The following is a 244,846-nucleotide window of genomic DNA, read 5'->3' on the forward strand; positions in this document are numbered from 1 at the left end:
CTCGTGACTAAACGAAGTTCTGCCTGCCATAAAGTGCTCCCGGCATACATAGATGAACAAAGATTAATTACTTGAAGTGAATACATCATTTACAGACCAAATAAGTGAAATTGGGTTCATTCCTCATCTGTGACATGTTCGAGTGGTCGCGTCTCACCAATCGACTGCGGCAAACTCAGAAAGCGCTGACATGAGTTTTGGAACAGAGGACCGGGTTTGTTTAATGCCGTGCGAGGTTGCACGAGCATTGTCCAGCCCGGCCTCTCGGTCTCCAGAGTCTCCCACAGCAATGTGCGCATAAAGGTCAAATGTGTGTCATCATAACATGCCCCCGTTGATTTGGTTGCTCACGAGCTAGCGTTAAAAGATCTGGGACTTGCTCGGAGGCGCCGAAAAGTTGCGCCATGATTGTCGTCTGCCACTTGAATGCAAAAGCGAGGAGGCCGAGTGTTGGTTTGAGACATGTATTTGCAAGATATTCACACGTGCATTACAGAGGCATCTATTTACATATATCGCTCATATTTACAGTTGAAAACAAGTGCTATTCATACAACGGGTGTGGACAGCACCGTGCATAAGTCTTTGTTGCTTTTTTTTGTCCTGTACACGTGTTGAGAGGTATCGCAGCGCCAAGCACATTTACAGTCTTGCAGGCCACATTAATTCGAGGGGAAATGACGTACATCCGAAGCTCCGCTTTCCCTCCAACCGGCAAGTCATCAGCGCAGAAGAGAATAAAGTTGACGTGGTGAGCGAGGAATGTGTAGGGCCTGTAACGGAGGAGGCCACGGGAGGCTTGCGAGGGGGTCAGGAGGTGCGCCGGCTCCTCCGAAATGACGGCCCTCCCGCCGCGACATCGAATCGTCTTCGCCAACCGTTTGCCGTTTTCAAAGGGATTCCGGTGGACGCTTGATAGCAGGATGAGAACAGTCGTTGCGGGAGCGTCCGCCAAAAGCGGATATCAGTCAAAGGATTTCTTCATAAGATCCACTTTAAAAGAGGACGGCTGATCATTAAGAAGGATGACGTGGCGTCTTCGCCGCAAAGTCCAAACGTTCCTTTCAACACCTCGGGGTCGCCGCGGAGGTTCTGCCTTTGTAAACACTTTGACAGGAAAAAGGGGGTTGGGTTGCCCTGCACTGCATTGAGATCTAATCAGCACCGTAAGAAATGCTTGAAATGGAGCTATCGATAGGAAGCCAGAACATGCTGCTCTCTCCCGAGTTGCGTGCGCATGCTGAGATGCCGTCACGGAGCGAAATCACCAAATAAAGCAATTCAGGGGCGCCAAAGTACTTCAAGTGATGTCGTGACATCATTGCCACTGCCTTGACACAATCTCGCCTTTTAATCATATTTTCCAGAAACCAATCGAATGTTTTAGAACTGATAGCAAACGGCCGTGCCGAACCAATAACGAGAGTGACTCACTGTGGCGACCGCAGAGGGCTAAGTCCAAAATCGCAATCAGCTCCCGGGGCCCATTTGAACAATTTCTGATTTATGACATTTTTCTTTGAAACATGTGAGATATTTGTTTACAAGCACACAACACTTCTAAAATGCTGGACTTTCCCTGAACATGGCAAGAATGAATAATAAATGGATTCAAACCAAAGATAGATTTTCGTGTCTGATTGAAGCTTAGATAAACTGACCCGTGTCATTTCAAGCAGATAAATTGCAACATTTGGGTAAATAACGAATTAAACATTTAGACAAGGTTTCCACATCAACTTCAGCGAAACCTGATGGCCAAGTTCAGCATTCGCTTCAATAATATCTGGCGCCATCTAGCGTCGTGAATGGGTATTATGTCTAGACCCCGAATATAAGACGTCCCCCACTTTTTCAGTCTTATTTCAATACAAAAAAAAAAAACACTGTCTTGTATTCGGGCCAATACGGTAATAGTCCGTTGGTCCGAAACAAGCCGCACAATTCCTTCCTTGGGAGTCCAAAAGCCAACAGACGAAAAACAAACAGCTGATTATCTACCTATCTAACTGCATATCCTAGAATGTGATTTCTTTGGTCTTGTTGTAGGGAAAAAAAAAAGTCGAATCATTCCAACTGCAGGAGACTGAAGTGGTTCAGAATTGTCTATGTTGATGTTTTAAAAAAATGCCTTTGTTGTGTGTTTACAAACACCCCATAGAATGTATTTTGTGATTTCCTCATTGGATTTTCTGCATTATTTTCGATTTTCTTGGTGCCATTGAAGGAATCATTAATCTACGTTTTTTGTGAGGCGGTCATTGAACGCCTCTCGAGCCGAATTCAGAAGAGAAGGCACGCTGTCGAAGAGAAGAGAGCGTGTCTGTATTTGTTTGGGAGTTTTAAAGGATTAATCAAATGTACAGTACGTTTAAAAAACAACAACAACAACACTGCGGCTATTTTTGTCTCGCAGCTTCAACATATCAATCCACTCGTATCCTTCAACATTCATTCTTGTGTGTAAATTCCATAAGGTGAGTTGAATGTCATCATCCTTTTTGTGTAAAGTGCTCGTGTGCATATTTGTTTGCCCGTGTGTGATGACGTGCCATTTTGTCCTCAGTTATTCAGGCTAGTATGTGAACTCATATTAGTGGGCCTCATATGAAGATGTTGATGCTTTATCATTTATCATCATCTCGGCTTGAAGTACTGTGCCCGGTATCTTGTGTCATCTATACTAACCCCTTTTGGGTGGGGTTGGGGCGTGGGGGCGGGTTCCATTATATGCAATTTTCACTATTTGTGGCAAAGCTCTGTCCCTGGGGGTCGACATCTGGCTTTCACACGCTAATGAGAAAAATACTTGTTTCCGTTGACGCACAGCAGCGTAATTGAGAATGCCGATATTTCGCGACGTTCGCACAATGCCGAGAGGATGCCGCTGCTTTCTGACAATCACCCTTGAACTTTAGTGAGACACCTAGATTCAACGAAACAATGTCAAATGCGTCACCATGGTACATTAGTTACTTGTCTTCCGATTGTGCTGCCCCCCCCCCCCCCACACACACACAAATGGCCTCCAGTATCACTGTGAGCCTTTGAGACAAACGTAAGCACACACAATCCAGCCGGAAAATCATTTTTAGAGAGTTCTTAGTTCCACTCCGGCAGGTCGGACGTGCTAACAATGTTTGTGTACCTTCCATTTTCCATTCCACAGGCCAGCAAACAGTTGCCAGGGCAGCGCATTCATTCGGCCTGAGGGGAGGATTTGGGGTAGTTGTCCAGCTCCCTACAGTTGCCGGAGCTGCCGGTGGGGCTGCGATTGGTGGTTTTGGTGAGCAACGTGATCCTGCGCAGGCTGCTGTCCGAGTCCTCTTTGCGGAAGTCGGCGTTCATTCGCTGGCAGCAGGGCAGGAAGTGCACAAAGTCCTGCAGGAGGTGGCCGCTGAAGATCATGTAGATCCAGGGGTTGCAGCAGCTGTTCAGGCTGGCCAGCAGCGCCGTCAGCGTCACCGCCATGTTCTCGGAATCTGGAAGAGAGAGAGAGAGAGAGAGAATGAGTTGATTCACTTGACTCGTAGGCTCGGCTGTCTGAGTTTCATTCCAATGGCGGTGAAGTGAGAGAGCGATAACACCTGCGCACATTTTATTTATTTTACAGGATGAGGCTGACGCACAGATAAGAGTCTACGTAACATTTCACATTCCTATTATGCTGGTGTAAGTTGAGCCACTGTTAGCCTAATTCGGTCCTTCCCAAATAGTGGGGGCGAGCAAAGCCAGCTGGCGCGCGAGGGAATATGCTTGCACCAAGAATGCACTCACACAGCACACAGCAGCGGATATCAAGTGCAGTGAACGAACCCTTAGGAGACACTATGAAAAAATATTTCAAAGCGATGAAAAGAAAGGTGGAGAGAGACAAGAAAATATTGTTACTTGTTCTTTGTGTAAGTTCATGTATATTATTATTATTATTATTATTTGCTTCCTGTATCGGTAAAAAGGATACAATGTTATCCAGAGGTATGGGGTGGGGGGGGTGACATATTTTCTCCTTCCTTAGAGGAGCATAACAGAAAATGATTGAGGAGCACCGGCTGAATTTGTACAGTTGTGTGGAGCTGCTTGAAATGCAAATACTATTATTTTTAGGGCAATTACAGGACATTCACGACATTGCTTGTCATAGAAAATGTAAGATTCTTTTTTACATTAAAAACCAAATATGTCTGTAATTTCAACTACTGTTTGATTTTATAGTGAACATCCTTTCCAAATGAGACTTGAACTTCAAAATGACTGTTTTGCTCTCAAATCACATCTTATTTGAATACATCTCGCTTGTTTTCAATTCACGTCAAACTACACCAAGTAATGGCCTCTGATGAGAGGGCTGTTTTTTTTTCTTTTTAAGAAATCCTCAGATCGGGTTTTAATTACTTGTGGTTATGTGCTCTCACTCTCTATTTTATTCCTTTCAATCGAAATGAACACGACGTGGATCGAGATTGTCGACTAACTCGCGTTTGCTCTCTCTTGGGTGCGCTTATTCAGCGAAAAAAAAAAACCCAACCCACGCGTAAAAGGTGTGCGTAACCGAAAGCGCGCACGACTCGAACGCACGCCGAGCATTTTCAACATTTTCACGCTCACCGGTGAAGTGGAGCTTGTCATCCCACACAGACCACATCTGCACGATGAAGAAGGGCGCCCAGCACACGACGTAGGCCAGCACGATGACGAACGTCATCTTGACGGTCCTCAGCTTGGCCCTGGAAATGGTGGTGATGCTGCTCACCGAGTTCTTGCCGATGAGCCCGTCCTTGTGGCCCGCGCTCTTCCTCTTCTTGTACTTGATGTTCCTCCAGATGCTGTGGCAGATGAAGCCGTAGCACACCACCAGGATGACCACGGGCACCAGGAAGATGCCCACGGTGATCCAGGTGATGTAGGCGCGCGCGCCCCACGGCTCGATGAAGTGCGCCCAGCAGTCCTCGACGCCGGTGCCGTTCTGGATCTCGCTCAGGGAGAAGATGAACACCTGCGGCACGCTCAGCACCAGGCTGAACGTCCACGTCGACACGATCATCGCGCACGAGCGCCGCGTGGGCTGCTGCAGCGTCTTGAGCGGGTGGCAGATGGCGATGTAGCGGTCCACGGTCATCATCACCATCATGTAGGTGGACGCGAACATGCCGGTCACCTGCAGGTGCTTGACGATCCGGCACAGGAAGTCCGGCCCGTAGAAGCGGAACGTGATGTCCCAGCACAGCTGAGGCAGCACCTGGAAGAAGGCCACCACCAGGTCGGCCAAGCTCAGGTGGCGCATGAAAAGGTGCATGCGCGACATCTTCCTCTTGGTGTTGTGCATGGCCAGCAGGACGCTCACGTTGCCCGCGACGGCCACCACGAAGGTGACGCTCAGCACCAGGATCTCCATCTGGGCCACCTCCTCGTTACGCGCGAACGGGTCCGAGGCGTTCGGGGGGACGCTGTCGTTGCCGCCGGAGCTGCCCATCGCGAAGTGGGACCGAGGGGCCGAGGGTGCGCGTCGGATCAGCGACGGGGCATCGCGGGAGCGCGGGAGGAGGGCTGCGTGTCCCGCCGAGCCGTATAAGGTGCCGTGGAGCGCGACGAAGTGAGAGAGACAGAGACAGAAAGAGCGAGAGAGCGAGGGAGAGAGAGAGAGCCCGTTTAGCTGCTGCTCTGCATCTGCTGCTGCTGCTGCGGTGCCTCTCAACCCGAATCATATGTCACACCGGGAGAGCATCAAGGTTGATACGCTGTAAAAAATTCACGCCCACGCCCCCCAGTACTGAGTATTGACACTCACGGCACGAGCTTGCTCATAAGGGATGCCAGTTATGTTGATCGTTGAAGAATACTGATTAAGTTTTCGTATTTCTCAGACTACGGTAATTTCAATGTTAGTTTTACTTTTCTGAGAATAACATAAATTTAATTTGTTATTTTATTTTCATAAATATGTCAACAAAATTATTCTGTGTATTCTTTACGTCATATTATTTCCACTTAGTCGCGTGGCTTTCGATGTTATTTTAAATAACATTGAAATCCACTCGATAAATGACTTATTTATTATGGTAGAGTTTTTAACCAATCATATTTCAGATAGCTTGTGTTGCCAGGTAAACTAAATTTGCTCGGGGCCTTCAGATTAAACAGAGCAGGCCCCTGTGCGCTGTAAATGAACGGGCACAGTCGGCTTGCAATAGCCAATCAGATCACGAGTCTGCGTACCAGGGCCAGCTAGAAGGGCTTACGTCACTGGACGTGCGCGTTCGGTGATTGGATTAGCACCTGCTAGAGGGAGCTGTTGCTGCATTTTGACCCAAAATGGCCGAAGGAGAAGACGTCGATCTGGTTGCAGGACTACTTTCAACACAATTTTCAAGACGGACCTTCCACTGTCTTTACCAATTTAAGTTGTTTTACCAAGGCAGCAAGGAAACATCAGAGCACGGCTGGGCACTTACAAGCTACTGTGCGTTTAAAAACGTTTGGGGACACTTGCGTAGATCTGCAGCTCAGTGACCAGGCACTACATCGGTGAGTAAATGAATTTTATTTTACATTTCTTCTTGTTATTTTATTTCGTTAGTATTAATGGTCACGAAATAAAATGACAAAGATACAAAAATGTATCAAATAAATCAGCTCACCTGCAATTTATAATGGCGCATTGTAGTCAGCTTCGTGCACTAAAATTCGTTCAATCTCAGCTGCTCAACATTTTCAGTTATTTGCGGTGCAAATGTCCTTTCGATAAAACTGCGTACAAACGGAATCCTCCCCCACCTTTTGCCTTTTCGTAAAGTAGAGCCATCCATTCAAAAACAACGAACCCCTCAATTTACCTTTTTGTGATACAAAAAAAACAAACAACAACTCAAATGTTTTTCACTATTGATGTCATAACCTGTAGAGTTTGAAATTGCATTTTTCTTGAAGAATCTTTTCGAGAGGCGATGTAAAAATGAACAACCGAACGCGGTCGCACTCGTGTGAAAGAATTAGTCACATGTGCTGTACATTCATCGTCGACGGGAGTCAGCACACAGCTGCCAGTATTTCAAGTGCCTCCGACTAACTACAAATCATTTTCAATTATTCTAGCATATACAGTCGTTCGACCTCGGTTTCATCGGACCGCAACAAAATCTCCAAAACACATGGAAGTTTTGAAATGGTTGATTTTGTTCTCTTTTTTATTTTTATTTTTATTTTGAAAAATACAACAGATGTGTGGGTCGAGTGTGACTTTCAAATAACACTTTTTACAGCGTGCATTCCTTAATCCCTCCCCGTTTGGCGAGGACACACGCGCCTTCCCCTCGCTTTCCCCCTTCCACGCTGGTGTTGAAAGGACTTGCGAGCATTCAACACGTCGCACGTCTCCCGCAAGGAGACGAGAGGAAAATAATCTCAACGAGCGAGCGGTTACTAAGAACCATGTGCTACCTCGCATGCCGTGCGAGTCTTGTGGCAGACTGACAACATGGAATGCTGTTTGTGCAGCGAGGGAAGATTTCCACAACTGTATGCTGGGGCTTATCTCTCCCAGATGAAAGATTTATGTCACGTATGTGTTTTTTATTTAGAGTCGATTTAACGAACGGATTGAGCGCAGTTGTCTTTGGAATGCTCGCGGAGAAATCCCAGATGAGCTCCCCGTTAGTTTTTCGACTTCTGGTGCGGAAGACACTCCGAAAACATGAAGGGGTTATTTCAGATCATTTCAAGCAGATCGAAGATCAATTTTGAAGTTAGTCCCGTGAACGGTTTGCAAATCACAAATTCACCTTCTCAGTATGAACACTGAAGCACTATTATGTCAAAGCCAAATGATAAGCAGAGCGGCAGTGTTTGTACAAATGAGCGTTAGCTACAAAATTGTCCATGTTTGGGGCGGGGACTCGAATGTGTGTCCGTTGTATGTACCACATGGACATAGTGATAAAGTGCTGCCTCCACAACGGGAAAAGAAACCAGATGCGTTTACTTGGTCTTACATCGGTGATCTCACGCATGGACACTGCAAAATATCAAAACTCAGTCCAACTCAGTTTGGCGTAGAATTTTGAGGGGAAAGTGAATGTCGTCATAAAATGTGGAGAGAAAAAAATAGGAAGCAACACTGTACGTACTTCGTGGATGCATGAACACAGAAGAAGCACCTATGAGAACTTGGAATAAAATGTTAACATTTGCCAAGTGAGACAAAAGTGGGCAAACGATTGTGCCCCCCCCCCCCCCCCACCTAAAAATGCTTTAAAGGGTTTCCGAAACATGAAATCAAATTTGCAGCTCCCATCAAAGCACCATATAGAATGCACGGCTCACTGAAAATGGGCCCATTGCATTTGAATCATGACTACATGACAGTGAGCAAGCAAACGCCACGAGAAACACAAACACGTTTCATGCTCTGCTTGCTTTATATTATGTTTTATGAAACACTTCACTCAGCAGTACAACACACTGAACATAACAATACAATACAATACCTTCTGATTCATATAGAGCTTTCACAACAGCTGCAGCTGTAACAGGGCGCTTTACAAAACAGTTAGCATAAAGTAAATAATAAACACAACACATAACATGAAAACACGGACAGTTGCGCAATCTTAACCACTTTTCCCTCATAGACTTTTGTTATTTGAAGCAGTTCTCGACGAAAGAGAGAATCAAAGCGTCCTTTCACCAGTGGATCAGAGACGTCATGCTCAAAATGCGATACACGCTGAGAAGCTGTAGCGTCCATTGATGAAAAAAAAGAACTTGGTTCACTTCTCCTGTCCCATGTAAATCCGTTTCAATTTCAAGCAGCAACTCTCAGTTCCAAATACGCATCGGCGCCGCGCGCCGACGCTCCTCTCTCCTCGTCCTCAACTTCAGCAGCCATCCATCCAGCCGCACCAACGCAGACTGCCCAAAATGACCTGATAGAAAAAAGAAATTGGGGGGGGGGGGATTTGGAACGGATTAACACAATTTCTATTTATTTCAATAGGGAAAGATTATTTAAGATACATATAAGAAGCGTCACGGAACAGAATAAAGTTGTATCTAAAAGTTGTTGTTTTTTTTAGTCTATATATGATATGAAATGAAACTCTACAGTCAGCAGTCTACCTTTTCTTGTTCTTTCATTCTCTTGGGACTTTATAAATTCATATTACAGTTTAAGTCTGGCAAATGAAATTTAACTGACTTGTCTTCATAACGTCATCATTTTATTCTTGTAAAATTACTTTTTGTTTTCTTCATAACATATACATTCATTAAAGACATGACAAATTATCGGACTTTCACCACTGTTGCGCAAAATTTTAGCGGCAATCATTGGGGCAGCAGCCATAAAATGTGAAATCTTTGCCCTGCAAAATTGGAGTTAGCCCACTTGAGTTTTCAGCGGGTCAATTTATCTGATCCACGCGTTGATAGCAGATCTTTATTGCATTCACTCCGCAGAAACTCTCCTTCATTATCCTTCAGTAAACAGTACAAACCGGAGGCCCTGGGGAGGCCCCCTTGCCCCTGTTTTTGGCCCGCACTGGGTTAAGATTTCCTGTTGGAGAGTTGAAATGGCTCAGGGGCGTTTTCCAGAATGACCTCCAGTGTGTCAGTCGCACATCACGAGCACAGCGAGGGACTATTTTTGAAGCTTTTGGAGCGTGTTTGTGTAAGCCTCTTCTGATTTGTCCCGGCGGGGGGGGGGGGGGGGGATTAAGGACTATAGTGGGGAGGTCCCCTCCGTTCACCATCTCCTGTTTATGGAGGCCGCGGGGAGATTCTTCGCGATCAAATTTAAGATGTGGACTTGATTGCTCCAATTGGCCACACGACATGAAGACCTGCCGCGACATCGTCAACGTGGCCGGAAATCCCGCTTGTTGCTTGTTGTGTCGACTGTCGCCAGGGCTTTTCACAGTCTAACAGCAGCTAATGCATTGAATACTCACCCCCGTGTTGCAGATCAAAGGCCAGAAAATGTAATTAAACATTTGGTTTTTGGTTTTCTTTTTTTTATTTTGTACCCTCTCCCCTTTTAAATTAATTTGAACGTTTTAGTAATTGTTGTTTATGCAGTGAATCTGATTTAAAGGGCAATTGCTTGAGACCAAAAGATAAGTCTCGCAATGGAGAAATTCCAGATTCACAGCAGCAAAGTTATGAAAGGAAGAAGTAGAACAACAAAATATAGGAGCTGCCGGAAAGGCAGCCACTCACGCGGCGCCATTTTGAAGTCAAAATAACAAAGCAGGCCTGAGAGTAACCGACTCTATCAATACAATCTCAACAAACAGTATTTGCGCTAATTTAGCTCATCATTTCAGCACGAGGCAAAACCACAATAAATGCAAGCAAAACCGGCAGCCAAAAGTTTTGCCGGCACAAAATGATAGCTCAACAAGTGCAGCATTTGCATTAGAAACACAGCAAAGGGCACAGCTTGTGCGACGTTAGTTTAAAAAAAAAAAACCCAACTTCTGCGTTATTGCCACCCCACCCCCCCCCAACATATCAAATTGCTTAATAAAGCAACATCAATTCATAATAGCAGCTTTAAAAGCACTTATGTCTTTGTTTTTTTCTGTGTCATTTTAAATTCAGGTCAATCGTCTCTGTTAGGACCTTGGGCTGTCTACCCAAGTGCCTGACTAAATTAACAAAACAGGAAACGTTGACAAATACCGATGGTAGTTTGGTGGTGTGCCAAGTAGCCATTGCAAAAATACTCCGTTTTTTTTTTCAATCTACAGCATAGGTCTATCTTTAAGCAAAAATTGTTGTTTTGTTCTATAAACTACTGACAACGTAATAGATTCCACGTTAAAAAAAAAAGCTCTAAATGTAAACATTGTCAAAATAACAACGAGAGCCATTCCTAAGGGTTTATTTGATCCGCTGTACATTCAGACGAAAATTCTGCAATTACTCCTTATGCACTTCCTGTTCGATGCACTTGTGTACCGGCATTGGCGTTGACTCTAATCGAATCCAAACCTGGAGATGGCGGTGTTATGCAACTAAAACGTATCCGTCTTTCTAAGAATTCAAGGTACGCTTCATGTCACATGCATATATAATGTGTCACGCACCAGAAGAATGCGGCCCTTTTTAATAACGCGCGCCAGATGGAGGCGACGATGTACTTTCGACACCATGTGCATTTTAATGGATGTCCAATGGCTTGCGCGCATTGCATACGCCGGTCTCTAGTGTGTGATAAAAGAGACGCATATTTTACGTCTCAGATGAAAACCACTTCCATATTTTTTTCAAGAGTAAGAAGCATTTTGTATGTTCCAGGTGTACCGTGACTTATGACAATGTCTTTTTAATGGGAAGTGTTGGGATCTAGATCAAAAGTATACAGTGTTCTTTTTCTTTTTCTTTTTCCAAATTGGAAGTTTGGCAAAACGCCCACCGAAATGACTCCTTTTCTTTTGTTTGACAAGCAAATATACATTCCTGTGTAAAATAAGCCAGCCAGAAAACTAAATCTGATCCAGGGTGAATTGTCACATTTTCTACGAGCATGAATTTCAATTTGTCTGCTGCTCGTGTGCGGTCCAGCTAGAGAAAACCAGACATTGAATTATACGCTTGCTTCATGGAAAGAGAACGACAGCAGCTGCTGCTTACTTACGCTTGTTATATAAATTGTGGTTTGGGGGCTGATGCTACATAGATACGAAGCATGTCATCCACTTTTACAATCATATGAACTACACTGCGAGACGCAGCAAGTTTACACAACGGACTATTGCCATGACAGGATGAGCACTGAAAGGCATCTGCTCAGTTTAGATTACTCAAGCAATGTTTGACCCGAACCATGTTGAGCATGCACAACTTTTTCTTGTACATTTTAGCTGCGTACAATTTACTCAGAGTGATATTTTGTTGCATCCTTATGATCATGACTTTGCTTTTTCGCTGTATTAATGCTTCATGGTGAGGCGTTCAGGGTCCAATTTGGAACAGCCATGCGAGTGACGCAATGGCCATAAAGGGATATCGGGGCGCCAATATTCGCATTGCTGCAAAGTGTCCACAAACTCACCTACTGTGTTTTTTTTATGAGACCGATCATTTGTTGATCAGACGCAGAAAATTGGAGAATAGATTTGTATTTTATCACCTGCAAAAACAGTAATTGTTAAATAAATTGGATGAGATTCTAAACTACCACTGGAGAATGTTCTGGTTGCTTTGGAACTATCTCACGCGTAGAGCCATTCTACTCTGACAAAAATGTGATGATCTTTTTTTTTTTCCCCCATTTTTTTCCTCCTTAAATCCTGAGGCATTCAAGTACAACAGTACAATTCAGTGCCGAATTCAGCCTCACTGCATCCGTTTACCAATTACATTGTCATCGGTGGTCAATAGGTTTTCATTAATTGACTTTTAATTGACAGGCCTTGCGTTTCACTCTTGTGCTATAGAGGGACAAAGCCTTGAAATTCCGGCTGGTGCGTCTTTTCCTTGTTTATTCAGTTCTTTATACCCTGCTCTGATCCGCAGTCTTTGCTGACTATGCGTCCCAGAAATGTGATGTGGTCAGTTTCTTTGCAATTCTCTCCCAGTAGCCTGATCAATGCTTCCTGCTTGTTGTCAGGTTGCAACTTTGCGATCCTGATGGGATTACAGAGTGAGAGGAAGAGATTACAACGTGGCCCGATGTTCATCTTTATTTTGTGGAGAAGCCAACTGTTTGCACCGGAGACAAAACTGCGAGCCCTGCTTGGACCATCGTCAGCAGAAAGGAGGACTACATCCGCATAGATCTTGCATTTCAGGGTGAGTAACATAGCTAGCTAGCTAGTCTGCTATTTCTTTTTTGGCTTATGGTTATATTATATAAAAGGGAAGTGAGAATCGTGTCAAACTGTTGTGACGGCATTCTCGGTGGCATCGTAGGGCTACTTTTAAGTTGTTGAGTTGTTCTGGAATGCCCACGGAAGAATGGCGAAGGTAAAGATCACAAACAATAGTGCTAACGAATTAAAAGCTTAAGTGACATATAGCGACTGTGCACTGAAAGTTAAAAGCTGAATGAGTTAGCTAATAGTTACTAGCTAGCTAGCTAGTACCTTGCTTTTATGTCACTTAAGCTTTTAATTCACCTGTAAAACCAGGCTGAAATATGACCTGGAAGCTTCTGATCTCAAACTGCTTTGTGAGTAGTGTCTGAATATCTGACCCAGCTCTTGCGAAAGAAACCCCATTAGTCAAAGCTGAACAAAGAGCCACACACTTGGCGCCTAAAGAGCTGGAACGTCTTTGCGATCATTGCAGCTCAATGCAAACACACGAGAATGTGGGTCGGTGAATTAAAACAACTCATCACAAAGTCACAAGTGAATCGGGGAGAGGCCGCAGCTGGCTTCTCTCGGGTTATGTACGAGTCAAATGATCAAATGCATCAGAATCTGACTCATTCTTCTTCAAGCGTCGGCTCGTTTGAGGAAGCAGTCGCACCGTTAATGATGAATGTGACTCACCGTGGACAAAAATAAGGGCGCTGTATGAAAGCCGCAGGGGCTTCACAGGGTTTTTGACTCACCCATGCTATCGACCAGTTAAAGTCTTAAAAAGTAGCTAGCTAAACCTTCACCCCAGTAATACATCTTCCCTTTGGATGCTGGAGTTTGCCGGCATGACCGCTTTAGAGTGCCTTTTGGTTTGCCATCATTGCGTTGGGGGAGCGGGGGGGGGGGGCATGGCTCAGTGGTCGAGTGGTCGTTTCCCATCCCAGAGGTTGTTGTTTCGATCCCTGGCCATTGCGACCATGATGAAGTGTACTTGAGCAAGATACTGAACCCCCGGTTGCTCCTAGTAGGTGAATGATTAAACCGTGTCAAGTGGTTTGAGTACCCGAGGTAGAAAAGCGCCATTGCATGACATCTTACATGGATTTGGCCTGGCTTAGAGCGCCTCGTTGTCAGCCATAAGTGCATGCACATCGCAGAGAGGAGGTTGAACAATATCTTTAAAAAAAAAAAATCTAGCATAACAAACAACGTGTGTGACTGCTTTAGAGTGCCTCATTGTCATTAAATTCTTCATTTATTCCAGCCATTTTGTGGGAACAATGTGGGGAATTTCCCTTAGCTTCTCCCAGTGCACAAAGCAAGGGCAAACGAATCCTTGGGTGAGTTTGGTGGGGAACAACTTGACCCCGGTGAACACCTTTGGGATGCACTAGAGCAGAGCCGATGAGCAACGAGGCCCTCTCACATTATCCTCTGGATGAATGGGGCAACACGATTCCCACAGACGCATCAAAATCCTCCCAGAAGAAAGTCTTCCCAGAACCCGCTTTACCCTTCCACGGTAACGTCAAAACTCTACTCCCTGCAGAGCCTAAAGAGCATCTCTGCCAGCTCTCATTCTGTGTGACTGATGGTTGCTGACGCAGGTGTAATCGAATCAATCCAGTTATTGATGCAGATCTATTCTGTCGTCTATGCAGATGAACATGTGAGATCAAAGCAATAGGAACAGGGCTTCATTTTCTCGCCGAGGCGGAAGGAGGTTCTTGGCTCACACTGTGCGGATGTGAAAGAAATCATATGAAGAACGTCCTGATGGATGAGTGATGTCACTTCCTGCCGTTTGCCATTACAGTGGCATTGAGAGAAGCTCAGAGGCAGAACATCACCACTCTGGTTTTCAAGGAGTGAATATTCCAGTCTAATAATCCGGGCTATAGTGTGTATGCACTTGCGCACATGAAAGCAGAATTCATTGATGAAAAGATGCTCTGATGTGATTCATTGCTTTTTAGAATAATTGAACCGTGCATGTTGTTTGTTTGTTTTTTTTCGTGCTTGGTTTGGATCACTTTCAAATGGCCGCAGCATTTTGATTGATTCAGTCGTTGGCTTCAAAGCGTTTCTTCCTAAAAGGACATGGAGACTTTAATTCGTCATTTACCATCGAGAAGCAATGTTTTCTTCAGGAACCAAAAAAAAAAAAATCAATACTGTAATTTACACAAACAGAATTGGAAATGATTACAAAAGTTTTTCTGATAGGAAAGTATGAAAAGTATGACCTGAAAAGAGTCTTCTGCTGTGTTTCCATCCCGAGACCCGCATGCAGTTTTACCAAGTCACTCAGTCGTTAGAGTTTTCTGCCTTTTTTTTTTTTTTTTTTTTTTTTGATCATGCAGAATTGATTCTTCCAGAAGAACAAGATTGCAAGTTTCTGGGGTTGGAAGATGAGAGGTGATTTTCCAGACGCGATTTTAGGCCTGGGTCTTGATAGTGATTGCCGCTCATCAGCGCATGGGTGGTCGCGGCCGGCTTGCGGCCAGTCATTTTGAAAATAATAAAAAATGCTTCTTGCTTAAAGTTTGACTCAGGGCACTACAAACTGCCCAACCACATATTTTTCTGTCATTAAAGTCACATTCTGTGCATGTGCCTGGAACATACAGCATACACGGATGTGACCGCCTTGGTCATCTCGTACGGAATAACATTTTTAAAAAGTAACCAGCTCACTGGCCAAATCCTCCATAGCCCTGTCAGCAATGGAAGGACAATAGGTCATGTTAATCATAATTATCACTGTTGTTCATCATGATCACTCCCCCAGTGCTGTCATCAACTGGAAATTAAACCACTGCCAGTCCATTCAAGTCAACTGAGTGATGTAAAAAAAAAAAAAAACCTGCATGTGAGCATGCCAAAGTCAGTTCGCAATCAATTCCACGCGGGCGCTAATCTGTCCCCTTGCATATCACGCCGCCGCAGGCAGCGCCGCACAACAAAGGCCCAATCAAGTCGCCCCTATTCTAGGCTGAGCCGGGTTTCCTCTCGCGACCACTTATCATGTTTGTTCTGACATCGCCGACGTGGAGCACATGGCAAAGCGCACACAGCATGGAGGATAAGGCTCGCCTTAGCGCGTTGACCTCACAGTGCAGAGGTCGCGGGTTTGATCCCGGCTCCGGCCTTCCTGTGTGGAGTTTGCATGTTCTCCCCGTGCCTGTGTGGGTTTTCTCCGGGTACTCTGGTTTCATCCCACATTCCAAAAACATGCGTGGCAGGCTAATTGAACACTCCGAATTGTCTCTGGGTGCGATTGTGAATGCGGATGGTTGTTCGTCTCGGTGTGCCCTGCGATTGGCTGGCAACCGGTTCAGGGCATCCCCCGCCTACTGCCCGAAGACCGCTGGGATATGCTCCAGCATCCCCTACAACCTTTATGAGGATAAAGCGGGTCAGAAAATCTGTTGCCACATTAATTTAATTTGCCTAGGTCCGACAGAATCACTTATGCTGGTTCATGCACCTGTTAGCTCATCGATGATGTCTGACATTATTTGTCAGCACTAAATAAACTGGCTAAAAAGAAGTGCTTAAAAAAACGCATTCAAAACCTGAAGACAATGTACTACTGAATGATAAGATTTGGCGTTAAACTCTTTTTCACTATCTCAGTTGTTTGGATTTTGTTTGGGTGTGGCTAAAACAAAGCCCAGCTTTGCAGTGCGTTTTTTTTTTTTTTGGGCAACATCACAGTAAGATGGCCCAACATCAGTTAAAAGTTAAAAGTCTTTCCGACGGCCCCGGAGAAGCCCAATGCGGGTGTTAAGTGCCTTGCTCAAGGGCTGCCAACGCTCATGGCAATTGACCGTGGGACTTTCTGTCACAGGCCGCCTAAGTTTCATCCATATTTCTATCTCAGTCCGTTTGCTGTATTCCCTACTTGACACCTGATAATTATTCCTAGAATGTGAATGTGCATTGAGTGGCTTTTCCACGCCGAGGAAATGCGGTGTTTGTGGTCCTAAAGGCAATCGCAACCGTGACCTTGTGTGCCTCTCGGTATTGGTCCAGACAAACATAACACAAGCGTTCACATTCATGTGTATGTCTCTGCGGACTAACTGTGAAATGATACCCTGTTCACACTGCAGAAGTAATTGTCATTGTCAGCCCACAAAAAGGCTTTGTCTGCACTAAATGATTATGTGTCTGTTCTGAATTCCATCCGTCCATCCATTTTGTAATTCATTCCTCCTCACAAGGGTGCTGGAGTCTATACCAGCTGTCTCCGGGCAGTCTGTTCTCAATTTTTCCATTCAAAAATGCTACTTTCATACACTTTCAGATTTGGAAAATGGGGCCTCCTGCTGACCGTGATCATTTTGACTTGTACTCTTCTACTCAAGTACATTTCATGCAATTACACCATTCCTGGCCCACCAAAGGTACACTCCTACATGTCATGCAACACTTTGTCTTTTAATATCCATTTTAGAATATCCATTTAGTAACGCAGTGAGAATGATCATACTGTATTACTGAGCCCGTCGATGGCTTTGCGCATTCTGTGTTAGCATTGAGCTAGCAGACTGTTTTAAGGCAGTTTTGTCAAGTCAAGTCAAGTCAAGTCAACAGTATTTATAGAGCACTTTCAAACAGCCATCGCTGCATACAAAGTGCTGTACATGGAGCAATTTAACATGCACAATAAACAGCAAGACAAATCGGTAACAAAGGCGGTAGAAAGCACCAAACAGTAAAACCAAGAACAAATCTAAGTCATGCTGAGTCGAATGCCAAAGAATACAAGTGAGTTTTGAGGAGGGTTTTGAAGATGGGCAGCGAGGAGGCCTGCCGAATGTTTAGTGGGAGGTCATTCCAGAGAGAGGGACCAGCAACAGAAAAGGCTCGATCCCCTCTGAGCCTCAGTTTAGTTCTTGGTACTTCTAATAAAGTCTGGTCCACAGACCTGAGGCGCCGGGCAGGTGTGTAGGGGCGGATGAGCTCAGAGAGGTAAGGTGGCGCGAGATTATTCAGAGATTTGAAAACAAATAAGAGGATCTTGAAAATAACTCTAAAATGAATGGGGAGCCAGTGAAGGGATGCCAGAGTAGGAGTTATGTGCTCCCTCTTACGAGTACCAGTCAAGAGGCGAGCGGCGGCATTCTGGACCAGCTGAAGGCGCTTAATGGAGGACTGGCTGACTCCAAAGTAAAGGGCATTGCAGTAATCGAGCCGGGATGTGACAAAGGCATGAATTACCATCTCAAAGTGTTCATGTGAGAGGAGAGGTTTTATTTTGGCCAGCTGTCTAAGGTGAAAGAAGCTGGATTTAACAACGGCACCAATTTGCCGATCGAGTTTTGTGTTCCATATGAGGTGGTTGTTTTAAATACACATTATATCTGCTTTTTAAATTAGCTTTTTATTTGAATGGGATTGTCAATAAAAAGCTACAAGTCTGTTTTATTTGAAGAATTGTAGTTAGCTACGTATCAGCAAAAGTGCTGCTAGCTGTGACCGCGGGTTGAGTTGAATTCGCTCCCACCATCCCTCGATCGTATCCTGAAAGCTGTCCAGAAGCCGCTGACCACATCTCCACCGCTTCAAAAGTACAAGGACAACACTAAACAGGTTGTTGGGTTAATGCCTCAACCTTTTGATTTATATTAGCAAAAAAAAACAGGTCAGTAAACGATGACATAAACACTTCTGTTGACACAGACACACGATGACACAAGATACGAATGAGTGTTCTCGTTATGAGTGCCACCATTATTTGCCGCTTGTGTCATGCGTCATGGCCTCTTAATCTGATTTTAATTGAACACATATTCATATTCATTGCTCATCAAACACGACACGGCTGTCGCTCACACACCGTGACCACTGACCCGCCGGTCAAACCTGCTGTGAAGGGCGCATGATCCAATGTTCTCATTAGTGTGTGTTCCCACTGTTTGTTCGCACGCTTCCTCATATCCTGAATCCCTTCTCCAAATGCCGTAAAGGGTGGCAAATGTTGATCCTGTCATTTGCAGTATGGCGCGCTGGTTTCACATCTTGACCAAATTTTCAGCTGTCTTCCTATTTATTGCTCATCTTCTGTCTGGCTAAAATATTGCATAAAGAGCTTGCCACCTCGAAATTGGTTGCATACGGGGAAAGCAAAGAGATACAGGACGGTGGACAATAATAATAATTTCAGATGCACTTTTACGGTATGAATTTACAAGGTATGAATCAAAACTGGCAATAATTTGTTGACGGTATGAATTGTCGTACAGCAATAATGCCAGTTTATAGATACGGTATATTGAAGAATTAGGGTTAATAGTTGCCTGACAACTCTTTCTCATTTTTAAAAAAGTGTCTCTTGAAAGTCTTACAAAACTGGTTAGGGCAGTGAAACAGACAACTTGCATGCTCTTGACCCACTTCCTGGCAAACACGTTAAAGATCTGTTGATGAGTTTAGGCCCGTCCATCTCAAATATTATTAATTTATCACCGTCCTCTGGCACTGTACCAGCAGCGTTTAAGACTGCCGTTATTCGATCCTTTCTTAAGCGACCAAATCTTATGTTTAAATCTTCTTACTTCTCATAGAGGACGCACCATGTAAGTTATGGTAATACGACATCTGAGTTTTTTTTAATGTTACATGTGGAGTCCCACAGGGATTGATACTTGGCCCTCTCGTTCAGCATTTACATGCCTCCGCTTGGTGATATCATGCGTAAATATGACATTAGTTTGAAAAACGAGATTATGATTACAAACCCAAGAGAATATGCTGTCAAATGATGCATCATTTTAATCAGAAAGCAACAAAATTAAAAAAAAGTTAAAAGAAACAAAGGAAAGACACGTTTTGAACGACTCAAGAACATGGATAAGTCTCAGGTGCCAAGATACACGGCCCGCTAGTGGTGTACACAAGGTCTCGGTGTGCGCAGTACACTCACTTCCACTCCCCTCGGCTCAGTTGCTGGGAAACGTACTGGCAAAAACACACTCCTCCCTCCAAGTGACCCGGGCCGGGGCACGGCTGAGGAAAGGGGAAGTGCCTTTTTGCAAGGCAGCAGGCATACCCTGAGGAGAACCAGACGAGAGCTATTTTAAAGAGTTCCTCAGCGCTGGCTGGATCCTCAAACGTCACCGTAAACTCCCTTTTGCAATCGTCCAAAGAAACATACGCCAGATAAATGATTGAATTGGACCGACAACCCATCAGGAGCTTCTCCTCCATGAGGATTGCGTTGGCCTGACCCGCAGCTTTTTGCATCTCTCTCACGACGTGCTTCTCGTCATCGTTCTTCCAAAGAGAAAGGTGAATGAGCAAGCCGATCGGAACGGAGAAGAAACATATGGCAATTACGGCCCGTCCACCCATGGGAAAGTATGAGGGGGTTAAAGGCAAAATATTAGCCAATGAGTAAGCTGTTGCGTATAAAAATGTTGCCACGAATGACAGAAAGACTATCACGCCAGCAACATAGGCCACAGCCCTGATCCAGAGTGGCCGCAGCCACACTTTATGAGGAGACACACTGTTGATGATGGCGATGGCCTTCCTGTACTTCTCTGGGTCTTCAATGATCAGGCGCAGTTGGTCCGGTACGTCCATGTCACTGAACTGCCCCGCATCCCACTTGTAAAGACTTTCCACGTTCGCAGCAGTTACAGGCTGCAGGGCCTTGCCGTTGTAGATGGACGGAGGCTGGTAGGGAACCACCGTGGAGCCTTGGAGCTGCCGGTTGGGGGTGAAGAGCACCTTCTGCAGCTTGGCCAGAAAGTCGGCGTCCCGAGCCTCCAGGTAGGTGAGGTGGCAGAGGTGAAGCGGGACGCAGACGGCCGGCTCCAGAAGCACGGGGACGATGGGCTTCCTCTCCAGGCAGTCCCTGAACAGAGACATGTTGGCCTCCAGGAGACACCAACGGCTCCTGACGAACTCCGAGCTGAGGACCAGCAGGACTTTCTGGCTGTCCTGGATGCACTCGGACATGTTCTCCAGTATGGTACGCCCGGCCGTGAAGTCGCGCTCGTGGTAACAGACGTGCAGGCCCTGGGCTTCCAGCTGCTGGATAAGGGAGTGCGTCCACTGGTAGTCGGTGCTGCTGTAGCTGATGAAGACGTGGAACGTCTCGCCTTGCTTCAGAGGGGGAGGAACGTCGGCGGAAGGAGCCGCCGCGTTGCCCGCATCAGTTCTTATCTCATCCATCTTCTGGAGACAGATCACAGACTACTAAGTACAATGTAACAGGTTCCTTTTTGATGACAGTTCGTTCGGTGTTTGGGCAATAGGCGGAGGAAACCCTGAATCGGTTGTCAGCCAATTGCAGGGCATATAGAGACGAACAAACATCCACCCTCACACCCACACCTTTGGACAATTTAGTGTTCCATCAAAACACACAATGTTTAATTCTCCTGGTCTTACGTTAAGTTTGACAGCGAACTTCAACTGCGAGTGGCATTCAACCGCTTTGAAGCTTCTTTTTTGAAGCATCGTTCACTTTTTGCTCAAGCGCTACTTCTTGTGCAATGAGTTGGGTTGACTGCCACTTAAGACACTCGTATCACTGCGTCGGCAAATTTGAGCTAAACAATATGTACAGTGTGGTGGGCAGCATGACGAAATAGTTCTTGTTTTTCGGTTTGCCTTTCTGTTAAGGAAGGGAAGATGAGCACGACAGAAATTAAAAACCACCAAAATGCCAGTGTGGCTGTTAGAAGTTACTGTACTTAATAGAAGACCAATTTCTTTCTTTTTTAAATTTTTTTTTTTACTTTTCCTCAGAATGAAAACGAGTCTTAAAATACATCTGTGTACAGCACAACAATGTACATTCCTACCTGCTCATGGTAGACGGAGCCACACACAGTGACCACACAATGCCGAGGATCAAGAAGTGAAAGTAAACACAGGAAGTGGAAAACAGAGCCACTTCTCTGCTTTTCGACTTTTTTTTTTTTTGCGTTAAAGAGACAGCACACACTTCTGCTTTCTGAAGCTTCCCTCTGATACAAACTTTCCTGAATTATTTTCTGATCTCACAGTAAGAATGATGCCGATTGGACGATTTCTGACATGGCAACACTGTGATCTACAGTGTGGCATATCTGCCTCACATTAAGAGGTTCCGGGTTTGAATCTGGGTTCTGACCTCGCTACCTGGAGTTTGCATGTACTGCATTCTTCTGCGCTTGTATGGTAGTGGTTTGAGATACAGACTAGTTTGGCTTTTGTTTCGTGGGCGGACATATCAGAGCTGGCAGCTTGTTTGCGCGGCGTAGTCACATGACTGACAGCACAACCCATGAGGGGAGGGGAGGCGGTGTTGGGAAGGCAAGGCTGAAAAGTGGGTCGGCTCTGGGCTGAGACGAAAGCAGCAAGTACGGCAACCTGGCTGTTTCCTTTTTGACAAAACCGTAGCAGTCGGTCCAGGAACTAAACCGAAACGACGGTATCAAGCTCATCGCGCTAATATCGAGCCGATATCGAATACTGACTTGGTATCGATATTTTAGCGATATGTGAATCGATTCTCTCACCACGATCACGTAGGCTTTCTCGTAGTACCATGACTCCCGACCACATGCCGAAAACATGCACGAAATGTTTCTTGAAAACGAGACAATCTTAGTGCCAAATCATCTGCGACCCGCAATGAAGACAAGAACCATACGAAATGGATGTCGGGATGAAATTCAGAATTACAGTGGCTATAAAAAGTCAACACAGCCCGGTTTTTGTGACGAGGCCGACATCAATCCTTTCAACCCCCCCCCCCCCCCATTAATGTGACTTCATCAACATGGTGTACTTAATGATGTGGCCAACTCGCAGGCCCTCTCACATCCACTCCCCCCGAGTCAGCTGCACGGAGACGTACTGACAGAAGCACACGCCTCCCTCCAAGTGACCGTGGGATGCAGGCATGGGGAAGGGGAAGCTTCTTTTGGCTAGGCAGCAGGCGTAGCCTGACGAGAAATAAAGCAAAGCTCTTTGAAACAGGCTCTCCGCACTGACCCGCTCGGAGAAGAGCTCCACAAACTCCCGCTGACACGCACTCAGAGAAATGTAGACCATGTAGACTTTTGAATTGGACTGGCAGCCCATTAATATCTTTTCCTCACAGAGGATGACGTTTGCCTGACCGGCTGCCTTTTGCATCTGCTTGACCGTGTGAGCCACACCATCCCTCTTGATGAGCGCCCCCTGAACCAGCGCGCCAATTAAAACGCAGCATAGACAAAAGAGCACCAGGTACCAGAAATACGAGCTGTGATTCACCCCGAGGAGACCGCTCATAAATGCGACAAGGCCTACTAAAGTTAAATAAAATATACTCGCGACAGCAATCAAAATTGCTTGTAACCATTTTGGGTAAACTTTCTGTTGAGACACACTGTTGATGGTGGCGATGGCCTTCCTGTACTTCTCTGGGTCTTCAATGATCAGGCGCAGTTGGTCCGGTACGTCCATGTCACTGAACTGCCCCGCATCCCACTTGTAAAGACTTTCCACGTTCGCAGCAGTTACAGGCTGCAGGGCCTTGCCGTTGTAGATGGACGGAGGCTGGTAGGGAACCACCGTGGAGCCTTGGAGCTGCCGGTTGGGGGTGAAGAGCACCTTCAGCAGCTTGGCCAGAAAGTCGGCGTCCCGAGCCTCCAGGTAGGTGAGGTGGCAGAGGTGAAGCGGGACGCAGACGGCCGGCTCCAGAAGCACGGGGACGATGGGCTTCCTCTCCAGGCAGTCCCTGAACAGAGACATGTTGGCCTCCAGGAGACACCAACGGCTCCTGACGAACTCCGAGCTGAGGACCAGCAGGACTTTCTGGCTGTCCTGGATGCACTCGGACATGTTCTCCAGTATGGTACGCCCGGCCGTGAAGTCGCGCTCGTGGTAACAGACGTGCAGGCCCTGGGCTTCCAGCTGCTGGATAAGCGAGTGGGTCCACTGGGAGTCGGTGCTGCTGTAGCTGATGAAGACGTGGAATGTCTCGCCTTGCTTCAGAGGGGGAGGAACGTCGGCGGAAGGAGCCGCGGCGTTGCCCGCATCAAACCTCATCTCATCCATCTTCTGGGGAGAGACCAAAGACTACGAAGCACAACGTAACCCGTTTCATTTTCATGACAGTTTGCTACCACGGTACCATGACTTTCGAGTGTCCTAACTCACAGTTTTTCCAAGTTGCGAGCCGTTCCAGACCACCGAGGAGTCAATTGGTCATCATGCAGACACACTCTGGTCACAGATCAGGACAGTCAAGAAAGTAAAAATGAAAACACTCACAATGAGCCGTTGTCGGGGCAACCACACTCCAGCTCCAGACATGACTGACGAGGCCAACCCCTTCAAGCAACAATCATTGCACAGTGCGTTTATTCCATTTTCTTTTGTCAAGTGGTTGCATGAAATAAAATCATCCGGATCCATCTCTATTTTTTTTGCTATTTAAAAAAATGCATCTGAATCCAAAAGATTCTATTGTGTGCAGCCACTTGACAAAATAAAATGGAATCAATTCAACATGCCGTTGTTTTCAGCAGTTTATGATGTTTTCAAACAACACGGTGCTAATTGTCTTCATTTTAAACCCCCAAGTGCCTGACTATTGACTGTACCAAAAAAAACAATAATATGCTGTCGTCAGATGAAAACCTCCCAATTCCGTCTCAGTTCAAATTAAACAACGGTAAATGAGATGCCCTATGTTCTCCTGAATGTTATTTTTTATTTTTATTTTTATCTAAGTCAGAGTCGCACGATTACTTACTTTAATACAATGACAATGTCATTTAAAATGTCCATGTTATGTGTTTTGAATACGAGTCGTTTTAGTTTGCTAAACATCGTCACACGCTGGGAGAAATACACAGTAAATGACTGCCGCGTTTATCTCGGGAGCTTTTGTTCGCTGGCTTGTGTTATTTATTTATTTATTTAAATGCACCGAACGTAACGCGGCCTCGACCGATCCTGAGTTGTTTGTTCTTTACCGTGAAGTTAGAGCTAGTTGTGGGTTTACTTACTTGATTTCGAGGTGAAGCAGCACAACTGTTTGGGGAAGTAGGAAAGGAAAAAAAAAAGAAACCTTTGACGCGGTTCGGAGCTTTCCTTTGAAGGCGTGTTACTGCTCTGATCCACCTTTGCCCAACAGCGAGGCGGTGCTTGGGCATGTTGAGAGAAGTAACAGCACCTCTCATTGACATGAAGCAGTAGGAGCATTTTTTTGTTGCTCTTGTTTTGTGTTACAACTGGCATGCAGGGGTTTTTGTGATATCAGGTTTGCCAGGTTTGTTTGTTGTAAGATAAGATTTTAGTCTTGCTAACCCAGACAGAAGAGATTGCCATCACATCCACTAGAAAACAGCTGGTCCTTGCAAGAAATGCAGCTCCTTCAAAGTTTTTGTCTCCCAGTGTGATGACAAAAATGTCAGTAGAAACATACTAGAACAGCTGAACTTTATTGGGGTTCAATTCCCACAGTACTTGCAAGAAATGCAGCTCCTTAAACGCGTTTGTCCACCAATTTGTGACTCCCTTACTGGTGTAACGAGAAAAATGTCAGTCGAAGCATACCAGAACAGCTGAACTTTATTTGGTGTTCAGTTCCCACGGTACTTGCAAGACATGAAGCTCCTTAAAGGTTTTTGTCTGTCAATTCGTGCTTCCTTAACCAGTCTGAGGACAAAAACATCAGTAGAAGCATACTAGAACAGCTGAACTTTATTTGGGGTTCAGCACTTTAAATGGTGGTAGGTTTGTTGTTTCACATGGATTTGAATGTGATTGTTGTTGGGGGGGTTTTCTGAACACAGCCACATGCCAATTTTTCAAATGCTTTGTATAAAGTCAGGTAAGCACAGCCTGGCAACGTTGCGGACCTCAGGCCGTTTTAATATCTGAGAAATATTGAAAGTCAAAGGAAAATTGATTTGATTCAAATCCCTTCCACATTCCAAAAGACGTTCAGTGACAACTCTGAGCAGACGAGAAAATATACTGGACGGGATCCCTTGCAGCCTGAATAAACAAGTGAAGCGAAGTGGGTGTTTTAGTAGTCTTGATGTACAAACGCATACAATAAAAATGAAAAGTGCGTCCAGGCGCCTAAAAAAAAGGACTTAAATGGCAACGGGAGAATGAGAAGTCAATTCTAATCAACCTTTTGAGGTTAAAGTGCCGGCCTTTTTCCATTCACTTTCCCTGGGTGCTTTCCCACACTTTTTCTCAACAAATCCTCTGGTGTGTGATGTATCGTGAACTGTCTTAATTGAAAAAAAAAAAGAAAGAAAGAGAGGGTTTATTCCATATTTAATATCTGTGGGAGCTTCAGTGTCGTGGAAAAGTGACCCTCTTCATCACACCAGCTCTGATCTTCTCCCACTTTGGGACAAAATTAAATACATCGTTAAATACATCGATTCTGGCGGGTTGTTGCCACGCGCGCTCAACAATGTAAGCAGTTGTAAGATAAGATCAGATAAGACAGGATAAGAATATTTTGTGGTGTTTTTCTTTTTTATATTATTATTTTAAATGTTGTGTGAAGCACTTTGTCACAACTGCAGCTCATATAAATAAAGATGGATTGTATAATAATAATAACAATAATAATAATAATACTATACCTATTGTGGAATGGTTTTATTGTTTTGTTTTGTTTTTAGGCTTAGGGCTTTTAAATAAAAAGAATAATTATAAATTTCATTGATCATTTAATCCAATCAAATTCACATTCATATTCTGGAGATAAGAATGTTTGCCCCTCTTATTGTATTGTACATATATATTTATTTTATTCATATTTAAAGCAAAATTAAAGATTAAATTCTTCCACATTTCTACTTTCTGTTGTCATGTTATTTAATAAAATACTGCGAAAAATGCTGAAATAATGATCTCATCCATTTCTGTCCGCATTTCTGTCTTTATTAAAAATTCTACTGTGGGTCATCAAAGCGGCAGGGAGATGAAGACGTGGATTGTTCCCCATGTCCCTGCTGCACATCCAATCACTTTTCATCAGGGTTCAAGTACAAGGGGTTGAGAGGGCTGCTTTCGTCTTTGTGTTTGTGCACTGCTGAAGACGACTGCAAAATAGCACAACCTGAGATTTATTTTCAGGATACGCTCGGGAATGCTAATCGAGACAGACATGGGAATTATGGCAGTCATTTCTGGGCGTATGATCCACCACACGCGACATAATTCAGCTGGTGTTTTTGTTTGTGACTTTGCGAGCTAAGCAAGTGGGTGGTGACATCACGTTATTCAGAGCAAAGCAGGTGTGAGCGAGGCATAAAGTCCAAGAAAGAAAATTAAGAGTCAACAAATAGTTCCATATTATGACGGGGGGGGGGGGGGGGGGGGGGAAGAGCCTTACAGGTGTTAAAATCAGATTCTTTAACACCCCCCCCCCCCCCGACACAATCAAATATTTTATTTTTATGAAATCATTGTGTGGTCATGACCAGGATGGCCGAGCGGTTAAGGCGTGGGACTTAAGATCCTATGGACACCAGTCCACGTGGGTTCGAACCCCACTCCTGGTAGTGAGCAGTTGTTCAAATGCAACTTAAATTTTTTTCTGTGGGTGTTCTGGAAAAAGGCAGAGGATGTATGAGTCTCCCATTCCAAGTATCGGTCACTTGGGCAGTGGGTGAGCTGGAGCCCATCTGTAAGGTCAATGAGATTTCTGCCATTTTTCACATCAGTCAGTCGCTGTGAAATCTTTGCTTTTGTTTGATGTTGCGGAGTCTGTGCGCTCATGTGACTGCCTGGGTCTGTCAATAAAATAAAGTTGAAGAATGCCAAAATGGCCATTACGTCATTTGATTTTTCTGTATGAAAGAAAAGGTTTGGACAGCCCTGAGTCAAACAATGCTTTTGCAGTCACCTGGTTAGCATGTGCTGATTTTGGTGCTGTCATCCTCCTGTTCACTCCCAAATGGCAAATGACCGAGGCTGAGTTTTTTTTTCAAGATAAATCGCACAAACATAAGCTGGAGCCATACGGGCCGACAAAGAAAGAAACAAAGCCGACAAAGGCATTTGGCGTTCATCAATGGATTGCCTTGTTGATGTGTTACCTGACAACCCCCGCCAAGAAAGGAACCGACCATCAATCACACACGGAGTCCAAAAGTTAAAACATTTGTCATCGTCTCTGGACCATTACATGTTAAACGACTGCAGCTGGACTTGGAGATGAGGGCTCCTATCTGAAGTAGACTCAGGCCCGGGAGGATTTCATATGAAGCAGATAACAAGAATTTTTTTTAATTGAATTTTAATTGAATCATTATTCAACTACAGTTATTTTTTTTTGTTTTCCTATTTTGAAGCACAGTGTAAATATTCCTGCATTGGATAATGTTACAGCAGTGCAGAATTAAAGAATAAAACCTCTGTCTGTTTTTTTTTTTTAAATCGTGCCCATGCGCGACTTGTATCCCTTTCATATGTGGTCATAGATCGGATTCTTATATCCGCTTTTTTTGCAACGAGACCTCCGTCTGAACGACATTCCAAAGCCTTAAATGAGTAACTGTATTGACTTTCCATTTGACTTCAATTTAATCCCACTTGAACCATGAAGCATCAAATGGACATTTATGGTGATCGGAGTATTTCAGCCACACAGACGGTTCATTTATTATGGTGTGGTGTCATCTTTAGTAGACGTATCTGGATATCGAAAGACTTGTCACTATTTCTCCAAAATATTTCTACCTCCTCCCGCATTGCTCCTCTGTAGCAGCTCTAAGAACTCCCTCCTCATGTTGCGGGAGGCTAATTTAAGTTGGAACCCCCTTGCCATGTTTTCTATCTGCTGCATATTCTCAGCCAGGAACAGCATTTGACCACAAAATGTTCCTCATCTGACCGTGGCAACTCCGTGACCTAGTTTTCACCCCGCCCCTGTAGCGCGTAGTTTTCACCCCGCTCCTCTAGCGGATTGGTGTGAGTCTTTTCATCGCTATCTCTGACATTAATGTGACAGAGGCGGCATGAGGGGAGGAATGCAGGTCAATGGGGGTAATTTAGCAGTTGTAAAGAGAACACCAAATGTGATCGACATGAACTCTGGCTCAGATGTGAAAGGACTGCTTCGCTTTGAGAAAAAGTTGGGTCAAAAAGCGACCCGTCCCACATTTTGGGTTATTCTTTTCACCCCATAAAGGTGGTTAAAATGAATAACCCCATTAGGTTGCTTCTGTGAATGACAATCCATAAGATTGGGCTGGTTTGTCTTGTTATTCATTTGACCCAACTCTGAGAGTTAATAACCCCAAAAGTTGCCGTACCCTTTTTGACCCATGTCGGGTTACTTTTGTTGTTTACTGTAATTTGTGTTTCAACCAAAGTGATGCTTCTTGAGGCTCGTGCATTCACGGGAAAAAAATGTAGGTCAGTCAATGATGCATGGGAGATATCTTTTTTTTCCACAATATTTTCAGACTTGGTGAGCGCCTTTTTTTCTCTTTCTTTTTTTATTTTATTTTTTTTATTCCCCAAGTCAACAATGCGTGAGCCAAGAAAACTTTTCCCTCCCCTCAAAACATGAGTGTCTGTTCCCAGTAGTGCACAGTGGGGAGTCCCTTTACAAATGAATCAAAGAAATTGAAACCTCGCTAAGAAGCAAATGGCAAATCTTTTCTCTCTGTGGCGATTTATTTCTCCGCCAATGCGCGACGGGCCTCGTTGCCTAGGCTTCAGTCACAACAAAAAACAGAAGTATGCAGAGAACGGGTTTAAATGCCCTAAATGTTTCTATGTAACGAACACTTTTAGCAAAAAGAAAACATTCATGGCATTTCTGCAATCATATTAAGTCATCCCGAGCTTGCCTTTTTTTGCGCATTTGAATGCCAGTAAAAACCAGCCTATTAATGACATTTTAAAAAGTAGCCAGTCATTTACAAAAGCGTGAAGTGAACTTTCGGCTCGGGATGGTTTCTGGCATTTAACTCGCCAAACAAGGGAAATTAGCTGTTCTTATTCAAAATGTCAACAAAGTAGTTAAAAAAAAAAACAGGACCCAGCCACAATTACCGCTGTTAACAAAATTTAACAGGAAAAAAAGTGAGTAGGTATTATCTCCCTCCTGCATACCAACAGATCCTTCACCTGCCTTGTGGCAAAATAAATTGCCATTTTTTCCGATGGGATGAAACGCGGGCTGTCAGGACATTCTTGCGAGCAATAGTTGATAACGGAAGCCACCTCGGCTTGGAAAGGGCCTCTCTCGTTTGACATTCACTCGATGGCTTCTGGGCTTCCCTCCTTGCAACCAGTATTCTGCCCCCAGTGATTGTGTGACAGGGCAGTGCAGTGCCCCTAGTGGTGAAAGTAGTTAAAACCACCCAAAACCGCATGACAGTGCAGTGCCCCTAGTGGCGGAAGTAGTTAAAAGCACCCAAAAAGTCAGTAGGGTAGCCATTTTGAATCCTAACAGTGGAGAGGGTATGATCACATCCACTTCCATCCTCTTTCTTTTGACAAGTTCAGGCACAATCTGTAAGTACGTTTACACAGTTATCCATGTTACTGTTTGTTTGCAAGTTATTTAAAGGCGTATTTCAATATTTCACCAGTTAATCTCCTCAAATACTTATTATGGAATTGTTGAATGAGCTAATAGAATAGTCCTCTTACGTGAGTGTCATTTCATATGTACAATTGGATGCTGTACACACATTCGTGTTGTGTTTGTGTTTGTATGCAGTTTTACAAGAAAGACTTTCATAAAAATACCAAACGGTGGATTCTCATCTGTGTGTTTTGATTGGATTATTGTTTAGCTCAGTGTCAAAACACATGGTTACAGCAGAAGAACCGGAAACCTCTCGTGTCAGCGCCTGCTCGGAATGACAGCTTTCTACGAACTGCAATGAATCACTTTTATAATCGTACAAAAGTCTCGGGCGAAAAGTCTCACACCGCAACGCAAACGAAGGCGGACGTCCCGAGCCAAAAGCCAAGCTCCATTAAGAAAATATTTGCTCTATTTCACATGGAAGGAGAACGTGTCGTGCCCGCTGCACAGCCATCTTCTTCGGGCCATCCAAACACATTTTGGATGAACTGCGAAGCTGAGAGTGGGCCAAGAACTTTCACTCTGCGGTCGGAATGACTTTTGCTCTGCTCAGCTACCCGGTTGCAAAATATAATAATACGCAGACACATGCTCGTTCGCACGGAGCAGGCAGGTTTCTGCATATTTCCAGCCCATTTGGATATTTAACATTATGGTGAGCGAGTGGAACATTCGAACAGTTTGAATATTCGCTCTGTGCTTCAATATGAGAACCAAAAACTACTTGATTGATTTCATTGAAATGCGTTGCGCATGAAAGTTTAAAAATAAATAAAGGGCGGCCCGGTGGTCGACTGGTTAGCACGTCGGGCCTCACGGCGCAAAGGTGCAGGGTTCGATTCCAGCTACGGCCTTCCTCTGTGGAGTTTGCATCTTCGCCCCATGCATGTGTGGGTTTTCTTCGGGTACTCCGGTTTGCTCCCACATTCCAAAAACATGCATGGTAGTTTAACGGAACACTCTACAATGTCTCTAGGTGTGAGTGTGTGCGCGGATGGTTGTATGTCAATGTGTGCTCTCGATTGGCTGGCAACCAGTTCAGGGTGTCCCCCGCCTACTGCCCGAAGACGGCTGGGATAGGCTCCGGCAACCCCCGTGACCCCTGTGAGGATAAGCGGATCAGAACATGGATGGATAAATACTTGTACCTAAATAAAACTTTAACAGTTTTTAAAGATTAAATGCAAATGTACAGCGCTGGCTTGCTATCCAAGTTTCATTTGTTCCACATTCCTATCACAAAAAACTCCGCCCTATTCGTTGTGGCTTTTCCCCTTATGTTTGAACATTAAACTAGCAGACTGTTGTTGTTTTATGTTTAGTTTGACAGTAACGCCTCAACTTGGGGTTGCAATAAACATATATCTGTATATTGGGCAGCTAAAAAATGCAGGTATTAAGTGTGTACATCTCTCCAGTAAAAGACGGTTTCAATACACACGAACACACACACACAGTCAAAGTGGCCTCGGTTCGAATTGTGAACATCGCGGCTCGCCTGTTATTTGGGTTTGGTCATGTGACTTGACGTGCACGTTCACAGCTTGTAAGCAACACACACAATTGACACAACTGACACACTTGTGCCTGTGGTGCGCCTGGCCACCCATACCAGTAGAAAATGAAAGCAACCAAATAAATCTTTGTTAAATCTGCCCAGATCTGAAAATGTGTCTGCGAGCGTGCCGTTCTGCACTTGTTACGTAACAGCAGGGCTGGTCGACATCATACTTGGCAGCCGGATTGGGCCGAGAGCCAGAGCCACTTTCAAACGACAGAGTCCATCCACTGAAAAACATTTTTCCCAAATCCAAAGTGACCTTTTGTTGGATGCGCAGAATAGGTTAGAAATCAAGCACCTACAGTGGTTGATTGCTCAGTCCCTGGTCGTCACGGTAATGAAGACCGGACTCTTAACAAGACCGTCTTCAGAAAAAGATCAAAGTTCAACCGTCGGAGGGCGTTTTATAATGCGAGGTTGGTCTGATGACTTTTCCACTGGGCTCTGACATACGCATCACATGATTGACGTGGAAACACGAACCTGAGTGAGACTGCAGCGCGTTAATCGAATTGTGGTTGCACAGCTGACGACTGAACGGAAAAGCGGCCATCAATTAGGAGGCCGTCTTCCAAACCACGACAGCGATTGGCTTCCTGCGCTCATTTATCAGTGCTCTCAAGTACTCTTAATGATGACTTATTTCGATCTTTTTTTTTTGACATATCGGGAACATTGTGTGAGCAATGAACATTTGTCAGAATGTGTTTTTATAAATGCTCAAAATCACACTAGGATATGTACGGCAGATCAAGAAAATAAAAAGTCCACCCACCCTTTTCAAATGTCAAATTCTGCCATCCTAAAAATGAGCTCAAGAGAAATCATTTGAAAACGTTTTGTGTGACCTGTACCTTACACCACTCCCCTGAAAAGAGGAAGTCAAACTTACAGCAACCGTGGCTGCATAAGTGTGCACACCTTCTGCTATCTGGGGATGTGGCTGTGTTCTCAATCAACCCAATGCATTCAAACTCACATTTGAGAGGAGTCGGCACACATTAGCCGCCATTTGACGTGTCGCCGACTAACCCCAAACGAAGTTTAGCTGTTCTAGTAGGCTGTTCCCGATGTTTTTGCCGTCACATAGTTACACCACAAGCTTTGGTCTGTAGAGATGGAATGTTGTTTTGAATGCCTTAAGAACGGGGTTCACCAAGGCGATGCAGTCTTTTCCATAACGTTCACGGAATACCTCTACTGCATGTGTTTATCTTGAAGTCTAAATTCCAAAACTTCCAAAATCGTACTGATTCATGGTATCACAAAAAAAAAAAAAAAAAAAAAAGCAACGATCCCCTCCTGTCTCATAAATCACATCTGTCGACGGCACGTTGTGTAATATCACCACCGTGCCAGGAGACGCTGCAGTTTCGCCAACTGGTCTGCGTTATGAACCGGCATCAGTGATTTACACGTCTTTTTTGTATTAGTATTATTATTTTCGAGCGATTGCGTGAGAAAGTCGAAATATTCCACATTCCGGGAGATGATGTGCGTGATGGTGAAACGAAAAGACCCAACATTCGCCTTGGGCACAGTGTGTTGTGGACTCAACCAAAAGAATTAAACACACTGTTTTCCACCAGCGCAGACGCGTTCTACAGTGGTACCTCTGCTTACGATCGTCTCTTCATACGAAATGTTCACGTTACGAAACGCCTCAACAGGAAAATATTGCCTCTTGTTACGGAAGAAATTCCAAGATACGAAAGGTAAAAACTTCGTATGGGCTGCGCAGCTGCGAGTTTCCTGAACGCAACATACTAATAGCTGCTCTGCCATTGGCTATTACCGAGCATCATCCTGGCATCCCATTGGCTAAGAGGGACCTCTACCATATGAGTCTTTGTGTCGATGCAGGGTCCTCGTCATTCGCCCTTCGGGCCATGTTAAGTCAAGTCAAGTCAACTGTATTTATAGAGCACTTTCAAACAGCCATTGCTGCATACAAAGTGCTGTACATTTAACATATACAATAAACAGTAAAACAAATCAGTAATAAAGACGGTGGAAAGCACCAAACAGTAAAACCAAGAACATGCCATGGGGCATTCCGATAGTTTTAGAATCACCCAGAAAAAGTGTTCACCAGTCCGGCGATCGCTCACTATGCTGATTTTTGCGTTGGACATTTTCGACGGATTGTTAACTCATTCAGTACCAACCAATTCTGGACCAAGTCTGAAAAGACGTTTAAAAACGTCTTTGGGAGTGAATGAGTTAAAAGCCGACAAAAGCAAACGTCCTTGGATCGGGTCTTTACAAAACGCCAGTCAAAAACCACTTCTGAGAGAGAGCATGAATTACAGAGGGCAAAAAACGATGAGGATGCAGTTAAAAGTTAAGACCATTTTTATTCTTTCTTCTTTGTTTTTTACATGATGCACAACTCTCATTTCTTGTTCACTAATCTAATTGCAACATGTATTTGTTACATATTTTGAGGCTTTTAAATGCTTCACAAAACATTTATGTCTGAATGTTGGAGGGAGCTTGGAACGGATTAGGGCATTGACATGGAAAACGCGTCTCGATTTACAAAATTTTCCAGTTTAGAAATGTCTTCCAGAACCAATTAATTTAAGTAAGTAGAGGTACCACTGTACGTCCAAAATCTATCATTCGGAGATACGTGCTTTTCATAAGACGGCAAAGAATTTCAGAGCAGACGAAACACATGCTGGGTCAAGATCGTAAAATGTAATGCATGTTTTTCTCGTGGTTGGCTATCCCATGAACCTTTCCATTGCGTAACCATGCGTGGATGTCCTCACATTGCCTCGCAACCTCTTTTGGTTCTCCGCTAGTGTGACTTGGAATTTGCCCGCGCGTTCCTGGCCACGAAATTCGATGAGAAAACAACAAAATCTTTTCCAGATGTTCCCACCGACTGCCCCCATTTGTCAAAGCGCGCAAGCGGTCCGAAACGAAGAGGGGTGGTTGCGCGAGGAGGGGCGGGGGGGGGGGGGGGGGCGATGTTACGGTTGATGTGTCTTCCACAGGCAAGAGGAGTGGGTCCTCTCAAGTCTCGCTTGGCGAAAATAGATCGCCATGTTTTGTGACCTCACTCGTCGACCCCACGGAGACCTCATTTTGGAATTCATGCCCGCAGCAGACAGACGTTGTTTTAGGTTTGAAGAGAGGAAATAAAAGATCGTCACATTGAAATGACTTTTCCTGCTTAAAAGATCGTCACATTGAAATGACTTTTCCTGCTTAAAATAAAATAAATACATGTCACCGTTGCGTTCTCAGACTTCAGCCTTCACTCACATTTGAATTTCCTGCCATGGCCGACCTCGCGTGCGCAGGCTGTCACACGAGGCGACCTCATTTTTCTTATTGCTGCTTTCGTCGCCAAGTCACAACGGGGCACTCTATTTGACATAAATAGGACCTTGTGACCGTAGAGATAGTAAAGTGGTGGTTCGCACGGCTGCCTCACAGTAATGCGGTTTGAAATCGTGGTGTCCTTTCCTGTGTAGTGTTTGCACGGTTCCCCCTCCGAGTGCTTTCGTGGGATTTCTTCTGTCACGCCAGCTTCCTCACACATTCCACAACAGGCCCGACTTTGCTTGCTGCAGTTATACAATTTGGACAAAAATCAGAAAATACGGCTGACCTTTTTTTTCTTGTTTGGGTTTTATGAGAACAGAATTTTTTTTCGACCAATATTTCTTTAATGGATGCTTTTATTTTCATGCAGTCTCATCATTCAATTTATTTATTTATTTTTTGTAATTTTTGCTTCAATTCAGTATTAACTGCCGGCATCAATTTTTAATTGACCAACTCGCATTGTCCATTGGTTTGAATGTGAGTGTGAAATTTACGCGCAGTGACGGAGGTACCATGAGGCAAACACCGGCAATCATCTTGGGGACATTTTCAGGGGCCTCTCATTAAAAAAAAGGATGAATAAAGTTTTCACATAGTCTTAATTCACGTGTGTCATGATCCGTGTTTTGTTTGTTCATTATGATTCCGTTCTAGTTCTGTCGTGTTGCCTGTTTTTTTTTTGTCCATGTCTGTCTCGTGAGGGCCCACCTGTGCTCGTTTCTCGCAATTGGCTCCCCCAGCGACTTGTGTCTTGTCCACGTGTCTCGTTGGCTTCTGTTTAACTTTCCTGCTTTCTTTCCGCCGTCGTCAGTCCAGTTGTTTGTGTTTGCTGAGGTGTCGAGTCTTCATCCGGTGTGTGGTCGTCGCTTTGAATCTTGCCTTTGGGTTATGTTGTCTTCATATTTTGGGGATTCAATGCGGCTCGTTGACTTTCCCCTTTGTTCTGTTAGGATTAAATTCCTGCTTTTGGGTCACCAGAAAAGCATAAAAACGGTGACAGGGTGCTTCGAAGTCACTTCAAAATGCGTCATCTATCATTACCATTTCAAGTGCGCCGCCTTCCCTTCTCATTTTCTTACTGAACTTGTGCAAATCTGATTCAGGAAGATGCTAGCATAACAAACTTGTTGACATACTGTGAGGAAAATGAAGCAGCTATCCTAGAAACGTGGAGAAACCAAGAGGATCACTTTTTATTTTTACTAAAAAAGATTTTATTTATTTATTTATTTATTTATTTATTTTTACGGTGTCACTGAATGTGCGCTAAAGAGCTAAATGCTCTTGCGTCAGCGTCAGTCGAAGAGGATGCAATAGAGATGAAGTGGAAATTGACACGAGTCCCATCTTTCATCATGAGGATCGAAGTACGAAAGTGGTCAATATGGTCAACTATAATAAATGTTGATTATTGTCATTCTCAGCAGCGCAGCATACTAGCGGTTAGCGCGCTCGCCACACATTTTTGAGGTTAGCGATGAGAATCTCAGCTCTGGCCTCCCCTCTATGGCGTCCGCATTCTCTCTCTGGCTTCCACTCGAATTCCCAAAACATGAATGTGATGCTAATCGAAGAATTATGCATTGGCGGAGTCCAGCGTCAGTAAAAGTACGATACAAAATTAGTGAAGCGAGGCCATCAATTGCTGCTATGCATAGAAGTGCAGCTCAAAGTCACAGCTCAAGAACTAAATTGACTTTTGCTTTTTATTCCGTTTTTGCACCGACAACACAAAGAGTTCTTAATGGGTAATCGTTTTATTGGAATCGTTAGTCAAGAGCTTTTGTTTTTTTCCGTTCATATTGAAGTGTAGAGGCGGCCCGGTGGTCCAGTGGTTAGCGCGTCGACCTCACAGTGCCGAGGTCGTGGGTTTGACCCCGGCTCTGGCCTTCCTGTGTGGAGTTTGCATGTTCTCCCCGTGCCTGCGTGGGTTATTTCCGGGTGCTCCGGTTTCCTCCCACATTCCAAAAACAAGCATGGCGGGCTGATTGGACACTCAAAATTGTTCCTAGATGTGAGTGTGAGCGCGGATGATTGTTCGTCTCCGTGTGCCCTGCGATTGGCTGGCAACAGGTTCAGGGTGTCCCCCGCTTACTGCCCAAAGACAGCTGGGATAGGCTCCAGCACCCCCTGTGACCCTTGTGAGGACAAAGCGGATCAGAAAATGAATGAATATTGAAGTGCAGCGTTCATGTTCAAAGGGCATAATGTTACAATGGCTTCCAACAGGTTTTCCGTGTGTGTGTGCGTGTGTAACACCAGTCCAAAGAAGACACGTTAAACTGTAGGATGGGAAGTAAATGGGGGCACAGCATTCCCACGGAAGGTCCTCTGGTTTGACGAAAAGGGGTTGTACGCAGGAAGTCGGCAATGTCCCTTATCTTGATCGTCTGGTGCTGCTCTTGCAGCGGCTGAGGGCATTCGGGTTTGTGGCAGCTTTAATTGCAAGAACTAGATTGGTCCTCGAGTTCGGGCGCGTTCATTTTTAGCTCAGGATGAAGTGCTTGTAGAAATAACCCCTTCCTCAAATTGTCTCTGCTTTCCCTCTCCTTGACCTAGAAAAAAAAAAGGATATGCCATGAATGCTTGTGTATACAAGGCGTGCTGAAAATCCGGGTAAACTGGCTGACTGATTGTCAAAGTGGCAAGCGACTTTGTGGTTCGCGAAGGATGCTGCGACGTAAGACGAGAGGAACGCAACATTTTATTATTCCAGGATGGGAGGGGCGTGGACGCGAGTTACATTGTGGACGAACAAACAAGATTACGTGTCGTCCCAATTTCTGATTGGAAGCGACAGTACATGTTCGGGGGAAAAAAAAAAGCAGAACAATGCTTTCAAGAGGAATTAACCCCAACATGTCCAAACTATCGGCCACGCGGCGGTCGACTGGTTAGCACGTCCGCCTCATAGCGCAGTTCGTTGGGTTCGATTCCAGGCTCCGGTCTTCCTATGTGGAGTTTCCATGCCCTCCCCGTGCCTGCGTGGGTTTTCTCCGGGTACTCCAACTTCCAACCATATCCCAAAAACATGCACTGTAGGTTGATTGACCACGTGTAAATTGTCCCTAGTTGTGATTGTATCCTTGTTTGAAAGGAGCCCTGTGACAATCATAAACTTGTCAGTGACAAAGGTGTCCTGAAAAAAAAAAAAAAACGTCAAAGCCCAAGCTGGATGCCGATGGCCTCATGTTTGTTCCAATGATGAAACGAAAAAATATATATGTTGAGTGACATTTGGCAAACCTGTATCATTGTTGTGTATCAAATGCTTGTCTTCGTTGGGTGAAAGAACTTTAATTAACTTCAAAATTTGTCGAAACACCGTTGGACTTGAAGAAACGGCAACATTTCAGTGGTTAGGAAAATAATAAATAAAACATTTCCAGATGGCTGGAAACATCTGACCAAATGAATCCAACCTAAAAAAAAAAAAAATAGTTGATTCATGACAAATTCTTCAGGGTGGACGCCACACGGTGAACATGGTAGGGCCAACTGACAGGGGATTCAGATCCAACAAAACAACGCTGATTGACTGCAGACGACGAGTGTTTGCGCGGAAACCGGCTCTCCCGTTGATTTAGTGCGCTTACAACCTCTAATGCCGCAATCGCGTGCTCGGGAGTTTTCCTGTCAACACAGAAGGCGCACTTGCGAGCCTGAGAGCTACCCGGCGTGTCTCGGCGCGCTCTCTCAAGAAGCCAATTGGCACCTCATTAAAAATGATTGACTGCAAACAGAATGGCCCCTCGAAGGGAAGCGTGAAAGATGGCGGCGTTAAGAAAATCCCATGTACATATGAAGTCAGCATCTGTTCCGCAGAGGTGCAGGCATGTTGCTTGTTGGAAGCTGTGAAGTCTTTGCGATGAAAAACAAAGATCATTTACACGCTAAAGTTTCCTTCGAATCGTCTAACTTCCGAGTGGACACCGGGGACGACCAATTAAAAAAAAAAAAAAACACACACACAACAACAAAACTGTGTTGTCTGTGTTGGGGTTTGTTTTTAGGGGGGGGGGGGGGGGGCTCGAGCATTCACTATAAGGCAGTGTTGTTCACTTTCCATGTCTGGATCGCTCCGGTGGAACATTCCAATGCAGCCCGCCGAGTGTCGTGCGTTGTTTGCAGCTCACTGTTCCACACAACATCGCTATTTGCCATGGATGCTAATTAAGAGAGGATGAACCGGCTGCGCCGGGTCACCGTGGAGAGCGGCAGAACGGGACGAGAGAGGCGCCTCGCGCCGCACTTGACCAATGAATCAACATGTGAGGATAAAAGTACGTTTCTTTTATTATTCATCAGGAATTAGACTATCCATGTCTCCGGTCGTTCTCCTCCCCTCACCACCTGACCTGCCCCATCTTCTTCTCAGAGTCCACCTGGACCGGACCGGGCTCGGCGGTGACTGCGCAATCTGCCGAAGGTTGTCGTCGATGGAGGTGAGCAGCGGGAGAGCGCAAATCTGGAGGCTCTGGAGGCGGGTGTTCAGAGTGCTGAGCTCCCGCTCCAGCATCTGAAACCCACATCGCTGCAGATCCAGGAACAGGTCGCTCTCCCGCTGCCAGTCCCTCCGCTGGCGACCGGCCGGCTGCTGGTCGGGTGCCCTGCCGCCATCTGCTATCCCCTCACAGCTTCCATCACTCCATATGTAATCGTCATCATCATCGACCTCGACATCCACTGCCAACGGACGTGGGGGCTCTGCGGACAAGCACACGTTGCAGAATGAAATACTGTACATCAACGAAGACATCGGCCAACTTTGTCACTCTTAAGATGTGCCAATAAAGTCTACACACGGGTCATCACGGGTCTCTTGTCCACGTACTGGTTGAGTGTTTGTGTAATCCATCCATCCATCCATCCATCCATCCATTTTCCGAACCGCTTGATCCTCACTAGGGTCGCGGGGGGTGCTGGAGCCTATCCCAGCCATCTCCGGGCAGTAGGCGGGGGACACCCTGAATCAGTTGCCAGCCAATCGCAGGGCACACAGAGACGAACAACCATCCACGCCCACACTCACACCTAGGGACAATTTAGAGCAGGGGTCCCCAAACTTTTTCCTGTGAGGGCCACATAACTTTTCCCTTCTCTGATGGGGGGGCCGGTGTCAGTTTGTAACAGAAAAAGTGTGACGATCGTAGGGGAGCTTAAAAAAATTATTGTTTTACAGAAAGCCACACATAACCAAATAACCCTTTCCAGGTTCTTCACAGAAAAAAAGTCAGGAAACAAATAATAACACTATTAATGAAATAAATAATAACTAAATAACTCTCGCTGGGTTCTTCATAGAAAAAAAAGCCTCTTCAATGTCATAATGCACACTCATGGCGTCAGCACAGAGAGAATTCGGAGTCCTGTCATCTGTAGCACCTTTATAGCCCCTTGAAATCCACAACAAAAGCGTTCTGCCATCTACGAGAACGCCACCTATCTTGTCTTGTTTATGTCTGCTACTGTCTTGTTCGTGTTCTACTAATTGATCTGAGACACAACTAAAACACTGAAACATTCTATGGTGTGTAAATAACTTTGTGACCTTGATTTTAACCCTATTTGCGTCATGGATCATTTTGACCCGAAGACCACCTTTGTACTTTTTTTTTGTACAGCTTCCATGGAAATGTGAATAAAAACAACATTTCAATTTTTCTGCAGTTGGGGCCAAAGTCATAACATTTCAAGTTATAAAAATTATAATTTAGGAGGTTTTTGGGGCGTTTTTAACAGTGACGGGTCAGATGACAACATGACCCGAGGACAACAGGAGGGTTAGAGGGCCGGGTCAAATGTGCTGACGGGCCGTATCCGGCCCGCGGGCCGTAGTTTGGGGACCCCCGATTTAGAGTGTTCAATCGGACTGCCGCGCATGTTTTTGGAGTGTGGGAGCAAACCGGAGTACCCGGAGAAAACCCACGCAGGCACGGGGAGAACATGCAAACTCCACACAGGGAGGCCCGGAGCCGGAATCGAACCCCGCACCTCTGCACTGTGAGGCCGACACGCTAACAAGTCGACCGCCCGGCCGCCCCGTTTGTAAGTAATCCGACGATTTTAAATATGATTACCTTTAAAAATGAGTGAACGGAGCTCAGCCAGTTTACCCTCGGTGTGATATCATTGAACCGCAGCGGTTCTCAGCGTGTCGTGGGAGGAATCATTCGCAGAAACTTTGACTTCCTCCCAAGCAAACTTAACATTTCCAATTTTGATTGGACACAACTGGAGTCAGCTGCGTTGACGCCCAAATGGCGCAGAGCGCCTCTGTCGATTTGCAACAAGTTGCGTCGGTCGACAAAAATTGCCCAAACTTGGTTCACGTTCAAATTGATGGACGTTATTTATTTGCAAATATTCCCTCATTGGTCCATCACGTCATCGAAACATCGAGAGAAATCTGCCATCGCTGATGTCTCAAAGGCAAGGCCATCAAATATGCCCGTGAACTTTTGATCCTCCATTTCAGTTTCCGTTTGCAATACGAATGCGCTCCATGGCACATTGAGCATCTCCTCCGTTTTGTTCTTCCAACTCTGCCTTTAACTGTTTCACTAGGCTCACTTTTGTTGGCTTACAATTTCCTCCAGTTTAACCATAAATGGATGTTTTGGCGAAAAACCGACTACAGGAGGAAGTCGAAAAGCAGGCTCAGGTAATTGACACATTGTTTGGCAGTGCAACCAACATTACCTGAATGTGATGAGTTCAGGTTTGAAGGAGTCGAGGAAGTTTCGCGATGTGTGGGGCGGGGCACATCTTCAGCTGATATCTCTTGACAGATCTCCGTGTTGTCGAAGTGCTGCATGTGCGAGCAAAACAAAACACGGTGGCCAAATTCAAACTGTTGAATTTCACTTTCAAAGCACATGGCGGATTTTCCAAACATTCATTTCACTTATTGGTTACCTTTTTAGTCAGCATTTGTTTGGTTTGCCATCTGTTGCCAACAAATTCATTAAAGAAATGAATATTGGACTATTCAATTGTCTCGTTCACCGGAGATGAGATTTTTCAAACGTAATCGGTTGATCATTTCCACTCCAAAGACAGCATCGGGGTATTGGCGGCAGCAACCGCACAGCAAGTCAACAAGTTGAAAGTTGGATCAAAACGGTACTTAGAAACAGTTCTCAAAATTCAAACCAAAACTTCGATAACGCATGTTGTCATGAGACCTCCGTTTTGCCAACGGAAGCTCGTGAAAATTGTCCGTTTTGTTGTGTGCCATTTCAAGGGTGCCAATTATGGCAAAAAAATAAGAATAAAAGTGTGATGATAGCCTTGACACAGGAACGGCTCGAACCACACGTGCGGCACTCACCCTTGCGTCTTCTTGAGCCTCCATCTGAAGTGCATCAAATGTGTTAGCATGTTGCTTTGCGCAAGCCTCCATCCTGAAGTTGTCAAGCTCCAGTCTCATGTGGCACACAGTGACATGATGCGACATATTGGGTAAAAAAAACAAAACAAAACATACACACATGTTCATTTTTTTTTTTTTTGATCGATAACTTGCTAGATAAGTGAAAACAGGGTCCTGTATTGTTGTGTTTACCCCGTTGCAGCCTCCTGGGCCACTGCGGCCTGAGATTCATTCTGTTTCTGCGACGCAATGATCAGCTCTTTTTTTCTTTCCTCCAAAAGACTTGCTTGCGCCTTCATTTCTTTCATAGCTTGGATGTATTCGGCTTCTCTTTCCAGCAGCTAAATGACAAAGGAGAGACATTTTTAGCAAAGGCCTTTTTTTTTCCCCAATCCTTCAAAATTCTTTTTGACCAAAGCGGGTCAAAATGAAATGTGCTTTAAAACAAAACTCAGTGCATTGCGCTGTAAAATAATAGATAGTTCATTCTTTGCACGCAAGAGATTGTTGAAAGACGTGGTCTGCTCCATCGTGTCGTATTGGAGCGCTTGGAACCGAGCACTCAAGTAAAAAAAAAAAATCATTTTAAATTACTGTATTTTACACTTGAAAAGCGTCACTACCCCCATCCAAAATATTTAGTTGAAAAACTGGTAGAAATCACCAATTGTATTGTGCCTGCAACTGAACTGCGCGCCTTTCAAATCCTGCTGACTCACGCGCAAGAATATACTGACGAAAGAGTGCGTGCGACTCGCGCGAAATAATGTTTCGGTCTACTTTATTTTAAGGTGCGTTCCCAATAAAATCGGACCCCGCGCTGGACACGCAGCTCGCTAAGTCGTCATAGAATTAAAAACAAAAAGATTTTTTTTTTTTTCCCAAAAATGTTCACGTCATAATTTCCATTGGACTTTCCGTTCAACTTACTAAAGTCGTACCGGTGGAAGTATACAGTACATTAAACTAGTACCTCGTGGGCACGGAAGGAAACGAACCTACATTGTTTTTTATTCTGGCGGCGTATTATCACATTATGAACGGCGTGGAACTCGATGAAGAGTTCATCGGTCACAACTGTTTTTTTGAAACGGAATCGTAAGGGTATAAAGGGGCTCTGGGTGTGTCGGCATATCACAAAGAGGAAGTGGTCGCAATGGCTATTTTTCACCATTCGAAACATATTCACACACAAACGACAGCACAAATCTCAGTCAGGTTCTTTATCTGCTCAACCCGTATTGTTTTGTGTTTTTTGTTATTGTAAAGTGTCCTTGGGTGTCTTGAAAGGCGCTTATAAATAAAATCTATTATTATATTATATTATTTTATCTCCGCAGTACGTCCGCAATATTGTAAGCGGTGAAATCTGAAGACAATATCGACTCGCAAAGTGGGTCAGCGATCGACCATATGAGCGGACCACACAGTCTTCGAACCACCCACAGAGCAATTTGAACTTTTCATGTGCGCCCGTCTGCATGAAGAATTATGATTGCTCTCTGGGCGTGCTCATGCAGCACTGCTATCATCAGACTCGGCACTGCACTCGAGGTACCTCGTTCTCCATCGAGTTGCCATATGCCTTCGCCTTGGAGAGCTTACGGGTCAGATTGGTCAACGCCTCTTGTTGATTGGCCTTCTCAACTGGAGAGATCATTGAATTAGGACTCGTCAAGTCAGTCAACACTTTTACAACTGAATTATCGGTGAGCTTTCATCATGGCAAAGACACCTGTACGAAAGGCATCAAAGGAATTAGTAATGACCTTAAAAATCAAAATAACATCTTACAGAGCCACAAGTCGGGCTACACACCTGCACCGGTGGCCAGTTAAGGGCAGGGCACATCAAAACAACCACTCACACTCCCGTGCACGCCAGTGAATAATTTAGTCTTCGGTGAACCTAACAAGCATGTTTTGGGAATGTGGGAGTGAGCCGGAGTGCCCGGAGAAAACCCACACAAGCATGTAGAAAATACGCAAGCGCCACGCGGGGTGGCCCGAGTTGAAATTCGAACGCAGAGCCTCTCACTGTGAGGCGAAGGTGCGAACAGCTAGTTTGCCGTGGTGCTGTATATGGTAAAATCATATGACAAAAGAAAACGTCCAACAACCCCGCCGCTACTAACTTGCAAGCTTCTTTCTAAGTCGCTGCTGTTCCTCCTTCTCTTGGAGCAGAGCCTTCTCCATTTCCAACCGAAGCTGCTCAGCCTCTGCCAGTCGGACATTCGCTAGCGTCACCTCACACGTCAATCCCGCAATCATATCGTTCCATTCCAAGGAACTTTGGGCCCGGTGGTCACTGGTCGGTCGGAGATCTTGGCGAATATCTCCAAGCTGCTCATTGAGGCCTTCATTCTCTTCAATGAGGTCCTTTTGTTTGGTGCTGCTGTGCGCCTGGGCCACCTCAAGATCAGTTCTCAGATGCTCCTGGAAGATGAAGGGTGGCGAGTTCGGGTTGAAATATTGTTGGGGTATGGGAAATAAAAAGAAAAAACAAAAAGGAGATTTTTGTGTATCTGATCAGCAATATTCAAACAGCTCCAGAGCAGCAACAAATTGCCAACGTTCTAAAATGATTGAGACTTGCATCATTCTGCTTGGTTCTCTTGTAGTCCTCTTCCATGGTCTGTTCCTTGCACTCGTGACTCTTTCGTTTTTGCTGCAGCTGCGCATTTGTGCAGCGTTCCTGAGACAACTGCACGTGGGCCTGTTGGAGGTCCACATCAAGCTGGGGTACATGAAACACAAGCCGCAAGGGCAACAGTCGATTCATTTCCAAATCCACGACAGCGTTCGAACAATTATTCTTGAACATTTTTGTCCTTTTTTTTTCACATCCCACCGATAGAAATGAGCCGGAACCCGTTCAATGAATGGGAGGAAATGTTATTGAGGTTGATATGGCAACACAAGAGGCCTGGAGTCATCTAAATAATTTGCAACTGCCTCCGGAAGGATTGGGATGGGGTCTTCCATCTCTCAGGTACTTTTTTTTTTTTTTTTCCATCTCAAATGAGAGCGACCACCGGGCCGTCCTATTCAAAACTATGCCCACCAAATTTGACCTTGGAATTAAATAAATACTCGATTTTGATATATCTGGACTTCAATATTGAAATTGCTCCAGAGCAGCATCATAATGCCAACGCTCTTAAAGGCTTGAGAAATACCGCATTATGTTTGCTTCTCTTGTAGTCCTCTTCCATGGTCTGTTGCTTGCAGTCCTGACTCTTGAGTTTTTGCTGCAGCTCTGCATTTGTGAAACGCTCCTGAGACAACTGCATGTGGGCCTGCCGGAGTCCCTCTTCAAGCTGGGATCACAGGAAATGCAAGCCCCAAGGGCAAAAGGTCAGATCGTTTCCACATCCACAACAGCGTTTGAACAATTCGCCGTACGGATCCAAAATCACTGCCACCGTTCTTCCTCACCTCACGAATGTTGAGTTGGGCCATCCTGATGGTATTCAGGCAATCTTCCTGCTGTTGTTTCAATGATAATCTGTTGATGTTGACCGGGGGGAAAAAAAAAAAAAAAAAAACCACAGGCTCGACACAGCCCAAAGACCTTGTCAGAGACGAGTGCTTCAAGAAAAAAGGTCTCACCTGAGGTTTGCGAGTTCGCTTTCCTTTTGCACGCGTTTGCGCTCCACACATTGACCGTCTTTCATCTCCTCCGACTGCAGCTTCACCTCTTTCAGTTTGGTCACCTTTTCGGCACAGCCATGATGGTCTTTCGGCCTCAGAATATCATCCAGCTTCGCCCTAAATTGGTGATCTGGTGGAAATAAACCAACGATAGCATGAGGAAGTCGACGGACTCGAAACCAGGTTGATGCATAGATATTCTAATATTTTCGTATTGTCTGGTGTTGCAACCAGCATGGAGGTGTCAAGTTCAAATTCAGAGGGCTTAAAGCTCACCTTCATGCAGGATCGCATCTGTCGAAGACGTGATCTCATTAAGTTCTTCAGAGATCCCCATTTCGTCAAGGTACTGGAGCTGTGAACAAAACATGCTATCTGAATTGACACTTTCCAGACTGCAAAGTGTCTTGAAATTCCATTTTAAGATCGATGACAGATGCCGTGAAAACCCATTTCACTCTATCGGTTACCTGTTTATTCAGCTTTTGTTTGGGTTGCGACCTGTCACCAACAAACAGAGTTATTGTCAGAAAGGTATATCGGTTTACCTAAGTAGGCTACCAAGGAGATGCTGCATATCTACCTCCCTTCATCGTCACTTAAAGTGATGTCATCGTTCACGGTGAGATTACGGCCGCTCGGAACGACTCTGGCGGAGTGCGCCTTGCTGAGTACTTCCAGGAGTGAAATCTTCTCCGCGGCCTGCTCTTCAGGTTTGTCCGCAATGGAGAGCCGCTGTGACACTGGCGATATCCTCAGCGGTCTGCTCAGGAAACACGAGGCAAACGCCATGATGAAAGTCAAGCGGTAAGATCCGTTCCACGCGCCATTTCATTTGGGTCGTGGATGAGTTTGAAAACTGTCCAAACTGAGATTGGGTGAGATGTGGGACTCATCGTAGATTGAATACATATCAACAAAGCACCATTGAAACCTATGAACGAATGAGTCTTCAATGCACCGAATGTATGTTTCTGGTATGTGTGCGGAATCCGCTGTCAAAACCCCACATTAGGAAGCTCACAGCAGAAATGTGAGCCCGTAACCTCAGAACTGTGACACAGACGTGCCAATCATTTGGTCAGCTACCAATACCAACATTTGCTCAGAATGTTGCGTTAGATCGACTTCAAAACACAACAAAACTGTGTCCAAAACACCAATCAGCTTTGGCTTCTCAGACCACTCGGATCCAATCTTCAAGCCAATCTGCTCTGTCAAAACAATTAAACCAACTTTGAGTTAAAGTAAACCGTTTGCTTAAAATCCACACCCAGCCAGCGGAAAACAACCCAATTTCATAGTCCATCGCCAACGTCGCCGACAGACATCGCTCAATAGGCCACGCATGTGTGAGTGTGTGTTGAATATTGTACTGACTACAATCATTTATATAGCATTGATTCATGATGTGTACATGCAAGATGTGTGGTGTTGATGCTTTATGATCATCTCAGCTTGAAGTGCTGTGCCCCATATCTTCTGGCGCATGATTTTCCAATTCATTTCAATGGGGAAATGCGATTTATTATAAGGGCGATATAAAATTTGAATGACTTTTGGGCTTGGTCACGGAACAAATTAAATTCATAAGTCAAGGTAGCAAGTTTTTGATAAGTTGCCTAATGTAAAATCATTATGTGAAATTGCCAACTACCTATAAAGTGGGTACAGATGGGAAAATCCAAGCAGCGTGCCCCCAAAAAGTGCTTGTTCAAATTGGCGGTTGTGCATACCTTGCTGCCTGTTTCTCTGAATACAAAGAGGTGTCGGCTTGACTTGACATTTCCTTGCTTTTCACCGAATTGCTTTTGCAGCTCCCTTTCTCTTTTGCATGTCCCTCTGATCCTCTTCCACCACCGTCACTAGTACTACCAATGTACAAAGGTATGTCAGGGTCAGTTATTGGGTTCATTTAATCTTGTTCCATGCATGTCACCAATTTACGCTCGCTGCACTTCGGCGTGATGAAAAGATATCTACTACCCCCCATTGAGGGTGTTTGAAAAAAATTGTCATTGCTATCAATGTGTCAAGCTACTCAACTATTGTGTTCACATACACAAGCCTGAAAACAAAGTTGGCCATTACCAGAATGAGAACATGGTCTTCTTCTGGTCCTCTCGAAAGATAATGTGAAAGATTTGTTGTGGTTAAAATAGAAGAGTGAAGCACTACTGCTTGCTTTTAGAGATTTATATTACATTGATTATCACAGAGAGCTCAAAATATTTGCTTGAGCAATTGTAATAGACAAAAATGCACTGTGCATAAATAGAGCAGTCTTTTCAATACATTACGAATTGATCATCACACAACCGAAATAAGGATGGGGGGGTTCCACATCTAATAAATCCCATTTGTATCATTCATGACAGTCAGCCTAACAATTACATGTTTTTTCCCCTCCCTAATTGCAAATTGCATGACCTTTCACCCTCCTACTTAGAGGATCTGATGTGCTTTAAACGATAGGGGTCACAAAAACTTTAGAGATCTGATATAAAGCAGTGACATCATCCTAATGATGTCACAGCCCCCCCACGGGGTCAACGCCGCCAAGTAAGGGGAACACCTGCTGTTCTTTCTGAAGAGGACACTTAAACTGAAAATATAGCAATTGGATTCATCTCGGTATTTCTCCCCTTTTGTTTTCTGCTTGCTGCTTCGCTAAATTTCAAATGATCTCTGATGTCTCTTGACATTATTGAGGCACAAGGGGAAAACAAATAGAATAGGACTTGAGTGTGCAAGTCAATCTGCTGTTTACAAATAAACCGTTGAGTCTTTTTACCTGGCTCAAGGATTTATTTACGATGCCGATCTTCCACTTTGGGCTCAAAGCATGACGCAAATATAAAGTCACAATCAGAATCACCTTTATTGGCCAAGTATGTAAAACACGCAAGGAATTTGTCTCAGGTAGGATAGGTTACCCTAGTATTGCAATAACAAGCAACTAACGGTAAACAAAGACATGACATATAAATATTGAAAGATTTTAGCAAGGGTCATGCAAGTTGACACACATGGTTGCCTTTCGCGGGCCACGTAAAATGACGTGGTCGGCCGGATCTGGTCCGGGTCTTGAGTTTGACACGTGTGCTCTATATGTTCCTTGGTGTGACTGAGATTGCGAATGGTTGTTTGTCTATATGTGCCCTGTGATTGGCTGGCAACCAGCTCAGGGTGGAGCCTGCCGATTGCCCGAAGACAGCTGGGATAGGCTTCGGCATGCCCTCGACCCTTGTGAGGATAAAGCGAATCGGAAAATGGATGCGTGGATGTATTTTTTCCCTAAAGGAAACAATTAATGTTTGCTTTAATTTGTCTTATATTATTTCGGAATTGTCCATGTCTTTGTCGGTGTGCCCCTGCCGTAACTTTATTTAGGACAATAAAGGGATCTTGATTCTGGATGGAAAAACAATGACGTAATGACATTGCCTCAAAATACAGTACTTTTAATGCTTTGTCTCTGGGGTTTGCGATAACAGCCTTCAATGTCCAAATCAGTATCATATGATGCAATATAATATCTCCAAAACTTCTTCGTAGTCCAAGTTTCCATGTCAATTCTTCTGAACGCATCTCGGCATTCACGTGCATTCTCAGCCATCTCAGACATTTTCTTGACAAACAGTGACATCTAGTGGTCAACGATAGAAACTCACATCAATTCACCGGAACGCGCAAGACTACTGGAGCGCACACCGTTAACTGTTTAATGTACACTTTTTGCACAGCTTGCTGTTATCGAACCGGGAGCACAGCAGTTGTTTGATCCATATGTTCAAAGAGTCCTCATGCTCATTACATTTTAACAACTGGGACGACGCTTAATTCAACAGACCTTCGCCACTCACATAGTTGAATGGTAAACGAAGCATGAAAATGGATTGTGAGCTTGATTCTAATTTTCCCGGTGAATTAAAAAAATGTGGTGAAACATCTCTACCAATAGGGGAAACGCTCTAGAATTGTAATTGTCGTGAAAACGCGGAAGTACCGTACCTTATTTTGTTTTTAATGATTTCAAAGAGGAGTGACATCAATTTGTAAGAATATGTGAGAAGTGAGTGCATTTATTTGCCTCTTTAGACTCTCAGCCTCCTGCTTCTTTAAATGTGGCGTTAAAAAAACGTCATTAGTTGGAGACCTCAGAGAATTTCTCGGCTTTGAGGCGTGCAGCAAAGCAGCCGAAAAGCATTCAGTTTATACCATGGCGCGTTCGGCAGTTTCGTCCTTCCCGATGCGCCGAGAAAAATACATTATAATTAATTTATAATGTGTTGATCAAATAATACGTTTGAAACGTGTAAAACGCCGGAAGTTGTGCTTGAACAAAAAAGATGAAACACGTGGGGGCAAATCGTTTTAGCCAGCCTCCCTTTCCGGAAACGTGGGTATGTAAAACACCCTCCTTTTGTGATTACATTTATTTTATATGTTAGTAAATATACATTTCCAAAACTGTCGGATAAAGTGTGTCACGATGTAAGCTAGGTGGCTTCGCCTGTTTAGTAAATTAGACCTTGGTTAAGTTTTTAGCAACAGGCTCTTGAAGTTTTGCAATCCAGATAGGTTGCTGGAATATCCAGATGTTGTATGTTCGACGTAAAAGACATTCTGTTGGTTGGTTAATTAATTCAAATGCCGCATAATGAGTAGGCTACTTATTTTCAATTAATAGGAATTTCAGTTGTCTTGTTTTGTCACGATGTTTTAGCTTTGCATTTTTGTTCCTTTTCACAGAAGTGTCATGATGCTCCGATCGTCGAATTGTCCAGCACTTCCGTGCGGCTGTTATTTTGTGACGTCAGTGTGAAGTAGATCGGCGATCTAGTTGAATAAATGTATTAAGTCGAAAAAAAAAATAGAATGGCAGCCATTGACTGGTTTTACTCTGACGTCAATTACTTCCGGGTGGCAAAAGCCTGCACTTTCTCAGTGGCACTAAAAAGTAAACACTTTCATGTCTTGACGAAGTGATTGACAAACCAGAGTTGGTGGCTTTTATGATCATTTTAGCCTTCTTCTCCACCACTGTTGTTTGAATGTGTTCGGTGTCAGTCGGAAGATGTTGCACGAGGTACATTGCTTCAAAACCAGTCAGAACGCAGACCACAATCTACATTTAAACAGGTCAGTTTTTATTAAAGATTTATGGAAGCGTATTGCCGCCACAACCCAAAACATCACGTTTTTAAGATGCGTCATTAATCACACAAATCGTTTCAACACTTCGCCTTATTTGTTTTTCAAATATGTTAGGTATTTAGCGTAGCATTTTCCCCATTCCACGGGGTATGGAGTTGCGCATGCGCGGGTCAAACGCAGCATTTTCCAATGCCGCGGGGTATTGATGTGCGCATGTGCGGGTAAAAAAATATTTACTAGGATCTTTATTTTTCTTGATGATACAAGTTTAATAAGAATGGTATATTTGTATAGTTTGTGTACTGTGGTGGTGGGTGGGGAGGCATGTGCGGGTAAAAAAATATTTACAAGGATCTTTATTTTTCTTGATGATACAAGTTTAATAAGAATGGTATATTTGTATAGTGTGTGTACTGTGGTGGTGGGTGGGGAGGCAAGCATACCCTATTGACCGTATATGCTCATTCCTTCCGCATCCACAGACCCTGAGGCATTATGGGAACCAATCCTCTACGGAAATCATGTAATGGAGACAGAATAACACCATAACATTACGAGTCAGTTTGATGTTACAGGTTTATGTAAAAATGAAACGAGAATTTAAACCTAAATACATACTGCAGGTGAAAACGCAAACATTTCAAAATGATTAAACGTAAATGCAGTTAAAAGTTGAATACAAGTGAACTGCACTTAAAAATGCACTGTAGTGGATTTAGAAAAGTTGAAGCCACTGTGACATTGCTGTATTGGTAATTTGACCTTAATTCATTTATTCTGATGCATACCGCTAGAGGGAGACAATGTAACATTATTAGTACTCGAGTCGTGAAAGACTTATGAGTACAGTATCACTTAGCTAGATAGACCCATCAGTTTCACATTTCTGCGTATTTAATTTACCAATGTCAAAAATATATGCAGTTACCAAGACTTAATAGCATTGCATGACTTATTTTCAGGAATAAGGAGTTTTGCCATCGCTGATCATTTTTCATCAATTAAGTCGCTGTGCTACTGCTGAGGTGAAGATGAAGAAATTATTTGCCAACTTCTCCAACAAGGTGCGAGCACCAAGTAGTGCACCAGACAGCGGTGGTCCAACCACTGCTGGCTACAAGGTGAAAAAAAGGAAGATGGAAAATTTGCACAAGGCTGCCTGGATGGGTGATGTGGGCAAGCTGCGATGGCATGCCATGTGCAATAATGACGTTAATAAGGTTGACAAGCACAATAGGTAAGTGAGTGCCAAAAAACGACGTCACAGATACAGATAAATGCGGTCAGAAAAACTCCTGCTCGGCAGAAACATTCTCACGCATTAACAGAACTGCACTTCACCTGGCTTGCGCCAACGGACATGCTGGGGTGGTGGATTTCCTCCTCAGTAAACAAGCCAAGATCAATCTATTCGACAGCCAAAAGAGGACCGCCTTGATGAAGGTGAGCCGAGACCCCAAGACAATTTCATTCCCGATGCATTTTGATTGTCACCAGTGGCTGTCGATTTATCTTCATGCTTTCAGGCGGTGCAATGCCAGAATGATCTGTGTGTGAACATTCTGCTGGAGAACAAAGCTGATCCCGACCTGATGGACGCAGATGGAAACACAGCCCTCCATTTGGCCGCCAAAATCCCGTCACTCTCCTGCGTCATCATGCTCGTGAAGAAGAACGCTGACCTGAATGTGATAAATCTGGTGATTCTCTCCTCGTCCATTCCAAACACGCATGACATTAAAATGCAGCATACTTTGCGCGAGTAAGCTCCGATGACTGTGATTTCATTTTGAAGAAAGGCCTTTCACCCTTGACTATGGCAGTCCGTGGAGACCACATCGCAGTGACCGAGTTTCTCTTGAGGAAAGGCGCTGATGTTAATATTTTAGACAAACACCAAAGGTTGGTGCAAAACGATGACACACAAATCCAGCCTGTAATTTAAGAAAATCTCAACATGTTAAAAGTGGTTACTTTGTTTGTGCACCGGTCCCTAAAATAAACCACCAGGTCACCATTAATGATCGCTGCAGCCAATGGACAAATGGACATGGTGCGAATGCTCTTATTGTTTAAAGCCGATTTTACACTGATGGATAACAAAGGACTATCGGCTGAGGATCACGCTGTGGCGAATGGCCATCGACCGTAAGTTCACGTTCTTGTCCTTACTCACATTTTTCAAGATGTATTTTCTTCCAATCTTTTTCTTCAAATCTTACAGTGGAACAATTTCATTTTAAGGTTATTTAGAGTAGAACTGAGACCAATTTTTGAAAAAATTGTGCAGTTTGATTTTACTATGGTGCCTTGAGATACAAGTTTAATTTGTTCCGTGATCACACTTGTAACTCAAAACACTCGTATCTCAAATCATCTTGCCCAATTGAAATGAATGGAAGTGCCGTTAATTGGTCCCACTTGCCCAACATCATGGTATTCTACAATACATACAAAAATACAGTAATGACATTATTCAATGGAATGTAAAAAAGAAAATCGTGTTTGCCGCATTATTTACTTGAGTGCAATGGCCATTATTGTGCCCTGCGATTGGCTGGCAACCGATTCAAGGTGTCCACCGCCTACTGCCCGAAGACTGCTGGCATAGGCTCCAGCACCCCCCGCGAACCGAGTGTGGATGAAGCGGTTCGAAAGATGAATGAATGAATGAATGGCCATTGTGCTGCTCTTTCTCATGTGCTTGCCTTGACCTTTTCGGGCCAGTAAAATGTAGACATACGTATTTTCAGAGAATATCTCAGCTCATCATCAAGTCACACCGATTATTAGTTGTTCACCGCATAGGATGAAGAATAGAAGAATATATGCCTCTCATTTTTATTATTATGTCATCTGTTACCATGTGTTGCTCCTCTGTTTGGGTTGAAAGATTTGTTGCTTAAAGGGTTATAACACCAAGACACCGATGCTATTCATTGCCGTCCATGGTGTTTCCCGTTATGTGTTAGTCTCACACTTTAAAAGGAAAGTTACGTGGTTGTTATAAAAAGACATGTAATTCTCTGTTTTATGTTTAATTTGACAGTAAACTTGAACTGGGAGCAGCAATAAACCGCCTGAAGCCTGTTAATTGAAGAATTGTTCACTATCTGCCAAACTGCTGCTTGTTTAAGTGAGTTGAATTGAGTTCACTGAAACCATACAGCATTTGTGTCTCAAGCTTTTGCATGCAAGTCAAGGCAAAAATAAAATAAAAAATCGACCGAGCAACTGCTCGTATCTCCAAACACTCGTAAGTTGGGTCACTGCTATCTCAAGGCACAACTGCACAACATTTTAGTTTTATTATGCAGCGGTTAACTTACTTTTACACTTGTTTGACGGTCAAAGAATGCTAAAATGTTGCTAAAACATGACTTGTCGCTTTTCTTTGACCCACATTGTTTGGGGAAATTTTTACCCTGAATTGGAACAAATCGGAACTCGACAAGCTTGTGTTGGGTTCACCCTCAGCAGTTCCACTGTGTTAGTCTGTGTGTTGTTGAACCTCTTCTCCTGCGAGGCATTTAGACCCATAACATGGCGACAATGTCAGTTCCGTGACTCTGTTATAGCTGTGCCCTCCTTATTACTGAGCACGGAACCAAAAGGAACCAGGCGCTCTCCCGGGCACCTGCAGCTGTATGTGACGAGACCATCAAATTCGAGCCGCATCACCCATCCGAAGCCCTCGAAGCTTGGGAAGGACCATCCACTAGCAAAGATGGTGATGCTTTTACATGACCTTACATTACTAAATTCCTTGTGTGTCATCACTTAGTTTGAACTGGAGTGGAGTGTTTGTCACAGCGATGTGTAGTGTTTACAAAAGCAGTAAAAGTATTTAAGAATTACAAGGCAAACTACCAATCGATCGCGTTCCGTGTACGTCATCAAAAGCTGCGCGCACACAATTGGTGTCAAAGAACGACAGAGTTACGCGTTTCGATTTTGTTTGTTGCAGTTTGAAGTTTTAGTATTTCAGTAATTTCAGAAATAATCAACACGCCAAGCTGTCGTGTGTACGGGTGTGCACATCGAAGTGGAAATGGGATAACATTTTTCTGAATTCCAAAAGAAAATCGGCCGTTTCAAAAACACTGGGAGAGCCTGTGGCTGCAGCCTATTAAACGTACAGACTGGAACGCGGACATCAGGAATGGCCGCGTTTGCGGTGGTCATTTCATTTCTGGTTAATTGTCGTGGCCATTTTGTTTCACCAAACCTCTATTTATTGAAATGTTGAGTAAGTGGGCCGCAACTGTGGAATAATGGCAAGGTGTGTTTGTTACTACTACTGCTAGCTAGCTAGTTCGTAACTGGTAACTAACTCATGTTGCTAAGAGCTTCTGTTCATGTCGCCCAAGGTCTGTTTTGCCCTCCTTGCAGAAAAAAAAAAAATGCGCCGCGGGTTGTTATTAATTTTATGTGTCCATTTTAAAAATATGACGTCTAGTGGAATCTCCTCCGTTGACTCATTTTCAATTAATTGTCATGCAGTATTTTATTTTATTTATGTTAATCGCCGGCAGGCGGGATTACTCAAACCGTCAAATCGTATCGAAAGCTAGCTTTCTTTTTTTCCATATCGGCCTACAGACTTAAATTTGAGGCATATAGTGATACGCCGACGACGTTTCATCACATTTATTTGACGCAGAAGAAAATGATACGGTGGCAAAATGAGTGTCGCCTAACGGTGGTGAGGAAGTTGGTGACACGGGAGCTGTCCACCGCGTTGAGCCAGCCGTTCGTTGCGGCGTTACCTTGGGTATCCGGTAACCAAATTTAAAAAACAGCCAGACGAGACTCGCACTGCAAAGTTGGATTTCATAACGGTTAAATTGATGTGTGCATGGTCACATATCACATATTTGAAAGCATCCAAAGACTCGCAGTCTCTCGTGAAAAAACTGCGTGTCTCCACTCGCGGGATATTGAGCCAACGGACACCGGGCCACTTTCAAACGTCTTCCTCTCACTCTGTAATCCCAAAAGGATCATAAAGTTCCTTTCCATGTGATTATGGCAGTTTTTAAAAGTAGTTTTCACGATGCTCTCCACGGTTAGTCCGCCTGCATTTGCGTTTTCAAACCCCCACCATTCTGCACCAACAAATCACGATGACGTCAGATTTGCTAAGAAAACTGGAAAGGAGTTTATTGGACAAACAATTTTCTATTCCTTGATGTATTTGGTCAAGACCGTTGAATTATGCTTTCATTTTAGTCTTTTCACGAGCGTTAAATGACATAATCTTCAGGCAATGTAGACCTTACTGCTTTTGATTTGTTTAACAGGTATCTTTTCACCGATTGCTGAACTTGTTGGGGCAAGAGCTGAGCATTGTATAAATGAGGAACTTCAACCAAAAGAGGTAAGCCTAACATAAGAATACAGGCTAACTATAGCCAAATGAATGAAAAGAGAAAAAAAAATCCACTCCCTCCCCTTCACTAGACTGACCTGAACAAATGGGGGCTGCTTTTAAGCAAATGTGAAGAAGAAAGCCTCGAAAAGCTTGGTAAGTCTGTTTGATTTTTATTTCCTAGCATGCATCATTGACTTTAACATCCTACTTGGTTTGGTTGACAGAACTTATGGAAGAGCTAGGTCTTGGACGATTTGACTGTAATGAAGGTAACTCTTAGAAATGTAAAATTGCAGCCTTAGTTGAAACACAAACAATTGTTTCAGTGGTTGCCCCACCAACAGCCAAATCCATCGCACGTTTCATCACTAAATGAAGGCACCTTGTGCCTGTGTTTCTTTGCACTTGAAAATCAGAGATGGACAAATCTAGCAATGCCAGTCATGGAAATCTGCCTGCATGCAAAGAGGAATTTCAGCCCAGTCCATCGCTTAAAGAAGAGGTGGTTTATGTGTCTCCAAAAGTGCCCTTTGCTCTGCCAGTAACAATCAGCCCGGATGACACAAAGGTTGTCGCATCTCCTACTTCACCTGCACATCTCCATTCCCCAAATGTGATTCTTCAAGAGAGCGACGGTAAAACTCAACAGGCCTTTCGTTTCCTGATTTGCACTTCACTATTAAATGTGCACACCGTTAAAACAGGCCACCAGTACGGGCTTGTCTTTTTTAATTGACTGTTGTCATTCAATTGCACTTCTTCAGAATCAGATTGGGACGAAGACAGTTTGATTTCATTTTGTAATGAGACCAAAACAGACAAACGGCAGCTTCGGGAAGCACTTAGAGGAGGTAAAAACACTCGCCGTTTCTTGGCCGTCTGAGTAGTGAGTGCATGGTCTCAATGTAAAGGTCTCACCTCTCCTTAAGGCGGCAATGAAGTCTCAACACTGGAAAGTGACGGCAAAAATATTTTTTCTTCTGACAAGCTGCACCAACAGGTGATCACGTCACCAACACACAAGTCTATTTTGAATGCTGCGTGAGGCACATGACATGCTATACATCATTGTCAAAAAGTTCTTGTTTTTAAGGATACGATCTTGTCACCCAGTGCACTTCTCAAGCCCACATGTGACATGTATTCTGAACCAATCTTAAGATCGTATCAAGTTGTATCCATGTATGAAATGGATTTTGCAGACATATTTTATGCATTAAGGTAAAAGCTTGTTTTCCTGGTCCGTCTTGTTTTGCCACCCCCACCTTATAAGGAGGCAGCTCTACGTGGGATCTGCAATGAGAAACCTAGTGAAGAAGAAGAAGAGGAGGAGGAGGAGAAATCCATCTTAAGTAATGTTGTTCAAAGTTTTAGGGGGATGTTTAATGTACTGTCCAAATCAGTAAGCATTAATGAAGAAAAGCAGGGTGACGCCACCTCGCCATACGAAGAGTCAAGCGATGAAGAGGATGTGCAGTCTCTTCGGTCAGTTCATCTACCCCACCATTGGCTATCTGCATCAGAAGACTTTGTGGTGGAATCCTCTGGTAGGGCCCTGGAAGATGAGAAGATACCAGAATGTCAGTTGCTCGGTCGTGAGAACATCATGCTTCGGGAAGCAGAAGCACCACCCCGGAGTGAGACTCCAGAGTCGCTCACCAAGAAGAAGGAGAGCAGTGTCGACTTTGTCATCACAGGTTTCCCTGCTGGTCACGATACAGCCGACGACACCAAAGTTGGACCTTTTCACAGCATTCAGTTAGAAGAACCTGAGGTAAGGTCGATATTCCCTTTACAGTGGTGCGTTATGATATGAGTTGGCTTCCGTAGGTCAAAACATTTGTATCTCAGATCATCTTTCCCCATTGAAATGAGTGGAAATGCCTTTAATCTGCCCCCCCCCCTCCCTCCAAAAACCCAAAAGATTCTCTGTTTTCCCATTTGTCTCTGAATATCCGTTGCTCAAAGGGTTCGAAAATTGCAACTATCAATACAAATCGTTAGCATGAAAATGATTTGTTAGCATTAAGATAGCGGCTCATTCTTCGGGCGCTCTCTGGTTGTTTTAAATACACAACGTGTAATTGTCTCTTGTGATTGCCTGGCAACCAGTTCAGGGTGTACCCCCGCCTACTGCCCTACTGCCTACTGCAACTGGGATAGGCTCCAGCACGTATATTTAGTTTGACTAAGTGGGAGTGGCGTGAAACGGCATGAAGCATCTCTTTGTGTCTCACGTGACCACCGTAGTAGTAGACGCTGTTGCCTTCCATCCCCACACTGGAGCTGTGTCGTCCATGTGATAAATTTACTTCAGAGGTTGCAAGTCATCAATGTCAAAGTATTCAATAGATACAAAACAGACCCTTCTCTTTATTGCTACGTCTTATTTTCAGGTGGCCCACGAGACTCCTTGGATAATGGCGAATCTCGGTGCTCCCTCTGACGCAGGTGGAAGGGCATCAGAGGGGCCTACAAATGAGCAACCTGAGACCAGGTTAGCCGATCGAACTGAACCCTCTCAACAAGTAGAGAAAGCTGTCACCTCTCAGAGGTATGCATCATTTTCCATGTGCCCCTTTCACATTACACTTGATTTCCATTCATGTTTACAATGATTTATACATCTGCCAAGTGCAAAAAAGTGTGAGGTTTTGTACGTGCGATATGTTAAAAAACGATTGTTGACTTATCTATTCGGGCGGCAGTGTGGAATCACAACTCGCACATGAGCTGTCCTTGGACATCAGACTCGATGGCCAGGCAGAAGAATCTCAACTCGCACATGAGCTGTCCTTGATCATCAGACCCGATGGCCTGGCGGAGGAATCACAACTCACACATGAGCTGTCCTTGGACATCAGACTTGATGGCCAGGCAGAAGAATCTCAACTCGCACATCAGCTGTCCTTGAACATCAGACCCGATGGCCTGGCGGAGGAATCACAACTTGCACATCAGCTGTCCTTGAACATCAGACCCGATGGCCATCCAGAAGAATCACAACTCCCACATCAGCTGTCCTTGAACATCAGATCCGACGGCCTGGCAGAAGAATCACAACTCACACACAAGCTATCCTTGAACATCCGACCCGATGGCCTGGTGGAAGAATCACAACTTGCACATCAGCTGTCCTTGAACATCAGACCCGATGGCCATCCAGAAGAATCACAACTCCCACATCAGCTGTCCTTGAACATCAGATCCGACGGCCTGGCGGAGGAATCACAACTCACACATGAGCTGTCCTTGAACATCAGACCCGATGGCCATCCAGAAGAATCACAACTCCCACATCAGCTGTCCTTGAACATCAGATCCGACGGCCTGGCAGAAGAATCACAACTCACACACAAGCTATCCTTGAACATCAGACCCGATGGCCATCCAGAAGAATCACAACTCGCACATCAGCTCACCTTTGACATCAGACCCGATGGCCAGGCAGAGGGCAGCTCCCAGCTGACTGTGGTTAGCGAGGCACGTGGCCTCCGAGTCTTTCAGAGCAACGGTGGAATCTGCAGGGATCTCTTTGGGTTTGACGGCACCTTAAGCGATCTGTCGGAAGATGACAGAAGGTATTTGTGCCCGCATGCGTTGTCTATGAATGTATAGGTTACACTGGATGTATATGTTCAGACAAACACGACTATGTCATAAAAAAAAAATTGTACATTTTTTTGAAACCGACATGGAAAGCATGTTTTTAGATGTTTTTACGGGACAGTGAGACATTATGCCAGTTCACGATGCCGTTTGAACAGAAAGTAATTTGCGAGGCAAAGTGCAATTTCCGCAGTAGCCGCTCTTTTTCTGTTTGTCGACGCCAGGTGGCAATCGGCGGAATGTCTGAAAAGATCACCGAGCACCCTCACGGTAAGTTCTCAAGTGTTCAAAAGTTCTCATTATTTTTCGCTGTCCCATAAGTCTGTTTTAGGCCAAAGTTCCAAGTGTGTGAATGGCATGCCCTTTTTCTTTCATCAGACCACTGAAGATGATGAGATATCCAAAGATACCGATGATGCCGGCATTTCAGAAGACTCCGACATTGCCCTCCACGTTCGGAAACTGGATGCAGTCACCACAGGTACTGTGAATTGGAAAGCCAAATGACGTTTTACTCCTCTATTTCTGGTATGTACCATGTTGATATTCCTCAGACTCCAGAAGTAAGAAGAATCTGTGGGACTTCGATGAGCGCTACTTGCTGAAAGCAAGTGGTCATCATAGCGCTCTAAGACAGAGGCTGAGACAACTGGAAATTGCAAATCGTGTCTTGGAGCAAAGCAACATGGAGTTGAAAATTGATGTCGCAAACCTCACGTAACAACTGCTTCGTTTTCTCTTCACTAAGTGTATTCTGCCCGAAAATGAAATGTTATCTTTTGCCTAAATGCAGTACCTTTGATTTCAATAATAGCCTTTTGTGAAATTAATTAGCGGCATTGACTTCTGGACATATTTGCTCATCAGAGTTCAGCTGACAATGGCCATGAATACCATTGTGTCGAATGAAAGTGTCATTAAGAAGGTGAGAAATAGCAGCATCGGCTGAGTAGTTTTTTTGTTTTTTGTTTTGTTTTGACTTTTTTTTTTTTTTTTTGGAATGTTTTTCACGTGCCCAGCTTGAGGAGGATCGGAATCAGGCCGAAATGCTTTTGGCGCAGAATCATAACACGCTGAATGCACTACATCAGAAGGTCAACAGTCAACAGGTCAAGCAGAAAGAGACGGAAGAGGAGTGCAAAAGGAGCAAAAGTAACGAGGTAATTGTCACTTCATTTAAATGTGTCTGAATAAACTGTTCTGAAATTGCCTCACAGTTCCAAGTTTATTAGGATCCCCGTTGGGTCTTCACCAAGGTGAAGACACTTCTTTTTAGATTGAAATAAACGAACAACAACAACCACAACGATCAATCAATTCATGAACTACATCAAGAGTTTTTATTTTCATAGTCAACTGGCGGACATGAACATCACATTTCGACTAATTGTGGCTTGTTTTGATTCCTTTTGGAATCTCTGTTTATTATCTGTCCTGCCAATAGGTTCCTGCTCTCTACAGTCCATTACCGTCCTCTTCGTGCATTTGTTCAAATAAAGTGCACCTCGATGGCTTGTCGTGTGCCAGAGTTTTGTCTAGCATTTGTTGGTTTGAGCTTTGACAGAAAATTATCTGCAATAATAAACAGAAATGTCACAAGACTACCTGCCAGTCTTTGATGACATCATCCATCACGGCCACTTGCATCCACCCAACAGTTCTTTCTATCGTGCAGAACTACTGTGGTTCTGCGCCTTTTGAAGTTTGTCCACAGTTTGTTTTTGGGCAGTAGTTGAGACAAGACAAAAGTAAAGGCTGCAATACAAGTTTGACCATGTAATATAATCATGCCTATCATGTCAAAGCTTTAAGGCATACAAAGCTGCATTGAGATTTGTTTGAGCGACAGATTGGTATTAGCCACAGAAAGTTAGCTTTTGACATGTGGTACAGACTTGATTTTCTTTTATTTTTGGGAGTGTGTGGCGCCTTTTAATGAGACAGGACAGTCTCCTCAAAGCAGGTAGACGTTTGCCTTGCGTCATACTTGCTGTAATTCTTCATCCTTGAGCTGTTTTGACGACACACAGACATATTATTAAGACACCAGGAAAGAACTTCCAAACTTTGTGAAAACATGCACGATACGTCTCCTGTAAGTGCAACTCTCTTAACTTTCAGGAGCAACTGAGAACCGAACTTGAGGTCTTACAGACCGACAGCAGCACCAAACAGAGAGACCTCGCCGAGGAGAATGAGGACCTCAAGGACCAGGTCGAAGATCTTCGGCACGAACTCAGACTTGTACAGCACAATGAGAACCAAAATGCCATGGACTGGAACAATACGATTACCTCATTAAAGTATGAGCTCAAACTAGCGACTGACCGCCTGGAGACGGAGCAACAGGCCCACAACAACTTAGCGGCTGAGGCTCAGTTGACCCACGCCCGCCTGACTGAGGCTGAGCGAGCTCGGTCGGAAATGGAGAAAGCTCTGCTTCAAGAGAAGGATGAACACCAGCGGCATGCGAGTCAGTTTTTGCGCCTCTGCTCTTGCGGCGGGTCGACTTGTCTTATTAACTCATTCAGTACCAGCCAATTCTGGACCAAGTCTGAAAAGACGTTTAAAGACGTCTTTGGGAGTGAATGAGTTAGGTTTGTTTCTTTCCAGGCGAAGTATCCTGTCACCGCGAAGCCGTCAACAAACTGTCCCTGAAGCTGTCCAAGATGAAGGCGCACGCAAACACCATGGAGAGCGACGCGCGTCGATACGAGGTCCAGATGGTCGAGAAGACCATGCAGCTGAACAGCGTGCAGCGCGAGAGTGAGCAGACAGCTTTGCACGTCAAGGAGCTGGAAGCCGCTCTGCAGGCCGAGAAGGAGCTGGCTGCTCGAGTCGCATCGCGCCAAGGGAGCGCTCAGGAGCAGCTAAACCAATTTCAGAACGAAGCCACGTTGCTGCGGCAGCGGCTGGAGGAGGCGCAAAGCAAAACCGTTGCAAATGAGACTGCTTTGACAGACGCCCAAAAGGGTTTCAATGACACGTTGTTTAAGGTTCGCGCCGATTGCGAGGAAAGGGTGCAACAAGCGCAGGTGGGGCTCAAGGAGCTCAACTGTAAGGTGACTGAACTCGAAACTCTCGTTCGTAAATTAGAGCGGGAGAAAACGGAGAGACAGGTAAGATCAGTAGTGGATAAAAGGAGCCAGCAACTTTTTTTGTGTGTGTAAATGACCTGATGCAGTAATTCTGACTTGGTCTGGAATTTGTTTCTGGGGTCACAGACATGTCAGAGGCAGCTGCAGCAGGAGTTGGATGACTCATTAAAGAAGCTCTCAAAGTGTGAAGCTTCTTTGGAATTCAGCACACGGTATCGCACCGATTTGGAGGAAGAGAAAACTCGGCTCCTCCATGACATTGAAAAGCTTAAAGGAAAGGTAAAGCAAATTTGCCGGATTTGTCGGTGTAGCTGCATCACTTGCCAAACGTTGAAGTGCTGGTATTGTGGGGGGGGGGGGGGGGATACACTTTCTCTGAATAGAAGCTGGCATTGTGGGGTGGTGGGGGTGGGGGGTTGCTTGAGACAGTGGAATCGCAGCTCATTGGGCATGAGCAGGCGCAGAAAGCAAACAGAATTCTTGGAAACAGACAGCTGCAAATGGAAGTTCAAACAGTTTGCTGAAAATGCCCCTGGGTTAAAATTTAGCTGCAGGAAAGGGAAGCCCAATGCATTCAAGCGGAGAAGCAAATGATGGAGCGAGCAAGTCTTTTGGACGAAAGAGAAAAAGAACTGAGCATTGCAGCGCGGAAACAGAAGGAAGCTCAGGCTGCTGCGGTCGCGTCTAACGATATCACCAAACGGCTTGAGGAGGATGTGCAAAGGTAAAGCGGGCACACCAACAACACACAACCCGCCCGGTGACGGATCGGTCAATGAAACGACCGTCCTTGTGTGTTTTGTTGACCCAAAATGTCACGTCACTGTCTGCCACGTTAGATTGGAGCTCAACAACATCAGGCTGGAGGCTTCTGCAAAGCAACACGCCAACAAATTTGATGCACTTCAGAAGGCGGCCCAGGAGGACGCAAGGGTGAGTGCCGCACGCGTGCGTTGTCTTTTCTCGGCGTCAGCGCCCAACAGGATGCGTCTTCATCCTCAATTCCTGGTTATGGGGAGCAAGGATATGCTTTTTGAATCCCACAGAAAAACTAAAATATAACCTTTATATTGTTAAAAAAAACAAAACCCCCAAAAATCTGTAGATGAGGGCTCAATTGGAGGACTTGGTGACAGATCTTCAAAGCCGGAAGCTTATGCTGGAGGACCAACTCAGCAAAGAGGTGAGCGGCACTTTTGTCACCCTTATTGAACATAGAAATGTTTCAAATAGAATATAACTAATATTGTAGAAATGTTTTTTGTGGTTCTTCTGCTCAGGTGCAAAAGCACAGCGTGTTGTCCAACAGCGCCCAGGACACCCAACTCATGTGGGAAGAGGAACTGAAGAGCCGCTCCAAGTTAGGACTGCGTCTAGCGGAGCTCGAAAAGCAAAAAAATGATATCCACACCCAGGTGGGCGCGAAATTGCATTTGGATCCACTTGAGGATCGTTAGACATGCTCATTGAACACGTCTTTCAGGTGGAAATGGAGAAAAAGAAAGCAGAGGAATTAGCAGAGCAAAAAAGGGCGACAGACTGTCGTCTGGAACAGGAAATGAAGAGAAATTCAGAGATTCAAAAGGAATCGTACAGGTGATCGCAAAGCTCGGCTTCACACTTGTCAAAGATAAATGAACCTTTTGAACATTCATGCTGGATTGCCAGCATCGCTTTGGTTTGTGAATTACTTCAATTGTCATTTGGGTTTGGTGGCTCTTTTATTTCGCTATAAAAATACTTCTTGACGAGGAGTGTCTGTATTCACTTGATTCAATGATCTGTATTTCACTCCTGCATTTAGGCTACAATCTATTGCTAAAATCGCTAAGAGGAAACTGCAGGATCAGCATATGACTGGAGCGGACAAAGAAAAGGTTTGTCCCGCTACTGCAGCGTTTTCACTAATAAACCTGCTCATATATCTGATAGCGCTACATGAATAAAATTGTATTGTAATGTCTTGTATATATTATTATATTACATATTAATTATCAAAGGCAGCACGGTGGGCGACTGGTTAGCATGTCGACCTCACAGTGCAGAGGTTGCAGGGTTCAATTCTGACCGCGGCCTTGCACGTTCTACGCGCGCCCGTGTGGGTTTTCTCCGGGTACTTCGGTTTCCACCCACATTACAAAAACATGCACGGCAGGCTGATTGGACACTTCGAATTGTCCCTAGGTGTGATTGTGAGCGCAAATGGATGTTCGTCTTACGTGTGCCCTGCGATTGGCTGGCAACCAGTTCAGGGTGCCTGAATGGGCTGTCCAAAACACGAACAGCTCACGAATGTATAAATATAAATGAATCGGACAAAAATGGACAAACGCGTTCTTCGCAGGACAGCGACGATATCTCGAAACGGCAAAGCTTGGAGTGTGTTTCAGTGTTGACGGTCTTTTTTTCATTTGTTCAGTTAAGTCGCCAGGTGAACGAACTTCAGGCGCAGCTGGAGAAGGAAGTGTCCTCCCGCAGCCAGTTGGAGAGGACCAAGAGGCAGCTGGAGGAGGAGTTGCTGAGTCTCAGACGTAGCCAAGGACCCCCCTTGGACGGAGGCTGCGTCGCTTCGGCAGCCAACGCAATGGGCCTCCAATACAGATGCCACTGCTCCAAAGCCCTCAGTCCTGTGAATGAAGGACCGAGCTACAGTGTGGAGGACTACCTGGCCAAGGTTGGTGAAGACAGTGTGTCCAAACTTTGCACCGGTTATTTGGTTTCACTTCCTCTTTAGCTCAACATTAGTGACTTTTTCATTGATGGTGCGTCTTTGCAGCGGGGGACTTAGCAGTAATACTGCAGTGTTGGTCGCTCAACTTCTTTCGATTTTATAGATGGTCATTTTTCTTTCGTGTTATGTGATGAAATTGCTCAGTTTAAAATGGCAGGCAGGCTCTTTTGCCACTCGTTAGAATGACGAGTCGCTGCAAAAACAGAAGTGGTTTATTTTCATGGGTACACTGTTGACGATTGACTACGTGGCCATGATTATTGATTCCATTCTGTTGTATCTCTGCAGATGCGGCAAGACCTGGACGAAGCCATGTCAAGAGAATTAGCCAATCGTGAGTACACCTATAAAGCATTAGAACCGCCGATGACAATGTGATTCGTCGGCGCCTTTCTGAACATTCAAGAAGCAACCGCCTTATGAAGAAGAATATAGAAAATGTAACAAAGGTGCGTCGTCCTCCCGCAGCTTCTGTGAAACTGGACATGTCTTCGGCCTGTGTGTCACCCGTGAGTAGAGCAAGGCAACAGTATGCGAATGTACTGAAGAAGAACCATGAGGTGTAACCAGTTTGGAGCAAGACACAATGGACGATCCGAGGAGGAGGTGGTTTGGTTAAAATGCCACCTCAACCCAATTTAGTCCAGCTGCTTCTGGATGGTGTTAGGTCACCGTAGTAATAGTACAGACTGTATTAGAAGACTACATCTACTCCTTTGTAATGAGCATTTTGCAAGTGACATCAAGTTTGAAACTAAACATAAAAAGAACAGCCAAACCAAAAAAATGTCTCAAGTCTCAACATTTATTGGATTTACATTTTCTTTCTGATCTAGATTGTCAGTGGGTGTAACGCAACTCCGATGGAGAGTAAAACCTTCAGTTTGGCCTCATCATGTTGGTGCTCGTTGTACTGAATGTTTTGATGTCTCAATTTCAGTCTGTACTTTTAGATTTAGAAAACCTCATCCAATTGAACAAATGGTATTAACTGAATAGATAAACCTGTGCAATGCAAGAACTGACCAAAGAGAGAGTGGATTGTTCCCCACCCTCCTGCTGAGGTTGACAAGTCTGCATGTACAATTGTGTACCCATGGCAACACATTGTCTTGGAAAGTAGTCGTTTCAAATGGTTTATTCAACATAATTGATTTTATCAACTAGGAATCTGAAATAAACAAATGTAATAGACCGAAACCTTTTGATAATCACTGAGTACAAATCTGATCAGTAATTAGGATACCATACGCTATAGTCTTCAGCTTTTGACTAAAATTTCAGAACAGACCTAAAATGCACTAAACTTTGCGGAGCGCCAACCTGTATAAACTACCAAAAAAAAAAATCCTTATTAAGAGCAAAAAATCCTTAGAACATACCAAAGCATTTTATGTCAAAATAACGGCACAGAAAAAACCCACGAAATTTTCAATGATATTTATTGTAGATCTCCATAATACAATGTCTGGTTAATGTCTAATCATCATTCTACTTAGTGGCATTACTGTGTTCAGAGTTGTATTCCGGAAATGAAAGCATTCGAGTAGACGAGCACCGTTCTGGGCAAAAGCAAACGGAACTACCTGTCAGGGGGGGAACAAAAAACGGAAATTTTCTGAATCCGTATGATTTGTGCGATACGGCCATATACGTAAGATTCACCACAAAATCCGTATGAACTATGGCTAAACCGTATGAGTTGACAGGTATGCTTTTACATGTAACCTCCAAACTTCGGAATGCACGTGTGCCGCTCTTCAATATTGAAGTACTTTTTGCACCACCACTCTGCTTTGCTGCGATTCTTCCGGTCTCTACGTACCTCTTGTTGCACGATGACATCATCATCGAGCTCAGTGGCCACTATTGTGACCATTCTGTTTGGCGCCTTGCAATGGCGACTTACTCTTGCTTGACCAGTAGATGTCGTCTTACTCTTTGTCTAACTGAAAAACTGGAGTTCTTTGAGCCGTTTTACAATATACAGTATACTGTTTTTAGTGTCACAACCATTTTTTTTCTTTTACCAATGATTGGGGTTACCCAATTCAATAATAACGTAAACCAATTATGTTCCCAATTCTTCTGTAAATTCTGCAAAGACGATGGACACTTAAAATTTGAAACTCGGAAGATGTTCGTCCTCCAATTCCAGAAGTGGACGTGAAGGCAAGCCCGCCATAGGTAGCAATGACTCAACGAACCGTCTCGTGGTGGCAACTGACCAAGCCGACGAAGTTGACTCGTCACGTCGACCCGTGCGACACGGCGGGTGAGCAAAATGAATGAGCACATTCTACTACGCCGTCGTTAAAAGACCCCAACACCGCGTGTTTGCTCTCCATCATATTACTTTGACAATAAATGACCTAAATATCTGTCTAAGAAGTGAATTGAAAGCAGTCTACTTCCTTTCCCCCCTTGAAAAAACTTTGACGTTTTAAATGACATCATTCGGTAGAGGCAACTAATAATTTATATGCATAGACGCGTGTGACAATAAAGCCATCGAAATCAATGATATCATGACGCGTCTGAGATTTTCGTCCTTGACTGTTTACTTAGATTTCTTGCAAAACCTGCAAAAAAAAGCCTCACAGAAAGTCACAAAAAGTTTTTGTGGTTGATCATGAAAATGGTCACAACAGCTCGCTCGAGTTTAGAGTTACATTATCGCGACGATCCTGCTCACTTAAGGAAAGTGTGGGTATGTATTCACTCTTAACTCTGTTATTCATATATTTTGGCTTGTGGAAATTATTAGATATATTCGCAAATTATCTAGCTATCGTCCCACTATGCCTTACAAACCGGTTTGCGAATAAAGTATTTGACAGCTTTACTGCTGGGACGCGTCACATGATGTATGAGCGGAGTGGTTCTCAAACTTTTTAGAATACAAAGGGCTCCAGACTTAAGATCTCCAAGTACCACCATAGAGACCAACAATAAAATGCAGCAGCGTAGGCCCAAGTGGTTATCGAAAACAAGACAGCGCGCGCGCCCCCCCCCCCCCCCCCCTAAAGTGAATCTAAAGATATATAAAGATAACATTTTCAAGTAGGCTAGCTGGAATGTTAACACTGTAGCATCAAAACTTGAAACGTCACGTGTCCACATTTAAAACAAGTTTATAATCTCAGAGGGACAGGAATTAATTTATTTAGGTGCATAGTGCATACATGGAAAACTCCCCCGCTATCAATGCTGTAGCCTACAGTTCTATTTTATGTATTCCGACATTTGTCGTACTGTTGTTGTGCATTTTTCTTCCCGAATTCACTTATTGCATATGGTTAACTTCTCTCTATCTAGCTTCTTAAGTTTTCAAACAGTTTAGTGAAAATTGAGGTCAAACGATATGAAAACTTACATAAACTAATTTATTCTTGTCGCTCAAAAGTGGTTCTCAGGCAGGAATTCTTTCACGTACCACTGGAGAAAGCCCACATACAAATATCATCATATGGGCTTTTCTTCTTTGAAAAGTAACACTGGGTCTGAACTAAATCTGTCTGTTTTGTTAAGGGATGAGAGCCGCCACCGGTGATCCTTTAACAGCAGTTAAGTAGCAGAGCGTGGCGGTGCCAAAGCATCGCTTTGCTGCTGTGTAAGGATGAAGAAAATATTCAAGTTCCCGAGGAGGAAGACATCATCAATTGATGCATCTGACAGCGCCTCCATAGTCACCACTGCCAGTGATATAAGAGAAAATGAGATGGGCAAGTTTCACAAGGCTGCCTGGCAGGGTGACATGGTCAAGCTGGAGCAGCTTGTCAAAATCGTTGATATCAATCAAGTTGACAAGCAAAACCGGTCAGTGTTGGTACAAGTGTGCTGTTTGTCATAGCTCCCAATGTGTATTTGTTGAATTAACTATACAACTTGGCCATCTTATCTTCAATGTTGTCAAATGAGGCCAAAACTGTCAAATCTCTTGAAACGTGGTGGTTTTAACAGATATCTAAAAATCCAGATCTGGTCGAACACAATCAGCTTCGGAACGCTATTCAACATTTAATTGGTTCAGATGAAGTCCATTTTCCCCATTTTAATTTATGGAAATTGAAATGATCTGTTCAAGATTCAGACTCCCTTACGTAAATGTGGCAATCATAATTGGGGTCATGGAGAGCTAAAACTACTATTCGAGCTGACCTTGGGCGAATTCGCGAGACAAAACACCTACTCACATTCACATCTATGGGAGATTTAGAGTCTTCTATTGAGTTAACTTAATGAGATGGTGTCGCGGGACACTTTCCTGACTTCTGAGCGGGCAGCGTGGGATCACTCCCATGAAGTGAGTGTGGTTGTCATTTTGTGCCCTGTCACTCACTGGTGACCAATTCGGGACGTAGTGTGCCTTATGCCCAAGGTAACACTGATAAATTGCCATAGACCTATTTTAATATTTAAATGCCAGTAAGCAATTTCAATAGATCTCTCAAGTGTACATTTTGAATTCAAATATGCTCACTTTCATATTTGAGATATTATAGTTTTACAAAAAAAGAAATATTGAAAAGTAATATGTCATGTTATAGAACAGCACTTCACCTTGCTTGTGCCCGCGGAAATGTCGAGGTGGTGAGATTCCTCATGGAGAAAAAAGCCCAGGTCAATTTATGTGACAATCAAAATAAGTCTGCTTTAATTAAGGTAAGCTTGGACATCTACACACTTGGAACCCATTTCGTTCATTGATGTTTTATTTTTTTTCTCCTAATCTGTCATCTGTTCTATTTAATCAGGCAGTGCAAGAACAGCATGATCTCTGCGCCAACATTCTACTGGAAAACAAAGCCGACCCCAACCTGGTGGACACAGACGGTAACACGGCTTTACATCTGGCCTCAAGCATCCCGTTGATGTCCACCGTCATCTTGCTCGTGAAGCATGGCGCTGACATCAACATCAAAAATCTGGTGATTATCTACCACTTGTCTGACATCAACACGCCTTAACTCACTGAACTGTTGCGCAGTATGCAGGCTTTGTACAACTAGTTTTCATGAGTGGCCCACCATGTAAAATTTAAATTGACGTTGCAGATGTAACAGCCAATAAAAAAATACATGTGCTGGCACGATTCATTTTTCTCCATGTTTTAACGGTGAGCCCTATCCACGGCATCGTCAAATACCGATACTGTTGTTTTACAGTAGTGCTCAATTATATTCATAATTTCATACTGTCACTCAGAAAAAAAACTATATTCATATAGTCAGTTTGTATTTTTCTACAAACCGATTGGTCAGTTGTCGTAAAGGTCAATGTTTTTACCAAATTATCGACCAAGCTAGCTTGCTCTAATTGCGCAACAAACATGCGCCATTTTTATATTCTAATAGCCTCTTTTACCGTTGCCCATTTTCTGTGCTAGTTTTTTTGACAACTATGTTTTTGCAGTTAAAAATGCAGTAACAGCACACATTGTATGTGGACCCTTATACTCCTATGAAGGGTTGCAGTTTTTCCATTGCAGTGCATCAGATGATATTTGGTGTGCGGTGAAAAGTTGGCAACATGTTTGTTTTTTTTTGTTTTTTTTTTGCCTTGTTCCGCTTTACTTGCATTCCCCCCATTGGTTGTTACATGTAACTTGAATTCTGATGCTTATTTTCAGGAAGGCGTTTCACCCCTGACTGTGGCAGTCCAAGAGGACCAAGTAGAAGTGGCAGAGTTTCTGTTGAAGAAAGGTGCCAATGTTAATATTTTGGACAGACATCGGAGGTCGGATAACAAAAACAGTGACACCCTTCTTGTACATTTAAATTCACCTCTTGTTAAGCGGCTTTGTTTGTGCACTGTCCACAAAACCTCCAGGTCACCGTTAATGATAGCTGCGGGCAACGGATACTTCGACATGGTGCGACTGCTCTTAAAGTTTAGGGCCAATGTTGAATTGAAGGACAGCAAAGGGCAATCAGCGGAGGACTACGCCGAGTTGGAATACCACGATACGTAAGTTGAGCTTCTTTGTTCTCACCTGTCGTCATCACAGAGGCATGCTGACGTTTCCATTCTCTTGACTGTCCTCTAGTTGTAGCGTCCTTATCATGGAGCATAGGAGGAAACATGCCGCCTTGCAGGTCCCGCCAAGTCCAAGTAAAAAAAGGTCAAAATCCCTGGAACGTGCCTCGAGCAAAGATGGTAAACACTTTTGATTTATGCATCCATTGTATTTTAAGTTATTGAGTAAAGGTTCGCTAATTAAAGCGTCCTTCTTGTGTTGATGTATTCTAGTCTGAATGAGAATTGGAAATGGCTGACCGTACGGTGCAGCTTTGCTCCACCCTTCACTATTGTTGTCCCTCAAGGTGCAATGGGACCTGACAAGGCGACAAGGTTAAATGCAACCCTGTGCATATCATTTTGAACAAAAACATTTTTTCTGTCCACTCCCGCAGCTGTAAATGTTGACCGCGTGTATTCCGCCGGTGCACACAAAGAGGATCCAAAGCGTAAAGAGGTAGGCCTAATTAGAAGAATGCCGTATGAATTTAGTGATTCTCGTTTTCATTAAAAAAAAAATAAATGTTTGTAACCAGAGTGACATGAGCCAACTAATCAAGTTTTTGACCCAATTGGAAAAAGAAAAAAACACAAAATTTGGTAAGTGGAGTAACCCTACTCAACAGTATTCAAGTTAGCGATCAATAGCTAAGGCATGGCAAGATTGTCCTTAACATCCCTTTGCTTTTCTGACAGACACGGAAGAACCTGGTTCAGGTGAGGTTCACTCGTCTTGTATAAAGTACCCGTAAGTGTTTGCACTTTATTGCAGTGAAAGACAGTGTCGCGGTATTCAAAGTAAAAATAAAGCTATGAATTTTGAATAGTGAGTTGAACAAAAAAAAGCGAGGAGTCATGGCTGTCGTTATCTTGAGGTCTTCGTTATATGACGCCTTGCTGTCGTTGCCATTGCATCAGACTGGGATAAAACCAGCAACGTCAGTAAGAGAACTCTGCCAGAAGGTTCAGTGGCCTCTCAGATATCGGAGGAATTCCCAGAATGTTCCACGTCCTCCGCGGAGGTGAGGGAGGTGGAGGTGCAGCCAAAAGCATCTGGCAGGAGTATGTCAGAGGCCGTACACTTGAGCCCACGACCCAGACCTCATTCAAAGAAGACACTTCCGGAGAGTGAAAGTAAGTTCCAGACAGGCCTTTGTCTTTCTATCACGTTTTAGACTTGTTTTACATGATATGGGACGTTTTTCCTATAAGGGTTTGTCATGAGAGTATCCAGCATCCTTTGTACAGTATATATTTCTCAATACAGTGGTGCCTTGAGATATGCGTGACCCCGGAATACGACCTTTTCTAGATAGGGGCCGATTTTTGCGGATCGTTTCTTGAAAAAGTGCCATTCAAACTGTTTCATCTTCCTCCCAGTTGACGTTGACTGTCCAACTAAACTGAAAGTAAGGAGAATCACAATTTGTGTATTTCAAACAAGCACACTTTGCCCTCCTAGCTTAATGCGCGCACGTAATGAGAGCGGCCAGATGGGCTAACAACTAGCATCAGTAGTTGCGGTGCATTAACTCTTCAAGCAACAGATATTTGAACAAAAAATGGTGGAGCAACACATTGAACCCCTCATTCTCCATACCGCTTATCCTTACCCCAATCGCAAAGCACATGTAGACAAACAAATTTTCTCACTCACCTTCAACACCTACAGACAAGTTAAGTCAATTAACCTACCGTGCATGTTTTTCAATCTCTGACCTGTTAGGTGGATAACCAGTTGCCCACATTTAGAGAAAAAAATTACAATACTTACAGGCGTATATTCTTGATCCTCTGACAAAAACGGCTAATGTGCTTTCAACGTAATAGAGTTATTGAGAGTAATAGTGACGCTTCGTTTGTGTCTATATGACCGTATTGTCCTGCCCCCTGCTGGCCAAGGCATGCACACCAGAAGAGCCCGCCGAATTAATCGAATGGATGCCTTAAAACCTGAACTTTCAGTCCTTGAATTATTTTTCATTATTTTATAATTTTGTTCTCAAAAGTGCTGCTTTCCTTATTTAAAAAAACAAACAAACACGTTACTAGTTTTATTTCAGGAGGAAATAGGGATAGAACGGTTTATTCCCATTCATTTCAATGAGGAAAGATGATTAAAGATAGGAGCATCTCGAGGCACCACCGCATGAGTATAAACATTTTCTTCACATGATTTTACTAATTTGGTCATTTCTACTCTTAAGGAGCTGATTACGACCAAGATGTTATATTTGTATCGTGCTTTAAGCCCAAACCCGAAGATCGGCATTGTAAAGAATTCCCCGGGCCAGGTAAGAAGACTCACGGAGTATTTGTCAACAGGTTGACTCGCACACTCGAGTCCCGTTCTCTTTGTAAGCACGTTCTCTTCTCAGGCTCTCCTGGTACCTCAAGAATGTCAAGAGACATCAGAAGTCATTTGCAATCTGACAAGGAAGCAGGCAGTAAACCAAAGGGGAGAAATACGGAGGTAATTTCTGATATGCAGTATATTTCCTGTATAAGTCTCCTCTTAAGAAGCAACATGGTGTGTCCCCCGGGCTTGGGGGCGTTGGTGTCGTGGGGGGCGGGGGGGGGGGCAGTGACATCATTAAGATGATGTCAACGCTTTATATCAGATCTCTAAAGTTGTTAGTGTCCCCTATCACTTAAAGCACATCAAATCCTCTAAGTAGAAGTGTGAAAGGTTATGGCATTCGCAATTGGGGAAAAACAGCAAACATGTAAATATTAGGCTGACTGTCATAAATCATACAAATGGGATTTATTATGTGTGGAACCCACCCGTCCGTCCGTGTCAGCCAGTACATCTGTGTTCAACCTGTGTGATGATCAAGTTGTAATGTATTGAAAAGTCTGCTCTATTTATGCGCAGGGGATAGAATGTCTATTAAAATCGCTCGAGGAAATTTTTTTGAGCTCTCTTCGATACTCAATGTAATATAATTCCGCCAAAGCAAGCAGGCGTGCTTCAATCTTCTATTTAAACAAAAAGATATTTAGCATTATCTTTTTGAGGGAGCACCACAAGAAGACCATGTTCTCATTTGGGTAAATGGCCAACTTTGTTTCCAACCTCGCCTATGTAAACACAAATGTTGAGTAGCTTGACACATTGGTAGCAATGGTAACTTGTAAGGTTAAGCAAAGCAAATGTAAACGGGTGACGTTGAAAAAGACTCAAGTAACCCGATGGCTGACCTTGACGAACTCCTCTTGCAGTGGTCTTTTCAGGTTACCAAAGAGCCTGCTCCGATTGTTTCAATGAAAAATCAGAATATTAGCGACCTTGGTGGAAGACGATCCGGAGGACATGCAAGTGAGAAAACGGAGAGTTCGATGAGCCGCAAAGGCAGTTCATTGAGAAGCAAAGAAATGTCAAGTCAAGCTGACGCCTCTTTGCATTCAAGGAAGCAGGCAGCAAGGTATGCACAACTCCCATTTAGCCACAGTGGTTTTAATCGCGCATATGTGCAACAGTTCGTCCACTTGCAACCCTCTGATATATAGTTGGCAGTTTCACATTAAAAAAAAAAAAATGGCCGACACACCAACTTGCTGCCATAATGTAGTACACTGCTACCTTGACTTATAACTTCATGATTTTTCGTGACCAAGCCCGTAACTCATTTCAATCTTCCATTAAATCAGTTTTCTCCATTGAAATGAATCTAGAGACCTTTAATCCGTCACCACCCCCCCCCCCAAAACACGCAATGAATTTATTTTTAAAAACAGAAGGGAATGTAAGAAAGTTGTTTTATATATTGTAAGCAAGGTGAAATTAACGCATTTGTTGATCTGTGCTTTGGGGGCTACCCGATGCCCACGGCCAGCACGTAGGTGACTCCTGACGTATATGGTGAGTAGATTGACCTCGTTATAGCTGTTGGATTTTCAACCAAGATAGCAATTAGAAGCTAACCCAACCACGAGTCACCAGATTGACGAGCAATGTTCTCACCTCATTTTCTCTACTCAAAGCAACCTCGGTGTAGTTACCTCACGAACAAAAGAACGTATGACGCGATATTTCGTGTTTGGTCGGAACCTGGAATTAGAACATGTTGGTAATAACATTTGTATTGTTTTTAACAAGTAAATAGCTTAAAGTACAGCTCATCAATTGCACAGAAGCTTTTACTTATAGACAAAAATCCAATTCTGGGTTTAAGCCAGCGGGACGCAGCCGGCCAACCACCGTTGATACCCAAATACAGTGCACATATATTGTGTTTTACAATAATATGTAACCATATTTGATAATTTCTTTATTCGTATGTACCATGGATGAAATAGTGCAATTGGGATTTTTCTAGTGGCACACAAAGCTCGCGACTGATGCACATTCGTACTAAATTGAAAGTTCAATCATTCATTTGACCGCCTCTCCAAGTCAACGGCTTGCCGACCTCATTCTCTGGTGTCTAAAACCCAAAGGCGGGGGCCGGCTGAGCGGCAAGGCTCCTAGCTGTGGCTAGAGACCTCATTTAAGTGGAAGGGGCTCGGCAAGCATTTTGCACGCTCTTGAAATTTTTTAGCCCAAGCTTCTCTATTTCACCCATTAGAACATATGAAATTGTAAACATGGTTGCGCATTGTTGTAAAATACAATTATATGTACTGTATATACTGTATTGTTATGACGTGCCGGCCAACTCTGTCTCAATGGTTTAAAACCAGGAAATGGCAGCGGAGTTCATTGGCTCATCACTTACTGTAAGAAATGCCAAGATATGTGGTGCCACGGCCGCAGGTTCCGAGAACCGATTCCAGTATAACCGCATGTCACTGAAAACGAGATGGAAAACCTAACACTCAGGACTAAGCAAGGCTGTTCCGGTGGGGAGCATGGATGATGGAAAACGGGCCCACGTGACAGCATTACAGTCCCTTAACTCATTCAGAACCAACCAATTCTAGACCAAGTCTGAAAAGACGTTTAAAAACGTCTTTGGGAGTGAATGAGTTAATTTTTTTTTTTTTTTTTGCTGAGTCGTGTCTGAATCGTGCTCATAATGCAAAGCTAAAAAAGGACCGCGTAACGTTTTAAAACTGAAAACTTGTAAGTATTAAGTCAAGGTAGCACTGTACATACTACCACTAACTGCTCCTAATAATCAGTCCTTTAGTTCTTATCATCATTAGGGTCACAGGTGAGCTGGAGCCTAATCCATCTGACCGCAGGTGAGAGGTCAGGGTGCACCCTGGATGGGTCACCAGTCAAGTCACAAGTCACAGTTAGGCAAAACATCCATTCAGTCGCACATTCACACTTGTGGACAATTTGGAGCAGCTATTTGCAGACCAAGCCCTACCACAAGTCTTTTGATTTGACGGGGGCGTGGCCGCTTTAACGCTCATTGTTGTCGCCGGCTGAAAAAACGCCTTGTGATATCCCAGTGGCAAATATTCCAGCCTCCGGAGGCTTTCGGTGAAACGATTTTGACTTAATCATTGGAATTTTCTCTCGGGTGTTTCTACTGTAGAAGACATTTATTCTCACTTGACAGGGACTTAAATTACAATGGTTTGCTCCAGCACACACGTAACCTGAATGTGGCTGAGCGCTCTCGAAGATGAATGGAAGATGAAAGAATAATAAATACGAGTAAAATGAATCTGGCATTGGAGCAAAAATGAAATGCCATTGAGAAATTAAAAGGACAGGGCAGCACGGTGACCTAGCGGTTGGCATGTCTGTCTCACAGTTCTGAGGTTCGGGGTCTCGAATTTCTGGCCTTCCTTGCGTGGGGTCTCTGGATTCTGCGGATTCCTTCCCACATAGCAAAAACATACATTAGGTTCATTGGAGACTAATTTGTTTATAGGTTTGCCCAATCGAGATCTCACCTGATGTCAGCTTGGATAGTCTCCAACTCACCCGCAACTCAAATGAGGATGTATTTTAATCAGATTATAAAATACATATATATTTTTTTCCAGATCCGGACAAAAAAATGCACTCACAGAATTAATGAGCAGTTTTCTGCTCGGGAGTTGGGCTCAAGGGTGCGTCGAACGGATCTTACAGTTTGCTTTGTGTTTCCGTAGCAGACCACTGGGGTTATCGCCCCTGCCACAGCGGTTCTCCATTGCGGACAGACCTGAAGAGCAGACGGCAGAGAGGATCTCACAACTGGAAGTAGTTAGCAAGGCTCACTCCACCAGAGTCGTTCCGAGCAGCCGAGATCTCGTTGTGAACGATGACACTTTAAGCGATGGGTCGGATGATGAAGGAAGGTAGATACCGGTTGCGGCATCTCCGTGTTTATCGTCGTACCCTTTTGGCGCGGATGCACAATAGTGTTCTTCTTGAGTCTTATCCAAGTTGTCGAGAGTGCCCGTTAAAAGTATATGCATAGAGTTTTATATTTTTTTAAATAAGACAATGGTAAGAATAGTGAGGAACCTTCAAAGTTGAACACAATGTCGTGCGACGCTTGTTTACTGTTCATCTTTTCATTGCATCGGAAATAATGCAGAGGCGCTTCTTTCCGAGCTATAACTGCTGGCATCGTAAACCTTTGCAAAGCTGTACATCGCCGAATAGAATTTTATAAGTATGTATGGTAATATCACGAATCATCAAAGTTTTGTTTGACTTTTAAGGACAGTTTTGATCGAACTGCCAAATTGTTGACTTTTGCGGCGTTTAATTTTGGAGCTTCCGCCGTAGGGTTCGTGTTTGTGGTAGATGCCGACTGAAGTCAACTTGACTGGGATAAACCGATACACCTTTCTAACAAGAACTTTCTGTTTGTTGGCAACAGGTCGCACCCCAAGCAGAAGCTGAAAAAACAGGTAAACAAAACGAATGGGATGTCTTTTCACTTGTCGTCAGTTTTAAAAGTGAAATTCAGTGCGGGAAAATGTGAGTTGAGCTAACAGTTCGTATCTTCAGCGCATCGACGAAATGGAGATCTCCGAGGAGCTTGATGAGATTACGTCCTCATCAGATGGGACTCTTGAGGAAGGTGATCCGCCCCACCGTCCCACACATGTCCTTTATCCCTCAACACCTTCAATTAGCCCTTGTTACAATACCAAACAATATGAAAAGAATGTTTTAAAACTTTTAAAGAATACCTATGTATCAACCTGCTTTATAGGCTGTAGACTTCCTCATGTAAACTTTTTTTTTTTTTTCCACCAGATAACCAATTTAGGGTGAAGCTGGAGGACATTGTAGGCCAACAAAACAAGCACCCCATTCTGAAGCCGAAAGACCATCATGGCTGTGCGGTCAAGGTGACCAAACTAAAAGAGGAGAAGGCACAATTAAAGACCAAAATGGAGGAGGTTAAAGATGATCAATGTGTCATGGAGCACAAACGCATGCAAATGGAAACGGAGCTCGCAAACCTCAGGTAAAACCTTTTTTTTTTTCTTCTTGAAGCACTCGTCGCTGACAAAGTCTTTGGGCTGTGCTGAGCTTTTTTTTTTTTTTTTTTTTTTCCGGTCAACATGAACAGATCGTCATCGAAACAGCAGCAGGAAGATTGGCTTAATACCATCAGGATGTCCCAACTCAACAATACCAAGGTGAGAAAGAACGGCGGCAGTGATTTTGGAATTGTCCGTACGCTGTTGTGGATTTGGAAATGATTTGACCTTTTGCCCTTGTGCCTTGCGTTTCCTGTTCCCCAGCTTGAAGAGGACCTCCGACAGGCCAACGTGCAGTTGTCTCAGGAACGCTGCACAAATGCGCAGTTGCAGCAAAAGCTCAAGAGTCAGGACTGCAAGCAACAGACCATGGAAGAGGACTACAAGAGAACCAAACATAACGCGGTATTTCTCAAGCCTTTTTGAATGTTTTCTGCTTGGGAGTAGTTTGAATATTGCAGATCAAGTGCACAAAAATATTTTGTTTTGTTTGGGGTTTTTTTCGTGCGCAAAGTATCTCGACCTAAATTTTGAAGCCTAATTTGCCACCCTTAATCTTTCAGGAGCATCTGCGGTCAGAACTTGAGGTGTCCCAGGCGCACAGCAGCACCAAACAAAGGGACCTCATTGAAGAGAACGAAGCCCTCAAGGAGCAGCTTGAAGAACTTCGCCAAGATCTCCGACTCACAAGCGACAACCAGGCCCAAAGTGTCTTGGAGTGGAACAACATGATTACGGGATTGAAGTGTGAAGTGACCCTCGCGAATGCCCGACTGGAGGCTCAGTATCAAGCTCATAGCGTATTGGAAGGCGAGGCTCAGGCCGTCCGCAGCCGCCTGGCAGAGGCCGAGCAACTTCGGGTGGAAATGGACAAAGCTCTACTCCAAGAGAGGGAAGAACAGCAGCGGCTCAAAGACAAACTTGCAAGTTAGTAGCGGCGGGGGGGCTGTTGGACTTTTCTTTTTCCTATTTTTGATTCGATGGTGGCAGCACAGCAACGTAGTCATTAATTCGTCCGCCTATGACTGAGAGGTTCTCGGTCAGTGTTTCAGCTCGGGCCCCGCCCCCGTGTAGCGTTTGTATTTTCTCCCAAGTGCTCGTGTGGATTTTCTCCAGGCACACCCCCCCCCCCCCCCCCCACTCCCCCACAATCGAAAACATGCTTGTTAGGCTTATCGAAGAGTAAAATGTTGTTGGTGTGAGTATGAACGGTAGTCTTACTGAATTCTTATCGTCATCTACGCGTCTTGACGGCCAGCGAGCTCGTTCACGTGTTTTGTCGCATCAGGCTAAACAGCAAAAGGGCAAGTCCCAATCATTTGACTTGACCAACCGAATGCTCTCTACAGGTGAGATGGCCAATCAACGAGAAGCGTTCACCAAACTATCCCAGAAGCTGTCCAAGTCCAAGTCACATGGCAACTCGATGGAGAACGAAATCCATCGAGTGGAGGTGCAGCTGACGGAGAAAAATGCGCAGATCGCCACCCTGCAGCGTGAAATCGACCAGATAAACGCACGCGTCAAAGAGCTGGAAGCGCTTCTGCAGACCGAGAAGGATCTCGTCAGCTGGGCCGGAGCGCGCCAAGAGGCCACTCAGGAGCTCCTCGGCCAGTCCCAGAGCGAAGGCATCATGCTGCGGCAAAAGCTGGAGGAGGCCCAAAAACAGTGCGTTGCAAAGGAGATCGCCGTGTCAGACGCCCAAAAGTGTTTCACCGAAATTTTGACCAAGCTTCGCTCAGACTGTGAAGACAGAGTACAACTCGTGCAGGACAGGAATCAGGATCTCGCGACCAAGGCCGCTGAACTTCGAGAACATATCCACCAATTACAGGAGGAGAAAAATGACAAAGAGGTACAGTCAAATGATTTTAGACTTTGGCGATCCCCCCCCCCCCCCCCCCCCCCGTCTAAACGTCTCTGCGTTTTGTGCTGCTCCAGGCTAGTCTGAAGCAGTTGCAGGCCGACTTTGCGGACTCATTGATGAAGCTCTCAAAGTGTGAAGCCTCTCTCGAACTCCACGAGCGATATCGCAATGAATCGGAGGAAGAGAAAGCTCGACTCTACAAAGAAGTGGACCGGCTGAAAAGAAAGGTACCCAAAAGTGAACTCTCCCATCGTGTTTTTCTCTTGTTTTTTTTTTTTTTTCCTGGCACTGCTTGTGTTCCTGAAAATGACATACACAAGATTCAACAAGAGTACAGTCATAAAAACGCCGTATGTTATTTTGCTGACGAGCCTTGCGCTGCTATGCCGTGCAGTTGGAGGAAAGGGAATCCCACTATAATCACGCTGAGAAACTGGCGACCAATCTCAGGAGTCGTCTGGATGAAAAAGAGCAACAACTCGGCGTTACTACTCAGAAATACAAGGAGACAGCATCTGAACTGGCCTCCACCAAAATCTCGGTCAAACAGCGGGACGAGGTTATCCACAGGTACTTTGCCGAGCATCTTTTGTTCTCTTTTTATAATGTCATATCAAAGTACACCCCACACACACACACACACACACACACACATTTGGGAAAAAGCAAATCCAATTTATATTGCTACGTTACATAGAAGACTCACATTAGCGTGAGCGGTTTGTCATATGGGCGGCCCGGCGGGGTCAATTCCAGCTCCGGCTTCCCTGTGTGGAGTTTGCGTATTCTCCCCGTATCTGCGTGGGTTTTCTCCGGGTACTCCGGTTTCCTCCCACATTCCAAAAACAAGCATGGCGGGCTGATTGGACACTCAAAATTGTCCCTAGGTGTGACTGTGAGCGCGGATGGTTCTTCATCTCTGTGTGCCCTGCGATTGGCTGGCGACCAATTCGGGGTGCTGCCCAAAGACAGCTGAGATTGGCTTCAGCACCGCCCGCGACCCTCGTGAGGATAAAGCGATTCGGAAGATGGATGGATGTTCAGTCCGGCATAAACACGACATTCTGATCGAATTGATTTGTGTCAAACGAATGGAGGAGCAAAATCCACCTCGGGGCGGACATTTTGTCATCTGCTGTCAACCAAAAATGACTTCGCAGTGCCTGAAGGGCCCGGATAATGTCCAAACACGGCCGTATTGCATTAAAAAAAAAAAATTACGTGATTTTTTTCCTTTACGGTTTCATGAATGTATTTATTTATTTCCTCCTGACAATAAGTGGGGTGATTTTACGTGATGCGCAGAGCAAAGCTTTCTATTTGTTTCCCTTCTACAATTTGGACCCCTGGGCCCATGTTTTGGAAACCTCTAAAAAATTTTAGTTAGGCGTTGACGAGATGATTTCTTTTTCTTCTTTTTGAACCATGTACTGCTTGTCAACAGCATGTTCTTATTTGTTTTGACTGCGTTAAGGCAACGAGGGGTACTTAAGGGTGCAAAGAGGAAATTGCGTGATCACCAAGCAAGCGAAATAGAGAGAGAAAAGGTTTGTCGACCAATTGATTGCGCCGCTTTAAACATCGACAGTGCACCAGTGCCTCATAATTTCTATTTTGTTTCACGCCGAACGCGACCAGGTGAATGAGCTGCAAGCCGAGCTGAAGAGGCAAACGTCCTTCCGCAACCTTCTGGAGAAGAATAAGAAGCAGTTGGAGGACGAGGTGCAGAGCCTGAGACGCAGAGTGGAGACAAACACGGTGGAGCACAGGCACGTGGAACAGTACCGCCGTGAAATCGAGGAGAAGGCCCGACAGGAAATACAGAAGAAAATCCACGAGGTCAACCTATTCTTGCAGGTACAATAACACCGAAATGATGACAAAAAGCAAAACAAGACGACGGTGTCGTCAGCGTTTGTTGGCTTTGCTCTCCCAGTCCCAGGCAGCGACGCAGGAGGCACAAGACCAGATAAAAACCACCACCGAAGTCAGCCTGCGCGCCAAAATCCAAGAACTGGAGGGCGAACTGAAACGAGCGCGAAGCATCCAACACGACACCGTCGCCCAGAGAGACGCCATACACAAAGAGCTGAAGCGCTACAGGCAGATGCACAGAGAAGAGCAGTGGCTGCGCAAGTCCCTCAGTAACGACCTCAAAAGGTTTGAAGGCGGCGCTCGAATTTGAGCAAAACGAATGCGCTCGGCTCGGTTTAAAAGCAACTTGAGATGCGTGCGCTTTGTGACGGCCGTGAGCGCAACGCAACTCATTTCATGAGAAGGCAACGAGTGAACAATCCATCCAAAAAAGCTGCATATGTTGGGCTACTACTGGGACATAGGACAGTAACCTCTAAAATGCAAACAACATCCATCCATCCATTACCTGATCCGCTTTATCTTCACAAAGGTCGCGAGCCCCCCCCCAAAAAAAAAAAAAAAAAAAAAAAATATATATATATATATACACACACACACACACACACACACACACACACACATATACACACACACTGTATCTCTCTCTCTCTCTCTCTCTCTCTCTCTCTCTCTCTCTCATTCATTACATTGTAAACGGACCAAATATCAGCACCGTGTTTCTATCCGGACAGTACTCCCAATTGTGAACACATTGTCAGTCTTCTCAGTGGAGGCAAAAATGCTTGTTTCGTGTCTGCAGGAGTAACAACCGGCTCACAGAAGCCAATTCCAAATTGCTCAGCGAGCGCTGCAAGTCTCTCGTGTCGTCAGCAATCCCGGGGATCGCCGGCCCCGCGGCTTCTACCTCCACCACGATGGCGGCGCCATACAGGATGCGCAACTCCAGAATCCTCAGCCCTGTGGCTGAAGGATCGAGCAGCAATGTGGAGGATTACCTGTCCAAGGTTCGTAAAGACGCTCATCGCCATTTGTGTGAAACACTTTCTTTTGTGGGGGTTTTTTTTTTTTAATTAGATGTTGTTATTTCATGACTCATGGTGTTTCTTTTGAAAATATCAGCTGTACCAAGTTATGGAAAAGGTTAAGTCTTCTTCACATGTGTATGTATTCTTCCTGTTCTTTTGCCTATGACACCAACACAGACATTGGCCTTTTGTCCACATGTACAGACATGTGCCCTCATGCTTTTTTTAATGGAGACACATTGTATTTTTTTTCCCACAATTTACGCAAACTCCTGTGAGTACGCAAATGACGACGAATTACCCTGCGTTTTATATCATGTTGAATGAAATCACTGGGTTGAGGTAGGGCGGGGCTTACAGTAGGTGATGGGAGCTGCCTTGGCTCACTTGAGCATATCGTGAACATTTTTTTTCGAAAAGAGAGCTCATTCAAGCTCACAGTTAAAGTTTACTAAAAACAGACTTCCATAGCTTTGTCTTAAGAAGGTCTGCTCAGCTTGAAATTCATTATCCTTTGCAAAAATAAATAAATAAATAATAATAATAATAATAATAATAATAAACAGCAGCAGCCAGATTTTCAAGCTTTGGTTTGACATATCTATGTATGCTGTATCTCTGTATTATACTGCCCCCAAGTGGCGGGCGCGTGCACACCACGAGGACTAGCACGGTCACATTAAATTATGATGCACAAACCATTCTTTACATTCTATTTAATCACGTATCACAAAAAAATGATAGAGATGAAACATCTTATTACAACATGCTATGGTTTTTCTTGCTTCAAAAACGAATGCTTGTGCGTGTACTTGCCTTTCAAAATCAAACACGTTTCCAAATAAATGCCCAACATGCACATATAATCATATTTATAAACTACTCGGGCAATTTCTTTTTCAATTGTCAAGTATGGATATCAAAACACATGTTTTGTAGGAGTGAGGTGTTCTGGTGCACAGCAAATGATTCAGAATGTGTGTGTGTGTGTGTGTGTGTGTGTGTTTTTTGTATGTTACTTAAGAAATCAAAGCAGAGTAAAAACTCCAGTCCCCTTCACAACGATCACCTGTATGTACCTTAGCTTCCAATTAACAGACAGAATGTCACGTGGAAACACAACATTTGGAAAATGAGTCGATTTGTTTTCCTTCCAGCGCTGAACACAGAGAACGCTCGCAGCAGACTGAGGGAAATCGATGAAGACGAGCAAGGGTGAGGACTCTGAATTCACTCCGGCATTGTTGCCCGCGCCGTTTCAGCGGTTGGCTGACAATAATTTGTGGCCGCGCCGTGTCATGTGACCGTCCCATCCCCCTCCTCAGCCAAAGCGACTCTTGATGTGCACATGGCCCGCATGCCTCAAGGATGGAGCCGGACCCTGTTACCAGAACCAAGCAGCAGTGCTTCAGTGGTCCTGAAGAACAACCGCGAGGAATGTCCCTGCAGTAACAACAAGCCGAGAAAGATGTGACTGACAACTTCAGAAGCATCAGACTGAGTCCACTTGAGCTCATAGTGCTTGCTGGCTGTTGGCTCTTTTTGCATGAATAAATGCATATAAGGAGCGTGGCCCTAGCCCACCATTGCTCTTGTGATTTTGGCGCTACATTTCAAATACGGACTGCACCGACCTCATCTGTCATGTTCCACCAAGATTACAATTTCCCCTTAATGGAGAAAAGTATGCGCACACAATGCACATTGCACTTAAGCACTCACGCCTTTAGCTACACCCCCTGATGTGACACGGTACTTGAACTGTTGACAATTGGCCGGCTGCACAATTTGATTCGGCTCCATGTGATCGAGTGCAATCTTAATGACGCCGCCAAGTACAACCACAATTCGCACTTTTATTACCTCCCTTGGCGGTGTCGGTCTGAACCAGTATGAAAAGGCAACGTTTATGATCTGGTGAGATTGCAAATGTAACTAAGGTGGCTAATTGGGGTGTTTCTACCGCATACTGTATCTTGCATCGTAAAAGAGATATTTTTATAAGCAACATACAGTAGAGATTTTTATATATAATCCTCGTTTGGGATTTGTATCTGTTGCTGTTTTTGATTTGATGTATGTATCATTAATTATTTGATATGTGCCATCATAAGGGGAGATGTTTGTCTTGGCTTTAGTGTTATAATTTATTTTTTTAGGGAACAAGGGATTGTGACTTATTCGTATGTTGCTGCATTTATTTTGCCATTTACCGTTACATGTTCTGTCCTTTGTATTTGTGGTCATATTAGTTTTCTGTACATATCTTGTATCTTTTTTTTTGTCATGATGTAAATAGAGAAATTTTGTAAATCCTGTAAATTAGCCGATCGTTGTAAATAAATGTGTGCAACACCCCAAACTGAAAGATATTTGGTAGACATAGCTGCTAAATCACCATTATGTATACATATGCAATTTATGCACACCGTTGAACTTTAATTTATTATTAAATAAGATATTCAGTTCCTCTCAGGTTTTTATGTTTTGTTTTTATTTGCTGCAAGGCTAGCCAGCTTAAACGACCGACAGGGCTCTCTCGTGTCTCATTCTTTTGACAGCAGGTGTGGGCAACCCTGTCCTGAAGGAATGTTTGGTTATTTTCATTAGCATTTTTTGGTCAAGGTGATGATAAAATAGTATATCATAATTTCACAAGAATTCAACTTATTTCTGGATAATTAGCCATTTAATAAACATAAATTCAACTGGGGATAGGAGGTTTGCTAAAGAAGTAGCAAACTGACTTTGCCGTTATGTAATGTCATCACGTTATTATTTACAACAGTAATTATCCAAGTGGTGGTGGGGGGGGGGGTGCTCCCTGTAATGGCAAAAGTGTAACTGAAAATGATCAAATTGCATAGTGTAACTGGCTTCAACTTTTTCATTTAATAATACAATTAAATCCAGCACAGTACAAAAAATTATCGGATTCAGGGGTCTCAAGACTCCAGTCCTCGAGGGCCGCTGTGGTGAGAGATGGAAAACATGCAGAAAAGAGGCCTCTGAGGACCAGAGTTTGAGACCCCCTCATTTCGTTGTTAGCCTTTAAGTCCCTTTTTTAAAATATTCCACTGAAAATGTTGCTCGTTGCTTTTGGGGGAAAAAGTTGTAGTCTATAAAGTTGCTAAATCTAGCAACAAAAGTCCTAAATTGACGGTAATGAACACCACAATGCTGCAAGTTGGTGAAATTTACAGTGCTGTACTGGTGTTTGTTGATATGGACTTCAAAATAAAATCCAATTGATGACTTACGGTTTCCGAGACGTTTATTTTGAAATGAAGAATCGGGGCCGTTTCCTTTCTGTGAATCGAAATGAAAGACTCCCTGCCCTATGTGACGTTTTCTGGACTCCGCTTATTGAAACTGGACTTGTTCGTCGTAACGCGTACTCCGCTTTTTCTTGCAAAACCGACGTCATTTGATGGCTTTTGCATTTGAAACGCTTGTATCGATGGAGTCCAAGTGGCGCACTAACCGCCCGGAATCACCGACACTGTGCATTTAGTCGGTAAGTTACTTCTTTTTTCACTTAATATTCCGGTAACATGACTAATATAACGTGAATGCTGTCGTGTGGGAAGCAGTTTGTTGACAAATGTTTAGTGGGCATTCCAGGCCACTGATAAGTTAAAATCCTGGCAGACAAGGTCAAACACAGCATGCTACCATTAGCCAATGAGGCTAGCCAAATGCACGAGACGAGGATTCACAGTTCTTTAAAAAAAATGCTGTCGCTGTGATTTATTTCAACTCTTAGTCAGACACCGAGAAGAAAATTAACTCGTGGCATTAACACGGTCGACAGCCCGGCCTTGTTGCTATTTTAAAAATGACATTTCGAATTGTCTTGACAAGTCTGGGCTCCGTCCACAAAGGTTGAATCAGGCAACAGGAGTTTTCCAATGCTTGGGAGACGTTTCACCTTTAAGGTTGCTCCAGAAAACAAATTGTAGGTGTGGAGTCTCGATTTATGCATCTGGTGGGTGTGACCCCTGGGAGTTTCATTCAAGGCGTTGTGGCTGGTGAACGACCGTCCTGCAAACTAACCTGGTGGCAAAAAGAGCTCGTCTTCCCGTGGAAGAAGCTCTGAAGGGAAGAAGTGTCGGGAGGGTGTTGTTATCAGTGGGCAATAGGTCATGGGGTCTCGAACTTGTTTTCTTCACATTTCTCTTCGGGTTTCCCACAGCGGTGAAGTAATGATAAAACCACGTCGATGAAAGTGCAACATCAAGTGTTTTGTCTTGTTATGAAGTGAAATAGTGAATAGCCTGAATTGTTTTGCCATTCAACCGCACATAATTACGTTTGTTACTTCTTTGGTTCCATGTGAAGAGCTAGCCTAAAAAATGTCCCATCATATTCCATAATTGCCCCTGCATTTGTTTATCATTTTCATGACTCGTTATTAAAAGTTGTAGCAAACTGCTTTGAGTCTCACCAAATGACACCAAGGGCTAATTTGACAAAGATGGTTTCATTCTTGCCTCTTTCAAGACACACATTTAAACATTGAAACCCGAAGACTTTGGACTGAAGATGAAACATTTTCAAAAAAACAAGAAAAGCCAAGTTGCCTTGAGCCAACCTTTGCTGAGTACCATGTCCTGGTTGATTGACTATCTACACAGACATGTCGACAACATGTTTTTTATCAAGTGGGGCGTTTCCAGACCACCTGGGGCTCCTGGACGATGAATAAAGAAATAGATCTCGGATGAAATAATCGACGCAACCAAAGCCTGCTTAGAATAAACAAGGCTCCTTCTAGGGGCCCCAATTGGGAGTTTCCTGAATCCCGACGTATCATTGCAGTGTCTCAACGGGGTTTGTGTCATTGATATGGACCAATATCAGCCGTCTCCTAAGACCCCCTACTACAGTAGTCGCCAACCGGCAACAGGTAGTAAGAGCCCCCATGTGGCAAATGCCTACACGGTGTCCTCGCCGTGTCCCGATGCAATTGCCCGGTTTGCCTGGCCTGTTGCGGAGTCTCCGGTAGTAGTGGGAGGCGGTTCCTGATCTGCTCCTTCGTCTCTTGGCTGAGTAACACTCTTTTCTTTCCCATCAGGGTGCATCACAGTCGCTTGGGTGCGGCTGACACGAGTGACGCCTGACTAGAGAATTTAAAAGCAGTCGAGCCCGCCCGGTTGATCCTTTTGAGAGGCAACGGCAGAAGCCATGAAGCTCGAGGCGAGGAGGAGCTGCGCGGCCACGGCGAACGCAGCCGGAAGGTGCGCCCCGGAGCCGGTCAACAATGGCGCGGGTGAGCCCGGCTGCCCCGATCCGAGCTCGACGCTTAAAGCCAAAGTCACCAAGCAGGGCTCCAGGGAGAGCTTGCAGCGGAAAAACACGGAGTGCGAAGTGTACGACGACGGGACAAACACGTTTTTCTGGTGAGTGCTTTCGGCACATGTCAACTGTTTACAGAAGTGTTTCCCAACCTTGATTGAGGCACGGTCCCGGTACTTATTTTTCTCAAATTCACCCAACAAATACATCCCCCAAAATACTGATCTCAATTTGCTCAATAATGTACTTACTTGGTGTGAAATATCGACCAAAGCTATTATAGTGGCACCTTGACGTAGAGCTTTTCGATGTGACGATATACTGTACATCGTAGATACTGTATAAAATGTGATATAACGATCTATTGTTGATGGAGAATTGACAAACACAATGTTATCATGTTTATATGTTTCATTTTGTCACATGCTTGATTGACCTCCAACGCGTGCGTTCATACAGCTTGCGCACGATGGAGCACAGGGGTCAATTTGAGGTCAATGGACCCACAAGCGCCTGTCAACGGACAACTTGGAAAGGAACATTTAACTTTGGGCAAAAGGGAGTGAAAATGGTTTATACCTTTTTTTTTTTAATGGACTGTATACATAGGGCTTCTCGATTATGCAAAAAAAAATTAATTAATCACAATTATTTAGGTATTGACGTCACAATTATTCAGATGCTCTTTTATTTTTAGGTACAAAAATGTAGAAAATATTTGACCAATCAAATTATTTGAAACACTACAATTATGTGCGTTCCTTTTGGAATGAACAAAATGTCTCAAATTATTTACTATAAAATAAATGCAAAGAAAAAGGTGCCTTTGTATAAATTCAAGAACTGTTTCTTTGACGACATAAACAGTGCACGGCAGCCGACTTGCTATATACACTGCCATAAATTGCCATAGAACTAGAATTTTGAACTCGAGTATGATCACGATAATATTCTCAATTGGTTATTATTGTAACAATCTTATAGATATATAGATCGCTAAGTAATACTGTACTGTATGCTCGCGCCGGTTGGCTTTTTTTTTTTTTCATTCACTTCAAACACCTTGCCGCCATGCAACCTTTCTTTCTGCTCGTAAACAAAATTTACCCTCCGTTCTTCTTCAACTCTTATCTAAATCGCTCATCTACTTTCTTTTATTTTCAATTCACTCAAGCGGCAGCGTAACCGAAGCGCGCTCGATCTCAAATGTTGCCGATTTCCCGCCTTTGTAGGGAGTATCAGGGAAGGACAAGCGTGACTGACGCGTGAGGTCGTTTGTTTGTCACGTCAGATGTTGACGGAAGCGCGATCATTGTGCGTTTACAATCTTGGGATGTTTGCCAACATTTGTGATTCGGCATCAAGACACTGGGTACGACTTTTCTGTTAAACTGGCAAAGTCGGTTGAGCTTGCGCCTGCTGACGCACACTTGAATGCGCAAGAGGTGTGGCCAGTCCGGAAAAACTGACATTCTCTTTGGCTTGCGTTTTCAAAGAGCAGTGTGTCGTGTTTTTGTTTTTTTCTTGGCATCGCTTTTTCAGGGAGGGGAAAACAAACTGGCTTAATGCTCACCGGTTTATGTAAACTTCACTCCTCCCGTATGAGCCAATAGCAGTACCTGTGGTGGAAACATAAATTAGTTTCACAGAGCACACCAAGCGAGGCTGCCTTGATTTCTCCTTCTGTCGTAGTCTGCTATATATATTTAGTTTTAAGTTTTTAGCCCATTGTTTTCAATCGTAACGCGTAAAAACGCTGAGAATTTTCTGCTGATCACTCAGCAGTGTGTGTCGCTCCGATCTCCACAAGAGCACCACGGCAAACGGCACCCTGCTGAAGAAGAATTTTAAAAAAACAACAACAAAAACGGGATGATTGACGATCAGATATTCCGCCAATAAAAATGTGAAAAAGACTAAACTTGTTTTGTGTTTTTTGTTATTGTAAAGTGTCCTTGGGTGTCTTGAAAGGCGCTTATAAATAAAATGTATTATTATTATTATAAACTGCTCATTGGTATGTTCGCCCTTGCGGGGTACGCGCTACCTCCTCCTGCATTAGGTGAGAGCGAAGCTTATCTGGGTTTGGGTTATGCCGCGGTGGTCTGATTTGTGTCCGTGTGGCTTTATAGATCCTCATTTAACGCAATAGTACCTTTATATTTATAAATACAGTTTTTTTCCACGCTAAAAGGCGCACTGGATTATGAGGCGCACCTTCAAAGAATGGCCTAGTTTGTCATTTTCTTCATACACTGGGTGCACCGCATTATAAGACGCGATCAACAATGCATCCACTAGATGGAGCTACGCTCAAGGAAAGGGCAACAGAACGATCGGATGTCAGTAAAACGTATTTAATAAAGCAGCGACACAGTTCACTTAACCAACAGCAAGTCGTAGCAGTGACTCGTTCACGTTGAACTCTCTTGCCGCTGCTCTATTTCCGTGTTCAACTGCGTGACCGATCGCCTTAAGTTTGAACTCTGCGTTGTCGGCATGTCTCGAGCAAGGAGCCATTTTGGGGTCGAAATATTACCGTAATGAACATGCACAAGGCGCATCTGATTTTAAGGCGCGCTGTGAGCTTTTAAGAAAATGGAAGGCTTTTAGTGCATAAAATACGGTATAATTTTATAACAGGAAAAAAAAAGGGGGAACGATACACATCTTATGACCAGGACCTTATTACCACAATGATTAATTTTATTCCCCTGTGTCATTATCAATACCAACACAGTCAGAGAACCGAGTACTGGAGTAAGAGTTTGTTTCGCGGAACAGCCTGTCACCGATGTCATGCGTCAACGTTTCCACGGCCGTCCGTGCGTGTTATTTTGGATTCTTCGCCCCGCTGTAACACTCCGCTTCTATTTTGACAGGCGGGCCCACACCGTCACCGTTCTGTTCATCCTGACGTGCGCGCTGGTGTACGTCACGCTCCTCGAGGAGACGCCGCAAGACACGGCCTTCAATACAAAGAGGTCAGTGGCTGCTTGTTTGTTGACTCCTATTCTCCGATCTGGCTTGTGAGCCAGAAACGAGCGAAAAGTTCACTTCATTTTACTCTCGCAACTAGCGGGGACTGCTCTTTACAAAGATTTGTCGCGGTCGATGCCGATTGGCTGGCGGATAAAGACGGTCCAGCTTCTTCCTGGAAGTGGACGAACACACACACACACACACACACACACACACACACACACACACACACACACACACACACGCGCGCGGGGGGGCGCCGACCGTTACTAAGCTTTGATACGTAATCTTGTTCCCGCTAAACCCACGCAGCCCGTCGATTCCCATCCCATCACCACGCACTTTAACGAGTGCCTGCTAATCTCACGGACGACGTCCGGTGTCGTAAGACTCCGCATTGCAGAGTAACATTTGCATAGATTCGGATGTCTTCAGGGCCTTTTTCAAGTGTGAATGGGCGAAAGAAAATGTAAAAACACCCACCAGGCAGCGCGACTCACACAGGCATTGAAACAGGAGTTCAGAACATTCACTGAAATTCTCAATATCCCATTGAAAATGTAATTAAAAGTCATGGGTCAATTTATCATTCATTTGCCTCATAGTTTAAACGTCGTTCTCTCATTTTGGTTTTCTCAAGGGGGATTGTGGCCAGCATCCTGGTTTTCCTTTGTTTTGGGGTCACACAAGCAAAAGACGGACCCTTCACTCGACCGCATCCAGGTAAGACGAGCACTGCTAGTATGATCCGGGACCCTACAAAAATTCTCACCCGACATGGCAAAGTGAGAAAGGGGTGCAATGTTTGGGGCTAAAAGTTACAATTTCCAATATGTGCCAATATCTTTGAGGGATGTGTCCGCTGGTGTCTAGCGGAATGCTCGCATCTCCAAAGATGCTCACTTTTTTTAAGGGGGGGACACGTGGGGACTGACCGACAGTAGAGTATAGATTTGTGAAAAAATATGCCTAAAAATCCATTAAAAAAGTTGTAAAATTATGTTCTTAATTGTCCTTAATTTTGAGGGAAAGCTTCAAAAATCAATAAAAATCCTTAAACAAAAGATTTTTGTTCGAAAATACATTTAAGTTTTATATTTTCTAAATTAAAAAATTTCTTAGTGTACTTTATTTGAGAATGAATTCAAGTTTTTTTTAAATTTTCCTACCTGTAATACAGGTAGGAAAAGGATATTTTTGACATACAGTATGTCAAATAAAGGGTTAGCTGATCGCCCCTAAAAATAACGATCTGCCCTTCCTTTGGCAGCAATGATTTGAACACCGGATCAGTGATATGTGGCTTTCTGTTCAGCCCGCATATTGCTGAGCGAACATTAAATCCACCCTGCTGAATGGATAAAAAGTCCTTTAAAAAAATGCTAAATTAGCCCTCAAAAGTCCTTAAATGGTCCATAAATAAAAAGCAAGTGGAAGAGTGGGAACCCTGATACAAGCTTACAGTTTCTTTTCCAGACCTCATCAAAAGTCGCGAGCATCGTTTGTTCCTCTTTTTGGTCGAACCCACTGACAGAATTTCTCAATGCGCCTTTCCCAACGCGCGTTGGTTTTTCGACGGGTGTCGGCATGCGCGGGACACTTGAATGTTGCCAAACGCGTTTCCTTTTTCAAGCGCCAGCATTCTTATCACCGTGACCTCCTGCGGCTCCAGCGGGAAATGAAGGAAGGAAGATAAGTGGGTGTCGCACGCAGCCCGCAAACGTCAGGTTAATCTTCTTGGCTTTCCGTTTCCCGCCTGCCTCTTTTATGCGGATCAAAAGACGTGCTTCAACGCCGCGAGGCAGTTTTGCACTCGTTGTTCACCTCATGGCAACCGACTCGAAACTCTTTGGCACGGACAACCAAGGAAAATACCCCGTAGGGCTTTTCAAGAGAAGCAAACCTGTATCTCCCGCTGGATCAGTGTGATGAACACATTTGTTTGCATTTGCGGCCACCGATACAATAACTGGGTCAACGGTGAAGAAAATAACAAGAGACGAAAAGCGTTGGCGCTTTTTTTTTTTTTATTGCGTGGTGTTAGTTTGCGGCTCCTTCAACAAGGTCATCAAAATATATTAGCGACCCCCCCCCTGTCGCCAGTACCAACGCTGATCGTTTGGGTTTCTCTCTGCAGCTTATTGGCGCTTCTGGCTCTGTGTGACTGTCGTCTACGAGCTCTTCCTCATTTTCATCCTCTTTCAGGTGAGCATGAAAAATGTTTGAATAGAGCCTGTAAGGATTTTAAAAGTCCTCCCTCTCAACTACTTGGTCCTTAGTCAAGTAATTGTGGAGAGATGTGACCGCCAGGGTCGACCATTCGTCGCGAAATAGTCACTTCTTCTTTTGTGTTTGCAACACTACTTGAAAAGAAATTTCATCAGGTGAACCAAAAAAGAAATGCGACACTTCTGCGCTCATTTTTCTTGAGCTGAACTCAAAAGACGTTTGTCCAAGTACACCAAATTCTGACGAATTCACGTCGGTGAGCGAGCACATCTCCTTTTCTGAAATAATCCGGCGACTTCGCAGCTGTGGCGTACCACGATGCTGGTGAGACGGGATTATTATTGCGCGGGTGAGCCGAGGTTGGTCTCTCAAAGATGTGCGCGTAGACTGAATGAGGTGTCAGAAAACCAGTCGGCGTCTGGTGCCACCTTTTATTGCGCAGTGTTGCCGCCTTAGGCTACCCTCAATAAAAGCCCCTCTCTTCGAGAAGCCTTTTCATGTAGGCACATAGGACCGTCTTCGCAGTCAAATCAGCATTTTCGACATCCCACACTTGGGAAGATGGACTAGGCCGGCAATATCGAAGTGCTCACTGACTCGTAACGGATTTGTGAACAATGTTGGAGAGAAAAAGGCCTGTTGAATGCACTGGGGAAATTTTTTTTTTAAATGCAGCTCATGAAGAATGGCCATAAAAACAAGTCTTGCATTTCTGTTTTTCTTCGGTGCAAGTCGTTTTGGACGACGCGTGTCCAAGAATGCGCTCCGTTAATGCTTGCCATTACAAACCCCCCCCCAAACGTTCCCATCGTGCGACGTCGCGCGTCTACACTGGCTCAGTTGGCTCACTGTTCATATCGATGTGTCGCTCTCATTCCAGCTCCAATTCTAAATGTCGTTTCTCTCTAGACGGTGCATGACGGGCGACAGTTCATGAAGTACATTGACCCCAAACTGGGCGTGCCCCTTCCCGAGCGAGACTATGGAGGAAACTGTCTCATCTACGATCCTGGCAACACCACTGACCCTTTGCACAACCTCTGGGTACAACTCTTTTTCTAATTGTTGTGTAATTTATAGAATCGTTCATTCCATGGTCTACTCGGATCATATTACACATGTGTGCGTCCCCCCCCCCCCCCAAAAAAAAACAACAAAACAAAAGTCTTTGGTACACAAAATTAATTGGGCTTCATTTTGAAAAAAGACTAACAAACATATTTTGACATAATTGCCACAACATCCTCAAACATATACATTTATTTATTAACCGTATTTTCTGCAACATAAGGTGCACCTAAAAGCATTCCATTTTCTCAAAAGCTGGATCAACATTCTGATTTCTTGCAGGTCGTATTTTTAAATGTTCTACAAAGCGCTTTGTTCCAGCTGCAGCGGGTGTGAAAGCTCGATATATAAATAAAGTTGTATCGTATTGTATTCGCTTTAGCGTAGCTCCATCTAGTGGATGCATAGCGCAACCGCAACCACTATTGAACCTTCTATTCTATGCGGCTTATAATGCGCTGCGCCTTATATCTGAAAACTGTTTCCATTGAAGATGCGCCTTAAACTCCGAAGCGCCTTATAGTGCGGGAAATACGGTTTCTTATTCTATTTTCCTTTTTTTTTTTTTTTATTTAGCCTGGAAAAAAGGAAAACAAAGTTTCACAATAAGCTGTATTTGGAACACTCAGTAGAATGCATTTTTGAAATTGTTCAACGTAATTCCCCCCCCCCTTACCTCCCGACAGGACAAGATGGACGGCTTTGTCCCGGCTCACTTCCTGGGGTGGTATATCAAGGTAAGCCTGGCCCGCAACACCCTCAGACTGCACTGTTGCCCTCCCGCGATATGGCCCATCCCACGGGTGGAATCCTGCTGACGACTTTTCACTCTTCCTGCCCGCAGACGCTGATGATTCGGGACTGGTGGATGTGCATGATCATTAGTGTCATGTTTGAGTTCCTGGAGTACAGCCTGGAGCACCAGCTGCCCAACTTTTCCGAATGCTGGTGGGATCACGTACGTGTATTTGTCGTTGTCGTCGTTGGCAGCTTTGATATTTGAATGGTTGACGTTATAGAGGATGTGTGATGAATTTGCTGTCCCAGTGGATCATGGATGTGTTGCTGTGTAATGGTCTGGGCATCTACTGTGGCATGAAGACGCTGGCCTGGTTGTCCATGAAGCCGTATCAGTGGCAGGGCCTTTGGAACATTCCCACTTACAAGTAAGATTTTGGTCACGCCGCTGCCTCTTTCCTTTGAGGTGAGACAACTTCGTCAAGGCGTTGTTGTTGTTTCTCAGGGGCAAGATCAAGCGAATCGCCTTCCAGTTCACGCCGTACAGCTGGGTGAAATTCGAGTGGAAGCCCGCGTCCAACCTTCGCCGCTGGCTCGCCGTGTTAGGCATCATATTCATGGTAAGAGACGCTCGGGTGAGCCGTCCCCGTTGGTTTGCGAGCGGCCATTTTGGCTGGACAAGGATGAGTGTTTAAAAAAAAACAAAAAACAGTCATTTATTTCCGAGCAAGCAATTTGAAGGGTTATTCCAGTTTGTGTTGTATCGTGAAACGGCACTCGGGAATTTGTAGCGAGCCACTGTGAAACCATATAAGGAAGTCAAGAATAGTTTACATTTTTATAATAGTTTACAGTTTACAAAGTTTGCACAACTATAGTTTAAGTGACTGTGATGAGGGTTTTGGTAACAAGAAAACGTACAATCGCTCGCTTATATATTACATAAGACAATTTGAAATGTTGGTCAACATTTTAGTAAGCCTCATACATATTTGATTTGCTTTCGCGGGCCACGTCAAATGACGTGGCGGGCCAGATCTGGCCCCCGGGCCATGAATCTGACACCTGTGCCTGATATAAACGGTCAGCGTTGACTACTATCACCACGTGGGTTATGGCAAATGATTATCCGCTTTAGTTGCATCGGTGCCAGCAAACGTGCAAAAAAATATATATATTTTTCTTAATTGTCTTGTTTCCACTACTGGCTGCATGTCAAACTATTTTGTTCAGTCCTTCTCAAGGTCGGATTAAGCGCGCGGTAGGGCTGGCATTGTTTTCAAGGTGACATATGTTTTACTTTTTCCCTAATATGTGAAATGCTATTGTAATGTTTTTGAAGTTCCTGCTGGCCGAGCTGAACACCTTCTACCTGAAGTTCGTGCTGTGGATGCCGCCGGAACATTACCTGGTCCTGCTGCGACTGGTGTTTTTTGTCAACGTGGGGGGCGTGGCCATGAGGGAGATCTACGACTTCATGGACGACCCGTGAGCTGCGGCCGATAATCGGCGCGGGCCGCCGTTGCGCACCAACGCCGCCGTCACCCCCCTTGTTGAGCGGCTCTTCTGTTTTCTTCGCCGGCAGGAAGTTCCACAAGAAGCTGGGCCAGCAGGCGTGGCTGGTGGCGGCCATCACCGTCACCGAGTTCCTGATCGTGCTCAAGTACGACCCCAACACCATCATGCTGCCCATTCCCTTCTTCATCACGCAGTGCTGGATCCTGGGCCTCCTTGTCATCCTCGTCTGGACGCTGTGGCGCTTCTTCATCCGGTAACGAGTCGGCGCGGCGTGTCAAACGCGGGGGTGGCGGGGCTGAGGAATGAGGTCAACGTTGCGCTGAAAAACAGTTGGCCTTGGAAACGCGTCGGGTGAAGAATTGATAAGGGGGAAGTGGATGGCTGGGCGAATATTTCCTTAAAATGTTGAGAATAACTACATAACTTGGATAAATAATGTCAATGAGATAAATGCATCACGTTTCGGAACACATTTCAAGAAAAATGGCGAAAACGCTGCTCTGACTCAAGCCTCATTTAATTTAATTTAAGAATTCATGCTTGTCAGTTATTTCATAAAAATCCAAACTGAAAATGTTTTAATTCTTCAAAAACAGGTCACAAATGTATTAAATAAAAAAATGTAAATGTGTGTGTGTATATATATATATATATATATATATTAGGAACCAGTTATATAATCAAATTGTTCAAAATCAATTGACTTTAACTGCATTTTTAAAAATGAGCCCATTTATTTTAGTTTTAAGAAAAAGGCTAAAATAATCACAACAAAAAATTTCCATGAAATATTTGCATCTTTTAATTATATTTGTTATTCATTTTTTTCATGGAAATGATTTTAAATGCATCCAGTGGTGTCTTGACTTTCCTGAAATACTTGTACGAGATCATCTTTCCCCACTGAAATGAATTGAAATGATCCCTTCCGGCCCCACAAAAACCTTTTTTTTTTAACAATTTTAATAAGACAAACAACATTGCGTTTGAAAAAAAATTACCGTGCCAAAGAAAATGACATAAATGAAAATAAACGTAAAGAATGAAAGACGACGATTTCCTGACGGCCCGTTGACGTGGTACCACGTCCTTTTTGCCGTGCAGTGACATCACCCTCCGCTACAAGGAGACGCGGTGGCGCAAGCAGGAGGACTCCGGCGACCGCGAGCGCCCCCTCGGCAACGGCGCCCCATCGGGCCGCAGCAAACTTAACGGCGGCTCCGACGTCCTCCGCCACAGGAAGTCCTGAGTGAGCGAGAGAGCGCGGAAATGAGCGCGACGCAAAGACAGACGCCGCTTCCGCCGAGAAGCGCAGTGTCCATTTTGATTGTTGTTGTTTATTTTTCATGCCTATTCAGGTGTCATACGTGGAACATTTTGTTATTTATACGCCACATTTTGGAATGTTGACGAAGACGACGGAGGAGGAAGGAGACCAAGCAGTAGAGAGTCGGCAGTTCCCACAAATGCATCACTCTGAACCGCAGTGCTACAAAGGGCGCCGACCGCACAGTTGGCAACGGTCGCCTATCCGGCGCTGCATTTTTTCTTTTTTTGTCGGCGTCCGTAAGTAAAACGGTGTTTCCCAACATTTGTTGAGTCAAGGCACATATTGTGTTGTCGGACTTGTTGTGACTTTTGCCGTTCGGCCCCTCGTTGGGAATGCGGCAAGTTGTGCAAAGAGTAGTCAACCACTGAACAGTTTCAAAAGGTCAAATTTGGTTCATCTTGCAAAGGTTAGTTGTTTTTTAGTTTTTTGGTTCAGCGTAAGATTTCCCCTGAAATCCAAATATATTTGTGAGTAGTGTGTTTGAAAGTGCAGCTGGCTCATTTCTCTCTCGTTTTTCCCAATGTAAAATCGAGCCGCTGAGAGCGAGAGTGGGCTAATTCTCTCTCTCCTTTTGAAAGACAAGTGCAGAAGTGAATTGTTGGTTGTTGTTTTTTTAATGCTCTGGTACATCTGCATGTTCAGAGTAAGTTTTATGTCTCATCTTTCATTGAATATTCATAAATTTGACCGGTATTTGGTGTTTGGACTGAAACCATTGGTGCACCATCACCGTCCCAGCAAAAGGACCAAAATGAAGGCAGCCCACTCTGCTTCTTAGTTCTTCATTTTACACTGGGGGGGGACATGTTTCAGCCCAACGTCGTTCTTCTCGGTGGCTCATTTTACATTTGGAGAATCTCATGCCACACCACCAAAGAAAAAAAGTCCCAAGGATAGGTGAACAAAAGAATCAAAACTGATGCTCGCTGATGGTACTTTCTTGTCTGACGTTATCACTCCAGCTTACACTCAAAAGTCCTTCAATCGCTTTTCAGGGTCGTCATTCAAAACTCTTTCCAGGGTGGACTCCAAAAATAAAAAGCTATAGTGGAGGAGAAAAAAGTAACTGCCGAAACATGTAAGGCTAGTTTGCATTGTATCTTTTAGGGTCAAATATAGATGTCGAATACTAGATTGTACAGTGTTAGGTATGAAGACACCACCAGGACAATCGCGCTCTGCTCAGCAGTTGTGGAAGCTTGCTTTAAACATAAAACCACAACAGGAAAAAAAAGGAAACACTTTTGGGATTGGAAAATGGCGAGTTTGTTGAACTTTTTTCCGATTCTAGCTTGTTTCTGTTTTGGAAAGTCCATACGAAGCTACTGAAAAAGTGGAAATGCTCATGATTATATTTGGTGAGCGTTGGGGGAGGCTTTTCAAACCTTTGTGCTGAGGTATTCTTGGTTTGTTGGGTTAGCAAGCATATTGGGCGGTGACAAAGGTGTCCTGTTACTTGAATCAACTATTCATGTCTGCTCAGTTCAAAGACCAAAAAAAAGCTTGGAGAGCTTTCATTGCTGAAGCCATAAAACACATTTGGACTTTTTTAAGCACAAACTATTTGCACCTTATTTAACTCGTTTTTTTAATTTTGTGTTTACATTCCATATCAATGAGTCTTAGTCTGCTTTTTTTCCAGTCACGATAGAATTTGCAATAAATACCCTCTTTAATATTAAAAAAACAAACAAACATCTAAATGCTTTCTGTAAGGTTGTCATTTTGGATAAAAGTTGAGATACCAAAGTGTGAAAAACGAAAAGAATCCTAATTTGACATATCAGAAGCCATTTTCTGGTTTGCTATATTTCCATTTGTACCTTTGTCTGAGAACGCAACTTAACCTGGGACGTGCTGCTGTTATGTCATCAATAAAAATACACAGAACGCCTCGTAGCTGGACTATTCTTGATGGAATGTGTGTCAGTGAAAAGAATCGCCTCATTGTTAGAGTATGTGCGCCATCTTGCGGATGGATAGTAAAATATTCAACATTTTTACTGGAATTTTAATAAATTGTTGATTACACTAACTGAAAAATGCAAATTAATGCATTTAAGTTGCACATTTTTCGGGTAAAATGTCAAATTAATGCCACAGGTAGAACAGTTTAATAACGCTCACTTTTTGCTTCGACATCATTTTATAACGTAAAAAATGTTTGTTTTTTTAAATTCACAAAACAAGCAACCATTTCTAAGAAACTAGACAATTCTGGAGAAATTGCATGCGAGTACTGAAATAGTAAATGAAAAAAAAAAAAAGATTGAAACGCGTCATGATTTTGAAAGACGTGGAATGATACTGAATGTTTGAAACTCCAACCCTACACCTGTAGTTCAAAACCGTACTTTGAAATCTCAACGCAAGTTTACAACCCATATTTGAAACCATAACCCCACATTTGAATGACCCAAAGGTAGGAGGTGAGCTCAAGTACCCGAGGGAGACAAAATAAGCGCTCTTCCGACATCCCGCAGCCTGCTCGATCTTAGTTCTGAGCTGCGCTCCCGATTGAAGCCGTCAAACCACCGGATTAGTGATGGGATTTTCGGCTCTTTTCGGTGATCCGGTTCATTTGGATCGGTTGAGTGAAAAGAGCCAGCACTTTTTGGGTCTCAAAGGGCTCTTTTAACTTTAACTTTTTATTGAACATTAAAAAGGCTCCAAACAATAAACAAGCAACAAAATTAAGCTTCAACCAAACACAATCAAACATGCTGCATCATAACAAAAATAGTGAGTATTAACTGCAACAGCAGCAGTTGCATGTATAGTAAGGCGTTTTAACCCCCAAAAAACTAACCATGTATAGTAAGGCGTTTTTAGACGAAAAAAAACGCCTTACTAAGGCGACGAAAGAAACGACCATGTATTGTAAGGCGTTTTTCAATGAAAAAAACGACTATAAAGCGTTTTAACCCGAAAATAACAACCATGTATAGTAAGGCGTTTTTAGCCGAAAAAAAACGACCATGTATATAGAAAGGTGTTTTTCAACGAAAAAAACGAACATCTATAGTCAGGCGTTTTTAGCTGAATAAAACGACCATGTATCGTAAGGCGTTTTAGCCCAAAAAAAACGACCATGTATAGTAAGGCGTTTTAACCCGAAAAAAACGACCATGTGTATGGTAAGGTGTTTTTAGACGAAAACCCCCCCCACCATATATTGTCAGGCGTTTTTCAACGAAAAAAACGACTGTATAGTAAGGCATTTTAACCCGAAAAAAATGACCATGTACTGTATTGTAAGGCGTTTTTAGCCGAAAAAAACGACCATGTATGGTAAGGCGCTTTAACCCCCCAAAAAACGACCATGTATAGTAAGGCGTTTTTAGCGAAAAAAACGACCATGTATCGTAAGGCGTTTTAACCCGAAAAAAACGACCATGTATAGTAAGGCGTTTTTAGCCGAAAAAAACGACCGTGTATAGTAAGGTGTTTTGAGCCGAAAAAAAACGACCATGTATAGTAAGGCGTTTTGAGCCGAAAAAAACGACCATGTATAGTAAGGCGTTTTGAGCCGAAAATAACGACCATGTATAGTAAAGCGTTTTGAGCCGAAAAAAACCCGACCATGTATAGTAAGGCGATTTTCGACGAAAAAAATGACCATGTATAGTAAGGCGATTTTCGACGAAAAAAACGACCATGTATAGTAAGGCGTTTTGAGCCGAAAAAAACGACCATGTATAGTAAGGCGTTTTTAGCTGAAAAAAACGACCATGTATAGTAAGGGGTTTTTAGCTGAAAAAAACGACCATGTATAGTAAGGCATTTTGAGCCGAAAAAAACGACCATGTATAGTAAGGCATTTTGAGCCGAAAAAAAACGACCATGTATAGTAAGGCGTTTTGAGCCGAAAAAAACGACCATGTATAGTAAGGCGTTTTAACCCGAAAAAAACGACCATGTGTATGGTAAGGCGTTTTTAGACGAAAAACCCCCCCACCATATATTGTCAGGCGTTTTTCAACGAAAAAAACGACTGTATAGTAAGGCGTTTTAACCCGAAAAAAATGACCATGTACTGTATAGTAAGGCGTTTTTAGCCGAAAAAAACAACCATGTATAGTAGGGCATTTTGACCGGAAAAAAACGACCATGTATGGTAAGGCGTTTTAGCCCCCCAAAAAACGACCATGTATAGTAAGGCGTTTTTAGCTGAAAAAAACAACCATATATAGTAAGGCGTTTTTAGCGAAAAAAACGACCATGTATCGTAAGGCGTTTTAACCCGAAAAAAACGACCATGTATATAGTAAGGCGTTTTTAGCCGAAAAAAACGACCATGTATAGTAAGGCGTTTTGAGCCGAAAAAAACGACCATGTATTGTAAGGCGTTTTGAGACGAAAAAAACGACCATGTATAGTAAGGCGTTTTTAGCTGAAAAAAACGACCATGTATAGTAAGGCGTTTTGAGCCAAAAAACCCGACCATGTATAGTAAGGCGTTTTTAGCTGAAAAAAAACGACCATGTATAGTAAGGCGTTTTGAGCCAAAACAAAACGACCATGTATAGTAAGGCGATTTTCGACGAAAAAAACGACTATGTATTGTAAGGCGTTTTGAGACGAAAAAAACGAGCATGTATAGTAAGGAGTTTTTAGACGAAAAAAACGACCATGTATAGTAAGGCGTTTTGAGCCGAAAATAACGACCATGTATAGTAAAGCGTTTTGAGCCGAAAAAAACGACCATGTATAGTAAGGCGTTTTTAGCTGAAAAAAACGACCATGTATAGTAAGGCGTTTTGAGCCGAAAATAACGACCATGTATAGTAAAGCGTTTTGAGCCGAAAAAAAAACGACCATGTATAGTAAGGCGATTTTCGACGAAAAAACCACCATGTATTGTAAGGCGTTTTGAGCCGAAAAAAACGACCATGTATAGTAAGCCGTTTTGAGCCGAAAAAAACGACCATGTATAGTAAAGCGTTTTGAGCCGAAAAACAAACGACCATGTATAGTAAGGCGATTTTCGACGAAAAAACCACCATGTATTGTAAGGCGTTTTGAGCCGAAAAAAACGACCATGTATAGTCAGGCGTTTTGAGCCGAAAAAACGACCATGTATAGTAAGCCGTTTTGAGCCGAAAAAAACGACCATGTACAGTAAGGCGTTTTTAGCTGAAAAAAACGAACATGTTTAGTAAGCCGTTTTGAGTCGAAAAAAACGACCATGTTTAGTAAGGCGATTTTCGACAAAAAAAACGACCATGTATTGTAAGGCGATTTTCAACGAAAAAATGTTTACCCTTCGATAGCTCAGCTGGTAGAGCGGAGGACTGTAGTGACGCATACAGACATCCTTAGGTCGCTGGTTCAAATCCGGCTCGAAAGATTGACGACCCAGAGGGAAAGTTCTCATTCTTGCTCTTCTGCAATCACTTTATAAAGCCTTTAAGCACTTTTAAAATTTGATACTTGTACCCTTTGATAGCTCAGTTGTTAGAGCGGAGGACTGAAGTGGCGCGTATAGACTTCCTTAGGTCGCTGGTTCAAATCCGGCTCGAAGGAATGATGACACAAAGGTGAAAAATGCCTTAATATACTATACATGGTCGTTTTTTTTGGTCTACAAATTTCATCTAAAAACGCCTTACTCGACACGGTCGTTTTATTCGGCTAAAAACGCCTTACTATACATGGTCGTTTTTTTCGTCGAAAATCGCCTTACTATACATGCTCGTTTTTTTTCGGCTAAAAACGCCTTACTATACATGGTCGTTTTTTTCGGCGAAAATCGCCTTACTATACATGCTCCTTTTTTGTCAGCTAAAAACGCCTTACTATACATGGTCGTTTCTTTCGTCGAAAATCGCCTTACTATACATGGTTGTTTTTTTCCAGGTAAAAACGCCTTACTATATATACATGGTCGTTTTTTTCGTCGAAAATCGCCTTACTATACATGCTCGTTTTTTTCGGCTAAAAACGCCTTACTATACATGGTCGTTTTTTTCGGCGAAAATCGCCTTACTATACATGGTCGTTTCTTTCAGCTAAAAACGCCTCACGATACATGGTCATTTTTTTGGGCTTAAAACGCCTTACTATACATGGTCGTTTTTTTCGGCTCAAAACGCCTTACAATACATGGTCGTTTTTTTTCGTCGAAAATGGCCTTACTATACATGGTCATTTTTTTCGGCTCAAAACGCCTTACTATACATGGTCGTTTTTTCCGTCAAAAATCGCCTTACTATACTGTACATGGTCATTTTTTCAACCAAAAACGCCTTACTTCTTGAAAAAAGTGAATATAATGAGCCATGGCATACATTTTTATACGATGTTGAAAGTGGAATGAAAAAAAAAAAGTGGCAGACCGTGTGAAGGCCTTCAAGCTTTCAAACAATAATAACAATAATAATTACAATATTACATTACCAGGCTATTTTAAAATGTTTATTCACGAAGTTATTGTAAAAACATTCGAACATGTGAATAATAGCAGAAATAATAAACACGTTTCCATGTGAAGGGTCTGTCTAGTTTCAATTTTAAATTCCACTTTCACCAATGTGAAATTCTTCACATGACGATCACTGACTCGAGTGTATGCATAGACAAGGAGGAACCATCGAATATCAAGTCTTCCAAAAAACAAAAAGTTGCTTCAAAAAGGCTGACTGAGGTCTTGACTGTGTCGAAAAAGCACTTTGGTGTCATCACAGTGAGCAAAAAAAGGCACGTGGGAAATTTGTAATTTACAATGGCGATCAAAACGACAGTGCTTAACAAACGTATTAGACCAGCAAACAATGTCTGCTTGACACTGCATAGCATTTCTAATTGATGAGCGTTTCTGTAAACGTTTAGACATTTGACCGAAATGACATTTTTAATGTACACCTGTCATGATTAATTTTCATGACACTGAAAAATAAAGAGAAGAGCACACTATTATTTGTTGAATACGATGGCAAATTACTGTATTTTTTAGACCATAAGGCGCACTCTACAGACATCCTTTAGTTTTCACAACAATCGATAAGTGCATCTATGTACGATTTTTTTTTTTTTTTAATGGACCCATTGATTGGTATTTCCCCTAATAATACGGTGCGCCTAATGCTCCATGAAATATGGTAAAGTTCAAGCGCTTCATGATGCTGGACGGTGTCTTCTGGTCTAATACATTTCTTAAACACTATTAAGGAAAACAAACACAACTGGAAAAAACAAGTGCAAACTAGTATCAACGCTCCGACTCTCACAATCTCGCATTCATCCTTTTTTTTAAACCTCATTCAGGTCACAAAGTTGGAGCCTATCTCGGGTGACACCCACAACTGGTCGCCAATGGCATGTACACATGTACATCAAGGCCGTATGTACTTCATGCCATTTAGGTAACATCGGGTTACCATGACGGGACTTATTTTAAGGTATTGGGTACTCCTGGAGGCTTCTGATATCAGCAACTGATATTTAAGACAAAAAAAAAAAACTCAGCGGTGGTTGTCCCTGTATAACTTTGGCGTATTATCAATTGCATGTCAAAGAAAGATCTTTGTATACAAATTTTGGTCAGTGATTTAAATGAAAGCTGCATCTGTACATAATTAGATGGGCAGGTCCCGATAACATGTATCAGTAATTATTGGAAGATATCGGGTACTCATGTCGGCTGCCGATAGCAGGTCACTAATTCTTAAGGCAACAAAATAAATAAATCCGACCTGACTCGCTGCATTTTTTTTTTTTTGTCAATTGGTAATTGGAATTTTGGAATATCAAAAGTACGAGGGGTATCTGTACGCTGTATCGGTGCATCCTGTCGCTCACCCAAAGTCATCTGTGGTAGGCTTCAACTCACGCGGGATGCGAATGAGGATAAGCGGCCTGGGGAAAAAAAAAAACATTTCAACGCAGCACAGTTATATTTTGAGATCAGTAACAAAATGGCTGCTGGTTGGGAAGAAGAAAAAGGAGCTGCCGGGCGTCACAAAATGGCTGCGAGCAATTTTTCCCCACCTAAGCTCGGACCAGTTTGAAACCCTGTCCGGTATCAAGAACAGCGGGAGGAAACCAGTTGAGTTTGACCCTCTTGAGGCACCTGAGGCAGGCGCCGCAGGGCCACAGCAGGCTGAGGCCGCCGCACCACAGTGCCAAGCGGACCACCGGGTAGGTGACGCGGGGGAAGTAGGCCCTCCAGTGGTCGGTGAGGTCGCTGCCGGTGGGCAGGTGCAGCGTGTAGTCGCTCCAGCGGCGCGACACGCCGTAGATGGCCGCCGGCGCACCGCCCCGCCGCGACCACGGGAGGCCGCCGTCCCCGTCGCAATTGTACGCCACCCAGTGCGAAAGGAAATCGCCCCGTTGCTGCTCGGCGGGCCGCGGCGAGGTGGCGGCCTGCACCGCCACGTGGACGCCCTCCACCTGCCGCGCCGCCTTCACCGTGGGCAACGAGTGGTCGCAGTCCAGCACCAGGATGAGACGGGAGCGGAAGGCGCCGTTCTTCTCCCGCCACCAGTCCAACAGCTGATCCAGGCCGAGCGCGTCTCCCCCTTCCGAGGGCAAAGCACAATTGAGCTTCGATCACCCGGACCTGAGACGCCATGAGAACAGTGACCGACCTGCCAGCGCCCACTCGCCGGTGCGATGCGTGTGGCCGCTGTAGAAGAGCACGTAGGTGTCGTGGCGCGGCCCGTCGGCCGTGCGCAGCTCCATGAAGGACTTGAGCTTGGCCTGCAGCGCCTCCAGCGTGACACCGCCGGTGGAGTAGTCGCAGCCGAACGTCTCGATGAGGTGCTGGGCCAAGAAGCGCTGGATGTTGCTCAGCATGGCCGTGGAACGCAGGTTGAGCTGCTGCACCTGATCGGGGGGCAGCAGGACGGGCTGCCCGTCGGGACTGCAACGGGATATACAAATACGCAAAAGCGGGCGGGAGATCGTCAAGCCGCAGTCGTATTCGCCAGCCTTCGCCGAGATTAATACCGTATTGGCCCGAATATAAGACGGTGTTTTTTGCATTGAAATAAGACTGAAAAAGTGGGGGTCGTCTTATATTCGGGGTCTAGACATTATACCCATTCACGACGCTAGATGGCGCCAGATATCATTGAAGCGAATGCTGAACTTTACTCCCCAGGCCAAAGTGAACCCCTGTCACGAAGAATAAAAATAAAAATAGCGGTAGCACGAAGAAGAAAAATTTAAAAAATAGCGGTAAGAAAGAAAAGAGAAGAAAATAATAGAAGAGATAACAGAAAATGGAGAAACGTCGCGACAATCTGGAGAAAAGTGGGTCGAAGATCGGCCAGGTTAACCGGCAGCTGAGGACAAGTTATGATGTCATTTTCATTTCAAAAACCAGAAGCCATTCATTTACGACTGCGATTGCACTTTGGTTAACATATTTAAAAGCTCAGATATTAAGATTTGAATGAGGCAAAATAACATGCTTTTTCTCTCTAATATATTGTTATAATCATTTGATACAGATGTACTTTAATTATTTTCTGTAGAAAAATTAATTTGATGTTCAAAAAGTCTTTTTTTTTTTCAAACTTGAGTCTTGAAAAAGAGGAGGTCGTCTTATAATCAGGGCCGTCTTATATTCGGGCCAATTCGGTAATCTATGCGTGGGAGAGCTGTTGTGTGCTCGGTCTAAATGTACAATTGCTACCATTTGTGTTCAAGTATGGTAACATCCATATTGGGCCAGCTTTTACAGGTCAATGTTGAAAAGGTAGTACTCGATGAGCTAAGTCATTTTTAGGTGGTGAAAAAGTTTGGACAATGCAATACTTGCACTACGACAAAATGTACCTGCAGTAGTTAGTGGGGATGACCACGGCGTAGCCCACACACGTTCCTCCCAGGCTGCTGCCCAGCTCGTGGAACAGACCGTGGAGGACGGATTCCAGGGAGAGAATCAGCAAGAAGGTGCTCAAGAAGATGCTGCTGGACGCCTGCGGGTAACGGAGACGCGGCTCAGAACAACTTCCGACAGGACAATGGAATCCGATATGCGACTCGATTGGATACGGAAAGGCTGCCGCGCGCCGTTCGGCGGTCCCGCTTACCTGCCAGGACAAAGCGGCAATGGCGATGGTGGACACCAGCGTGAAACGCAGCAGGCGCTCGGAGATGAGGCAAAAGTGTCTCATTCCCTTGGACGCCATGATCTTATCCAGCCGGATAGCCCCACAACCCTGGCTCAGGCAAACCCTCTGGCAGTCGCTGAGCTTGCTGTGAAAGCCCCACAGGCTGATGAAGAACACCAAGTGGCAGATGGCCCAGAAGAGTGCGCAGGCTGCGAACGCTGGGATGGTCAGGTACCAGCGGTCCAAGCGGCCGAGCACCTGCGCCGACAGAACGAGGAAGGTCACCTCCAGAAGCAGCAGAGGGAGCAGGGTGAGGCGCCGCCACAGGCCCCTTCGGGAAAGGAAAGGCTGCCAGCGCTCGGTCACGGAGAGGCCGCTGAAGTAGATGTCGAGCAGCGGGTCGCAAACCAGCAGGCCGAAGAAGCAGCCCAGGGCGTACGGGTTGGTTCGGACTTGAAGGCTTTTGAGGAAGAAGTCCACGCCGATGGCAACGAAGCACGCCAGGTTGGTCAGCGCCAGCACCGCTTTCATCCTGAGGGCCACCGTGACCGCGCAGAGGGCGCCGGCCAGCACCGTGACGCTCAGGGCTTTGTGGAGGAGCAGCGCCGTGCTGGCGGCGGCGAAACCCGTCAGCAGAAGCCGTTCGGCCGAGGTGACGAAGGTGGGCCGGCTTCTCGAGTAGCCCAGCATCCTCTCGAGCAGCGCCCACAGAGTCCTCAGGGACACGCTGGACAGCAGCAGACCGTTGGCAACCTGCTCCTTGACGTTGCCCTCCAGCTCGGGGCTGTTGACGAAGCACAGAAGGCCCAGAAGGAAGCCGAACCAAAGATACAGGAGGCTGAGGCTGAGCCGCTCCGTGCCCAAGTAGAAGTACAACACGCCGGCCAGCGCCAGGACGAGCAAAGCCAAGATGATGATGACCAGCAGCGTGGACTCAGCCATCTCCTCCCAGCGGACGAAGAGACCCAGGCACAGCGCCACCAGCAGGTTGAGGCCGGACATGTAGCCCAGGCAGCGGACCGACGACCACACGCTCCCTTCCCCGTGTGCACCTTCAAGTCGGGTCATTGCCGCTTGCAAGCAGTGGCTGACGCAGTACCGAAGAAAACGCGCCATTCTAAGCCGCAACGGACTACGGACACGCCGAAAACAGACACGCCGATGTTTCAACACGGCGTCGGCTCTACATTGGGGACATTGACGTCGCCAGATAACCAAGGCTAAGCTTCTTTGCTAACTTGGCGAAAGTGGCTAGCCTAGTTCAAGTTAGCATCTTGAGCCGGTCGACGCTAGCGCGCATAACAAAACAAACCCCCGTAAGTTACGAGAGTGGCATTTTTCATCCCGATGTGGATATCCGCGGAGTTAATGGATTGGAAGACTTGTAAAGAGAGTGGGACCTGCTGCCAGTTAGTGAAGAACATTTCAGTTCAGGAACTTTCGGAGCGTCGAAAGTTTTCAAAACGCCATGATTGATGACTGAGCGCCGGCTACGGCAGCTGCGAGGGACCGAAAAGGTCTCGAGAGAAGCGCCGCTTTTCAATCAGTGCAAAAATCACCCGAACTGACTTTGACGATTAAATGTCGAAATATTAATGCAAGTATGTACAGAAGGCCCAAAGTATGCGAAAATAACCATGGTAACATTTGTATTCACAGCCGGTTATCTTGATTAGCTGTTTGGGAGTTTTGCGTACAAATTGACACGTGCGGTTGGTTAAACGTTTTAGAATACACCAAAGCAGTGGTTTTGTTTGACAATGAATGACAGGTAAAGTCCAATAAATAGCTTGCGTCGTAAAAACTTGAGGTGGTGAACGGCAGAGGTAAAAAAAAAATAAAAAAATGAAATGGTTCCCTCATACTGGAAAAAATGTACATTTCATAATTATGCAAAAAGGTAGAACCTCATCTACCCTGTTTTGGGAAGAACTGGACCGAAGAGTGAACACACATAAACGTCTGCAATGGAGTTGGGAAACATTTACGAATTAAAAAAAAGAAAGGCCACAATTGTGTTCAGCAGTATTCTATACTGTACTTTCATTTCACAGTACTATTAGACACGGAACTGCATGAATGTTAAAATAACTGGAAGAATCGGGGTCTTTTAAAAAAATTTATCAGTATAGTTTAAATTAAAATAGGGTATATTTAATTTCCAGCAGCAACAGGAGTACTTTTGAAATTAAGTGCACTGGTTAAGTCATATCACCTCCATAAATGTGAATTTCAAATAATGCACTCCAGTACACCATTAAAAAAATACACGAGACACCTTCCACTGACATTCATTTATAAAAGACACAACCATACAGGGAGCACACGTTGTTCTGAACCATTAAATGTTTGATGATGATAAACCATGCAAATGAGTCTCAGGGAAACACTGGAAGACTACTGCACCACTCCATAACAATACCACTGACTGCGAGTGATGCTCTATTGAAACAAAAGCGATATGAATATGAATTATACGACAAGAATAACCTTTGTGTGCTGTTGAACTGTGACATCTGTCAGGGAGGGTGGAGTGGTTTGGGAGGCAAGAGGAGGGGTGGGGGTCTCTAAAGGCACCTCCGGACGTGCCGCTTTCTCGTCTTGCTGGTCATCGTAAGAAAATAGGTCGATTTGCAACGCCCTTTGGGATCAGTGAGATAAAGTGCCAGTACGCCGTCATTCACACGCGCAAACCCAACAAAGGCCACCCTCAGCTGGTAGCTTAAAAACCTCAGCAGCATCTATTGCTTTGATTTAAAAAAAAAAAATAATAATCACCTTACGCTTGTTGCAGAGGGTCAACTAGTGCAAACATTTTCAGTTCTGGTGAATTTTCAGTCTTCAGTACAACCAATGTTTTACGCGCCAGGGGTGGGCAACCTTTTGTGTTGACATTTGATCCATCACTTGTGCATTGTGCCTCGATTTTGTTTTTGAAATCACGTGGCTGGCCGGATGAAACGCTCTCGGGGCCTCGTCGGTTGCTCACCCGTGGTTTACAGAGCAGGACGCGTCATATGGAAAAGTTACTGTTTCCACCAAGTCTGTTTGGCAGCGACATATTTGTATCGTTTGTCTGCTTGAAAACAACTACAGTATTAAGACAAAGATAAACAATAAAGGGGTTCCCCTCCCCCAAAAAATGACGACTTTGAAACATTAGTACCTTGTGATACACTTAAGTCACATTAGTAGAATACTCCAGTTAGATGATCCTAAAATGCTACAAATACCACATTGTTGTTAAGGATGCAGAAATTGTGAAGGATTTTTTTTTTTAAATGCAACATTGGACAACATCAATGTCTTTGAAAAGAATGCGCTGAACATTATCAAACGAGCCCACTTGTTCAGTCTCTTCAATGCAATCACCAACCATCACGCCGCTCAAGTTCTCTTTTTTTTTAGGGGCGGGGCCCCCCCGGGGGTCTTGTTCGCACACACGCTCTTCATCAGCATGCAGACACAGCGGGAGATGATATGCTGGACGTCAAGAAGCGGGGAGCGTTGATATATGAGGGGCGCTCACTTTCCAACTCTTAGAAAAAGTCTGTGGAACTATCAAAATATACGTCGAGCGAGAGTGTTCTGAGAAAAATAGTGTGTAAACGTCTTCCTCTTTCACACTGTGCAAGTTGTCTGGAGGAGAGGGAGGGCGAGGAGAATGCAGCAGCTTTACGTTTGGCAGCGCAGCAGTAGAACGGAGAGAGAAGGGAGAAGAGCCGGGCCAGGGGGCGGTGCCGGTCTAGGTCTGGAGCAGGATGGGGTCCTCCAGCTCCTGGAAGCCGGGCACCGAGCCGCTTTGGCTCTCCCCGGAATCCGAGTCGCACGTGTCGGGCAGCTCGGCGAAGGCCCAAGCCAGCTGGTCGTCCTCAAAGTCGGAGCGGGCCTGCGCCTCGCCGCCCTCGTCCTCCTCGCCGGGGTGGAAGTCCTGAGGGATGTAGAGCATCTCGGGGTAGTTGCGCGACACCAGGTCGCTGGTGGTGGCCAGCGACACCTTGCGGAAGGCCATGAGGTGCATGTGGGAGTACTTGACGTACTTGTAGCGCTTGAAGCCCAGCGACTCCACCGCCACGCGCCAGCTGCGCATCATGAGGGCGTGGCGGTTCTGGTGCGAGGAGTCGGGCGTGATGATGAGCAGCAGGCCGTGCAGGTCCAGCAGCTCGTGGGCTTTCTTGCAGCAGATCCAGCGCTGGTAAGGCGACGGGAAGTAGGAGAGGAGCAGGGAGAAGACCACCACGTGGAAGAGCTGCCCCGGCAGGGCGTCGATGGGGTTGTGCAGGTGGCGCAGGAAAGCCTCCACGGCGTCGCCCGTCAGCTGGAGGGGCCGCTGCAGCTGAAGGTTGAGGAAATCGCACTTGTACACGCTCTGAAGGAACACAACGGCAGTCCGCTTTTGTCATTTTCGCATTTTCATCCCCGGCCGCGTCACCTCTCGGGAGGCGCCCGGAAAAAACCAAGAGGAACGCGTTTTGATGCTTTCGCTGACATGCATCAACTTTTCCACAACACACCGGAAGAAAAAAACAACAACAACAACAACAACAACAATACCGGCATGCTCTCACCTCGACCGCAGGCACGATGTCGATACCGACGGTGAGGAACTCGTCAAATTTCTTGAAAGGGTTAAAGCAGCTTCCCACATCCAGGAGGCGGATTTTCCCCATGTGAGCACCTGGACTGCAACACAGAATAGGTTCTCTTTCAAAAATGTTTGCGTTGTCCGATCAGCTCCATATGTGGCATTTTACGGCATGCCAGAAAGAGCACAAAAACACGCAAATAAAAACTTGAGTTTTTCAGCGACTACCTGAGGATACATTCCACAGAAAACGTGAATCAAGGAATTCTTGAATGTCGAAACGCAAAGAGGCAGGTGAAATGTCCGACTGTAACAAATACGAAATTCAGAACTCGTCTTACCGTTGGATCGAAGAAGATGGCCGCCCACTCGCAGACGCTTCAGCCAGACCGGCGGAGAAAGAGGCACTTTTCTCATCCTTCTCCAACATTCTTTTCATGCCGCCATCCCGGAAATACTCCTGGCAAACACTGCACACACGCGCGCGCGCGGTCTCAATGAAGCTTCGAACAACAACAACAACTCCATTTGTATTAACCAACAAATTACGTCTGTGGCTTATTTGGCGCAACAGGCATTATTTCCAAACCTCTGTGGGCCAAGTAAAATGACCTGGGGTGTGCCCCCACAATCAGTCTCAAATGGAAGTCTCACCTGTGGCACCAATCGATGCGTCCCTCCTTTTCGCAGTTGACGGCCCAATGGTTGTCGGCGAGGTTCTTCATGGCGACGGCGTACTCGCTCAGCGTTTGCTCATCTTCGCAGTGCTCGCGCCAGATCTTGTCGAAGTCGCCCACTGTGGAGGAAAGGGAAGAGATGGCGGGGTGGCATCAGAAAACAAGATCGGCGGCGAGGGAATCGGGTTGCAAAATTCGGGCCCATTTTCAAGCCTCGGCCGGAGGTCATTCAAGCAGATCACACTTTGCTTGTTAGCCAATCAGATGGCTTAGCTAGCGCCTCCAAAACAAGCAACTTAGCATTCCTCAGCCATCTTTCTCAATCGGCGCACTCTTCTGCAAATGTGGGGCCATACGACTTCCCATAGAGACCTCTCATGACCAACTCTTCCCGTTCATTCCACGGACTCCTGATAATCTGCGTTTATCTTGGACGGTGCAACTCGCTTATCAGATACAACTGACAAGGACTAATTCAACGGCCTAGTGTGAATGCGCCCAAGTATGAGTTGACATTTTGTTTTTTAGGTGCATAATGGCTCTTCTATGACACTCCTAAAAAAAAAAAACGTTTCAGATGCTTAGCTGATACAGCAGCTCCAATACATTCTGTCAGTACCGGTATTTAAAAAGGCAACACATGACAGTTGCCACAAACAGCCGACATGTTGCATCAATGTTTGTTTCACCCTCTCTGCAGACTTCCCATTTCGGTGCACGCTCTTGTCCGGACTGGCACTCTCAGTGTGATGCAACACAAACCATAACCTGACTGATAAAACAGTTTTAGACAGAAAATAAGGTTGGCGGCAAAATAAAAGTAAGTAAGTAAGTCTGAGGTGGTGGAAAGAAGGGAGGCAAGTTGACATTAAGGAAAGAAGGAAGACAAGTAGTTTACAGTGAAGGAAAGAAGGATGCAGAAAAAAAGAGAAAGAGGCAAAGGAGGCCAGGCTGGGGGGAAAAAAAAACGCCAGGGGGGAAAATGCTTAGTTTGAAGGGAAGGTCTTATGTGTGTTATGTGTTGTATTATTTTGTTATTATGACTTCAAGATGGCGCCATGAGAGTGGCTGCCTTTACAGCAGCTCCTATACTTTTTATTCTTTTACTTTTTTCCTTTCATAACTTTGCTGCTGTAAATTGGGAATTTCTCCATTGTGAGACGAATAAAGGTTTTCTTATTCTTATTATTAAGGATGACAGACAAGAAGGCAGAACGGTGTGAAGGCATAATGGATGATTCAGCAAAGCAAGATCAGAAATAAACTGGCAAGCATAAAAAAAAACAACAACTCTGGAGCAAGGGAAATCTTCCCGGAAAAAAAAGAAAAATCTGGAAGTAAAATAAAATGAAAACATTTCAGATAAATTATCTACTTGTGACCCACTCTGATACCTTTTACCAGGGGACATCTCACTTCTGGGACAGATTTCTATCCGTAAAATAAGCGACAATCGTGATGATCGAACTGTGGTTTACATGGTATGCTATGCTGAAAAATCCAGTTCGCGTGGTTTTATTTAGAGCGAGTCCACATTTGAAATTTCCTCGACGGGTGTCTGCCAAGTCTAACTTCTGAGCTAATGTTTAGTCGAGCGCTGGTTCATGTTTAACATTTCGTCTAGTTGAATGAATGCCCTGTCAACACGTTCCTGCCGTTGCATTTTTAAATGATTATTTAGTCACGCTCGCGCATGCATGCCTGCCTGCATGCTACGAGTCCCCAAGAGGAGGCCTACTGACTGGACTCTATGTAACCTGTTGCGGTCTTGACGGTTCTTCTTTCAGCGTCAAGTTACGCTTCAGCACAAACGTTGCCCTGTTGTGTGTTTCATTTATTCGTCAGTGCTTTCAGGCGGCCTCCATCGGTGACCCGCAGTCCACCGTATAGACGACAGCTAACGTGTGGGTGGTTAATATATCAAACAGGCTAACACGAAACCCCCCCCCCCCCATAAAAGTTAGAGAAAGAAAAAGGCGTCGTTTTGGGGAAGCTAGCGTTCGGTTCGCCAAAAGCAGACGAGAGGGCCTCACCTTCTCGGTATTTCCTGCGGAGCTTTCTGTGGACGTTTTTCACCACCCCCGACAGCTTTTCTTGTTCGTTCTTAACCGGGGACGCTTCTGGAATGGGCAAGTAGAAGAGAGCGCCGTGTCTCTCGGTCTCCCCCGTGTCAACGTCGTCACGAAGGTCCATCGCACCGGTCCGGTGAGCTCGGCTGCTGGTGGCTGGCTTCTTCCTCTTCCTCTCCCCCCAGCCTCAATACAGCTGCTTTGCACCGGCGAGCCGGTGGTACAACGTGCCAAGAACAAGCAAGCCGATTGGCTGGTTGAGGCTCAGATGCGCTCAGAAGTGACAGCGCGACGTCCAATCACAAGCCATGAAACCATAGCTTCTCTGCTGTCGCATTCAGGATACCTCGTAAATTTCAACACCCTGCCCTAAAACGCAAGAAGGCCTTTCTACCTTCGATTCTTTGTACTGCTCCAGGCATTTGCGAACAAAAATAAGATGGTAAACGTCTAAATGGTATTTTAAACTTTTTTTGTTGTTGTTTTTTGGTTTGTTTTGTCACTTTGTGTTTGTTGTTACGTCGTGTGGACCTGATGTGGACTTTTTTCAGCATTTTTTGGCCACGACATTCATCAAGGAGGAAACTCTGTGCTTGGTGGTTGCGCCTTCTCGGCAGCATGGGTATGCCAGCACTGTTTTTGCCTGGGAGGAATGTCGGCGCCATTTGACTGTCGTTGCTGGACAGTCCCGGGGCGCTTGTGTCTTGCGCCTGTTATGGGCAGCATTTTTCACAGCCCCACTTTGTTCAGCGGAGAGATCGGTGCTGTTGAACGGTCTGCGGCTGGATGGATGTAAGGCTTGAGGAGCCGACGATGAGAAGAAAGGAGCGTTAGCGCGGAGCGCCGATGCGGATGTGGAACTGGGAGTCGCGGCTTGGAATTGAAGTGGATTTACATGGGACAGGAGGTGTGAGCCAATCTCTTTTTCGTCAATGGACACTACAGCTTCGTGTTTGCTTTCAAAACTTAGCTTGTAGCAGACGTGTGCACATTTTCAGCATGACGTCTCTCATCCACTGGTGAAAGGACACTTTGATCCTCTCCTCTTTCATCTATAACTGCTTCAGAGAACAAAGTGTATGCAGAAAAGTGGTGAAGATTGCACGACTGTCTGTGTCCTATGTGTTGTGTTGTGTTATTTTTGTTATTTTGACTTCAAAATGGCGCCGCGTGAGTGGCTGCCTTTCCAGCAGCTCCTATATTTTGTTGTTCTACTTCTTCCTTTCATAACTTTGCTGCTGTGAATCTGGAATTTCTCCATTGCGAGACTAATAAAAGTTTGCTTATCTTAATGCTGCTGTGCCCTACTAAACTTTATATGGCACTTTATATGACACACAAACACAACCATAAATATTATCAAACCCATTAAACATTCAGTATTTGCGGGTATTAAGAAACGCCAATGATACGTTTCCAATTTCTAAGTTTCAAACAACGTTTCTCTGCCGAACAGTGGACACACTAAAATGCAAACAAAGTTGTATCATTTTGTAACCTAGTTTAGTCCATATCATGTCAGACAACAGGCAAAATGTTGATCTTTTTCCAAAGTGCAGATCTGTTGAGACTACTGAAATTAGAGACTATTCATTACCGAGTTGAAATTCTCAGGATTTAGATCATTGAAATTCATAAAGGTTAAACGATCAATCGATTGTCAAAAAGAATGATCAATTTCTTTAGCAATTGTTCATGATTCTCTATATACACACACACAGCACATAAAATTCTATCCACAATTCACTAACAGATGAATATGAATTGACTCCACCTGACGTGAATTTCCATTTAATTAAAATGTCATAAAAATTCAATTTCAGTGACTTTCCAAACACTCTGTACCGCACATCTGAACATACACGCATCCTTTACGCAGCGCAATTGAATTTTCATTTACATTTGATCATTTTATACTCTCAAGTGTACAGAAAACAAATGGCTGTAAGAGTTTAAAGGTTTAGTCAGCTTAGACTGTCATCTGAAACTATTATTTCCTCATAGTGGAGCCGGAAGCATCTGTTAGGGGTATATTTGTACACATTTTTTCCCCCCTAATAAGGCATTAATGTAGGTGTGGTGTTTTATTTATTCAAGTGGACAAAGCACACTAGCCAGCGATTGAGGCACGCAAATGTTGCTAATTTTAGAAAATATGATAGTTACAATTAAAAGCTAACTGTCTGAAATGATACATCAAGTATCTTGCTTAAAGAAATCATTCGAACACGATTCCTGCTTGGATATGAGTAAAATACTTCATTTTGACAATATACTGTGGCATTAAAAAAAAATAAATCCAATATAGCAAGAAGAAGATTTTAAGATGTGAATGTTGCATTCGAATTTCAAATACAACCACAACCCTTCGAAAAACAAACAAACTGCAGACTATAGCATGGTTTTGTTTTGGTGCTGGTCCTGCTTGTGTCACCAACGACTCACATCGCAACAGAAGGATGCTGGTCTTGCTCGTGTGGCTAGCAAAACCAGCAACGAAATCACAACAAACCCAGTCAAGATTCAACCATTCGAACCTTTGGTCACCGGGCAACCCGCCCCGGCCACTGAGCCACCGCCACACAGCAAGAGCTTAGACCATGTAAGCCGGTGAAACCAGCAAGACGAACTGGTCACGAGCTGTCAACAACTGTGGCCGGGGCCCCAGCCGGGCTGCGATGGCTCTGTTCATAGAGCTGGTTGCCCAGTGATTGAAGATTCCACTGTTCGAATCTTAATTTTGCTTTGCTGCTGCTGTCACCAGCAAGACCAAGATTGTAAATAATCACGACAAAACCACGCCGGTCGATGCTGGTTTTGATCGTCTTATTCTTTTTCCTCAATGGAATTTATCCTATCGAGTTGTCTTTCATGGGCCGTTTCTCTCCTTGACACAAGAGCCAGACCACAGAAATCAGGTAGAGTCCAAAACACGCAAGAAAGTCGTAATAATAAGCGGTGACTGCAAACACGGCGAACAAGGCGACATAGAGCAAAATTTTGGAGACGGAGCGATAGGAACAGGTCTCTCGCCTTGCCACGTTCGTGCCGGCGCTTTCCGGTTCACTCGGCTGCGACCGAGCTGCGTTTTCCGTTTGCGCGTCTTCGCGGCCGACCTGCCGACAGCCGACGTGTTCCTCATCCGCAGACTCGCTGATGGACGGCATGGGTGAGGAGAGCGGTTTGCTTGTGCTCAGAGAAGGCCTCTTGCTCAGGCCAAAGCTCGCCTCGGCGCCCTGGTCTTTGGTTTGGACCGCACGCAGGCAGTGCATGTAGAGCTCCACCTCGTCATCGGAGTCGGACTCGGCCGAGGCGCTGTCGCCCTCGGGTTGCTCGGCAAACACGCACAGCCCATCCTCACTCTCATCGCGAGTCGCAGTCTTGCCATCTGGATTTTGCTGGGTGGGTTCTTCGACGGCTGCGTCTGCCTCGCGCAGACGACTCGGGGAAGAGTCCGTCAGATTGTTTTGATCCAATTCCGACCTCGTGACATCGTCCACCGGGATTTTCTGCTCTTGGTTTCCACGATCTACGGCTGACGCTTTATCTACCAACTCTATATGCACCCCATCTTCATCTCTGACCACCTCCTGCCACATCTCAACCTCTAGTTTACCTTTCCGCATCTCCGCGACATGTTCTTCAGTTTCTCCGACATCTTCACCAATGTCAAAAATCATCTTGGCGCGTTCATTCTCGACATCGTCAGGCTCTGCTGCCCCCGGAGTTGCGATCTCAAGTTCTTCTTCGAGGTCATCTGGTTTCTCCATTGGTGGACAGTGCTGGATCCCCTCGCTCACCTCCTGGAATACCTTCACTTCCTCTTCCTCCATCTTGGCCTCCCACCTTTGAGCCTCGTCCGTCGTCTCTGCTGCACCAAAAGGATCCAGATTGACCGTTTGCCAAATGTTTGCCTCATCTTCTAAAAATGAGACACCTTGTGAGTCATCTTTGCACGTCAATGCTTCATCGTCTCGGAAACCGTGCCTCCCGTCACCTCCGGTGCAACGTGGTCCCCCCCGAGGTCCAAGAAAATTCAGAGGTGTTCTTGCGGTAGCGGGGTCGTGCGTCTCTGGTTCGTCGGTGACTGCCTTGCCGAAAACTTCGGTGTGGTTTAAAGATTCTGAAGGTGAAATGCTTGTTGATCCTACCACAGAAGATTGTAGATAAGAGCCATCAGTGTGATCCGAGATGGCCTCGTCGTCTTCGCTAACGGTCTCTGAGTGACTCTTGTTGATGTTTGTTTGATCCGAAAATGTACGACCAGGAGCACAATCGGCCCTATGCAAAGTGTCTTCAGGAACGTTCAAATTGGTGTCGACGCGCTCTTCGATTGAGTTCTGAATCACATTTTCCCGAAGAGGTTCATAATCCTGTCTATTGTCTGATTTCGTCACAGCCTCTTGTGCATCTGACCGGTCTGCAGACACGAAACCGTCGCGAACAGGCTCTGACCGACTCTGAAAAGGTGACAAAAGCGGGACATCATTTTTGGTTTCACCTAAAGCAAGGGTGCCAATGTCCGGTCCTCGAGAGCCCCTATCCAGATGGTTTTAGATGTCCCGCCCTTCCAACACACCTGAATTCGAAGGGTCAGGATCGCGATCGGGCTTCTGTAGAGCTTGCGGATCATTTGAATCGGGTGCGTTGGAGGAGCGGGACTTCTTGAAAGAGTCTGGATAGGGGGTCTCTCGAGGACTGGCCAAAAGATTCAGACATCGGCAGACACGTTGGTACCTGAATGGTTTGTGAGCCCCCTGAGGGTGGAGCCATTTCGGTGGTCCTCTCCATCAGGCTTGTGCTTGTTTTGGTACCATTCCTAGCGGCGTCGTCAAGGCACTGTTTCGTTGCGTTCTCGTTCACATCTTCCAAAATTGCTTCACGGCTCGGCGTATTTTCCACCGATTCCGTTTCAGACCAGTCGGTGCGCCCCAAACTAACGTGATGATCCACGTTGTCGCTAACCGGATTCTGAAAAGGGGACAAAAATGGCACATTTGAGTTTCACCGCGACGGTTCCTGCCATCGGCGGACGTGCGCATACCCGAATTGCGCGCGAGACCCCCGATGGTAAATTCACATCTTTGTGAAAGGGGGTTATGTTGACGTTTCTTTGAGCCGATAGTTTCCATTCAAAAGCGTCCTCGGCGCCATTCCACGTGCCGTTTTCCGGGAGAGGAACATTCCAATTGCCATCAAAGCAACCTTGAGTCGCGTTCTCCATCACGTGCTCCTGTTCATGGTCTGTGGATTTCATCATGGACTCTGACGAGTTTGCAGGCTTTGGATCGGCCTGGTGATTTTTCTTCCCGATAACATTTTCTTGAACTTTGAGGCTGGTTGGCTGGTTTTCACCCTCGGTCTGTTGTGGACATGTCCAATCATTTTCCTCCGTGCCAAGCATCTGACGGTACAGAAGAGTCGCCGCTGTTTCAAAAGTGAAGCCGTTGCTTTGATTTGGGCAGCTTTCATTCGTCTCTTCTGCCTCGGAAACAAAAGGGCGGCGACGTTCAGTGGGTGGAGGCTCATCGTTTGACATGTCTGCACTCGCCTCGCCTTGGAAGAATAAAGTCAAACTGGCATCCTCGCGTGTCTCCGCTTCATGGCGCGCCTGTGTCTCATCTTGTTGATTTGGCATTTCCCCGAAAGTTTTTTCCACAATACCGCCAGAGCCTTCGAATTTCGTTTCCTCTTCACACCAACGCTGCATATTTTCCTGATCCGCCACCGGGATTTCATCTTTGCCTTCGTCCTCTGGACGCGTTGCATCGCTTTTATCATCTAGTACGCCGTCTGTTCCGGAAAAGTAGTCCCTCACGCGAGCCATCCGGGCAGCCTTTCGCTGATTTCTTCGACTGCAGTTCCACCTATTCTCAGCCTGTCCATCAACAAAAGGAAGAATTATGAATCACAACTTGTGTGTGTGTGTGTGTCCCTCTTAAAACCCGCAAATGTTGTAGCACGTGTGAAAGCTTCGGTTGCCATCCTCCACGTAATGTGTGGAACACAGCAAAATTCTAGCTCACTGAATTCCAACAACGCCAACATCATATCGCGAAGCGGCCACGAGTTCCATTCCTGAGTTTATTTTTTGGGGGGGGGGGGGCGAACAAGTCGGAAGAAGTGATGCTTAGGCTTCATTAATGCTTGACACTTTGTGGTAGTCCAAAATCTTATCCAGAAAAAAAAAAAAGGTAAATGTGATGCAAAACTAGCTAATGTGTTCCGCCTAATTGCTAAGTTGTCGTCATCAGTGTACCTGTAAATTGTTCCCGTCGTCTTCTGACCGATGCGGAGCTTGGGCCACTTTCCACTTTTCACTGTCAACTTTTTCTCCATTTGGTGCGCTGTCTGTAGAGAAGAAAAAAGGCTTGGTGTATTTCATTTTTTTTCTCCATAAATGCATTGATTCATAGATGAAAGAAAATATCAAGGGTGTACCTGCTGACAGGTTTTCTTGGGATGGTGTTTCTGCAGTGTCGTTTTGACTGTCAGCTCTACAATTTAAACACAAAGCGAGTTTAGACGCAATTTGGGAGTCACCTGTCAAACTATTGTTCACAGAAGTTGCAAAATCGGGTCTATGGAGCACTTTTGGTGGTAGCTGAGTTGGTCAACGCTCTGGCAGGTACACGTCGGTGATTCCCAACCACTGCGGTGAGAGAAATCCTCGGCCGTGCCGTGAGATTGTCCGATTTCACTTCGTCCAAAAATATTGACTCCAAACAAAAGGTCGTTCATCTATCTATGCCAACAACATATCACGAGAGGCACAATAAAAGGCTCACCCGTCGGACGACAGACGCGACGTATCAACTGCTTCCGCCTGTTTCCATTCAGACGCTAGATTAGCTTTGTGTTCGTGTCAGCACGCCCAGATTTCGCACCGCAGTCGAGTCACTTTGTATCTCTGTACGTCTGTCTATGCCAGCGACGTATCGTGTCAAGCAGAGCAATTCACTTCATCTTCAACAACGTATCAATGTATGCAGACAACGCATCCACACTCTTGTTTTACGCTGCGCTGTTAAGAGTGCCCCGTCGTACCTCAGAGTTTTGAGACAGCTTTTCTTCTGCGCGGTCTGCGTCTGGGGCTTCTCCCTCGGCTCCTTTGCTCTTTGGTGGCAGAAGAGGACGTAGTTCCGGTGGTTATTGTTGGCCCAGAAAGTTCCCACGGGCGTCTCGTAACGCAGACAAAAGTCAACTCGGCACCCCTGCTCTCGGAAGGGTGGCACTAAGGTGAGCTTAAAGGAGAAGCGGTCCGTGTGAGCGTTGCCGGATTCGGGGATGTACTCGGTCAGGAGATCAAAGTGGCTGGCCCAGCAGTCCAAAGTGGTCCGCACGTAGACGGCTTTGTGGAAGGACACGTTGAGGACGCAGATCAGCCCCTTGAGCGTGCTGGTTCCCGGGATCAACTCCAGGGACTCCAACTCTATTTTCTGCTCCTGGACCCTAACCAGCAGATCCTCCGGAGACAACGGCGATTGGAAAGTCAGCGGAGACAGGCGGTATTCCTCTGTAGACAGTCCCTCGTCATCCAGGCACTCTATTCCCGGCGGATTGGGCACATCCCACAAATCAAACTCCTTCACTTGCACCAAACTTAGACCCTTGGCGTCGGCAAAGGACACCCTCCTGGAGGCACAAGGCGGCAGCTCGGGCTCCGAGTCCTCGTCAGAGAGCGAGCTCCTTCGCCGCGGCAGAGGAGAGGACTTGGGCCTGATGCTGATCACCACCTCGCCCTCGTCCTCATCCATGTCCGGGCCCGGCAAAAGGAGGCGACAGGCCCGGGACAGTCTGGCTTGAACCTCAGAGTCCATTGGGGCCGCTGGGCTGGGGAGAGCGGACAGGAAGGTGATCGCGACGCCCCTGCCTCTGTCAAGTGACATTCAACAAGCTCTGACTTAACAGATGGCGTCGAGTTACGCGTGACATTGTGGCAAGGGCCAACACTAAAAATAGGTGGGAAGGGAGTTCAAGTATGTACAGTAGTTAAAGCGAAGGCACAGAAAAGATCATCCCGCCGCCTCTGTGAGTCAGAGCGTTTGGTCGAGGCTCTCGCGACCTCGTGATCGTCCCATCACGCCGTTAGGCGCACGTAGCACCATTACTTTCTTATCGCTCTTGATATAATTTTTTTTATTTTTATTTATTTTTTTTTTACTACCTGTGTTGCGTCCTCCCCTCGCAGCAGACAAGCAGCACGTCCGTATGGCACCAGCGCCACAAGGGTTAGCTGTGTACCTCAATCAGCTAAGGAAGAATTTTCTTTCACCTATGAAGATTGAAGACGAGAATGTGGCTCTACGGTTGGCTCAAAGAGTACACACGGAATGTGACATAATCTCGCTTTACTTATTGTAATGGATGAAAGACGAGAAAAGCTGAAATGGAACTGAATTAGTGGTGCCTTGAGACAAGAGCTTAATTTGTTTGTGACCATGCTCATACCTTAAAACACTTGTATCTCAAATCATCTTTCCTCATTGAAATGAATGGAAATGCCACTAATCCGTTCCAACCTTCACCATAAAAAAAAGTCATATGTTTTTAATCATGAAAATAGCACACTATAGTTATAAAAACACAATAATTATTTTAAATAGTAAGTAAAGAATGACAGCTTGATTTATTCATGACAGCTCCTTCCGGTATGCATGACGTCGTCACTGGCACCAGTATAATATCGCCATGCAGACACAAAAGAATGTCACAACTACTGTGAGTGACTCAGGAAGACGCGGTAATACTTTTTTTTTGCAGAGGATAAAGAAGATATGCCTTTGACTCTCCAAGTGTTGATGCATGGGTTGCGTTTTAATATCTGTCACTCAGAGGGTGTTACAACACTGACTTGCGCAATGCAATTCCTTAGCCCACGTATGGCATTTTACATTGTGTGCTAGCATTAAGCTAGCAGAAGGCCGAGTCGGGTCGTTTCAAATCCACACGTAACTCTTTTTGTTGTATGTTTGACAGATCATTTGGTCTGGGCGTGGCATTAAAGAGTAAGGAGCTTCTTTTTGAAGGGGAGTTTCCAATCTGCTGCTTTTTGTGAACATGAGTTGAGTTCACAGCCACACACGGTGCCCGCATTCTCACATTTTTGCTCGCAGGCCAACGCGAAAAAATTGTCCCGATGGCTCGTGTCTCAAAAAAACTCAGGTCAAAAGGTCACTCGTATCTTAAAGCACACGGTATCATGTAGGAAAACAGTCGGCTTATATGCCTTTGTTTTAGCTGCTCAGTACGATCTGGGAAAGTTGGCAATAAATCCAAAAGAACAATAGAAGTCAGAGGAGTTTTGCGCAAGTGGCCGCAGTCCCTCTTTGACCTCGGGAGGGGGCGGAGGGTGGGGTGGGGTGGGGGTGTCAGGCGACACCAAATTTATGGCCCCAGGGTTCTCAGATTGCTATCATGGCGGTGGTGCGTCTCCCAGCTTGTCAATGCTTTAATAACTGATTGACATAATGATGCCTGAAAATAGGAGTACACAAATAGGGGGGGGGGGGGGTGATCGGAAGCCGTGGGACAGTGGAGCAGCTCGACAGCCTCAGCAGGGTCCTTGAGGACCTCCAAGCTCCTTCTTGTCCTTACTAAAATGGAACACTTTGAACATTACAAGCCCCCGCCCCACCAAAAAAACAAAACAAAACCGTGTCAATTTCTGTACACCTGAACCTCCTCCGATAACAATTGACTTCCCGTTTGCTGTTCAAACAACTAAATCGGCCTTTGATTAAAAGTGTGACGGATGCTCTAAATGAGGACACGCACTCCAACAGACTATACTCGTCCTGTCCCAAAGACAAATATAAACGACGCGTGCTTGTTTGTTTGTTGTGTATTTATACTCAATTGTGTCTCCTGCGACTCTCTCTCTCTCTGATAAGATTTATTCACGAGAGATGTAACAGTCAAGTCCTAAATAGATCTAAAGCGCCTGCTCATTTGCTCATTTCCCCCCCCCACACCGTCCTTGTCTAAATTGCGGCGCCTCCCACTCAGGTAGCTTCTTCATCACATGCTCATCGTCATCCTCACTCGGCAGCTCCGTCAACACTGAGCGCGGGCTTCGCTTCACCGCAACTCCGGAACAGTAAGTGCGTTTTGTATGCACGAGATTGCGGAAATATTTAGAATAATAATTTAAATATAATAATTTTAAGTCTGCTTTACTTTGTATCCGAGCGTATTACGTACATATACTGGATGGGATGATCTTTAACCCCCCCCCCCCCCCCACCCCTTCACTAATAAACCGTGTTTTTTTTTTAATTCCTTTAACAGCGTTTTCTGTTGAGGTTTTCAGTTATCTTCAGGGGCAACGCGTCGCACTGAGGTGTTTCGAAATACTTTGGTTATTTGGCCACCCACAAGGGTCAAAATATTAGAAACAGTCGGATGCCGTGCCCAGATACACGACTGCAAACTTCAAAGGCATTCGTGAACATATCCTTTGTCTGCCAAGTCGTTTGCAAATGAAATTCGACAAACGAGATGAGGGCAATCGCCCTGATTCAAATTGTGCGCATTGCTAGCACCTGTTTGACCCCCCCCCCCAGCAAAAAAGAAAAAGGAAAAAAAAATGTTAGCATGCAAATTTGTATTTTTTCAATTACCATTGTGATAACACGTTAAAAATGGCTCGTGCAATTATAATTAGGCTAATGATATGAAGTTATGATGATCTCTGTAAAAGCAGAATTTTGAATAGCGCTTGAAAAAACAAAAAAACAAAACCCCAACCCTAAAACAAACAAAAAAAATTGTTGGCTCCTGTATATTACAGCAATTGTATTTCGTGAAAATCTGTCCATAAAATATGCATTTTTCTTCAAAAATGTAGCAAAGAACCAAAAAACGTAATTTGTGTGTGAAATGCAAATGTCCGGAAAATCAAATTGAGGGGTTATGATTAGTAGTTAAAAAAAAAAGATTTATTATCTAGTCTTGAGATCAAAACGACCATCTGCATGTTAAAAAAAACAGCTAGCGCGCAATGCATAGCGATGAACAAATTGCTCAATTTGTCAATCAAGAGTGTTTCGGTATATTTTATGGGTTGCGATCATTTTGTTACCAGGTGTACAATGTTGGAACTTGCCAAATTGTGAGCCTGCAGTCATTGAGGATTGGATCGCTAATATTTTATATTCGTGGAAATATTCTATTCAATTCTATTGTTACTTATGACATAAAAAATAAAGCTGCTAATCTATTTCTGTGCAACCCTTTACAAATGTAGCAAATGAAGGACTATTTCTCTTGCTTGCTTAGAAGCAGGACTTGTGCCCACTTTTTTTTTTTCTTCCTCCCCAGCAGCAGACTCGCAGTGTGATGCCCGAGTGTTCTCGTGTTCCTCGCCCAAACCAAGAAGATGCTCGCCGAGATCCCGGGGGAGATGTGGCAGAAGCAGGAGGAAGAGGAGGAGGAGGAGGCACTCTGGACAATCTTGGTCTTAAACAGGTAGCACTTCCTTCTTCTCGTCCTCCATCATTTGATCAGAAGAAGGGAGCAGCGCGTCAGAGAATTTCCGAGGGAACGCAGAGCGGCAAATCCGATTGCAAAAATAAATGCGCGCTGCCTCGTTTTTTTTCCAATCCTTATCGACTGGCATACTTGGATTTCTTTCCTGGCCAATGGGGCAGGGACAGTGAAGCTGTAAGAATTCCGCCTAGCAACAAGCAATGAGGCCGATGTGCCAGCGAGCAGAACAGGAATGCAAGCAACTCGGTTGATTGTTGATTTTGTGAGCTAACTTCTTTTGACTACAAACTTGTCTGTTATCAGACGATGAACCCAAAAAATATATGGTACATTAGTTGTCGTTATTGTACATTAATTTCTCAACTATGAATCAAATTTGTATGGCATTTTTGAAAATACTCAGACATTTTACAAATGTCTACACAAACAAAGGTAAAAAAAAATAAACTGATGTTATACATAAAGATTTTTTTGGGGAGGGGGGGGGGTCATTTTATTTCTTATTTTTCTGACGACTAAAAAAATGTATTCAATTCATACACAGTCTTCTCTTTTGTTCAGCAATTTCTACACTGTATATTTTTGCGAGAGTCTTCAATCCAATTCAATTAACGAGTTCCCTTGTCATTCAGCGCGCGCTCACCTTCATGAACAGGCGTCCGACTTCCATTCGGGCTCACAACAAGCATGTAATTGTGCCGCTTAACTCATTCAGTACCAGCCAATTCAGGACCAGGTCTTAAAAGACGTTTAAAAACGTCTTTGGGAGTGAGTGAGTTAATGAACTTTTCAACCCGGCGGCCACCTCATTTAGCCACCGTGACGCCATTCCCAGCCACGCTGTCTTAGTGTGACAGGACGCGTGCGTGTGTCATTGGCTGACCTCTTGTCATTCGGCCCACGGTTTTCCTTGTCAAGGTCTTCCTGGCCATGATGACTCCTCGTCAGGTGACGCGGCCTCTGTCCAGCGGCCAGCTGCACGCTCTGATGCAACACAAGCAGAAGGCCTTCATCCTCCACCAGGTATCCCAACGGTCCTAATTCATTAAAAAAAAAAAAAAAAACGGTTAGCTTCTTACTCAGCATTGATGTAAGGATGTTTACATTTCAAGTACGGACTAAAAATATGAAGCAAGCATTGAAGAAAGGGGTTACATTTTTGTTGGCTAGCGAGGCGGAAATTTTTTCGGGTAACAAGTTCATTTTTGTTCAGGGAAAAAAACGGGTTTTGTTTTCTTTTCCTATATCCACCATTTCCCTTTTTCTATTCGGCTTATCCTCACAAGGGTCGTGGGGGGTGGTGGAGCCTATCTAAGCCGTCATTGGGCAGCAGGCGGGGGGGGGGGGCACCTTGAACCGGTTGCTAGCTAATCGCAGGGCACCTATAGACGAACAACTATTCGCGCTCAAAGTCAAACCTAGAGACAATTTTAGAGTGTTTAATCAACCTGCCATGCACGTTTTGGGAATGTGGGAGGAAACCGGAGTACCCGGAGAAAACCCACGCAGGAGAATATGCAAACTCTCCACAGGAAGGCCGGACCTGAATCGAACCCTGCACCTCTGCACCGTGAGGCCGACGTGATAACCAGTCTCCACCGTGCCGCCCGCATTCTTTTCATGACTTAATTTGATTGTGTGAGATGATGAATTTTGTGTAAGCGCTTAATACTCGGCGACTTCACCCTTCGCCTTTTCCTGTAAAACTCTGCATTGACTTTTTTTTTTTTTTGACCGAAGCTATTCAAATCAAATCAAGCAGTCAATTAATTGCTCCAGTAGAGAGCACAGCGTCAAGGAAGCAATTAAACATTGACACGTTCCAAGTTACGTGAAGTGAACCGACTGTAAATCCAGGACAGTACAGTTGCGAAGTAACTTTTAAGTCCAATACAGAACATAGACCTCAAAACTGCATCATGTGACAGCGGCTTACAAAAAATATGATTACTAAAACCTCCAATTTGTCTCCGACGAATAACCAAGTCTTGTTCGAGGTGTAAAAAGTTGACGAGCCGACATACGTGACAGTCAAGCATCGCTTTTGATGTCAGCTCATGCTGTCTGATTTTCCTGTTCCAGCATCATCTCAAAGAGCTTTACAAGCAACAGCAGCAGATGAACGTGCGCTTGCTTCAGCAGCAGCCGCTCAAAAAAAGCAAAGAGGTAAAGACTGAGATGCATTTGATGGCGTAACTTTTTTTTTTGTTTTGTTTTGACAAGTCGGTGCGGTGTTTTGTCTGCGTGCCAGCTCCTTCCAGAGCAGCTGGCGCTCCAGCAGCTCCTGCACATCCAGCAGCAGCTTCATCAACAGCAATCAGCCCGCCCCCCCGCAGGTAAAGCTGCTGTGAACCGCCGCCACATCATGTTTCTTCTTTTTGCACCCACACTGTGTAGTGCAGTTTGATTCCGGAATTTTTTTTCAATGGATTTTTGCAAAATACGGGCAAGTCAGAATTGATTTCAATGTATCGCCATAGCACCAAATGTCATCTCGAAGCACAACGTAGGATGTGGTCTCCCTTTTTTTTTTGATAGCAAGCAAGCAAGAACGGGCATTAAGGAATATTTTTTTAAACTGTTTAGTGTGTGTGTGTAAGGGCCGAGGCATTTAAAAAAAAATTGTAGTAGTTGGGTCTGGAATGCATCAACAGACGTTGACTGCCGAAAGAAATCCCGTTCCAATATTCTATATTTCATTCATTACGAAAAGCTAAATGATGCGAACGTTTGTCGATTAGCCGCTATCAGCTCAGTGGAGTTGAAGGAGGTTTCGAAGGAGATGAAAAAAGGAGGAGCAGCAGCAGCAGCAGCAGAAGAAGAAGCACAAAACGCCGTCAAGCGCGATCACAAAGGCGCTGAGAAGAAGACGACAAGCCGTGAGAGTCAAACGTGCGAGCTGCTGTCACAATTCTCCTCGGGCTAACGTGAAGACCATAAAACATGACTTACATTTTTTTTTTTAATGTTTGCATCACCTGATATGGTTCTTCATCCAGCTTGAGTCAAGCTGACTTCAGAGCTCCAAATGTCCTGTACGGTCACGGCGTGTGCAACTGGCCCGGGTGCGAGTCCACCTGCCAAAACTACAGCCAGTTTATCACGTAAGTGGAATGATTCATGTTCATCCATCCAGCTAGCTGAGCTACAACTGCCGACTTCTTTAATTTACATATTTGGAAAATGGGGGGAAAAAAAGTGTGATCCACAAAAGACGTGAAATTAAAAAAATGTCTAAAATCAAATGTTTTTTTAAAAAATCTAGAGTCTGATATGATTTGAGAGGTGTCTCTAAGTTTGCTGTACAAAAATAAAATACTGAAATGATGCAAATATAAATTTCAGAAATTGTGATTCACTTAATGTTGAGTACTGATTTGCAAAACTATTTTTGAAGGTTGTAAAGAAGTGTCGGTTAATTTTTTTTTTGTTTAATTATATTTGGAAGCTGGTAGCTTTTTTTTTTGGGTGCTAATAAAACCTCAAACTTTTGTTGTCTTTTCAACAAAAGCCAAGCAGCGTCATATGGATTCCCTTTAGTGGCCCCAGGTGCATTTAAAAAAAAAAAAGTTGGGGTTGTTAAATGATGATCAATTTGTGGCTGCAGACCCTCTTTTCTCATCTATTTGTGTGTTGCAGGCACATGCGCGGCGAGCACACACTGGATGACAAAAGTGCAGCGCAGTGTCGAGTCCAGATGCAAGTGGTTCAACAGCTGGAGTTTCAGGTGGGCCTGGCCACAATATTAGGTACACCGCTATAGTCTAGTCATAAGATCCTGCTCTCAAATGTGCCACGGCTGAACACGTTGCTTGTAGGCGGCGCCGATGAGCTTGCGCCATGTCAATTATCTCGCCGTTTTTGTTCCTTCAGCTGTGCAAGGAACGAGAGCGCCTGCGAGCGATGACGGCTCACCTTCAGCTGTCGCCCGCTACGGAATCCCATTTCGCACCTTTGACGCCACGTGGCGTGTCTGCCGACTCGCTTTGTCCGCAGGTACAGGTAACTTGCGTAGGCTGATGTCTGTGTGGACAAAAGTTGTGCAACATCACATTTTTATACTGTTGTGACAGTGATGCTTTGCCGCCGTCGTTCACCAGTGAGGACAAGTAACACTCCATGATAGAACTGTGTTTTATGTTTATATGAATATGTCTATAAGTATTGTTGTCTGTCTACAAGTGGTGATGCACCGTTTGTGTTCAATATCCATTGCTTAAAGGGTTGTGATAACACGAATAATGTTATTTATTAGCCCGTCAATGGTGCTTTGCATTGTGGTAGTTTTAAATCCACAACATGTAACTCTCTTTGTTTTATGTTTAGTTTGACAGTAAAAATCAATTGCGACTCACTACAAATCAGTCATGTCTTTCTCGGTTCTTCTGTCGTGTTCACTTAGCATTGAGGCCATAAACCAAATCAGCTGTTCATCTCCTATATAACAAACCACCCCAAACAGTTTCGCCCTGCGACTAATGGACCTCCTGTTGTGCGCGACATTTGTGTGATAATTACCTCTGAAACAAGCCAATCCATTCGCTCAGTCACGGTGTCCTCCTCACACCTCCTTTTGTTCACTTGCAGGCAAGCTCGGTCGCTTGCGATCCACCCTCGCCGAATCCTCCCCGATCGCTGGCCCCCGTCGACAGCCCACCGCGGGGGGGACTCTCTCCTACATCGTGCGCTGGGGCCGTGAGACGTCGCCATCATCGGTTGGCCTACTCTACAGGTCATACATTCTCTGCCGGAATTTCCGATTTCCAAATTTGGTCCATTTTGTGGTGATGCAATGTTAAGGGGTCAACAAAAATGCATTTTGCCCCCTGAAAAGTGTATGCTTTTGGGATGTGTGTGTATTGAATTACATTCAGGTTATCCCCAAATATTGTACTAAATCGAAAAAAAAAAAAGCACAAAAACAGACAAACATACCCCACAAATCATTCATGTAAAAATTGACAAAAAACATACAAAGATGGAAAAAAAATGTCCTAAGCAAATGAACAACAAAAATCATCAAAAATGCCCCACCCTTGAAAAAAAGGACAACCATCCCTCACAAAATGGACAATGTAAAAATATATTTTAAAAAATCCTAACAAGATATTCCGACAAATATTGAACCAAATAAATACATAAATAAGTAGACATATATCACGCCAAAAAAAATCCACCAAAATAGACAAACACAACCAGAAAAATATTCATGAAAAAAAAAATAAGCAAAAAATTCCTCCGAAGATGGTAATATATTCCCCCGAATAAAAAAAAAGTCCCACTGAATTGAAATTTCCACAAAAATGGACAGACACCCCCCCCCCCCACAAAAACAGACAAAAAATTTTTGTAGAAATGTTTCATTCTCAACAAGACAAATTGTTTCTTCTACTCCAAACTGTTTTCATCTCGTTCCTCTCTTCTCACAGAAAAAGAACATGACCTCGACATGAACGCTGACATCAGACCACCTTTCACATACGCAACCTTAATAAGACAGGTGCAATCTACCAGGACACCTGTCATTGATTTCTTTCTCGTATTCAGTTCTCATACAGTAAATCTAACGAGAACCAGCGAGTTCCCCTTCGGTGACATTTTCCTTTGACAGGCCATCGTAGAATCAGCAGACTCGCAGCTAACGCTAAACGAGATCTATACTTGGTTCACGAGGACCTTCGCCTTTTTCCGCCGCAACGCCGCCACGTGGAAGGTAAAAACCGCACGTAAGAAACGTACATTTGAACAGGGGTGTGTAGACTTTTATATCCTCTGTCTTTGTATACAAGCAATTAAAAAGTAAATTTTCCATAATAATTTATCACCTTTCACCGAGCTGATTTTGTAGTTCCATTTTCTCTCAAAATATTTGTCACGTTGGTGTCAGAACGCCGTGCGCCACAACCTGAGCCTGCACAGATGCTTCGTGCGCGTGGAGAACCCGAAAGGCGCCGTGTGGACGGTGGACGAGGCGGAATACCAGCGGCGGCGGTCGCAGAAGATGACGGGGTAGTTAGACGGACACGCGGCGCAATCATGAGTCGCTTTAATGCCTTGAAATTTTTTTTTTACCGCTTCACTGCCACAAAGCCTTGTATAAGGATCAATATTCGGATTTCTTGGGCGTAGTATTTTAAATGTTCTATAAGGCACTTTGTTTCAGCTGCAGCGGTTATGAAAGTGCTATAGAAATAAAACTATTGTATTGTATTGTATACCCTTTAGCGTAGCTCCATCTAGTGGATGCTTAACGCAACTGCAGCCACTACTGTTCTATGCGCCTTATCATGTGGTGCGCCCCATATATGAAACCAGTTTTAAAATAGGCCATTCATTGAAGTTGCGCCTTAAAACCCCGACGCGCCTTATAGTGCAAAAAATAAAATAAAATACGGTAGTTATTTTCTCCCGATGCATTTCAATGGGTGTGACTCATGTGCAAATTTGTGGTCCATCTTCGGATCTTTTTTTAATTTTTATTAAACTTGAGATCCCAATCGCGTAGTAAATAGATTTTTCATGATGAAATGGTTCTCTCGCAGGAGTCCACTACTGATGAGGAGCGCCCACTTTGGATCGGTTTCGAACGCCCGCTCACAGGTAAGACGTGTTCACTTTCAACAGGAAATGGTTGAGAAAACATATTTAGCTCTATTTTTGTCTCTCAGACATCATTTACAGACGCAATGTCGCCGGGATTCATGCACGGAAACACTAAGAGCTTGGACTCGCCGGCACAATGGTGACCATTTGCCGAATTTGAAACTGAAACTGAAAGGTGCGTGTAAAATCTCAGAAACAAAAAAAAAAACGTTAAAAATTATTACTATTATTTTTTTCCCTGACAGCTTTCACTTGAACATGTTACACGCTCACCGCCGAGAACCCGTGACGGTGAACAATGGCGGACCGCAGCTCAACAGGACTCAAATCAACGATTACGACTTGTTGTGACTCCTCCGATGAGTCAATCTTTTACGATTAAACACTGGATGTGAAATATACTCTACATTCTGTCATGGTGTCAATTGTGGTCATCCCTCTACTTTTTTTGATACCGTTTATCCTCACAAGGGTCGCGCTGGAGCCTATCCCAGGTGACCCAGATGCGGGGTACACCCCAGACTAGTCCCCAGTCCCTCACAGGACACATTAAGACAAACATTCCCGCCTATGGACAATGTAGATGCTCCGATGTTCCGAGCATGCATGTGTTTGGGAACGTGTGAGAAAGTTGGAGCATCTGAAGAAAACCACCAAAAGCACCGAGAGAACAAGCCAACCCCACACGACTAGCCCAGAGCTGAAATTCAAACCGAGGGGCTAGCGACTGTGAGGCAGACCATCCAACCGCTAAGTCACCCCGTTGCCCTAAATTGTGGAACCATCTAATAATGATTTTGCAATATGTGTCTCCTTAATAAATATCATCATCAATTCATTATTGACTGAGGACTTTTTTATTAAATTCACATACAGTGTGTCAATGTGATCTATTTTAGTGCAGGTGTCTACTTAAGCGTCATGATGAGTATTGACACCAAGCTCAAGAATATTCTCGTTCCTCCAGGTTATTTCATTCTCAGGACAACGAATCAATCGCAACTGGACTGTTCTGGTTGTCTTGAAGGACGTTTTCGTCTCGCGTCTTAGAACGTTTCTTCGGTTCACGCAACAATCCTCAGTGGGGACTGCACCAGCCCAAGTCGGTGTGGGGGGAAAAAAAAAACACCCGGTCAAGCTCCAAGATGGAGCTATGGAGACCGATATCCAGTCATGTTGGGGTTGCTATGTTAGGTTAAACGCACTTGTTTACTTTTTAGTTTGGATCATGTTTGGACAAAATGAAATGATCCAAAAACAAGACCCAAAGAGTGATTTGGTGTTGGTGATCAATGAATGCATGCAAATGAATGCCGAGTGACGAGCAGCATGATGCTAAATGAGCAAAAGAGCACATTTGTCATTGGTCAGGCATCGAAAAACGAGTGAGCATCGTTGCAGATTTTGTGATGTGATTTTTAGTCGAGGACTCTTTTTTTTTTTTTTTCCCTCCGAAATCACAGACATCTTTGAAAGAGTAATAATTGTGCCCCAAGTTTGTGGCTCTCAATTTCCACATAACCCTGCTACGAAAACATTTTTAGGCATTAAGAGCAAATTTAAAAAAAAATGATAATAAACTCCATCGCTCAGCAGAAATGACATCATCAAGCTAATTGCACCAACCGTGGGTAGACGTGAGACCTCTTTTTTATTTTTCACATTTGCTCCATTTTTAGTCATGGTGGAATGAGTCGCTCAAATTCACTCAACCATCATCATCATATCAAGGTTTTTCTTTTTATGATATAGTTTGTTTTGGACTATTGAGCATAGCTTTAAATTAAAAAAAAAAAAAGCTAGCAAGTATAAGCGATAAAGTGTATTCCAAAAATTTTTACCTTTTTTTATTTTCAAGGATTTATTCAGTGGTTTTTAAATATGTTTTTCATATGCCTGATTAGGCAACCCGAAACAACTCTGCACACCAAACAGAAAATTGTATGACAAATAAAATAGCTCATACAAAAAGTGCACCATTGATGGGCGACTGCAATTATGACCGTTTATTACCTGTCATACTTGAAAACTAACCCCCCCCAAAAAAAAAAAAAAATTCTAAATTGCCCTCCAGTTTTGAAACGACCGAAATGTTTCATTTTCAACTCATTTTGATCAACATTTTTGGAATATTGCCTCTTAAAAGTTTGCCCGGCTCCGGCGCATCATCGCGGCTTGCGAAAAACACTCAAGAAAGCGTCAAATTGAGCGCTTGAGGCGTCGGCGGCGCGCTGTCGTCTCATCCAAGCTGAAAAGTGCAGCTTTCACCTTGCAAGAGAGAACAAAGGTGCCATGTTGTGACTAATGTCAGTAATTGTCTGGGCTGATCACAAGTTAGCTTGCGCGTTGCTCCCGCCTCCATCGGCCGCCTTTGAGGTGATTGGCTGTCACTGCTATGACACCCTCCCGCCACTTGTGTGTTTACCGAGAAGACAACCTCAACGCTTTTCACATGTGTGTGTGTGTGTGTGTGTATGCGTGTGTGCGCGCGTTCGTATCTTTCATCTGACACACACACACACTGTCAAGTACTTTGGAAAGCATCATTATCAAGCGTCCTCTTCTCATGGAGATGTAAGAATAATAATAATGAGGAAAATGAAGATGATGAAGCTGTCACATGTCCAATCAAAAGGCATCAGCCAATCATCCAGATCAATACTTACTACGCTATAAGATAATTGCTATTATATACTGTATGTGTGGCTCTATTTATTTATTTTGGCTCTAAGGATTAAGAGTTTATTTAATATTGTTGTTTTGTTTTTTTAAGTCAATGCTTTGGGGAGTTTTTTTAATTGAAAAAAAAAATCCATAGAAAATAATTTTCATTTTTTGATCAAAAAAAAATTTTTTTTTACTTTCCCTCATTAAGATGCCCGAAAATATCTAAATAAATATACATACATAATTTTTTTTTTTTAAACAAATGTGTAGGCAGCCCATCTGCCTTCCAAGTTTCGATCCCATCTTGGAATAATAGAAATTAAAGCTTCTAAAATTGTCAACAGATGCGAATGTGAGCAGTTGCTTGTCTCGTCTATATGTGTCCTGCGATTGGCTGGTGACCAGTCCAGGGTGCATAGTGCCTCCCATCGCCAAAGCCGGGATAAGATTCGGCCCACCCGCAGCCCCACAACAAGCCAAGAAAATAGACGGCTGACTTGTGCTAAGCGAGCCAAAGGCTGTGACGTTAAGGAAAAAAACGCTCACATCCATGCGGGGCATGTGGCTCCATCGTGTGAAGTCGTTCCGCCATGTTTGATCCGCTTGTTTGGAGCGCAGTGCCGGGAAACGGGAAGGAAGAGTCACTGTGGCTGGAAGCGCAACACGAGCGGAACAGAAGGTCACTCACGCTTTTTCCTGAAAGTCGGGCCCACATCTTAGCCGGGTGGGGGTTTCGTCTTCATGAAGAGGAGCCCGGGGACGTCTTGAGGGAGGATGGGAGAATCTCCACTGGTGGGCCAACAAACAAAAGACGAAACTCATGAAGGCAAGTGCTCTCTTACACTTTCTACAATGTAATGTTCGTGAAACGTGGCGAATACTCTTCATGCGTGCAACTTCCAACGTCTTCTGTCAACCAATCTAAGTGGCGCGTGAGCATGAGGTGAATATGCAAACGCCAAGCAGGAGTTGTGCCTAATCAGGTGACGAGAGATTGTTTTTGATGTATGCCAGGGAGTGCAACATTTCAACTTAGAGCGGAAGACCCTCCCGTGACCATGTTAACAGATCTCATCGACAGTAGGTGGAAATTTGTCAACAGTGATGTGAATGTAACATATAGACTCTTACACACTTAAAATAAACAAAATTGCTGGTTTGTTTTACATATTGCATGAGGAAGCTTCATCGTGCGTCCGTGTCGTGCAGCGCAGCCTCAGAGAGGGTCAGCCTTGCCACAAGCGAGTTCTGCAGTGCGCGACAGCACTCCACGTGTTACCCGCGCAGCCACCCGCCCGCAATGTGGCCCGGCGGTCCCGAACGACGGCGTTGGATCGCGCAGCTCGGGTCAAGCGCGCGACTCCCGCAGGGCGGCGGACTCAAAACCACGTGCTGCTACACCTGCAGGTAAGCGCAATCAGGTTTCAAAATCAGGTTTAAACGCATTCAAGAAAATGTGTTTAAAAATTCTTTGGCGCGAGAAAAAAATGTTTGCAACCGTTAAAGCTGTTGGCAAAAAAAAAAAAAATTGAAAACATTTCCGAAAAACGAAAACTTTTACTACGGTCGCAAACACTCGCCAAATGGTGGGACACGGGCTTAGTTCTTCTTATTTACTCTTTTTTTCTCTCGAAATAACAATCAGTCATTCAGTCGAATTTTTTTTTTTTTGGGGGGGGGGGTGTCAAATCTTCAGTTTTGAGAAATCTGTTCAGAGCCAATTTGTTTTCTTTGCAAGAGAAGCTCCAAAGGAAAAAGCAAAAAAACCAAAAACAAAAAAACAACCAACGCATGTGGTCGTTTTTTTTTTCATCAGTGTGAACATGTGCTTGTGCTATGAAGATACACAATAAATAAATACATAAGGACGTTTGTTTCTCCGTCTACACGTAGCTATTAGCATACCTTATATTCATATTTGTGTGTGTGTGTTTGGGGGAGTACTACTCAGGTGGCTAACGTGGGAAAAGGCCAAAACGCTTCCCCACGGGGAATGTTGCCATCTTCCTTTCATTTACTTCCTGGAGTAAACAGGATAAAACGACTCCATTTGCATGAGCTCCCCCCCGCATCTTGTCCTTGTGAGGATGAAAACGGGAAACGAGCACTAAAACAACGGGTAGCATCGCGTTAAGATCCACGCGAACGTACCACGGGGGTTAATGTAGGCAATTTCACACGCACCTAATTGGGGTAGGGCGCAATTATGCGGCGACAGCTCCTTTGTGGTGGAAACTCATCACCGGCGAGGCTTTGTGGCCTTTTTCCTTTTTCTTGATGACTCCTCCCTGGAGGGCTGAACAAGGCTTTTGTGATTAAGAAAACGCAATCGCGCATGATCAGTGCGGCTTTCAAGTTCTCCCTGGCACCGCAAACAAAACACGGGAGGGTCCTTTTAGGGTTAATGGAACAATTACGCCGCGGATTTGATGCTATCTGACAGGCTTTTAGAACAGGCGATGACCTCTGGTTGTTCACTCGAGAAGAGGAGCTGCACAGTCGAGTCGTCATCAGCATATTAAAAGAGGGACAAACATTTTACAGGCGACAAAATGTGTACATAACTGACAGCCACAGAAATGCATTGGGGGGAAAAAATAAAAGAAACAAAAAAAATATCTTATTAAAAGTATGTTTTGGTCGACTGTTTTCACAATTGTCAAAACAGGGCCCAGGTGTCCAAATAAAAATTCGGTGACATGATTTTGTCAAAATAGCTCAAGGATCATTAAGTGAGGCGACCCTCATACCGCTCCACAACCAGTGAAGCCCCGCTTATGAATCCAGCTATCAAACCATTTCAGAATTGAGTATTCTGATAGCATTTTGCAATATTGAACACAACATGCATCGGGACGTGAAGTACAGATATTATTTTTGCCCACTTTAGGCTCCTCATCCTCAAGTTCTAATGTAACAGCTGCGCTTTTTGCAACTCTAAAAGGCGGAGTCTGGCCTGGTGAGTGACGTGAGGATCAGCGAATCAGTGTAGAGCTGTTAGCTGGCTAAAGCACTAGCATGTCTGAAATAAAATAATATTTTGTAGTCAAATTATTCATTCAAGCCTATTCCAGGCCCATCTCGGGGGGGAAAAAAAAGTCGGCAAAATAGAGAGACCAGATCGAAAACATTTTGTGGTCACCTTGGTGTGACATCGGTGAGTCTGATGTGCGAGTGGCCGGGTAGGAACTGTGGTCGACAGCAGCTCCCGCGTGAGTGTGCTCATCGCGTTTGGGTTGAATTAACGACTCTTCCAGCCTTAAAAATAACTGTTGCATCAGCTATGGTTGCTCCCCTTTTCCACACTTGACCAACCAAGTACAGGTCAGAAAAATGTCAATTTTATAATGGACCAGCAAATTGGCCCTGTGAGGACGAATTGGAAAACTGATTGGTTTAAGAAACAGTCCCATTGCTAATATGTTTTAAGTGACATCAACCAGCAATACTGATTCCGAAGGCCTTGGACCGATTACATCGACACGGCAACACGTAGCGGCCGAAATCTGATTGGACGATAAATCCATCGGCAACATACAAATACCGGAAATTAATGGTTTATTGGGAATATATGAATACAATTGCATGGGGCAGATACTCAAAGTGAGTGTTTCTGTCCATCAGACTCGTGCGCTCACCTGCTGCTGGCCTGCCTCTCCTGCCAATGCTCCGTGCTGCTGCTGGCCCTGCTGGAGGCCTGCGCGTCGGGCTCGCTCAGCCTCTGCGCCTGCTGCTGCGGCGCCTGCGCCCGCTGCTGCGGCGCGCTGCCCCGGGCGCCCGTGCAGGAGCTCGCCTGCCACGCCCACTGCCACTCGGTCCTCTTCCAGTCCTGTGGCGAGTCGACAGAGTGTCTGGAGTTTTGTATGGAGTGCTGCCGGATTTGCCACCGCAACTAGGGGACATCATGGACTGAGAAAGAACTGTGGAAAAAAATAAGAATGAGGATGCAGTGAGATGAAACGATGAACTTTGGGGTTGATACCTTTGTGCAAGTGGACAGTCACCCTTCTCATATCCAAATTGAAATTGTGCTCCACATAAGTGAGCATGTAAAGGTGCCGTTTAATCATCTCATTTGTTACGATGATGACAGTGTCGGCAAAAAAAATAAAATAAAATAAAAGATACTTATTTCCTATGAGGTTTTGGAACAAAACAGCGAGTAGCTTTTGAAGTATTAAAATAAATGCGCCAGGGCCAATTATCTGTCAGTGAAGTTTTGTTGGACAGCCAGCGTGGGACTCATCAAATTGATTTTTTTTTTTTTTAATTTCAAAACTATTTACTTCGGGGGGCGGGGGGCGGGGGGGGGGGGGCGAAACATCGCGCCATTTAATGACTCTGACCCGCATAAGGGCCCTCCTTCTTCGTTATTGGAGAGCAAAGTGTCTTGTTGTAATATCGCGGCATTGACTTCCACATGAGGAGCCGAGGAGCGGGGCGACACCGAGTCTGTCATCTCCCCCCCCCTTGAATCCCTTCACGTATTTGTCTTAGAACATAAAAGAAAGCTTTAAGTCTGCCTAAGATCTTCAAGACGGATGGCGGTTTTTCTTTAAAAAGGACGTCAAGTGGGATGACAAGCAGAAAGTAAACAGCCAAAAATAAAACGGCAAGCAATAAAAAAAATAAAAATGATTGTCAATCCGTCTGGAGGGGGAGCCAGGAGGTGCGTTTAAATGGCGTTTAAGACAATTGTTATTCTGCTGCTGACAAGAAAGAGTGGCAATGTCTCATTTGGACGGCAGCGGGTGGACGCTAACAAACATACACCCGCGTTTGTTCCGCTTGTCCGTCTCAATTTGTTCTACTCTCAAGCCACAAACGAGGACTTCGAACTTCCACTCAGCAGCTACATTATTCTGGCTACATTGACACCAACTTCTCGGCGACCACGGCAATCACCTTTCAGGCCAGACAACACGGGAAAAATAAATATTGTAGTCAACAGGATTGGACTGTATATAAACACGTTCCATGTCACCAACACAAGCCAGGCGGAAAACAGGCACAAAACGTGAGTGTACCTAAAGCGGTGCCCTTCCTTGTTGCGTAGCGTCTATTGGCGGTAGGGAAGCGAGCTTCACCCTTTCATGCACCCGGTAACCTGCTAACATGATAAGCCGTCCACTGTAGTCACCACAGTCCCTGAAAGAGTTAATAGCGTCATGGCTAAAGTCAATTTTGAAAAACAAGAAAAAAAAACCCACATGGTCAGCAAATGAGAAGATTGCCTTGATTCAACCTTACCATGCCCTGGTGTAGGCCTGCACGGTTAAATATTGAAAATATGAATCACGATTATTTGAGGAATAATTAAAAACAATCATTTAGTTTTTGGTTCAAAACAAGAAAATGTTTCAAGGTAAAAAAATATGATGAAAAATACCATTTTTATCTAGGTTCCTTTTGCGGCATACAAAAGACCGCAAGTCAAAGTGTTAAGTAAGTTAACAACTCAAACTGAAGTAAATGAAGAAAGTGTCTTCAACATTAAGTGAGTTTTTGTTTTGTTGTTTTTTTAGCATAAGGCTACACAGCCAGGCCAAATATTTGCATGATGATTTGATATTGTTTATTGTGATCGATCAATCAAATGCTTGCGTTTGTTAAAACAAATACAGTACACAGAGAGAGAGAACCTCGATAAAATATATAACTAATATTACATGCAGATTAAATTGCAATCGCAATAATGAGGAAAAAAAATCAACTTTTTTTTAATCATTCAGCCTTAATTTTAATTCACATTTTTTCTTGAGTGCACTTCCTGATAGAAAAAAAAATCCCCACACCTGGATTAAGGCAACAGCAAAAAGTTTGATAAATTTATGTATTTGCACATGACAAGACTTTGCTTTTGTTTCTTTTTTTTTTGACTAAGCATCAATGACAAAAAGATGACCCGACAAGGAGAGCTTTGTTTTTAACCGTCATAACTTTCATTAGAAAAAAAAAAAACCTCAATCCTTTCAACTCCCCACATTTTCATTCATCATGTGTCTATTTGTATTCTTGGCCACATGTAAATCTGATGCTTGTAACCTCCTCAATCAAAGCGAGCTTTACATGTAGTGTGTGAAGTGGCATCAATTGGGGGAGGGCTGGGGGTTGGGAGAAAGAAATAATAACACTTAATAGTCAGTCTGTCAGATGTGCCCATCTGTGGTAAAGAAAACCAAAATAAATGTGAGCACATCTGAATATCTCACACTTGAAGGGGGCGGATCAAAGCCAATGGAAAAGACGAGCGTGGTGGGGGCACTCGTCAGCACGTTGTGTCATTCGAATAAGTGAGGGGAATCGTTTCTGAACCGACACATACGTTCCACTTTCATGCCCTCACAGTGAGGGAGTAGAAAGTAAACAGCGAAATATCACTAACGAGGGGCGGATAAGACATGAGTGCGTGCATGAAATATTGATGGAATGACGCCCCCCCCCTCCCTGTCATAAGAATAAGATGCCTGCAATTACTGCTCGTTATAAACTGCATGAAAGGTAAACTACGTGGAATTGCGTCAGTGGAGGTCAGCTGCAAATATTGCCGTTTCTTCAGTCAAGACGCCGATTTATAACAATGTGTCGGTGTTCGACGTATCAGCAGGTTTAAGGAGAACACTTTTGAAATACTTTTTTTGTGTTGAAGTAAATAACCCAAGTGTACCTTATCATGAATAGTCAAATGTAGTATTTATATCTATTAAGCTGCTTCGACATATTAGGACTGAAAAGATGCCATTTGGAAGAGATTTGAATAGATGACGTGTTAGGAATACTTCATTTTGCAAAATCTTTTTCTTGCACTTTTAAACCGGCTCACTCATGTTCCAAGTCAACTGGGATCGGATCGGCGGCCCCTCAAGAGGATAAAGCGGTTCAGATAATGGATGGATAAATGTGCTTGAATGAAATGAGGCAACATGGGCTCTTAAGAGAAACTATTGATGGGTTATTTGTGTCATCTTTTTTGTTCTGTATGAAATACGTATGAAATAATTTTACCTTGATTGCAATTTGCAAATAGCAGCATTTACTCAGGGAATCTTGCTAACTTTATCGAGAGTGTCCTTTCCAAGATTTACAAGCCACCATTTTAAGTGCAATTTGAGGAAAACGAAGGACTTGATTTTTCAAAAAAAAAAAAAATCAAATAATTTCAAAGGACCCTTGCCCTAGGCTATTGGTTTTTCAGCAATTTTGAAAGTTCCCAACTCGGTGACATATTGAAGTTCATTTTATTGGCTTTCTCATGCAACTTAAACCCCTGAAATTTACAGCAAGGTGGGGGTTTTGCAGTTTTATTTACAGTATTGGTTAACAGACAAACATCCCATACATTCTTTCAACGCTGCAGAAAGAAAACTCATGGGTGCCCCCCCCCAAAAAAAACAAAAACGACCCCTTTAAAATTAGTGACATGAATACAGACTTAACTTGGGGTTCCTCTGTTCAAAAAAAAAAAAAAAAAAAATTGTGTTCATTGAGAAATATGTTGACCAGGGCCTTTTTCGTTCCCACGACCGACCGTGAAACAAGCAACATTATCAACATAACCAAAAATAACGATAACATTCGAATACTAGTTGCTGATTAAAAGTGACCTTTGACTGAATATTTCTCTGCGACTCCCTTTAATGATGCAAGATAAGAGTAAATTGTTCGGCATCTGCTGATGAGCCACACGTGAAGAACAGTTCGGTCGAACCCAAATTAAAAAATGTTGTTGACAGTCTTAATCATTGGCATGAGATGGCGAAAAATGGCCCAAATGATTTGATGCGGCTCGTGTGCTGCAGCTCATTCGATAGTGCGGCTAATAAGTGTGCTCACTTCCTGAGTGCTTAAGTGCAACGTGCATTTCCTTTTGCTTGTCCTTGATCGGCGCCGTCCGTATTCAAAGTTGCTATGTACAGATTTACACTGCTGCGAGATTTACACTGTACCTCTTTTCTATTTCAAGAGTCCTTCTTTGAGGTCAGTGGTGACACGGGAGCCAGACATTTCTACCTCAACGCGTTACTCCTGGGACCCCCTCGAGTGATTCTTAGACCTCATGGTTCTTCTTCAGGACCTCCAAGTACTGCTGCTTTGCTCTGCTAAAGGGGTCCAGGTCCACCCTTGCCGCGGAGCCCACCGGAGACATGCGGGCCAAGGAGACGTCAAGTTCCGTCGAGGCTGTGGAGGCAAAAACGGATGCGGATGCAAAATACGACGCGATAGCCGTTGTCGAGGGATTGTTCTCGCACCTTTGTTGAGTTCCCTTGATATGCTTCTGTCCAACTGGCGCTGCATCTGAAGGAAACAACAATTTGCAATTTGATTCTCATGAAATCTCGACTCATTTTGGTCTCGCTGAAAGGAGGTCGGCAACCTAATAAGCGGCAGGCGTGGGGGCGGAGGAAAAGAAGTGTCCTTGAAGGAGAAACCACAAAGGTTGAAGCAAGTCGACTGTTCGAGGCGACAATTTTACATTGAAATGGATCATTCACCTTGCAGCTTTCCACGTAGTACGTACTTAGAGAAGACACGTCAGGAGAGACATGACGGCATCTTACGTTGAGAGGACGTCACTAAGATGATATCACCTTGGCTTTGGAACTTCAAAACTCATACACTGGGACACTCGCACTACAAGTCAAGGCACCACTGTGCGGCGTATTATTGTGACATACCATGATCAGGTAGTCCTCCACACTACTGCTTTGTCCTTCCGCCAGAGGGCCAAGTAGCCGAGGGGCAAGGCTCCTGGACGGGCCGCCCAGAGGGACCACAAGCCCAGATGACGGCGGTCCAGGGGGGGTGAGGAGAGACCCGCCTCGCTCGTTGACCAACCTGGAACTGGCTTCCGTGAGCTGATGGTTAGTCCTGTACACAGAAAACCACAAATAGTTGACGACGTGACTTGGAGCTGAATGTTGTTGTTGTTGTTGTTGTTTTTTTTAAAGCAGCCACGATCAGACCGTTTCAGATCGGCGGAGAGAGATTTGCGCAGTTTCTGCTCCTCTCGGTAGAGTTCTTTGAAGCGCTCCAGCTCCGTGTGCGCGGACTCTCTTTGGCTGAGGGTGTCGTGTTGGAAGGCTCGGGCTCGGTTCAGTTCGATCTCCAGTTCTTGGATCTTCAAGCGCAGGCTGGCCTCGTTGGCCGCTTGGATCTGGTCCTGTGCCTCCTGGGTCGCCGCTTGAGACTGGGAGTAAAAAAAAAAAACGTAATCAATATCCAATCTACCTTTGTTTTGATTCGATTGAGCAGGTGCACCACATAAGTCAGCCGACTCGTTATTTTATACTCCACCTGCAGGAAAAGGTTGACTTCCTGTAGTTTATGATGTATTTCCTGCCGGGCTTTCTCCTCCACCTCTCGCCGATACTGCTCCATCTGCCTCTGCTCGACCTCGGAGGCCTCCACTCTGCGTTTGAGGTTGAGCACCTCCTCCTCCAGCAGCCCCCTGTCCGACAGGCTGCCTTGGAACGCTCCCCTCTCCAGCTCCCCCTGTAGGAAACCAGAAGGGCTTGATAAAACCGCTCAAATACAGCGTGGGTGACGTAGGTTAAAATGACAGCGATGCATCAGATGGACAAACCTTTTCCCTTCTTCCATCAAAAGCTCCATCAGCCCGGCTGGGTCTTCCCAGGTCCACCTTTAGACTGCTGAGCGGAGAAGCAAAGTCACCTGCGCCGCCACCGCGCATTTTCTCCACCGTCCTCTTTGCCATTTTACATAGAGTCCGTAGCCTTAAATTAATTTGGGGAAAGACAAAACACATTGGTGTGAATTACAATGGAATGTTTACAAAACAAATTGAGGCTAAAAACTCGTCTGACCCAACAATCGGGTTCAAAGGTCGAGTGTCTTTTGAATGCCACTGCATCGATGAAAGAAAAAAAAAAGTTCTAATTTTGTCAAAATCGGGACTATTCTATGCCTCGAGATGCTTGCTCTGCCATGGGGTGCTGTTTGCAAATACGAAATGGGAGGCCATGTCGGTCCCAGGTGAGACAAATGAAAGGCGGTGCTCAGGACTCACCTGTTTATTTCCTTTTGAAGCCCTGTGTTTCTCTCCATCTCTTGTTCCAATCGACAATCGACAGCCTTCTTCTGCTCTGCTATTTTCTTGGCTTTCTTCTTCTCTGTTTCCACCTTAACACACACCACAAAAGCCATCAACAAAGGGGGGGGGGGGGGGGAATATGAAGACTACAGGAGTGTTTGCTGTTACACTGTTCCAGTGGTTCAAATCAGAATGACACTCACCTGGCTGCCGAGTTCTCCTTTTTCCTTTTCGAGCTCTGCGAGACGAAGTCCTAACTTGGAGCGGCTCTTGAGCTCCTCCTCCCACATGGCCTGCGAGTCGTGGGCGCTGTTCGACAACATGCTTTGCTTCTGCACCTGAACACATTGAAAGAAAATATGTATAAGCTAGACATTTGTTTGGAAAAAACTGCATTAAATCGGTTTCCACAAAGGATTTAAAACAGTTTTTTTTTTTTATTCAAACAGCGACAATAATTCTGACTTTACTCTTACCTTAGGTTAGTGATAGACTACAACATGTTACGTGTCGCGTTAAACAAGTGTCTGTACTTTTATTGAAGTACTTTCCAGAGTGTGGGGACTTTTATCGAATGCAATTCTTAATAAAACAGCTAAAGTACTGGTAAATATAGCGCTCACCTCTTTACTGAGTTGGTCCTCTAAAGTCATCTTACTACTTTGTAGGTTGGTCACCAAATCTTCCAAATGATCTCTGACCTACAGAGGCAAGAACAATCGTTACAATTTCATATGATGGAGCCTGAAGTGTTTTGTTGTTTATTGAAAATAAAGAAGCAAATGGTTGATTTGAATATTTAAAGGGCTACTGAGGATAGATTGGAACATGCATCATGCAGCTCGAAAAAGAGAAGTGAAAGACCCAGACATCGAAAGGAAAAGAATCAGTGCGGTCAGCAATAAAAACCTCCACCAATGAATGGGTGCCACGTTGAATAATTGTTTGCATGGTGTGAGCTGAATATATTTAATAGGCACCAGAGAATCAGCCCCAAATTTCATTTGGCAAAAGTCAGAGACAAAACTAAATCAAAATCTAAAACACCAACCATTTGTCCATTTGCACTGTCAGATAGCTGGGAACAAAATACACGCGCTTAAATATGTAAATCAGGAGAGTACAAGTAATGTCGTCGTGTATTATAAAAGTGTGAATGCAAATGAGTTGCACTCACCCTTGCCTCCTCCTGAGAGCTTTTCTGAAGTGCTTCAATTTTGCTCGCCTGTTGCTTCGCAGCAGCCTCCAGCTTGACGTTCTCAATCTCCAGCCTAGGCGCAATAAAAAAAAAGAAGAGTGTGTAGGATTGATTCCCGACTGAAAACTGTGCTCTCTGTTGCGTCAGTGCACAGGAGAACACACGGTCAGCATTTACCTTTGCACAGCCTCTTCCAGCTGTTTGACTACCACATTGGCGGCAGCGGCAGCAGACAGCGCCTCCTGCTGTTTCTGAGTGGCGGCGCCGAGTTCTTTCTCTCGTTCGTCCAGACGACATCTGAGGTCGTTCACATGTTTCTCACCTTGAAGGCACTGGGATTCTCGCTCAATCATCTGCGTGGGAGAAAAGATCAGCAATGTTTAAAAAAATAATAATAATAATGCCGAGTGTGTGTTTTCATTTCTCATCAGCACCACAAATGAACCAATGAGGGAAAAGTCAGTCGGCGCTGTTCCCCGTCATGACCTTCTCTTTAAGACTGTCCGTGTCGTTGATGAGCCGAGTCTTCTCTTCCTCCAAATCATTACGATAGCGGGTGTTGATCTCCAAAGAGGCTTCACACATCGACAGCTTCTTTAATGAGTCTGCTAACTCCTGCTGCAGCTGCCTCTGACTTGCCTGTGCCAGGAAGACAACAAAACAAAAACAAGAATCACTTTAATGTGCTCATGATGGTGAAAAGTTTCAGCTTGTGCTTTCACCTCTCTCTCATTTTTCTCTTCCTGTAATTGGTGGATTTGTTCTCGTAGTTCAGCAGCTTTTGCGGCCAGGTCTCGATTCCGGTCCTGCACGAGTTGTACTCTGTCCTCACAGTCGGCGCGAAGCTTGGACAAAATGTCACTGAAAGACTTTTGGGCGTCCGTCACGGCATTCTCCTTTGCAACACCTTTGTTTTGAGCCTCCTCCAGCTGTTGCCGCAGCAACATGGCTTCACTCTGCACTTGGGCTAGGCGCTCCTGTGTAGCCTCTTGGCGCGCTGCGGCCCGAGTGACCAGCTCCTTCTCGGCCTGCAGAGCGGCCTCAAGCTCTTTAACGCGCGTGGCTATCTGGTCGCTCTCGCGCTGCACGGTGTTCAGCAGGAGGTTTTTCTCAGTCAGCTGCAGCGTGACCCGATGGGCCTCGTTCTCCATGCCGTTGGCGTGCGCCTCTGCCTTGGACAACTTCTGGGAAAGGCTGCTGACTACTTCGTGCTGACTGGATGCCTCACCTGTACAGATAAGTCTGAGTCAGTGTTGTTCCACGACCCGCAATAGGTCACACTCTGCAACGTTGTGTCCAATAGGATGTAAGTAAACTCGGAAACAAGTAGAGAGGGGCAAAAGTCCACGAGGGTGCAAACAGACTTGGAAACAGGTGGACGAGGATACTGGTACACTAGGCTGCAAATACATTCTGACACAAGTAGATAAGGACGCAAGTCCATTTGGACAAGTAAAGAAAGACACTTGTCCACAAGGACATAAGTCGACTAGGATGCAATTAATTTAGGACACAAGTCCGGTAGAACAGAAGTAGGTGTGTGACAGGGGTAAAAAAAAAACAAATAAACAAAAAAAACATTATACCTCCCACACATTATAAAAGCATTTATTAAAACACACTACATGTGAAAAAAAAAAGAAGAACAAAATGGATAGAAAAGAATGCGAATCGTAGTGTCTATATGCATATGCCTTTAAGAGGCGGGGCCTGGCGGTGTTTGATGTTGGCGAGTCAAGTCGAGGCCTGGAGCGTCTTTTGCCGTGATGACCTGACATATTGGCGTATTTGGCTGGATTCACAAGCTAACGGTTATAAAATAATAGCAGTCAAAAATGTGTAACATTGTTTTTCTTTATGGACTTAGGTATTTTCTTTTGTATTTTCTGCATTGATCAATAATCATCCCCATTATTTGTCGTTTCAATCTTCTTTGAGGTGGAAACCTGAACTTGTCCAGAGTTTTTGTCATGACAGCATTCGCGCTACTCACTCGAGAGTCTGTCTTTAAGACGACGATGTTCCTCCTTCTCCTGGAGCAGAGCTTTCTCTGCGTCCGACCGGGCCGCCATGGAGCGCTCGACCTCCTGCAGCGCCGCGGTCAGGCGAGCGCGGACCGACTCCAACTCCGCCGCCTGGGTCTCTCGGGTCTGAAGCTCGTTCTCCAGGCGAGTCGCGGTGACGGTCAACTCGGACTTCATGATGGCCGTCTGGTTGTTGAAGTCCAAGGCGGTTTGGTTCATGGTGTCCCCGTTGGCTTTGAGAGCTTGCCTGGCCTCTTCCAGTTGTTCTTTCAGGGCTTTATTCTCCTCCTGGAGGTCTCTCTGCTTGATGCTGCTGCTGGCCTGGGAATTCTCCAGGTCAGTTCTGAGGGTGCTCAGCTGCTCGTGAAATATAGAAATCTGCTGGAGCAGCTCCCGCTCCCTGTCGCTGGCCTCCGTGAGCTGTGACAAGGCCTATGAATGTTGAAAAATGCATGGACGCAAATACTTCAGTCGCACAACGCCATCTTATGCCCACTGATTTACGAGAATTTAAATAGACTTTTTAACCCAAGAAAGGAAAAAAGGGGTACATATGAAATTTGTAGGCCCTCTACATAATATTATCAAGCCTTAAAATATATTTCCATGTATACTGTAGGATTTTGTATTCATTTGCAAACAAAAGATGAATAAACTACTAATTCAGGTTACATACTGTATAAGATACTGTAAACAAGTTTAAAATGAGAAAATACATTATGTTTACTGTATATATATATATACAGTATATACACACTGTCGAAATAATTATAATGTATAGTTGCATCTATGACAATATATAAACACATGTACAGTATACGATTTGTAGACAGTATATAATAAAAAAAAACGAGTATTTGAAAGTTTTTCTCTTTATTTCTTTTCAAAGTACTTAAAAAATGGATGAAATGTTAGTTGAACTTTTTTGATTTACACAATTTTTTGACCAACTGGCTTAAATTAGAGACGTGAAACACGTCCATCACCATCCTCACTGACTCTTGTTCTGTAGTATCGCAACAATGGCTCGCAAGGGTGTCAAAACTACCGCCGCTGTACCTGGTGACTTTTGCTGATGTTCCTTTTGTTCTCCTCCTCGATCTCTTGCTGCTTGCGCACATGACTGCTGAGCAGATTCTCCAGCACCGTGCGAGCGCTGCGCTCCTGAGCCAACAGCGTTTGGGTCTGATTGTTGTCCTCCTCCAGCTGGAGCGATAAAGGATAAATACAAAAAAAGAAAAAGAAAAAAAAACATCATCTACGGAATGGCCTCCAGAAGTCTCATGAGACGCCGACTCGCAGCTTCTGATGGGGACAACCGCACGCGTCGTACCTGCTTCTTGTTGTTTACTAGTATTCGCATCTCCAGCTCCAAGTTCCGAAGAGCCAGCTCCACTTTCTGCCTCCCCTGAACCTCGACCTGCCGCTGCTCCTCTGTCCTCCTCAGCTTATCTCCGGTGGTGTTGTACATCATGGTGGCGTTACGTCCCTTTTCCTGCTCCTGTTTTAGCTGAAATCTGCACCGCAATCGCGAGACAGCAAAGATTATGAAAAAAACTAATAATAATACAAAGAGAATAAAGCAGTTCTCACTTGAGGTTGGTGACTTCCGTTTGTAAGTCCAGCTGAGTGCGCTCCAAGGCCGATTTGACATCTTTCACCTCATCCAGAGAGTGCCGTAGCTGCGCCTTCTCCGTTTCCAGGAGGCTCACTTTGTCGGCAAAGAAGCTGTGACGGCTTTTGGCCTTCTGAATGGAGCGCTCATATTTGTGGAAAATGTTCTGCAGCTTGACCATGCTCCTGGAGTCTGAGAAATAAAGACTAGCTACTTAGATGACGGGGAATTTGTGATGGATGAGACAGCCGTAATACTGAAGTGATCTGCTTTTTTTTTGTGTATGTGGAGATCTGTTCGGTTCAATTGTTTGAACAAACGAACCGCACCAGTCACAAGTGAATCCAGGTTCTGAATGAAGAGAGAGCTACAACGGTGGCCTGAAGAGCGAAAGTCTGAATCATCTGTGGTCACGTCGGATGACGAATTGAGCTCGTCAATATCTTCAGACATCTCAATTTCTTCTGACTGCTGAATAAATGCAAAAATGTCGCCGTAATCTACATACAGTATTGAACTTCAGTCTTAAAAAAAAAAAAGGCACAAAAATTAAATTACCTGTTTTGTTCTCGGCTCTCTAGTTTTATGCCTGTTGGCAACGGGGGGGGGGGGACACGAATTGCTGTGGGTATTAAATGAACAATTTCCAAATAAAATGCGTGTCATGAGGCACAATACACACCTTGCTTCATCAGCCGACACGTCACTTAAAGTGCTGTCGTCAAACAATGAGAGCTCTCTGTTGTCATTCTGAGGGCTTCTGGATGCGTAGACCTTCTCTACAGCTTGTTCTTTGGGTTTGCCGACGCCGGAGGTCCGCTGATGTGAGAGTTGGGATTCCACCGGTCCGCTTCTCGTGATATGGAGAAAAAAAAAAAGAAAAACACAGACAGGAGTCTGTAAAATGGATGCCAGTGACCCCACTTAATTAATTGAGTGAAACGCAAAAAGGCAGATTCAAATCTAAAACAAGAGGGTTTAATCTGAAGGAACATTGCAAACCATACTGTTCTGCTACATCCTTTATTTGGCTCTCCAATAAAATCTAACGGGTTCTATTTGTCCCATGTGCAATATGTTAACATACAAATGTCAAGACTATTTAAAAAAGAAAAAAAAAACAAAACAAGTGCAAGAAATCACATACGTGTCACAGGTTAGAGGCTTCCGTGTTTGTTGGGAGTTTTCAGCCTGACTCGACGTCTCATCGAGGCTCACCGAGCCAACCTCGGGCTTCTCGATGGCAAACCCCTCGAAGGCGTTCCCACCCGTGCCACTGAAGGCACTCGGATTTTTCACTGAAACCGCAGCCTCGGGAGTCTCTTTGACAGCCTGAAAAGACCACAGCGATGGCAAAAAAAGGTTGGGCCTCGTATTTTGTTTTACATGTCTTGCGTACACGGTCATTCATCGTTTGGAATTTCTTTGGAGAGCTAAAAGCGGGAACTCGCACACGGAAATATTCTTTCAGCAAATTAAGGACTACAACACATGCAAAGTCCATGCAGGATGCAATAGTCTACCCCTAACAACATTGTGGAAAGACAAACAACAACTCAAAGCGTACACTCATTTGAACATGAGATGGAAACAAAACTGTGCAAACGGAGTTAATGGAAGAAAAATGGCACTTGTCAAAGTCGACTTTTTAGATCGACTGTAGGTCCAAATCATCAGAGAATATTCACGCTAAATAAATAAATAAAAGAAAATCGTGGTGCATAAAAATGCCATGTGGGATGAAGATAAAGGAGAAATGAGGGTGGATAGTTATAGAAACTTTGATCGGTCAAATAACACAACGAAAGAGTCAAATAAAAGTTCATGCTGTTTGACAAATTTGGAGCCAATCAGCATTTCCCCCCCCCCCCCTCATAAAAAATATGATGAGAGAGGACAGCAAACATCGAAAGGAACTAAAGGAGCCGGGCGGTCCATCTTCTACCTCTTTCTCGACTTCCTGGTTCAACTTCACGTCCTCTTGAAAGTCTCGAAGGGCAACAACAGGGAAAGAAGCAGACTCTCTGTTGAGCCTCGGGGGCTGAAAACCAGCAAGTTCTGGCGGGTTCTTCTTTGAGTTGTTGTGGTACTTTTCAGGTTCGTCTAGTTGATGTTTGTGACGAAGCCCAGGTTTACTGCGGCCAGCGGAGTCGACCCTGCTCTCCTCCTCCTTTGCCTTGTCAGCTTGCGGTGCCTCACGATGGAGGGCTTCTTCAACCACGATGCTCTCACGAGCAGGGAAGCGGCAGTCCGGTATCTTCTCCTCGGTCTCGAAGGAGTCAGCAGAATCCGACGCAGATTCGTCCGAAGCAGACGCCCTCTGTTCCGGGACAGAAAGTAGGACCAGTTTCCTTGCGCGAGCAGCGAGGCATAAAACGGCATCTCCTTTCTCTTCGTCGCTTGACTGTTCTTCAGCAGAGGATGCGTTCACCTGCATTTCATCAGCGAGACTTTCTGCTTTGAACTGCTCTTCAAATCCGAAGGTGGATTTTGCTTCTTTCATCTCCACTTCTTCCCAAAGCTTCTCATACCGGGTCAGCGGTAGAACATCATCATGGGGTCTTTGCTGATCTCGAACCACGTTATGGCCTCCCCCAACAAAGCCCGCCAGGTCGGACGCGTGTGGGTGACTTGAATCCAAGTCACATGACTCGAATGCATGATCTTTTTCCTTATTTTTTGGGGGAGGTTGGGGGCAGGCACAAAACAAGACCCAAAAAGCAAAACAAGGCATTTCACAATTATCTTCCCAAACAACGGACGACATTTTCATCATGTGAGTTCAGCAAAATTATTGCCAACATAGTATGTTAATTGATCGGATGTGTGATTTGCCGAAATTGAATGGAAGATGTTATAATTCCAGAGGGCACACCGTTCCAAAGATCTCATCACCAGGTGTCCCGATACGCAAGTCCCTCTCTTAATGACATGAACAACCCTTTACACGATTTGGAGAGGAAAGCCAGGTGCAGATTTATATTTCTGAAATCTGCCAAGAAATTTAAAGTCAAACCATGTTGAAGCGCCCCCCCCCCCCCCTATCTTCCTGCCTAAAAATTTCTCTCCATGAGTGTGAAGGAATGTGTGGTGACGAATGAAATAAGCATTGCGTGATGCTGATGTCATCAGCGAGCGATTTCTCACCTCTTCTTGCCGCTTGTCATGTTGCAAATGCCTTCTTTTGTCTTCTGCCTCTGTTGAGACTTCAGAGTAGCCGAAGGACAGGCAGAGTCTTTACACAGAGAACATGTGCACATGTAGGACTACTAAGAAATGGGTTGTGGGACTTTTTACCTTCTCTGTACGCATCCCGAAGGTGCCGATTGGCGGCCGTGCATGATGAAGCCCAAATGTCTTGGCCACAATCCAAATCTGAAGTACAACATGCAAAAGAAACAAGATTGTTGAAATGTGACTTGAATGGCAAGTTTAAAGAAATAAGAAGAAAAGTGCAAAGTGATTTACTGTCACTCTCTTGAGGCACCGCCTTCTTGGAACGAGGCTGCGGATGAGGAGCGGCGACCCGTTTCTCGTCTGCGCCGATCCTCCTCGGAGGAGCGACGGGTGCTCGTGGTGACTCATCGGGCTCCTTCTCCTTAATGGAGGATTGTGGCAATTCTTCGGGTGTCGGGGGAGTCTCTGTGCCTCCAGCCAGGCTTTTCTTACTGATATTGCTTGATGTATCCCAGTCTGATGCATCTGTAAAAGGAAAAAAAAAAAAAAGGCAAAAAATGGAGCCACCCGCTCCAACTTAAGCTGAACAATTTTGTCTTGATAAGAAGTCATTCTGACCTTCAGCATAGTCAAAATCTCCTAAACCAAGTTCCTCCATCAAATCTGTCAAAGAAGCAAAGAAAGAAAACGTATGTATTCAAAAGAACAGAAGTATTGTCTCAGGTTTGTAAACTTACTGACCTGTTTTTTCCTTGCTTTTTCCTTCACATTTGCTCAAAAGCAGTCCCCATTTGGTTTCCTCATTCTAGCAGTGTGAAAATCAGCCATTACTATTACATATATACAAAAAAAATAAATAAAAATAATACAGTACCGTCATTCTGGTGATGAGCTTTTACCTCTTTTCGCGTTGGATCCTCTTTTTGACCATCTCTGGTGTCTTTACTTTCAGCAGCAGACGGAACAGCACCAAGGCCTGCTAAGTGACAGAAGTCATTTCAGGTCGTAATTTGAACCGTGTTACATTCAGCCCAAACAAGCTCGCGCTGGTCTGCCAGAAGAAGTTTGTATTTTTTTTTTTTAAACTAAGACAGAAGTGGAAACAGTTCGGTGACAACATTTGAGGGGTCAGCTGTAAATTAGCATCTTCATCGCTGTCTGTCAAGGTGATCAAATTGAGAGTATGAAACTTGAAGCACTTTCATGAACAAATAGACAGTAAAAAGAGAAACTATGTACTTCCAATATGATGGATGGACTCCATGACACAGACGTTCAAGGAAAGATGTCATGCAAATGAGATGACAGTTAATGAAAATACTTGATTTAGAAATTTTAAGCATTTTGAACCTTTTTAGAGGTACCGAACCCAACAAGTTAATATGCACATTCACTGAACCCTTCATGAGTGAAAAATAAATAAACAAATATTTTTAAAAATATAAAACCAAGATATATTTAAAAAAAAAAACGCATTTATTTACAACACAAAAAAGTTAATAACTTTTTAAGAGATAAGTATACTTTTTTTTTTTAATTAATTTTTAATTGTACGACGTACTATCATGACAGTCACACATTGACTACTAAGCGAACTAAATTTCCCACAGCACTGATTGGACAAGCAATGTCATGTGATCATCTGGAGCCAGCGATGGCCAAGTGGGCGTGTCATAACTAATCAACATCATGAGTCGGGTGTGTCTTAACTCTGAGACCGACTCTGCGAATCCCTGGGGTTCGATCGAACCTAGGTTAAGAATCACTGATTTAGATTCCATGTTTCGTTTTGGTGACAAAATCTCAGCATCGCAGACACTTTTCACACCGACGTCTAAATTGCAGCTGACAATTTCCGATCTGACTCCCCACTTGCTATTCCCCTTTTTGGCAAACTATGAAGCAGAGTGATGGTTTGAAGAGCGAGAATGCCATTCATGAACCGTGCACGTACGCCGCATGCATTCTGTGAAAAGCGTTCATGAGTAGATGGTCAGGTATCGTGCACAGGTAACATGCCGCTGCCCAAAATCAACACGGTGACCGTTGACATTTCCTACCCACTCGCAGGCTGCCTCTTTGCCTGCCTCTACTCCACCAAGGCTCGGGCATCCACCCGCCTCCTGCCCCTCTTAAAAATGAGGGATTATATAACAAGTCTACAAAAATAAAAATGCAACAGGTTGTTTTGGCTACATGAAACCACACAACACTGAAATGTATTTGGAAAACCGGTTTCTCAAACATAAAAGGATTAAAAAAAAAAAAAAGTTAATGACAGCTTACCATCTTCCATCTTCTCTCCAACAGTATTTTGTGCTTGTACGTTTTGTTGATCTTCACGTGGCAGTTTCTGGTCTTCATGCTAGTGATTACAAAGTAATAAAAGAAGGGTTTTTGTTTTTTTTACGTAAAGAGAGCTGAAAGGGCATTTATACCAATGTGTGTATTCAACGTACTGTACCTCAGAATCACAATAGACCTGCTCTTCCTCTTCCCTCTCGAGACACGACTCTGAACAAACACCTGAGATTTTCAAAATAAATGCATTCATTCAAATCATGGAAATTAAAGAGGAATAACTTGGGAAGCAGATGTATCATATCATACATGTCAATTGGCAGCAGATTGACAAGCGCGTTAGCCATAACAGCGGCTTTACTGAACTGCAGCGGCCAAGGCACTTGTAAGAGGTGAGGCTTTGATTGATTGATTTATTTATACATTGTCTAAAGTAAACAAATGCAGATTAGCAACGTAGGCTTTCTCCCACAGTCCAAAGACATGCATGATAAACCTGACATATATGTCTGTCCATGTCCGCTCCATTTCTGCCCCAACTCCAACTATCTGCACATCTCGTTTTCGGTCTTTCTCTTTGCCTCCTACCTGGCAATTTCATTTCCAGCATCCTTCTATCGCTATATCCTCTGCCACGACCTCTAATGTCCAAAGCATCTCAATCTGGCCTCTCTAGCCTCGTCTCCACACCGTCCGCGCTGTCCCACTGAAGAGCTCGTCGCTGCTTCAGAGAATCTCAGCATCTTCAAATGTGCCACATCGAAGCTCTGTCTCCTGGCCACCTACCACCTCAAAACCATACAACAAGGCCAGTCTGATTACCTCCCGCAAACCTGTTTTGATGTGAAGTTCATTGAGGACTCTTTAAATCGTCCCTAGGTGTAAATGATGATTGTGATGAGATAGAAGAGGCTCTGACTCCCTGCAGCACAGGCACTAATGAAATTATGTGACACCAAATACTTGAACAAGCAAGCAAAAAACCAAAACAAACAACAACAACACAACAGCAATTTAATTTTGTTGTTTGTCTATGTGTGCCTCGCAATTGGCTGGCGACCGGTTCACTCCGTACCTTTGCCGACTGCCCCAAGTCAACCGAGACGGGGAATAATCAGATGTTGTAAACCGCCACCTGGTGGCCAATGCATGTACAGCGGAAGGAGCCACACAATGATTACAAGAACTGCACAAATTATTTTTATTTTTACAGATACTGTTTTTTTAAATACAGTACAATACTGTAGAGTGTATTCTTAATATTGTTCTTATTAAACTTGAGGGTGTTTTGAGTTATGAGTGTGGTCTCTGAACAAATTATTAGAAACGTCTAAGTCAAGGCAACCCCTGGAAAAAAAAAAAAGAGGTTGTTTGAGGTAATTTAATCGAGGCATGGCACCGTTTAAGGGAATACTGGTACTCGCCGACCGCAGAAATAAGGGACACCTGAACTGCTCTTACCGCTTTTTGCGTCTTTGGATGCGTCTTTTTTTTCAGGGACGTCTATCGTACCATCCGGGAGGCTTCTGTTCCCTTCTAGTTGATCATCTGAGATGTCCTCCTCCTCATCTTCCTCCAACTCCTCTTCTCCTTCCTCCTCTTCCTCCCCTTGGTCCTCATCGTCGTCGTCATCTTCTTCATCATCACCGTCTGGGTCCTCGTGGCTAGCATCGTTCTCATCCTCCTCTTTCTGTATACAAACATTTTGATCGGTGGGAATGGACTGTGAGGGTAAAAAAAAAAAAAAAAGCAGGGAAAGGCGAGTCACCGTAAACACAAAGAGACAACTTGTAGAAGATTCAAAAACCCAAAGTACAAGCAACTGTAGTGATAAATCTAAATATACATGTAGACAGATGACGACCCGCTACAAAAACGAACTGTGCCAGCACGGTGACACCTTCGCCGTGTCGTCTGAAGCTCCCTACCTCATCGGGCGAGTCCAAATCAACATCGTCAATGTCGGTGTGAGGCAACGGTTCGGAAAACTCGCTTCCATCCGGGTGATCGCCAGCGGCGTCAATTTTGCTTGACGCAATAACGGCCATCTTCTCTTTGTTGAGTTTGTTCGCGGACTCTTCAACGGGAGGATCGGTAGCCCCGCCTTGTGGGGAACGTTGCAAATTTGTTGTGGTGGAAGGTTTCAGCTCAGGTTGATCATCACCTGGTAGGCCGCGCGAAGATTTGGATGGTTGGACTCGGCTTCTAGTGGTGTTTTCGCTGAGGGTTTCTCGGCGGCCATCTTCATTGGATGACAGAGAGGGTTCAACCAACTGCTCCTCTGATGTCACTTTTGCATGAATTTCGGCAACGGTTGCCCCGTCTTCTTCTGATGAGGAATCCCAATCAGATTCTGCTGTTGATGGTCGGTTTTTGAAACGGGGAGAGGGAGGTGGCGCTATTTCATCAAGGGGCGTTTGTGGATCATGGGGTGTTCTGGGCCATGAGCTGGTCCCTCCTGGCCATGTAGCCTCGCCGCCTTTTGGACACGTGGTCCTGTTTGTGATGTCATGGTGTTCCTCACAGCCGTCTCTGTCCGTTTCCTCTAAGGAGGAGCCCCATGATGATTTGCGTTTTTCATTTTTGGAAACGCCACCTTCCGTGTCCGCTTCGCCGTCTCCCTTTGTGCCTTCTGCCAGCATAATTCTTTGACTTGTTTGAGGATGGACCTGAGGGCTCGTTTCTTTGCTGTCATCACGCTCCTTTGCCAAATCGTCCGGTTGTGCGCCGCCGGGCCTCGCGCTGCGCTTCGAAACGTTCGTTTGATTCGGTGACGACATGAATTCGTCATCCTCGTCGGAATATTTCGATTCCACTCTAACGGCTGACACGACCAAATCCTGGTCCGCGTCCAACGACCGTAACATCTGCGAACGTGACATACCAGATGCTCGCGAAGGATTATCTGGAGTCACACTGGCGCGACTGGGAATACGATCAGAACGACGTTTTTGTGGAGCTTTCCCACTATCAAGATCGAGTTCCGCAAGGGGGGGATTTTGCGCGTCTGAAGAAGAAGAAGTGTTCGACTGAACAGAAGCTGTATCAGAGTCATCCTCACTCCCCTCCTCCTCTTCTATCTCTGCGCTTTCCTCATTATCGTCGATCGATCGATCCTCCTCCTCCTCCTCCTCTTCTTCATCTTCATCTACTTCCTCAGAGCCATCATCTTCCGATTTCTGGCCTCGAGATTCGGAACTCGACTCACTTCCTGACAGTCGCTCTATGATAACACGGTTTCCCTCGACAGGTTCCGAAAGACGCTTGGCTTGTTGAAATATTTAGAGGGGGGCAAGGGGAAAAAAGGAGAGGAACGGCATCAAAGGAAAGCGACACAATCATAAACAGAAACATGTACCTTTGAGTAGATTAGGAGAGGGGTAGAGGTCATCTGGGAGGCTTTGGGAAGGAAAGGAGCAGGTGAGGGTCCTACGGGGGGCTTCAGGGGTTTACTGGACGCAACTCTCGGGGGACTATTGTCACTGTCAGACTCGGAAGCACTCATGGATTTGTCGAGCACTGCAAAGGCTATGAACGTTATGAATTCAATTACCATCGACACCAAATCAACTATTGGGAGGATTGCACGGAAAAATTGTTGGCAAGTACCTTTTCCTCTTTTTGATTCAAGCATTTTCCTGAGGTTCATTTTTGGTGGAGTCTGAAAGGAAATTGGAAAAAAATAAATAAAACAAAGAAGCCCACTTACAAAAAGCAGACAGGGGGTTACATGCAAACAAACATTGACTTTTTACATTTCAGTACATTGTTGATGTTGACTTGACCGACCTTTTCAACACTGAGTGACTCGCAGTCGTCATCGGAGGAAGCCCATTCATGGGCGACGCCTTTTTTTGACACCCTATAATCACAGGAAAGAAGAGGTGGAAGGTGGCCGGTCACTAATGTGTGTACGTTTCATGCAGTGAAAAGGAATCAAAGCTCACCGGCTTAGTGAGTCTGCTTGAGAATTCTCCTCCAAGTCTGAAACAATGCAGTGACCTTTAAAAAAACGGACTCACAACAGATGGAATGCCATTTTACGTATAAATAAACTCTAGTACGGTTTCCACTGAGCACAACTCTTCGCTTTAGTAAACATTTTTGCCAATAGCAATAATAATTATGATCATAAAAAACAATTCTATTTAAAAGCACATCTTAAAGCGACCTTGAAAAATGTTATACATGATTTATTTTAGTCACGTATTAATCCGATATTTGTGTTGTTTTTAACCACTCGTGCAAAGTGTCAATGACTGTAAGGAATAAATACACAAAATGTATGACAATCATTAAAAAAAAAAAAAAAAAAAAAGAAACCGCTTTGCGGCGCTCTTCAATTGGCGACCCACAATTGTAAAGGAAAGGGCGGGGCTTAACACATTGCAGCCAGTTAACTGGTGAACGGCAAACGGTCGCTTCCTTGCGAACAGAAAGGTGCTTGCTCATCATAAAGAGTCATGTGCGGAGAAAAAGCCTTTAGCATTTGTCACACGCACCCAGATCGGGGTTGACCAACTGATCCGAAGCGTATCATGAGCTGAACTGAACTGAACCGCCCGGCGATGGCATTTCATGATCTTGTATCAACTATTCACCATCTTTGTCGGTGGCCGGTCCTCCCACAGGGAAGCCAGTTTCAATAGCTCGGAAAGCCTTGCCCAACTCAGATTTCAACTTCTTTTTGCTTGGACCGGGATGAGACACAGAGGCTGCCTGGTTCCGTTGGGTACCGTGCTCAGTAATGAGGATGGCGCAGCTGCAACAGAGTCAAGACACTGAGATTGACGGCAAGCTAGAACCTGTCAGGTTGACATTTAAGCAGAGGCTTCATTAGAGTATAAAGCACTTTTGGTGTCAGTCCTTGAAATCGAAACTTACGGGTGGTGGCCTTCAATCACTGCGTAATCCTCGGCCGAGTGTCCTTTGTTATCCTTCAGAGTAATATCTGCATGAAACTGCAAGAGCAGTCGCACCATGCTGACGTGACCATTGCCGGCAGCTATCATTAACGCCGACCTGTAGTTTTTTTTCCAGAGGCCGCGCACAAACAAAGCCATTTATGAAGCTGCATTAGGATGGTTTCAATACTGTACATTCCGTGAGTCATTATTTGTCACCGACCTTCGATCTCTGTCCAAAATATTGACGCCAGCACCTTTCTGCAACAGAATCTCGGCCACTTCGATGTGGTCCTCTTGGACTGCCACCGTCAGCGGAGAAATGCCCTCCTAAAAATGAGATTTTGCCGTAAAATATCAATCAATACGACCGTCGTTTCTAACTCATCTCATCTTATAATAGCAATTTAAAAAATGCACCAATGTGCATGTTAAAAATTGTATTTTTCTTTATGGCTTTAGATTCTCAGTCATCCAGGGCAATGATGCTATATAGGCTAACGATCTGAATAAGAAGGAACAAATTATGGAACCTTGGATGAATGGAAGATAGACTACAAAAGCACTTGGAAAATAAAACTGTTGCCTGGATATGAGAACTCTGAGATTTACACTTTAAGACAACAATAGTGAATCAGCATTCCGCTGTACCGTATATACTTCTCATCATATTGGCCACAAAGCCTTGATCCAAAAGCCATTTGGTTTTTTTTTTCTACCCTTATGTCCGACAATAATGGCACTCACCTTATTCTGGGCGTCGATGTCAGCGTCATGATCCACGAGGGCGTCAACGGTGGAGACGGACGAGATGCTTGAGGCTAAATGTAAAGCCGAGTTTCCCTCGGTGTCCACCAGGTTGGGATCAGCGTGGTTTTCCAACAGAATATTAGTACAGAGTTCATACTGGCCTTGCACTGCCTGATAAAATGAGGGAGAATTGACATGATCGTGAAAATCGTTGATGTTCATCAAAAATGTGAATTTATCCAAGTGTCTCCCGGCTGACAGTACCTTCATTAAGGCGGACCTATTTTGATTGTCACATAAATTGAGCTTGGCTTTTTTCTCCACGAGAAATCTCACCACCTCAGCATGTCCGCAGGCACAAGCGAGGTGAAGGGCTGTTCTGTAGGATAAAAGACAATATTCATAATGGAATTTGATTTATATGCAATACCAGTTTAGTGGTGATGCAATTAGTTTAAAAGAGGCGCATGGGAAATTGATATTTTAAGGGCATGAATACAAACAGGTGGGTCTTTTGAGTGCCCACTTCATGATCAACTGTGAAATAAAATAAGTAAATGTGTCATCTATTTCTGAAAATGCATCCAAGTTAGCCCTTATGGAAAATAGTGGAGATAATTTACATAAGAAATTAAAAGAAAGCATATTACGTCTATTTTAATACCCAGATTACTTCAAATAAGATATCCTTTATTTGTCCCACACAAATAAAGGATAACACAAATATATTATGAATTGCCGTAACATTCTAACATCAAGAAATAAATAAAACACAGAGAAAAAAACTGAAATAAATAAAACACAGTTTATTAAATCCGATATGTGTCTAATTCAGCGTTCCCCGCCCTTTGGGTTCTGTCACATTTTTACAGAATATTTGACAGGGCTAACTCCGACCCACCAAACAGAAAAGAGAATCTGACATCAACGACGTCCTCCTCTGCGGTACAAATTAATCAGGGGGGGGGGGGGGGGTGCCAAAACTGCTTTTTGTCACGAAAATGAGCATATTACAGCGGTCGGGGGTGGAGTAGGTAACTATATTAAATGTTGATTAACGTTCGTACTAATTTCAATAAAAGTTCTGAAATGGCTCACTCGTTAGATGACAATAATCGTGGTTTGAAGTAATTCGGGAGAATTTGCTCAAATTTAGACTTTCGGATTGATGATTAGCATGGCTGGATATTCTGAGGTGTAGTTGAACAAGAAGAAATTGGAGCCCTCACTGACCTGTTGTGCTTGTCCAGCTGATTGACATCATTGCTCTTGACGAGATGCTCCAGCTTGGCCACATCTCCGCGCCAGGCAGCCTTGAGAAACTTGCCCAGGTCTTTCTCTTTCACCTCGTAGCCCACAGAGAGCGCGTTGCCCCTGTCGGCCGTACGGGACGGCGATTGTTTCTTCTTGGAGAAACTGAATAATTTCTTCATGCTGAAAGCTTCGCCGCTGCTGTCTGTCTGCGACTTAAATCGGAGAGAGGGGATCACCACTCGCGCCTCTCATGCCAGACAAATAATTGAGACGTCCAAAGCGGATTAACCTCGGGAACCGTCGTTGGAGTACGACTTCGTTTGACGCGACTTTCCGAAATGCGGCCACGTCGAGTCATGTCGCGCAACTTTACCGCTCACGGAGCGGAATAATTGTTTTTATTTGAATGGAACGCTTCATACGAGCCAAGGAGACCGCCACAAGTGGCGCTTCAGCGCTGGAGTGCAGACGTTCTTGCGCATGCGCAGGCCCCCTATTTCTTCTTCTACTCTAGCTTCATTGACAGATTTTATCCAGCAATTTGCACTACAGCGCTACCCTCCGTTCCGGAACGAAATAATTTAATACGTGAGGAAATAAAATGTATTTACTGCCTTATCCTTCCACTTATTTTACGTTATAAAAACTACATCCCACAGTTCGCAACTTAAAGAAAATGTCACAAAAAATGCTTACACGAGTTAATAATAATAAATGATACGCAAAAACCAAAAATCACGACATGATATCATGAGATGAACCTTACGATAAGTATCACGATATTGTGGGGAGGTCGGCAATATGAAAAAGCTTACGTACAAATATATTATCTGTTTTTAAAAAATCAGAGGAATTTAATAAAATGAGACAATTCGCTGCAGACCACCTCTCATGGCATTTTATTGTCTGCGAAACCCAGTTTGAGAATCAGTGCAGTACAGTACTCTACAGTGGAAGAAAGAATATAAAATCCCGTGACGTTCTTGTATGAAAAAATATAGATTCCACGTGATTATCACAAAAAATTAATTAAAAAAACAGCATACTTTACAGCTGAAAGAATACACAGATCGTACCTACCGCTAACTCAGTGGTTATCAAACTTTTTACACCAACTACGGCTCCAAAAAAACTTCACTCTACTAATACCGCCGACATGACAAACAACAAAATACCACCATTGCCATTGCTGCTGGTTTTGTTTTTGTTCTTTTTTTTCCTACATAGTCACAGTTGGGGTCGGAAAAGTCACTAAATTAACAAAACTGAAAATAGCTTGCTGCTCTACTTACTGAGTACTGTTTTTATGTAATTAATGTATTGTTTGAACTGCATTTGTTTCTATACGTCTGCTTTTTACATTATGTACAACACTTTGTATGTAGATTTGGTTGTTTTTAAATAAAGTTGAGTTGAGGATGTAACCTGTGGGCCGTATTATGCCCAGGTCTGCTCTCATCCCTGTGACTGAAGTGTATTCTATTGTATGTGTGATATCACTGCGAAACACTACATCTGTGAGTACGAAGAGCCACAATGGCTGCAGTGGATCGTAAACTGTAGTGGGAGGCTTTATAATTAAGGAATAAATGAATGGCGGGAGTAGCCCAAGACTTCCGGGGTCTGTCTGGGAGCTGACTGATCGTGTTTGACTACATGCAATTAGCTTCCTGAAACAAACAAACAAAAAAACCTTCCTCACATACGTGCAAAGACAACACATTTAGCACTCATTGTTTCTTTAGATGCAGGTATTTTTCTTTCTTTTATTGTATCCTGCCTCCAACGACAAGAATCCAGAGCTCATTGTTGCCGCAAGATCTATACTTACAGACCCGCTCATATATAATTTGGCAGAGTGGGTCATTACCTGAGGAAACAGAAGCTAACTCATTGAGGAAACCACTTTAGTTGGGTGTGTCCCAGTAGGTTGTCCTGCTTAAAAGGCCGCATGCAGTTTTTACAGGGATCGAATGGCCATCAGTCCTGCTGCCAAAGGGCCTGGTGGTGTTGCCCGCAGCCTTTCGACATCAAAAGGCAAAGTTGGTTCAGGTCAGTTGTGGATGTGTGCGTGTGTCTGAGGGTGGAAGCACAACACACACCTGAAAATTATAAGAAAAAGCAAAAACCGGATGCAAAATCAACGCTAATGTGTTCCAACAACAAGCGTGAGGAAACATCTGCTACTAGTTGTTCCTTTTGTGTCTCATGCAGACGGAGGATTGTGGAGGGAGGGGGCGGGGGGTGGAACATAATACGCCAAAGTGGACTCTTTTGGGTGTTTATTTGAGACCTTAACCTTCAAATGCCTATAATTAGTGCTTTGACATTTAGCGTGTGTGAGTTTTAAGTAGAAAGTGCAGGCAGGGGCTGGCTACCGGGGTTATGGGACATCCACCTCTTCCATTTGCACCTGCAATTTTTGGGGGCATCATGTTTATGTGCTTTTCCCCGGGCATCAACTGTAACAACTGTGTTCCCTTTGTTTAGAAAACACAAACAACCGTCGCCAACATCACTCAGGCGCAAACGATTCCAAGGTGCCCGTGAGGCGTTTTGGTTTTGAAAATAATTATAATTCAGTACTATTTTTCATTTGCTGACCAATGACAGTGGGATAGGCGCCAGCAAGCCCGCGACCCTCGTCAGGATAAAGCGGATTAGAAAATGTACGGACAGATGGATAGTTTTCAATGAAGTGCAGTTTGGTTTTGCCACATTTGGCCACTAGACGTCGCCGTGGCACCACGCATGAATCGACTGTCGCGACAACTCTGGCGTTGCGGTATTGCAGCCAACCGTTCACTAAAATGACAATTGATTTGATCTTGTCAACATAAACAACCATTAAATCACGGATTAGAAATACAACCAATAAAAATATTTAATCAAATCAAAGTCAATCCATTGTGAAATAATGGAAATCCATCCTTATCGAGAGTTTTGATTGTTTCAGCACAATGTGAATGTCGATATTTTTTTAAATAACACCATTACACCAACGCGAGTTCAATTCTGAGATCTGAACCTGTATGCAGGCCGAAGGCAAAACAGGATATTTCACAAAATTACGTCATATTGCGTGAAACACACGCGAGCGAATGAAACGTTTACCAAAGTAGTTTCTCACTTTGTATCACCGGAGTTGCTCTTATGTTTTACACCGCTGGGGGACGCTGTGTGCCCACCATCCAACAGGAAGGCGTTGGCCGTCACTTTTTTTGTTTTTCTTTGCACGAAAGCACCTGAAGTTAACACAATGGAGAATCTGCCTGGGGGTTTATGTAACCTGGTTTGGATTCAATTGAAGATGCATACATTCTAAGATGTAATTAAATCCCAACCCACGCGAGTCTGTTCCCACAAGCATTTGGCACACATTTGGTGTGGTTATAATGCAACTCTACTACTACTGCAATACAGCACACTTCAAAGCAGGTAGAAGGTGTGACGAGAAGCCTCACAAAAAAAAAAAACAGTATTGTATGCATTGTGTAACGTCAGCCGGTTGTTTACGTTCAGGTTGACGCTGAGCGTAAGGAAGTAAAAAAAATGTCAAGAGGAGAGGTCTGACGTTGCAAGAGTGGAGTGAAGCCTGGAGGCAGTGCTGTGTTGTTGTAATATGGGAAATACTGATACATCTAAAAAATAAATAAAAGCATTCTTTTTCTGATGCCAATGGTATTTCATTGATCTGATCATTTATCAAATTATATAATAAGAATCTCTCAAGCAAATAATGAGGGTTTGGCACTCAGCTGTCAGTGGTGGCAAGTAAGGAAGTACAAATACAGTACTTTATTTCCCCTGTAATTAAATGCATTTTTCAGGTATCTGTAGTTTACTCAAGTATTGCCACCCCCCCCCCCCAGGACTTTTTACTTTTATGGTGGTGTAGTCTGCTTTTTTTGTCAATACGCAAAATGTACTCCTTCGACTTCTCTACTGTGATTGGCTGGTTGATTGATTGATTGGCTGGTTGATTGATTGATTGATTGATTGATTGATTGATTGATTGATTGACGTAAACTAACGAGCAATAGCGAAGACTACAACAGATTTGGAGATTTTTCCAATCCATGGCCTTAATTAAGAGAATTGTTTTGTGTGTGTGTGTGTGTGTGTGTGCGCGCGCGATTTAACACAAGTATATGTTCTGTTACGTGAATGCATAGTGTGCATACTTTTGCTGCTCTGTCTGCTATACTGTATGCCTGAAAAGCAGTGTTCCAAATAGATTTACTGCAATGTATGCGCCCCCACCCTTCCCAAAAACAGCCTCCCATTCAAATCAAAATTCCTCTTCCCTCAAACTGCTCTCTGAATTTTGGTAAAACCCCTCAGGTAATCATTTTCATATTCAACGTTACTTGAATGAAATTTGGTCATTATAGTTTGGCTTATGCTAAAAGATGTCGTCACAACAATCTATATTTATATTCACTATTAGATTTTTGTTGGTTTCTGTTTTTTTTTTTTCATGGAAAGCTTCCAAGCTGTAAATTCCCGGAATTTTACAACCCCATAAAGTATATTTGGTCCTCTTTTAATGCCCGCAACGGAAATGGAGAGGCAAAATAATGAAATGCTCTTCCGCTTTTTGTGACATCTTTGCTTGGTTGTGTGCTGTGAAATAAATGTTTTTGACGATTGGGAAACACTGCGTGGAGGCAGCGCGTAAACACGCGGGCAGCTCAGTGTGTGTGTGTTTGGGGGTGGGGGGGGGGGCGTGTACGTATGTGTGTTTTGGAGGCAGAGGGGGGTTGGACTTGAAGCAGCCAATCACGACGTCGTCCGAGGTGTCGGCTCTGACTGACGGCTTGACTCGAGGTTATATACTCTCTGACTTTTACTAGCACGGTACATTTAAACACAAGCGCGCAGTGTGGAAAACACACACGAGGAATCCGCATTGGAAATCTTGTGCTTATTTTTGTTTTTGTTGTTTTTCAAATCGCTGTATTTTTGTGCCTTATGGGGGACATGTCTCACGCCCAGTTATCGAACCTCGCCATGGAGAGGCTGATGGCCCGGAGGACCTTCCCCTTCCACAAGCGCACCGGCGTGTGTCGGAACCTCTTCGGACCGGTGGACCACGACGAGCTGAGTCGGGAGATGAGCGTCAAACTGCGGGAGATTTCCGAGCGCGACCGGCAGCGGTGGAACTTTAATTTTGAGGCCAACACCCCCCTGGATGGAGACTATGAGTGGGTGGAGGTCTCCTCGGACAGCACCCCAGCCTTCTACCAGGGCTCGTCCCAGCTCAGCGTGCCCGCGACGCCCGTCAAACTGCACCCGGACGCGCTACAACGTCTGGCCGCGCCCGAGGGGAGCGCCGGCGCGCCGTCCGAGCTCAACCAAGAGAACCGCGCGGACAAGCTCAACTCCCGGAGGTCGGCCCACAGACGGGCCCCTTGTGGCGGACAGAAGAGGCCGACCACGGCCCCCGCGGATAACAACACGCACATCACAGGTAGGTTGAGGCTGCATCAGGGCTGAATAATCATTAAATGATACTACGGGGCGAAATTTCGAATTTAAGAACGCCGCCTCCAATGTTCTGCTTTGTTGCGTTTAGATTTCTTCGTGAAGCGAAAGAGGGCCGCGGAGAGAAAGTGTGTGGAACTGAGCCATCATTCCAAGTCTCCCATTCCCATGGAGCAAACCCCGAGGAAAAGGATCCGTTGAAGGTACACTTCTAAAAACCATTTCAATGCCTATTGCTTACTTGTTAAATCCTTGAATTACATCGTGTTATTTAGTACAAGTCAAGACTGTTCTATCTGGTCTTTTCTCTTTCACTGCCCAGCCTGGACCGTGTTGTGATTATTTCAGTCAGTCATTTTGGTTGTTAAAAATCATTATCAGGCTTTTTAATATGATCCCTTTCGACTTTATTTTGAAGATCAATACTTTTTTGCTTCCAAATCGAATTTTCATTATATTTACTATATCATTATTATTAGTCGTCTTAAGGCCGTTTACCTGATCTTTGTCTGTTTTATCTTGAAAATCATAACTATTTACAATTTTTGGGACATGTTACCGATTTCAGTAGGCAAACATTTTGTCGTATTTCATCATTATTGTCATCTACATGAGTCGACTGATCAATTTTGCTTTACTTTGAAAATCATTATCGCATAATGGGTTGTGTTGGGGTGATTCCATCTGGTTATTTCAACGATTTTATTTCAAAACCTACTATGTACTACGATGGGTGGTGTTACGGTTATTTCTTGAAGCTTTAAATAATCAATTGAGGTTCAAATTTTTGTTTGTTTTCTTCGCCGTATTTTGAAAGGATTTAACACGTCCCAAAAAAAGCGAGGTGTGTGTGTGGGGGGGGGGGGGCGTGAAGGGGAGGTTGAGGAGGGAGGGCCAGGGCGGAGCGATAGTAAGGTGGAGTGGGGGAAGGGTATGGCGTCACGCGCTGTGGCGGGAAAAAAGGGTGCCGCCCCCTTTGCTGATCTTGCATCCTGGCGAGGCAGACACTCGTCTCGCTTGTTGTGTTTCTACAACTCACAATTCGAGGACAACTCACAATTTTCTTTTTCCCTCCCCCCCCCTCCTCCTCAGGTGGATTTTTGCACTACTGCTTGCGCGGGCATGTATGACGGAGGAAGGAAAGAAAAGGAGGAGGAAGGGGTGAATGGACGATACCCGGCGGAACCCCCACCCCGCCTCCCCACCCTGGTGCGGTGGAGCAGCGCTGGCCAGACACCGGACATCCACCACCGGCCTCTCAGGATTGAACCGGCCGAGCTCTCGGTGTGGGGAGTGATATTTTTTTCTATCCAGTACAAATGTAGCATTCATTGTTGCTGCCACTCGACAGTGTTTTAACATCTGTGCAATCCGTAAGAAAAAAAAAAAGACTTTCAATTGTCTACACTGGCCAAAAGTGTACAGCTTTATAGAGACATCAGCCTATAATTGAGTAATGTGTCGTTGGGTTATATCTTCTATGTATATTTTAAAACCTATTTTAACTTATAATTTATTTATGTTTCTTTTATACGTGTTAAGTGAATTCTTGATTTAGCCTTACGGCGTATGTTATTTTATTATTTTTCTATTGGTGGTGTATTTGCAATCATGTAGCTTGTAGCCTACACTAGTTGTCTTTGTGTCTCTGAGCCATTTTTTTGGGTTAAACATGTTTGTTCTCCATGCAAATGCTATCATGAGCAAAAAAAAAAAAAGTGAGAATAAAATGTTTTTTATGAAATCAACTTTTGCATTTCTTGTCACTGTTCTTTCCTATTGAGTGACTGGATTACACTCCATCCACAGAGGGACTCAGGTGCTGATAATATACCTTGTGCGAGTGGGGGTGGTTTTTTTTTTAAAGGGGCCTGTATTGAGACTTGAGCAGCATGGCAGCTGTGGGATATAGGCTGGGATTTAAAGGCCCTTTGGCCCTCTATAGAAGCAGCAGCTGCCTTTGGATCCCCGCATTGTCCGCAAACCGAGAGACTCCCCCACATGCAGCCGCACTCAACGAGCCCCCTAAAAGACCCACTCACACACACACACACACATACACTCTGTTTACTCCACTGTGGATACACGGGGCGTGGAGACCACCTGCCAGAGCTGGAAAGGAGAAAAACCTCAAGTCTTTGTAATTGGGCTCTTCTATTGACACGTAGCATTCAGCGGGTCATACTTGTAAGTTTACACTAAAATGAAAGAAGCCAAATGCGCAGCGAGCGCATGATGCGTCCGTCAACATCGAAGTGTGGCGTCGCAGCTTCCACTGAGCTGTTTTTACGGAATCGCTTGTCAATTCTGTATCCGAACTATAATACTGTCGACACAGGATATAGCCCACGTAGCATTATGTCAAATAGTAAATAAGTCACAATTAGTCGCCAGCATCCACGTAAAATAACAGCCTCCCTGTTTCTCGCAGAATCAGATTAAAGTTAACCTCCAAGCCCATTTGAACAGCCTTTCGATGAATTCATGTGGCAGTGCGTTATTATTCCCCGCGTAAGTATTGAAAACGGGCTTTTCTTATGTGAAGATGGAGTCTTTCATGGCGACGACTGTTTGCGCAGACCGGCATATAATCGCTCCGCATGTGTCAGTGCTCCTGAATCGACGTCACACAAAAGACGTCAGCAAACCTTGCGAGACGTTGGATCGGACGGCATCTAATTAATGAATCCAAAAGTCTCATGAATCACTTAAAGAATGAGGAGTGACGTTTTATTTCGTGCTGTTCTACTAAACGCAGATAAACATCTCGGTGACCTTGAAAGTCAATCATGTTTTTTTTTTTTTAAACACAACCCGTGTCAGAAAGGCTCTTCCGAGTTGACACGGCATCTTCTTTTAAGTGGAGTTTATTGACATATTTCCGTCCACGCATGCCCGGCCGCATTATGCTAATTATCCAAAGCGCGGCGCGATTGCTCGAATGGCTTTGACTGTGTGACATGATAAAAAAAATGGAGACTTTTGATGGCAAGGCTGACTTTGTCGGCTCTATGCAGCCATAAGCCGCCGGGGCTTGTTCTGATTTCCAACACAAAGCGCTCTCGCGCTCCTTTCTTTGCTTTTTGTTGCCATATGGCAAATCCATGTAGACATAGCCAAGACCCATTCAGTCAGCCACAGAATGTCCCGCATCAGAGAACAAAAGACACTTTGTCTGGCTGCTCCATTGATACCAATGGCCGAAAAAAAATATTATAATTAATCTATGGCTATATCCAGCTAATTAACGCCCATATGCCCGCGGGAAGCCGCGGGGGTCATTGAGTGGACTTTTAAAATCTCAATAGTTTACATGTTAAAGACAACAGCTGTTCATGTGTTACTTTAATGAAGTGATGGAGACGGGACACATTCGGGGGCTCGGGTACCTCCCCCTCGGAGTTAATGGGGGTCACCTTCCAGTTTTTCCCCTCTCTTCAGCTGTGCAACCACATAAAATACAATGCGAGCGCTCCTGCTAAATGCAGTTTGTCCGTCCGTCCGTCCGTCCAATTTTTCATACGTCTTAATATGAGCTATGCGCAGGAAGTGGCTGTTATGACTCAATTTGGGCCACTTTGATGGCCACAAAGGGAGAAGATGGCAGTTCTCACTAACAAGCCTTCAATGGAATATAATAACACAAGCAGCTGCCGATGCGGGGCGAAGGGGTGGGGATCACTCTCGTGAGGCCCTCGCCCGCCGTGTCCCATATGACCTTTGAACGCAACGCAGAAGTCTCGCGTTGGCGTATTTGTGCGGGATGCGTTACCTCGTCGTGGCATTTCTGCAATGGGATCGTTTAAGGGTATCACGAGCACAAAAACATGAAAAGTCAGATGTTAAAGTTCAGATGTTCTAGTGGGCTTTCCGTGAATTTTTTGGCCAAAAGTCGGTGTCGGTGCAAAAACAACACTGCTCATTGCCAAAAGAACAGCATACCTACAGTATCACGTGGTGGTGGCAGCATCATGCTCTGAGGTGCGTTTTCCGCTTCGAGAGCTGAGGCCTTCGTCAAGGTGGAGGGAATTGTGAACTGCTCCAAATGCCAGTCAGTGTGATCACCGCTGCTAGAAAGCAAAAAAAAACAAACAAACAAAAAAGGTCAGTAAAGCCTACTAGAACAGCAGACGTTTATTCGGGGTTAATCAGATGCACTTGAAATGATTGCAGATGTGTGCAACATGAGGTTGAATGTGATTGGAGCATACAACCACATCCCAGTTAAGAGTGGGTGTGCACACTTGTGCAACCGCATTATTTATGTCATTTATTTTTCATCCACCCTTTAAAACAGATGGACCTTTTCAGCGAAATTGTACAGGTTACAAGTCACATGAACGGTGGAAATTTTTGGGGGTACTGATTGATGTTGCGGGCGGCCCGGTAGTCCAGTGGTTAGCACGTCGGCTTCACAGTGCAGAGGTACCGGGTTCGATTCCAGCTCCGGCCTCCCTGTGTGGAGTTTGCATGTTCTCCCCGGGCCTGCGTGGGTTTTCTCCGGGTGCTCCGGTTTCCTCCCACATTCCGAAAACATGCATGGCAGGCTGATTGGACGCTCTAAATTGTCCCTAGGTGTGAGTGTGGGCGTGAATGGTTGTTCGTCTCTGTGTGCCCTGCGATTGGCTGGCAACCGATTCAGGGTGTCCCCCGCCTACTGACCGAAGACGGCTGGGATAGGCTCCAGCACCCCCCGCGACCCTAGTGAGGATCAAGCGGTTCGGAAAATGGATGGATGGATGGATGATTGATGTTGCTCTTTTTTCCAACAAAAACAAATGGCATTTGAACAGGGGTGTCTAAACTCTTTACATTTACCGTATAAAATGTATACATCCATACATTTCTAAATATATCCCCCAAATTGATGTATTTTTTAGATAGACACAGTGATTGGTGACGCCCCACGCAGAACATATCGCACTCCAAGTCCACAATGAATTGTATTTTTGAAAATAAATCAATAAATAAATAAAAACAGCTAAGCCGTATGACATGATACTCATTTTAAGGGCAATCAAGCATTCTGCATGTTTTGCTGTCAGCCAATAAGTAATAGAATCATTTTGGGGGGAAAAAAAACAATTAAGAGAGCAAGGAGGCATAGACAACGCAGTCCCTCGAATTGTTCCCCGTTCGAGCAGGACGCCGAGGCCTGCATCATAAACCGTTGTACAGTATTCACTTCTTGAGGAAGGCCCGCCAGTCCTTTCAACAGCAACCGAAGTGAATCCAATTCATGGTGCAAAAAATTGAAAAATCCAACCGTCATTTTAGAGCCCCCCCCCCCTAAAAAAAAAACTTAAAACTTTAAATCACATCCTCCTCCACCCGACAGCAGCACACAATTAGCGAGACCGTGTGCAATTAAATGCAGAAAGGAGGCAAATCGGGCCGGGAGAATTAGCATTTTCCATGACCATCTGGCATGGGCGCAGGCGAGCGGGAACAAAGGCGAGCTGCACGGAGACGAGAGGCGAGTGTGCCATCGCATTGACCTGCAAATGAGGCTTTGTCACAGAGTTAAAGCTCCCTGACCCCCCTTTTACACCCACACCTTCTTTTTTTTAAACCCTACAGCGTGATGAATGGGATGCTAAATTTAGCCTGGTGTTTGTTTTGAAAGTGCAGACCAGACGCTATCGGACACTTTTAAGTTGACGCAAGATTAAGCTCTACTTTAGCATTCGTCTAGTTAATGTCACCCTTTCTTTTTGTGATCTTTATAAAAATTTAAAAAAAATAAAAAAACACTGTTATGTTAGTCGACCTTCAAATTCAAATCAGAAGTCAAGAATTTTCAAATTTACAAAATGGCACCGTACCATATAGTATGAGAGCTCTTTCGGGACATTTTGGTTACCTTTCACTGCAATGGGAGATGGGGAAAAAATATTAGTAACAGGGTACGGTAGTTGCAAACCACTGCCAACTAAAACCACAAGAACACAACAATTTTTAAAAAAAATAATACAAAGTTCCAGTTTTTGTATATGACCCCATTAGATTCTGCTGGAAGTGCGCCTGTGAGAGTGTTTGAGTGGATTACGAATGTTTACCTGATTGCGATTTAAGGCAAGTCTCTCTCACACACACACATACACCCCCCCCCCCCACACACACACACACGCATTCTCTCTCTCTCATAGACACACACACACACACACACACACACACACACACACACACACACACACACACACACACACACACACACACACACACACCACGTGACTGCACGATCGAACAAAGGAGAGAAGTGTGTCTTTCCTGGACAAATAAACACTCCTAGTTTTGAGAAAAGGCCCCTCGAAGGGGGAAAAAAAAGCTGCAATCAGGCTTGAGCGTTTAGATTTTGTGTACAATTAAAATTAACAGTAGTATTTGTACTAATAATCAAAATAATAAATGATTAAATAAAGTGAAGAGAAAATTGGGGGGGGGGGATATACTGTCTGATTAACCTATTATTGTATTCATAACAAATAAGCCAAAATATACAAAAAAAAACGAGGAAAGGGTTGGTCGAGGTGAGGTTTTTAGTTCTTATACTGCTTTTTGATTTTTTTTTTCGCTTTCGATCACATCTTCTGTTACCTTTTTATATGTTCAATAAACAAACAAAGAATGGAGTACGTGTATGGCATTTAAACATCCTGTATGACAAATTAACTCATTTTATGACTATTTTTTGTGTTCCTTTCAAATATAAAATAAAAATAAAAACAAAAACATGTGTTTCAGAATTTAAAAAAAAAAAGCCGCACACACATGCACACGCACTCACAACTTTCACTCGCTTTCCATTTCCAGACTTGCCACAATGCCAATTTTCCCTTTTGCCCTCTTCTATCCACTTTGTATTCATGTCGGCGTTGGACAAAAGGGGCCTGCAGGCGGCTTCATCCACGCAGGAGGCGGCATGACAGGGAACTTGTGGCGGCTTTACAAAATATCTTATTTTCTGTCTCCTTTCTGTGTGTGTGTGCGCATGCGTGCTCGGCAAAGGATGTGTTCTTTGTTAAAAACATTCAAAACTGTTTGGGGTAAAAAAAAATAAAAAAAAAAAAAAAAGAAGAAATCATCTTGAATTAAATATTTAACGGTAGGACGATGGTGGCGTGTGTATTGAGATTATTCTCATGATAAGAGCTATGTTGTGAATTCACTGGCCAAAATATTAGGTACACCTGGCCGTAACAAGAGCCGATAGGAAGACAGCAATAATGCACACTTTTGAGTGACACGACAGTTTCATCGCAGGGGTTATGGTCCAAAAAGAGCCTGTGAGAAGTGAAATCTGTGAAGTGGGCGTCTTTTTTTTTTTTTTTTATTAAGACGGTATTGAATGGAACAAAAGGTTAAACTTTTTTTTTTTTTCAGGCCCAAGCATTTAAAAATAAGTAAATAAATAAATCGAAACGTTTTCTTCCAAACAACTGACAGTTTTTTAGAAACACTGCACAGAATGTTTCGTCAACATGGTGGGTTTGGGCACGGAGAAAATTTGGCAAGCTGTACAGCGATGAGGTGTGGAGCCTGTTCACACGAGTCGACAGTTCCTTAGCCAAGCAGTAAAAAAAAATAAAAATAAATAAAAAAGGTTTTTAAGTACACGCAAAAAAATCCGCAAAACAGTGAAGCCGAGAAGGAGGAAGGTTTTTATCGCGAGGGATTATTGTATCGTTATCGTTGTGGTTGCACTTGGTGGTATTTTGCTCTCCCAAAGATCATATAGCAAAAACCACATGCTTACGAAGATAGTTTGCAGTTGTTTGGAATGCATTTCTTCCTACCAAGAGCTATTTCTAATTTTGGGTGGCTTTTTGAGCGATGTCAGAAAGTCATTCCAACCCCCCCCACCACAGTTTGTGAATTGAATGAAGACATTCGCGGACGTGTTGAACTGCAAACTCGCATAGGAGCTAATACGAAGATAATTCAGCCCACGTTGCTGTTGTCGCATTTGATCAAATGTTTAGCTCCATGGTGCAATCTCTCATGTTGTGATTTTTTTTTTTTTTGGCGACACAACGGGCAAGATTTGGCCTCACTCGTGTTGCCGAAGAACCAAATGATTAGGAACAGGCCTCAGTGGAAAATCAATTGTCATTTTATAAAATGAAATGACAGTATCAGCTCCGGCCTTCCTGTGTGGAGTTTGCATGCTCTCCTCGGGCTTGCGTGGGTTTTCTCCGGGTACTCCGGTTTCCTCCCACGTTCCCAAAATATGCATGGCAGGCTGATTGGACACACCAAATTGTCCCTAGGTGTGAGTGTGAGCGTGGATGGTTGTTCGTCTCTGTGTGCACCTGCGATTGGCTGGTGACCGGTTCAGGGTGTCCTCTGCCTCCTGTTCGAAGACAGCTGGGATAGGCTCCAGCGTGCCCCGCGACCTTTGTGAGCCTTATGTGTGTTGTTTAAAGGCGTGCGGGCGAGTGAGTGGGGTTGACAGGCTGGTCTGCATGTGAACTTCTGAATGTGAGTGGCGGTCTACAGCAGCTTTTTTTTCCTAGTGATGTCAAAAACTCATCGTCCGACTCCATCTCGGGCTTTACAAGTCCAACGAGCGTATGCGGCTCCGCAGGAAAGTCGGGGGCTTTGCTCATTGTGGCGGTAATTGGGGCGAGAGGAGAGAGGAGGAGACAGATAGTGCCCTGACACTTGAGAAATGAGATCTAACTCCAGCCCAGTGCCAGTCCTGACCGCCCCCCATTCTTACCCAGGGCGCCTTTTGTCCGGAGCGCTTTCAGCCCCTCGGAGGCAAACCTGTTCCCCTTCACTTCCCGCCTTGCGCGGGGGATATGAGGCTTCTGTCAGACGTCTGCTGCCGGCATTTTTATCTCGTCCGTCCATCCATCGTGATGCGCCTCCTTCCTCTATTGGCGAGGCAGGTTTCTTCTTCCCTCAATCATTTCGCCGTCTTAAAGTTGGCGTGGAGGCCTCGCAGGCGGCGTTTCAGGCCTGGCCACACCGCTATGGGTGCAATGACTTGCACTAATGCTATTCACGCCTCACTTTTGCCGGCCGGCTCTTATGAAAAGGGCGGCACGGCAGCCTTTATGAGATACCCAACAAAGGGGTCATCATTCATCAGACTCAACAGCTCCGGTCCCGCCGCCGGTGTACCCCGGCGGCGGGTTTTCTAACCTTGTTGACGAAGATCTTGTTTTACAGGAGTTAAACTATGCAAGTCTAAGGACCCCTTTTTACCAAGTAGGCATTTCATGAACAAATACATGAAAAGGACTAATAGAGAACGAACACTGCTGTAGCTCTTGGTGAAGCGATCTTGGAATAGGATCAGTCATGGTGCTGTAAGTGGACTTAACCGTCCATGAAAAGCAGCGTAAGGCCTGCCGCACGGCGCAATGTGGAAAGGATCATCGCAAAACGATGACAGCTGGCGACTCACACCCGCGCATTCAGTGATGGAGCTCTGCATATCTGCATATACAGCAGATCGTATCGTACCGTTTTTAGTACGCCATAAAAACGTAGCAGGATTGTCAAGGGAAAAGCGCCACGAAGAGAAGTAGTGGGCGAGAGAAGTCATCACATGGTTTGAGGGCATGTTTTCAAGGTTGGGAAGGGTCTAATTGCTCCAAGAAAAGCCCACGGGTCGGTCCTCTTTTCGTGTCGTGCGGTCTCACCGTGAACATAGGGCGGAGTTTTCTTTCTTTTGGCATTTTGGCAAGCGTTCGCAGGTTGAAAGTGGCGTTTGCGCCGCTGTGGGCGGGAACACGGCCGACTTGTCAGCCATCCAATGGATGCGGCGCACGGGAGGCGTGCGGTTACGTGGCGGAAGGACGAGAAAATTTCCATTTGCGGATGTTGTAAAGTCCGCTACTGTGGAGTCGGCCATCGGAGACAGCTTTCGACCCGTAATCGGGTGTCCGTGTCTGACAACAATCCACTGCCTCCAGCCAATCCCCCCCCCCCCCCCCCCCGCTGATTGGTGTCCCGCAGTGAGATGGACGCTTAAGATGATAACAATAACAATAAGTTCCATGAATTGATTTCGACAATGATTCAGAGGGTTCGATGCACGCCTATTTACGAATGAAATATGATGATGCCCTCTCCACATTTCAGCGGAGGACAGAATCTGCCTTCCTGCTCTTCGATTGAATCCACCAAAATCGCTTCACACCACCTGCGCCACAACTTAGACCCGCTTTAACCCTGTGTAAAATGTCGTCCATTTTCTGTCACCAAATCGTGACATGTAAACGAAAACGTCTGCCGCAACGCCCAGCTTGGCGCGGCGTGGTCTGCCAAATTCCCAAACACGGTCAACTCGACTTTCCCCAGCACGACAATGAAGACGTGCCAGCTTTTACACAGAGGGCACATGCGCCTGTCTACGAAAATACGGGCCCCTAGTGTTCAGCGTCTGGCGCTGATATGAATTTATCAGGGAGCCGGCAGGTCACTGGGCCGCCATCAATCTCCTCTTCTCCCCCGGCTGCTCCTTCTCACGGGGGCCACGGTCTTTTGAGACCGGTTGGCAGCTCACAACAATACCCAGAATGCTGCGGGGTCTTGTCGCCCTGTCCTAATTTGCGGCTGCCGTCCCGGAGTTGAATTCAAGTGCCGCTAGCTGCTTGACCCGCCGGCTTTATGCCGGGGGGGGGGGGGATTAGCGACATCTTTTAGTCGCCACGCAGCGCAGAGCCAATGGGCTGATGGGCAGCCTGCAATTACGCAGCGGGGAAGGGCCCCATTTAGACGCATGTGCGCACACACAGACACACGAAATTGTACGTAGACGGATAGATGGCCGAGGAGGGAGAGAGAAGCAGCGAGGGCGGCTTTGATGAGGACTTAAGCAGAAAGGCAAAGCGTCTGTGTGTGTTTTGTGCATCCACATTGAAGCATTCAGTCACATTGTGCACGACGCCGTGGATGCATGCGGCTTACGGGTCCAGAAATGCCGCCGCGCCCCAACCAGCGTGACACACTGTGTACACAACGCTGGCAGACATGAAACGGCCACATGTCTACCAGGCAAATGGTAACGCGGGGAGGGGGTCATTCAAAGTGACCAATGTCCCACAGTGTGTGGGCTTTGCAGGGACCAAAACACTTCTTGGCAACACTGGGGAATGACTCAAAGTGTCCAGGATTAATTAACTTTTCCTTATTTATTTATTTATTTATTTATTTTAAACAAGAATCAAAGACGATTCGGATTTCAAGTCAAGAAAATTTTATTTATATGACCCGCAATCAGATAAATGTCTTAAAGGGTACCACAGGCCCACCCACGTTTTAACACATATGAACGACATCCCCTGATCTAAACCCCTCAGGAGGGCAAGGAAAAAAAAAACCTACTGTAGAAGAAAAAAAATCCATGTCACAATATTCATCTACTCTGATTATTAGGCGTTTTGTATTTCAAAGAAAATTGCAAAATGGGGCGTGTGTGAACTGGCCGCTTTATTAGGCACACCAGCGCAGCCTACTATCCAATACAAGAGTTGGATCAGTGTTGACAAAGTTGTATTGCTTAGTGGATATTATTGAATGATTTGCATTCTGTTTCATTGCGCGATGCTTTAAGTGCAGGTTTTCATAAAGAACAACACTGCAGAGTACAAATTTTGCTCGGCAAATTTTTGTTGATGTTTTTTTTTCGATGATAATTTGAAGTGAAATTTCCCACCGCGCGCACCTGTTACTCTTCCGCAGCGCACTTTGTTGGGACTCGGCCACGCACGGTATTCCGAATGGCAAAACCTGGCACCGCTCAGCACTGCAACAATTACACTCGTTGAAGGGCAGATGCACGGCCGCTTCTCCGTGAATGGGATGCGGGGTTCTGTACAACTGTACACGCACGTGTGCACAATGGCTGAAAGGCTGCGCCTCGAGCTGGATAACAACAGGCAGATATGCGGCAGGTCAAGCGCGGATCAGAATTAGCGGCGTCAATGGACGGCGCACAAAGCCCCCCGGCGATGGGAAAAGGGGAAATTGGCAAGGCGAACATGGTCCCCTGCCATCATCTTTTGCCGCCTCCCCATTGTTTCATAACAGATGCTATGTTCCATTAAGACGCCGTCAGCTGCACAAGAATGGCACCAAATTTGTCCACAATGGGAGACGGAAAAAGGGAAGGAAAAAAAAATCCGTACAAAGATGCACTCACAAGTCAGCACCAGACAGCACGATGGCGCTAGTCGTATGTTTGAGTTACGGCGGTACCCTGAGTTTCCAGTCTCATTCGTCCCATGACCGTGTTTGCGGTTTAAAATTCATTGAAATGAAGGGGAAGGCACGTGCCAACAAAAAAGATTTTAATAAGGAAAAATAGAACTCTATAATATATACTTTCAAATAAAGCAATAACATAACTACGTGTAATGTAAAAAAAAAAAAAAGTTTGTACATTCTGATTGACGCGTTCTCTTGTGTGCAATGTGGCCACGGGAAGAGAGAAGAACAAAGTCATGAAGCCAAAAACCAAGACAACTACTGTAAATCAGGAAACTACAGCGATATTACTTGTTTTTCACAAAGGGTTTTGTTCAACTGTCTGTCTAAATGTGTTGATGCACCGTTTGTGTTCAAATATCTGTAGCTTAAAGGGATGTAGTGACTATCGGTGCCTCTACGGTGCTTTGCATTGTGTGAGCCTCGAGGTTATTTTAGTGAATGAAAAGTAACGAAATAACTAAAGGTAGATTTGAAAAAAAAATCATTAACTAAATCAAATACAAACAAAAATGTTCTTAAAAAAAACTATATCTTCCATTTAAAAAATTAACTATAATGATAGCAAATATGTCCTTTGTTTTTGTACACACATGAACACATATATAAAATTCATTTTAAACGTATTTATTTTAGTTATTGGTGCACGTCGGTATGGAAGACAGGTCAATTGTAATTTACTTGACTTTATTACACCGTCCTTATAAATTAATATTCATTAATATTAATATTCCATACATTAAAAAACTAAAACTAAGGCCAAAACTAATACAAATTAAACCAAAAGTAAGACTTCTCGAAAAAAAAAGCTTTTAAAAAAGCTCTAAGAATGAATTAAATTTTTAAAAAAACAAACAAACAGAAATCAAGACATATATTTTTATAAATGAAAAATGCCAAACGGTTGACATTGAGCTAGCTAGTGGAGATCAAAGTTGTGGGGTTGTTTCAGATGCAACACAGAAAATGGATTGACAACATCTAATTCTCTTTGTCTTATGTTAATGTGTGATGACAGTTGACTTCAACTTGGAGTGGCAAGAAACAGTGTCAAGCCTGTTTTTGTTGAAGAGTTGTTTACTCTGCTAAACTGTTGCTTGTTGCGCAAAGAAGAATCGCCCCCCCCCCCCACCCCCCTCCCCGCCGAACACAAACGTATTCATCACCCGAGTCAGCCATTAGCCAAGCCGAATGTGAGACATCAAGTTTAATTACCGAAGAATGTCGAGAAATCAATCAAGGGCCGCATCCATCCGAAACATTTATTTTGTGCAATGAAACACTTTGTTTTTATTTCTTCCAGCGCAATGTTGCCGCTGTGGACTGCAAATTTCCCCAGTGTGGGACAAATAAAGGTTATCTCATCTGATCTTATCTTATTTTCCATCCCCCTATCACTATGGAAATGCCTCCCTCAAATACGACGACTACATTTTGCTCAGAGACCAACGAACACACTTGTCAGCTGCATGCCAGGCGCTCTGCAGGGCCCCGATGGTGGCCAACCGCATAACTCACTTATCTGTCCATGGCCTCTATCGGAATGCTCAAAAAGGCTTCTGCAATTCCCAGTGGAATGTCACCAAAAAGAGATGCGAGGCCGAAGCACGCCATCTGCCCTCGTTTCCCAGTCCGTGTCCCCCAAATATTTGGCGAGCCCCTTGGGGGAGAGCGCGGCTGGTGAAAGGCGGGCGAGGGTCGCAGAGGTGAGGCTTTGGAACAAAAAGATGAGCCGCTAGTCACGAATGAAAAGTACGGCTGCGGCATCGCTTTGATAGTCCCGAGTTTGATGAGTGGCAATTATAAAGATATGTTAAGTTGTTGTTGGCACATCGGGTAACCCTGAACCGGTTGCCAGCCAACGAACAACCATCCACACTCACAATCTCGCCTAGGGACAATTTAGAGTGTTCCATTAACCTGCCATGCATGTTTTTGGAAAGCGGGAGGAAACCGGAGTACCCGCAGAAAACCCACGCAAGCCCGGAGAGAACATGCAAACTCCACACAGGGAGGGGAGAGCTGGAGTCGAACCCGGAACATCCGTGCTGTGAGGTTGACGCGCTAACCACTGGGCCGCCCCAAGATATCGAGTGAATAAAAAAGAAACAATCAAACAAACAACAACAACAAAAAGCAGCACAGCCCTGTTCAAATGTCAGGTTTTTGTTATGTTAAAAAAAGAGATCAAAACCACCATGAATTCGATGCCCGGTACAACTTAACGCAAGTTTAAAACATTTTCCAGAAAGGAATTCAAAATCGAGAATGTTGTGCACATGTGTGCACACCCTCTTATTACAGAGATGCGGCTGCGTTCCAAATGAAACAATGACAAATGTTTCCCACAGACATTTTCTTACAAGAAGTCTTTGCGGGAGTTCGTCAGCCATCACGGCTTAAATGTCAAAAGTTTCTTCAGTTTCACTTTGCAATGAGGCTGATGTCCCAATACTTTTGTCGGTAAGTAATGAGGGCAGCGCAGGCGGCCGGTGGCACTTGGTGAGGGTAAGTGTGGGGGGTTTTTTTTTGTGTGTGTGTCAGATAGGGCCCATGAGTGAGGAGGATTCTGACTGCCGGTTCAAGGATGCCCCCATGTGACCGTTGTGTGAAGTCGTGGGCCAGCGGATGACAGACTTGTTGTTGCACATGACCTACGGCGGTACGACTCAAATGAGGACGGTGTGAAAATGGATGGTTGATTCGCTGGACCATTCATGTCTGGAGTGGAGAGATCAGACCAGCTCGTCAAGAACCAGCTTCCTTTGAGGTCTTGGGGCCTCTTCTGCGCTCTTTACTCGGATTTTAATCACCTTCAAAGTAATAAAAGTGAGTCTCCGTACCCTTCGATAGCTCAGTTGGTAGAGCGGAGGACTGTAGGGTTGCATACTGAGATCCTTAGGTCGCTGGTTCAAATCCGGCTCGAAGGAATAACTTTTGACACTACGGGGACGTCATCGTTGTCGATCTGGGCTTTTGCTCTTTACTCGGCCTTTAATCAACATTCAAGGTATTACAAGTGCTTCACTGTCGCCTTCAATAGCTCAGTTGGTAGAGCGGAGGACTGTAGGGTGCATACCGAGATCCTTTTCAGGGACATGTTATCAGGTTATAGGGTTAAACTGTATTCAAACACACACACACACACACACCAATGTATCATAAACAAACAACAATTATAGCTAATTTGATAGCGGCGCAATAGCTGCGGTCGATGGAGTGCAGCTGGAGTGACTTTTTAAAGCAGAGAGATTTCATCGCTCCGAGTGGCCTTTTGACCGTGGCACTAACAGATTCAATCCCCGCCTTTATTTTGCATCCAAGTGGATTTTCACCTCGCCGCCCTGCAAAGGAAAGCGCTAAGATTTTAAGACAGTGTTGGCCTGAGGAGACCCTTGCAGGATTGCGGGGAAAGGGGAAGGTGAGCAAAGCAAACCAACAAAAGCCCCCCCCCCCCGGGACGGAGATGTTTTTGTGTTTTTTTTGTCACAGACATACAAATGTATTGCTTTGTTTTGGCCTTTTTTTTTTTTTTTTTGGTCAGATCTGCATAATGAGCTGCCCCCTGAGTGCTTCCACTACTCGGACTGATAAGACGCAGTGATCAGAGGGCCATCCTTATCGTCAAGCGCAAGACATCAAAACTGTCCACAAATGTTTACAACGTAGCCCCGGAAGTACGTCTTGTATCTGCTTCCTTCCTGCCTCGTTAATCTCCCGAATCGTCTTCCTCTTCCCAAACTTGCACCGAGGAGGCCTGAGCCACCTCGCCCAACCCCCCCCCCCCAAAAAAAAAACGGAGGTTCATGAGAACAAAACAAGATGATCATGTGCGTGTTTTTTGTGAATTAATAATGCGGACCCAGGTGATTGTTTTCAAAATAGTGCAGCGGCAAACTACATGAAAATTGGAAGATCGGCTAGCGAGCGACAACAGCGGAGAAGAACAAGTATTTCCCGTGTTACCATCTCAAGAAGGGGAAATGTTAGCAGAAAAGAGACAGAGCAGTAAGAAAATGCACGTATGAAATGACGTTTGAAATGATGGCATTGGAAAGTGCAGTGAAAAAAACGTTTGTGGCACTAAATGAGTTAAAAAGCTTGAATGTGTTTTAAAGTGTGCGGGAGACGTAAAATGATTGCGCCGTGACATGTTTTCATCTCTTGCAGCTAGGTAAGGAGCGCACGGTATCCAAACGTTTAGTCTCTAATTTGACATTTGCGGTTCTCCGTCAAGGCTGTTTGGAAAGTAGTGGAAGGAGTACAAAGCGAGTGTCCTGGCCTCCACCCCCGCCTGCTGTGCATTTGCACGTGCTACAGCCCAGATTGCTCAACGGCGCAGGGCATTCAAGGTCGCCTGGAAATGAGAACACCGTCGGCCCCCCCAAAAGTGGGAGTGATTAGAAAGCCCAAAGTGGCCACTGACCTCGAGCTTTTTTTGCCTCTGGGGGGGATGGGCGGGGGTGGGGGTGCTTGATTTTGATTGATCTTTCATTCTTTTTGATCTATTTCTCGACCCACCCTCCAAAGTTGAAAAGCCGCAACGGAGAGCGTGTGAAAACATAGGAACATGTCAAAACGGTTTCAAACACACTTTTTAAACATATTACAAGTAGCAGGTTTACGTTGATACATTTTAACGATCTATCCTGTGATTTTTTTTTCCCCCACCGTGAATTGAAGATTGACCACGAAGGGCTTTATGTAGACCACGGGTGTCGAACTCGAGGCCCGCGGGCCAGACCTGGCCCGCCGCGTCATTTCATGTGGGCCACGAAAGCAAATCATGGGTGTCAACTTTCACGAGCTTTGCTAAAACGTGTACCGAAATGTCAAATTGTCATGTGTCATAAATTACGTTGAGATTTTGCAATCATTTTGTTACCCTGTTAACACTCACTCAAACAATAATCGAACAATAGATGATAGTTGACTTGACTGACCTCACAACTGGTCATCCAACAATTTGTTGTGTACAGGTAATAATATGACAAGACGTTGAAATATTTATTTCGTATTTAGTCCCCCCCGCCTACTGCCCGAAGACGGCTGGGATAGGCTCCAGCGTGCCCCCGCGACACTTGTGAGGATAAACGGATCAGAAAAAGGATGGATGGACTTTTCTTTGCTGCTTGCCACTTACTCGCCTCCTCCTCCTCCTTATGTTACTCCCACCACCTCCTCCCTCCATCCCGATTGCGGCACGAGCAAATCAAGGACGGACGGCCAGCCCGCTATTTCAGCCGGCCGACGTCTTTCTGCGCGCCGCATCTTCGCCCTGCTCTGCCGTCTCCTTTCGGGTCACTTTCACCCTGCCGCTCGTCTCCATTTCTTATTATAGCCAGCTGAGAGAAGCCCAGGGGTCCTTTGGAAGCGGGCCAGAGCAAACAGTGATATCCCAAACCCTCCCCAAAAAGCCCACTCCTCCTCCTCCTCCTACTCTCTGCGAACGTCCCTCCTCTGGCACTTTATTCACATCCAAATACACGCACGCACACTAATGCAAGCACACCCGGCAGACCGGGGCCCAATTCGTCCCTCCGCCAGGGGTACTAAATTTCAGGGTGAAAAAAAATGATGATGCAACAATCCAGCAAATGTTTCTTATCATATATCACAAGCGTTTGTGGTTCAAAAGATTTTGCTTTTCGGAGGTTTTATTCGGGCCCAACTAAATCGGTCTACTGCGGTGCTTTCGACAGAGTTGCCGCACCAACAAAAAATAAATAAAAAGTATTTGCCCTTGTACTTAAGTAGAAGTACAGCCAAAATGACTGAGAAAAATACGGACTCAACTCATTTACTTTAGTTGAAGTAAAAAAAAAAAAAAAAAACAATACTGACTGAAATGTACAGTGCTTGGCAAAAAGTAAAAATGTTAACTGAGCACAACAGGAAAGGAAAAAAAAAAGGAAAGAAAGTTCTTTTAATGACTGAATGGGAGTATGTGGGGTGGGAGGGGGGGTCCACAGTTATTTTCTCTTGCAACATTTCTTTAAAAATGATTGCTGGCTGGCGTAGGCGAGAATACTTGGCATCATATCCACAGTTTTCGTCCAAGTGACGATCCAACCTTTTACATCCATTGTCAAATTAAGTGCTCAAACATGTTGATTGTGCAATTCCTATTTATTTTTTATTTTTTTGCAAGCCATACATTTTCTCCTAAGAAATAGTGGAAAGAGAACCACAATAAGCTACAGTGGGGGTCGCATATGTATGTAATTTGGGGTTTCGACTTTGCAAAATTGCGTTGTGCCCAAGAAAAAAAAAAATAAATATCGTGTACATTTTTTTGGGAGGGAGGGGCGGGGGGCAATTTTCATTCGACCCCTTCATGGAACAACAATGATGAAATGAAACTTTGCCACACTGGAAAGTGTGCAGTTCGTAGAACAAAAGTACATGTGCAACAAAAGTGAGCGCACCCCAAGTGCAACCGTCCAGTCAGTTGTCCATCTAAATCAGGGGTGGGCAAAATTTTTGGCTCGGGGGCCGCATTGACTTTTAAAATTTGACAGAAGGGCCAGGTCAGCACGAGCTATGGTACATTAAAAAAAAAACTGCATTTGTTGACAGTCCATATCAAACATCAACAGAACAAAAGCATGAAAGTACGGTATTAATATACTTTTTTTAAATGACAAAAGTGTTGTTGATGACCTATTTTAGCCTGTGCATCGCTGCAGATGGGTTGTGATCAGACCAGTAGAAGTAGAGCGATACAGAGGTACTAGGTGGTCGAAAAGATTGTCCCGCCCCCCCCCCCCGTGTTCTGCAACTTCAAGTCAATGCGCCACCTGTCGGTGAAATGCCTGTCATTACAAGTCCAATTGAAATGAATGCAATCATTCACATCGAACCTTAATTGTGGACCAACCTTCGGCGGGCCGGATTAAAAAGACCAACGGGCCGGATTCGGCCCGCGGGCCGTAGTTTGCCCACCACTGATCTAAATCCATCGATAACGCTCACACACAATTTCGCCGCGGCCTTTTCTTTTGTATATACAGGTACAATGCGTATCGCCTAAATGATTTCCTGCTTTTCACATTCATCCCTCCATCCATTGTCGATATTCTTTCTCGGTTTTTTATTTTTTATTTTTATTTTTACATTGTGCCTCGGAGTCAGCGGCGACCCGGCGCACATGTCGCCGGAGCGGACCTCCCATTGTTTCCGCGCACGCACAAGCCGACGGCTCGTTAATGAGCGGTCATAAAGGTGCAGTGTAAACACATCTGTTGGCGCCGAGTTAGCAGACAGTAAAAGGCCGCCTCGTCTGCTTGTAAAAAAAAAAAAAAAAAAAAAATCAAATAAAAAGGCACAGCTCGTCAGGCCGAGGTACAGAGTGGCCTTTATCAGTGCACCTTTCCTTGGTCTTCCTGCGCAGCTGCTCGCCGGCGCTGTGTTTGCTCGTTTGCCGTCTTTTGTGGGCGCCTTGTGTAAGGGATGCGGCGAGGAGGTCCGCCGGCAACGCCGCTCCACCTCACTCGCGTGTGTTTTATTAGCGCCGGTGTTATTGCATTGGATCCGGCCTCAAAACACCTGCAATAATGCGGAACGTTACAAGGCCGTCATTATTCGCACGCCCGTTGATGTATTCCATTTGGAATAATTACTCATCCGTGTTTGGGGATGCAATATTTGGCTTCCGGGTGAAATTTCAGGATGGACTTCCCTGAAACTTTTGAATGTGCATGTCCGCGCAACGGTCACTGTCTGCTCACCTTCCGCTTGAGCGTTTTTTTTTTTTTAAAGTCCCGCACCACATTTGGTCAATGTGCTTTTTCAATATTCTGCCCCAAACAACCGGAATGATCTCAACAAGTAAAAAACTCACTTCATCTAAATGGATGACATCACGACATCACACGGTAGCATGTGTCGATCTCGTGGTCTTTACTTACGTGGTCGATCTTTACTTTTACTCTGCCGTCCGCTGCCAAGTCAGCAATGCAAATTGAGAATCTGTTCTCAAGGGTTAAAATAGGGCGAAATATATCCATCCGTCCGTCCCTTTTTCCGATCCACTTGATCCTCACAAGTGTCGCGGGCGTGCCGGAGCCTATCGCAACTGGTTGGCAGCCAATCGCAGGGCGCCAGAGACAAACAACCTTCCGCGCTCACAATCCCGCCTGGGGACAATTTGTCATATGTCATAAATAACGTTGAGATTCTGCAATAATTTTGCAATAATCTGGTGCCCAGCCGCGCGGTGCTTACGATACGACCCCGTCCTTGCGCTCGCCCGCCCTGCCATCTGTTCTGCGTGTCATGCAGATGCGGTCGCCCTTATTTAGAGACCACGAAGAAGCCATTCGCTCTGGATGAGTCCTTATATATGAAAACCAGTTTTAAAATAGGTCATTCATTGAAGGTGCGCCTTATATAGTGCGGAAAATAGGGTATTTTTGAGGGCTGGGGGCTCACAGTATCTTCGAAAAACACCTCCAATTTTGTTATTGGCTAAGTTTACCTGTTACTGTTCATGTACAAAGCAGACCGCGTTGTGACTTCAGATCCCATTTTACGACCGATTCATGTGGAAATCCCGGCGAGCTCCCATATCGGTCTCGTCAACGTATATCTAATTATAGAAGCACCTGATTGCGTTGCGTGTACCGAATCCTTCATCCTTTTGCGAGATTCGATGACGCTTTCACCGCAACGAAAGCGGTGAGACAAGTCCAGACTTGCGAATTGTTTATGTCAAATCAGCACACCGCAGGCGACGGCTGGATGAGGTGAGCGTTTACGCGTTAACCACAGCGCACGCCTGTTTGGCAACACACGCTATCATTTAGCACGAAACTACTCAGCGGCAAAGCCGAGTAGTTTCCCCTGAAATCAATTAAATAGTCAAAACTGTTTTGTTTTTTTGTAGACTTGATTTGTGCAGCGAGAGCTACGAAAGTACTTGACCTGAACACCTGCGCTAGTTTTTTTTGGGGGCGGGGGGTTAATGCAAGGGAAAGGGGTGCTTGGGGGGGTACATCGGGGCGGCCCAGCTGGACTGCACATTGCTCATAAAAAGCATGATGCCAATCTCGGACCACAGGATCAGCGGACACACCTGTTTTTGGTGTTTGTTTTTGAATAGTTTCATCCAGGAGGCGCTAGGTTGAAATGTGAGCGAGCTTCAGTCCCGACGTCACTCCGAGTCGTCTTTGATGATTTGACGTTGACAAAAATGTACGTAATCGAGATTTTCTTCAAACTTACAAAAGTTACTAAACTGTCTTTGGGCTTCATGAAAACACACATGGTACATTTTTGGAATACTTAATTGACTTTGATGTTCACACACACACACACACACACACACACAAAAAAAATGTGGGTTCATTGAAGACTCCAAAAATGTCTTTGAAGTTTAACCATAGAACATGAAGTTACATAATGGTATTTGGCGTTCATGAAAAACGTCTGTCAGGTTCACGAAAGACGGAAAATGATCTCTGGTGTCGGCAAAAAAAACAAACAAACAAAAAAAAACAGAAATGATCTTTGATGTTCATGTTTTTGATGTTGCTGAAAATGCAACCCCATTTATTTGAAGCCTTGTCTTTGAGGTTAATGAAAAAATGAGACGAAGAAACGTATGCTTTGTTTTTTTCCCAACATGCCAATTTATGCCGTCCATGGAAAAACGCACGTTAAGTTTGACAAAGAGTATATTGTCAGATTTTTTTTTTCCAATTTGATTCGGTGAAAAACAAAATTTCTCTTTGCAAATGTATGAAAATTAGCATTTTCGATTGAGCAAAAACTCAAACTTGTCTTTGCTGTGAACAAAAGTGTGCATTAAGTTTGTCCAAGACTAACATGCCATCGATGATGATGAGGACGTTTTATTTGGAATGTGTTGAATGATCTAATTTGTTTTGGACATTTAAAAATAAATCAAGCTAAATTTACTGCTAAAAGTAGCACAGATATTTCAGGGAGGTTTTATTTTATTTTTTGGTAGAAACAGGGTTCACAGGCCGAAGGTCCGACAGTCTCCTGAAATGGATTGCATTTAAAATCCAAGCGGTCATCGCTATACGACCAAAAAAACCCCCCCCAAAGATAATCCACTTTTTTTTTCGCAGTTCGATGCCTTTCAGTATTTCTACAACAAACAAAAAAAAGGCCCCAAAAGCAAAACCCTTTGCACCTGAGAATTCATGTTCCTTCCCCCGTAACAAAAAAAGGGAGGATAGTTTTACTTTTGACATCGGACCACAACCGACAAAGTTACAGCTGCACTCAGTTATGTCATAACCACTTGCTGCCCGCTTTGGATTATCACCCTCCTAAATAGCTACAAAAGGCTAATTAGATGGGCATGGAGAAAAGAAAAAAAAAAAAAAACGCAAAGCCACGTGGACAAAATGTAAGTCCTTAATACTTGTGTACACACACGCACGCACACACACACACACATCTCCGCGCTCTTCGGGAGTCGGCACATGGCGAGGACCACCCAAGAAGGCCGAGTCGCTTTGAAAAGAATGAAAATTCCTCCCACGACTGGTTGCGCGTAGCGGGGTGGAGGAGCGACGGCGCTGGAGCACGGATGGAGGCTCGCACCCCACCTGGTTGCAATGTTTGCTGGGGCAGTCAAAATGATAAACATGAGCCCCCCCCCCCCCCCAACATCTGTAAGAAACACTTTCATGCCTTCATGTTAACCTGATGAATGGGAAGTTGTGCTTTTCGAGCGCGGGTCTCCTGCCCAACGCGGACTGATCCCTTCCCAACGAGGCCGCGCATTCGCACAGCTCTGCCGCTCACGCTGTCAATCATAAGGTCATAAAAAAAAATAAAAAATAAATAAAAAAGATCAGCTCCAGGTTCGAAGTGAGTGATGATGGCGCAAACCCCGCAGCAGTGCTGATCTCTCATTGCGACGGCGCCGCGGGCTCACAGTCAAGCCGAGGTTCCCAAAGCAAACCATCAATTCGGTTCCTTTCGTTCTAAAACGTCCGACGTGACAAATTTGTGCGTGTACACCCGTCCGAATATTGGAATTTGCTAGTAAAGCTGTCTCATTAAAAAGCCATCTTTGACGATTACCCTGCGCAACTGGATGCCAGAAAGTCTCGAAGACAAACGCAATAAAGAAACGTACGACTGAGCGTCTTATTATTGCGCGTCTGAAAAATAAATTTGCTGAAATGACCTGAAGCTATCTGGAGGGCTGCAGTTGTCACATATTTTGGTATTCGGATGCCCTACTGAAAATTCTATCAAATATTTGCAGGTTGCCGTTTGGAATTGGACATTGTGATCGGCAGCGTATGCGACATTTCTTTCAAATGATTGAACAGCTTCAAATGTCAAGACTGTCGCACTCAAGTTGGAGCCCTGTGATATGAAGTCAATTCAAAGGCAAGCAAATGGGAGCCCGCGCTGGAGCTTTTGGAACCCGCCAAGTTGTTTTGCCGCACATTCTCAGTGAAAACATCACCTGATGCGAGCGGGCAGGCTTGCGTCGACGGCGCGTGTTATCGCGATCATCTTGGCGGTGATCCAGTCAAAGTGAGACGGTTCCAACTTAGTCCGGAGGCTTGGCTTGAGGCCAACTGCTCTGACCCAGAACATTTTGTGCTACAGGGAAGGCACGCGGGCCGCAGCCGTTGTCCCGAAACTGTGTACTATTTTTTTCAAGAGGACACGACGTAGCTTCTTTTTTTTTAAATTGCCTGTAGTTCGGGTCGTGTTTACGGTAAAGACATTTTTTGGGTTTAAAAATTTTGGGTACATGTTATCAGTCACAAAGAAAAAATATATATTTTTATGAAGTCATATTTTTCAGACTTGGAACGTCCTGTTTCATTTCTTCACCTAATGACAGCTGACTTGAGAAACGTTAAGGGAATGGGCTCGATAATTGGAAGCGCAACACACGAAGGTTATTATAGTTCACGAAAATGAACAAAAGGCCCATCGTTAAAATGGGGGGAAAAAAACTAGCACAAGAAAATAAAAATGAAAATGTCTCTAAAAAAAATACAACAAGTGACTGAAACTAAATTGCACGTTTAGAAAACTACCTAGACTGATAGAAAGGATGTCCTTTGTTCTCATCTTTGTCGACTAATATCATCCAGGAGCTTTCGGGGTTCATTTTAAATGAATGTAATTCCAGAGTACGCCAATACAGAAGAAAGATTCAACTGGACTTTGTTACACAATACTTCACAACCTTTTTCTTCCCTTGCAAATATGACAAATACTCAATATATTAAAAAAAACAGACAAAAAAAACCCAACTAAAACTAATTCTAAAACATTTTCAAAATAAGTAAACAAACCTGCTCTACAATCGAATTAAAAGAAAAGTCCAAATGAAATAAAAACTAACAATCATGAAAAATGCTAAACTAATTTCAACTCTGCAACCCCCATGAAAAAAAAAAAAAAAAGAATATGATGAAAATGAGCGCGCGCACGATCATGACATCCTTGAAGATTGCAAAAAATTACCCTCAGCCCCGTCGGCTGCTCCCAGGCAGCTTGTAAACACTGACCCGTGAATAAAAGTAGTATCGTGACGCTCTCACACAGACATCAACAGTCAGTCAGCAATTTAGAAGCCATCATCATCATCATTTCAACGGATTTCCCGGACCCTTAAACACATACTCGGCTCCCTCGCACCACACCTTAACATTCACACACACAATGAACACATATCTTGCACGAGTCCCGGATATACAAACAGCCCAGTTTAGCTGTGGCTAGCCTAAAGACACCCACTCCCCCACCACCACCACCCCCAAGAGAATTAATAGGTAGGGGGCGGACACAGGCCTCCCCTTGTCTCCGTTTGGCAGACTCCACACCAACACACGCGCGCGCTCACACACTAAGACACACTCAGGGCTCCACACAGGCAACGTTATACTAAGAATAGCCCAACCACAATTTGAGCTCGTGATTTGACTGGGAGGCAGCCCACCCTCCGCTTTAAGAAGCGGCCGTCCCCGTATAAACACACCGCACAAATGCCAAAGCTATTTCTAGAAGGCCCGGTAGACGGGGAAAGGCCGCCATGACAAAGGCCCGGAAAGTTGCACTGACAGACACGCGCAAGGCCCATTTTATTTGACTTATTTTTAGCGCAGCTTAACAGGCGGGTTCATTGTGAACAGAATTGAGCCTTTCTTTGAAGTTAAGTTGCTGAACCGTATCTATTATTAGTTATTCCTAACCCGAGTGCTGTGATAAATCATCAGGGTTGCCTTGGGGGGAGTGATCCAATTTTCGGTGTGAAAATGACACTTTCTTTGTACATCTAACCACGCCGTCGAGGTGCGTACGGCGACAGGCAGACCATGGCGATCTAACATCATGCCCGATTAGCGACGGGATTGCCGTGATCAATTTTGGCTGCCGTGGAGATGCTGCAGATCTGCCCCCCCTCAGGTGGATGCTCACCCTCTTGGCCACACCCTCTGCACGGCCCTGGTTTGATATCAAGGGTGACCTTTTTGCGGGGGAAGCGAGCAAGATTCCCACTGGATCGCAGTCAGATTTATTTTTAATCACAGGATCGGAACGATACAAGACAAAAAAGGTTGCAGGAGTAGACGGGAGTGGCGTTATCCAGCAGGGAAAAAAAAAAAAAACTTGGACAGATTGGCAGCCATTTTGAATGTGGCTGACCTCCAAAATGGGAGCGGTATCGGAGTGGGAGTCATTCTGAATGGGAACAGGATGGGAGTGCGGTGGGATAGGATCGTCTGAAACGCTCATTTGAAACCCTAACCCGAGTTGAAAAGTCATATCCCAAGTCACAACCCTAACTCTAACCCAATAGAAATAAAGTGGAGTGGAAAGGCGGGACCAGTTCAAGATGGCGGCCACCCCGCAGGTCTCGTGTTACATATCACTGTTCATTGTTCTCATCTGTGCCATTGAGGCTTGAAACAAAATAATTGTTTTGGCAGCCGATTCAAAGATGTTTACATACTGTGAATATTTTTTCGCTTTTCGATCCCATGAAAGAATTATTATTCCCCATGCGTGGTATCCTAGTGGATGAATTTGCAGCATGACCGTCTTGAGAAAAATGTCGTCAGGATTAAACAGTGACTAACTCCCCTCCACCCATTACACACACTCATGTTTTGTTTTGTTTTTGTCTTTTAGCCCATAAAACGAGGTCAAGTCACTTAAAGCTTTTCAAGCATCGTTAACAGTGTCACGACCCCCAGACGAGAACGAGAACAATTGACGGCAGTGTGTCGTCGGACTGCTGTAGCGCCCCGGCTGAGTAACCGGAACCCCCGACTAGCAAATAAACACGATCACCCGAGTCAAAAAAAACAACAACAACAACAACAACAATTAACTCAGCAATTTGGACACCAGCGCCGCAAAACTGCTCATTTCAAGTTCAACGAAATCGTTTTGGTCCCAGCCCAGTTAATCACCCCCTGAATGAGCCGCATTTGGACAGCGGCGGGTGGGCTGCCGACGCCGTATAGTCTGCAGATTCTTGAACCCGCATGCAGCCGACCCACCGGTTGGGGAGCAAACCTCATTAATGTCCGACGGGTCGCTTTCAATTAAACAGCGGGCTCCCGTCGGGCCTTGGGCGACCAAAGTTCAAGGCATTCATTTGTTGTCTATGACAGATTTTAAGTTACTTGAGCAAAGGTCACCGTTTTATTCCGTTCGTAATTTCTGATGCCTTTTTACGGTCAAGAGGAAATTGACCATCTTACCCCACGGAGCAACCCGACCACATGGCAATGCTGTTGCCTTAGTTCCATAATCGAAGATCTTAAACAGTGCAAAAAATTACATTTTAAAAATGCCAAAGTGGGACCCAACGTGCAAGCAAACGTGATGATTTTAAGGACAAACGGGACACATCCATTCCAACCGTGACCCTGTGATGCTTTGGCGTCCAGCTGGACAAGACATTTACGATGAAACAAAAGCCTCCCCGACCAACACAATCGGCTCAGTGTTTTCTCCCGCTGTGAATCGCGCTGAATCCATACATGCAGGCGGGCTTGTGTCGGCCTCCATCCCCGAAGGCTGCGAGGGCAAAGGCCAGCCTGCTGATGACTGGGTGGGGTTTGCGGTTGCGACAGTGCTGTGTGTGCTGTGTGTGCGTGTGTGTGTGTGTGGAGACGGGGGTGCTAACTGCAGGTGTGCGAGTGGGAGGAATGATGTCGAGCGGTGGCTTTTACGCTGTGGGGAAATCATGTGTCAGCAGCGAGTCGGAGGTGTTAAATCGCTTTTCTGTTTTGCCTCCAAGGGGAAGATGACATGGGAATCGGGAAGCCCGAAAGTGTCCAAATACTTTGGAGCCCCTGAACATCAGAGAATTTATACTCCATTTGGTCGAATTTTTTGGGGTTTATTTAAGTACATAGTGGGACAAAGGAGGATTGGGGCTAAACTGAAAAGAAAAAAAACAGTAATCTTATGAGTTCAGATTTTTTTTTTTTGCGGGGGGGGGGGGCAACATCACATGAGGGTAGCACGGTGTTCAAATGGTTAGTGCGCTAAATCATGCACGCATAACGTAAGCGCCACAGAATTGGTGCGAACGCTCCCGTTACGAATTTTAAAAAAAAAGGCCACGGCACCAGTCAGCCAATTGACGGAGGAATTTCAACCCGCACATCTGCTGCCCCATCATGACAATGATGTCATCGACTCATCGACTTTGACCTCATAAACGGAATGACTCGATACAATCCAACAAGTCGGGCTAAGACAAAAAAAAAAGGTCCATAGCGCTAACAGGCAAATTTTCGTCTCATCATAATGACGACATCGTCCATGAATCGACTTTGACTTGCTTTTCACCACATTATGGTTGACGACCAAAAAAAAACGTTGAGTCATTCAACCTCTTTGGCACTCTTAGTCACGCACGGCAACGCGCAACGGATGCAAGTTGCTCATGATAACGGCTACTGTGCCCAGTAGAAATAAAACACAAAACAAAAATTGAGCACATGTATGCAAAAACCCGTGTGTGTGTGTGTGTGTGTAGGCATAGTAAGTAAGATTGGTATTTGTCTTCTATTCGAAGGTTGAACATTTTTTTTCTCTCCCCCAATTCTGACCGCATTTTGTTTGACCTCTGTGAGGACGCACACACGTACAAAGTACATGAACAAACACATACCCACACACACACACACACAGTCGGACACAGATGCGCGAATACACACGGCTAAGTATGAGGACGCTACTCTGGGTCACCTGACAACCCTCGCATCATGACAGAGAGACGTCAGCCGGACAGCTCGTCCAATCGGCTCCCATCATACACACCGACCCACCCACACACACACCCACACACACACATACACACACACCATAGATATGGGCACTCGCTTTAAGAGTGGGAATCCATGCACACAATGCATTTTGTGGATCTGTGTCTCCCTAAGCAGGGGTGTTCACAAAGAAAACATACTGACAGGGCTGGTGTGTTGTAATCGCACTCTGCTGCAGGTTTAGCACACAAAGTAAATGTAAGCATCGGTCTGGGCTGTCACTACCACACCGCTTTGGCTGAAAATGCTTAGATAACATCTACGTGTGTGTGTGTGTGTGTGTGTGTGTGTAAAGAGGAGGACGAGGGGGATGGGTAGACTGTACGGCAGAGTTATCTCAAATACTGAAAGAGAGCCAAGGACAGATATGTGTGCGGGGGAGGAAGGAATTCTTATTTTGGCAAGCCTTGGCGCCAAAAAACCCATTCCGCCCCCACTATTCTGAAGAAAAAAGGCAGTACTTTAACCTGCACATGTGGGAGGAAGTCACAAGTCTTAACCTCTCAGTTTTCGGCGAGGGCCAAGTGAGTGTGGTGAGCAAGACACAGCATGTGAGTCTTCAAAGAGAAGATTGAGGTTTTGCACGTTTTTTTTTTTTTTTTTGGCCGAGGAAATGGGACTCGATACTACAGCAGGAGATTGTTATCGGGTCAAAAATGTTGCCAAGCTTCGATTGATACAATCGCAGCGGGGGTCAAAATGATATCAGAGGACCAAGGGAGCTTGGTTTTAAAGTGCCTGTAAGCAGAATGTTTCCATTTATTTTTTCTCCCGCGCTGCTGTTCTGTACAATGGCACTGACATGGTTTGGGAAGGGGGCGGGGGGGGGGGGGGGGGGGACCATCCTTCCAGATTTTTCTCTCTGCAGTAGTGTCAGTGTTCAAGATTATGCGGTGTTGAGGATTAATTCACATAAAACAAAAAAGGCCAGCATGGTAGTGCAATAAAAGGAAGAGGCTCACTGCACCAGGCAGCAAAACATGACACGACATTACTGGCACCAACAGTGAACAGAAACAGACGTTAAGAAAACAGGGAGCTCAAGACAAGAAAAGTGATGAGACAATAAGGGCACACCTTGACAAGACATTACAGGCTGATGGGGGCTGATCGGTCGACAAGGGGAACAGGGCTGACAAAAATGGGGAGAAACGAGCAAGACGTGAAAATGGGGATACAAGGGGGGGGGGGGCGTGAAACAAAACGAAATCTAATGAAAACAAAGTCCACAAAAAAATGCAGATCAGGGACCAGTGCTAACATGTAGCCACCTAGCATTCGGGTGTAAAGATGAAGGGTGGAAACAAGTAATCAGCTCTACTGACTACGCCCCTAAACAGAACAGAAACTGGCTACTAGTGCTTCCTTCTCTACTTGCGAATTTGATTGGCCCCAAATGGAACTGACAAAACCTTGGTCCAGCAGATACGATTTAGCCATCAGATAATGCCAATGCAGAAAAGCAGAAAATACACGAAATGGAGGCAAGTCTTGGGAAGGATGGCCATGATGTCTCCTTGTCTGTCGGTGAGGTCACAGGACACTAATGTAGGGCCTGAATGAGGGTTTGCCATCGCGCCGTCTCCATTCGATTTGAACGCGGCTTGACACCAAAGTCAGCAATGGCAGACTTGACTGACTGACCTTCTTTGGCGTGCCAACGCCAAACTGTTCCTACAAAATTGGAAACTGACCAAAATGAGGTGAAGAATTGAGAATCCAGATCTGGTCCAAGTCCTGATTGATTGCTTTGGTTTCTCTTCATTTCTAATCCCAAAATGGAAGCAAATTAAAAGGTGGAGTGAGCTCGAGAGTCCCGCTTCACCGTCGGCAGCCGCCATCTGGCTCACTGTCCAGAGAGCCTTGTCATTACATAACTAACTACTGCCTAATGCCACCCACTTTCGGGACTCGTCGGAAGGCTTGTGTGCCGGGGTAGTGGGGGGGGGGGGGGGGTCATTTTAGGAAGTCCAAAACTCCCTCTGATGCCTAGCAAAGGGTCCTTCCCTTGTAATCAAAGGAAGCGACATGAAAGAGAAGTTGTTCCCGACGCTTCTCTTTGGTGTGAAGCCTTATATCAAAGTCAGACGAGGGGGAAATCCATCACTTGGAACATCGCAAATTGACTCGAAAGAGAGTCTGTAACTTCTGAGTGTACTTTAGTGTGGTTACTTGTCTATTGAGGTATTCAGGTTTTCATCTGCGTTCGAGTTGCCTGGGCCAAATTGCATCAAGAAATCAACCAAAAGAAGAGGAAGAAGAGGGGGGTGGAGAAGTCAGCCAGGCGGGACGCCGTTGTGCTTCCTCCAGCCAGTGTGGCATCAGCCGCCGTGTTTACCACCAAACGATGACTAAACCCAAATTATAGTGGCACTAATCGCACGCTGAGCGCCACATATGTCTGCAGACTAACTGTGAGACCACTGGAGCCGGATTGGAAGCCTCCCTAGACTGATTTTGCCCGGAGCATTAAATGCGCCCTTCATGTTCTTCCAGACCTCCCCTCCCCCAAAACAGCAATTTGGTTGCTTTGAGGTTGTTTTGGCTTTTATGAGGGAAATTTGCCATGAAGCACATAAAGACGACGCTTTAAATCCCACCCCATTTTTTTTTTCCCCCATCACATGATCGCAAGGAAGAGCCGGTCATGTCATCATCAATCAGTCCAAGCAAAAAAAATAAAATAAATAAAATAAGAACAAACTCCCCTGGCATAAATGCAGGCCTGAGATGTGGCGAGCCGAAGTAAACAATGTCCTGATGGAGCCGACAACTCAAACTACTCGACAGTGAGTCGAATGACGCATGTGTTGATAAGCGGAGTCATGATGCTATAAAGCTTGACTTTTGGTTGCGTGATATACGGTAGTATACGGTATGTAGTGTTAGCCTAGCTCATGACCGACAACATAAAGAAAAAAAACACATTATTAGCAAGTGTGTGTTCAGTATATTTGTTACACATTTTGTTGCTTCCATTTATCGTGAAAAATACTTTCTCCCCCCGAAAACGGGAGCGCAAATGCGATCTTGATTTCGCTAAACCTCCGAGACGACAGCATGTCAAGGCGTCTTATGCAGCCTTCCGAGTACAAACATTTGTTTTGAATTAAGTGGCTAATAAAACGGTAGCTTAAAAGCTGCTGGTGCAGCGAGGCCTCTGTCCCCCCTCTCATTAAAATAATTTGCTGAATTTGGGTTATAAAAACAAATGCAGCAATTGCTGACATGAGGATTCAATTACAAATACAACTCAAAGAGTGTGTGGGGGGTGGGGGGGCGTGTATGAGCGTTTTCCAATGTGCGTGCCAGTGATTTGCTTTTTTTTTTTTTTTTTTTTTTTTTTTTGCCATTGTTTGCTAAATTACTTGTCAACCCTGCACCCGTTTAAGAGCCGCTCTAAAACGTCTTGTCTGTGCCTCCAACAATTAGCAACGGTTTCGTGACCTCCATATCAGATGTGGCAAAAGCACCTGTGGCTAAAGCCAAATTGTGCTTTTGACTTTCTAGACCTGGATTTGCCACCTCTGCACCACGCTTCACTCACGAGAAAGGAAAATATCAGAGTGGCATGACTTAAATTAGACTGTGACATGAAATTATTGCCATAATCTAAACAGACACATTTCCGGCACAATTAAAGAAAAAAAAATAAAATAAAAATCACATTGTTGTTTAATTTCAAACTTGATGGGTGCTAAGATACTCCAGAGAGCCAACCACGGCAACCCCCACCCTCCATTGCAGGGTTTACGTTCCAGACCACCCACGCACATGAAAACCGTGATATTGAAATACCCGATTGGAAATACTCTCTAGGCTTGTTGTTGTAAAATTTACACCACACGCCCTTTATGTCAACAAATCCCAACTTCCCACACATCAATAATCATGCCTGAAGATTTCCATTACAAAATGAGAAGCTGGTGGTCACTTTCTGTAGGGGTAAAATGCAGGATCATAGCAGGATTACAGTGAACAATTTTGTGCTGAATTATATCCTGTTTTGTTCTACTTTGTTCAAATTTACACCGTCTCAACTTAAATAAGTGTGCCGCCATACATCCAACTAAACCTTTCATGCACCCTGTAACCTGATATCATGATACTGTCCCTCAAAGCGTTAAAATTTTATTTGGACCAAAATACAGTTATTATTAATCGTATAAAAAAAAAGTGAAACCTGGAAACTGTGATGGAGGTGGTGGTGGGAGGGTAACTATTTGTAAGCGAGCCATTTCAAAAGTCACTTTTACATAATACAGTTGTTCTTTGATTTACGGGTGCCCAAACTTAGAGGAGTTTTTTCCCCGCGTTACAAGCCGTTGCTTGGTCAATTTTTTGGGCACTTTGTGTTGCAAGCCAAAACCTGAGCTACAGGCAAGCTTTGAGTCAATCAATTCAGAAGTTGTCCTGAAAAAAAAAAACTGGCTCCATACAAAAAATGAATGTGATCTTCCTTCCTGAGAAAGTTTCGCGGAAATTAGTACAACACTTTTTGACAAAATGCTTTCAACATTCATAAGACACACGCTGAGCTCAAAATATACAATACAAGCAAACACATGAAACGAGAAGAGGCGACCCGGCCAAAATGGGGAGAACATCTGACCCGAGCATCCAGTGGCCCACGGCCAAAAAAAATCTCTCCATTTGAGATATTGCATTTCTGATGTGATGCATAGCGCAAAATGTCTCAGGGTTAATATCAAGAGCAGCTGTATGGCCCGAGGCTCGACAAGAATAAACACATCCCGCTCTCCTGTGGGCCGCACGGAATTGAATCTCATCCAACGTGCATGAAGAGAGTGGAAGGGGGGGGGGGGGGGTGGCGCCGGGGGGGGGGGGGCACATGCACGGAAAGAAAGTGGCAGCAGGAACGAGTGATGAGAGGAACGAGAAAGATCAAGATAACAATCTTTATTTCAAGTTTATTTGGATTATGAGCACATTTATTTAAAGACGAGATTCATCATGTCAACAAAGACAAAATGTTCCTCCTGTAATGGGCTTTTATTAATAAATCAGACGCGCCAAATATTTATAGTGCAACATATTTAGAGGGAGGGAAGGTTTCGCCTTAAGTAGTTTATATTTTAAGATGTCCAAATGGTGAGTATAGTTGTATGGGAAAGAATTCCACTCTGGCAAACCGCTGTGCATTATTGTCAGATTGGCTAATAGCAGCAAGGTTGCGCTAACAAGCTCAGTCGAGTTTACTTCAACATTAAAAAATAAATAAATCTCGCCGCGTGATTTTACGAGTGCCTCCCTTTACGAGCTTTTACACTTCCGAGCCGTCCCTGGGTTGATTTTTATTTATTTATTTTTGTTGCGAGCAAAAATTAGATTTAAGAGTGATCTTTTTTCTAACAATGATGTCTAAACTGCCCGTGTGCCCTTTAGCAAACAGCGAACAGTTTGTTGCCACGCCTGGTTGGAATTTTACTGTAAAATTAAACATGAAACAAAGAATGAACCGATTGAACCAAACCACATCCATTTTTTGTTGTTGTTATGAATGTCTGCTAGCTTAAAACTAACACATAATGTGAATCCCCCGTAATGGGGTCAATTGAAAGTGGCATCAATACTGCAGCAGTTAAGGTATAAACCTTTTGACTGTGCTGTTGAGCAATATTACTGCAGCTCCTCTGCATCTTTTTCTTGGTTCATGATCAAATTGAAGCTTATTATATGCATGTACGTACATTTGACGCCGGATAATCGTGGGGCGTAGGGATCGGGTTGGCCCACGCTTCTTGAAAATCCACATATAATTTATGATCATTGAAATGCACTGGGAAAAGAAAAACATTACCACCCCCTTGTGGCCAAAGCGAGCACACCAGAAGGAGCAGCACAATGTCCACTGGTGGGGAAAAAAAAACAAGCTGTTTAATTCTTGACATTCTACTTAATTGTGGTATTGCTGCACATTCTTATCACATGTTCATTCATTCATTTTCCGAACCGCTTTATCCTCACTAGGGTCGCGGGGGGTGCTGGAGCCTATCCCAGCTGTCTCCGAGCAGTAGGCGGGGGACACCCCGAATTGGTCGCCAGCCAATCGCAGGGCACACACAGACGAACAACCATGCACGCCCACACTCACACCTAGGGACAATTTAGAGTGACCAATCAGCCTGCCATGCGTGTTTTTGGAACGTGGGAGGAAACCTGAGTACCCGGAGAAAACCCACGCAATTCTACTTAATTGTGGTATTGCTGCACATTCTTATCACATGTAATTTATCTTTTTTTTTTTTTTGCAACAAAAATGGGTTTTTGAGTTATTTGGGTTTGTTCATTCATTTTTGTTGGGAAAGTGGATCTGTGATATGAAAGAGTGGTCACTGAAAAAATGAAACTCTTAAATCAAGGAATCTCTGTCACGCAAAGACATGTTTTAACTTCACTTGTATACCGATTTGAATGTAGCAATCAGTCATTGTCATGTAAACTCCAGATTATAGTACGTACCTTAGTGGACAGGACATGGTGAACATGCCCTGGCACATCTCGAGTTGCTCATGCTCACGTACTGTATATACTTGATGCGGTGCTTGTGTAAAGGAGAAAATAACCAGAAACCTGAAAGTGTTGATATCAGGAACTGATAAGTTGTGTCAAATGTTTGTGTGATTTTACAAGCACATTGTGAAACTCATTCATGAAATGAAACATTCTTAAACATATTCAAATGCAGAAATGTTTTTTTGAGTATGAGAGATGACCTTTCACTGTTTGAACACATAGAACTTAGGAGGATATTGTACTATTATATTCACCGTAAGACTCATTGATTGATTCACTCACAGTGATTCATTCACAGGTCAACTTGATTATCGAGATATTTTTGGTTGCTTTTGTTGTGACAGCTCAAAGAAAACCCCAATGTCGAAATGTATTTGGCGGGCAAGATTCTATAAAAGTCTTTGTCAGCTGGGAATTTTTAAATAAACACACACGGCCACACATACACAGCTGTTATTTATCTTGATCGATAGATAGATAGATAGAGAGAGAGAGAGAGAGAGAGAGCTAGCTAGCTAGCTAGATAGATAGATACATTTTTTTTATGTTGCTGTAAAAGTCAGCCCATGGTGACTAAACTGAAGTTGAGTGGCAGATTTATTTGTTATGAGGTGAGTAGCGGATTTATTTGTCATGATCCAAACGTGTCTTCAAACAAACGTCTCACTCAGTCGTCCGTGTTGTTTATCTATGCAGGAATGTGGCCGACGCGATGACTTACACGACTGGGACAAAGGTGCAGTTGTTTGGCTCGTTTGATCGACACAAGAGCGCACGGGGAGACGGTGGAAGGAGCCTGCCGACTCAAAACGCTGCTGTTCGACGTCATTCAAATGCTAATCGATGCTAATGACAGCTAAACTGACGTGGTAGAGTCTGCTGGGTCTTAATTGCCTTAACGCCAGCCCTAATGGTCAGAAGTCAAGGTAGATGCTAACATATCTCCTGGCTAGCGGAATAAAGTAGCTGATAAAGTCGTTTTGTAGTTGTTGTTGTGGTTATGATCTAGATGGTGGTGAATTTCTTGAATTTCAATGAAAGGAAGACTGAAGTGATACTGTTTGGTCCCAGTGGCCCTTGTACATCCTATTCTACGGTCTTGGGCCCCCCGGCTCGTGATCTTAAACCAACAGTCTCGAACTGGGCTCTGAAACTGGTCAATGATTTTTAACTTGGACCGGCAAATTGGTGCTGTCGCCAAATCCAGTTTCTTTCTCTCCTTTCTCGAGAGCATTTTGAAACACTCTCAAATACGTTTCTGCAGTTAAAATTTTGATTTTCGTAGATTCACGCATCCAGTTTTAACGGAACCTGTCATCCGTTAAAACAGGATGACAGGTTCGGGTTAATCCTCAGAATACACATAAGAGCCCCCCCCCCCCCATCCTGCTGTTAGACCCCCCCCCCCCCCCCACCCAAAGCTGACAAACAAACAACTCTCTGGCTCTGCATGCGTCACATCTGATCTTCACCACATGCATGTGATCACTTGGCAGGTGCTAAATGAAAGTGTTAATGTTAAATAATGACATATACAAAAGTACTAAAGGAGACACAACTATTGAGTTAAGAGTCGATGCAATCTCTACTTTTTGATGTGGCTCGCTCTTTGTGTTGACAACATACGATGTGCCCAAAATCAATTGAAACCACAACAAACACGCATGCGGGGAACGGAATAGGGAGAACGAAGAAGGCTTGCGACACGCCGGCACACGAGAAACTTCCACTGGCCAATGATGTCACCTGCAGGTGAAAGCGACACTGTTGTTCTTGGCCCCTCCCCACCCCCTTGCCTCTTCACCCCGTTTCCTGTGCCACCATGACACAATCCCACGTGAAGAAAGAACAGCAGATACTTAGCTGTCTATTCAGCGTAGGTACATTCGTGTCGTATCCCTTACCTGCGCTGAATAGCGCTTAGTGGAGCGGGTTCTATTGTACCTGCGGATATCGAGACGACGACCCGGCCGGTGATCCGGTGTCCTGCGCTCTCTGGTTTCCTTTAGGGAAGCCCTGGTATCTTTCCATTTGGCAAACTAATGTGTGACTTCCTGTTTAGGGCAAGGACATCTCCTGAGACAGGGTGACAATTGACCTCATCTTTAGTTTCTCTCTCTTTTTTGGGGCACAGGGGAATGCAGGTAGGGAGTGAATCGTGAGATGATATTCTGACAATATTATGCAATCATGTCACACGATAGGAGAAAAAGATTCACCGCATATACAAGTTACAAGATGTTACAACAATGCAGTCCTGTTTGTTTCAAGGCATGTATCAATTTCCTAAGTAAGGCCACTTCCCTCACTCATAAATCAAATCTTTTAAATCTTGTATTTATTTGATTTTATTCTATTTTTTTTTTTGAAACGCACAAAGGAGTGGCACCCAAATTTCGTTGTATGCTATACAATGACAATAAAGGCAATTCTGATTCTGATTAACGATGTGGCGTTTTTTTTTTTTTTGTTTGTTTGTTTTTTTACTGCGCAGCTTTTTTCTCATTTTCTGGGAGACGTATACGCATATAGAGTCATTCATCCATCCATCCATTTTCCGATCCGCTTTATCCTCACAAGTGTCGCGGGGCACGCTGGAGTCTATCCCAGCCGTCTTGTGGCAGTAGGCGGGGGACACCCTGGACCGGTTGCCGGGCCAATCAGAGGGCACACATAAGACAAACAACCATCCGTACTCACAATCACACTTAGGGACAACCTTTGGAGTGTTCCATTAACCTGCCATGCATGTTTTGACACTGGATGTTTTACGGCACTGGATGAGTTCAATCAAACAAGCGCTGTTTTCATCTGATGGTTAGATTCTGTTGATATGTTTGTTTGTCACTTTGTCACATCTTGCACTTGCAGTTCCCTCACAAGTCTTCTCTGGTGAAAATCATCCGAGCTACCTGAAGCACCAAACCTTTAAACGTGTTTACTAAGCACGTGAAACGGCGTTAGCTTTGGATCATTCCAGTACCTCCGACACTTAATTCAGTCATCACATTTTCATCTACGCATCAAAGATAAATAATCCTTTTGGCAAAGATCCATTCAGTAGGATTCATCGGGTCTACCCATTGATCCCAGGCGCCCGCCGCGCCTGACCTTTCGTCCCGAACCGATAATCCTGCTGTCCGCAGACACGTGTGATGTTTGCGAGTGTGACGAGCCGCCTTGATGAGGGATTTTTTGTGACACACACGCGATCTTGAGCCTCGGCTTGCGCTTCAAAGGTCCGACGGGAGTTTCACATTCAAGCGCCTTGTTTGGGAGCTTGTTTAGACTGTATGCATATGTTTGAACGGGGATCATTGTGTGAGTGCGCGCGTGTGTGTGTGTGATCATGTGCCGCCTCCAATGAAAGCCAATAACAGAAGTCTTTATGCCAAAGGTCGCGTGTTTAACCCCTACATTTGCAAATCCATTTTGCTGGCCTTCTGTTTGGATTCTCCCGAGGCAGACGCTAAACACTGCGCTGCTTGTTCGTTGCACAAATACGTCAAGTAGGCACGTAAATGCATAAAGGTCGACTACGAGCACCCGACCGACTTCAAGGGGCCGTATACATTCAACTGGCTTAATTAAAAAAATAAAAATAAAACGCAAGCGTATTTGAGTGTGCTGAAGGGCACAATATGGGTCGTTCTCGAATTTGGGAACATTTTCTGTTTTCGCAAAACGGATTCCTGAACTCAGCAGCTTGGCAAATAGTAATAAAATAAAATAAAATCTTCCAGAGACTTCCAGCTGTTTATTGCCACTCTTGTTTGAAGTTCACTGTCAAACTACACATCAAACAAAGGGAAAACATGTTGCTTATTCACAACAGCCTCAAGAAAGGCCCTTCTAGCATAAAGGGCAAGTGAAGTCAAAAGTGTTCCGTTTTGATTTATATTGCCTTTGTGCAATATGAAAGAAGCTCTTTATACATTTCAGGTGGCTGCCATTTTGCCAATTGCTGTCGACTGAAAATGACATCACGGCGCTGATCAGTGACAAATGTGACATTCCCAAGTTAACCCCCGTTTTATGTTAGTACTCTGTTTTTTATAAAGCACCATATTATAGAGCATATTTAATCTATAACACAAACATTAAGTTTTTTGTTGTTGTTTGGAACGGATTAATGGCATTTCCAGTTATTTCACTGGGGGAAGACGCTTTGAGATACGAGTGTTTTGAGTTGCGGGTGTGGTCATGGAACAAATTAAACGGAGCGTATTTATTTGAAGCAAATATTTGCATGTTGTTGTTTTCCTGTAGTGCAAAGCTTCCTGAATCTGTTTCATGTGATACTGAAGGTCCTAGGACAGTTGCTATTTGTCTTAGTTTTGGGATTTCATGCTCGTCAATGTAATTGTGCGCCATTTGGTTTCATTTATAATATCTTAACGCAGTTATTTAATTTCTCGGCCATTTTGATCACACAGACTTCTCTCCCGCGTGTAAGTCACACTGGCTGCGAAGCGTTTGAAGACATACACCGACGCCACATGTGGCCCGCCGCGCCGTGTCGTGAGAGGGGAAATCGAAAAAAAAAAATGCACGTACAAGATGTTCAACAGCGCGCTGGTGGCTTTGTGGCCTCGCGTGGTGCCCGCCTTGAAATGACAGCTGTTGTCTGTCCTAACAGATTACAATCAAAGATGCAACGTGGAGATGCCAGATTTGTTGCATCTGGAAGACGTGGAGACACATTTTCCTTCTTTGAATGTTTTTTTTTTCCAAGGGAGAACAGACTTTTTTTTTTTTTTAAATTTCTTGACTCAGTTCTTCCGAGACACAGAGGAGAAGACAAACAATCGCGCTTCTCACGGGAAACGCTACAGACGAGACACCTGCCAGCCTGCGTAGCCCCGACGTGACCCCGACGCCGCTTCCCGTCTCGGCACGGCCTGTCTCGGAAGAGCTCGCGCCGGAAATAGCCCAGAAAGTGACTGCGTGTATTTGTGCGTGTGCGCGCGGCCGACAGGCTATACCTCCGAAGTGTGCCAACGCGGCAACCGTCTGCGTGGGAACAATAGCACCTGTCGCTCCGGGCGACCACACAATGGAGGCAGGATAGGGCGGAGGGCGGAAGCAAACGCCAGCCCCCGAGCAAGGTATACGAATCTGCCATGCGATACGTACATACGTATCGAACAAAGAATCCTGTTCATTTTGATTGATATCCAATACAAAACGCCTACGGGCACCCGTGAAAACGGGACATTTTTGTTGCCATGTCGTTCAGCCTCAGTCTGGAGATCATCTACAGCAAGGATGCCCGAGTCCGGTCCTCAAAGGCCCCTATCCAGCCGGTTTTCGATGTCTCCCTCCTCCGACACATCTGATTCAAACGATCAGGACCGTTAATCAGGTGTCTGCTGATGAGCTGCAGATGCATTGGAGGAGGCTGGATAGGGGTCCCGGAGGACCGGATTTGGGTATCCATTGTTCAATAGGGATTGCGCTTTTGTCAAAGCAAGAGCTCGACCGATTTTTAAGGATGTGCAATGGGTGTAAAAAGTCCACACACCCCTGTTCAAATTGTGATATTCATGTTAAAGGGCCTCAAATGAAGAGATCGCGGTCTAGTTAGCTTGAAGTGATTTTAAAATGTTCTCTAGCAGAAGCCTGAAGGTTCTGTTCACACACTGACTGCCATTTGGAACTGTTCATAATTCGCTCTACATAAGCCGGTTTGACTACAATGGTGATTCTTAACCTGGGTTCGATCAAACCCTAGGGGTTCGGTGAATCAATCGCCGGGGTTCGAAAGGGCCTCTGCCATGGAGGTTAAGACACACCCGACTCAACATGTCAATTAGTTATGACGCGCCCACTTGGCCATCACTGGCTGGTTTATTTTGCTCAGTGAATGTGCATATACTGGTTGGGTTCGGTACCTCTAACAAGGTTAAAAGAACCACTGGACTAGAATGAATCCGAATGACCAAATGGAATAAAAATGCTCTGTATAAACAGCTCAGTCGGGAAAAAAAAAAAAAAAAAGGCAGAATCCGAATGGATTTTCATTCGGGATTTAAGATTTCAAACCATCACAACTGCTGTCCTAAATGAACTCTGTCTTGATAAACCATGTGATGTTTGACGTCGACCTCCACACATCCCACAGCTGTAACGCGACTGGTCTGATTAACGTAGAGGAGCACGTAAACGGCAGATGGAAATGGATCACGTGTAAACAAATGACCACAGATCTTCATTTAGAAGAATTTCAAACGGAATGACAAAATAAAAAGTCTCCATGTAAGTCTAGCGATCGGCTAAGGCCCCGGTTCATGCCGAAAACCCCCCCCAAAAAAACAAAAAACGGTAATTCTTCTCAGATGTACGAATTTTTTTTTAAAAAAACACTACTCGCCCGGAAATGTCTGCAATTCTTTCAGTATTGCTGTTGGCCTCTTGACAGCTTCTCTCACCAGTTTTGTTGGGAACCGTTATGTCATATTTACTAAACTTGATGAGAACGGTCGGTTAAGGTTTGGCTTCATGCTTTAAAATTGACTTTTATACCCTTCTCCTGACTGTCCCGTTTGAGCGGCAAGGTGCTTCCGAGGCTGCGGAAGCTCTCCGCAGACACACGGCTTGCGCTCTACGAAGTGACGACAACAACAACGTCAGGAAACCCGACGAGATCGGCTGAACTTTGCGTTGGAACAGAGGCCCTTTGAAATGGCGGCCGCTGTCGGCTGAGCGACCCCCATCAACACGAGTGTTGAGCGGTTCATTTTTAAACACAGCCGCATCGCAGTTGTAATAGTGCCCGTGCACTTGTGCGACCACATTATCTCAGTTATTCAAGTTTCCTTTCCCCTCTCCGAAAGATGCATTGACTTATTTATTTGTCAATAGAGTTGTATGGGTTGTAGCTCCCATTCATGGTGGGAGATGTTTTCGAAATTATTTATCTGTCGTTTTTATATAACAAAAATCTGAATTTTGAATGGGGGGGTATATTTTTAGGACCGGTCCGATTATTATTTCAAATGTCATGGCGTCCATTTGAAGTCAACCTTTGACTTGGCAGCCCTTCAGTGCTAAAGAGGTGTTAAGATGGCCGGCAGCCTTGCATCTGTCCGCATTCCCTCAGTTCTTTCCTCCCTCCGTAGTTGCGGAAAAACACACGTGCGGACCAGCGAGCCCACATGAGAAGCATGGTGTTACTTCACACCACCCGAGCTGCGCAAACATGTTGGAGGGAAATGGCGGCACCGTATTTACATTTTTTTAAATTGCAGCATCAATTTGAATGCTTGTTAAATGGTGTGTGTGTGTGTGGGGTGTGGGGGGTGGAGGGGGGGGGGGGTCAAATGCGAGTTATGGATGCATCGCTTTTATTCAAGAGCTTATTAATTTTTGACAAGAGATTCTGCTGTGAATTTAGCTGGTATTTGTTTTTTTTCTTCGTTTTATTCCGTTACGAATTAAACTGCCTCTATTGTGGGGGTACAGTGGGGGGTTGCTTTTTTGGGGGGTATAAATTTAACTTAATTTGAGATTGCCCTGTTTAGATTTTTTGAATGAATTATATCATTTTACTATTCGCTGCTTTCAATTGATAACTATGAAGTCATTCAAGGCAGTTCTGGTGCAGGGCCATTTTTTTTCTTTCAAAAACTGGACGCGCCGGGCTGCCCACTTGAATCCGGACAAAAGTTTTTGTTCCTTTTTCTCGCCTTGTGACAGCGGCGTGTTCAAAAACCAAACCAACCTGTCGTCCTGCTGCCGCGGATGTGGAGGAGCTGAATAGATCACGGAGCAACTGAATGGGTTTTCTTGCCCAGTCCGGGTCACCATCTGCTCTTTATCCAGCATGGCAGCGAGCCCTCGGCCGGCTCCTTGGCACCTAAACCCAACACAAATATACAAACAGCGTGCTTAATGTAAAGTGTATACAATAATTGGAATGAAAAGCCCATTGCGATTCTTTGTGGCCAAGCAAACAAACGCTCATTTGAACATGAATGATGACGCTTTGAGTCTCACGGCCTTTTTCCTCATAATGAGTCGGTGAATTGAGGAACGAGAGTAAGTGTTTATTTGTGGCCGCCACGTACGGAGAAAGGATGGCGGAGGGGCGTATAGTGTGCATTTGTACTCTCCGATGACAAAATAAAGAGTGTGTTTGGCGTTTGAGTGGCAGGACAAGAGAGGGATTTTTTTTTTTTTAAGTGTGAGTGTGTGTCCTTCAAAAGCAAATCCAGACTTTTTGTTTTTCCAAAAATAGTGTGGGTGGAGACAGCGTGTGATGAGGGAGCGAGTGTTGTGGCCGAGCAGGGAGGTGTTGAGCTTTCATGCAAACCCAGCAGCTGTCTGTGCTCTTACACACACCCTGTTCATGCTTAAGACACTATTTTATGGAGGAAAAAGAAGAAAAAAAATCACATTTTTCACATTTTACACAAAAACTGCACATTAGAGGGGCCTTTTATGGTGGGCGGCCTAAGGCACATCTGTGCAATGATCACGCTGTCTAACCAACCGTGTTGATGTGCAGCAGTGTTGTTAGTGAGGCGTTGTATCAACTATGAAATCTCAGATTTCACTTTACAGGGACTTGAAACACTGTACTGTGACAGTTGGATGATGGCGATACATGATAACACAGAAAACATCTGATGTCTTTTCAAGAATAACAACCGTGGGGTTTTTTTCTGGGGGGGGGGGGGGGGGGCGTGTAGGGGGAGATGTACGCTCAGAGAGCAGACACTATTCAACAAACGCTGACGCACAAATACACACGCTTAGTGGCCTTCTACTGAAACAAAACAAAGGGGATGTTAGCATTAGCATCTGTAGGTCTACACTCAACTGAGTGATGTTCCGGTTATCAACTGATCATTGTAGAATTAATAAAAGCAAGGATTAGTTTAAAGTTGTTGGTGATGTGTTCTATCAACTACAAAACCTCAGATTTCACTTTACAGCGACTTGAAACACTACTGTGACAGTTGAATGATGCAATACATGCGAACATAGAAAACCTCTGATGTCCTTTTCAGGAATAACAACAGTGGTTGCTTTTGGCAGTTGTATGCTCAGAAAGCACACACTATTCAACAAAAACTGCCACACAAATACAGACTCTTAGTCCCCTTCGAGTTGGACCAAAAATAAAAAAGGGATGTGAGCAATAGCATCTACAGTTCTCGGTGGAGGTCTACGTTCAACTGAGTGACGTTCCGGTTATCGACTGATCATTGTAGAATTAATAAAACCCATGGATTAGTTTAAAGTTGTCAGTGATGTGTCGCATCAACTACGAAATCTTAGATTTCACTTTACGGGGACTTGAAGCAACGTTGACAGTTGAAAGATGGCAATACATGCTAACACGGAACACCTTTGATAAGCTTTTCTGCAAGAACTACTGTGTTGTTTTTTTGTGGGGTAGCTGTACGCTCACGAAGCAGACACTATTCAACAAAACCCGACACACCAACACACGCGCCGAGCCCTGAAAGCCACTGAAAACCGCCATAATCTCATCAGCGTTGTATAGTAAGAGGCCAAGCGACCACACGACTGTGCCCCGCCGTTGTTAGCGAGGCTACGTGTGCTTGTTTGTGTGTGTATGGATGCGTGTGTGTTTCTGGTTTAGCGGTCGATGCCTCCAAACAGGACTATCAAGAACCCCTTGTCGCAGTGGAGAGACCACCCACGTTTGTGCGTGTTGCCTTTTTGCGTGAGGTGGCTATTCCAGTTGCGTTGCGTGTGTGGCCTGTGGTCCGGCATTGTGCTGTGTGTTATCTATCCACTTCAGTCCTCCCATTTATGCTGCAAGGATAACAATCCTGACTGGGATTGGAAGCGCTACCGGCGTAATGCGCGACGTGACAAATGGCCGGAAAATAGCAGGCTTGAAAATAACGGGATGTTGCCACTTAACGCGGCTCTTCTCTTGAGCCTCATTTATACGGCGCATCAGAGGCGTAACAATAGATAAGCACTTTGGGAATCTTCTCTGCGAAAAGTGCTCAATAAATAATTGAACAACCGAACACAAACAAATTCACGTACTGGTTTGTATGAAAATAAATAGATTGCTAATTGTGATAGAAAGAGAGCTGTGTTTTGTTTTTTAATTAGGGCTCTCATTAGTTGTGGCAGTGGACCTCTTGGAAACTGTATCAGTGCTGAGCCTAAATCCTTTCGACAACAGATTAACCCACATCAGTTGACTTGAAACCCGAGATAAGAGTGTTTGTTGTTGCTGTCGTGAGTTTCAGTCGTGCGTGTAAAAATCAGTAAACACAGCGACTGCGTCAAAAACAGAAACCTGGAACGAGTTCAAGAAAAATCTGACGGTTTTGCATGAGATGAAATGATGCCTCCGTGTTAGGCTGGAGGAAGCATTTGAAATGTGTCACGTGATTCCACGTGGCTCTCGCTGGACTGAACGACAACGGGGGCCAAGAGATTGTAGCTCGCTTTTGACTCTCGGGATTATTTCAAGAGGCTCTGTGAAATTCTGTCGTTCGAGGAGGTATCGAGTGTGTCATTGCACTTTAGGCTGTGCCTTTTGTGGACAGTTTTGACTCTTGATGGTTATTTCTGTTGTGCACTTGCATATATTTCCCAAACCGATGTATTTTTTTTGCGCCAATATTTCCAAATGTATGACAACTGTTATGACACAAGTGCCACGATGTTGGTTTTGATGTGTGTTGTGATGGGAAACGAAGCTCTCATTTTCACAGCCGTTGCCTAAACATTATGAGACGCAGGGAACCAAACATGCAAGCGTCAAAATCAAAAGCCTTTGTCAACTCAAGTGCGCACGCATGCGCGATGGGGGAACATCCCGCAGACAAGCGTCCGGAGTCACGCTTTACTATCGCTCCTCCTCTCAATTAGCGCTCCATGCGTTGTATCCACACAGCTGGGCATGCTGGAGGAGGTGTCAGGAGAGGAAAGAAGTGGTGGATCCTTAACACACACACACACACACACGCACACGCACGCGCACACGCACACACACACACATACACGTGTGTGTGTGATAGGGGGTCGGAGGTTTTGACTTTGCAACAGGTGGCTGCCATTCATTTGCAACACAACAACACAAGTATTCAAACCCATCCATCCATCCATTTTCCGAACCGCTTAATCCTCACTAGGGTCGCGGGGGGTGCTGGAGCCTATCCCAGCCATCTTCGGGCAGTAGGCGGGGGACACCCTGAACCAGTTGCCAGCCAATCGCAGGGCACACAGAGACGAACAACCATGCACGCGCACACTCACACCTAGGGACAATTTAGAGTGTTCAATCAGCCTGCCATGCATGTTTTTGGAACGTGGGAGGAAACCGGAGCACCCGGAGAAAACCCACGCAGGCCCGGGGAGAACATGCAAACTCCACACAGGGAGGCCGGAGCTGGAATTGAACCCGGAACCTCTGCACTGTGAAGCCGACGTGCTAACCACTGGACCACCGGGCCGCCCAAGTATTCAAACCATTACCGCAAAAAAATAAATTAAAAAAAAAATCCCCATAACCGCCATGTTGGAGGCAAAACCGCCAACTTTCCCTCAAGATGACTCAACATTTATGGGCAAAAGCTAACGAGAAAAAACAAAACAAAACATGCCGATTGTATACCAAATGTGGCTTTATTTGACATTGGAGCGCTCGTCAAAACTTTGGAGGCGTGCTGAATGAGAAGTGTGTTGAAATGAAATGTTTGATTTGTAGTATATTTTAGCAAAATTCAACCCCAAAAATTGAATTCCAGTGCGCGACTAGTCGTCAAAGTCGGCTGTGACCACTCCCACAGCGGCGCAGCACTACCTCTCAACATGGGGTGTAACCCACTTCTGTGCAGAGTTAAGACCCTATCCCACTGCGGAGCAACGATTGTTGGTGAAGTTTGCAATTTATCTGGGACAGAATGGTTTGCAGGACCGATACGATATTTTTCCCACCTGCAAGGAAAAGATCCTGTGAGCATATTTTTGTATTTATTAGCCTATTGTGCCTATCCCTGCCTCCCACCCAACCACGACACGGCTGAGAAAAAGCAAATCAAAATGTCGCGCTTGCAATGGAAATTCATGTTCCAATTTCGAATGTGCAAGAATTGGACAGTGATGCTAATTTATGTATTTTTTTTTTGTAACCATCGTCTACCGATGGCTTTTGTCCCCGTTTTTGCCGCAGCCCTGTGATCAAGACCAACAAGTCAAGTTTACTTCAAGTACTCGTGTTCCTGGAAGTTAACAATCGTTTTCTACATGGCCTGTGGCCAAAGCGGCTCCTCCCATTGTGCCAAACACGGAATCATTTTAGAAGAAACAGCTGGATTCCTCGAAACCAGACGCGAGTTGGTTTCTTGTTATGGGTGCGGCGGGTGCAGCAAGCCATTATTATTAAAGATTTTTTTTTTTTTTTAGCAACCCTACAGGATGAAGGAGGTTTATCGGAGAAACCAATTTCATGCTCATCTCAGAGAATCTACCGGTACTTCCTACCGACCGACAGCATCAGTGAGTTGGACCTGGCCTCTGAACTTTACCCTCCATATCACCTACCATAAATGTCCAACATTTAAACAGAGCATTCTTAGCCAGGGTGAGGCAAAAGCGGCCCTCGGGGTGGGTGGGGGGGAGGGGGTGCTTGGGAGGTGGGGTAATCTGGAGCCGGCCCCCTCTCTGCTTTATGGTGTTCATTTAGGAGGCTGCCAACAAACTGTGTGTGTGCGTGTGTGTGTGTGTATGTGTGTGTGTGGGGGGGGGGGGGGGGTTGATTTAAAGTTACAAATAATTAGGATAGAGCAGTCCAGGAATCCAGCTGGCTCCACAGCGAGCTAACCATCAACTAATAATGAGTGCTGGAGACAGGCAGACAGACAGACGCACACACACACACACACACACACACACACACGCACGCACACACGCACGCACACGGAAACATGCAATTGTAAAAACTAGGTTGCAGGAAATCAGCCGGAGCTGCAGGAAAGAGGACGTTATGATTTGGGTGTCAGGAGGAAGTGTGTGGAGTGGCGGCTACGTCGTCAGTATCTCGACCACCAAATTTATTTGTGTGACATTTGAAAGCCGTAAGTCGGTCAACCAGTTCATCTAAATGCTCCAGAAATGAAAAACTAAATATAATACTAAAACCAATAAAAGGTGAATGCAAAAACAAAACAAAACAAAAAAACCCTTGCGTTAAAAAAACCACAAAAGAAAATCAACCAGCAGACTCTAAAAAATGATCAAAACAAACTGAATTTGAGGAACGAAAGTCGAACGAAATAAAAACAAACTCGAAGGAATTCTTCGGCACTGCCATGCTCCGACCATTGAAATGCTGTTGTCGCGTAAGCATACTGTTGCCCCGGAAACAGCGCCGGTCGTGAAGGAGACAGCTGCCGCGCAGCATCATTTGACACCTTTGTCTCCACCTCGGGCAAAACAAGGGCCGGAGATGTTGCAATCTTTTGGTCTCGCTGAGATTAACTTCCTGGAGCTTGTCAAGAAATGGCTGGATACGATCCGTTCGACGGCATCAATAACAAAGCGTCTCCTCACGAGCCAGACGAGTCCTTTTGTGAGGCCACAATCACGCATAACAAGCATGGCACCGACCCAACAGTATTACATTACACGCCAAGTCTAAGTAAGGATTAAATACATAAAAACATCGCACGTCTTTTTTTTCTTCTTTCTTTTTGCAGCGTTTATTGTGTCGGCTCATCTTTTCTATAGGTTATTGTGTAAATAAAGGCGGTTTAGCTTACATAGGACAGCAGATGGTGTGCGGGGAGTTGAGAAGACGCTTTTGAACTTGTAACCACATCCTGCAAATCCACATGAAAACATGGGATTCCGTGCCCAAAAATCTGTTCAGTTCCACTGACCACCGACAAAGCGGCGGGGATTTGAACGCAACATCACGTAGTCACGTCAACTAGAAGGCAAATTGTGGATTAAAGACTCGGATTTTTCGAATTTTGACCATGAAACGAGCTCAAGAATCAGGAGGAAGAACAGTCATAGGGATGCCGCACGCACACACACACGCACGCACACACACACACACACGCACACACACACACACACACACACAAATCCAAACCTACCTGTCCCCATGTGAAAAACTAATTACCCCCGAAGCTAATAATGGGTTGTGCCGCCCTTGGCAGCAATAACTGAAATCAAGCGTTTGCGATAATTGGTGGTCTCCCGTGGATACCATTTGTTTGTTTGTTTATTGAACATAAAACATATATACAGTAATAATTTGACAGAAAATAAGGTAGATAAAAAAAAGTAAAAAGAAAGAAATCAATCTTCATTCAACACAGTTATTATGTTCAAGGGAGTAGGAAGAAGTAAAAAACGTATCTAGTCCTACCCCGTTATGTGTTTATATCTAATAAATCATTTTTATATCAATCAGAAAAGAAAAAAAGTAAGAAGAAAGAAGTCTCCATTAAGGCTCATACTTTACCCTTAACCGTGATATTTTTACAACTTTTGGTTTGTATCGGGATTATATACTTCCACACCCTGACACCCTTGTGTCAATTTTCTCTTGTATTCATAATGGATATTTATATACCTTTCTCTATTTATCAACTTAGTTCTGATTTATCATTATATTTAATGTTTTGAATTGATCATTTTAACTCTGATTGATGTAGGTTGTTTGTACTATTTTTTTGAATTTGTTTTTGAACTCAGCAAGCGATTTACTCGTTTTCAGGTCCGTTTGGAGATTATTCCACAGATTAACACCTTTGATAGATACACTTCTTTGCTTGATGTTTGTTCTTGTTTTGAGCTTTTTGAATAAGTCGGTACCTCTTAAATCATAGCTGCTTTCTCGAATTTCGAAAGACTTCTGAATGTTTTGGCAGAGCAGGTTATTGTGTGCTTTGTACATTAATTGGGCGGTTTTAAAGTCAACCAGGTCATAAAATTTCATCGTATTTAATTTGATAAATAGTGGATTTGTGGGTTCCGTATATTTTGATCTATTAATAATTCGAATTGCTTTTTTTTGTAGGTTGAGAATAGGGAGTGTGTTTGTTTTGCAGGCATTTCCCCATATTTCCACACAGTAGGTCATATATGGTAATAATAATGAAGTGTATAACGTGTACAAAGATCTCTTATTTAGCACTTCCTTGGTTTTGTAGAGGATCCCTACGGTTTTGGCTATTTTTCTTTTTACGTTATCGATATGTGGCTTCCAACATAGTTTGGAGTCTATTACTAATCCGAGAAACTTGGTTTCATACGCTCTTTCTATCTCAATTGAGTTTACCATAATTTTAGCTTAATTTTTGGCCGGTGTCTTTTTTTTTATGGTAGCGTCGTGAACACTGACCTGACCTGACCTGAGACCTGCAAGGTCTGGAGTTCTTTGGGTGTGGTTCTAGGTTCTTTTGCAACCTCCTGAATTAGTCGTCATCGTGCTCATGGAGTCATTTTAACTGGTCGAGGACTCCTGGGAATGTTTGCCACCGTTCCCAGGTTACTCCATTTGTGGATAATCGCTCTGACAGTGGTTTGGTGAAGCCCCCCAGAGTCCCGGAAATGGCTTTGTAACCTTTTCCAGACTGATAGATTTCAATAAAAAAATGTTTTTTCGAATTTCTTCGGATTGTGGCGTGATCATGTGTTTCTTGAGATCTTGTAGCCTACTTCACTATTTATGACAGATTCTATTTTTGTGATTTCTTGATTAAACAAATTTGCTGCTCGGGTGTTGCCTGTGAAATTGAACTCCGCTTTCCCAAAACTGTGTGTGTGTGTGGGGGGGGGGGGGGGGGGTTACTTTTTTCACATAGGGATGGGTAGTTTGGGATTTTGTTTTGTGCCTTAATAAATTAAATAGGGGTCATAAACTATTTCACAGCGCGTGTCTAAATTCAAATGAAACTATTTCCATTTAACAACTAAACAGAATTTGCTTGTATGTCACGCTTCTGCACAGATCCTGCACTGCATTCTCCCCCCCCCCCCCTCACAAAATCTCCCAACCCCCACTTGACTTCCTCCTGTTTGCACTTGGTGTGCATGTGCATTCTCCCTCCGCGATACAAGGTCGCTATTGGCTGGTTCGACTCGTTGGAGGGAAAAAGCCGGCGAGTAGCGGGGAGGGCGCAGCGGCCAGATAGTGCTGACTCAGGCCGTGGGCCCATTGTTGTTCAAGTGGAGTAACCCGACACCTCCCAGCCTGCAGCCAGACCGAGAGACAGACCACTGGGCCGGCCGCAAGCGCTGGAGCCAGGGCGACTGCCGCGTTAAACAGCGCCGCTACTCTTATCTCTTGCTCCATTAAGTGTCACAATGAGACAAGTCAACAGCCCAAAAGCACAATGGACACGGGGGGCCATTCAAGGTCGCGGCACCTCCTCGGCCAGAGAGAACTTTTTATGGAAGCGCTTCTACCTGCTGCTTTGGAAGGGTGTCCATTCTAGGTTGCGGACAATTTTATTGGAATTTCCAGAAAAAAAAACTCTGCGGCTGGATACGTGCGCGCATTCCAGGGATCCGATACGTAAGCGCAATCCAAAATGCTACAAACGAGAGCACAGAAGGCCAACGAATAGCCACTTGCACATTGAAATGGAGCGTAATTGCCGTCGTAGTGAACAGAGATTTTAAGATTCAGAGATTTGTTTTTTAAACGTATTTCACATTTTTTAAGGTTATTCCTGAAAACGTGAAAACACTAAGACAGGGGCGTCAAACTCATTTCACATGTTGGGCCACATACGGCCTCGGTAGATGTCAAGTGGGCCGGACCATTAAAATGATACCATACTTTGCTATAAATAACCAAAACAATATGTCTAACCTTTGTTTTGGTATAAAGAAGCACAAGAACATTAGGAACATGTTGAAATTTAATGAACATATCTTTTACAAAACATTTCATGAAGCACCTTACATTTCCTTCGACAATTTTCTTTTATCATTCACATATATGCATTGCAACTGATCCCACTGATTGTACAAACTTTAACAATTAATTGGTTTTGAAAAATATAGTAATGCACGTTAAGATTAAATGAAATTTATAAAGAAAAGAAGTTTTAAACCATTTACACGTGCATATAAAATCTAAATGTAATCCCTGCCTACACCTTACAAACTAAGGAGAGTGCTATTAAATGTGTAAATGTGAGAGTGCTATTGATAGCGTCTGCTGTCATGGGTCTGTCTCAGTGACGGACTGAGGCTGCTGTTGTCTTCTTCTCTGATCAAAACAGTGTCCCCTAGCGGATACTCAATGAATTGCACCTTATTAAAAATATTAATTCTGTGTCTTTTATGCATTTTTTTCCCACTTTTAAATTATCCTGCGGGCCTGATTGAACCTCCTTGCGGGCCGGTTCCGGCCCGCGGGCCGTATGTTTGACACCACTGCACTAAGAACTACGTCATACTCAATGGTGGATATTGAGCAGCCAACTGTTTTTCAGCATTTCAATTTTCATGATTTTTTTTAAATTATTTTTTTTTATATACACCCTGAAAATACATCTTCCTTTTGAACAGTTGGCAGGCACATTTGCTTTAGAGTGCCTCGTTGTCAGCCCCAAATGTGTACACATCACAGACGGACGCAAGCGTGGAAGAATAGGAAGATGTGACCACTAATGGGTGAGCAGGGGATTTGTACTGGCTTGGCCGCTTTAGAGTGCCTCGTTGTCACAGCATGGAAAAGGCTCCTGACAGCCCGGTGGGATCGACCAATGCCAGCACGCGCACACACACACACACACACAAAAGAGGATGTCACAATGTCTTTTGACCAATGAGCAAATCAGTCAGTGGGTCGATGAGCCAAAAGGAGAGCTCTGGCCGATTAAGACGTGATACTTCGTTGGAGTGACAAGCCCGGAATTAGCCGCCATGCTATGATGATTGCTGTTCAACCGCAACCAAACAAGCTTATGTTTTCAGTGCGGTGTGCAAAGCTTCCATGGAAGCTCAGATTTTTGGGCAAATCAAAGTATGAAGAACAATTTCCTGCCTGTATATTTTCCCATCCTGTAAAGTGCTCCATACATTTATTTGAACCACATTTGTATGAAATTATTTCTCATTTATGTATGTATTTATTTGAACCCTTTGATGGTCAGCGGTTACCCCAGTGGACAGCTTATCACGCGAACTCAAGATCCGGCCTGCCAGGTCATTTTATGTGGCCCGCGAAAGCAAATCATGCGTGTCAACTTGCTAAAATCTGTACGGAAATGTCGAATTGGAATGTGTAATAAATAACGTTGAGATTTTGCAGCAATTTTGTTACCCCGTTTACTCTCACTTGAACAATAGTTGAACAAACTATTACACTTGACTGATTTTAAAAACGGGTAATATATCAATTTGTTGTGTACAAGTAATAATTTTGTGGTTTCATTGTCCTAACGGCCCTCCAAGGGAAGACGTAACTCGAAATTGGCACCTGACACCCCTGACTTATCATGTTATCAGGTTCCAGGGTGCATGACAGGGTTAATGGATAACAATCATAATTCAATTATAATTTCAGTTTAAAAAAAAAAAGCTTCTGGTTGACCGGTGGGATTCATTTCGGTAAGCTATGGAATTAAAAAAAATCCACTCCTTGAGCAACGTCTGCGTGATAGGACGGCGCCACTGCCCACATGCTTGTTCACAGGGTTTACATCCACCCTCAGATTTACGCTCTCAATAGTCGATTTATTTGGGGGTCATCTCCGCACGGCCTGCATAGCCCAACTATTGTTGCCGTGTGACGACGGACAACAATTGATTCCCCTGAGCCGAGCGTTTTATTAGATTCCACCCTGCTTGGATGAATATGGAGGAGAGCTAGTGGTCTCCGAGGGCACAATGGACCTGAAATTCTGCCCACAGTCGCCAGACGGGACAACAAGCCCCTTTCAGCCTTACTGGGACAGCGCACGGGCCAAACCAGAGCTGCTTTGTCAGCACAATGTTGCGGAATTTATGTCGGACAGTGTAACCTCGAAAGTCCAACACTCGGAAATTGACTCAAGACCGCCGCAAAAGATGTGCAAAACAAAGGCCTTCAAATCAGCTGCGATGTGACTCGGCTTTGCTTTATGCCGTCATTAAAGTTCAGACTGGTTAGTTTTTTTTTACCTTCCAGTAACAGTGGCGTACCTCGTCAATATCGCCGTTCATGGCGACACTGCTGCAAACAAGGTTTTGAAAGCAATCTTTTTGATATGGATTTTTCCAAAATAAATGCCCTCACATGTGAGAAGCTCAAATGTGCATTTAAACAAACAACTGCAGGTTTCTAACGGCAAGCAGTTTGTCCATTGGCGAGTAACACATCCACAGAACGAATGGTCAAAATAGCCCGTCTCATTTAGGCTGTAACTGGACACTGAAATATACTCCAGATGGGAAAAAAAAAAATGGTGTCGGTGCATCTCTCGCATATGGTCTCGCGGATTTTCACCTCCAGTAGATCGTTCCGGTTTGATAAACGGGGCTTCACTGTACAGTAAAAAAATGATTTTTATCAAACCAAGGAATTAAATTTAAGTTCCTATTGTTGAGTCAGCATCTGCCCTCCAAACTGGACTTTAGTTTAACATGATCCACCGGAACTTCAAAGCTTCCAAATGGTGTGCGGGTGGAGCTAAAGAGACCCGATATTTAGGCTAACACGAGTCCTGACAAATTGTCTCTTCAAAAGGAGCTTTTAATTAAAAAAGGTTGGCAATTATTTTGTACCACTCGCTTTGCTTTTATGTGTCTCCTTTTGCCCTCATTATTGTCTCCCTCATGTGCCATCCTCCTTAGACCACCCCCCCAGCCCCCCCCCAGCCCCCCGGGCCCCATTTTCTGGACTCTGTCTCTACAATCAGCTGTCTGGCCTCCTTTTTTTGAAGCCCATGTCCCTTCAAAGAGTCAAAACAGGGCCCCTCTGTGGTATTAAATATCTTTATTAAACTGCAGCTCCAAGGGGCTCCCTCTCAGCCACCTCACCCCGCCCCTTTCCTTCTTTTCTCCTCTCTACATCCCAACTATCCCCATAAACTTGGACCCCGCTGGCCCGTCTTCAAAGACTCCCGCCGGGCGGCTTCTGCCGGCGACCCGCTGCGCTGCAAGACCTCGCACAATGGCCTCCGCCGGGCCCCTGCCGCGTTAAAACCAGGCAGACTCCGCCACACTTGGCTAGGCCACATCTGACAGTGGGACGCGGCCCAGGCCGGTTCCTCGGGATCAGAGAAGGAAAGCAGGAAGGGGAATTGGGCTTTGTGGCCGTGTCATGGATTGGCGAGCGTTCGCAAAAGGACGGGCCGAGCTTGTCTCACGTCAAATCTGATTGGTAGGCCAGGTAGTGTCACTGCGAAAAACGGGGGGTTGCTTTTGCGCTATGTGAGCTAACAGATGGCAGGCTACGATTTGTCCCCTCAAAGATCCCATACACCTCGCTCCAGGAGGTCTCGGCACTGCCGTGGTACCTTGACTGATGGTGTCGTGGTACAGTCACCTTTGGGTGCAGACAATGGGGCTTGAGTTTTGTGCCCTGACTGGTGACCAGTCCAAGGTGTAGTCTACCTTGCCTCTGAAGTCCTCTGGGATAGACTTCGGCTCCCCGGAGACCCTGAACGCTCTCTCCTTAAAGCCACTTTTGTCCTATCTGCAGGAAATCAAATTTCTGTAACGCACTCTATTTTGGATACAGCCAGTACTCCATCAAGCATCTCCAGTTGCTCCAAAATGCTGCCGCTCGCTTCCTAACTGGAGCTCATAGGAGACAGCACATAACTCCAATTCCGGCATGGCTTCACTGGCTCCCTGTACATTGTAGAGTTCATTTCAAAATTATTGTATTTGTCTCGCCCCACCTTATCCGCTCCATGCTCTTTGCGAGTGCTTTCATTTTGTATTTGTGTGTTTAGCTGCTGGTCCCGTTTATTAAAAGGCTCTAAGTGCATCGATGAATGTGTCACTAACTGCCCCCCTTAACTCCAGTTTCACTTTACTTGCGTGCGCTTTTTTCCTTACAAGAAGGGTGAGATTTGAGTGAAACTTATGCCTGTGTACTCTATGTTCAATAATTTCTGAACTGCATTTTATTTTAATTACAAAATAAACAAGCAAGGAGCAATGGTTTTGATCAAGTATCAATAATCAGTACTGGCAATTACCCAACTGTACAGTAAGTATTTGGTCTGAAAAAAAAGTGGTTTCGGTGCACCCTGATGGAAAATTTGATCAATATGCAGTCGCATCTCATTGGCCATACGCATGGCGTAGCGTGTTGTGGTCTTTCGTGTGTCATGGAACAGGCTAATCAGTGTATCTTTTCCCATTTTTTTTTCCACCCTCTGTTGACCGACGTACGTGTGTGTAAAGCGGTTACTTGGAAAACTACACTTTGAAAGTCCGCCCCCCCCCTCCCCCCCAACACTGCCGGCCGCAGCGCACCCTTTGTCTGCCACAATGCGAGCCGAGGAAACAAAGGCGCCATTGCGGACCCCGAGGATATTTGGGAGCCTCCTGTCACTCAAAGCCATTGTTGACGTGTGCGGGGCTCAGCGGACAATGGCACTTTGTGCAAGGAGAGAGGACACGCCCTCCTCCTCCTTCTCCTGTATCACTACCTCTTATTAGCCATGCCATCACATTTCTCCGCAGCTCTCACTTGTTCGCAATTTTTGCCCCCGTCCGTGTTATTCACTTGCATCTATGTTAGTTTCATCTCTTATTTGGGCATCAAGTGTCATAAGAACAGCATTGTAGTGCTGTTCTTTTTCTGAAACGTTTTCGATGATTGTAAAAATTACCGACGACATCCAATAGAAGAGATGCTGGCCAATTATGATTTATTATTATTATTAATTGTCATATTTTTCAATGTGGCATTTTTTGCTTTGTTCCTGACTGCAAAGTGACAAAACAAAGTCAAAAAAGGCTGCAATAGTATTGGAACCGAACTTGGGGGGGGGGGTTCTTGAGTGCTTGGTTGCCAAACCGTCAGTCGTCACTGGAGAAAATGATCCATGGCTCACTTCTGACTGCAGCGTCTCCGTTTCTCTTGCGCTCCGTAACATGAGCAGCGGGGTCAGGAGTCCGATAGAATCGGGTTTGTTCTGAAGGCCAAAGGCAATCTGGTTGCGTTGGCTTGGCCGCTTCCCCTCCGACCCTGATGACATCATATGTTGGGCTATGCCGTGTCTTTTGTAACCCGGCGGGTCAAGACTGTTCGGAGGCTTTTTTTCTTTTTTACATCAACCGAGAGTGAATTGATGCTACGCTAGGTCAGTTGGTGACAGTTTTTTGTTTCGTGCTGTGCTGTGATATTTTTCTTAAGTCCCTCTGGAATGGACAAAAATTTTTTTTCTAAATCTGACGTTTCAACAGAGAGAGTGTTGTTAACAATCCTGTCAAATTTGAATGATTTAAAAACAAAGAAATGACCAGATAAAATGAGGGTTCAAATCGTGAAAAATCAAGCTTTTCTCTCAGCTCACAAAACGCTCTGAATGTGTCCGCTGATCATGCTAAAACCGCGCCCCGCTTAGTGATCAGCTGTCAATCAAATGCTACTTTTACGACCTCGAAAAATGAATGCAACTTCATCCAGCATCTTTTTTATGTCTGAAAATAAACATAGGTTTAAGCCGTGAAAAGATATCTGTTCAAAGCTTCTGGTGGTTGGAATAAACCCATGCTGCAACAACGAGGCGCTCTAGAGCAGCCAAGCCCCCGACCACACACAGGCTGTCACATTGGACTTGAAGGAGAAAAAAAATAATAATTCACACTTCTGCCTTCTCTCTGTAACGAGTACACACGCACGGTCAACAACGGGGCACTCTCAAGCACCCATGCCGGCGCGAAGCTCCAACCTACAGACTGGCTGTTTTTATGCTAAATATGCTTCGGTTTGTCGGAGAGACTTGTGTGACATAACACAGTTTCAGCAATCAAATGAAGCCACACACACTCACATGAGCGCACACAAAGTTTCTTTAAGTCATAAGGTTGTAGTTTGCTGAAGTAACCTTACTCAAGTACAATTTTTGGATACTGTCCTACTTCTGAATCTGAATTTACCCTGATTTAAGACAGTGTGTGGGGGGTGGGGACTACACACTTACAAGTCATAGTAGCACACAAACAACATTGCAAACACACACACGCACACGCACGCGGTGATTGTCTGCAAAGGCTCGAGGAGCTCTGAGTGGCCTGTGCCGGCCTCTTGAGTCAACAGAGGCATGAGGTCAAAGTTCAGAGTTGATAGAAAAGAAGCCCAAGGAGGAAAGGGAGGGTGGGGGTGCTCTTGGATGGAACAAACATTTAAGGGAGGGAGGGGGGGCGGGGGCAGTGAGGGGAGAGATTTTGGCGGGAAACCAAAGGAAGATTTGCAAAGCCACCTCTGGCAGACAGACGGTGAGTCAGAGTCTGCACCCCTCTGAATCACACTCGCAGACAGATGCCTGCGCACCCAACAGACAAAAGACTACGCATGCCCTTTGCAATGATGTCATTCTCTTTTTTTTTCGCCCAATGGAGCAACGCTATAGCGGCATGACTCGGCAGTCTGTGTGTGTGTTTGTGTGGGTGTAACACATGGGGGTCAAGGTCCACATTTTCAGCCTGATGTCACTTATCACTGACTAATCCTCTCAAACATTCAGAGGGCGGGAAGTGGTCGGGAAACGGAGGGAAATGTGTGCGTGTATTTCTATTGTCCACCACCTTGCACACACACCCGCAAATCATTAATGAGAGCAACTCAGGCTTCCCAGTACGTGCGAAAGTCGACAGATTTGAAATGCCCCGAAAGGCCAGCTTGTCCATTTTTTATTGGTACCGTAGCCGCCATTTCTGCAAATGATTCACTTTGAATCTCAACGCCGCCCCCGCGGTATTTGTGCCGTGACCGCAGCATTCGATGCACGTTTGTAAACTTCCAGGTGATGAACAGAACAGAGAATTGCAGTAAGGGCCCTGAATGCATACTTTTCCTCAGAGTTGTAAATGTCATTGTGAAATCGGTGACGCGGATAACGCACGGCTTCAGTGTGAAAATGTTGACACCTTGAAGTATTCCGTATGAACGAAAGCCCGCAATAAGAACCGAATCAAAATATTGTGCTCACGACCGTGATCATAAACGTGATGCGGAAAAACGCAAGCTAGCGACAACTTTGACCCCGAGCGTAACGTGCAACTTAACGCCTGCGTCAAGTCAGCATTTCCTTCAAGTGAGCAGTGTGTAAACACATCACCCTCGCCTCTGCTCAGGTGAAATTATTAAACCAGGGGTCCAAATCAAACATCCCCCGGAGCTCGTGTGGCCAACGGGCGAAAGCCATGACACGGCTCGGTGAACATGAAAGGTCTCCGAGCGGGCCCGTATGTCCGCACGAGCGAGGGCGTAACGGACCTCCGACTTTCAACCAGTCAGTGCAGTTCAGTTCTGTTGAGAGACAATATTTTAATCTCAGAAGGTGAAGCACAGACATTTGAGTCTTTGCATTTTTGGCACCCCACTCACAGTCCGCATAACTCGGTGCAGTTCCGTTTTGGTGAATTGAATTTGGATGTAGGTCACATCTCTTTGCATTTTGACACCTTCGATGCTAACTACGGTACACTATCGAACGGGTGGAGCGGGATACATTGCTGCCCGTGTCATGAGAATTAGTACAGTATTTATTTATTTTTTTAAATTGTTACTTGCGGGCGACAATTTGGCTGAGTATACGCAGAAGCTGCGAATGATACAAGATAAAAAAAGAGGCTGAATTTGTTCCGAAACCAAGCTCGTAACTCAATTTACCCGTGTCCCAATTCAATTTTGCCCGTTGAAATGAACTGAAATTTCTCCGATAAAAAAAAAAAACATCTGGACATACGGGCGGCGATACAATTCAATTTTAACCCTTTCAGGCACACCGGTTGCCAAAGTGGACATCTTACCATGTTATCAGCTTACAGGGTGCATAAAAGCGTTTCGATTCGGTCTGATTCAGTGGGATTACGATTCGACGCGGTGCGGTTCGGTTTCAGAGGGTATGAAGCATCGGTTTTCTTGACATTTCAAAAGCCGAATGAACTTGTATGTAGATACGCGACGTATATATACTCGGGGTGTGCATCTCTCCACAAAAGACGATTCGATACGAGTTTCGATACATGGGGTTCGAAACAATTCAATGACATGTATTTGCTTCCCCACGTCTGCGCGTTGGCGTTTAAATCGGGTTATTCATTATTATATGTAACTCTGTCATGTCAACGGGTTATTGTTTCAAAAATCGGAATTTAGAGCTGAACCTGAATGTTTGAAACAAGGTCAGTGCACCGTAAATAGCTTCAATAAGAAGTGTTTTTTTCCCCCCCCCGACCGGAAATTCCATTGGCTCTCACTTCAACGATGGTTGAGGTCTACCGATTGAAGTCGCCATCAGCCGGTGAGCTGGAGTTAACTTTAGCCGAAAGACGGGGTACACCTTGGACTGGTTGCGAGTCCATCATACGTACGTGCCCGCCTATGGCAAAATCCTTTTGAGAAGCGAACAAGCCGGAGTGCCTGGAGCAAGCCACAACCCGATTCCAAATGAGCTCCAAACCACAAACCTCTTGAGCGCAACTCTGTGTCTACTAATATCTCGCAACTTCTTCTCTATATGCCGACAACTATTAAAATCATCAGGAAGTGAAAGCGGAAAGCGGTACTACGTGTGGGTGGCGGATGAGTCCACGCGTAGACTCAGCACATTAGTTGGGGGAAAAAAAGTCACCTTTGTTCTTCTTTTCGGCGAGAACTTTGAACCACTGCAGGTTGCGGGTCACCAATGATTCAGGTTCGAGTCTAGTCCAAGTATTCATGAGCTCGAGGGGATGGTGGATTCACATTATGTGTACACGCTCACCGTTTTCCCCGCCGCTGCTTTTCGAGTAAAGTGACATGTTTGAAATGTTTGTTGGAAAGGGAACTACAGCCCACGCCACTCTTATCTCTTCTCATCAGGAGCCTCGGGTCTCATCAGTCACCTCCTCATATACAGTCATCACGCTCTTATGTAACGGACGCCTCGGGACCACTTTTACTCTCCGCACCCACTTTGCAGTTTGATTTCGCCATCGGCCTCGCTCGGGCGCACTTGGGGAGCAAGTTGTTCTTGACTGTTGTCCATCACCTTGGTAACGGTCCACATTGTTGGATTTTGAATTATTTGTTTGTGTGTTTGCACCCAGGTGACAACAATAGGAGGAAGAGGGCAATGCCTGGCCCCCTCCTCCGCCCCCTCATTTCCTGACAAGAGGTACCCTAACAGGCCCGGTCTCTATTTATCATCAGTGACACATGAGTCTTGCCACGAGCGTTCTATTGTCGTAAAAATTCAATTACTTTGGCACGTAACCTACTTAAAGGTGCGGCTTGACAGGAGGAGAGGTGGACCTCTACTGCCCCCTTCTGTTAGCGAGAAGACAGACATCTAAAGCAGTTTCGCTGGACATCACCAAATCGGGTGCCAAACGTTCTCAAACACTTCACCAGACGCGGGTGGAGCAGGAACTCGAGTCAGGTTACTGCTACTTTACTACTGCACAATACTGTACAGTTGCCAGGCAGAGATGTTTAATTAACTTTGACGAGGGAAATTCAGTCACAACAATAACAACGAAATAATTCCGACAACAACAAACATTCATCCATTTTCTGAACCGCTTAATCCTCACTAGGGTCGCGCGGGGGGGTGCTGGAGCCTATCCCAGCCGTCTTCGGGCAGTAGGCGGGGGCCACCCTGAACCGGTTGCCAGCCAATCGCAGGGCACACGGAGACGAACAACCATGCGCGCGCACACTCTCACCTAGGGACAATTTAGTGTGTTCAATCAGCCTGCCATGCGTGTTTTTGGAACGTGGGAGGAAACCGGAGCACCCGGAGAAAACCCACAATAAGACATAAAATTAATAACAAAGACGGTAGAAAGCAAAACAACATAAAAATCTAATTCTAAATATATATATATATATATTTATGACTGAAAATGTTTCCAATAAAAGTCTTAGGAGTTGGGGAAGGGGGAACGTGGGTGTGCCTTTACATTAAACAAACGGGCACTGTGTTTCCATAAGAGGAACAGTGTTATTTTAAGCCTTGGAAACCATAAGCAGACATAAATAGCACATGTCTAAACTAATCTGTCACTGAGGCCCAACCCAAAACCCTGAAGATGAAGCGAGCGCTTCTCAAACCCCTCTCTGTACCGACAAGGACGCCGCACGTGCCCAAAGCATCTCCGCGGTCAAGGTCATTTATATTGCCACCCCACAAAAAAAAAGAGAAATGCGCCTCATCCGCTGTCGAAAATTTGCCAGTCGCCCCTGATTGACTACCGCAACAGTGGAGTCTGAATTGAAAAGCAGCCTTCAGGAAATGTACCCAATTACCTTGATGCTAAATCTATGAATAGCGCCGCAGCCACTATTTTACACAGAGCACCCTTTCACGTCCAGCACGGTCATCGAACACACACACACACACACACACACACAGGTCCAGACAAAGGCATGGTTCACCCAAATGAGGGTGTGGTTGACCAGAGGTGGGCTGGCAAACTGGGGGTGGGCACAAGAGTATGTTTATGTTGTAGATACTGCAGAGCTGCATGATGATGAATGAAACGTTGTTAAAGCCTGGAACATTAAACAGCACATCTTTGTTTTTGTCTGCCTGAGAGTGTGTGTGTGTGTGTATATATGAGAGAGAGAGAGAGAGCGAGCGTGTGTGTGTGTGTGTGTGTGTTTGTGTGTGCGCGAAGTGTACTTTCTGACCTAACACATTGTGACTGATGCGCCTCATCCCAGACCAAACAAGGAGACATCGCACCCTGGTGGTGAAGATGGTTAAAACAGGTGTGAGGAGTTTTTTGAGTTGTCGATTTTTAAGCAGTGTTTGAAAATGCACATGGTCCTCATGGGAATTTTGGTGTAGAATGTAATGTTTATTCCAAATGTAATCTGTGTGGGAATGCAGCTGTAACAAAGATAACATGGGGGAAATTACGCACGTGCGCCAGGTGCGGGCCGTTTCCTGTCAGCGGCGTTTGGCGACATCGCTGTCACTTCAATGTTTGTGATCAAGTACAGGCCTGCCTCCTCGCTATCAGCCAGTGAGAAAATCCCTCAATCTGCATGCAAGAGCCACACCGTGTGTGTCTTTGAGGCCCCTGCCCAGGAGACGCCGAGATGAAATTGGAACGTTGAAGAGCAAATGACTTTCTAACTTGAAACTGAGCTGTCGGCTTATCAGTATTTCCTGTCTTTGATTTACGAGCGACACCGGCGTGATTTACGTTTTGCCCCTGAATCTCCAAAGCGTGAGGTCATTCACGAGGGGTTGGTTGATTGTTTTTACGTCTTAAATCGAGCGGTGCATTTTGACACTTGTAAAACAGCGCACCAAAATGTTCGATTAAAACTTATGAGCATGCTACAGATGATTGCCCGAATCAAAACAGGATTTCAAGAACATTCAGAGGGAGATTTCAATCCCATGACAAATTTTATTTCTTTCCAAAATGCCCTTCGCTAATCCCAAAATAAAACACAGTTCCACGTCCCCCTCAAGGCTAGGCTTCAAACATACCGAGCAGTTTTCCCCAGACCCGATTTTTGGAAAGGTTATCCTGATCGATCGGTCTTGTGGTGTGGGCTGCGTTTAATTCCAATGTGCTTGGCAAACGGTCGGGGCGCTGACAATCGTAAATGCGTCATCTGTTCAATATTCACGATCGTAAATCCTTGTAGGTGTGGTCATCACCGAGTTTGGTCGAGCCAGTGAAATGAGCGATTGACAACTCGGAAGTAACCTGAAGCTCACGTTGTCCAACACAAATAAAGGAACAAATGGCCGAGTGTAACGCGCCACCCAAGTCATACATACACCCCAGAAGAAATGAGAAGTACATGCTAGCTACAGGCGGCCCGGTAGTCCAGTGGTTAGCACGTCGGCTTCACAGTGCAGAGGTACCGGGTTCGATTCCAGCTCCGGCCTCCCTGTGTGGAGTTTGCATGTTCTCCCCGGGCCTGTGTGGGTTTTCTCCGGGTGCTCCGGTTTCCTCCCACATTCCAAAAACATGCATGGCAGGTTGATTGGAAGCTCTAAATTGTCCCTAGGCGTGAGTGTGGGCGTGGATGGTTGTTCGTCTCTGTGTGCCCTGCGATTGGCTGGCAACTGATTCAGGGTGTCCCCCGCCTACTGCCCGAAGACGGCTGGGATAGGCTCCAGCATCCCCCGCGACCCTAGTGAGGATCAAGCGGTTCGGAAAATGGATGGATGGATGGATGCTAGCTACAGCTAGCCTCGCGTCTTCTACTACTACTACTACGATTACTTTTGTGTCCAGCCTGCTTAAGAAGTGGTTTTACTTTTTTTTGTCAGATTGTAATACAAAATATCAAATTGTATGACTTGTATAAGTTCTAAATATCCAGAAATCAAACTCTGACAACCCTGTGACAAAAATCTGACCTCCCAAAAATAACAAAAGATTGCACAATATGTTCCAGAATAAACGGTGGCAATATGGCGAGTCCATCTTTGGACTTTATTAACACAATATGTTCATTAAAGAATACAAGCATCAGCGGCGCTTTGCAAAGCCACTCAGGGCTTTGCCGGTCATCTGTCATCTATTGTTGGTTTCCTAATCCCACCGTTGCCGCCAACGTGCATTGTCCCCAATTAATCGAGTGGCGGGGGGTTTAAATTAGCCCAGCGCGATCAAAACGCGCGGACGATGCTTAATGAAGTGACCTCGGTAGTCATTAAGCAATTCGCGCGATCAATGAGGGATCAATGATCACCGGCGACCTTTGCAGCTCGGAGCAGATGGACGCCGGCCACTTGAAGCAAAAGAGTGGCTCCACCGCACTAACTAAGAGCTCTGCTTTGCGCTTTATGACGCAGACAGATGGATTATATGATTGCATGACTCCTCCTACTCCTCGATGACTCTCCCCTAAAGATCGGCTTTTATTTTGCCACAATCACTGAGGTTAAGCCCAAAAGCCCCAGATAATCGTTTGTTTTCTCTGGATTTATTGCAAGTAAAAGCAAAATAGAAGGTTGTTCACATGTGCTGGAAGTTGTTTTAATGCCGTTAACAATACGCATAAATCGCTCCGACAGAATCTGGTTTTTATTTCCCCTCACTGTAATTTGCTCCCGACCCCAGTTTGACCAGACTTTTGAGGACAAAAGAGCTCAGCTTTCTGTTCCATCATGCTCCCCACCTGCGCCCCCTGAAAATTCAACTCATTTTAACCCCCCCCCCCTAAACAAACCAAACACTCGCAATAGCACCGACCTCTTCCTAATGCAGCCTCAATGTCCATAGTAGCATGTGGTTAAAAAAAGGATGCCATCGCTTCACTGGCAAAAACACTCAAGTAACGGTGCCTGCCAAATTTTATAAGATGATTTTTATGTATTGTCGAAAAATCTTGTCAGTTATTCGACTGTCTAATAAAAAAGTAGCACAAAAAGATATTTTCAAAACGCAAAAGTAGAGCAACGTAAAGTTAGCTTGCCAAGCTAGTGGCCAATGTTAGCCGAGTGCTTTAAACCAGGGGTCCCCAAACTACGGCCCGCGGGCCGGATACGGCCCGTCAGCACATTTGGCCCGGCCCTCTAACCCTCCTGTTGTCCTCGGGTCAAAATGACCCGTCACTGTGTTAAAAGCGCCCCAAAAAAAACCTAACTGCAAACAGCCGTGTCTACAAGCCTACTGGAACCTACAAAAGGATTATAAGGAAGGAACACAAGAACTTTAAGAGACTGCTCATATGTGTCAGAGAGATTCTGCTCTGACAACTGAGCTGAACTTTTATCTGTTAAGATTGTGCATGGCACAACAGAAATTTAATGTTCCATGGCTTTTTTTTTTCTATGAAGAACCCAGAGAGAGTTATTTAGTTATTATTTATTTCCTGTTTTTTCTGTGAAGAACTCAGAGAGGGTTATTTAGTTATTATTTATTTCATTAATAGTGTTATTTGTTTCCTGACTTTTTTTTCTGTAAAGAACCTGGAAAGGGTTATTTGGTTATGTGTGGCTTTCTGGAAAACAATAATTTTTTAAAGCTCCCCTACGATCGTCACACTTTTTCTGTTACAAACTGACACCGGCCCCCCATCAGAGAAGGGAAAAGTTATGTGGCCCTCACAGGAAAAAGTTTGGGGACCCCTGCTTTAAACAATACTTTGTAAACATAGTCAAACATTTTCAGTCACTTTAAGAGGCTTATAAAAGAGCAGATTTATGTCCTGATTTTTTGTGTTTTTTTAAGTACTAAAAATGGTGCTAAAGGAGAAGTGACACGCAGGCGATCTTAGCTAATCTCTGTTTAAAACAGCTAATTGTAGTAAACTGGTATGTAGAAGTAAGTTAGAATGTTTTGGTCAGTTCTACAGGCTTACAGAAGATTAAGATCAAATCCAAAAATTGTGGAGGACAAAAAAGGGGACTGCACACTTAATTTTGCTGCTGTTGATTGCAAATTTCTCCATTGTGGGACAAATAAAGGTTTTCTTATCTTATCTTAAGACTAAGCTAATGCACTAAACAATGCCTCACAAACACGACCAAATCTTTAGAGGCACTAGCTATTATATATTTTCATCTTTTCGCATCTTTGAGTAAATGATGGCAAAAAGAGCAGATTTGTTTGCGTCCTCAGTTTGCGCTTTGCTAACATTTGCTAAAGTGGCTAAAGGTGATCGCCTAAATGACACACAAACATGATCTTTTTTTAATTGCTTCAACGGGCTGAAGATATACATCTGATGGGTCTTTTCAAATGTAAAGCGTAGGCGAGGCAATACGAGAGCATGTTTAGTAATGTCGAACGAGCAGATTAGCTTTTTAGCTCAGACTCAAAATGATACAATAGTGTACACTTGAACTGTTCTGAATTAGAAGTGGTGGGTTCTGGGTTTTTTTTTTTTTGGTTGGTTTTTTTAATAACGCAGTGACCAATGCAAGAAACATTTTACAAAGCTAGTTAATCATATTTAATTGAATAAATGTCTGACTGAGCACTGTGAAGGATCATTTTGGATCTGAACTGAAAAGTAGCATTTTGTTTTCAAACACTCTCTGTGTAGTTTCAGAGTGGCCCGTTGGGAGAAGAAAAACGTCTTTTGGTGCCAAAATGAATATCAGTCGATGTTTTCTTGGCTAAAGCTCCTGTAATTACAGTAGTCATCAACACCATATAGGTTTAAATAAGAGGTGACTTTATCCACATTATGTTGTACAAGAGGCACATTTTCCAATTGGTTAGACTCAAACGTTCCAAGGAAGGAAGCTTCAACCGCCTTCCATCATTTATTAATGGGCTTGGAACATTAAAAAAATGTCTGTATGAGAGAGCATGTGTTTAAATGGATCGCTTTTGGCAGTGATGTCACTGCCCCCCCCCCCCAAGACACACTCACATAAACACACCCTGTGTTTCCCCAGTAGCATTGACCAGCTGTCTCTCCTGCTGCTCTCAGCTGATGGAGCACCGAGATGCGGCTGGGGTTGGGGGTAGCGGGGGCCCCGACAGCTGAGCAGATGCAGAAAGCCTTGGTGGGTTTGCCGGGGAGGAGCTCTTTCCCAGCTACCCCACAGCCGTGCAGCTGCCCCCCCCCCCACCCCCACCAGCTGTCACGGTGACCATCCGCAGCTCTCCGGACCAAAATTATCTCAGAGCTAGGATGCCTTAAAATGACCTGGTCCGCTTCCCCCTCACCCCCACCCCCATCACCAAACAACCCCATTGAACTATGACCCCGGAGGTGACAAAGAATTGATTTGTTTCAAAAGAGATATTGATCAGCACATTGAGATGGAAATACGTAACACACTATGATATGATCAAAAGAAGGAGGGTCAAGACACCTGCTATTTGGACCGTGATGTCATCACCAATTTAAGCAGGAGCATAAAGGGAGAGACAAAGAAAGCGGAAAAAAAAAAAAATAAATAAAGAAAAGTCCAACGCGGCAAGGTTCACAAGCTCTCCAGGAAACAATTGTTAACAGAGGGCCTCAGGTGGCTGCAAGTGGCGGTTACAACAGCTCCCATTTGGAACCATGACGACCATTCTCGGCAACGCTAAACACAAGATGGCACTTCCCGTCACTGGATGGGTGGTGGGTGACACATCAACAGCCCTCATTGAAAACTCCTTGGGCTTACTTTGATGTTATTTCCACGGTGCGACAGTGACGTACACAATACCGCTAAGAGTCATCTGCAATATCTTATTTGACTGCCAATAAAAGAGATGTTATGTGGTCAGACAGACTTTTGCAACACAATATTTGCAGAACAAATTAAACCTTACAAATAAAAAACAAAGCTCTCTGTGGAAGCATCACTCACGATAAAAAAAATCCTAACAATAAAAGGGCCCGTTCAAAATGCTATTTTCCACTTCCATACTAGAACAGGGATGGACAACTGAAAGGATGGACAGGGCCACAACTCTACTGGGGGCCCACGTACTGTAATAATAATAATAATACATTTTATTTGTGGGCGCCTTTCTAGAAACTCAAGGACACCTTACAACAAGCAGTTAAAATCACAAACACAATGTTAAAAACAGCATCAAATAAAATAAGAAAAAAAATACAACAAAAAATAAATAAATAAAAATAATGGCTTTATGGTAGGACCATGTAGGACCATGCACATGAGAACCAGATGTATGACAAATGAAATGCCATTTTAAAATATGGACAAAGTCTATGAATATATAGTACTAATGTACATCACAGTATTTGAATATATATTTTTCATTATTCCATTTCTGGATGCTTTCCCCCACCCCACCCCCGAAATAAATTCTTCAGAAAAAAGCCGATAAACCTCCAATCGACTTCCACGAAAACCAGGAGTGGTCTCTCCCAAAACAAACAACAATCAAAAAAATAAATACATTTTAATTTAAAAATCGATGAAAAGGTTTTTGAACAAATAAATCCGCAAACAGGTGAATCCGCAGGTGCCGAGCGGTGAGCCTGTGTGGCTCTGCTGTAGGAAAGGATTCTTTTTTTTTTTTTTTTTTTATCAGAGTTGCCCATCATCTCGCTACTAGTCTTTATAGCATTGTGCACTTATTTGACAAGCAATTAAGATGACGTTTTCAATTAGGCGCATAAACAAATATCAATGTTCTGATGTCACTGCAGGCTTCAGCTTTATTTGTGTGGGTGAGGGGAGAGGAAGCGTGACTGAGCGACCAAGCGAGAGGAGAATTTTGTGTGGGTGTGTGTGGTGGGGGGGAGTTGTGGGTCCCAGATGGATAATGGATGGGAAGTGTAGCCTATTTCCAGGCTGGGATTCAGCAAGGAGCGAGTGGGAGACTGTGTACTGCTGACACGTACGCCCACCTGACACCCAATTATGATCAATTATGTATGTGAATGACTGTTTTCGCCCAATTGAAGTTTATAAATGAATATGACATTTTCAATTGTAACAGAGTGAAAAGAAGTATGGAGGCTTATGCCTAAAACTAAATTATATCGTAGTAGCTCGACGTACAAGTGGTTAAAAAAGTTACAAGTACCTACTTTCTCTTAATTTACCAACAAAGCAGCAGATTGACAAATAGTGTACAATTCTTCAAAAACATGGCCAAAAGCTTGCTTCACACTGGTACTTGCCACTCCCAGTTGAGGTTTACAGTACAACTAAATAAAAATAACAAAAAGAGAGAATCACATTTTGTGTTGTTCACAAAACCACCTTTACCTTGTCTCGGGAATAGCTTAATGCTAACAATGAATGCTGAACACGCTAGACGGGCTTATGACTGGAGTGTTAGTTTGGGAATTAAAAAACTTCAAACACATGCAGGAGCAACATATACAGATAGAGAATACAACAACACTTACTCAAGCGTATACTATTCATCCCTGACAAAATAAAGTCTAATAATATTGGGGCTTATTTAAGTTTTCTCCTGTGTTTCATTGTAATAGCAATCTGCAATACAGTAATCCCTCGTTTATCACGGTTAATGGGGACCAAAACCACCCGTGATAAACGAAAATCCGAGAAGTAGCGACCGATAAACATATAATTTTTTTTAAAGTCAGCAAACGGGCCGCGAGAAGCTGCAAAACAACAGTGAGTCACATAGAGCAACATATACAGTATTGTACTCCATGTATATGATTTTTTATTTTTTTTTTTGGAATATGTTTGAAAAAATCCGTGATGCACTGAAGCCGCGATAAACGAACGATCACTGTACTGTATGTTATGCATGTATCATACTGCCCCCTGGTGGCTAAAAACCCACACATTAGAATCAGCAACACGACGCCCACTGAATTATTAGGAGGCGTAAACTGTTCAAATTATGTTATTATTGTGTTTGAATGAGTACATTAGAGTAGAACACTGTTTTTCTTTCCAAGAAACATGTTCCAAAAACATGCTGGATTTTGTTGGGGTGCGGTTAGGTGTCTTTTCAATGAGGAAAGATGATTTGAGTGTTTTGAGTTATGAGTATGGTATTGGAACAAATTAAACTCGTAAGTAAAAACACCACAGTGAATTCCTCATACAAATATTGCCAATGTGACTGGGTTTTTTTCCCCCTTCGACAGCAACCTATTAAGCAGGGTCTGTTGTCTGTTGTCATCTGTTGAGTAGTTATGAACGCAAATTTTTATGCGAGTGCTCAACACAGAGTTGGGCCGAGTCAAAGACATCGTTATTGTGTTGTGAATTGGAACGATTGCCAGTTAGGAAGCAACCTGAAATTTGTGTTTATTACGGACACAAACAAAGGATCAAGTGTGTTTGATAAGTGTTTGAAAAAGAGAAAAAATGACAAGAGTTTGCCACTGTAATGTAGCTACCACATAAGCAAATAGTTAGCCTAGCATCTTCCATTTCTACAATATCTCTTGTTATTTTCTGGCAGTCTGATAGGAAAAATACACATGCCATTTTTTTTTCCTCATCGTGGTGAATCACTCACATTTTAAACATCGGTTAAGTGAGTCATAGCGGCATGGTGAGCACGTCCGCCTAGACAGTGCCGAGGTCGTGGGTTTGATTCCGTGCAATGATTTGGTCAGGAAAAAAAAATACTAGCACCAGTGCTTTAAAACTTTTAAGCAGAAACGGAGTGGTTGTTTTGACTAGAAGCATCCCCGGGGGTCTGGCTGGGCCCTCAACAGATCATTTTCGGACGGGCTCAGCTGTACTCTCCCATCAGAGAGATCCCCCGACACTGTACACCAGCATTCTACCTATCAGGAAAGGTGAGCTTGCGCGTCGCCATCCCTCCCCTTCACCTGCTGCTGTCATCACACTTCAGTAGTCCGATGACTCCTGGCGACAAAAGGAGGGAAGCAGCTGGCCATATGGGACACACACACACTGAGCACCGTATAACCTTGTTGCCGTTTGTCGGTGGACGTCATAATTCGACACACAACGTGGATTTTAAACAAAATCCAACAATGAGTAAACTAAACAATCCATGCCACTAAAAAATAAAAGTCATTTCCAATGGAGCCGCGTGTCCAGAGTTTTCAGCGGCACGGCCATACATTTCGTAATTATGAACAGCACACGGCATAAAAATACGAGGTGAGTCAGAAGAGCTGATGTATTTTCAAACCGCACTACAAGTTTTTCCCCTTCGAGGTAACCACCCTGGTGTATTATGCAGTCCCCCATCCTTCTCTGCCAGACCTTCCTCAGCCGTGTCCTCTCGGCTGCCTTCATGTTGTTCACGACAATAAAGTTTGCTTGAGTTGAGGTTGAAGCCTCTTCACGCGCACCATAGAAAGTAAGCGCCTCAGGAACTCTTTGTGTGTGTGTGTGTGTGTGCGCGTGTTGTGTGTGGGTGGCACTGGGTTTGTTTGTTTTGCTCGCTATTAGTGTCTAGAGCCCCTTTTGCTACATTTTAATGGGTAAAAAGTGCTAGATAAACAGTCTGCTTGATTGATTGATTGATACATCCTGTAAGAGTCAACTATTTTCTCTTTTAAATTTATGCACGCAGACGTGCTTACCACAAGTCCACCGGACTGCCTTTATCAAACAACAACAACAAAAAATATTCCGTTTTTATGTGTGGTTAAGTTATAGTGGATACTTTAATCACGTTAGCATGCAAATCAATTTTTTTTTTTGGGGGGGGGGGGGGCATTTGCGCTTCAGACGGCATTGATTGAATGCAAAGGCTAAATATTGATGTAATTGATTGGAGGCAGGCCGGAAAGCGCAACAAGCCATTTTGGCAGCTGCTCAGCAAATGGTGGATTGATTCTCGTTTTCATCACCCGCCATCTGACCGGTGGTATGAAAATCCACAAGGCGCCGCCAGGGATGCGATGCCCCTGCTGAGCGTATACCTGACCAAAAATGCTGCATTGTGATTCGTTTGTCGCTCGCGTCGTTGCCTCGTTTACAGGTTTGATTCCCCCGAATCCCATCGAGGGCACCGTGGCGTGATCCTCCGCCGCGCTTCTGTTCGACACATCACTTCCCGTGTGGCGGAGGGGCAGGAAATGACCAATTTGTCGCAGCACTCAAGATGTACCTTGCGATACAAGTTCAGTTCATTCCGTGATCATGCTAGGAACTCGAAACACTCATATCTTTATATGATTGGGGGTACTGTTATATTGTCTATGAATATGTGTTGCTCCACCGTTTGTAATCAAATATCAACATCAAAGCTATCCGTCGACAGCAATTCCCATTATGTGTTAACATTAATTTAGCTGACTTTAAGGCAAAGTTACGCTCTTGTTTCGATCAGCCACGTGTAATTCTCTTTGTTTTATGTTTACTTTGACAACTCGGAGTGGCCTGAAGCCCCTTTCATGAAACAGACAGGCAGAGAAAGACTCTCCCGAAACACTGTCACAAGTGCCACTGAAATGCTCTTAAAACAGTGAAATGCTCTGTTGTATACAGCTTTTACACATTATACTGACGTGTGCTCATATATTATTCTCAAATCCACATTACGATAGTGTAGGTCAAAGTATTTTACATCACCTGCGTGTACGAGAGCGTTTCAGTAGCGAGTGTGCGAGGTCATCCTGAACGACGTGCCCGCCGGCCTCTCAGAGGTGGCCGAGCAGCTGTGAAAGCCCAATTAGGACCTCACAGGCAGACAAAGGCTGAGCAACACCTCAACTGTCTGCTCACGCTTTGGTGTGAGAGCGCATGACATGCAGACGTGTGCAAAGCCCACCGAGGAAATCAATTTTGACAGTTTGACCAAAGGGGGCTCGCACGTGGCACCTGGGCTGAGTCGAGGCCAGAGGAAGAGGGCACACAGAAGGAGGGCCTTCCTCACACTGTTGTGGGAAGGACAGGATGGTCAAATTTTACTTTTGGATTCAACAGAAAAAGAAACAAAATATCTGTGCGGCGACCGCTAAGCGTCTGTCGTGAGAATCTCGTCTTCCAGCAGCACAATAAGCCGGTTGTGGATGACAACGGCAGTTAGCCTTGCTAGCTTCTGCTATTTTGATCAGCGCTACTCATAAAGTATTCATACTCGTGGGACCACGGGACTGCCAGCGTGGAATGAGGACACTGGGGCGAAGGGAAGCTTTATCTTCGTCCACAAAATCATTCAGGTCCAATAAGGACTATGATAACAAGTACAACACTTTTGTTGCTTTAGCACTTTTGGCAGTATGGCATGCAGCCAAAGTATGATACATGTGTGGAAAAATATTTAACCAAAAATGGAAGCACAGTCATGATGCAAAATGTACGTTGATCCGTGACAAACGTTTTTTTTGTCTGTTTGGTTTTTTTCCTTTTTTTTTTTTTTTTAGCTTACGAAAATGATTGTATTCTCACAATGAGGACCGTCTTTAAAAGCGTTAAACGACATACAGGTAATTCATATTTATATATCAGATGGAGAGACGGAGCAGTTGGACAGAACATGGCAAACCGGATACTTGGACTGTTTCTCTTTTTTTTTTTTAAAGTGTTCACTGGTCCATTTGCAAGTATGGAAGGCGACAAAAACGACAAAAGAAGAGTCATGGGGAAAAATGTTGGCTTTGTGAGTGGAGGTGGTGGTGGGGGGGGGGGGGGGGCAACAGCTGGTTGGAGCTAACCAGGAAGTCACTCCACTTCATTAACGACCCAGCAGGAGAGCTGCCCCTGCCCACAAACACCCCCACGGCTCAATTCCCTCCTCCAG

At 44.6% G+C, this 244,846-nt stretch overlaps 13 protein-coding genes and 3 non-coding genes across 26 annotated transcripts; 8 read left to right on the forward strand and 8 right to left on the reverse strand.

The window, feature by feature from the left end:
• Positions 1-448: 448 nt before the first annotated feature.
• avpr1aa (arginine vasopressin receptor 1Aa) lies at positions 449-5,473 on the reverse strand. 2 transcript variants are annotated; one of them, XR_015100714.1, is made up of 3 exons: positions 4,609-5,473; positions 3,149-3,482; positions 449-1,107 (listed from the first exon to the last, which is right to left on the reverse strand). XR_015100714.1 is itself a non-coding variant. In XM_086109306.1 (2 exons), exons 1-2 carry the CDS (start codon positions 5,471-5,473, stop codon positions 3,199-3,201), a joined length of 1,149 nt encoding a protein of 382 aa, XP_085965432.1. In that variant the 3' UTR covers positions 449-3,198. The 2 variants fall into 2 exon arrangements, 1 of the variants encoding a protein (XP_085965432.1); XM_086109306.1 differs by having other exon boundaries at positions 449-3,482.
• Positions 5,474-8,391: 2,918 nt separating this feature from the next.
• Positions 8,392-23,273, reverse strand: LOC147206869 (uncharacterized). Of its 3 annotated transcripts, none has more exons than XM_086109412.1 (3): positions 23,189-23,273; positions 19,741-20,999; positions 8,392-8,921 (listed from the first exon to the last, which is right to left on the reverse strand). In XM_086109412.1, the coding sequence occupies exons 2-3, from the start codon at positions 20,994-20,996 to the stop codon at positions 8,801-8,803; spliced, it is 1,377 nt and encodes a 458-aa protein (XP_085965538.1). In that variant the 5' UTR covers positions 20,997-20,999; positions 23,189-23,273; the 3' UTR covers positions 8,392-8,800. The 3 variants fall into 3 exon arrangements, with proteins under 3 accessions (XP_085965538.1, XP_085965537.1, XP_085965539.1); XM_086109411.1 differs by lacking the exon at positions 23,189-23,273 and adding an exon at positions 21,632-21,682; XM_086109413.1 differs by lacking the exons at positions 8,392-8,921; positions 23,189-23,273 and having other exon boundaries at positions 19,572-22,546.
• On the reverse strand, positions 22,591-24,903 carry LOC147206870 (uncharacterized). The gene is made up of 3 exons (XM_086109414.1): positions 24,815-24,903; positions 23,961-24,026; positions 22,591-23,879 (listed from the first exon to the last, which is right to left on the reverse strand). Exon 3 carries the CDS (start codon positions 23,856-23,858, stop codon positions 22,632-22,634), a length of 1,227 nt encoding a protein of 408 aa, XP_085965540.1. The 5' UTR covers positions 23,859-23,879; positions 23,961-24,026; positions 24,815-24,903; the 3' UTR covers positions 22,591-22,631.
• Positions 24,904-27,257: 2,354 nt separating this feature from the next.
• Positions 27,258-27,340, forward strand: trnal-uaa (transfer RNA leucine (anticodon UAA)). The gene has a single exon. It is a non-coding gene; the product is annotated as a tRNA-Leu (tRNA).
• An 11,396-nt stretch (positions 27,341-38,736) lies between these two features.
• On the reverse strand, positions 38,737-48,233 carry LOC147206872 (uncharacterized). Its single transcript, XM_086108516.1, has 15 exons — positions 48,055-48,233; positions 46,902-47,081; positions 46,789-46,819; positions 46,595-46,673; positions 46,277-46,448; positions 46,103-46,172; positions 45,844-45,984; positions 45,261-45,401; positions 44,800-45,100; positions 44,224-44,312; positions 42,858-43,006; positions 42,624-42,717; positions 41,993-42,101; positions 39,649-39,997; positions 38,737-38,788 (listed from the first exon to the last, which is right to left on the reverse strand). The coding sequence occupies exons 1-15, from the start codon at positions 48,231-48,233 to the stop codon at positions 38,737-38,739; spliced, it is 2,136 nt and encodes a 711-aa protein (XP_085964642.1).
• A 2,270-nt stretch (positions 48,234-50,503) lies between these two features.
• LOC147206873 (uncharacterized) lies at positions 50,504-67,062 on the forward strand. Of its 2 annotated transcripts, XM_086108896.1 has the most exons (33): positions 50,504-50,724; positions 52,441-52,715; positions 52,807-52,921; positions 53,005-53,178; positions 53,274-53,380; positions 53,489-53,626; positions 55,057-55,208; positions 56,782-56,858; positions 56,942-57,005; positions 57,077-57,121; positions 57,269-57,487; positions 57,617-57,703; positions 57,782-57,852; positions 58,126-58,626; positions 59,249-59,406; positions 59,561-60,433; positions 60,686-60,731; positions 60,840-60,942; positions 61,016-61,178; positions 61,329-61,386; positions 61,481-61,621; positions 62,583-62,934; positions 63,075-63,580; positions 63,686-63,838; positions 64,108-64,283; positions 64,399-64,492; positions 64,665-64,742; positions 64,840-64,974; positions 65,043-65,155; positions 65,364-65,436; positions 65,979-66,233; positions 66,579-66,624; positions 66,759-67,062. In XM_086108896.1, the coding sequence occupies exons 2-33, from the start codon at positions 52,510-52,512 to the stop codon at positions 66,854-66,856; spliced, it is 5,577 nt and encodes a 1,858-aa protein (XP_085965022.1). In that variant the 5' UTR covers positions 50,504-50,724; positions 52,441-52,509; the 3' UTR covers positions 66,857-67,062. The 2 variants fall into 2 exon arrangements, with proteins under 2 accessions (XP_085965022.1, XP_085965023.1); XM_086108897.1 differs by lacking the exon at positions 50,504-50,724 and having other exon boundaries at positions 51,884-52,715.
• A 2,847-nt stretch (positions 67,063-69,909) lies between these two features.
• On the forward strand, positions 69,910-86,833 carry LOC147206874 (ankyrin repeat domain-containing protein 26-like). Its single transcript, XM_086108898.1, has 29 exons — positions 69,910-70,109; positions 70,841-70,955; positions 71,048-71,221; positions 71,923-72,029; positions 72,123-72,260; positions 72,340-72,449; positions 72,707-72,768; positions 72,848-72,911; positions 73,008-73,028; positions 73,230-73,445; positions 74,519-74,605; positions 74,690-74,784; positions 75,537-75,739; positions 78,369-78,557; positions 79,088-79,118; positions 79,219-79,291; positions 79,471-79,684; positions 79,790-79,859; positions 79,965-80,105; positions 80,264-80,627; positions 81,050-81,555; positions 81,642-81,794; positions 81,962-82,137; positions 83,042-83,114; positions 83,206-83,424; positions 83,504-83,727; positions 84,245-84,449; positions 85,628-85,685; positions 85,796-86,833. Exons 1-28 carry the CDS (start codon positions 69,910-69,912, stop codon positions 85,631-85,633), a joined length of 4,236 nt encoding a protein of 1,411 aa, XP_085965024.1. The 3' UTR covers positions 85,634-85,685; positions 85,796-86,833.
• A 962-nt stretch (positions 86,834-87,795) lies between these two features.
• ptdss2 (phosphatidylserine synthase 2) lies at positions 87,796-101,532 on the forward strand. Of its 2 annotated transcripts, XM_086108900.1 has the most exons (14): positions 87,796-87,987; positions 89,548-89,872; positions 92,651-92,752; positions 93,391-93,473; positions 94,888-94,955; positions 95,889-96,023; positions 96,734-96,784; positions 96,892-97,005; positions 97,095-97,213; positions 97,291-97,405; positions 98,128-98,273; positions 98,371-98,556; positions 99,408-99,552; positions 99,662-101,532. In XM_086108900.1, exons 2-13 carry the CDS (start codon positions 89,658-89,660, stop codon positions 99,550-99,552), a joined length of 1,479 nt encoding a protein of 492 aa, XP_085965026.1. In that variant the 5' UTR covers positions 87,796-87,987; positions 89,548-89,657; the 3' UTR covers positions 99,662-101,532. The 2 variants fall into 2 exon arrangements, with proteins under 2 accessions (XP_085965026.1, XP_085965025.1); XM_086108899.1 differs by having other exon boundaries at positions 99,408-101,532.
• Positions 101,533-104,896: 3,364 nt separating this feature from the next.
• trnay-gua (transfer RNA tyrosine (anticodon GUA)) lies at positions 104,897-104,983 on the forward strand. The gene is given in 2 exon segments: positions 104,897-104,933; positions 104,948-104,983. It is a non-coding gene; the product is annotated as a tRNA-Tyr (tRNA).
• Positions 104,984-106,036: 1,053 nt separating this feature from the next.
• LOC147206877 (transmembrane protein 168-like) lies at positions 106,037-111,177 on the reverse strand. The gene is made up of 5 exons (XM_086110004.1): positions 109,674-111,177; positions 109,417-109,559; positions 108,222-108,496; positions 107,623-108,152; positions 106,037-107,490 (listed from the first exon to the last, which is right to left on the reverse strand). The coding sequence occupies exons 1-4, from the start codon at positions 110,808-110,810 to the stop codon at positions 107,623-107,625; spliced, it is 2,085 nt and encodes a 694-aa protein (XP_085966130.1). The 5' UTR covers positions 110,811-111,177; the 3' UTR covers positions 106,037-107,490.
• A 796-nt stretch (positions 111,178-111,973) lies between these two features.
• samtor (S-adenosylmethionine sensor upstream of mTORC1) lies at positions 111,974-117,228 on the reverse strand. Of its 3 annotated transcripts, XM_086110257.1 has the most exons (6): positions 116,990-117,227; positions 114,934-115,075; positions 114,621-114,749; positions 114,263-114,377; positions 113,735-114,063; positions 111,974-113,625 (listed from the first exon to the last, which is right to left on the reverse strand). In XM_086110257.1, the coding sequence occupies exons 1-6, from the start codon at positions 117,147-117,149 to the stop codon at positions 113,370-113,372; spliced, it is 1,131 nt and encodes a 376-aa protein (XP_085966383.1). In that variant the 5' UTR covers positions 117,150-117,227; the 3' UTR covers positions 111,974-113,369. The 3 variants fall into 3 exon arrangements, with proteins under 3 accessions (XP_085966383.1, XP_085966382.1, XP_085966381.1); XM_086110256.1 differs by having other exon boundaries at positions 111,974-114,030; positions 116,990-117,228; XM_086110255.1 differs by having other exon boundaries at positions 111,974-114,063.
• A 1,578-nt stretch (positions 117,229-118,806) lies between these two features.
• ppp1r3ab (protein phosphatase 1, regulatory subunit 3Ab) lies at positions 118,807-124,849 on the reverse strand. Its single transcript, XM_086110304.1, has 6 exons — positions 124,073-124,849; positions 123,467-123,522; positions 123,285-123,376; positions 122,070-122,903; positions 121,763-121,996; positions 118,807-121,485 (listed from the first exon to the last, which is right to left on the reverse strand). Exons 1-6 carry the CDS (start codon positions 124,843-124,845, stop codon positions 119,875-119,877), a joined length of 3,600 nt encoding a protein of 1,199 aa, XP_085966430.1. The 5' UTR covers positions 124,846-124,849; the 3' UTR covers positions 118,807-119,874.
• A 7,308-nt stretch (positions 124,850-132,157) lies between these two features.
• Positions 132,158-135,891, forward strand: LOC147206880 (forkhead box protein P4-like). Its single transcript, XM_086109339.1, has 9 exons — positions 132,158-132,242; positions 132,389-132,511; positions 133,103-133,247; positions 133,945-134,015; positions 134,127-134,228; positions 134,403-134,524; positions 135,058-135,115; positions 135,184-135,293; positions 135,364-135,891. The coding sequence occupies exons 1-8, from the start codon at positions 132,159-132,161 to the stop codon at positions 135,259-135,261; spliced, it is 783 nt and encodes a 260-aa protein (XP_085965465.1). The 5' UTR covers position 132,158; the 3' UTR covers positions 135,262-135,293; positions 135,364-135,891.
• Positions 135,892-145,004: 9,113 nt separating this feature from the next.
• On the reverse strand, positions 145,005-213,443 carry LOC147206881 (alanine and arginine rich domain containing protein). Of its 4 annotated transcripts, XM_086109325.1 has the most exons (45): positions 213,330-213,443; positions 174,493-174,616; positions 165,039-165,271; positions 164,070-164,184; positions 163,803-163,976; positions 163,279-163,385; positions 163,036-163,173; positions 162,753-162,913; positions 162,099-162,168; positions 161,941-162,013; positions 161,761-161,812; positions 160,080-161,419; positions 159,613-159,841; positions 158,315-158,376; positions 158,137-158,215; positions 157,911-158,009; positions 156,750-156,826; positions 156,592-156,655; positions 156,469-156,513; positions 156,142-156,375; positions 155,971-156,048; positions 155,821-155,879; positions 154,619-155,344; positions 153,821-154,005; positions 153,356-153,523; positions 153,232-153,262; positions 153,003-153,144; positions 152,652-152,865; positions 152,392-152,575; positions 152,118-152,264; positions 151,028-151,490; positions 149,757-150,262; positions 149,521-149,673; positions 149,212-149,387; positions 149,014-149,107; positions 148,888-148,914; positions 148,460-148,537; positions 148,040-148,174; positions 147,813-147,925; positions 147,369-147,519; positions 147,080-147,277; positions 146,749-146,972; positions 146,461-146,653; positions 146,035-146,080; positions 145,005-145,963 (listed from the first exon to the last, which is right to left on the reverse strand). In XM_086109325.1, the coding sequence occupies exons 1-45, from the start codon at positions 213,431-213,433 to the stop codon at positions 145,833-145,835; spliced, it is 8,202 nt and encodes a 2,733-aa protein (XP_085965451.1). In that variant the 5' UTR covers positions 213,434-213,443; the 3' UTR covers positions 145,005-145,832. The 4 variants fall into 4 exon arrangements, with proteins under 4 accessions (XP_085965451.1, XP_085965450.1, XP_085965449.1 ...); XM_086109324.1 differs by lacking the exons at positions 157,911-158,009; positions 160,080-161,419; positions 174,493-174,616; positions 213,330-213,443 and adding an exon at positions 161,510-161,679 and having other exon boundaries at positions 156,750-156,829; positions 162,099-162,135; positions 165,039-165,534; XM_086109323.1 differs by lacking the exons at positions 157,911-158,009; positions 160,080-161,419; positions 174,493-174,616; positions 213,330-213,443 and adding an exon at positions 161,510-161,679 and having other exon boundaries at positions 156,750-156,829; positions 165,039-165,534.
• On the forward strand, positions 169,891-172,294 carry cdkn1cb (cyclin dependent kinase inhibitor 1Cb). The gene is made up of 3 exons (XM_086108193.1): positions 169,891-170,532; positions 170,638-170,749; positions 171,639-172,294. Exons 1-2 carry the CDS (start codon positions 170,034-170,036, stop codon positions 170,745-170,747), a joined length of 609 nt encoding a protein of 202 aa, XP_085964319.1. The 5' UTR covers positions 169,891-170,033; the 3' UTR covers positions 170,748-170,749; positions 171,639-172,294.
• On the forward strand, positions 185,612-185,698 carry trnay-gua (transfer RNA tyrosine (anticodon GUA)). Its single transcript is given in 2 exon segments — positions 185,612-185,648; positions 185,663-185,698. It is a non-coding gene; the product is annotated as a tRNA-Tyr (tRNA).
• Positions 213,444-244,846: the final 31,403 nt, after the last annotated feature.

The sequence above is a fragment of the Hippocampus guttulatus genome, chromosome 4 (assembly GCF_054856545.1).
Source record: "Hippocampus guttulatus isolate MCC_2025c chromosome 4, RoL_Hgut_1.0, whole genome shotgun sequence".
NCBI lineage: Eukaryota > Metazoa > Chordata > Actinopteri > Syngnathiformes > Syngnathidae > Hippocampus > Hippocampus guttulatus.

What these genes read in the sequence shown, in the direction of transcription:
- LOC147206869 (XM_086109412.1), bottom strand. Translation starts at nt 20,996, where the DNA reads ATGGATGAGATAAGAACTGATGCGGGCAACGCGGCGGCTCCTTCCGCC. An exon ending in CTGAGCCGAGGGGAGTGGAA is followed by an intron (nt 8,922 to 19,740) that starts GTGAGTGTACTG and finishes TTTTTCTATCAG; the next exon opens with GTCATTTTGGGCAGTCTGCG.
- avpr1aa (XM_086109306.1), bottom strand. Translation starts at nt 5,473, where the DNA reads ATGGGCAGCTCCGGCGGCAACGACAGCGTCCCCCCGAACGCCTCGGAC. An exon ending in TGACAAGCTCCACTTCACCG is followed by an intron (nt 3,483 to 4,608) that starts GTGAGCGTGAAA and finishes TCTCTCTTCCAG; the next exon opens with ATTCCGAGAACATGGCGGTG.
- LOC147206874 (XM_086108898.1), top strand. Translation starts at nt 69,910, where the DNA reads ATGAAGAAAATATTCAAGTTCCCGAGGAGGAAGACATCATCAATTGAT. An exon ending in AGGATCCAAAGCGTAAAGAG is followed by an intron (nt 72,769 to 72,847) that starts GTAGGCCTAATT and finishes GTTTGTAACCAG; the next exon opens with AGTGACATGAGCCAACTAAT. An exon ending in TAAAGAATTCCCCGGGCCAG is followed by an intron (nt 74,606 to 74,689) that starts GTAAGAAGACTC and finishes TTCTCTTCTCAG; the next exon opens with GCTCTCCTGGTACCTCAAGA.
- LOC147206872 (XM_086108516.1), bottom strand. Translation starts at nt 48,233, where the DNA reads ATGAACCCAATAACTGACCCTGACATACCTTTGTACATTGGTAGTACT. An exon ending in AGCGAACTCGCAAACCTCAG is followed by an intron (nt 46,173 to 46,276) that starts GTGAGACCTTTT and finishes CAACATCAACAG; the next exon opens with ATTATCATTGAAACAACAGC. An exon ending in CCTGAACTCATCACATTCAG is followed by an intron (nt 39,998 to 41,992) that starts GTAATGTTGGTT and finishes GCTTGTCCGCAG; the next exon opens with AGCCCCCACGTCCGTTGGCA.
- LOC147206881 (XM_086109325.1), bottom strand. Translation starts at nt 213,433, where the DNA reads ATGCTGGATAAAGAGCAGATGGTGACCCGGACTGGGCAAGAAAACCCA. An exon ending in ATAGGTCCGCCTTAATGAAG is followed by an intron (nt 163,977 to 164,069) that starts GTACTGTCAGCC and finishes TCATTTTATCAG; the next exon opens with GCAGTGCAAGGCCAGTATGA. An exon ending in TGGAGAGAAGATGGAAGATG is followed by an intron (nt 158,010 to 158,136) that starts GTAAGCTGTCAT and finishes TTATTTTTGTAG; the next exon opens with ACTTGTTATATAATCCCTCA.
- samtor (XM_086110255.1), bottom strand. Translation starts at nt 117,149, where the DNA reads ATGGACCTTCGTGACGACGTTGACACGGGGGAGACCGAGAGACACGGC. An exon ending in CGCATCGATTGGTGCCACAG is followed by an intron (nt 114,750 to 114,933) that starts GTGAGACTTCCA and finishes GCGTGTGTGCAG; the next exon opens with TGTTTGCCAGGAGTATTTCC. An exon ending in ACATCGTGCCTGCGGTCGAG is followed by an intron (nt 114,064 to 114,262) that starts GTGAGAGCATGC and finishes GTGTTCCTTCAG; the next exon opens with AGCGTGTACAAGTGCGATTT.
- LOC147206870 (XM_086109414.1), bottom strand. Translation starts at nt 23,858, where the DNA reads ATGGATGAGATGAGGTTTGATGCGGGCAACGCCGCGGCTCCTTCCGCC.
- LOC147206873 (XM_086108896.1), top strand. Translation starts at nt 52,510, where the DNA reads ATGAAGAAATTATTTGCCAACTTCTCCAACAAGGTGCGAGCACCAAGT. An exon ending in AGAAAGCCTCGAAAAGCTTG is followed by an intron (nt 57,006 to 57,076) that starts GTAAGTCTGTTT and finishes TTTGGTTGACAG; the next exon opens with AACTTATGGAAGAGCTAGGT. An exon ending in CTGACAAGCTGCACCAACAG is followed by an intron (nt 57,853 to 58,125) that starts GTGATCACGTCA and finishes CCACCTTATAAG; the next exon opens with GAGGCAGCTCTACGTGGGAT.
- ppp1r3ab (XM_086110304.1), bottom strand. Translation starts at nt 124,845, where the DNA reads ATGGACTCTGAGGTTCAAGCCAGACTGTCCCGGGCCTGTCGCCTCCTT. An exon ending in AGCTGTCTCAAAACTCTGAG is followed by an intron (nt 123,523 to 124,072) that starts GTACGACGGGGC and finishes TTTAAATTGTAG; the next exon opens with AGCTGACAGTCAAAACGACA. An exon ending in CCAAGAAAACCTGTCAGCAG is followed by an intron (nt 123,377 to 123,466) that starts GTACACCCTTGA and finishes TCTTCTCTACAG; the next exon opens with ACAGCGCACCAAATGGAGAA.
- cdkn1cb (XM_086108193.1), top strand. Translation starts at nt 170,034, where the DNA reads ATGGGGGACATGTCTCACGCCCAGTTATCGAACCTCGCCATGGAGAGG. An exon ending in TAACAACACGCACATCACAG is followed by an intron (nt 170,533 to 170,637) that starts GTAGGTTGAGGC and finishes TGTTGCGTTTAG; the next exon opens with ATTTCTTCGTGAAGCGAAAG.
- LOC147206880 (XM_086109339.1), top strand. Translation starts at nt 132,159, where the DNA reads ATGCGCGGCGAGCACACACTGGATGACAAAAGTGCAGCGCAGTGTCGA. An exon ending in ACGCAACCTTAATAAGACAG is followed by an intron (nt 134,016 to 134,126) that starts GTGCAATCTACC and finishes TTCCTTTGACAG; the next exon opens with GCCATCGTAGAATCAGCAGA. An exon ending in GCAACGCCGCCACGTGGAAG is followed by an intron (nt 134,229 to 134,402) that starts GTAAAAACCGCA and finishes CGTTGGTGTCAG; the next exon opens with AACGCCGTGCGCCACAACCT.
- LOC147206877 (XM_086110004.1), bottom strand. Translation starts at nt 110,810, where the DNA reads ATGGCGCGTTTTCTTCGGTACTGCGTCAGCCACTGCTTGCAAGCGGCA. An exon ending in TTGCCGCTTTGTCCTGGCAG is followed by an intron (nt 109,560 to 109,673) that starts GTAAGCGGGACC and finishes CGTTACCCGCAG; the next exon opens with GCGTCCAGCAGCATCTTCTT. An exon ending in CGGCGAGTGGGCGCTGGCAG is followed by an intron (nt 108,153 to 108,221) that starts GTCGGTCACTGT and finishes TGCCCTCGGAAG; the next exon opens with GGGGAGACGCGCTCGGCCTG.
- ptdss2 (XM_086108899.1), top strand. Translation starts at nt 89,658, where the DNA reads ATGAAGCTCGAGGCGAGGAGGAGCTGCGCGGCCACGGCGAACGCAGCC. An exon ending in ACGGCCTTCAATACAAAGAG is followed by an intron (nt 92,753 to 93,390) that starts GTCAGTGGCTGC and finishes GGTTTTCTCAAG; the next exon opens with GGGGATTGTGGCCAGCATCC. An exon ending in TACGACTTCATGGACGACCC is followed by an intron (nt 98,274 to 98,370) that starts GTGAGCTGCGGC and finishes CTTCGCCGGCAG; the next exon opens with GAAGTTCCACAAGAAGCTGG.